General features: G+C 40.3%; 3 protein-coding genes across 4 annotated transcripts; 1 reads left to right on the forward strand and 2 right to left on the reverse strand.

Annotated features, from left to right (window-relative positions):
* Window positions 1-61,190: 61,190 nt before the first annotated feature.
* POU4F3 (POU class 4 homeobox 3) lies at window positions 61,191-62,521 on the reverse strand. The gene is made up of 2 exons (XM_045829178.1): window positions 62,402-62,521; window positions 61,191-62,087 (listed from the first exon to the last, which is right to left on the reverse strand). The coding sequence occupies exons 1-2, from the start codon at window positions 62,519-62,521 to the stop codon at window positions 61,191-61,193; spliced, it is 1,017 nt and encodes a 338-aa protein (XP_045685134.1).
* A 47,293-nt stretch (window positions 62,522-109,814) lies between these two features.
* Window positions 109,815-179,517, reverse strand: RBM27 (RNA binding motif protein 27). 2 transcript variants are annotated; one of them, XM_045820897.1, is made up of 21 exons: window positions 179,275-179,517; window positions 168,053-168,171; window positions 164,787-164,911; window positions 160,753-160,844; window positions 159,887-160,080; window positions 158,844-159,104; window positions 156,718-157,011; window positions 154,642-154,776; window positions 146,624-146,788; window positions 144,876-145,025; window positions 141,666-141,810; window positions 140,930-141,083; window positions 138,418-138,696; window positions 136,921-137,061; window positions 133,615-133,731; window positions 132,449-132,523; window positions 132,140-132,304; window positions 130,821-130,925; window positions 130,506-130,697; window positions 114,711-114,821; window positions 109,815-113,077 (listed from the first exon to the last, which is right to left on the reverse strand). In XM_045820897.1, exons 1-21 carry the CDS (start codon window positions 179,331-179,333, stop codon window positions 112,994-112,996), a joined length of 3,162 nt encoding a protein of 1,053 aa, XP_045676853.1. In that variant the 5' UTR covers window positions 179,334-179,517; the 3' UTR covers window positions 109,815-112,993. The 2 variants fall into 2 exon arrangements, with proteins under 2 accessions (XP_045676853.1, XP_045676844.1); XM_045820888.1 differs by having other exon boundaries at window positions 158,844-159,107.
* Window positions 179,518-190,706: 11,189 nt separating this feature from the next.
* On the forward strand, window positions 190,707-243,525 carry LARS1 (leucyl-tRNA synthetase 1). Its single transcript, XM_045825316.1, has 32 exons — window positions 190,707-190,855; window positions 198,938-199,056; window positions 203,039-203,126; window positions 203,523-203,603; window positions 205,541-205,678; window positions 206,986-207,147; window positions 207,662-207,774; window positions 208,364-208,427; window positions 210,037-210,104; window positions 210,203-210,428; window positions 211,649-211,736; window positions 211,818-211,894; window positions 215,063-215,116; window positions 215,877-216,017; window positions 217,766-217,843; window positions 221,761-221,846; window positions 221,941-222,006; window positions 222,104-222,186; window positions 222,498-222,636; window positions 223,107-223,319; window positions 223,817-223,874; window positions 224,926-224,989; window positions 226,238-226,421; window positions 227,745-227,835; window positions 228,708-228,848; window positions 229,859-229,999; window positions 230,246-230,356; window positions 232,870-232,980; window positions 235,639-235,743; window positions 237,263-237,358; window positions 238,473-238,605; window positions 243,120-243,525. Exons 1-32 carry the CDS (start codon window positions 190,850-190,852, stop codon window positions 243,323-243,325), a joined length of 3,531 nt encoding a protein of 1,176 aa, XP_045681272.1. The 5' UTR covers window positions 190,707-190,849; the 3' UTR covers window positions 243,326-243,525.
* The last annotated feature ends 268 nt before the right edge of the window (window positions 243,526-243,793 follow it).

The raw sequence follows: 243,793 nt of genomic DNA on the forward strand, positions 1-243,793 counted from the left end.
CCCCAGGTCAGCATTGCCTGCGGTCGGAAGGGGCTAGGCAAGATCTCTGACTGACACCGGTCCGTGGATGGTGTCTTTGCTTCCAGCAGAGTGTGTGGGACTTCTGAGAATTTCATCGCGCCTGATGGAGGCACCGGAGGCAACCCGAGCCCCAGGCATATCGGCCTCCTTGGCAGATTTCCTTTTTAAGCTTCATGTTGGCTTGTCAACCTCATCATCCCAAACCAGTTAAACAAACAATTTATGAGACTGGCAGCCCCTCAGGATGATACAACTTTTATTTAAGGGACTGTTGGCTTTTCCATTTTCAACTACTGTTTAATGATTTTTCTTTCCAGAGGAAAAGGGTGTATCTGCCAGCTTAGGGATGAAATGTAATTATTATATGGATATGGACATGTGGTTTGCATGCTGGCTATGAATATTTATAGGCTCTTGGATGTATCGCATCAAATCTGTGCGAGGAAATAAGTATTTCACTTTAAAAACAAAGCTGAATTTCCAGCCAAGATGGCAACGCAGGCAAACATGGCTCGCCTCCTCACACAAGCACATCAAAATTACAACTAATCTTTAGAACAACCGTCACTCAGAACTGTCAGAAATTGAGTTGAATGGAAGTCTGACAACTACAAAATTAAAGAAACCACATCCATCCAGACTGGTAGGAGGGGCAGAGATGCGGAACAGGCTGGTCCAACGTCCACGTGAGGCAGATAATAATTCAGATGGGGTATCTCAGGAACAAGGAGTCCCAGCCCCACACCAGATCCCCCAGCCCAGGAACCCAGTGCCAGGAAGGTAAGTCCCCACAACTTTTGGCTGCGAAAATCAGTGTGGAATGAGTCGGTAGAAGAAACTTCTGGAGTCCCAAGCAGTTCATTTTAAAGAACCCACACACAGACTCACCTACTCAGGCTCACTCCCTCTGAGCTCCAGCACTGAGGTGGCAGCTTGCGAGGCACCAGTGACACACAGGGAGGAACTGAAGTGTCTGGCATAAAGGTGATACCTGGGGGACTGCTTTCTCCCAGACAGAAAGGCAGGCAGAGGACACTGGCCCTTTTCTGAACCCTCCTCCCACAGAGCCACAGGGGTGGCATGCCAATGCCATATCTGAGACTCCATCAACCTGATTAACACTGTCTGACCCACCTCAGAGATTCCCTGAGACTCCATCTCACCCACCTTATGGGTCCACCCTAGTAACTTTTCCATATGAATGGCTAGTCTTGGCTCATGCTTCACAACTTCCTAAATCCCCTCAAACAAGCAACAGCCTCAGTGAGCACCCAGACCCCATAGCTCTTACTAAGTGGTCCAAGGCCCAGCACAAGAAGCAGCCAGCCTAGATTCACAGCTTGGCTTCACCTGGGAATCTTCAAGCCCAGCACAAGTAGGAGCCATCTCAGATTGATTTATAGCTCATGCAGGGTGTCCCCAGGCAGAACACAGGTGGGGACTGATCACCTGGGAAACCCCGGAGCCTGCATACCCAGTGGACAGCTACAGACCACAGCACAGCACCACCAATCTGCCCCTGCACAGCTGATCCTCCATGGAGGGCAGAGGTTTGTGGTCAGTGGTCACAGCCAGTATTGAAGGTGACTGGCCTGGGTAAATCCCTCCCACTGACCTGCCAACAGGAACGAAGGCTCAACAACAAGAGGAGGGTGTACTTAGCACACATGGAGGGCACACCTGGAATACTCAGCTTGGGTGATAGAGGAGACTATGCCACTGGACCCTACAGGACACCTACTATGTTAGGTCGTGCTACCAAGACAGGGAGTCATAGAAGCTCTACCTAATACACAGAAACAAACACAGAGAGGCACCAAAATGAGGAAACAAAGATCATGGCCCAAATGAAAGAACAGATCAAAACTCTAGAAAAAGAGCTACAAAAAATGGAGATAAGCTATCTATTAGGTGCAGAGTTCAAAACACTAGTTATAAGGATGCTCAAGGAACTTAGTGAGGACCTCAGAAGCATAAAAAAATCCAGTCAGAAACAAAAGATACCCTAATTGAAATAAATAACACTTTACAGGGAAACAACAATAGAGGGGATGAAGCAAGAATCAAAGCAATGATTTGAAACATAAGGGAGCAAAAAACAATCAATCAGAACAAAAGAAGAAAAATGAATCAAAAAGAAAAATAGGATAGTGTAAGCAGGCTCTGGAAAAACTTCAAGAGATCCAACATTCACAGTGTAAGGGTGCCAGAAGGAGAGGAGAAAGACCAAGAAATTGGAAATCTATTTCAAAAAACAATGAAAGAAAATTTCCCTAATTTGGTGAATGCAATAGACATGCAAGTCCAGGAAACACAGAGAATCCCAAACAAGCTGGATGCAAAGAGGCTCACTCCAAGACACAACATAATAAAAACGCCAAAGGTTAAAGATAAAGAGAGAATCTTAAAAGCAGCAAAAGAAAAGCAGACAGTTACCTACAAAGGAGTGCCCATAAGACTACTAGCTGATTTCACAAAAGAAACTTTGCAGGCCAGAAGGGACTGGCAAGAAGTATTCAAAGTCATGAAAAGCAGGGACCTACATCCAAGATTTCTCTACCCAGCAAAGATATCATTTAGAATCGAAGGGCAGATAAAGAATTTCCTAGACAAAAAAAAAGCTAAAGGAATTCATCATTACCAAACCATTATTATATGAAATGTTAAAAGGACTTATTAAGAAAAGGAAGAAAATCAAAACTATGAACAATGGCAATAAATACATCTCTACTAACAATTGAATCTAAAAAAGCAAACTGAGCAAACAAGAAGAACAGAAACAGAATCACTGATACAAAGAGTATTTTGAGGGTTGCCAGATGGGAGAGGGGTGTAGGGGACTGAGTGAAGAGGTAAAGGGATTAAGAAGCATCAATAGGGCCCTGGCTGGTATGGCTCAGTGGATTGAGTGCTGGCCTGTGAACCAAAGGGTCACAGGTTCTATTCCCAGTCAGGACACATGCTTGGGTTGCAAGCCAGGTCCCCAGCAGGGGGTGTGAGAGAGGCAACCACACATTGATTTTTCTCTCCCACTCTTTCTCCCTCCCTTGCCCCCTATATAAAAATAAAATAAATAAAAATCTTTTTTTTAAAGACCAATAGGTAGTTACGGAATAGCCATGGGGATGTAAAGTACAATATAGGAAATGGAGCAGCCAAAGAACATATACATATGACCATGGACATGAACAATGGTGTGGGGACTGTCTGAGACTGGGGAGAGGTGGTGTTGGATGGAGGAGAGCAAAGGGGGAAAAATTGTTACAACTGCAATAGCATAATAAATAAAATATAATTTAAAAAATATCAAAGCTGAATGGGATGCTTTTAAATCATTAGTTTTTATTCTAAATGAATACATTTATATTAAATTAGAATTAGAATTAGATATAATTCACACACTACATAATTAGATAACTTGCTTTCTTCCCTTAATAGTGTTTCTCAAAGATCTTTTAACGATCACTTAATTTTGAGCCTTTTGAAATAGATGTGCATTGACACATTTGATTTTGTAACACATTACTGCCTCCTTTATTTCAAAATTACTATTTTAGGTTTCTTGACAACTAAGAATGATGTTTTGTTCTAGCACTTTTTTCAATGGATGGCCAGGAATACTGGGATTTTACTGCCCTGTTGTGTTTTATTTATTTATTTATAATTATTTTTACTTTTTGTATTTTTTATTTTTAGGGAGGGGGGTAGGGAGGGGGTAGGTAGGGAGGGAGAATGGGGGAGAGAAACACTGACATGGGAGAGACATCAGTTGGCTGCCTTCCATAGGTGCCCTGACTGGGGACCAAACGTAAACCCAGGCATGAGTGTGCCCTGACCTGGAATCGAACCAGCGACCTCTCAATTTGCGGGCCTACACCCAACCCACTGAGCCACCCCAGCTGGGGCCGTTTTATTTTTTTAATTCATTGATCTCCTTGGAATTCATTTTTTATTGCTATAATATCCTCACTTTATTGTTCATTTGTCATAAAAAAAATACAAGTCTTACTAATGATAGCAACTGCCATTTGCCAGTGCTTACTCTGTTCACTGAGCTTACATCATGCTGTGTTCAAATGTCAGAACAAACCTAGGAGGCAGATGCTTTTTGTTTCTCTCTCTCTTCATAGCTGAGGATTGTAAAGTTCAGAAGGTTCAAGGTATCTTGCCCAAGAAATCTTACTCATAAGAAAAGGAACTGGATTGTCAACTGGATCGGAAGTCGGTGCACTTACCTTGCCCATTGATTCTTTCGTCCCAGAAACAGGTACTGAGTGAGCCCCTTCTAGGTACCAGACACTGGAGATACACTGAGAAAGAAGACAGACAATGCCCCTGTTCTCAAGGAGCTCGCACGCCCCCAGCTTTCCGATCAAGCCTGTGTCATCAGTCTGGACTCCCACCCACAGAGGGGATGGAAGCCCACCCCCCCCACCCCCCCCCCACCCCCCCCACCCCCCCCCCACCCCCGTCTTTGGCATGCTTGGATTCCTGGGCTGGTTTGAATCCACTTCTGAGCATTTCTCAGTTTGGGACTGGGATTTCTTTCAGCGTCTACTTCAGTGTTTGTGTCATTGTAAGTTCTTAATAGATCTGTACCATTGTTTGACATTTAGGCCTCTAAAAAGAGAGAAGGGAAAATTCGCTTCTGATAGAAAACACTTCATGGAAATATCCCTCTATAAGTGTACCTGCTTTGATTTTGCTAAATTTGTTACCCTTCGTCCTTCACTCGCAGGTACCTGGCATAACCCTGAGGATGAAGCAGGAGGAAGGGACATTTCACACCCCACAGAAGCCTGCCCATCCTTTCTGAGGCCCAGGGCTACCCTCTGGCCAGGTGCCCCTGCTTCTGGAGCCTGCCTCCGTCCTACCAGTTGGAATCTGGCTGGCTTCCCACTCCTGTGTGTCTCCAAAAAACAACAGGGAGGATGAAAAGAGAGGGGTGGCATTTCAGCCCTTTGCCGTCAGATTTACAGCACCTACCTCTTGATCAGCAAAAAGTTGGGGGTGGGGGGGAGGATGAAAGAGTCCTGTCAGCCCCACCCACTCTCTCTTGTCTCTGTCAAAACTGCTTCTTCAGCCTCCAAAGCATTTGGAGCTTTCTCACAGCAGGAAGCTAAAATGCTTTTTCCCCCCCAGGCACAATAGCTTAGGTCCTCCCCAAGCAGTGGGACCTGTCTGTCTTCCACTGGAATCTTTCCTCTTCATTTACATTCCCTCCTTTCAGACCCTTCTCAGTAACTGATGGAGTCTTAAGGGGCACATCGGTGGCAACTTCGTGGTTGGATTGGGGTGGGAAAGATGGGGAAGAGGAAGGTGACACTGCTGGGGTCCCTGCCTCAGTGGTGGCTTCTGTTCTCCACTTCCCCCCACCTTCTCCCATGCCCAACGCTGTGTCTGTGCAAGAGGCCATTCTCAGGCCAGGTTCTCCAGGCACAGAGGCTAAGATGGGAATTCTTGCGCAGGTGGTTTATGGAGGGAATGCTCTCAGAAGAAACCTGTGAACAGCAGGGATCACAGAAGAGGAGAGAAGGAAAACAGGGCAGGAGAAGGAGCAGGGCAGAGATGGGGTTAGGAAAAGCCTGGCCTACACCTGATCCCCCTGCTGTCTCTACAGAATAAATGGCATCTCATAGGTGGCCTGCACAGGCAAAGAAGGTGGGCTGGTCTGTGACCCTCAGCAGTCGGCCAGATGCCACGCCATGCCATGCCCACCCCTGGGGCGGGGCGCAACCTCCTAGGCATCTCCCACCAAGAGGCTCTCTGCAACCCAGGATACACCTTGTGAGAAGAATACAAGTGTGTGAACCAGTAGTAGCCAACATCTGCAGCAGCTGGAAAAAGAGGTTCTCATGTTCTAAGAACTGATGCAAGGTCAGAGATGGATTGGGGGATGTGATGTGTTCCAGATGATGCTGAGCCTTGCAGCTCAGGGGAAGAAGCCTCGATTTAATTTGCCCACAATTGGAAACCTTACTCCAAGCATTCGGATGTGTAAAAGAAATGTAATCTCTACTTCGTTGCATGGATCCATTCTTGAACTGTTCCTAAATCCAGCAGAAACTTGACTTTCCAATATTTGTGTTTCAGTCACAGAAAATGCCAGGAGGATTTAATCCTTTTCCTCCCCAAGATGGCCTGTGGGGGATGGGGAGCTTACACGCGAATCCTGTGGTGGCCAGAGGGGGTCCTCAGATCTACACCAATATGTGAATAAGGAACAGCACAAGGCAGCATTTGACTTAGTGATTCATTCAACAAATAATTATGAGAGGCTTACAGAGTGAGAACAGGCTTATTCAATCCTCGACACTGCCCGCCCCCCACGGAGGTATAATCAGTCCATTTCACAGATGACGAAACTGAGGCACAGAGGAGTAAGTAATTACCCAAGATCACAGAGCTAGTAAAAGGTTGATGTTGGTTTGACTCCAAAGCATACACTTGTGTACAAGTGCTATCAGCCAATTAATAGCTGCTTATTGAGTGTCAGCTATGTACCAAGACACTGTTCTGAGCCTAGGATACTCAGTTAGGGCTGGTTTCAGATTGTCACATCGATGTGCAGAGGCTAGAAGTTTAAATGTGTGCCTCGGGAGCTGGGAGGCGCACTGGGCATTGAAGCGACGCAGAGCAGCAAGATTCTGAAGGTGGGAGACGGCATGGCCTAGAAGCACAGCTTTGGAGTCTAACAAACTTGGTGTAGATTCTGGCTCCACCACTTCACTGGCTGTGTGCCTATGGGCAAGTTCAGTTTACGACCCCATGCCTCAGTTTCCTCATCTGACAACGGAAGAGAAAAATCTACTTTTTAAGGCAACTGAGAGCATCCAATGAGATGATGTACATGAAGCGCTTTGTTAGTACCTAACACAGAGTTGATGCTTTGAAATGATCGCTGCTACTGTGACGTTGGACAGACCTGGGCGTAAACGATGCTGAGCATCACGGATTGCAGCATTGCAGTGTTTCCTGGCACAGCCCCAGACCCCACGAAAACTTACACAATCATTTTGTTAAACAAGCACATCTCATGGAATACAATCAGAAAGCAATTTAATTTTGACCCTCTGTCCACGGGGTGTACACACTTTTGGCAACTCTGGGCCACACCGGAAGAAGAAGGGTTGTCCTGGGCCACATATTAAATCACAAAAAAAATCTCATAATGTTTTAAGTAAATTTTTGAGTTTGTTTTGGGGCGAATTCACAGCCATCATGGGCTGAAGGTTAGACACCCCTGACAAATCTCCCCTGTGGGAAGAGTCCTGCCACTGGATGAAAATTTAGGCAGATCTCCTGACTTCTCTGTATACTCTCAAGTCACTTTTATTCACCCTAATTCATAAAACATTGTCTCAGTTGAGTCATTAAGATGCACCATCACTATGTAATGATACATCTAAATCTAATATGACAAAGTTGAGTGTTCACTGCCCCTGCCGCCTTAGACCTGAAGTTGGAAAATGGGATGTAATTGACCTCCGTAAGTATTTCTAATTCTCCACCCCCAGCCCTAACTCCTGCAGGGCTGGGTGGGCTAAGGAAGAAGAGGTAACAGGAGCAGTAAAATCCTCAACAATGCTCATGTTAGACTTAGCAGAAGTGTGAGGCTGACTTTTTTTTTTTTAATAGAGAGAGAGGAAGGGAGGAAGAAAGAGAGGAGAGAAACATCAATGTATGAGAGAAACATTGATTGTTTGCCTCTCCCACACACCCCAACCGGGGAACAAACCCATGACCCAAGCATGTGCCCTGACCAGGAATTGAACCGGTGACCTTTTGCTTTGAGGGATCATGCCCAATCAACTGGGTCACACGGGTCAAGATCTGACTCTTTCTTTTGAGAGGCTTTCTCCGGTTCTTTGGAGATGCCCATCAATGCCGATTGCTCCTTCAGTTTCCCTGACATGAATGAATGAATTCCTGTGCTGGCTGACGGCTCACAGCTTCACCTGTAGCCCCTGAGCATTTTGGATTCCACTTCAGGTTTTTTCCTGCCAAGGTGCCCTCACCTCCTCTGCTGATTCTCTTGGGCAGAATCCAAGGTGGCCCCACGCACACATTCTCTTGCACATGGTTCACATCTGATCATGGGAAACACTCATGTATCCTTTGCTTCATTCAACTCTAGAAGATCAATTCCTTCCCAAACTGCAGCCTTCCCTAGAGCACCACACGCCACTCCAGCCAACTGCACACTCCTTAGATTTCTCAGACATAGCTTACACCTGTCGCTGTATACCAGAGACAGCCAAGGGCTCATTTTAAGTTCTTCCAGTGGTCTCCTTGGAGCATTTTCCCTTGGGCTTGGAGTAAAATATAGCCCCCACCTCTTCCCTTGGGGTAAAGAAATCCATTCAAAAATCCTCTAATCTTCGGCTAATGGCCCTCGTATACCCTTGAGGTAAGTGAGGGGTTTCTCAGCCACCTACTTTGCAAACACTTGTGTCTTGTTCCAGCACCTCACTTTAGAATGTGCCTCAGCCAAAATCTCCCCTTTAATGTCCTATTACACTTGCAACTTAGTGACTGAGCTAATGACTCATTCTCCCTTGGGTTGGGTGGGAAGGTGCCCTAAACAGCCATTACAAGTCCTTGGTTCTTCTCCTAACCTCAACGCAGTTTCTCCAGGTAACCTTGGAGCAGCCCCTTCATCTCTCCAGGCCTCAACTTCTCCTCTCAGTGAAATGGAAATCAAATCTCTGTTCTCGCCCTCTCCCCAGGGGGGTATTGTGAGGAATAATCAGGCAATGCCTATAAAGTGCTTTCAGTACTTCGGGGAAAGACGTTGGCTAAATACCAAATGATAATAATAACACGGTCATCATCACACACATTATTATTCATGGGTTGAGAGGAGAAAGTGGTTGCTGATGGTGTCTTTGCTCTGTGGGAAGGAGGACTCCAGGCCCCAGGATGTTCTATCAATAAGTCAAAGCCAATAAACACAGCGCACTGGAAGTGGAAGTTATCTAGCCATAAAGGCTGAATGTACATGCCCATTTGTATTTGAAATGGCAACAACCAACTCCATTTCTCATTTTTTATATTTATAGTTAGCACTCAGAGCACCTAGAATTGAGGGGAAATTGCATTCCTTTTCTGGGAGGTCGGGGAGCAAACGTATTAATTTTGTTAACATCCGAGATGTTTTACCATCTACCCCTCTCTTCCTAGCACACCTTTTTAAAAAATAGTTTCCTTACCTCTACCCTTCATTCCACTCATTTCTAGTCAGCACTCAGGGTGTCCGTCTAGAAGCCGAAGAGGAGCAAAGAGGGATATTGGTGAGCCACGTGGTAAACCAGATTCAGAGTTTGGGCAAAGGAAGAAAGGTTGTCCTTCTCCTAAAACTCTGATTCAAATTCATTCATTCCTTTGTTTGTCAAAACAAGAGTGTCACATTGTGTCAAGCTTGGGCTGGGTGCCAGAGTGAAACCTAGAACAAGAGGCAACCCCTGCTGAAATTTCCGTCCCTGAAAATCCTGCCAATCCCCCTTGAAGGCCCGTGGGATAAAACGATTCAGCACATCAAATCTCTCTCCAGCGATACAACAAACTGGATGATAACGTATCCCCTGCAGAAGCCTCTGCCCCAAATGATGCCTAAGTGTACACTTCTGGTTCCAGAGGGAAGTTTTTGCATCACTCCCCAAATGAGCAGCGAAGGTCAGGAATTCACAAAGTTGTTCCCACATGCTACTCATCTTAAAGTACATGGCCGTAAATGCAATGGATTTCTTAAGAGTGAAGACAAGGTTTCAGTCCAAGACTACTGCTTACCTCCTAAATTTCTCTGAGCCTCAGTTTCCTTATAGGTAAATTGAGGGGGGAAACGGTTGCTCAGTATACTTCCCAGAGGTGCTCCAAGGTCAAATAAGGCCATGAAAGTAACAGGTAAGTGAGAAGTTCTGTTGAAGTGGAAGCTATTCATACTGACCTGTTGCCCATGTTGTGCCAGACACTCTGCTGGGTGAACTGGTGCGACCGCCCAGGAATGTCATTTCTGTAAAATGACCTTTTCTCCTTTCTTTCCTTTTGATTCAAACTGGCCTCACCCTGCACTCTGACCCACCTGCCTCCTTCTCCCTGGCACGACCACTCCCTCAATCATGAAGCCCCCGGGACAGTGAGGTTCCAAACAGCATAAGATAACCTCAGGAACTAAGCCTCAGTCTGCTGACCCCAGAGACAGTTTCAGTCCTGCTACAGAGAACATCTAGGCCTCAGCTGTGTGTCAGCCAGGAAAGCAGTGACACCAGATGAGGTGATGCTATGACTCACCTCGGGACCAGATGTGCACTGATCAGCTACCCTAGTGAGGGCCAGTCAGTAGAGACCATGGCCCTGACCAGGACACCGACTCCCTTGGTCACCATGATCGATGACTTCCCCCATCTAGCCTACCCCCCGGAAGCCATGGGGAGCCAGGTCTTTGAGCGTTGGCTCACGGGTCTCCCTCCGGGCATGAACCACTTCCTGGAAATAAATCCTTGCTTTCTTTGCTACAAGCTTCTGTTGGTGTCTTATTGGGCTCTGCTGTGCTCAGGCAAACGGACCACTTTAATCAGGTAATGCTGCCCCCTGAACTCTGTAGCTGAGATCTGAGCTCCAAGCGCACCTGTCTGGGCACTGGAGGACTTGCTGTTTTCTGTTTTGGAATCTGGGGGCACTGGGTTGTGGGGGCAGGTGTGGGTGGGGGGGGGCACAGGAAGCCAGCTTGGTTATCTTTTGTATTTTCAAACTTTATACAAATCACATTGTTATGGTTATAAAAGTAATATAACCATATTACTTTGCAAAAAAAGTAATTTGGTTTTTGCAAAAAAAAATTCAGACAGTAGAGAAAGCTATAAAGAAGAAATAAAAAACATAATACAATCTTAGATCTATGAATTTCAGGAGCATAGCCTTTCAAACTTTTTGCTATGCCTTCCTTCACACAAATAATTTTTCCCAAAGTTGGGGCCTTTTTAATATATTGCTTTGCAACTTGCTTTTTGACTTCAAGATATATCCTGGACAGCTTTTCACCTGCCTTCATTTAAAAGGCTCTGAACAATTTAGAACTCTCATCCTGAGACAGAACATTCCCTTTGAGCAATCCCAGCATCCCTTAGGGTCCCTTTAATGGGATAAAGTCACTTTCAGTGGCCACAAAGAACAAGAAACTTCCCCCAGCTCAAAGCAATCCAGACTGGGTACATTTACAAGGCTTGCTCACTCAGTTCCGAGACATTGACATCTTGTCATTCCCCCACCCCCCTTTTTCAAATTTCAAGTTGAAGTTTGATGTTAAATTAAAAATGTTGCCAGAGGCTGCCTGCAGGGCCCTCAGGCTAAAACAGTGGCAGCATCTGCCAGGGGAGACCCACAGGTCCTTCTTCGGACCACGGCAACGCACAGCTGGCATCGGAGCCCGCCAAGGAGGACAGGACGTGCATGTGAAGAGAAATTCAAGGATCACTACATTTTAAAAAGCCAACCTTGGCAATGCTTGTCCATTTTATTTGGGGCTTGTGACTATATACCAGAGGGGACATTCTGTGTTCAGATTTTTCAGCAGCTACTTGTGGGAGAAACACCAGACCCTGTTAAATGTCTCAGGACCCCGATCCATGCGGTGAAGTGGACAAGCATAGAGTTGATCAACAAATCCTTTCACGAGATTGGGCTGTCTGTTGAGAGGATCAGAAGAGAAGACACAGGCAGACGGGCTCTGGAAACAGAAAAGCCCTGTGTAGCCCCGGATTCAACTGTATGCCTGTTTAAGCAGAGAACCGGATGAGTCACACGGAAGTGGAGACCAGAGCTGCCTCTAGAAGAAGGAACGGGGGGACTGGGAGACGGGAGAGGAAGGCTGGCTTGCTCTTTACTCTAGATCGGTCTGTGGTTAGGTTGTGTTTTTTTGTTTTGTTTTGTTTTGTTTTGTTTTGTACCGTGTGCATGATTTACCTTTCAATATAATAATAAACAAACAAACAAACTCAGAGGGATCTTGGCTCCTGGGTCACATCCTCACAGGGGTGTCCAATTTTTTGGCGTCTCTGGGCCACACTGGGAGAAGGTTTGTCTTGGGCCACGCATTAAATACACAAACACTAACAATAACTAATGAACAAAAAAAAAGGTTTTAAGTAAATTTACGATTTTGAGTCGGGCCACATTCACAGCCATCCTGGGCCAGGGGTTGGACGCCCCTGCATCCTCTTTAGTCATGGCGGCCATTTCTTACCCCTCAACTCATTAAGCCCACTGAGTCTTTCCGCTGAACAGAACAGATGGCCTCACCATTTCCTACAGAGTATTTATCCTTTAAACATACAAAAGAATACTCAAATCAAAGAACCAGCAAGTCATAAATTGTCACAGTCTTTATGATCGGTATGTTGTATATTTTCTGGTTGTGTAAAACTGCTGGCCTCAGATGGCATTTATAGCTGTCAGTCAGCGGGACTGATTTTTGCATGGGTCTTGGGATTGCACTATATTACTTGCTATCCCTATTATTTATAAGCAATGTTATATATAATCTACTATTTTTAAATTAATATGCTACTATATCATTCTAGCTTATTCTCAGTCCCACTGTGCTGCCTTGGACATTCACTAGCTGTGCCCCCTTGGATGAATGGCTGAACCCCCCTGAGCCTCAGTTTCCTCACGTGTAGAATGGGGACTAATAGTAGGACCTGCCTCACAAGGCTGTTGTGAATTAAATAAATGGTGGTGCATAGGGCTCACCACATAAGTGCTCAACAAACGTTAGTCTTATTAATGTTATTTTTATCACTGCTATACTTGAAGAAAACAAGATGCTGGCACCTGGAGCGTCGGTTCACTCAGGTATACTGTGGAGGAAAGATGGCGGCAAAAGGAAATGGAAGCAGGATGGACGAATGCTCTGGTCCCAAGGGCTATGTATCCTACTCAGCAAATCCCCATAGCTCTCAAAAGCAATGCCTTCCTAGGCAGCATGCCTCTCAGTGTGTCTTAACTCCGATGCCTGACTTTATTTTACTCCCCTTAAGTTTCTACCTTTCTCCCTTCCCCCACCCCCTGCAAGTTGTCTCACACAAAAACAATGATGGAGACAGACACTGTGTCCTGTGAGTGTCCCAGAATTAGTTTCTGCTGCTCTAGACCGAAGGCAGCCCCTGGTGATGGTTATGGGAAATTACGAACACTGGGAGAATCCATGAGGAGTAGATGAACCTAAAATTGTTCTTCCTTTTTTCCCCATAAGTATTCAACAAATACTTATGGAATGCTTTCTAGGGGCTGCAATCTTCTAGAACTGTTGTCCTAAACTGGATTCCATTTTGCCCCCAGGTGACATTTGGCAATGTCTGGAAACACTAGGGAGAGCTACTGGCAACTAGTGGTTAGAGGCCATGCATACTGCTAACCTACAATGCAAAGACCAGTGCCCCATCACCAAGAATTATGCAGCTTGAAGGTCAAGTGAGCTGAGGATGAGGAACCTCATGTTCAGGAGACTTGGGAAAGTCAGATCCCAAGACAAAGATCCCTGCTCTCATAGAATATACAAATGTATACATTTATATTCTACACTGTAAAAAATAATAAGCAAACTAGAAAATAATAGGCACTATTGAAAAAGAGACAAAATTGAACAAGGTCAGGGGAATCAAGAATACTGGGTGTGGGGAGTAATGGATAGGATGGTCAGAGGTGAGTGGGTAAGGTTTGAGCAAATATTTAAGGGAATAGAAGAAGCTGTACAAACAGTTGTTTGTGGGGAAAGCACCCCAAGCAGAGGAAACAGCTAAAGTAAAGACCCCATGGCAGAGTGGCCTGGAATGTTCATGTGACAGCAAGGGGGCCAGAGGGTGGAACTGAGTGAGCCAGGGTTGAGCGGTAGAGGATGAGGTTAGAGAGGGACCAGAAATCTAGGTCAAGCCATCGCCTTGTGGGCCAATGAAGGACTTTGAAATTTACCCTGAGGAAATGGTTTTGGGCATAGACATGACATGTTCTGACTTACATTATCCTCATGACATGTTCTGACTTGTATTATCCTTTGTTGAGAATAGACAAATGAGGGACAAGGGTGAAAGCAGGAGGAACCCATTTGTCAGGAGGCTATTGTCAGAAGGGTGACAGCCTGGGTTAAGGAGGTAGCCATGAAGACAGTGAGAACTGAACAGATAAGCACTGGGGGAAGAGCTAACAGGATTTGCTAATGGATTGAAATGAAGAATGAGTCTGAGGTTTTTGGCCTGAGCAACTGGAAGAATGGAATCACAATAACCTGAGATGAGGAAGGCTGGGCCTAAAGAAGATTTAGTGAGGATGTCAGGAGATCAGCCTTGGATACATTAAGTTTCAGGCAACTGAAGGTGTCAAATCAGTAGCTGGGTATACCAGTCCTAAATTCAGGAGAGAGATGAAGGCTGGAAAAGGACACATGCGACCAACAGAACTGAGATGGGGCTTGCTGAGATGGTCAGTAGAGCGTGTGGAGATGGAGCAGGGGTCCAAGCACTGAGCCTGTGGCACCGAAGTTAAGAGCTGGAGAATAAAAGGAGGGACTTGCAAAGGAGAATGTGAAGGACTACCAATAGGTAGGAGAAATGCTAAATGATGTGTCGTCCTGAAAGCAAAGTGAAAAAGTGTATCAAGGAGAAGGGAGTGATCAAAAGGTCAAATACCTCTAACAGGTTTAGGACTCTGAGGACCATGATTAACCATGGATTTGGCCGAGTGGAGGTTCTCGATGAACATGATAGAGCAGTTTGGGTGGAGCTGGACTGAACTGGGTTCAAGAAAAAGTAAGAGAAGAGGAATTGAAGACAGGAAGCTTCGTCAACTTGAGAAGTTTTGATGACAAGGGGAGCAAAGAAATGGATTTGCAGTCACTGATGAGGGGAATAGGGTCAAGAGAAAACTTTTGTAAGGTGAAAACAATCTGCTGTAGAGAGCAAAAAAATAATATGTACAGAGAAAGAACAGACTTGCTGGAGTCAAGGCTTGAAGTAAGTGCGACGAGAAATGATTTAGTACAGAAGCAAAGGCACTGGCTTAGTGAAAGTACAGAAAGTTCATATGATAACAAGAAGGAAGGGAGGAAGAGTAGGTGGGCAAAAGTGTTAGGAGGCCCTGGCCGTGTAACTCAGTTCATTGGAACGCATTCTGTGCACCAAGAGTTTACAGGTTTGATTCTTGGTTGACGCATCTACCAGAGGCAACCAATAGATGTTTCTCTTTCACATCTGTGTTTCTCCCTGTTTCCCTAAAATCAATGAACATACTCTTAGGTGAGGATTTAAACAGGGAAAGGGAACTGTTCCTTTAAAAAAAGTGTTGGGAGGTTTGGGTTTGGTTGCTGATTAGTGCTTCAGTTTTCTCATTGGTAAAACTGACTTACCAGTTGAAAATGAGGATGGTGGAGGAGGTATTAGACACTTGGAGAAGAAATGTGTGGCATACTTGTCTAGGATGTAAGAGGACAAATGAACTGGGTTGAAGACAAGTCATATAATTGCCTGTCAGGGGCCACTTGAGTTTCTTTTTCTTTTTTTTTTTTAAGATTTTAAAAATTTATTTTATTTTATTTTTTTAGAGAGGGAAGGGAGGGAGATAGAGAGAGAGAAAGAGAAACATTAATGTATAATTGCTGGGGGTCATGGCCTGCAACCCAGGCATGTACTGTGACTGGGAATCGAACCTGTGACACTTTGGTTTGCAGCCCATACTCAATCCACTGAGCTACGCCAGCCAGGGCTCACTTGAGTTTCAAAGACATCCTTTTAAGGTGATGTGGTTATGGGATTTCTCCAGGACATTCTGCTGCATGGACACAGGTTTGATTGAACCAAGGTATGGTTTTCATTGAGTATGAAGTGAAAGAAGAACAAAGAAGTTGAGAACATATGAAAAGGAATAATTATAAAAATTACCCTCAGAAGTTAAGCTAATTATCTTTTAATAATGTACATTTTTGTAATGTAGGTATAAATCTTGTAGCACAAATGAATAAAAAGCACTTTGTTGAATCAGCCAGATCCCAAATTTGGCAAGCTTTACAGGAATTCATAGGACCAAGATAGGTCTGGAGGAATCACCCCATCCCTTCTTCTGTCTGCTTTCCTAAACAGGTGAGACACTCTTGCACTTTCTGCCACCCAAAGAGATGCCACTATTCCCACAGAAAAAGCAAGATTAACATTTAATAACCCAAGCGTACAGAAATATTTCCCAAGTAGCTTGATCATACTTCCCTTCTCCCACTTAAATATTTTCTCTCCTTGCATTCTTGGTAGTAATAAGAATGACTTCCGAACTTTTCTTATATTCTTTTACTAATTAATTCATTCAAGTAATACATAATGCGTACTAACTAGGAACCAGGCACTGGGTATAGAATATTGGGCAACCATGGTTCTTTATCTCCCAACTATACAGCCAAGGGCTAAATACATGTGATTTCAACATTCTGTGATACGGGATATTGTGGGAGAGGAACAGAACATTATATGAATACATAACACTGACTTAAAGGCACAAACTCAGTTGATGGGGAGGAGGAAGGGAGGGGAAGCTACTAAAAGGCTTCAGGAAGAAGAGATGTGGAAGTTGAGCAGGAGATGGGTGAAAGCAGGAGGGACAAAAAACATTCCCGGCTCTGAGAATATGTGAGAAAGGCTGGTGCAGAGAGGCAGCAGGATGTGAGAAGTTCCATGTGCCTGGAGCATAGGGAGGCAGGAGAAAACACATAAAGATGAGCCTGGAGAGGCTGGCAAGAGAATGTTAGGAAGGGATGGCTATTTATACCAAGAATGTGGGCTTTATTTAAGGGCAGTGGGAGCATGAATGGGATCTAAGCAGAGCAGTGAGATCATTCATTTGTACTGGAAAGGCTCACTGGGACTCCCTGGTGTGAGAAAGAAATGGGGGAAGGCAGAATCAGAGGGAAGGCTGTGGTGATGGAGCTAGAGAGAAATTATGAATTTAGGAGATGTTTTAGTGGGGTGAATTGATAGGTCTTGATGATTGACTGGTTTTGGAGAAGCAAGGAAAAGGAAGATTCAAAGAGGATGCTCCAGTTTCTGATTTTGAAAACTTGTGTCTGGTGATGTCATTTGCTGAAATACAACACACAAGGGAATCAATTCGTTTTGGAAATGTTGGGTTTGAAGTGCTGGTGATATAGCCAGAAGAATATTCTTGATGGCTGTTGTACATAGGATCTGGCACTCTGGGAGTTGAGATAGAGAGAGAAAGAGATGTACACATTTGAGAGTTATCCACATATAGATAGTAATTGAAGCCTTGGGAGTGGTTAAGATGATCTCTTCTCTATGTGGCGTATGAACACAGGAAGACCTAAGTCAACCCCCTGCAGAATACCAGTGTTTAAAGGATGAGCAGAGGAAGGAACCTCCAAAAAAGGCTGATAATAATCAGCCAGAGAGGTAGGAGGGAAAAATCAGGAGAATGTGAAATCATGCAAGCCAAAGCAAGAGAGTGCTTTAAAAAAGAAGGCGTGGTCAACAGTGTCAAAATCGACCAAGGGGCCAAATGAAATGAGATCTCAGGACGGCCCAGGGAACTTGACTATGGTAGCCATGAGGGCAGAAACCAGACTTCAGTGAACTGAAGAATGACTATGAGATGAGAAACTATAGAACACAGATGTAAACAATTCTTTGAAAAACTTCATGTCTACATGTAAAAAAAAAGTGGAGAACTGGGTGCAAATCTTCACACAATTACCTCTTAAAAGACACAGTGGCCTTAGGTGGCAATGTATCTCAGGGAAGTCATTTCACATGAGTTTCCAAGATATTTTCCTCAATCACGCATCTCCTGTGAGAGCACAGACTCAGTCAAAGACAGTTACTCTGACTAAGCTCCAATTTCCTCTCTTGGGACAAAATTCCGTTTCTTTGGGTGGGCACCACAAATCTATCACCTGCTAATCATTTTTATGACTATCCTTAGAATGCTCTCCAAATTCTTCACATTGCTCTTTAACCACTGAAGCATCATGAAGTGGAAAGTTTGTATAGTAGGGACTCATTATCAAGGTGAAAGAAACCAATTAGCTTAAGGGAAAACAGAGAGGGGCTCATTAGAATGCTATGAAGTTGTTCACACAAACACATAAAACTAAAGAGCCAGCAAGGACAGAAATCCATGCATGTTGTGGTGTCTGGGTGGAAGTAATAAGAACTATCTCTTGAGGGTGGCACTCTTGGGGTACAATGTGCCCTTCCTGGGTCACAAACTTACCTTTGGCCAGGAGAGAAGACACCTTGACTAACAGTCCCATCAAGAGATGGAGTGGTTGACCCCCAAGGAAAACTGAGGTGCCAGAACAGGGAATGGAGGCTGGGCATTTACCAGAGCCCCTAAGAGATTCCAGTTCTGGACCACCTCACTGCATGCAAGACCTCACATGGTTGAGCCTTGAATAATAGACCAAGATTCCCTGCAGTGTGGCTTTCCCACCAACAGCACTCCTTCTTCACCTGCAATTCCTACCTGCCTCTTCATTCTCTGTCCCCTTGCTAGGCTTAAACATAGAGACAGATCTTCATGCACTATAGCAGAAGATGCTGTTGCCATCTTTCTGGCCAGTCTTCCTCCGGCCTCCAAGTCAGAGTGTCCAGTCCCCAAATTCAGCCTGGAACATTGATGGATGGAGAATCTGAGCCCCACACCTCCCTTACCTGGCTCATTTGATTAATGGAGACAGCTGAAATCCAAAACCCAGACCCCAAAATATGTTTTGAGTTTGGATGATTCCATTTGGCTGAATCCCCAGACAGAGGAACTGGAGAGTTATCAAATACCTACTTTCCTTTGCACATGCAGCAAGCTGATAATCCTAATGCTTTTTGTAGGAAATAACCTCACACATCCACTGTTATCCTAGACTACAATTGTCCTTCGTGCCTCCCAGTCATTACTTGTGTGCAAAAAACAAAAATGTCAAGATCTTTCTTATATTAACTCAATCATGGAGAAACATTTGCTGAGTGACAAGGTTATAGGCCGATATGACTTTTCTTAAATGGGAGGCTTATTTTGCAAAACAGATGGGTTTATGATTCAGGAAGTTGCTTTGTTGTTAGAGTAACTAATACTCATTTTCCCATTGGCTAATGAGTTCAGAATGACATTTCTGCCTAAACTTCTAAGTTTTTAGATTCTAGAGTCTAGAAGCATGATACTGTGACAATTAAATGTTCTGGCTTTGGAAGTGGCTAGCATGAGTTTGAATTCAACTCCATTTTTTACTAGTTATATTCCCTTGAGCATGTTACTTAATGGGTTTGAATCCCATTTTTACACTTGTAAAACAGTGTGTCCTTGTCTTCATGAGGGATACACAACAATCTACAGTGCTAAACACAAGGTAAACAGCCAATGAATTTCAGCAGTTATATCACTTTTAGCTCTTGTTTAACTTTTTGTGCTCTCCAGCTATGTTAAACACCACTTGAAAACAATTCTTTTTTAAAAATATGGAGATGATTTTTAAAGATTTTATTTATTTATTTTTAGAGAGAGGTGAAAGGAGGGAGAAAGAGCACAAGAGAAACATTAATCAGTTACCTTTCTCACGCCCCCAGCATATACCCTAAGGGGGAATCAAACTGGCATTCCTTGGTCCACAGGCAGGCACTCAACCCACTGAGCCACACCAGCCAGGGCTGAAAACAATTCTTTGAAAATGGAACATTTTTATTGTACAATTAGAAAATGTTTATTGTAGAAAATTTTGAAAAGGAATAAAGGAGCCCTGGCTGGTGTGGCTCAGTGGACTAAGCACTGGCCTGTGAATCAATGGATCGCTGGTTCAATTCCCAGTCAGGGCACATACATGGATTGTGGACCAGGTCCCCAGTAAGGGGAATATGAGATGCAACTGCACGTTAACGTTTCTCTCTCTCTCTCTCTTTCTACTTTCCTTCTGCTTTCTCTAAAAATAAATAAATAAAATTTTAAAAAAGAATAAAGGAAAACAAAAAAATGACCCCTCATTCCACCTGTGAGAGACAGCCATCCTTCACATTCTAATGTTATGGATGGTGTGCCTTTTTTGCATACACTTATTCAAAGTGCTAAAGAAAAACTTTATTAGAGGAAACCTGATCATACAGACTAATCCTTTTTAAAAAAACTTAATTGAGATATAATTCATAAAATGCATGCTTTTAAATTGTACTATTCAGTGGCTTTTAGCAGGTTTGCAGAGTTGTGCAACAATCACCACTGATTTCAGAATATCTTATCATTCCCAAAGAAACCCCACACTGACTAATCAGCAGTCCCTATGCCTCATTCCCCCCAGCCCTTGGCCACCATGGATCTATTTATATCTGTAAGGACTATTCTAGACAGTTCATATAAATGGAATTATATATTATATGGCCTTCTGTGCTTGGCTTCTCCCACTTAACAATGTTTTCAAGGTTTATCTATGTCATAGCATGTATCAGTATTCCATTCCTTTTCATGGCTGAATAATATTCCATTTATGGGTATAACACAATTTGTTTATCCATTTATTAGTTGTTTATCCATTTTATTAGTTGAACTTACTTTTTGGCTGTTATGAACAATGCTGTTATGGACAATCATGTACAATTTTTTGTGGACATATGTGATGAATCCTTTGGAAAAGCAAAAGCTTTCTAAAAAATTTAATAGATCTCTAAAATGCTTTCCTTAAAACCATAAACTACCCCAAATAGCTGCAGCAATTTTGAGAAAGAAGAGCAAAGTAGGAGGGATCACTATACCTAATATCAAACTGTATTACAAGGCCACTGTAATCAAAACAGCCTGGTACTGGCATTAAAACAGATACATGGACAAATGGAACAGAATACAGAGCCCAGAAATAAACCCAAGTCTCTAAGGTCAACTAATATTTGACAAAAGGGGAAGCAGCATAAAATGCAGCAAAGACAGCCACTTCAACAAATGGTGTTGGGAGAACTGGACAGCTACATGCAAAAAAATGAGACTCAACCACCAACTTACACGATACACAAAAATAAATTCAAGGTGGGTAAAAGATTTAAATATAAGTTGTGACACCATTAAAGTCCTAGAAGAGAACATAGGCAGGAAAGTCTCAGATATTCCATGTAGCAACATTTTCACTCATATGTCCCCTAGAGGAAGGGACATAAAGGAAAGAATACACAAATGGGATCTCATCAAAATAAAAAGCTTCATGCCTGGGTTATGGGCCAGGTCCCCAGTGGGAGCCATGTGAGAGGCAACCAAACATTGATGTTTCTCTCCCTCTCTTTCTCCCTCCCTTCCTTCTCTCTTAAAATAAATAAAAGTTAAAAAAACAAAAAGCTTCTGCATGACTAAAGAAAATAGCATTAAAATTAAAAGAGAACCAACCATATGGGAAAACATATTTGCCAATGATACTTCAGACAAGGGTTTGATCTCCAAAATGCATAAAGAACTCACACAACTGTACTCTAAGAAGACAAGCAACCCAATTAAAAAATGGGAAAAGGACTTCAACAGACACTTCTCCAAGGAGGACATACAGAGGGTCCAGAGACATATGAAAAGATGCTCAGTATTGCTAGCCATCAGAGAGATGCAAATTAAAATCACAATGAGATACCACTTCACACCAGTCAGAATGGCCATCATAAACAAAGCAACAAACAACAAATGTTGGAGAGGGTGTGGAGAAAAGGGAACCCTAATGCACTGTTGGTGGGATTGCAGACTGGTACAACCACTATGGAAAACAGTATGGAATTTTCTCAGAAAACTAAAAATGGATCTTCCTTTTGACCCAGCAATTCCACTGCTAGGATTATATCCTAAGAAATCCTAAGAACCCCAAAACACCAATCCAAAAGGACCTATGCACCCCAATGTTCATAGCAGCACAATTTACAATAGCCAAGTACTGGAAGCAACCTAGGTGCCCATCAGTAAATGAATGGATCAAAAACTATGGTACATTTACACAGTGGAATTCTATGCAGCAGAGAGAAAGAAGGAGTTCCTATGCTTTGCAACAGCATGGATGGAACTGGAGAGCATTATGCTAAGTGAAATAAGCCAGGCAGTGAAAGACAAATACCATATGATCTCACCTTTAGCAGGAACCTAATCAACAAAATGAACAAGCAAGCAAAATATAACCAATGACACTGAAATTGAGAATAGGCAGACAGTGACCAAATGGGATTGGGGAGAAGGGTAAAGGGTTTGAAGGAACTACTATAAAGGACACATGGACAATAACAAGGAGGGGTGGAAACAGGGGAGGGAGGTGGGGAGGGCTGAGATGGTGGGGAGGGGTGGGGGAAAAAGGCAGAAAACTGTACTTGAACAACAATAAAAAAATGTTAAAAAAATAAAATAAGTGTGGGCTGTGAACCAAAGCATTGCAGGTTTGATTCCCAGTCAGGGCACATGCCTGGGTTGCAGGCCAAGGCCCCCAGCAACCACACATTGATATTTCTCTCTCCCTCTCTTTCCCTTCCTTCCCTCTCTAAAAAATAAATAAATAAAATCTTTAAAAAAACACATGGATAAATGTTTAAATAAAAAAGATATAGTACTTAAAAAATAAAATAAAATAAAATAAAATGCTTTCCTTAAAGCAGTTTAAATTTATTAGTTAATATTTCAATTGTAGAGAAAATCAAAGAATAATATAATAAAGCCAAGGACCTACCACACAGATGAATAAATCTTAATATTTTAATCTACTTGTTCCAGACCAAAATATTATGCTGAATATGACCTTTGAACCCAGCTCCCATCCCATTTCCTTTCAGCCCCCCATGAAGTAACCACTATCTTAATGCAAATTAAAAAGTTAATTCTGCTATATAAGTATCCTTAATGAATACTATAATTTTTAGATTCATCTGTGTTGCTACATGCTGCTCTGGTGCATTTATTTAATCTGTTGTACAAAACCCCATAACAGATTTACCTATTCTCCCACTGCTGGAGCTTTAGGATGTTTCCTGGGCTTTGGTAATATGAACAGTGATGCACTCAACATCCTTATGCATGTCTTCTTTTAACTCTAGCCTGGTTGTAAGATATGCACATCTTCAACCTTAATTGATTTTGCCAAGTAGTTCTCACAAGTCGGATTTTCTGATCTGAGGCACACCTGTGCAGGGTCCTGCCGCAGCGATGTTGTTTGTACAGCTTGAAAATTCCTTTACTGCAGGGCCTGTGCCGTCCCTGTTGTGGGCTGAACGGGAACATCTGGTTTGAGAAAGTATCAAAAAACACAATTTACACTGTGTTATGGCTTGACTGTGTCCTCCAAAAAAAATGAAGTCCTAATGTCTAGTACCTGTGAATGTGACCTTATTTGGAAATACGGTCTTTGCTGATGACCAAGTTAAGATGACTGTCCTTGTTTAAAAAGTGAAATCTGGACACAGAGACATGCACACAGGGAAATGCCAAAATGAAGTCAGATTGGGGTGCTGCATCTCCAAACCAAGGAGTGCCAAAAATTGCCAGAAAACCACCAGAATCTAGGAGAGAGGCCTAGAACAGCCTCCCTCACAGCCTTCAGAAGGAACTAACCCCACTGCCACCTTGATCTAGGACTTCTAGCCTGTAGAACTGTGGGGAAATACATTTCTGTTGTTGAAACCACCCAGTCCGTGGGGCTTTGTTACAGCAGCCCTAGGAAACTAATACACACTGGAATGAGTCATCTTGGAGTCCAAACCGAAGAGCATACATGCATAGCCCATGGACACAGACAATAGTGCGGTGAGGGTCAAGGGGGGGGTGGGGGCTGGGTGGAGGTGGGCAAAGACAGGGAAAGGGAGGATATCTGAATAGTGTCAACAATTAAAAATAAAATAAAATAAAGCCCTGGCTGGCGTAGCTCAGTGGATTGAGCGCGGGCTGGGAACCAAAGTGTCCCAAGTTTGATTCCCAGCCAGGGTACATTCCTGGGTGGCAGGCCATAGCCCCCAGCAACCGCACATTGATGTCTCTCTCTCTCTCTCTCTCTCTCTGTCTCCCTCCCTTCCCTCTCTAAAAATAAATAAATAAAATATTAAAAAAAAATAAAATAAAATAACATGCATGACCATATGATGGAAATGTAAAACAAAAAAGATCAGTAATCTGAGCTTAGTGGTATATGCTTTAGCATCAATTCCTTTTGCCACCCTATATATTTCCTTGTTATTGTTGTTAGTTTGTTTTGTTTTGTCTTTTTATAGCTCAGTGGATGGAGCCCTTCACTTTCCTTTGATCTTAAAACATTAGTACAGCCATTTTGCGATGAGCTATTATTCAATATAGCCGAGAGCATTTCTTTACCTTTTCCCTGCTTACTATGTAATGTCACTTTTCCAGTTTTGGTGTTCAGTGACTCAGGCGGCTTATAAGGAAGATACTTTGTTAGGCTTAACAGACTTCCTTGATTCCAAGGAATTCCTGGATTCAAGGGGAAACTCTTAGAGAACACTTGCCTATGGAAAGTGTGTGGGCAGAAAATATTGATCAAGAACCTTCCCCCCGTACTTTTTATGGCTCAGACATGCCGATCCAGTGAGGAAGACACCACTGGTGTGGGGGGGGGGGGGGGGAATGGCATGGTGGTGGTGTTGTGGGCTGCTTACTAGAAAGCCAAGTGGAAAGTTCATAAAAGAAAGTGGGGGGAAATTCAGACAGAGCAAGAGCTATGAGTAAAGCAATGGAATTGGAATGGCCTAATGATTTTACATCTTGAATAGCAATCGAAGAATGAAAAATCAGCTATTGGATTCTGTACAACAGAGTCACAAACGAACCGGAACTACATGCAGCAACATGGACACGTCTTAAAAGCATGAGCTGTTTAAGGACACTTATGTAGCAAACATAATTTTTTAATGTGTATGAGTAAAGTAGGCATAAATTTAGCATAGTAGTTACTTCTGGGAGAATGTCAATAGCAGGAAAAGAGAAATAAGACTGGATTTGGAAACACTTGGGAAGTGTTAAAAGCCTTGTGCTCACTAACAACCTCATACTCTGTTAGGTAAGTTTACTGACATGATTTCCAAGTCATCCCAATAGTCTCGAAAGGCAGATAATTCTATCATCTTCATTTTACAAGTGAAGAAACTGAGGCACAGACAGATTAAGCAGGTTCCAGCTCCAGAGCCTTTGCTCTTAAAATCTGCTTTGGAGGTTCTTCCACAAATGTCAGAAATGCTAAATTGCTGGTGATATTACCACAAAGATATGACAAGAGAACAGAGCCCGTTTCAATTCTCCTGCTAGAAACTCCTGTAAAAGAGCAGGCTGCTTTTCTGGAAGGATCAGAAGCCCACTTGAACCTCAAATATTACCCTTGGCTTATAGGACAGCTAAGCTCTTCCAGAAAGCTCAGAGAGGAGGGGTAAGTGGTAGCATTTAGCTTTTGTGACTGAACTGTGGGGGCCTTGGAACCCTTCCACCCACTTGAAAAACGGTCACCCATCTGACATTAATAGAAAAAGACCATTAAAAAGCTTTATGCTATTCTGTTCTCCTGGTTCTGGTCCCTCTTTGCCTTTGTTGCTGCTGGCATTTTATAAATTATGGATGCGCCTAGGTGCTGCCGCTCCCCGTTTCCTCTGTAGTGCTGTGCGCTCCCCCGGCCAGCATCGCATCCTTCCTCTGAGCGACGGACCTCGCGGCCCAGGCCCCACATCAGTGCAATTAGCGCACGGCACACAACTCGGGTGTCAGGACTGCTTCCACTCACTGCCAGCCCTCCGCCAGCCCCTGTCACTCACACGGAAGTCAGCGGCGGGCCCTGGCAGCGGAGAGGGGATGCCCGAGGTGGAAACTCGGGGTGCCCTGCTGCCAGCTGGGGTCTGGGAACAGCTCTGGGGTTTGGTGGCAGCCTCAGACAATGTCTGGTCACAAACGCAGACCATGTGGACAGGAGGGACATTAACACCTGCCCCTTGACTGGCTGCGGAGGAGGGGTGAAAGGGAAGGTGCTGGAAGACTCCTCGGGAGCCTAGAGCAGGATGGGTTTTGGGGGAAGCACCACATGGGTATTTCCCCAAGAATGCTGCTGATGAGAAGTGCAGTTGGGGGTGATGGAGAGTATTTGGGGTGGTGTACTAAGGAGCACCGTTTTTATTTTAATAGATTAGTGTTTATTTTAAAGTTGATAGATATGGGTATGGATATCGATATAGAGATATAGATGTCAATATATAGATATAATGTGGCTCATCAAACCCACACTCACAATTTTATGAACACTGTTGTTAAAGTAGATATACTCTTGCACACTATTTTGTTTTAGAGAAAAACTAAATTATGCACAGGGCCGTGCAGACACAGCGAAGTTGGTAAAGGGCACACAGATGACAGAGGTTTGGAAGAATTGCAAGAGGGCCAGGGATTCTTAATTGTCTGAGGCTCATGGATCCCTGTAAGAACTTGACTAAAGCAGACAAACTACCCCTTCTTTCAAAAAATATACATACTCACAAGTTTAGGGTACAAATGCAAGGGTTTTGTGGGTGCCCTGGAGGCCATTCCTTGACCTCTAAGGGATATACCAACCACAGATTGAGAACCTCTGAGTTACACTGTGAGCTCCTCAAAGGCTGGACCTGGGCCTTTTTCCTCCCTGTATGCCAGGCACACAGGAGATACTCAAAAAAGTCTGCTCAAGAAATCAATGAACTGGCCCTGGCTGGCACAGCTCAGTGGATCGAGCGCGGGCTGCGAACCAAAGCATCGCAGGTTCAATTCCCAGTCAGGGCACATGCCTGGGTTGCAGGCCACGGCCCCCAGCAACTGCACATTGATGTTTCTCTCTCTCTCTCTTTCTCCCTCCCTTCTCTCTCTAAAAATAAATAAATAAAAATCTTTTAAAAAACCTGTTATTTAAAAAAAAAAAGAAATCAATGACCTGTAGTTGAATTCCTCATTCCCCCCACCCCAGAAGGTCCCTGAGAGATCAATGGGTTTGTTCAAGATCACAAATCTAAGGCAAAAAACCATGTCTCTTGATTCCCAGCTATCCCACTAAATGTTCCTGTCTCCCCCCACCCACCTCTGTCTCTTCAACCACCCACAACTCCTGCCTCTTGCATGTATCCCCTCCCAAGAATCCAGGACTTTGGGATTCCAGAGTTAGAAGGAAAAGTGGAAGGTGAGAAGAAAAGGCAGTAAAGGATCAAAGACAATGTCAAGTTTGGCCCTGGGCCCTGCCTCCTGGCACTCCCACCCCACCCTCCTCCAAGCACTAGTGGAAGGGCTGCTTTGGTCAATAAAAGAGATACAGAGAGGATGGTGACCCCAGGGCAGCCGTCTGTGCCATTTGTCAGTGATGGCATGAGGGGAGGAGATGGGTATATAGATTTAACTTGCTTGGAGTGTTCCCCCTAAGCCTCTTTCCCAGATGGCTGTGAGATGCACGAAGTTTACATAACAGACCCATTAATGCTTCATCTCTGGGGTTAATATTTAATTAGACAGGTTTTTTTTTGTTTTGTTTTGTTTTGTTTTTTTAATGCCTACTATTGCCAGAGTGACTGCTTCAGTGCTTGTCTCTTTCCTCTGGGCTGCAGTGTTCAGACAGAATTCTGAGCCCTTCATAGTTCCCATGGAAACCCTTGCCACTGGTGACTCCAGACCCCACACAGAGGGCAGCCAAGGCCCATGAAGACCACAGGTGTAGAAGACTTAAAAACCTCTTGAGCCCTGGCTGGTGTGGCTTGGTGGATTGAGCACTGGTCTGTGAACTGAAAGGTCACCAGTCTGATTCCTGATCAGGGCACATGTCTGGGTTGTGGGCCAGGTGCCCAGTGGGGGCATGCAAGAGGCAACCGATAAATGTTTCTCTCTCACATCAGTGTTTCTCACTTTCTCTTCCTCCCTCCCTTCCCTTCTCTCTAAAAAATAAAGAAAAAATTAAAATATATATGTTACTCAAAAAAATCTTTAAAAAAAAACCAAACTCTTGAATCTTCTCCAAGGGCTTAGTCAGAGACCACCTGGCTGACCACATACATCTGGTGTCAGGGACCTCACTATTCTGAGAGAAGTCTATCCCATTTGGGGACAATTATGTCAGTGCCAGAGGCTTCCTATAGATTAAGATTAGATCACTAACTTCTAGTGGTCTTGGTTCAACAACCTGTGGCCACAGAGACCAAGTCTGTTATGTAAGTTTCTAGCTATCCTTATTTAAGCACTTATATGTGGGTAGGTACTGTTCTAAGAAATTTATATACACTTCTCATTCATTTAACCTACACAGGACCACATGGTGGAGGTATCATTTGTGTCCGAAGTTTACAAACGACCTGACGACGGCTATACTATGAGGAAACCTCAGAACAGGAGTCCAACACACCCCGCTGTGTCTGACTCAATAGCCCATGCTTTCTACTATACTGCCCCACCGATTCCCACGGCTTTTCCTCGAGAGCCCTTGAGATACTGGAAGGAAGCACTCATGTCTAACCTCCCCTCCAGCCTCCAGGAGGATTTCTTTCTAGGCTAAACATCCTCAACCCCTCCAGCCCCAAAGTACATGATATCTGCCTCCCCATCTCTAGGGCCCAACACTGGTGATTCTCCTGTGGCCACATGCCATTTGCTTTATGCCCCACTTAAAGGGGTGCCCATAACCCCGCCCAGTATTCCTACTGTCTAGTTCAGAGTTCCATGGGCCTCTTATCCCCCGACTCCGTGAGATGGAATGAAGTTTCTGTTGGTTCACATTTTGTTTAGGCTTAACTCAAATCCACGTGTATTTTGTTGCATAATCTCCTCTTTTGTTTTGAGCCATGTTTTCCAATCCTTTGCCTTTGCGATTGCATTTGGAACTAGATATACATTTTAATTTGTATTTCTCACTATTTAAATCCCTTCTTTAAATCTGCTCCTTCATTCCAACCTCTTGAGACCTTTCAGAACTTGGTATTCACAGAATGTGTTCTCAACTCCCAGCTCTGTGCATTCCCAAATGGGATAATCCTGCCTTCCAGGCTTCGGGGTTGTTGGTAAACATTAAACAGAAGTGAGGGGAGTGCCCGGAAGTGGTACGTGTTTGGCTGTTGCAGGGTTTTGTGCCTTCTGCCCATGCCTTCCATTCTCCTGACTTCAGTGCAGTGGTGGACAGCTGGGCACTCACAGTCAGAACCAGGTGCCTGATGTGGTATCTCTCTGATATTCTGCCTCCGGCCTTTCTCCAAGGCTGAGGCACCGCACATCCTGGAAGTTGGGGAGCCTTAAAGCTTCCAAGAGCCATCCTTCATCAATGGGGCATAGGAGTCAATGGAGAAATGCCTGGCTTCCCACCTTCCAGAGGAAAGGTTCAGCTGAGACACAGATTTCAGGGTTCCTGAGGTGGTCCCCAAGGAGGCTGAGCTCCAACCACCCAGTGGTAAGCAGCTCACGGAGGCAGCCTTGTGTATTAGCTTTCCTCCGTTGTGCCTCCCTCTCCTCCTCCCTTCAGTCAGCCTTCCTGGGTCGCCTCCCAGGGAAGGTGCCTGCACCCGAGTCTGTGTTGGCTTTCGGAAAACAGAGATATGGAGCTGGAGGTAGCAAAGAGATAGGAGGTAGGTCACTCCTGTTTGATTTCAGGACATCTTTTTAAAATATTTTATGTTTAAACTTTTCATGAAGAAAATAAGAGAAAATTTGGCAACTAGAGAACTGAGGGAAATCCAGCCATAATGCTACCACCTTAATAAAGTGACTAACCACCATTTTCATATGTTGTATTTCCTTTCAGTCTTTTTAGGCCTATTTTAATATGAAGAGAATTATACTTTACATGCCACTTTAAATCTTATATTTTAACTTAATGTCTCTTTTTCTTTCTTTTGATGTTATCAAATAGTCCTAAACTATTCCTTTCAGTAACTGTTAAATAATTAACTCTTTATTCATCAGCCTCCCCAACGGCCCTGATGTCTTGAGGGCTGGGCCTAGGTCTCGTTCATCATCTTCTTCAGAGCTCTAGCTCAGAGTCCGGCACACGTCTGTTAAGTGTTCATTAAGGCTCACTGCATTGATGGGCGAATACACCATAGTTTACTTCGGCATTTTTGTGTGGCTGCACGTGAATTGTTTCCAAATTTTCAAGATCATCATTCATGCTGCTATGAATATAAGGCATGGAGAGCCTCTCAGAGCTTCCATCACCCCATCCCTACCTGCATCTATGTTGGTATAAGTCAGAACAAATTTTGGCAGCTTAGTCCATGTGCAAAGTGGCAGAGCAAACAACCTGGAACATGCCACCTATTCCATTGGCTCTGTAGCTTACCAGCAGGAGAACTTCAACTTGGCAGTTAAGATAAACAAACCAGGCAGGTAACCCTAAACTTGCCACACTTATTGGAAATTTCCACTAAGGTTATTCCATGCTAAGTAGTACTCCCCGGATTCCTGGAGAGGGCACATTTTCATTCCTTCCACTGCTCACAAACCTGAGCACTCCAGTTTCCTCACCTGCTGATGGCACCCAGTTTTCAAACAGCTTCTAAACACTATGCCAATGAGTAGATGATAATTCAATAATGGTAATAATAGATCGAATGTCCTTCTCACCTCTAAGGTGCCAGAGGCTTATGTATGTCATCAGTCACGTGTAATTGTATGACTTCTCTGAGGTACCCCCTACTACTATCCCTCTGGGACAAATATGGACATGAAGACTCAGAGAGGTTAAGCATCTTGCTCAGGATTACACAGAAGGAATATAGAGTAGAATTTGTTTCATTTTATAGAATAAAATTATTTTTTACCAAATATTAACTGCCAGTACTGGTTCTATGCATAGGTGGAAAAGTAATGCATGAATGGATGGTGTGATCAAGGGACATTATAATATTGTCCTGACCCCAGAAATTTATTGTTACTTAATCCTGCCACAGAGCCTGGAGATGCCATCATGAACTTACCTTCTGAGTCATGGCATTGCCTGCAAACAGCCCTCGTGAAAGAGAAAAATCACCCTAGTTGGGGCTGCACGTTAAGGCATTGGCAGGCACCCTTTGACTTATCAACTTGTTAGATCGTCAGATTAGATAACTTTGTGTTTCTTAGCTCTGGCTGCACATTATAATTCTTATTTCTGGGGAACTTTAAAAAAATACTGTTACCCACACCTCATCCATCCCCTCTGAGATTCTGACTCTCTTGAGCTGCACTGAGGCCCAGACAGGCTTGAGAATCCCTGAGCCACTTGATCAGACCCTGAGAAAAATGAGATGTGGAACAAGTATGGTTTATTAAGAATATTGTTTATGATCCCAAGTAAAAAGGCAACTCCCAAGTTCAATATGTAATTAGGAAGACCCTGAAGATAAATTTTCTCTATGTGTTTGCCTTAGACCAGCCCCTATTTTATTAGACTTTTATACTGAAATTCTCAGTGCTTTCTTCCATCTTCTACCTAATTATTTATACTTTTTTGGAGATGGCAAGTGGAGTCTCAGGCTCCATGCTTAGTACAGGGTTCCAAGGCCTGGTTGGGTACGATGTGGGAACAGTACTGGCCAAAAATGAAACTTGAGATCAAGCCAAGCAATTCATTCTGTGTAGGTATCACTGTGGCAAGGGCAAGCAAAGAATCAGAAAGGTTGCCAGAAACAACAGGATGGGAACCATGGAGTCCAGATTGGAGGTAATAGGTTTTTAATGCAAGAAAGAAAGAATGGCATAGAAAGGTCCATAAAGTACTGGCACTTTGACAAGGAAGGCTTTTATAGGCACCTGTGCTATGACCTCAGGTAGGGAACCACTGAGGCCAGTGAGGACACTAAGTCAGGTAGAACCTTCTCCCATCCTCACAAGAAAATTAGCCTGGCATCTGAAGAAAGAATGATTTCCTCTGTTCACTTTTGGAAGATGAAGCATTGAATTCCACTATAGCATAGTGTTAAAAATAATTGATTTTGTTGCCTACTTTTTGCTAGATACTGTTCAAACTATTTATCTTATTTAATCCCCATAATAACTCTATAACATAGTTACTACCATTTCCTAAGTGGATATGGTCAGTTGGTACTCAACATCATTTTCATCCTCTTTTAAGTATATCTTCCTGTTTTTGAGGAGCTAGAAAGCTATTAACTCACTTCCAGACTCCCTTGCAGCTAGAAGTCTAGATGGAAGGTAAAATTCATGAAGTAGATGTGCTCAGGTAAGATTTAGATGACAGAAATTAAGTGAATGGTGATTTCCTGCTATGTTTGCTGTTTTCACCTGGCAGGAAAAATATGGAGATACTAATGTCTCATCTCCACCTTCCAGAGGCAGCTGTGGTGGTAGCAGCAGCTGGTTTCAGTGGTCAGGTGTCCAGACAATTGCACTGGCAAATGATATTTTCCTGATCTCTGGATAGCAGCCAAGATGGTATGTTCTGAATCCCTGTTGTTCCAGTGGTGAGCTGCTGATTACTCAATAGTGACAGAGGTCAAAGCTCTCATAATATTCTAGGAGTCACTCCTACATGCCTAACCACAGCCCATGCCTTCAGCCCTTCCAACATTTTTTTATGTTTTTACTTCCCAGTATTAAATCCCTCTATGCTTCAAAATTCCTAGAGTGATTTCTGTTTCCTACACTGAAACTTTTTTTTTACAGATAAGGAAATTGAGGCTTAGACCATATAAATAAATGTCCAAGGTTGTACAGCTAGAAAACACTAGATCCAGAATTCTATACTTCATTAGACAAAAAGTGCTCCAGAGTTTAGAAGAATAAGAATGAAGAATTCACAAGCTATATTTCTAATAGATTTGACAAAGCAAAGTTCTGCAAAGCCAAGTTTACATACACTCTCTTCCCACTTTTAAACATAAGAGTTGCACTTCTGATTGCGGTAAGTGCTTAACTTAATTGGTTTGCATCCATGCCGGGACCTCTGGGAGGCCACTTACATAACTCATCCACAGGAGTCTGTCTTGCCAATAAGTACTTGCAGAGGCCCTCACTCAACAGCCACATTAAATACCAGGGCTCTGTTCTCTATGACTAGCTACTTGCCTCCCCTAATCCTTGGGAACAGAGGAACTAAGGGCAAAAGAACAATAGGAACTGACACAATCTGAGCACTTCCCATGTGTCAGGCATTGCTCTGCGACTTGACATTATTTCTGGTGTAATACTCACAACAACCCTAGGAGGTAAGCACAATTATTATCCACATATTTTACAGGCAACAGAGGCACACAGAGATGAAATCGCTCGCCCAAGCTGGTCATACAGCCAGGGAGTAGCAGAGTCTAGTTACCCACCCAAGTGCTCTCTCACTATAATGCTTTTCTGCATCCCACTCATACTCAGAATGCTTTGTTTCAATTTGATGTACCATGGTAAACTGCATGAAACACTCACTCTAGTGAGTTCAGATATAAAGAAACCAACAACAAATTATGAATGATGGCTTCCTTTAGGATCAGTCCTCCTGAGCCTCGCCTCATCCCAGGATGCAGCCTCCTCCAGGCCTTGTTGAGATGGTGTTTCTGACTGCTCCGAACAAGCCAGGCCAGATGTGATCCCCCCACTATGGCAGTTCATGGGACTCCATTTGTTTGCTGCAATCTCTTCTGTCAACATGTTACAACCACCCCGTGTACAATGGCTTCCCTTCCCAGGGGCACACAGGACACAGATACAAGTAGTTGGAGCACAAGTCTGCAGGCGCAGAGAAAGAAATCAAAGATATTACTAGAAAATGGTTAGACCTCACCCTCAGCAGTCTCATGAAAGTTTAAAATCAGAGTAAACACCAGGCTCTCTAATTAGACAGCCCTCTTTCTCCTGCCCAGCACTTTCACCGACTCCCGCTCCTCCTAGAAATAGACCTTCATGGAGGCCAGCATCTTTTTAAAATTCTGTGCTACATAGAGCCAGACTAAGATGGTTCTGTCGAAATTATAAAACACCATACTTTCAAATAGCTGTTGAATTATTTAGTGACTTTACACTGTCCAAATGCTGGGCTCTTTGGGTAGACAATGTCTTGGTTTCCCTCCTATCTCTTTTGTTATGACATTCAGTAAATGGAGAGATATTGCTCCTCTTAATAATTTATAAAATAATAATCCACATTAAGGATCAAGCTCCTCTGATAGGTTTGGGGTTTCAAATCAGATAGACAGAGAATGAGCAGCTCAAAATTCTCTTCTAGTTCAGTTAAGTGATGGCTCCGGGCACGGTCAGCCTTAACTTTTTTGTATTTGCTTCTTTCTCGTGACGCTGTTTTTTCCTGCCCACAACATTTCCTTATTGTATTATGGTTTCCTGAACTGTGAACTGTTTTTTTTCTATCACCTCTTGGTGTCTATCTGATTTGGTCTTACAGTGAAATAATAGGTCTTGGAGACAGAAAGCAGGACACTGTGTTTTTTTGTCATGGACCTGACATTTTGAAGTTTCCTATTTACTTTGGCAAAGTCACTTTTTCCTTGCCTGTTTTAGAAGAAAGGGAGGGAGTGGGGGAAGAAAGAGGGTAGAGGGAGAGGGAGGAAGAGGGAAAGAAAGAGAGAGGAAGGAAGGGAGGGAGGAAGGAAGGGAGGAAGGAAGGAAGGAAGGAAGGAAGGAAGGAAGGAAGGAAGGAAGGAAGGAAGGAAGGAAGGAAGGAAGGGAGAAAGGAAGGAAGGAAGGAAGGAAGGAAGGAAGGAAGGGAGAAAGGAAGGAAATTTATTTAAGATGGTCATGGGTTTGTTTGTGTGTGTACTCTCTCCTCTCCAGAGTATACATGCATTCCCTCACCTTTCTGTACAGTTCATTGCCAGGTCCATGTAAATTCTGTGACAGCTACGGAAATTATGAAGATGAACAGATATCTGCTTACCCAGGACCAGAAATTTCTAATAAGCTCTGCAACTTCCTCAAGAACAGAGGTCCTGCCTTTCTTCTTATTGTTTCCCCAATAGAGTTTAGTACAGAACCTTTCACATCCATCCAGTAAATATTAACTCAGCACTTAAAGCTCTCACTGAGGATGCACCGGCAAGTAAGACCTGGAGTGTCGGTACATAAACACATGTGCCATGTGTGGTAAGTGCTATAAAAATGGCATGAACTCAGTTCTGGGGGAGCTTGGAGGTAGGAGCTACTGACTAGCTGAGCCTGGGGAAGACAGGGAAGCCTCGCAGCAGAAGTGGCAACTGAGTAAGGGCTTAAAGGATGAGTAGAATTTTTTTAAAGATTCTATTTATTTATTTTTAGAAAGAGGGGAAGGGAGGGAGAGAAACATTGATGTGTGGTTGCCTCTTGTGTGCCCCCTACTGGGGACCTGGCCTACAACTCAGGCATGTGCCCTGACTGGGAATCAAACCAGTGACCTTTTGTTCTGTGGGATGACGCCCAACCCACTGAACCACACCAGCCATGGCAGGATGAATGGGATTTGGCCAGGCAAAGGGATCAGCATGTGGAAGTCATGGCAGCAGCAAAGAGTAGGGCAGGATGAGAAAATGTGACACTGCTGAATGTTTGGAGCAGAGAATCCATGCAGAGTCTGAGTGTGTGGGGTAGAGGCTGAAAAGATAGGTAGAGGGACTTGTGTGGCAGGCGGAAGACATCCTGGGTGTGGGGCCAGAGTGGGGAAAAAGAGGCACTCTCTCTCTCACATGGCTGTTGGGTGTATTCAAGGTATAACCTTTATGGACAGCAACACAGCAGTATCCATCAAAAGGAAAATGCACATCCCCTGGACCCAACGACAACATCTAGCAATTTAACTCACTGATACTGTAAAATGCCCTGTGCACAAGGTCATTCATTACAGCACCACTCATAAAAGCAAAAGACTAGGGGGAAAAAATCTTAACTCCACCGACAGGGGCTATGGTGCCTCTCTAGAACTGAACACAATGGGCAGTTGTAAAAAAATAAAAATAATAAAAAGCACACACATCTTATGTACTTACAGGGAATAAGCTCCAAGATATATTAAGTGTAATTTTTTAAAAAAGTATAGAACAGTACAGTATGCATAGTTTGCTACCATCTTGAAAAAAAAAGAACACATGAAAATATGCATTTATATGCACTTACATACACACATACACAAGTAAATACATGCTGATAAGTAATGAGACATCTCTGGAAAGATACACAAGAAATTGCCAACAGTGCTCAGTGGCTGAGAGGAGAAGTGGAAGAGGGATTTCCACTCTGTACCGTTCCACCTCTTCCATTTTCAACCATGTGAATGTGCCATCTGGTCAAATAAACTCAACACAATGAAAACCTTCAAAAAAGAGGTACAACATAATCGACAGGATTTTTTGGAAGGCGAGGACTGTGCAGAGCAAGAGGAAAGAGACCAGAGGCAGGAGGAGGGGCCTACTGTATCATCCAATCATGAGGCAGTGAAGCCCCAAATTCGATGAAGTGAGCATGGAGGAAGGGCACAGATTTCGGGTGTCATTTGGGAGTGAGGTTACCTGTACCTTATTCTGAGCACTTACTATGTGCCAGGCACTTTATACACATCAAGTCATTTAATCCCCCTACTAGCATCAGAGATTTTATTTGTCCTGCTTTACAGAGGAGGAAATAAAGTTTAGAGAGGTTAAGTGGCTTATCAAGAGTCACACAGGTTGAGTAAATGGTAGAACCAGGATTCAAAGCCCTGCCCCAGTACCACTCAGGGGGCTTTAAAGCGTTAGAGCTTTGTAGCATTAGAGCAAGTGACCAGCTCTGAGAGCAACTTGCTGTGAATAGAAAAAGGAAGGAACCTCAGAGACAGCAGGAAAGACTTCTGGCATCTCTTTAAGACCTCTGGAGCTCCTGAGGCCATAAATGGCTCATGTATCCTGATGTGTGCTGGAAACCAGGGTGATCCTTGAGGGGCAGATGGTTCCAATGTCCTGAGACTGACTCTGAAACAATGTCAGGTGCACGACTCTTAAGCCCAGGCCTAAGATCCACTGAAGCCAGAGGCTCCATAAAGACAAAGCCCACCCCCATCCCGTCCCAGGGGTTCAGCTCACTGGTTCCTGGGGGTCTGATAGGGTGAGATGTGCTCTCCCTCCCCAGCAGCAAGTGCTAGAAAGGGGTTCCCCGGGGTGCTGCTTAGCTGCACCGGGCTCCATATCTTCCTCTCCCATCTCCCTGCGGTACCAAGTGTGTGACTATTGATTTCCTCCTGCATTTGTTTTTGTTATCCATTATTTATGGGATCATTTTCCATCCTTCGTGCATGAAGGCAAATTTTGTGTAAAAATCAATTGAGTGAGCGCCGCCGATGGCTTGTTGCATTTTCTTGGCTTTCATCTCCAAAGCCCTAGTTCTCCGGAGAAGCAGAGCAGGGTATCAGGGAGCACGCCAGAATGGGAAAGGGAGGTGAGGGGTGGTGCAGGGTGCAAAACCCTGCCTTATGAGACTCACCATTCCATCACTTTGGGTCCCTGGAACAGTCACACTTTCTCGAGCTCACCTGGGAGCCTAGGTAGGAATTAATGTCTTCCTGCCCTGATCTGACCCCTGCTTCCCTTGCTCATATGCTGGGCTGCAGAATGGATAACGGTTCATATCGATTTATTTCGATGTAGAAATCCACAGGACTCTCCAGGATCTAGGCGGGGACTTGCTCTCTAGTGGCTTCACTTAAAGACCACAAGGAAGTCACCCTGAAGGATTAGAGTGAAAGAGTGTGCTTGACATGGACCAATGGAAGAGAATAGAAAGCCCAGAAATAAACCCAAGTCTCTATGGTCTCAATTACTATTTGACAAAGGGTGAAGCAGCATAAAATGCAGCAAAGACAGCCACTTCAACAAATGGTGTTGGGAGAACCGGACAGCTACATGCAAAAAAATGAGACTCGACCACCAACTTACACAATACACAAAAATAAATTCAAGGTGGATAAAAGATTTAAATATAAGTTGTGACACCATTAAAGTCCTGGAGGAGAACATAGGCAGGAAAGTCTCAGATATTCCACACAGCAACATTTTCACTCATATGTCCCCTAGAGCAAGGGACATAAAGGAAAGAATACACAAATGGGATCTCATCAAAATAAAAAGCTTCTGCATGACTAAAGAAAACAGCAATAAAATGAAAAGGGAACCAACCATATGGGAAAACATATATGCCAATGATACCTCAGACAAGGGTTTGATCTCCAAAATATATAAAGAACTCACACAACTCTAAGAAGACAAGCAACCCAATTAAAAAATGGGCCAATGATACATCAGATAAGGGTTTAATCTCCAAAACATATAAAGGACTTACACGACTCCACTGTAAGAAGACAAGCAACCCAATTAAAAAATGGGCAAAGGACTTGAACAAACACTTCTCCAAGGAGGACATACAGAGGGTCCAGAGACACATGAAAGATGCTCAATATTGCTAGCTATCAGAGAGATGCAAATTAAAACCACAATGAGATACCATTTCACACCAGTCAGAACGGCCATCATAAACAAAGCAACAAACAAGTGTTGGAGAGGTTGTGGAGAAAAGGGAACCCTAGTGCACTGTTGGTGGGATTGTAGAGTGGTACAACCGCTATGGAAAACAGTATGGAATTTCCTCAGAAAACTAAAAATGGATCTGCCTTTTGACCCAGGAATTCCACTGCTAGGATTATATCTTAAGAACCCTGAAACACCAATCCAAAAGAACCTATGTACCCCAACGTTCATAGCAGCACAAATTACAATAGCCAAGTACTGGAAGCAACCTAGGTGCCCATCAGTAAATGAATGGATCAAAAAACTATGGTACATTTACACAGTGGAATTCTATGCAGCAGAGAGAAAGTAGCTCCTACCCTTTGCAACAGCATGGATGGTACTGGAGAGCATTATGCTAAGTGAAATAAGCTAGGCAGTGAAAGACAAATACCATATGATCTCCCCATTAACAGGAACCTAATCAACAAAATGAACAAGCAAGCAAAATATAACCAAAGACACTGAAATTGAGAACAGGCTGACAGTGACCAGAGGGGATAGGGGAGGGGATTATAGGAGAGAAGAGAGAAAGGTTTGCAGGAACTGTTATAAAAGACACATGGACAACAACAAGGGGGTTGGAAACAGGGGAGGAAGGTGGGGAGGGCTGGGGTGGTGGGGAGAGATGGGGGGAAAAGGTGGAAAACTGTACTTGAAAAACAATTTTAAAAAATTGTAAAAAATAAATAAATAAAACAAAGTAAAAAAAAAAGTGTGTGCTTGAGGACAGGGCTGACATTTCATAATTGCCTGCCATTACGTTGGGTTGGCCAAAAAGTCCATACAGTTTTTTCTATGAAAGATATGTTTCACTTTCAACAATAACTTTATTGATTTGGACATTTGTAGTTGTCAGCTATCTCCCATGTGGCATAACATTGATTGTTCTCAATTAATGTTGTGATTTGATCTCTATCAACTTTAACTGGTCTACCTAACCATGGAGCATTGTCTATTGAGAAATCTCCAGCACGAAACTTTACAAACCACTTTTGACACATTCCATCAGTCACAGAACCTTCTCCATACACTGCATGCATCTTTTCTGTGTGTGTTTCAGTTGCATTTTTACCTTTCTGGAAACAATAAAGCATAATATACCAAAAGTGCTTATTTTCTCCCATCCTCAATATTAAAACGGCTGCACAAAAAATCACCAATTTTGATAAGTTTTTTTTAAGATTTTATTTATTTATTTTTAGAGAGGGAAGGGAGGAAGAGAGAGAGAGAGTGAGAGAGGGAGAGAGAGAGAGAAACATCAATGTGCGGTTGCTGGGGGTTATGGCCTGCAACCCAGGAATGTACCCTGGCTGGGAATCGAACCTGGGACACTTTAGTTCCCAGCCCGCGCTCAATCCACTGAGCTACGCCAGCCAGGTGATAAGTTTTTTTTTAATGCATGCTGATATGACAGCTGTCACAATACAATCTAACAAAATTGTTTCAAACAAAGTTAAGGACAACTAAGTGCTACTAGAACCATCTTACAGGAAAAAAACAAACAAAGTTTTTGGCCAACCCAATACTGTCAAGCTGAGCACTTAACATATATTCTTTTTTTTATCCTCACTCAAGGATATGTTTTTATTAATTTGAGAGAAAGAAACATCGATATGAGAGACAAGCATCAATCAGTTGTTTCCCATATGCACCCTGACCAGGGCACTCATTATGTGCCTTGACCAGGAATCGAACCCATGAATTTTGTGTATGGGACAAGGCTCCAACTGAGTAACCCAGCCAGGATGCATATATTCTTATTGAGCTTCAGCACAGATGGTGAGGTAGGAAGGGTATAAAGGAAGGACTAAGTAATTTGGTGTCAGAAAGTCCCAGTTAACAACATCCCTACTTGGTCCCTTGCTAGCTGTGTGTCCTTGGGTGAGCTTTTACCTTCTCTGTGCCATAGTTTTCTCTCTTATAAAATGGGGATAACATTAGCTCTTACCTTAAATGAGGCCCTACATTTAAGGCTGGGTGACTGGCTCATGGTAAGAACTTGGGAAATAAAAGGGTCTTCACCTTAACTGTCACTTATACAGACAGTTCATCCCTTTTAGCCCCAGCTGAAGTGGGTACTTCCAGCCCTGGCAGTTACAGTCCCTCACATGTGTGTCATAATTTGCTCCTCTCTAAATTACTGTGCATGGCCTGTTGCTCTCCATGCCCCAGTTAAAATGAAGTTCCATGAGAGTGGGTATCTCACGTGTCTTTGTCCAGCACTCTTCATGACACAGAGTGCGTAAGAGGTGTCAGTCACTATGATCATCATTCTCAAGTTCTTGTTTTCTTTTTAAATTTGTATGGCATTATTTATTTATTTATTTATTTATCCTCGCCTGAAGACAAGTTTATTGATTTTAGAGAGGGGAGAAAGGAGGAAGAAAGAGAAGGAGACAAATATTGATGCAAGAGAGAAACATCAATTGGTTACTTCTTGTATGTGTCCCTGATCAGGACCGAACCTGCAACCCAGGCATGTGTCCTGACTGGGAATCAAACTTGCGACCTTTCACTTTATGGGACGATGCCCATGCCACTAAGCCACACCTGCCAGGGCTCATTTTCCAAGTAGGGGCAGAAATGGGACTTGCCCAAGATCATAGAACCGGTGAGTGGCACGGAGGGCGTTCACATCCAAGTCTTTCTCACTCCAAAGCCCATCCTCTTTCCGCTCTCCCACTTCCAAGTTGCCATGAGGTCAAATTCAGGTTAGTGGCTGACTAAGCTAGGCACTGGCAAGGTGTCTCCTGGGGCACTGCTCCCTCTGCTGCGTCTTCTTCACTTTTCTCCCTGCTTTTACAGTGGGTGGTGGCCAGCACTGGGGCTACCTTTCTTAGCAGGTGCTTCTGATGAGGAATCAGTCCTCAAAGACAACTCATTCTCCACGTTCCAGGGCCCTGAAGTTGCTCCAGGGCCAGCCGACCCGCACTCTGCATTGGGTTCAGGACAGGTTTCTATAGGGTACAGTGTTGTCGAAGGGACAGGTATCTCTGCCCAGGATGAGGCAGCACAGAAATTCCAACTACTCTGTTCCAGGCTGTGTCTCGAATGGCTTTTTTGGTAAAACTTGGCATGGTTTTACCATTCTCCAAACAACAGGTTGCCTGGGCCACACAGTATTTCTTATTCACCCAAAGTCTTGTCTAATAAGATTCTGTACTATGACTCTTGAATGACAATGAGCTGTTCTCTGTTTGAAGGGGATTTCTAAAACCAGAAGGCACAGGGATTGCTAGGGGGGGTTTCTGTGGGCCACAGAGTTTCTTATAAGTAAAAACCCACAAGTTTCTACTTCAGCATTTTCTAGGACTGAGGTATCACCCAAAGATCACCCAAGAAGGTATATGATTCAAAGAACAATGGGCAAAGCATTCAGAAGGCCTTTAGAAGCCTCTAGAAGGTCTAAGAACTGCCTAAGATTGGGAAATATCTGGGATAGGAAAGACCTAGAAAAGATCCAGGAGACCCTGGAAGACATCCCAAGCCAAGGCTTGGCAAATGACAGGCTACAGGCCAAACCCTTCCCACTGCCCACCTTTATCAAGTGTTACAGGAACACAGCCATGCCTGTTTGTTTATGTATTATCTATGGCTGCCTCTGCACTATGGTGGCAGACTTAAGTAGTTGCACCAAAGCCTAAAATATTGACCATCTGCCCCACACAGAAAAAATAGGCCACATTGTTATCAAACTCTATTCTAAGGAACAGTAGGATCCCTCAAGACAGGGGTGTCAAACTCTTTTTCACCAGTGGCCACAGCAGCCTCGTGGTTGCCTTCAAAGGGCTGAATGTAATTTTAGGACTGCATACATGTAACTACAACTTAACAGTGAAGCAAGAGCTCGGCATTGCCGCCGGGTAGAAACAAGGTGCCGGGCTGGATAAAACGAGGTGGAGGGCTGGATTCGGCCCTCGAGCATTGTGTTTGCCACCTGTGCCTTAAGACAATGGAGGCAACAAGAAAAAAAAATAGGAAAGGGATCATTCCTTGGTCAAATATGTTTGAGAAATACTTCATTCTAGATTTTGCTCCTGGAAATACAGTTATTTTAACTTATGACTCCAAAAAGTTCTGCAGTTAAAACAAGCAGCAGCAACAACCATAAAACCGCTTTGAAAATTTCCCAAAATTATTTTACTTGTCAATGAGATACTTTTTATGATGAAACCAATATTTAGTGGGTTACCAGTAGTGTGTGGTTCACAATGATAACTATCTATGTATCTCATTGCTTCCCATTTCAGTCATTTGTATGATCTTTATATTTGCCATATGTATATACTACCCATATAACTACTTATTACATGTAATTACCAAAAAATAAATATAGCCCTGGCTGGTGTGGCTCAGTGGATTGAGCACTGGCCTGTGAACCAAAGGGTCACTGGTTCAATTCCCAGTCAGGGCACATGCCTGGGTTGCTGGCCAGGTCAGGTTCCCAGTGGGGCGCAGGCAAGAGGCAGACACACATTGATATTTCTCTTTCTCTCTCCCTCCCTTCCCCTCTGTGTAAAATAAATAAATAAAATCTTTAAAATATATATAATATAATCTTTTTTATTTCTTTTTTACTTATTGAATTGAGAGAGAGAGAGACAGATATCAATTTGTTGTTCCACTTATTTATGCATTTGTTGGTTGATTCCTATATGTGCCCTAACTGGGGACTGAACCCAGGACTTTGGTGAATCAGGACAATGCTCTGATCAACTGAGCTACCTGGCCAGGGCTTTAATTTAATCTCTTTTTAAACTTGGTCTCAATGAGGCAACAATATTCATGAAATCATGGGCTTTATGTGCCTATGTGTGTCTGCGTGAGAGTGTGTGTGTGTGGGAGGGGTATAGCTATAAAAATAGACCTATTTTGTTCTGGCTGGTGTGGCTCAGTGGATTGAGCACCGGCCTGCAAACCAAAAGGTCACCAGTTCAATTCCCAGTCAGGACACATGCCTGGGTTGCAGGCCAGATCCCTAGTAGGGGATGTGAGAGAGGCAACCACACATTGATGTTCTTCTCCCTTTCTTTCTCCCTCCTCTAAAAATAAATAAATAAAATATTGTTTAAAAACAGACATGTTTTCCTGTGTACCCACTTAATTATTCATATGCCACCAATGGAGAGCAACACTTTGGGTTACACTGGTTTATCCTGTAAAAATGACCTCAGTAACCAATTCCAATGAGGGGGTAGGTCTCCTCCCACCAAGCAATGCTTTGGTAGCAGCTGGGTGTCGTACAAGTCAACTCGATTCTGACACTACCTGGGAACAGCATCAGATCCCACAGGTTGAAGGGCTCGGTCCTCCAAGACTGCTCCACCCACCTCAGTCACCAGTCGCAAGTCCAGTTTGTCGCCTGTGTTTCTGACCAGCTATAGATCAGATCCATCCATCCATTGGACCTCACAATCCATTCCTTGGGTTCAACTCATGGGCTCGTGCAACACACAGAACTCAGAGAAACATTTGCTGACTAGATAACTAGTTTGTTATAAAAGCATAGAACTTAGAAACAGTCAGATGGAAGAGATGCATAGTGCAAGGTATGGGGTTTCTATGTCTTTGCCAAGTGAACCCCACTCCTCAGGTCTCCATGTGTTCACCAAACTGGAATCTCTGGGAACCCTCTTTTTTGTTGAGTTTTTATAGAGGCTTCATTTCACAGGAATGATTGATTATATCACTGGTCATTCACAACTGATTTGACTCCTAGCCTCTCTCACTTCCAGGATGTCAGGAACGTGGTGGGCAGGGGGGCAGCAAAAGAAAGGGTCAACCCTCTAGTCACATGGTTGGTTCTTCTGGCAACCAGCCCCCATCCTTAAATCTCAGTCCAAAAGTCACCTTATTCACATAGCAAAATACATCTTCATGTCTTCACCACTTAGGAAATTCCAAGGGTTTTAGGAACTCTGTGCCAGAAATCAGATGAAAATCAAATATATATTTCTTATTACATCATGTTATCATATCTACACTGCCTACTTTTGTAGCCACTAGCCACAAGTGACTTCTAAATTCAAATGAATTTAAATTAAATAAAATTTTCAGTCTTAGTCTCATTAACTACATTGCAAGTGCTCAACAGCCACATGGAGCTAGTGGCTATCATACTGGACAGTGCAGCTATGCAACTTTTTCATAATTGCAAAAATTTGATTGGACAGCACTAGATCTTTCCAGAATCTTTTAAAAGTACTCAGCATTGTTGCCTTAGTCACCATCTCCACCCCTACCCAATATTGTATAACTCTCCCAGCAAATTCTGAGTATAGCTATTGGGGTCAAAGCCAACACTCTCTACTCTCTCTTTACCTTATCTCCTCACTAGAGTCTACTCCTCCCCATCCTCTCTCTCTCTCTCCCCACCCCTCTTGCACACACACACTCCACTGCCACCAATTTGCACCTTTCTGTCTATACAGAAGGATCCAGGCCTGCCCTCCCAGATCCAAGGACCAGTCTAGAAGTGTCATGGGCAACACTAATTTGGGAGTTTTCTCATTCTGGGCCACAGGCTCCCAAAATGCAAAAGAAGATTGAATTTGATGAGCTGTCCCAAATTGGTGGCCTGCGAACTCAGTCTGGCTTACATAGGTGTTTAATTTGGCCTATCTAATTAATTTTGAAACTTTTCTTTGAAGAAAAGAGACAAAAAGATATCACATTTTAGATTTCCAATTTCTCTTGAAAAAAAATCAGAAGATTTGCCCACCTGGGCTCATAGCCCACCTGGCAGTGACTGGCTGATAATCAGTAACTTCTGCCCCTTGTAGGCCAGGTGCGGACCCTGTAATTTGCCACAGTGGGCACTGTTCTGCAGCCCTGTGCGTGGCTCATTGTTTCATTTACATGGCCTTGTAGCACCTGAGTCTACTACTCTGAACTGGATAATCTCAGAAGTGCCATCAGTTACTTTCTATCTATGATGTTAAATAAGTGAGTGGCTCTCCTCAGGGATAGTGCGGTTGTTTTTCGGACAGAGGAGGTAAGTAGGTACCACGTGGAGCCATGAATAGGAGTGAATTGGTCTTCAAAGACTGTTCAGTCCCTGTGATTAGAAAACTCATCTATTGACAAGGTTGAAGAGTTTGGGGCTGGCCTAATATTTTCCTAAATCTAGGAGCTTCAAGCCTATGGCATCTTATTGCCAAGATAACACATACTTGGTCTTTAGAGATATAGTAGTTAGATTTTGAGGAGGTCACAGATCATTTTGAGAGTTTTATAAAAGCTGTGGACTTAGTAAGTTTGGGAATATACAAATAAAGAGACATCACTTTGCATATAGTTTCAGGAGGGTACAAAGTCTCCCTCCAGCAAAGCACATCCATGGCTATCCCAGGAATCCTCAGACCTTGATGTGGAACCCCTGATCTGGAGATTTCCAGTCCAAGCAGGAGAATGGGCCCATGCATCAGCTCCACTCTCCCCTAAAACCAACCCTAGAGTGACCATTAAAGGATACTGAAAGCATGGCCCTACAGGGACCAAGAGAATGAGAAAGGAGACCATTGCAAAAAAAATTTTTTTGGACCCTGGAAAGCAAACAGATAGAAGTAATTCATTGAATAAAATTTAAGAATGCTGAGTCCTTAGCCAGCAGTGGGAAAAGCTGATAAGCAACCAGAAATGCACAGCAGATTCACTAAAGACTTGAGAATTGATAGCACCACATGTCTCTGGGAGGGGGACTTAAGATAAAGGTGCAAATGGTTGGGAGTTTGTTGAGGAAGCAGTTAGTAATGTAATAACTATATACAGTGTCAGACGAGGGTACTAGATGCATTGGGGCGATCACTTCGTAAGTTATATAAATATCTAACCACTATGCTGTACACCTGTAACTGATATAATATTGCATGTCAACTGTAGTTAAATGTTAAATTGTAAATATCTATAAAAGAAGCAATTAGATTCTCACCCACTTGGCACAGGTAGGCAACAGCTTCTCCCAAACCTGGCAGAATACTGGTAATTTATTTACTGAAAAGATAAATGTAAGTCATTGTGTTTGGGACACCACTCACAGAGAAAACAGAGGAACTGAATAAGATTTTACATTCTAAATGTTAAAGCCCCTTCCTTCCCCCACGCCTCTTGGCACCTTGAACCTGGGCAGCCACACATACATCCTTCAACCAGGAAATTGAGACATTCTTCTCTGGAAACGTACCCAGAAAAAAATAAAAAGCAAGCAAGCAAACAAACAAACCAAAAACTGTTATTAGAGAGCTGCAAGGAAACAACCTGGCTGGGTCACCCTCACTGTAGAAAATCAAGGTAAACAAGGCCAACTCTCGTGCACTGAGCTTCCATTAAACCTGTTACCCAATTAACTCACCAGAATCCAGTACAAGGCACAGTGACCAAAACAGTCATATTAAAAACAAAAACACTTTGGGGGAAGCAAACTCCGAGAAATAAGAAGTGTAACATTTATTACTAATATTAGGGATATAACTCAGAGATATAACTAACAAATGGCATCCATTAAACAAAAAGATTTTTAGAATTGTTTTGTGATAGGAGTGATAAAAATCTCAATAGAAGGGTTGAAATACAAAATTTAGGAAGACAGCCATGGTTTAGGGGGGCTCAACCCTCCCATGAGTAAACTCAGACACGAATATCCCATGCATAAATGGAGCAGTTACTCCTGCAAGACATCTGCGGGCTGAAAGAGAGCTTCTGACAACAAGAGAAAGAGACCCAGAGAGAAGGGTGGGGAACCTCAGGAGCCTGGGACCTCTGCTGGGCCGGAGGAGCCAGTCAGTGCCATTGCATCCCCCTCTACTTCCTAGGGCAGAGGAGGCCCTATCCTGGGGTTCTGGCCTACCTGCAAGACCACAGCAGCTTGTTCCAGATACACTGCCTGGAGCCTTTTGCTTCCTGAACACAGAGAGCAAGTGGGAGCCACAGGTTGTCATCACAGCAACCTGGCCTCCCTCTGGGAGTGCTCTAGCCCAACAGGCCAGTGCCTCAAGGTCCCAGAGCAGCTGCCCAGCTCCAAGTGGCTTCCCAAAACTACCAGGCACAGAAAACCTCCACAAGCACACAGATGCACTTTCTCCACAACAAACAGAGACTTTATAGAGAAGCCTGGGGAGCCACAGGAGCTCTTCGGGGACTGCGGAAAATCTAAAATCTTCCAGTCCGCAAGGTGCGGATGAGCGCCATTTTTTATGTCCCGTCCACCTCTACAGGCTATATCCAGGTGCTTTGGCCTACCTGCAAGCTCACTGCAGCTCGTTCCCAGACACATCTCCTGAGCCCATTTTGGTCCCAAAGAAAAGGAGCAAGCAGGATCAACAGGGTATTACTACAGGCACCTGGCCTCCCCACCCAGAGCAGCTCTGGGCTCTGGACCAGTGCCCGGAAGACTTAGACACCCACTGAGCTCCTACCGGCCCGCCCACACCACTAGGCACGCACAGCCTGCACAGAGGCCGCTTCTACCTGAGGCTACTGCTCCGACATTGGGAGAGACAGCTATTTTGTCTAATTCATATAAACAAACCTAGAATGTCAAACAACTAGTTCAGCCTGTAGCAGGTCAAAAGGCTCCTGGAGAGATTTCTTGAAGAAGATTAAATTGATAGAACACATTGTGTTTGGAAGTTGGGAGAGGATAAGATTTACATAAATGGGGAGAATTTGGGGCTCATTAATAACAAAACAGAGTAAATGAAACAAAGGAGAAAAAGCAATAATTATTAATGATGCAGAAAGGAAAAGTAACGGTACTTTTTAAATGGTTAGACAATAAATATTGTTTGGGAGTAAAATACATGAACGCTAAATATCTATCTGACCAAAATTAAGATGTAACTGTGTCAGAATGAATGAGATTAAAATTGACATTGGGAATGAGTGCGAGCTACATCCTTATCTATTCACAGGGAAGGGAACAGATAATGCCCACAACTGACTGGTCAGGAGGCAGCGACATAAACAGGGTATGTAGAGAGAAGGGAGGGCAACAGCCAAAGGGTCCACCTAAAGGACTGCAAATGCCTGCCCTGGGGAAGCAGGGTATGAGGAGAGGGGGACCGGAGGGTAGCTCCCTGTCATACCAAGCCTCACTAAACTATTTGAATCTTTAACCTACGCACACACATAACTTTGATTTTAAAACTAAATTAAAAAGAAGAGAAATCCTGCTCTGATTCTTGGGAATAACATAAGCATTGCCTACTTCCTAATTACCCAACCTTCTTGGTCCTAGAATGCAACCTGCACTCCCTTATTGGCATCCAGCCTCTCATCCTTCAGGAAGAAGCAGCTTTTCTTATACTCCCCTCCCCCATCCATGAAACCATTTAAACTGTCTTTAAACTCTGAAGAGTCCAGCTACATACAGGCCGGCAGTTGGTTTGTGCTGGAAAAGATGTGTCCATCTCATCAGGTCATGTACAGAGAGAAAGGTCACATGCAAGCTGGATCCATGCGATTGGCGGCCAACAGGGAAACAGAGAGAGTAATTCCATCAGTGTCGTGATCTAGCATGGTTGCCAGGGACACACATTTTCCTCTCCAGTTGACTGTTACCTCCTCCTGTCATTAAAAAAAATCATAGTCAAGTTCCATAACTTGGTGCCAACCAATGTTAAGCTAAATCAGAGGGCTTTGCTCTAAGTGATATGCCTCAGTTGATTGGAGCTTCGTCCTGCAAAGCAAATGGTTGCCAGTTCGATTCCTGGTCAGGGCACATACCTGAGTTGCAGGTTGGGTCCCTGATTGATGTTTCTTTCCTTCTCTTTCTCCCTCCCTTCCCCTCTCTCTAAAAATAAATAAAATCTTTAAAAATAAAATAAAGTAAAAAAAATAAATAAGTTCACAGGGCTTTGGAGGTTATTGTCTCTCTTCTTTTCAGCTTCCATGACTTTTCTCTCTGAAGAGGAAAGGGGGAGGAAAAGAATGGTGTTCATAGGTTATATAGTATGCCAACAGAAATATCCAGGGAAGTTGAGACTGGCTTCCAAATATTACAGAAGGTCAAGGTCAGGTTAACTTGGTCAGCAGCACCTGAACAAACAAATCAGTCCTGAGTCCCAGGAATGAGATGTTACTAGTGCTCAGTTTGAGTGTGAGCTACATGCGGGCAGGCACTGAGTCCCGAGTTCTCTGCTGGGCCTGTCATGGAGTAATAACATCATGAATGTTTGTTGAATTAACTCATTATATTTCTAGACCTCAGCTATTTCTGATAAAGCCAGGCATCTACACAGAAATCAAGAGACCTTATTTTTCTCCAGTATTTTTAGTCCACCTGAGCTACAGAATGAGAATAAGTAAATAAGCAAAGTTCAGACTATTCATAATCATTTTTATAAGTGTATCTATTTCATGTTGGGTCAAATGAAGATCTTTAGAGGCTTTAAGCACTGAATACTTTGTGTTACTCCTTCTCCTATATGAAATTAAAAACACTATCTAATAAAATATCTAAAAGGAAGTCTAGCAGGAGTCTGAACTTGACTACTAGGGTGCTTATTTATTTATTTTCAGAGAGGGAAGGGAGGGAGAAAGAGAGAGAGAGAGAGACATGAATGTGCAGTTGCTGGGGGCCGTGGCCTGCAACCCTGGTATGTGTCCTGACTGGGAATCGAACCTGCGATGCTTTGGTTCATAGCCCGCGCTGTGATCCACTGAGCTACGCCAGCCAGAGCAAGGTGCTTTTTTAAATACCAAATATTGAAGACTTCCAAAATATCTTTTGTTATTTGGTGGGGGGAGGGTCTTGCTTTGTGAGTACTCAAAGTGAATGTTCAGTCTGTCTTTTGGTCTTGGAGCCCTGGCTTAGCATGTTCTACACAGTCTGTTGCCTCTGCAATGCCACAGGTCCAAAGGAAAAACTTAAAGACAGTAACCAGTCCTCTCAAACACTTTGCAGCTGTCATCAGGGAAGAGGAGCTAGAGAGGGAAAGAACTGAAATAACAAAGGAAAAGAAGGGTTTTTGTGTGTGCTTGTTTATTTTAAAACCATGCTGGTAGGCAGAAGGCAGTCTGGGCCTCCAACCTAGTCCCTACTGTGCAAAACTATTTTTAAATAACAACTCCCCAGGGACACTTTCCCCTAAAGTCTGTAGCAGCCCCCTAGACTAACACCGTAGATAGTAGAGTGTTGCTGAGTTCCACTAATATACAAAGTTGATAAAGGAGCAGAGCCTAATGTTTTCCTTATTATTAGTTTCAAGTATATATCTTGGTATTCCAAGGGGCAAGTGCAAAGATAAAAATACTAAAATAATATTTATTTTCCATGCTCCTTGAAGAAAGTTATAAATTTGGGGGGCGAGATGGTCTCTTTCTATTCTTCACTGGAGGTTTGGAAATGAGTACCATCTAGAGCAGCACCAGCTCCCAGCTTGGAATATCATCTTCTTCAACCACAGACCTGATGCTGAGATACCCCCAGAGCCACTCAGTGGAATCTCTGCTTAAATCCTCCAACACAAGGACGCAGCATAGCCCACTCCTTGGACCATGTTGACTTCCAGAGCCTTTTTTTGTGTGTGAAGTTGAAATGTTTTATCTCCGTGACTTTCATGTCCCATCTAGTTATACCTCTCAGGCCCCAGAGAAAAAGAGTAAGGCTTCTTTCATGTAAAAGATTTCACCCCTAAAAACATAAGTCTGTTTTTTTCCACAGGACCAGGCATGGCATTGTGCAAGGAATACAGCTCTAGAGGCAAACCATCCTGGATTTAACTCCTAGTTTCTATCACTTATTATGTGACCTTGGACAAGATGTTCAAACTTCCTGATACCTCACTTTTAAAATATGGATTACAATATATATACTTCACCTAGGTTTGTAAAACATCTTAGAAGGGACAGCACTTTGAATAGAAGAACACTCTTTACCTTACAATTACCTCATTTTCTTCACCTTTCACCTTGGGGTGGGGGGCAGGCGCATGGTCAGGAGGATAATAAGCAAGAATAGTTCATTCATGGACTCAATTTCAATTACTTGCTAAATACCTACTATTCTAAAGGGATCATAGAAATGTTGCTTGTTTTACTGTTTTTTGCCATTATTCACTAAATTACTTTTAGGTCTCATTTTTGCCCTGCCATAAAGAGATTGCACTAGAATTACATTCAAACTAGGCTACTTGTTCCTATGGACCACCTATCAGTGTACAGCACATGACTGTGGCCAAAGGCTCTGGTGGCTGCCACCACTGGCTCCATGATAAGTGGAGTCTATAGGAACTAACGCAGCTATGGCAGGGAGGGCAAAACAGTCACAGAAGTGTGGTGAAATAGAGTGCAAAACTTGTCACTCTGGCTGGCGTGGCTCAGTCAACTGAGCACAGGCTGCGAACCAAAGGGTTGCCAGTTCGATTCCCAGTCAGGGCACATGCCTGGGTTTCGGACCAGGTCCCCAGTGTGGGCCACGCAAGAGGCAACCACACATTGATGTTTCTCTCCCCATCTTTCTCCTTCCCTCTTTCTCTATAAATAAATAAATAAATAAATAAATAAGAAAAATGCAAAACTTATATCACCTTTCATAAAAGAAGAATTGAAACAAATGTTGTGTTTCAGGCTATATACCCAAGCTCCAGAGGGGAGCACCTACCTGGGTAGGGATAAAAGTGTAAGAAACATCTTCCTACATCGGGGCAAGACATCAGAGTCAGATGGAGAGAATGTGAAGAGCATAAATTCCTGAGCCCCTAGAAATACAACTTCATATTCTTCAGCCAGAAGTGTTCTCTCAGAACACTTCCCTGTGCTCATTATTAGTAAAAAACCCTTCTTTGTGATGGAAAACCCCTACTGTCAGTCAAAAAGTGTAGGTCCCCTCTCAATGACCGAATAAAATGGGCAGAATAGATAAGCCACTGTGTATGAAGCCATAAGCAATAGTAAAATATTATCAGTGCAAATATCAAGAAGTAAAACCTATAGAACAGGGGCATTCGGTTAGGGTGGTCACAGGTGCTAACTTCCAGTTAAAAGTAATTTCTGGGGATGTAACATCCAACATGGTGACTGTAGTTAACAATACAGCATTTCCATCCGAGAGCTACTGAGAGAGTAGATCTTAAAAGTTCTCACCACAAGGCAATAGTTACAACTATGTAAGATGATGACTGTTAACTAATCTTACTGCGATAAACATTTTGTAAAATATGCATATATCAAATTATGATGTTTTATACCTTAAACTAATACAGTGTTTATGTCAATCATATCTTAATAAAACTGAGCAGGGGGGACTACAGAATAGACACCAGAAACTCAGGGAAGTTGGAGATAGAAAAATTGAAAGCGGTCCATCGTCTAATCATTTTACCTGAGCGACGAGACCTCAGAGGCTGGGTGAACTCACAGCTACAAACACTAGCCCGAGTCAGAAGGGTAGAAAAATGAAGATTCAACAGCAGAGAACAAGAGCTCTGGTCAGCATTCTCTTATCTGCGGATTCCATCCGGAGCTGGGATCAGCTAGGGTGCCCAGTGCCACCCTGCCCTGCCCACAGTGACCCCCGGGCCCCTGCTCCCCTCTGTGCTGGCTCTGCCCAGACTAGCAGATGAACTGGCTTGGCTGAGCCAGGGCTATTTAGTCTAACAAAATGTTCTCATTTCATCCTGTCTCCTACACCCACCTGCCTTTAATTTTTAAACTTACAAACGGTTGGTGTTTTTATTTTTTCATTAGAAGGTAGGGGTTGTATTTCTGCCACATGGTTTTAGAATCTTCAATGCTAGGAACTCAGGACACACCACACTCAGCAACCCCTTCTCCCAGAGCTACTTTGATTGCACAACTACCTGTTTGAAAACAAAATAGAAAAATAAAACAAGCCCCCAAACTATCAAGTGGAAGATATACCAATGCCTATATACGGAAGGTCACATAATGTCACAGCTGGCACTTTCAGAAGCCATCTGGTCCAACCCTCTCATTTTACTGATAAGAAAACAGGGGATCAGAGCAGGGAAGTCCTTAGCTCAAAATCTCAATTCTAGTTGTTAGCAGACTGGTTAAGAAAAAAAATCCTAACTAGATTTGGATGCCTAATGAAGAGTATTGTTGTTGTTATTGTTGTTGTTTTTCACTCCACCACACTTTCTCTTGGGTAACTGACTATTGATCTGAAAAAATAATTTTGCGGAAGCTACTGGAAATCTTTGTTAACAACTGGCTCGAGTTTTTATTTTTGCCTTCAGTAAAGTTTTTCCCAATTTGCTAACTGGTTTCAGTTCTTACAGGTATTTGGCCGTAAATTTAGATAGTCACACGGAGAATAGCCTTTAGATGACTTAGTCCGGGAGGTCTTAATCTGAGTCCTATAAACTCATGGGTTGAACCCAGGTAATCCATAGTTGAACTTCAAAAATTTAGCAAAGTTTTGAATGCACAGGTGTACTTTTCTTTTCTGAATTAGGAAAAGTTTCCTCGGATTCTCAGGGGAGACCATGAATCCTACTGAAATTGAAGGACTTTAGAATTCCACTTGCTCAACTTAGAATTGGGGAACTGAGGCAATGAAGGGGAACAGAATTGCCAAGGTCACAGAACAGAGCAAGGTCGAGGACTCAGATCCCCGGGTGCACAACATCCCAGGCTCCTTCCCACTGTGCCACGCGGCCTGTGCTCTGTGTGCCGACTGGAGGTGGTTCCAGTTCTCCCTGGTAGGTCTCCCTGTCATGTACAAACACTTCATGTGACTGGTGTGTAAATGCCTTCTAAGAAGTTATTATTGTTGTTATTATTATTAGATTAAGACATTTTTAGAATTTTGAATAAAATGGACTTCTCTTCATTTTGATCCTCTGCGCTAATAATTGTACCCTTTTTTATTCATTCAATTACAAGCAAATTGACAGGAGACGTTTATATGAGGCAGCTTAAACCCCAGCTAATGGAGTGCCTAATGACTAATTGATCAGATCCCAACCCAGAGAGCAGATCTGAGTGGCCTAAAGGAATTTATGCAATTAGTTTAGGTTTGGTAGAAATTGAGTGCATATGAAAGTAAGCTTTTTATGGTCTTGATTTATGAGGGTTGGACATTAACTGTATCTGCCAAGAGGTGAGCCTTCTAGCAAGCCCCAGGCACTGGGGGGCTGTGCGGCAGGCCAGAAGGCTGGGCTCTGAGCTGGGCTGATGGGGTGGGGGGCAAGTGGAGGAAAGAGAGGAATTGAGACTGGGAGTGTGGAGATCTCTGGAAATTATGGTGGTTCTCCCTACTCACGTAATTTAAAATAAAAACCATATTAAATCTTAAAATATATAAAGAAGTCTCACAAAAGTCTGATTTTTTCCAGAATACTAGGATTTGTGTGTGTGTGTGTGTGTGTGTGTGTGTGTGTGTGTGTGTGAGGGGGAGAGAGAGACAGAGAGACAGAGAGACAGAGAGACAGAGAAACCCTAAAACTAAAAGGACAGAGAGAGTTGCTTTGGTACCAGGGCTGGGCTGAGGGTGGCAGAGAACTGACGTTTTATGGAGACAAGTACTCCACGCACTGGTGACGGGGAACGACGGCTGAACGGGTGGGGAGCACCCCAGGGAAGAGCCCGGGCCTGGACGCCCAGGCCTCTGTCCGAAAGGCTCCTCGGGAAGTCCAGGGGGCTCCCCAGCCCGCACTGCCGCGGAGGGGAAGTCCCCACCGCAGGCTCCGGGAGGAGCCAGGCGAACCCTGACCCAGCAGGGGAGCCCGGGAGCCCCGCGGGTGCGGAAGCGTCCTTGGGAGGGGCGGGGCGGGGGGGGTGGGGAACCTGACCTGATCGGAAAAGAACGATCGAAGGGAAGACGACTAATTCGTCCGCTGGGGTCCTGGCTGGCTCCGTCTGCCCGCCGGGCGGGGTTACCGCGGGGCTCCCGCAGCTCGGTGGAAGAGAGACAGAGGGGAAAGGGGCTCTCTGCGTGACCCGCGGGCGGGACCCCCCTCGCTCCTGCACTTTGGAGTGAGCGTTTCGCGCCTGCCAGGCTGGAGAGAAGCAAAGAGCGGGTTGCGTGGAAGACAGACAGACCGACACCGAAGGGGTTAGAGACGTGAGAGGCGGTGCGGAGAGGCCGGCGGAGATGGAGTGCCAGTGCAGGGCCCCAAACCCTGCGAGGACAGTGGGCACGCTGGGCTGCCGCCACCACCTCGGCTCCTGCGGCTTCTCCAGCTACACCTGATGCCCCCACCCCTGACGTCTCCCCGCTTCCCTCCCCCGCCCCCCCGCCCCCTCCCCCTCGCCCTGCTCCTGCCGGGCTCGGGCCTCGCTGGGGGACGGGTGAGGCACAGAAACCCGGGGTTTGTCAGCTCTCTCCGCCAAATGGCTGAGTTAACTGTTGGACCTGGGCAAGTTACGTGAACACTGTGTGCCTCCAAGTTCCCGTCTGTAAAGTGGGGTTTGAAAGGGTACCTGCTGCCCTGGCTGGTGTAGCTCAGTGGTTGAGTGCCGACCTACAAATCAGGGGGTCGCTGGTTCGATTCCCAGTCTAGGCCACATGTGTGGGTTGCGGGCCAGTCCCCCATTAAGGGGCTTGCAAGAGGCAACCACACATCGATGTTTCTCTTCCTCTCTTTCTCCCTTCCTCTCTCTAAATAATATACCTACTCATTAGACTTATTGATGGGGTGATCACTTGGAAAGTTACATAAATGCTTGGAAAGTTATATAAATGTCTCATCACTATGTGTGTACCTCTGCAATTAACAACTAAGATAATATTGTCTGTAATTGAAAAATTATAAAGTAAAAATACAATGGTACCTATTCAGAGTGTTAAGGATGGCTAAATTAATGAAGTACTTGGAACAGTACCTGCCATGCAGGAAGCCCTTCACACACTTCAGATGCCATTATGACCCTTTAATCCAGCAAACATTTGTGAAGCATCTACTCTGCCGGGCCTTCGGCTGGGTTCAGAGACGCAGGGAGGACTGGGCAAGCCTGGCACTCGCTCGCCTGGAGCACGTTTACTGCTAAATACGTAAACGGTGCTGTCAGGGAGTGTGAAGGACTAAGAAAGAGCTAAAGCGGGGTGGTGTGATGGGGGCGGGGCGAAGCAAATTTAGGCAGAAGGAGCCATGTTCCTGTGGGCCTCAGTTTCTCCTTCAGTGAAAAAGAGGCTTTTAGACGCTCTGCCCTCCTGCTGACGCATTCTGGCGCCCCCAAAGATGGGAGAACGAGCGGGAGACCCAACCCTCGCACCTCTTCTGCTCAATCGAGCCCCGCCCCTCGGGAGAGACCCTGCGCTGAGTCTGCAACCCTGAGAGACGCTCGATGCCTGCCAGGATTCTGCAGGGGAAAACGCTCCTTCCGGTTCGAGGAGTCGCCGATTAGGCCAGCTTCTCAGAGGGCACTAGTATTCGCACCCGGGACTCCTAGAGAGCGAATTCATTGCCCCTTCCATAGGTGGGACGCACAGTATGCAAAGAGATTTCTTTTATGCTTTTCAGGCTTGCCCCTGACATCCACGTCTGCACCTGGTAGGCACTGCTACCAACATTATTGTGCAAATGAACAGACTGTGGCTCACGAGAGAAAAAAACGTTGGCTCCACACCACTCCACGCCCTGAATTTGCCCCTGCGACACTACATCTTTCTTTTTTTAAAATAAACAGTATTTAAAGAGACCAAGTATCCATTAATACCTACTATGTGTCGGGCCCTGGGCTTATGTGATTCCATTTAATCATCAGAGCAATCCTGAGAGTTAGTCCTTGTTTCGGTTTTGCAGATGAGGGCACTGAGGCTCGGGACAGCAAAGTCACTTACTCAGGAAGAAACGGAATAACTATTGCACCCCAGGTCTGTCCACTCCAGACATGGAGCTACTTCCATCTCAGCAAGAAAATAAAAGAACTCAGGCACCACCATAGGGTCATAAGAAACTCACACACTCTCAGCAGGGGAGAGGTCACCCCCTGATGCTCTTCCCTGATTCCTCCTCTAGGTACCAAGGGCCCATGTCACAGAGCACTGCTTCTGTACCCATGAACACCACAGAGCCGGGCAAGGCCTCTCCTCATTTAAACAGGAAGGAAATTGGCTGCCTTTGCATGGAAGCTTGAGGTGCAAACCACCACCTAGACCCTGACCCCACCCCAGAGATACTTGTCTATTCTTGTTCTCCCGTGCACTCCTTAGATTCTAGAGAGGATTGAGTTGGAAGGGGTCCTTCCATTTTACATTCAACACATACCTATTGTCTGCCTCTCTGGGCTGAATGTTGAACTAGGAACTGGGCTTAAAAGAGTGCACAAAACTGACGCTGCCTTAGGCACCCAGAGAGGAAGCTACTGGCCAGAGATCACATGGCTCAGACTCTGGAAAGGCAGGCTACCTGCCTGCAAGTTTTGCCTCCTGGGGCTTCAGCCATGCTGGCTTGTTTATGCCTAGCTTACTGGGGGTCAGGCCCTGGTTCCAGCCGGGCAGGTGCCCTAGAAGCCTTCCTTCTGCCTGGTCCACAGATGACCCTCAAAGTCCCACTTTGAGAGGCATGATGCAGCTTTCCACATTAACAGCTGTGAACGTGGGCCTCACTTTCTCTTGTACAGTTTAAAGAAACTCCCAGCTGGGCCTTGGCCAATGAATGTTGCAAGTTGGCAGGTGCTTTTCAATGTCTTAATATAATTTCGTGAGGTTTTACAGCCGTCAGCAGAGGCTTGGAGAGGTGACCTGATGTGCCCAAGGTCACACGATTAGGAAATGGCCCACCAGGATGCACACCAGGCCAACATAAACCCCAAACTGGCTAGCACCCCTCACCTCCGCCGCCACTCTTGAGAGGTTTGTGCCTCCAACAGACGAGTGGCAGAGGCCACTGCACAATTCCGGAGAAACCACAGCTCCCATTGCTTCCTGAGCGAGCCCAAGTAGGAAGGCAGCGGCGCCGGGCCGGCGCACTCTGGGGTGGAAGAGGGGGTGGCCTGGCCGCAGCTCCTGCCCTTCGGTAGAAACTGGTCAAAATATTCGGCCGCGTTTGCAGTCTCCGGCGCCTGGACCCGACCAGGTGTAGAGGTGCGGGTCCCTCTCAGAACCCAGCCCGGCCCTTCTGACGCAGACCTCGGACTCGGCCGACTCATCTCTCCCTCTCCAAAAAAAAGTCTTCTAAACTTTTGAGGTTAATAATTAAAAAAAAAGAAATTAATAACAGCAAGAAACTTTTCGAAAAGGAGATGAAGGCGAATATCCGGTTCTTTCCTGGGCCAGAAAAGCCGAAGGCTCTTACCTGAAGGAAATCTTGCAGCCCGCAAAGACGCGTCTGTCTGGAGCGCTTCGCTTCGGCGCGGGACGCTCACGGCCGCCTCCTCTGCAGCCCGGCTGGGCTCCGGCCTGTGCTTTATACCACTATGGGCAATTAATATTGCATCAGCCGTATTTTAAATTTTCAAAACCCACAATATAATGTAATGGCATAAGGGCATTTATTATTAAAGGACACCCGATGGAGAGGGGGTGGAGGAATCGCCGAGGCTGTTGCACCAGGCGGGGGCGAGGGGCTGAGGCCTTGGGGCTAAGGGCGATCCTCAGGTTTGCTTGTGCAGGACGGGGTCGAGGGAAGGGGCACACTGCGCCGAGGGGAGACCCGCTGGGCTCCGAAGTTTGGGCTGGAGGTCTGACGATCCAGAGTTCTTTGAAGATATAGAGGGGATATGTGCAGATGACTCCTTGACTTGGAGCATTAATTTTTAAATCATGAAGGTGTTTCTGTGGCTCACAAATAAAAAGGTTTCCTCCCCTTTTAGAGGAAGCGGAAGAGAGGGAAGGCAACTAGCATCTGTTGAGCACTTACTATGCACAAGGCACTACATTAGGATCATCTCATTTAGCGCCTCACGCAGAAGCCGAGATAGACCATAGTAAGTAACCTCTTGGGTGAAAATTCCAAACGAATTTCTAAAGAGACCACACCAAGGGGGCCCAACGGACTCTGCCCCAGGGAAGAACACTTTCCTCCCTCTTTGCATCCATCACCTCATTTCCTATGTAGCTGCTTAAATGTATTAAAATAATAGTGTTTCCTGTTAAGTATCAGACCACTACCAGACGCTTTAAATGAACAATCTTACTCAGCCCTGACAATATTAGCACCTTCATCCAGCAGACAAACAACAGAGGCTCAGGGAAGTTAAGAAACTGGCTCTGGGGCCGTCCAGCCAGTGAGTGGAAGCCCTGGGGTTGCAAACAGCAGTCAGGCTTAGTGGGATCTGAGTCCAGTTGAGCAAACAGAGGCTGATGGATTTGTGCGCTCAGGGATGCGTGGGGGGGGGGGGTGACTTGAAACTCTGAGGTCCGGGCATCAGCGGCAGGCTCTCCCGGGAGGAGAGTGGGATGAGAGGAGGAGACGACCAAAGAAGAGGGCAAAGGAGAGGAGATGGTGGGAGACTGGCCTGCCTGGAAGTGACCGCCCAGACCATTTGGGCTCTCACTTTTAAATCTTTTCCAAAACGAGTACTCCTTAGCATGTGAGAAAGAAAAGCACTGCAATTTGGGTTGAAAAATAAAGGATTTATTTTAGAAGTTAATTGAAAGGGTAAAGAGAGAAGAAAACTTAATATTTATTTGCATCTACTCGAAGAACGAAATCAAAGATCACACAGCAACACGCAAATTACATGAAGCAACGAAAAATAAAATGTGATGGGGCTCAAGGGAGTGCAGTGAGGAGGATCCAGACCAGTGATCTGGCCCCTCTTTCCACCCAAAACTGTAGGTGAACCTCCACCCAGAGGCACCCACATAAGGGAGGTGGAAAGAAGTGACATTAAATAAATAACAGGAAACAACGATGCTAACAATAACAATGAAAGAGTGACGAGGTTAGACGTGTTGGAAGGACTTGCATATGACTCGGAGAAGTTACAATTACTTTCCGGAGGCCACCTCTACAGTGCGCTGGGAGTCTAGCTGGAGACAAGAGCTGGGGTCGGAGCGTTCTCAGGCCGTGGGGAACACTGTCAATCCCTCGCTCTGCAGCAGCCAGTAATTACCACTTCAATGACAGCAGATAGTAGAGGATGGGCCAGAGCAAGTGTCCGCTGCTGCTTGCGAACAGCTAAGTGATCTCAGTATGTGGGCGCTTTTCTGGAGTCTGACCTATGTGGAGGACCGGAGAACCGCTCAGAGGCCAGAACTCCCAGCACACTTTCCCTGAACTCAGTCCATGCTACCTTAGAGAATTTACAGCAAACCAAAGAATGAGATGGATAAAATTTAGGCGGGGAAGGAAGTATAAGACTATCCTTTGGAAACATACATGATTTTATATACTCTAAATAAATCTCCAGTACATGTGTGTTCCCCAGTTAGACTTTGCATTATTATTTATCACTTTCTTCCCATCCCTTCATCCCTTGCCTAATCGTGCTTAGCAAAGTGGCCCCTTCACCGCAGTCCCGTGCTCGGGCCAATTCACTTTCCCCTTTGTTTGGGATCCTGCCCTGAGGTCTCGCAGTCCAGCGCTCCAGGGAGATTTTCAGCACCATGGACAGCACACGTCCCTCCAGGCCTACCCTTCATGACTTTTTCCTTAGCGCCAAAGCTTTCCTGGTGAGAATAGAATGGAAAGAAGAGAAACAGAAGGCCAGGACACAACCAGGTGAGATAAAGGGGAAAGCCTGTGGCTTCGGGGAAGAGAGCCTGACCTGCCAGAAAACGTCTTGGAGTCCCCCATAACCGTCCCCCCGGGACGTACACTCAGCTTTCCTGGCCCGGGACGCTGCGCCCCGCCGCAGTCAGTGGACAGCCGAGTACTTCATTCGTTTCTGTTTCTGTCTCTGGTTGCAGAACCAGACTCTCACCACGTTCTTTTTAAGGTCCAGTTTCTCCGCGATGGCCGCGATCTTCTCGGATGAGGGCCGCGGCTGAATAGCGAAGTAGGCCTCGAGTGAGCGCTTCTCTGGCGCTGCGATGGACGTGCGTTTGCGCTTTCGCTCACTACCGTTGAAGAGCTCCGGCTTGCTGTTTTTCTCTCGGTAGGCAGCCTCAGCTTCCTCCAGCCAGGCCTGAAGCACTGGCTTGAGCGCGATCATGTTGTTGTGCGAAAGAGTGAGAGACTCGAACCTGCAGATGGTGCTCTGGCTGAGGGAGCCTACGCCCGGGATCTTGAGGTTGGCTAGAGCCGCGCCCACGTCCGCCTGAGTTACCCCCAGCTTGATGCGCCGCTGCTTGAAGCGCTCCGCGAAAGCCTCCAGCTCTCGTGGGTCCGACTCCACATCGCTGAGGCATGCGGGCATAGCGCTGTGAGGCGCCACGGCGTGTGGGTGACTCATGCCCATGGCCTGGTGCAGGTGGCCCATGGCGCCCAGGTGATGCGGATGGATCTGCGCTGGCATCACCGAGTGCTCTGGCGCGCCCAAACCGCTGACACTCAGCGTGGGCGAGATATGCTCTAGCAGGTCGCCCTCGAGGCCCTGGTGCACCGCGTGGTGCGGGTGCGAGGTGAGCGCAGCCGGGTGGGAGATGGGCACGGTGGACGAAGTGGACGTGCAGGGCACGCTACTCATGGTATGGTAAGTGGCGTCGGGCTTGAACGGATGGTTCTTGCCGTGGGAGACGATGTCCACCGCCGCCAGAGCTTCGGCGCGTGCCAGCAGGCTCTCATCAAAGCTTCCAAATATATTACCCTGCAGCTGCAAGCGAGAAGGCGCACAGCACGGTCAGTGGGGAATACTGTCAACTCAGGATTAAAACACGTTTTCAAGCAACCGAGATGCCTCTCCTCAAAACCCAGGTCATAAAAATTAATACGGAGACAGAGGTTCTGCTGGAACAGACGTGTGGATCAGAGACATGAATGAGAGAGAGAGGGCGCCGGGAGAGAGCGCAGGGGAGACAGGAGAGGGGTTCAGACAGCAGCGATTGTTCTGGGAGACATGAAAAAAACATGAAGCAAGTGCCTGTCAAAAAATGTGCCTTAGAGCGGTAATTATGCTCCACTACGTACCTGCGGGGCTGGGAGACAGACTCGGCGCATGGCCTCGGAGCCGGAGTGCAGGCTGGAGAATTTGGGTTCTTGAAGCACCGGGTGCATGCCGAAAGGCTGCTTGGTGTTCATGGCCATCATCTTCGCGCGTCTGGCAGGGAGGCAGCGAGGGACATGGATCAGGCTCGTCTCGCTCGCTCGCCGCGCTCCAAGTGAGTGCCGCTCAGCGCCCGCGCTCCCCTCGCCCTCTCGCTCGCTGCCTCCCCTCTCCCCCACCTGCTTCTTCACTCATCTTACAAGCAGCCTGCCAGGAAGGGCCCGGGAGCGCGCAGGCGTGCTCGCGCGCCCAGGACTCGCAAGGGCCGGAGAGGCAAAGCTAGGCAGCCGCTCTCCGCGCGCCTCCTGGCCCGCCACGGCCGCCCCCGGTACCGCATTTATACCCCGGCCGGGCCGGGCCTCTCTCCGTCTGCCCCGCCCCGCCTGGCTCCAGCTTGGCCCACCTCCGGATTCTTTCTTCCTCTTCTTGGACTTTCCCCCCAAAGTCCCAAACCTCTCCGTCCTGTCCCAGCTCTCACTGCCCGGATCGAAGAGCAGCCACGGCCTGAGCGGGGCCCAGAGGCTGACCCTACTCCAGATCCCCATCTCTCTCTCTCTCTCTCTCTCTCTCTCTCTCTCTCTCTCTCTCTCTCTCTCACACACACACACACACACACACACACACACTCCTTGTCCGACCGGCCCCAGAGGCTGACCCTACTCCAGCTCCCCATCACACACACACACACACACACACACACACACACACACAGCCCTTGTCCGACCGGCTGCCGCCAAACTGCCCATTTCCAGGGCGCTCCTGGCCTCACGCCCGAGCCGTCCACTAGAGTCCGGCCCCGCGGCGCAGCTAAGAGGCGCCTCCAATCACCCAGACGGGCTCCGGGAAGGGCGAGGGGCTGCCATAATGAGCCCCAGGTGACCCTCACCCCCCAATTGCCCGGCGTGGTGGAGGCGGGGGAAGTAACTGCCTGCCCAGTCCAGGAGGCCTGTGGCTTCCTCCCCACGCTTACCTTCCCAGCTTTTGCTTAAGACGACTTGGCCCCATCCCCTCTCCTCAACCCGCCAGCCTAGGAAGCTTACTAAGTACTTTTTAGAATAGTGAGTTCAGGGCTACCCCGAGACCTTGGGAGTCAGGCAGTGCACTTCTGTTGGGCCGCCTGCGCTTACAAACCCCATTCCCCATAACAATAGCTGCCATGTTTGAGGTCCTAATATGTGCTAGTCAACTTAGAGAGTTAGCTCTTGATGTCCTCGCACCCTGTGGAGGACGTACTGTTATTCCGTTTTACAAAACAGGAAAACGAGGGTCAGAGACGTTAAATGGCTGGCTAAGACACGTCGCTTGTTGGAAACAGCCATTCATTCATTCACTCGCTCGTTTCGTTATCCATTCCATAAATGGTGGCCTAAGTGTGCCCGACGCCAAGGTAGGGCTCTCCAGGCTCTTAACCACTGAGCTACTTTGTCTTCCTGCATGACGTTTTGGGACCTAATTGCTCCGGAGTTAGTGCTGCTCCGCCCCCGCCTCCCCTCTACTCCCATCCCCTCTTCTTTCCTCCTCTCCTCTCCTTTCCCTGCGCTAGTAAACATCGTGAATAATGGATGGGAAATCCTGGGACTGTGGCCGCGCCGCCCTCCAAAGAAAGCAAAACCAGGTTCGGAGAGAAGCCCTCAGCGCCCAGCTGAGCCCCTGTGGCCTCCACTCGGGGAGAGGCCTCAGGGTTTCAAAAATCTGCCCAACCTGCGGCTGAGCCTCGCGCGCCGCGGGGCGTGGCCGGGCTTCCCAGATGTTAGTATGGTGGGGGCGGGGTGGTGGAGACACCACCCCTTGGCCTAAGAGGAAGGCCGGCCTAGATCCCGGGGGTTTCCGATCCTCAAGTCTCGTCAAAGTTTCTCACCACAGAGCCCTTGGAGGGGGCGGGGCGGGGGCGGGGGGGGGGGGTGTTCCGCCCTGCAGACTACATAAAATCGCCCAGCCCAGGTGCGGAAGGTCAAGCAAGGCCCTTTCATTAAACCTCCGTGAGTCTCGGTTACCTGGGCTCTAAAATGGGAACTGCACCAGCGCCTGCTTTCTTGGGTTCTGGTGAAGACGTTCGGAGCTAAACCGGACAAAACAGCGCTGAGCGTGGATGCATCCTTAGTGCTCAGTAAGGCTCCTCACAACCTGGTGGTTTGGGGCGCTGCCCTGCCCTTAGGCTTCGTCTTGCTTGCCAGAGGCCTTGAGCCACCTCAGGGTCTCTGTACTGTAGATTCCTCATCTGTTAAATGGAGATAATAGTTTTCCTACACTGCTGGTTGTGAAGAATATACCCCGAGATAAGCAGTTGGCACAGGGCCTGGCACAGTGAAATCATGGAATAAATATGACTCTCTTCCTTCTTCTTCAATTTAAGGAGAAAAAACATTTGGGAGTGGGAGCAGCCTGGGTCATCTCCCTGGAGAATGGCTGGCCTGCATGTGCAAACTGGATCCTTGGTCTTCTCCATTTATGTAGCTCCTGCCAGACCCCACACCGAGGGCTGGGACACAGCTGTGAGTGAGACTCCTTCCCCATGCTCACAGAGTCACCAGTCTGAAGTCTGCTGCAGGAAACTGACCTGAAACTGCCCCATGGCGGAGGGATGTGGGTCCATGCACAAGACACAGAGCAAGGCTGGTGGGATTCTTGAACTACAGACTATGCACCAGAACTGTGGGCCTCAGGAGGGCTGGGTTTTGGACAGCATTCTAATGCTCTGCCTATCCCACAAGGAGAGGGCTGGACTAAATGATTGCTAAGTGCTTCAGTCCTAGCAAAAAAACTATCATCCTGGTTGATTTAAGTGAAACATATTTTGAGCAAATCAGAGCTACTTTCCAGGGATGCTCATCTCCCCAGAAGCTGCATGCAGTGTTATTTTATCACTCACCAGCTTTAGGACCACTTTAGGACCATTCATTCTTGTTTTCTGCCTAAACTCAAAAGAGAAAAGAGGATGGGAAGCTGGGAATATTGTATCCCTCAGAGAGAAAAATATGTAACTAGCCTGGCCTATGGTGCCCTGAGGCCCATACTCACTCCATAATACTCTAGGTTGTTTGTGACACTGAACCTCTAGAAACAGAGGGAAAGGCCCATCCATATCTACCCTTCCCTGCTTTGCCCCCTTGGGGGCCTGGGAGATACTAGCCAGCACTGAGGTCAGGCAGGGGTCAGAGACAGAGCAAAACCAATTGGCCCCCTTAGGCCTCCAGTGCTGACCTTCAGCTCACCAGCCTCCACTCCAGCATCCCAGGGCATTAGGATCACAAATCAAAACCCAAGCTTGCATCTGGCCACCTATGTTCCCTGGGTTTTTACTATTCTTCCCTTTAAGAAGGTCTACTAGCAGCTCCAGGCAGCCAGTAGTAAGATGACACCCATCCTTAGGGACCCATCTTTCTGAGAAGGCCCTGGAGATAACAGACTGGAGAAGAAAGGAGGAAAAGACCATATGGAATGCAGTAGAAAGGAAAGCCTTAGCATACAGTCGATAACATCCTCTACACTTTACAGGATTTGCAAACCTAAATTCTGTTACAGGAAAATCTAGTAAAAATAAATGAGCTGTGTGTGTAAAAGGGAAGATTGGGATTGTGGTAAACTGGAGAGTACATGTCCCCACCTTTCTTTAAATGGATGGATTTAATCATAATTAAGCTACAGCTAAAACACACACACACACACACACACACACACACACACCCGCATAGGCCAAACAAAATCTGTCTGAAGGTCCAAGTAAGAGCCACATGGGCACTTATGCAAGTGGCACTAAGAGGACATTTTTTTTCATTCTGCAATCATTTCAGAATATCTACTGACAGCTAGGTCTTGTGATCGGTTCTATAAGTATAGTGCACACCGTTTCAGGGGCTCACAGTCTAGTGGGGATAGAAAATTGCCACATGGAAGTCGAAATCAGGGCACAAAGCACTATGTCCTCCAGATGGACTAGCACTGTTGGGAGGCTGGGGCAGGGGGCAGAGGCCTTTTCCTGTGGGCCGGTGGTTTTCCACTTTATTGAGAGCAGGAATCATCTGTAGCCTCTGAAAATCACAGGGCCACAGAGACTTTGACCACAAGGACAAAGGTGATTTTTAATAGACCTCTGTGATTAGCGTGCAGGTGACCTGGACTCCAAGAGACAGTTTTCATTCTTTGAGGTTTTTTTGCATCATTCTCTATTAATTATCCTTTAGTAAGAATGTGCTGTTTTATGGTCTCTGCTCCTTAAAGGACCCTGGGACTTCTTTGAGGATGAGTTTTATCCCTCCCTGTGTCTCCAGTGCTATGTCTACGAGTGAGGCATCATGTAGGAGCTTAATACAATCATTTGTGTTGAATGCATGCATGCATGAATAGTCTCTCCAAGGTTCTGACCTATGATGTAGTGACAACAAGATGAGCCATTTAGGGAGTGGTTCCTGAGTGCCAAGCTCCAGGCTATGTGCATTAGAATTATTGTACTGAATCCCCACATCGAGCCTGTGAAGTTGACATTATTATCTCCATTTTACAGATGAGAAAACTGAGGCACAGAGAAATTGAAATGCCTAAGGCCATGCAGTTAAGCACAGTAGAGTGAGGAATGGAACTCAGGTTTATATTAATTAACACCCTGGGCTAACATCAGTTTCAAGGCCTCCCAAGTTGGGGGGGAGGGCTAAGGAAGTGGGGTGACCTGGGTTTCCCTTCTCTCCTGGAAGGCCCTGCTTTCAGGGGCTCACAGGCTGGCCCTGTTCCAGGCATGCTTCCGGAGGAGGCCACTTGGAGAAGCCAGCAACTACCCGCTCTCACCTCCATCCCTGGCCAAGCTCCACCTCGGAGTTAGGGAGGGGAAGTGGGGTGGAATGGGAGATGGCCCCGATAGGACGATAGGACAGCCGGCCGAACTCAAGATGCCATCGCGGGGAGGCAGCTGGCGGGGCTGCCCGGCCAGGTGTTCGCAGCCGCCCGCCTTGCCTTCCTCTCCCTTTCTCTCATCTCCTTTCACAAACTTCTCACATGTACCCGCCGCCTGCGCAGCTGCTGCCGGACTCGCCTGTCGGCCGCTTGCTTTGCATTGTCTGCGCAGACCCGGAGGATCCGAGACGCCCAGAGGGACTCAGGAGCCAGAGGAGGCCGAGCATCCATGGGGATCGGCACGCGCCAGGAGTCCCCCTTCCCCTCAGGTTCCCCCACCTAGGACCGAATGCAGTCACTCAGGCAATATGGCTCCAGGCAGGCCCTGGACCCCTCATAGCCTCCATTTCCTCACCTGAAAAATGAGGCAACCGACGCAAGGGAACCCCAAGAGCTTTTTCTCCGTCATGCCTATTCATTGAACATGTTTATTGAGCGCCTATTATGTGGTAGCCAGAATGTTAGGAGACAGGAATTCAGCTACAAATGGGACACCCACACCTTACTCTCATTTACCTCCTACCCACCCCCACTCCCCATGATGCACCCATCACAACTGATGCTTCAGCAGTTGCTACAAAATACCCCCAAAAGATACCCTCCAGCTGGGATAGCTGACACAGAGAAAATAAACCAGGGTGATGGAATAGAGAGTGTGTGGGCAGAAAAGGGAGGAGTGACCTTTGAGTCAAGGCCTGAAGGACAAAATGGACGACCAGGGGAGCAGTAAGTGTGCAAGCCCTGCAGAGGGAGCCAGTATGGGCTGGTCAGAGCAGAGCAGGAAGACTGGAGTGGTGGGAGCTTGACGAGGAGACCGTGAGTGTGAGAAATGACAGTCAAAGTGCAGGCCTTGGGTGGGGAGTGGGGGGGTGGGAAGCCTTGGGACTGTTAAACCGGGACAATGATAAGATGTGAGGTCTACCTGCAGTGGCTGTGCAGGATTTGGTTTGCAGTGGTCCAGAGCGGAAGAGAAAAACCCCAAACGTTCTGGGTTTAGCCTACAGCTTCGTGGATAATCAGGGTCAATAGTTTGGATTTGAGGTACCGTTGTCCAGGAGACATCTCAGTAACCTTCTACAGTCAGTGTGTGGCTCTTTCATACCCCCCACTCCACCCTCAGTGTAGTGCTGCCCACCCAGTGTCTTATCTGTGGGCTCTAGACTTTAGAACACCTGTTTCCTCAGAAGCATGGCCAGCTCTTCGCTTAGCCTCCAGAATCTGGGTTCAATAAATGCATGGTTCTATTTCCAGCACATGAGGACTGGTTTTGACTTCTTTTGCTCCAGTTCAAAGTCAAAAAGTCAACCCCCGTGTGGCCTAGTTGGTTGTCATCTCTTCCATAACCAAAGGATTAGGCAGGCCATTTCTCTTACCCAGCCAGCTTGGCTGGAAAGAGGCAGCAAGGGGTGGTGGACAGAGCACAGGAGGCCAGGAATCAAACATGGACACGTAGCTAAGCTGCTGTGTGACCTGGACGAGTCCCTCAGGGGCTCTGGGCCTCAGTTCTCTCATCTCTGCAAGGCAGACAGGCTCCACAGGCCCTTTCGGTGTGCATGTGTCAAGGTTAAATGTTGGAAAAGGGTTGATGCCAAATCCATCACCGTAAATGGAACCCAAGTTCTGGCATTTCTGCAGGGGCTCTATTCCTTTGTGCTGGCCGAGCCCTTCCATGGGCCTGTGCTAGGTCTGGAGATACAAGAATACACAAGGGCTTCATGGTTGTTGCTTCAAGAAGCTGAGAGTCTGTGTCGTCTTATTTCATCTTCAACCTAACTCCCTAGAAGTGAGTGCTATACCTCCAACCTTTTTTTTTTTAAGATTTTATTTATTTATTTTTAGAGAGGGAAGAGAGGGAGATAGAGGGACAGAGAGAAACATCAATGTGCAGTTGCTGGGGGTCATGGCCTGCAACCCAGGCATGTGCCCTGGCTGGGAATCGAACCTGCAATGCTTTGGTTCGCAGCCTGTGCTCAATCCACTGAGCTACGCCAGCCAGGGCGCCCACCTTTTCTTTACAGAGAAGGAAACTGAGGCTCAGAGAGGTGACATAACTTATCTACCAAGGCACAGCTCATTGTTTCTTGTACTCTTATCCTGCCTGGCTCTGTGTATCCTTACAGATGCCCCATCTAGGACATAGGTGCTATTTGCACCTCTGTTTCACAGCGGGGAGGACTGAGGCTCAGAGAAGTTAATTGTGCTCCTTGAAGCCACACAGGAATAAACGGCAGGGATACTATTTGAACTCAGATCTGATACTTGAGACCACAAGCTTCCCCCCACCCTCCGAACACACACACACACACACACACACACACACACACACACACACACACACACAACCAGGCAGCCCCCAGGAAGAGGGGGTGAAGCTTTCTCCCACTCGTCACTTTCCCCTTAAGCTCTGGAGCAGCAAAGAGAAACAGAGCCATTAACCAGCCTCTACAAATTTAAAAGTAAAAAAAAAAAACACACGGAGAAAAAGAAAGGTAGAAAAGAAAAAGGAAGAGGGAAAACAAGTGGAGGCTCTGCTCCCAACAGGGGGGAAATCGGCGTCTTGTCGCCAAGCTCCATGCCCTGATTTATGATAAAAAATTTAGAGGAAATCATTTATATTTTAAAGGATCTAAATAGCTGCATGAAAGTTTTATCTAAAGTGCCACTGTATTTATAGGCAGTGCTTCCATGCTGGAGGTAATTAATAGATGTGTGAATCGCAGGGCTACCGGCTCCCCTGCCCGCAGGGCTGGATGGCGGCGCGGGCCTGGGCACTCGGGCCGGTTCGGGAAGGGGCGGCAGCAGTGTGGAGAACCGTGCGGTGCCTCCTCCCTCCCCACCCCCACCCGGCCCAGGCCCCGTGGTTTGTGCAGCCTTTTCTGGGACCCCCGAGATGACTCAGACTAGTGGATGAGCCGGGGTAGTCGGGCCGGTGGTTCCTGGCTGCCCAACTTCTAGTCTCTTCTTTTAAGGGAGGTCAAAAGAGAGCTCTAGGGGCGGGGTCCCCTTCCCCCTTCCCTCTTCCTGCCGCAGCCACCTGCAGCGGGGTTATAGCTCCACTCTGGCCGGTTTATAACTGCGAGAGGCCCTCATCAGTGAAATCCTGGGCCCCCCGCCCCAAGTTAGCCAAACTCCCCTCTCTCCCTCTGCGCCCCTGCGGACGGCGTCCATGCTGGGCGCTTGTTTTGGAAAAGGAACCAGTGGAGAGGCCAGCAGCTCTCTGCTTACTTTAATTAAAGCTGTGAAATATTGATGGTTTTGGCTCTCCCCGCGGCCACCACACCTTCCAGGCAGGGAGAGAAGCCCAGGGATGAACAAGTTGAGGAAGGCCAGATGGTTTCCCTTCAGAAACGCCCCTACAGACCTACAGAGGTGTTACCGCCTGAGATCATCACCCAGCCCTAAATAATTGATGGGTCCCCTGAATTTGCAAAGGAAAAAGTCCACCAAACTGGAAAGACCCGTGGTGACTCACTGGGGCTGAACCTTTAGAAGTTGGGAGAGGGTGTGCTTTCCTTGTGGGCTGAGAGGAGACAGGCTGGGGCCCAGAAGGCAGCCGTCTTGGCCTCTCCCTTCACTGGGTCCCTTCCAGCAGAGCCCCGCTGAGCAGCTTCCTGTTAGGATCTAGGACAGAGAGAGCCTTCCTTCCCCTTCCTTGGGGGACCAAAGGCAGGCATTTCCGACACAGGAGAAACTATCCAGCTCCCTCTTTAAAGCTCTTTAATTCCCAATGCTCTGATAATGTACCACCAGAAAGTGGGTTGAAAAGAGACTTACACAATCCCCAGTTTACTCCACCATTAAATTGGAGCTGGAGGGCAACTGTGTGTGTGAGACTGTGTATGTGCATGCAACTGTGTGTATGTATATACGTATACACACACGTACACACATTAACTTGTCCCATGGCCCCGAACACAGCAATACTGAGGAAGCTGCCATCCTGGGGCATCCAGACATTTTGACTTTTGACCTAGTGGGTTCATTTATGGGACCTGGCAGGGGAGTGATGTTGGTATTGGTGGTGGTGGTGGTGGTGGTGGTCGTGGTGGTGGTGGTGGTGGTGGTGGTCATGGTGGTGGTGGAGACCTGTTTTTCCAAAACCCTTGCCTTCTATCTAACCCAACCCATTTGGGTGAACTGGGGTAAAAGATTCTTTCAGCTTCTGACATAAATTTGACCTTGCTTTTGATGTGTTTTAATACATTAATCCAGAGGAAATTTACAGACAGTGCCTCCTCTTTACTAAAATGCATCGCTTTATAAACAACAAAAAAATACTATAAATATCATCCCATACCATTTCTTCCCATGTATATTTATCTATAATTATTACATTTATCAAACACTTTTTAAATATAGCAACTAGGACGTGAAGGTCTGGCCCAGTCATTGGGTTCATCATTCAAGTTGTAGTTGGTTAGGAATATAAAGATCCTGGAAGTTTCTCTACTGCATTTTCAGGCATTTTTTTCTTTCCGTGAGAATGGCAATTTACCCATTTCTTCTGCTCTTGCATCCTCCTTCACGAGCAGTGTGGAGAGTTGTGCATGCCTTTGCAACAATGTCTTTCAAAATTCGAAGTCAGATCTGCAGGTAAATAGAAGGACCTGGAAATGAACATCACATTGTAAAGGGCTGGATGCCTCACAGTGTGGTAGGGGTCACTCTGTTCCATTTCATTTCACATTTAAAATCGCCTTTTTCTCTACAGAGAAATGGGTCAGTTTCTTGCAGAAGGAAATTTCTGCATCCTTTGTGAATTCGTGGTAAGTCTTCCCGATTGGTGAATCTTTGGTAACTGCTAGGGGCTGTGTGATAAGGAATGGCCAGAGGGCTGGGGGAGTTGGAGAAGCCTTCTCTGAGTTGCTAAGACCCAAACGGGGAGAAGGAACCAGCCATAGGACAATCTCCAGGAAGAGTTTCTAGGCAGAGAGAACAGTAACTGCTGTTCTCCAAGCTGGGTCTGGAGCCAATGAAACAAGAGGGAAGGGAGATGAGGTCGGACAGGTGAAGGGATCAAACAGGACCTTATGAGCCCTGGTAAGAAACTCGTTCTTTATCCTAAGTGTAGTGGAAGATTTTAAGCAGGAGCATGATATTTTGATAAAAGTTTCATAAAAAGGGACAAACCTAGGCTGGAGGCAGGCTGTTGGCAGGGAGGTTTAAAAAACAAAACAAACAACAAAAAAACGGTATTCTTGCTATTCCTTCTGGCTGGAATGTTCTTTCCCCCAGAAAGTCACATGGCTCACTTTGACACATCCTGTCCTGGGTGGTAGGCTCAGGTGTCAGCGAAGACTACCCTGACCATACAAATGTCAACTGTCTCGCCCCACCCCCATTTCTTATTCCACTCTTCTGCTTTATTTAGCTCCATAACACCCATCATTTGTATACCTCACCATTGTACTTTACTTACGAGTTTCTTGTCTATTTTGCTAATAGAACATGAGTTTGATGAGGGCAGGGACTTGGTTTTAGTCCCTTCCATACACCTACTGTCACTGCCTGGAGCTCAGTGAATATGTATAGAATTCGAGAATTGACCCGAGCTGGGTCTTGACATCTGATTTTCAAATGCAAGGAGTGACACCACTTGTACTATTGATTTGGCATATATTTTGAAAAGTTCAGCTCCATCTATATTCCCTCATTTAGATCCAGATGACCAAGGGGAGGCCACAATGTGCGCACGTGCACGTGTGTGTGTGTGTGGTCTCTGAAGATATCAAAGGTGAGTGCTCACCGTGGTCACCAGCCTCACCTTGTACTGTGTTCCCCACCATTCTGATCTCGCCCAGGGGCCCACAAACATGCTAAGTCCATTCTCATCTCAGAACCTTTGCCTTCCTGTTGCCCTATCTGGAGTTTTCTCCCCTCATTTCCTCATCTGCCAGCTCTTTCTTGTTTTTCAGTTCTTAGCTCACATGCCACCTCATCAGAGAGGATGTCCCTGACTCTCCCTGACCACCCAATCAAAATTATTTCCATCTACCCCATCTCCCCATTGGTCACTTTCTATCTCATCACTATGTTCTAATTTTCTGCCTAGTACTTACCACTATTGGAAAATTACTTGCTCCTTTACTTGTTTATGTGGTTATCACTCACATACGTTCACTAGAATATAAACTCCATGAAAGCAGACAAGGTCAACCTTGCTTTTCGTGGACTCTCCCGTGCCTAGAACACAGCAGGCACTCCAAATGGTGCTGGATGAATGCATAAATGAATAAATAAGTCAAACAAGCTAAGGTTGGCCTGGAGCTGCAGAGTAAGTGATTGGCATTGCCCAGGAAATCCAATTCCCAGTTCCCTCCTCCCCTTTCGACCACATTGCCTTCCCGATGTATGTGGGAAAAGATACCCGAAAAGATAAACAAGAAGAGCTGAAACTTTCTAAGCCCAGCCTACGGGGGAAATGCTGAGCTCTTGCTGAGGAAAGAGGAAGCATGTCCCAGCTCTGGGAGGATCACTGCTTCCATTGTTCACCTGAGCCTTTGGGTCAAGAAAGCAGATTTCTGACATCATAAAACCAATGAAGACAAAAACCAAAACAAAAACAAAAAACAAAAAAACAAAAAAAAAAACTTGACACTGGCTATGACATGACTGTTCCACTGTACAATCTGATCGAGGAAATGTATCTAGGATTACCCAGACGGTCCATTATTCATGAGCTAAACGTCCAGGCATCAATTACCTGGCTTGATGCTCTTATTCATTAAGGAGATTGAACAGCCCAACTTAACAAAGCAGGAGAAAGTTGCTAAGTAACAGAAGTTACCTGACCAGCCCACAACACTGCAACCTCTACAATATGAGTCCTTTCATGGCAAGAGAGGGCCCAGGGATCACCAGCAGGACAGATCAAGTGGTAAGGCCCACGGGGGCCAGTTTCAGCTGCGGGAAGGGAGTGGGGCTGAGGGCAGGGGGTGTGGATTGACAGAGGGCAGGAGGAGTGGACAAGATAGGAACTCAGCCTTTTCCATCTGAGCGGGGAGTGTAGTTACCATAAGGAATATGAATATTTCACAACGTGTATTAGTAAATATTTTAAATAAAAGTCAAAGATGATTATCTGGTATGCAATTGAGCAAAAGTGAACGACAATACAACAGAAATCCCCCTGGGTGATACAAATCCTTGGATTTTTCTCTTGAGGCATCCATCTGAGAGGAAGTCTAAAAACCATTCAAAGGATGGGGAAATTTACAAACAGGATACAAAGTGTATATAGAGGACACAGAATTTTACACACTCAACATAACTTTCTCCTAATAAAAACTGGTTCTACTATATAAAAAACTATAATCTCCTTGACATTATTTTCAGTATGTGTCTGTATTACTTTTATAATCAGAAAAAGTATTTCCAGATTTGAACATACAGTTCTTGAGGAAAGAAGTTTGTGTTTTGGGCTTCAGTGGACACAGCAGTTGACACAGATTTATCACAAAGGATGCTTGCTCACTGTATCCAATGTGCTGTTATGGGACATAGTGATGGAGGCAGGACCAGTTACATATTGGGTTGGCCAAAAAGTCTGTATAGTTTTTTCCATACAATGGCTCTAGTAGTACTTAGCTGTCTTTAACTTCATTCAAAACAATTTCGTTAGATGCTGTTGTGATAGCCATCACATCAGCATGCATTTTTGAAAAACGTATCCAGATTGGTGAATATTTGTGCAGTCATTTTAATATTGAAGATGGAAGAAGATATGCAACATTTTTTGTGTATTATGCTTTATTATTTCAAGACAGGTAAAAAGGCAACTGAAATGCAAAAAGCCAAAACTAACAAAAAAAGATTTGTGCAGTGTACAGAGAAGGTGCTGTGACTGATCAAACATGACAAAAGTGGTTTTCAAAGTTTCTTGGTGCTGTGACATTTTGGCCAAATAATTCTTTGCTGTGGGGCTGCCTTATGCATTTGAAGATGTTTAGCAGCACCCCTGGCCTCTACCCACAACAAGCCAAGAATGAGAGGTAGTCAACAAACTCAAAATATCCAAATCAATAAAGTAAATGGAGAAAATGAAAAATGTGTCTTATTTTACAGCAAAAAACCATATGGACTTTTTGGCCAACCCAATAATTTGTAGGACTCAGTGCAAAATGAAAATGCGGATACCCTTGTTCAAAAATTATTAATTTCAAGACGGCAATAGCAGAGCATTAAACCAAGCATCCCTTCTAAGGCCTGGGCCTTGTGCTACCATACATTTGACACACCCAGAAAGCTGGTCCCCAGTTGCAGGGCTAAGAGCACTGTCTTTGGGTGAGACAGACTCTAGTGTGAGCCCTGGCCTCACCTTTACAAGCTGTAAGGCCTCAGTGAGTCTCCATTTTCTCGGAAATAAGAGGAGCAGAATGAGACCTTGCCTGGCACATGTTAACCACTCTGTGGGGGATAATTATCTTTAATGCTGTGGACATGTTCATGACAAGTTCATGACAATGGAACGGGCTACTCCAGGCCTGGTGCTGAGTGCCTAGCTGGGGTAATGTTACACAAGCATGCAAACTCCAAAAACAAGGCAAACCACTGTCTCCCTGCACTTGGGTATCACCTGGTCACAGGGTGCAGCGGAAATCCTTTCTTCCCACATCTATTAGCATCTGGGTAGGGTTTGATTTGGGTTGATGTGAATATTTCGTGTGAGGTGAGGCTGTTACAAGTTTGATAACTGAAGTTCATTCTAAGCCAACATAATTTGGCTCATTCATTCATTCAGGAAATACCTTGATGGTCATTTGCTGGCAATAGGGAAGCAGAAAATTATAAGCAATTCCTAGTATCAGGGTGGAGGGGAGGGTGTGGGGACATGCATTCTGGAAAATACTGCCACAGCCCTTCATGTGACTGATTGGTTCATATCTTTTTAGGTCTTGGCTCAAATGCCAGCTCCTCAGACAGGTTTTCCTCCACCACCCAGCTTCAAGAAGACTGCTAATAACTCTGTCCCACCACCCCATTTATTGCCTGCATAGATCCTGTTGTCTAATTTGTAAACAGCGAGGACCATGTCTTATTCATCCTATACCTCCAGAATACAGAGAAAGGGCCAGGGCACACAGTAAATACTTTTCAGTAATTTAGTGAATAATGTACAAGAGAAATTTGATGATGCTGTGGGAGCATAAAGAGCAGCACTGCATTCTGCCTGAAATTGTTGCTGATGGCTTCCCGGAGGAGGTGCCCTTTCAGAGGAGTCAGGAGGGAGGAGAGGTAGTTTCACAGGCAAACAAAGGTGGAAGGACATGCCAGTGGGAGGGAAAAGCATGTGCAAAAGCAAGCAGCCCAAGAGACTTCAGGAACTGCAAATGTTTTAGTGGGACAAAGCAGGACACAGGAGGGCAGGAATCAGGCCCAGAAATTGAATGAAAAGCTGCAGGGGGCTGAGTGACCTGCGTGACTTGATGTTTTGCCAAAAAACCCTGCTCTAGAGGTGATGCATGAGCAGGCGCATTGTCATGATGAAGCTGCCAATCACCAGTTGCCCATAGCTGTGGCCTTCCGAATCATTCAAACAGTTTCTGTAGAGGAATGTTCAAGCTTAATACAAAATTTGGTGCAGATTCATTACTCTACTCGCTCAGTCATTTTGAATGTGAGGGCCACACCATGCACATGCTCACTCAATGGCATCTACCACCCCCACTGACTAGTACAGTGAAGTCATCATTGTTCATGCATGCCCATTCCAGTCCACTCTCCTTGGCTGCCAGGTTACATTGATGTCACGCAAACCACTTCCGTTGTATTAACAATAGCTAGACCTTTTCCAGACAGAACTCATACTCATGAGTGCATGAGGTCTATTCCCAGAAAGATATATTTGGTTTGATGCCATTTATATAATATTTGAAAACATAAAATATTATTACTGTCTATTGATGCAAACATATAGTATAAAGACGTGTATGGAACAAATGACACCAGAGTAAGTATCGTGGGTCCCTGGGGGGCAGGGGAAGAGGGAATAAAGAACATCACTGGGGAGGCTGAACTGTATTCATGTTTTATTTCTAAGCTGGGGATAGATACATGGGTTAATTTTCTCTGTATCTTTTCCTATTTTGGATGTATTTCACTTTTTTAAAAATAAAGTTAACTGACATCTATATTAAGTATTTTTTATTTATCATTATTACCATTAAAGAGTTTATAACACATCTGTTCCCCAAGAGAGTACAGGAAATGGAAATACATATGTGGTACCAATTCTTTCGCATATTGCAAGGTAAACTCCAAGACCATAAAAATTTTATTAGGCTAAAAACTTTCTCCAGTCCTGTAAGTTCTTCCCAGAAATTCTGCATATAAAACAAAAAGGAAGTAAAGGAAAGAAATGCTATTTCTTTTTTCTTTCTTTTAAAAAAAAATTTGTCCTAATAAAATCAACTCTTCTTACAAACTAGGACTCTTTGCTGACTGGCAGAACCTCTTGTAAATTCTCTTTATGTTTATTTGGGAAACAGGCAAGTAAATAGAAAACAAGCCAGGGAAGGCAGAAATGGCTGGAACCTCAAACTCTCAACGACAATGCCGAAGTCTGGGCCCCAGTGAGACAGCGCCCTGACCGATGGCTAAGTACATGGGATTGGCTGATTCTCTGCTCCATCATAAATGGCTTCCAGTGGCCCCCCTGTGAAGGGACTCCTGGACTTCGGTGCATCTCTGGGCTCTGTGAGCAAGGTCAAAGCCGGCATCCAGGAGGAACAATGGACTTCCTGTTTCTGTATGTTTTCTCATGAGTCCATGGTGGATCCCTGGGGTGGTCCTTAAAATAGCCAGTGAGGAGTAACTGGACTGGCAGCCAGTTATTGATCATTCAGCAGAGTGCTAGCAGCTGTCATGAGGCCAGAGTAATAGAGAAACCATGTACCCACCCTCCCCTGGCAGAATACATTTCCCCAAATCACGGACCCAGAACTAAAAGGCCTAACCAATTTGCTACCTCAGCAGCACAATGTCTAATAATACTCTCTGATAAATGGAGATAAATAGTGTTTGGAAGGTGGACAGTGCTCTCCAGATTGACAGCCCAGTGCTAAGAGACACAAAGGAGTCAAGCCATCATCTAAAGTGGAAGTCTACACAACCGTCAGCAGTGGAAGCTCTTTTCCACCCTGGACCCATTGCTCTGGGCCTGTTCAGTGGCTCAGTCCATCCATCCATCCATCCATCTGTCAAAACGTGGCTCAATATCTGTCTGTGTCAGATTCCATTCCAGGTCGTGGGATAGGAAAATGATCAGGATTCTGGCTTAGAGGAGCATCCAATCAATGTTGACCACATGCCCACAGGAAATAGGACCTGGCATGAGATTTCTAAGGAAAAGGTTCTCGCTCCAGCTTTGATATGCCAAGTGAATTAGATGATGAGATCAATGATGACAGCTGGATAGTCTTGTCCAGGAACAGCCAGTGAGTTTGTTGTATTCCTGTGTCACTTACACTTACCTGGTGATGGCTGTCTGGGACACTGGGATAAGAATGATTCTGAGCAGGTCAGGTGGTGGGAAGGAATACTGTGATTGGTTGGCAATGGCTGTTATAAGAGAAGAATGAGTGGTAGCACATATCTGCTTTCTCTGGTGCAGTGAGAAGCGATGGGCTAGAAACTTGTACATAGAAACTCTGGTTTTACTTCTATCAAAAACTGTATCTTAGGCAAGGTAGTTGCTTCTTTCTCTCAGTTCCCTTAGCTACAGAACAAGGATGATAATACATGCTGGCTGCATCTTCCTCCCAAGTTTGCTAGTAAGAATTGAATAAAATAAAATATGAGAAAGTACAGTACTTTTCACCATATCCTTAGGATTATATTGTAGGTTAATAGTGTACTTGAGGAATTGGGTAGGCTTTAATCTGAGGGGGAGGAGAGCCAATCAGCTTGTTGCTCTTTTTCATGGATTTAATTTTGTTTTTCTGTTCTGTCCATACTTGTGTGAAGTAGACCCTTTTGCAGGAACATTCAAAACAGGAGAAGAGTAACATAAGATTTCCTTTAAAATGAGGGGAACAGACTTCTCACAAAAACCCAGGCATAGTGGGGTTTTATGGAGTCTGGTCACCAATTCAAGATAAGGGGGTAGTTTTTTATCAAATGCAGCCCTAGGACCCTCTCCCTCTCTCAGCAGTGGGAGTCTGAGCCCCCCACATTGTGACACCTCTCTCATGGTTAGTTACTGCTCTGTGTGATGCTGGTGACAATATGATGACGGAGATGAAGACAGTTATTGATACTGTGTCAGGCACTTTATCAAAGGCTTTCCTGGGATTTCTACATTTAATCCTCCCAACAGCCCAGAGGCATTCTTATTTTAGAGATGAGTTGAACAAAGTCTTAAGAGGGTAAATAATACCCAAGGTCACAAAGCCAGTGAGAACCATTTGACAGCAAAATCTGCTGAGATCTCTTTGACTACACTCTGCTGTCACCCATCCCAGAAGTCTCCAAGGGAGATTACACAAGCATCTAACAAAGAATAATTTGTGCCCCAGGCGTGGAGTTGGATTAACAACCCCAAGTCCTCAGTAGCTGGGAGTTCTGTGATTTAGCCCGTGCGCGGCAGTGAGAAGGACCATTGTCTGAAGTAGAAAGGTTATTTTTCAGACACAGGTAACTCAATGAAGCTCAAGTAGGCACAATTAACCCAGGAATGCTGTAGTTCTATTATTCATGATTTTTTAAAAAAGTACTTTGATTAACTTCTAGCAATGAAGCAAAAAGGAGAATTTTCTCCCATTTCGCCCACATGACCTGTTTCTGTTCCCAGACCTCGTAAAATTTCCATTTTCTAATATCACATTTTGCAGAGCCCTTGTCCATAATGTATAGACCACATCCTTTTACCATTTACATCTTAGCAGGTAAATAACATTAATTTTAAGAAGTTCCCATCATATGCTTCTTAAGAACTAGCGAAGGTCTATATATAGTGCAAATGTTCAGGCCTGTCTAGACCACCAAAAGGAACTCTTCTGCCATAGAACATGGGGTGAATTTTGTTAAACTGCCTGCCTCCTTATATTCACTGGTTTCACAATATCTTGTTGAAATCTCTCACCTTAAATAGTGTCCATTTTGCCCACAAAGGGATCACAGGGACTTACAGACGACAGGGACAGTATGGCCAGATGGAGCTTGGCTGTTCAGTCTCACATGGAACTCAAGCTCAGGGGCCAAAAAAGTCCTACTCTTGGGCAGAAAAGTTTCAGAGAGAAATTCATCTGCATTTAGAGTGTAACGTTTGGCATCTAATCATAGAATCGTTTCAAGGGGTACAAATAAATTAATGTGTGCCAAGTGCTCAGTGTCTGAGGCATTTAGGCCCTCATTAATGGTACCTGTCAACTATTGCTGTGGTGGCGGCGATGGTTACCACATCCATTTTTCCCTATCAATATATAAATCCCTAGCCTGCCCTTTTCACGACTACATAGTATTCTGCTGCGAGAATGATTTCTTTATTCATCTGTATTTTTTAAGTTTCTTAGAGTGATTAAAATGTATTGCATAAGTAATAAGAAAGAAATTTTAGATGTTATTTATTTATTTTTAGAAAGATGGGAAGGGAGGCAGAAAGAGAGGGAGAGAAACATCAATGTGCTAGAGATACAAAAACTAGTTGCCTCTTCTTGCACACCCCCAGCTGGGGACCCAGTCTGCAACCCAGGTATGTGCCCTAACTGGGAATGGAACCAGCAGCCTTCTGGCTTGCAGGTCAGCACTCAATCCACTGAGCCACACCAACCAGGGCAATAAGAAAAATATTTTTAAAGACTGATACTTTCAGTCACTTGTCCTTGCTAGTAAGTAATCAGATACAGGGAACCGATCTGCCTGGCAATGGCAAATGTAGCCCAGCCCTATTGGAAAGCCTATAGGCGCATGTCGGCACAAAGGAAGCCAAACCCACAGATCGCCTTTCCCGTGGGAAACCAGGCCTGCATTATACTAGGCTGCTTTAAGGCTTGCTCTTGCTAAAACTCCCTCATCCTGAGTTGAAGCAGCAAATGCTTACTGTATATCTTTAAAGTAACTTCCTAAAGTCTGTGCTAATTCTCCCAAGGATTGAAGTGTAACTAGACCAATTACTCTTATCGTTCCCTTACAATTTTTCCTTGTTAATCTGTAGGAAGTAATCGGTAACATCCCTTCCTTTGCTATCTGTAAAAAGTAATTACCTAAAGCAAATCTAAGCATAATGAATGAGAACCTTCTTTGATGTATGCTATTAGAAAGCCAATACAAGTCACTCAAGGAAAGGGTCAAGGCACTCTCCCCTTGAGGGAATGGCCATGCCATCCCTTTTTCTCCACAGGACTTCGGTAGTCCTGTGAGAAAAGTCGAAGAATTCGTTCATGGCATCCACAACATACGGACTCCGCAAGACCGAGTCTGCATCAGTAAGATATTAAAAGTCCTTGTTAAACATACACATGTGTAGATATAAGTGAAGTAATATTTTAGGATGGTTGAATAAAGTCTCACATAGCTGATCTTTAAATAACAAACACAAATTTCCCCACCTTATTACTAAGTAAGAGAATTAGGTTCCCCAGAAAAACCTAGCGTATGACGACACCTGCTACACTAAGGGAATGAGACTGATTCTGTGCAATGTTTACAGGATTCAGACTACAAACATAATGTTATGGTAGGCTAATTAACTAACTTTATTAAGAGCCTGAATATACACTTTAGCCCCAATCTTTATGTAAGCATGGCATGGTCTCCAACAGTGTCTTCCATTATACTGGATTGGGCAAGGGGGCTGATTAAGAATTCACACATAGCCCTGACTGTTGTGACTCAGTTGGTTAGGCATCATCCTGTGAGCCAAAAGGTTGCCAGTTCAATTCCCAGCCAGGGCACAAGCCTGGGTTGTAGGTTTGGTCCCAGTCAGGAAGCATTTGAGAGGCAAACGATCAATATTTCTCTTTCAGGGGACTTCCAGCCAAGATGGAGGTGTAGGTAGACACACTGTGCCTCCTCACACAACAAAAAGAAGGACAACAAAAAGTTAAAAACAATAAACAACCAGAACTGACAGAAAACCGAACTGTATGGAAGTCCGACAACCAAGGAGTTGAACAAGAAACATTCATCCAGACTGGTAGGAGGGGCAGAGTCAGGCGGCTGGGCGGAGAGGACTCTTGGCAAGGTGGCAGCCAGCGGACCCAGCGAGGCAGTGGATTGTGGAGGGGCGCAGCACACAGGGCAGCTGGTGGACTCGGTGGTCCCACATTCACGTGCAGATAAACCAGGCAAAACTGGGGAGCGAGACAGACCTCAAGGCCCAGGGTCCCAGCACAGGGAAATAAAGCCTCAAAGCACCGATTGAAAACACCTGTGGTGGTTGGGGCTACAGCGGGAGAGACTTCCAGCCTCACAGGAGAGTTCGTGAGAGAGACCCGCAGGGTCCTAGAGCATGCACAAGCCCACCCACACAGGAATCAGCACCAGAAGGGCCCAATTTACTTGTGGGAAGTGGCGGAAGTGACTGAGGTCCAGCAGAGAGTGGAGCAAGAGCCATTGTTTCTTCTTGGACCCCGACCCCACGTAGAGTGTCACAACCTAGCGACGTGGGTTACCCTGCCCTGGTGAACACTTAAGGCTCCACTCTTCACTATGGAACAGGTGCATCAAGGCAAAAAAAGAAAAAAAATGGCCCAAATGAAAAAACATATCAAAGCTTCAGAAATAATACAACTAAGTGACAAAGAAATAGCCAATCTATAAGATGCACAGTTCAAAACACGTAATCAGGACGGTAATCAGAATGCTCACAGAATTGATTGAATTTGGTCGCAAATTAGATGAAAAAATAAAGGCTACACTAAGTGAAATAAAGGAAAATGTACAGGGAACCAATAGTGATGGGAAGGAAACTGGGACTCAAATCAATGGAGTGGACCAGAAGGAAGAAAGAAACAGTCAAACAGAAAAGAAGGAAGAAACAAGAATTCAAAAAAAATGAGGAGACACGTAGGAACCTCCAGGACATCTTTAATTGTTCCAACATCCCAATTATAGGGGTACCAGAAGGAGAAGAGGGAGAGCAACAAACTGAAAACTTATTTGAACGAATAATAAAGGAGAACTTCCCCAATCTGGCAAAGGAAATAGACTTCCAGCAAGTCCAGGAAGCTCAGAGTCCCAAAGAACTTGGATCCAAGGAGGAACACACCAAGGCACATCATAATTACATTACCCAAGATTAAAATGAAGGAGAGAATCCTAGAAGCAGCAAGAGATAAGGGGACAGCTACCTATAAAGGAGTTTCCATCAGACTGTCAGCTGATTTCTCAAAAGAGACCTTACAGGCAAGAAGGGGCTGGAAAGAAGTATTCCAAGTCATGAAAGGCAAGGACCTACATCCCAGATTGCTCTATCCGGCAAAGCTTTCATTTAGAATGGAAGGGCAGATAAAGTGCTTCTCAGATAAGGCCAAGTTAAAGGAGTCCATCATCACCAAGCCCTTATTATATGAAATGTTAAAGGGACTCATCTAAGAAAAAGAAGATAAAAAACACATACAGTAAAATGACAGCAAACTCACAGTTATTAACAACCACACCTAAAACAAAGACAAAAACAAACTAAGCAAACAACTAGAACAGGAACAGACCCACAGAAATGGAGGTCACATGGAGGGTTAGCAACAGGGGAGTGGGACGAGAAGAGAGGGGGGAAAGGTATAGAGAACAAGTAGCATAGATTGTAGGTTGAAAATAGACAGGGGGAGGGCAAGAATAGTATGGGAAATGTAGAAGCTAAAGAACTTATAAGTATGACACATGGACATGAAGTAAAGGGGGGGAATGTGGGTGGGAGGGGGTGTGCAGGGTGGAGGGGAGTGAAGTGGGGAAATGGGACAACTGTAATAGCATGATCAATAAACTATATTGAAAATAAAAAAAATTTCTCTTTCACATTGATCTCTCTCTAAAAATAAATAAAAATAAAATCTTTTGTAAACAAAGAATCTACACATAACACAGTGAATAAGTGCAACTGTGTGCCACCTTCACTTCAGGAGTTACGGGGGCACTGAAGGGAAGTTTCTATGTACTTTGAATGTGTGCATTTAAATAAACACACACATTCAAAATACCACAAAGTTTTTAAAGGCATGTAATAATTTCAGACCTATTGTCTGAAATGGACCTTTCTTCTCTCTCTCTCCCCCGCCACTCTCTCTCTCTATGTATATGAAATGTATTACATAGCTGGTTCCAAAATGAAACAGAAGCTTTTACTTTTTTACTGGAGGTTTGAAGGCTTTCTCCAAAAATCACTGTAACTAGGACAGGGATAACTGTTTCTCTTCTAACTGTGTGACTAAGTTACAGCTTTCCTATACATTTTATTGTGTTTTGCCATTCCTTCTGCTGTGGTCTTTGCCTTGTTCTAAATACATGGTTGCCCCAAGGCTTCTGGAAGGCAGGGTTGTAGGTGGGAAAGGGTTTATCAGGCAACCTAATGGACACTTTTCAAAGGGTCATTTCAGTCTCCTGAGGGGCCACAGGGCCAGCAGAGGGGTGTGTGAAATCCATGATGCACCCATCACAACCCTTCTCCGAGGGATCGGTTCTCCTCTTTTCCAAATGAAAGCATGCACACACTTGGCCCTGGCACGTTACACTTGCGTCTGTGCAACTGTGAGCGTGACTTAGCTCCATCTGTGTCATGACGTGGTAGTCATGTGTGGTGTGCCTGCAGCCTGCTCCTTAAAGAACAGGATGACAGAGGATTGACGTATCTAACTCCCGAAAAGAGCTTATGATATGCTAATAACCACTGGAAGTCTTTACCTCCACAAACTTCGAAAATAGTGTTTGGGTGAACTGCTCTCAGCAGCTAGAGTTGGTCCCCCAGGGACACCTCCACACCCCGCTTAGCACAACTGTAGGTGCAGATGACAGCATGCTTTCCGTCAGGCTCTTGAGGTTGGGGCACACCACATCAGGATGCATTCGCAATAATCAGAATGGCGGATGGGTAGCAAGCAACATGTCTTGCCCAGTGGGTGCACCCAAAAGGCACGGCATGCAGAGGAGACGCTGGCTTTGCTGGAAGACAGTGTGAGATACAGCTTTAGAGCGCTGGCTCTAGAATCTGAGGGACAGGAGCTGGCATCCCTGCTTCGCCTCTTCCCCAGCTCTGTGACCTGGGGCAAATTAATTAACCACTCTGAGCTTTAGTTTCCCCATGTGTAAACTAGGGATACCATTATTACCTACTTTCCAGGGTTAGGTGTGAGTGCTCCTTATACTGGTGCCGACAAGTGAGTAAATATCTATACATAGAGTCTACTTGATCACTAGTCATGTTCTCCCCAAATCACACGTGATGAAAACAAGGACAGCAACACACATCATAAAAATAATGACAGCAGTAATTGTAGCCAGCATTTACGAAGCACTCACCATAGGCAGGCACTGTATTAATAAGCTTTCATGGGCACTATCAAATTTGATCCTCTTAACAAGCCAAGACGGCAAGTATTATTTGCATCCCCATTTACCAGGCTGAAAACAGAGGCACAGATTCTTAAGTAACCATAATGATGGAGCTAAGAAATATGTGAACCTGGACTTGACCCTATGTCTGAATGACTTCAGAGGCTGCCCTTCTAAACATGCTGCCCCGAGCACCCCTTGCCTTCTCACTGACCTCCTGACCTTTATCTCCCCTCTCTCTGGTCCACTCTCAAAACAACAGCCAGAGTGATGCTTTTTAAAAGAGTTTCATCATATCATACCCCCCTGCTCAAAAGCTTCCCATAGCTTCCTATCACACTCAGAACAAAATCCCAGGACTTTCCCTGGTCCACAAAGTCCTATGTGATCTACTCCCCTCCCCCACTGCCTCTACATCTTATCTTCCTGAGCACTTCCCACTCCCCACCCTGTTTCCTGCACCCCAGAGTCCGGAATAACAGGACCCTACTCTGAATTTACTTACCTCTCTGTCTGGACCTCTCTGCTCCCAAGCTGTGCACATGACTTCTTTTCTTGTATGCCTTGATTTTATCTGTTTATGTTTTGTCTCTGTCCCCAGGATGAATTCCATGAGAGCAGGGAACTCTGTTTACCTCATTCCCTGATGAGGTTACACATTCTAGTACTATGCCTGTCAGCTAAGAGAGATGCACCATATGTGAGACTAAAAATTACACTAGCAAATGTAAGACTACATCTGTGACAAGTGAGTGGCAACTGTGGGTAGTCAGGGTAAGCCAAGTTATGCTACAGTAACAAGCAACCCCCATCTCTCAGTCTCAAATAACAGAAATTGTTTCTCTCTCATAGTACCTGTCCATCATATGCTAGTGGGGATGAGGGGTGGTCTCTGCCCAGGTCACCTGCACTCAGCAATGAACGCTAACTGAATCTCTACCATTGGACAGCCACAAGTCCATGGCAGGGAGAAAAGATTCCAGCAAATTTGAATGAACGATTCTTAAAGACTTCTATAAGGAATTGATACATGTTGTTTCTGCCCTCATTTCTTAGACCAAAGTAAGTCACATGGTCTTTCTTACCAACATGGAGGCCAGGGATGCATGACCCAATCATGTGCTTCCACAGAGGGCAATCAGAAGGACAGGGTGTCCACGAAGCCTACAAACATAGGAAAATACATAATGAATAGTTAATTGACACTGCAACTCATGACAGGATTCTATTTCCTTTTATTCTAGAGATTTTCTTTATTCATTTTTAGAGAGAGGGGAAGGGAGGAAGAGAGGGAGAGAAACATGAATGTGAGAGAGAAACACCAATCGGCTGCCTCTTGCATGCCCCCAACTGGGGACCTGGCCTGTATCCCAGGCTAGTGCCTTGACCAGCAACCTTTCAGTTTGCGGGACAATGCCCCACCTACTGAGCCACACCAGTCAGGGCAGGATTATATTTTCTTGTTTCCAGACCTTTGGATACCCCATGTTTGGTCAATAACACTGTTCACTCCCACAGTGCTGTGCAGAAAATGTCTTTCTCATCTAGTGTGACCCTGTGAACATCAAGGAGGAGTGTGACCCCTACTTGTGGGAAATGATGTCTGAGCTGCGATCTGAAGGGGATTCCGATAAAGGGCTTGGGGTAGGGGAGTCAGGGGGGAGACTGCTTGGAGACAGAGCCAAGAGAGGCAGGTAGGGCCAGGGCTCTGTGTGCATTTGAGAGATGGTAAAGGTGTGTACACAGGTATTTTCACAAAGCTGCTATCAAACTCAAATTGTTTTATAACCTATTTTTTTCTAACTTGATCATTATATCATGAACAACTTTCCTTGTCCTTATAAACACTAATACATCTTATTTCTAATGAGAGCATAGAATACCATTACATAACCAAATCATAATTCATTTAACCAGTTTCCCATGGTTTAGCTTTGAAATGGCTTTACTTTTTTCACCACTGTAAAGGAGGCTGCAGAGAAGGTCCTTATCACTCAGCCTTTGCCTCCTTCCACCATTATTCCCTTTGGATACATTACTCAAGACCCGACTGCTGAGTAAATGGCCATGCACACTTTTTAAAGCTTTTTTTTTTTTTAATGAATTGACAAGTCATCCTCTGAAAAGTGTCTGTACTCATACAACCAATATGGCTTTACTTTAAACGTTAAGGCATTTGAAAGTTATTGTATTTCCCTATTTTCTGGCACAACACATTACACCAGAATCTAGGGAAAGGGTTGGGAGGAGAGAGATCTCCAAGTGCTCAGGGTTGTTTCATTGAGACAAAACAGCAAAAGTCATCTATCAGGCAATAGTTTCCAGTAAGTACCCATCACCGTATCCACAGTATAGATCTCTCTGGCAGCAAACATTTAGGGGCCCTATAATTCAGGAGTCATTGTCGAAACGGATCAATGGGTGCTGCACGTGGTAACAAGCTTTCACCCGCAATTGAGAGCGGGGGAGTCTGTGCCTTTCTTGACAGAGCAACCCCGACCGACCGTGAATGGCAAATCGCCATTCAGCCCCAGGCGGAGGCAGCACTTTGCTGTGCAAGCCCAGCCCTGAGGCAGCGGAAGGGGAAGCAGTGAGGCTTTGTGGTTTGCCCAGAGGACTGGGCCATTAGGCCTGCAAGTTCTCTTCGGGGCTCTGTCGATGACTTCTCCCAAGGCCTCCCCGCTGTCTGTCTCCCTTTCCTTAGTGGTGAAATGGAGACAGCACGGCTGTCTTCTTCCCCATAAAGCATACAGCCAAGTGCTTAAAGACTCTTAACACTTCTGGGCAACCAAAAAGGAAACTTTGTTGCCCAGGGCAATTAAATAAAAAAAAAAAAAACACCATTGTGTCAGAGATTTTGTTGTATTACTTCAGAAAAATCTGAGTGTTGTGGTCACGTTAGAGGGCAAACCCAAATGAAGGCACCAAGGAGAAATAAGGAATGCGGCAAAGTGTGGGCACCAGATTCATGGGGGAGGCAGAGATGACTTTTTAAAATAAATAATGGTTTGCCACTATGCTGTATACCTGAAGCTAATATAAAATAATATTGAATGTCAAATGTAATTGGAAATTTTGAAAAAAAAAAAAGAAAAGAAATGTGGTAAATTGTCTTTGTCTCCACAGGGAGTCGGTAAGCAAACATGATATTAACTATGTAGCTTATTGAAAGTATTAATGTAAAAGAAAAATTTAATAATTATGGAAGATAACTGATGGTTGAGTGAACAGAAAACAAAAGCAATATGGTCAACATGATTAAATTTTTAAAAATTGTGAGCATATATACTGAATACGTAATTTAAGCACTGAAAGAAAAAACTCTAGAGGTATACATACAAAAACTTGTGTGGCTGTCTATAGATTTCTATTATCTTCCACTTGGCCAATCTCTATTTTCTGATTTTTATACAATAAACATAAATTACTTGCATGCTAAGAATTACTTTAAAGTAAGTGATGAATATTTTAGAGGACAATGATCTTTGTGAACCTAAATAGAGAATAAACCGGGAAGCTCTCATAGTATATACATGGACACGATCCAAAACTGAGTAAGATGAAATATTTGTTTTCATTGGAAAGGAGTAAATAAATCAAGAGGAGGAGGCATTTCCTGACGTGAAGTAGACATAATCAGGGACCTGATTAGGAGTTATTGACTTTTGTATCACCATTTAGAAAACTCTGTCTCTAACTGCTATTACAGATCAGATTCTCCTTGCTCTCAGCAGATGATGTAGATTTCAGTCACACAGAAGCAAGCACCACATCCTAATTCTGGTCATCTGGCCCTAACACGTAGCACCACGCATCTTCTCATAAGTCTGGAGGACTCCCATGGCACATCACACGTGTCCACATACACCAAGTACGAGCCCACCGTACCAAGTAACACATAACTGGGTGGGGTTGATCCATGACTGTGATGACAACAAACCTACATATGGCAGCTCTTCTTAGAGACTGTTTGTTCACAACGCCACCCTTGGGGAGGGATCAAACGAAACGTTAAAGCAGTAGAATGAACAACTATTTTTAACCTGACCATCATCGGTTCCCCCTTCTACTATTATACCCTCCAGTTTTGCTTTTGGGATCTAGCCCTTCCTGAGTGGATGCCGTCTTGGTGGGACCGTCAGTGAAGAGTCCTCCCCTCTTCTGGATGGTGGTTTTAGTATATGACTCAAGGCGGGCCAAGCATGTGTCCTTGACGTGGACCCCGAATCCTAAATGGGCTGGAAAGGACTGTAGGAGCTCCTTCACAGCAATGGCAACACCTGAAAGGATGGTCCCTTCATTCCTGCTGCCTTAGCACTGCCTGCTTCTTACCACTCCTGGAGATTTTCAGCCTTTACTTCGATTCTGTATGCTTCCCTATATTTCCATTAATTTTTTTTGTTTAAATTAGCCAGATTTAGTTCTTATTGCTTACAGCCAAGGAGCCCAAAGGGATATAAAGCATGTCTATATTTTTTTCATAGACCATGTTCACATTCAGTCTTCTGAGTCTCTGCAAAGTCACAAGATGATACTGCCTAGAGCCTGGTCCTAAGACGACAGAAAGTGTCTATTATTCCCTGGAAATAAAAAGAATAAACACACACACACACACACACACACATATATATAGATATATATCCATATCATAATACAGTGCTCTGAAAATAGCACATTTTTGAAATTAAGATGAGGCCCCACGACAATCATCTGCTATAAGAAGAAAATGTTTCTAAACTATAACTGATGCAAGATAACCTGAAATCCTGGGAAACAGGACCCAAAGCAATGACGATGTGACAGCAAAAGCTTTAGTGACCCCCAGGGAAAGAGTTCTGCAAAGGGAGAGGGAGTACAAGCAGCAAAGCTGGGACAGTATGACAAGCTGCCCCAGGCTGAGGATCAAAGGGCCCGGCTTTAGGAGGCACTTACAAAGACGAGGGGTCCAGGCATTTCTAAATGACAGTGCTTGGATCTAGAATGGAGAATGTATTATTCCTTGACCTTTTCTCTGTCCAAACTTCCAGAAGACATTCTGGCTGATTCTGCCCACCAGTGGCTACTTTCCGCTAAGTTAGGTGTCCGTCCCTGGTTCCATCCCTGAAGAGGTCCCAGAAGGACAAGCTCATGTCATCTGAAAAAGGCTGCAGAAGCCCAGCCCTGGGTGGGGGGGGGACAGTTAGGAAAGGCAGGGGCAAAACTGGGGAAGAGTTTCCCACAGCAGGGCAATTTTACCACAAGATGATATTAGGGAACAGGACCGTGGTTCCCAGACTGAGGTTTTAGCTACAGATCCCATCCTCACTAAGAATATAAGCTTTAGGATAGAGAGGGTCACGTTAGCTCACTTCCAAAGTCCTGCCAGCAACTGAGCACTATGGTAAAGTTCAAGTACAATTTGAAGATGATTTTGTTAGCACACAAAGAACGCTTCTTCATGCATATGTTTCATAGTATATTGCATAGTGATAGAGCATCAATTTGGGAGGGGGACTCCCTGAGTTCGATCCTGGCTCTCAGTGGCCCTCCCATTGCACAGCAGCTCTCCAGTGTCACCTCGTATGCTTATCACAAGGGACACATGAAACAGCTGAGACAAAGGACTCATTGCAATGCCCTGCACTTTATTTTTATGATATAAAAGGTCCACGTTGTTATAGCAAAAACAAACAAAAAAACTGTCTGAACAAAAGCATGTCTCCCTCTCTGCCTAAAGTCAGTTTTTTATCCATCACAGTCTTGCAACCTGGTACCAACCTTTTGTGATACCAATCAGATCTCAGAAATAATTCCTTATTATAGATGACCTCATAGGATACAGTGGAACAAACAAAACAGAAATTGCTCTTTTATCACATTGATAATTAACAGGTTTTTTTAAGTGATGAGAGGAAAAAAAAAGAATATTACTCAGTAAGCCCTGGTCCACACAGCGAATATCAACCCTGACTGCCTCTCCCCCAGCCCCCCTCCCTCTCCAACCCAGCTCTCCCTCACCCCTCCCTCCCTCCATCCCTCCTGTTAGCATCTCCCTAGCATTGTCCTAGCTCCTGTGATGTACCCTCCCAGGACTATCTTCAATAGGGGAAAAAATACGCTTTTTATTGATTTCATTTCATATATATTTATGCTGTTGGTTGGCTGCTTTTATGTTACATCCAACCTTCAGAATTCAGGTTGAGTATGTCATGCCATGGTGTGCAGGGGGCCTGCCAAGAGCACCCCTGGACTTTAATGGGAGCCAAGTTCATTCAAAGGGAGAATTTTGCTTTCAGTGTATTTAACACTGTTTGCCTAGAGAGCTGTCTCTGCAGGGGCTAACATCTGTGTAAGGCAGCGGGGAGAGGGGCTCCTGGCCGGGGCCCTGCTGAGAACAAAGCCGGGATACCTGGGAATTAAAAGGCTCTTCCATCCTTCAAAGGCTCCTAAGAATTGTCATCCCTGGCACATCCTGACACTGTTCCTACCTACGTCGGCATCACTAAACGATTCCCAAACAGCAGTGTTGTGCAAGTTTATAAACTGGATGTCAATGGCATCATATTGCATGCATCTTATCGTCATTGGCTCTAGGTGATCGGCATTATTTTTTTTGAGATTTATCCACATCACTTGAGCTCATTCATTCTAACAACTGCATTCTGCTTTATCGTCTGTGATGTTTCTTTCATTGCTTAAGCTGAGTGGTGGGGATACCTTTGGTGTTTGGTACATTCTTTTTCTAAGCTTCATGGGAAGTATGAAATATCATGATTTATAAACTAAAGTGAGTGCTGTCTTTCAGATTTTTCTAGATGTATAGTGCTTCTTGCAGCTGCGCTGGGCCGTCCTGGCAGGCAGAGGAGTGCAGCTCCCCACTCATCCACACTCCTGGCTCTGGAGGCTTGAGCTCAGCAACTAACAGTTTTATAATAACACCTCGTTGTATTTACTGAACATTTATGCTGGGCCAGGCCCTGTGCCAAGTGCTTTGAGAGTGAGCTCATGTAGTCGTCATAATAATGCTGCATGGAGCAGGATTACTACCTTACTACCCTCAATCACTGCTGAGAGAGCCGAAGCCCACAGGCTGCCAACGTGGACGGTACCTGACAGGCAGGAAGGTGTGGAGCGGCTCTCTGAAAGCAGGCCTGACACCGGGACGAACGTTCTCAGCGCTCTACCACATTTGGCCATAGCCAGGGAGGGAGAGAGGGATGCCTTTGGCTTGGTCTGGACACTCAGTTGGCCTGTTCCCGCCACAAGATCCTCTAACCCAGGCATTTCCCAGCCCGTTTCTCACTCGAGTAACAGTGAAGAAAACATGCTTTAAGATGGTTTGATCTACACATTAAGTGATCCCACACCCACTTGCACTGCACACAGGCATTTGCCCAGGGTCTGCCTCCCACACGAAGGCTCCAGACCCACCACAGGGGTTGGCCAAGAAATTCTCTTATGTGGGACCTTCAGACCTCCGAGGCTTTTCTCCAAATGAGATTATTATACCCAAAGACATTGTAGTTTTTCTTTTCCCTCTCCTCCCTCCTTCCTTCTCTTCTTCCTCTTCTATACATGCTAAAAGCACTTATAATACTTAATGTAAAGTTTTTTTTTAAGATTTTTATTTATTTATTTATTTATTTTTAGAGAGGGAAGGGAGGGAGATAGATAGAGAGAGAGAAACATCAATGTACGGTTGCTGGGGGTTATGGCCTGCAACCCAGGCATGTACCCTTGCTGGGAATCGAACCTGCAACACTTTGGTTCACAGCCCACGCTCAATTAATGTAAAGTTTTTAAATATGCTGGTTTCATCCTCTCATTTTGTTATTTCTTTTCTTTTTGTGGGGGGCAATACAAAATTTATTTTCTCACAGTTCTGGAGGCTGAAGTCCAAGGTCAAGGTGTCCACAGACTCTGTTTTCCCTGAGGCCTTTCTCCTTGGCCTGCAGATGGCCATCTTCTCCGCGTGCTCTTGCCTGGCCTTTGCTCTGAGCACCTGCCTCTCACGTCTCTCTCTGGTATAAGGACACACTAGTCATGATGATCTGGCACCTCATCCTGATGGCCTCATTTAAACTTAGTTCGCCCCCTTAGAGGTTCTCTCACTGAACACGGTCACAGTGTCAACATGCAAACTGGGGGCGAAGTCCGGCCATGACATTCAGTAAAGTGCAGGAACCGGATTCCTGGGCATCTGCTCTTTCAAAGAGGAATGTCTAATTTGTACTGATGCAGGCATATATAATAGATCACACATAAAATTATGAGGTACATAGTTAGGTATGTAATAAGTATCAGACTTACGATTCTGAAATGAATCTCAAAGTGAAGTTTGTATATTGCCATTAGGATTCCACAGCCAAGTAAGTCATCTCCAGACACCTGCATGTGGTCGTCTTAGGAAAGGCCTAGATCTTAAGTGGGAATATTTCTTTTTTTTTAACTTATATTTTCCACCACCATTTATCCCTCTTGTGCCTTCTTTCACCTCCACCCACACTCCTCCCCCAGGCACCCCACTGTTGTCCATGCTTATGACTCCTTTTGCTTTTTTTCGTTGTTGCTCAATACTGCTACCCCCACCCCAGCTTCCCCCAAAGGCTGCTCTCTACCTACAAGTCTATCGAGTTAGTCTCTATTTTACTTGTTAATTTAGTTTGTACATTAGAATATATATGTGTGCATATGTATATATATGTATATCTACACATATTATGTGTATATGTATATGTATACATACACATACACATATATTCTAATGTATCAGGAGCCTTTAAAACCTGGCAGTGGCCTGGACTGCTGAGAAGTCTTGCTTGTGCTCTGGGGGGAGGGGAGGAGCCAGGGTCTTGTAGGTCATCGCCTGCGTGCTGGGAATTCCCTCTGGTGGGCTGGAGAACTCTCAAGCTGTTGCAATAGCCAGACAAAATGAAGCCTTTTCTGTATTCACTATCTGTAGCAGGCCTAATAGAGGTAATATGGAAGAGATTGGGTTTTGTTTCTTTGTCTGTTTGTTTTTAGCACATGTCCAATCCCAGTTAGCACTGGCTGTGGATGAGTAATTATCGCAAATTGCTGTCATAGGACCAAGCTGACAGGGGATGGCTCTCTCACCTGCCACCTTCTCCTAAATCTACTCCAACAGTCCCACAGCTATTAACTCCATCCTGCAGCTGTGCTACCAAAATCTAAACCAGTGAGTGGAAAAAAAGGGGGAAAAAATCTTTATGCCTCTGAAAAAATCTGCATTTCATTCATCAGTCAGTGGGCAAGATCGCTTCCCAGCCAGAGACCTGATCTGCTGTTTGAATAATTCTCACTGTTCTGAGGAGGGCTGCCTCTCCTTCCGAGAGACTGCGGTAACTTCAGGCCCTCGTGACAGAAGCTCTGTGAGTTATTAGACAATTTCATGCTGGGTTGCAGAGTGATTAAAACAAGTGGCCTTGAATGATAGTATATGTTATAAAGAGATGGAGCCTTTCAGTTATAAAAGATGTATCAATCAAGAGAAAGAAAGTCCAAATTAAAGTTTTATGAGCAATTGGATATTAATTGATACTAACTCTGCTTTTTATGTCACTTTGATGTGGAGCGGATCATAAACATGGTAAGCGATACTAATAATGTATATTCACTTCAATACAACTTTATGGCACCATTTATTCAAGAATCCAATATTGAGATTGAGTTGTGAGTGCGCTGGTGTGCGCTCTTCCATGTGTACGGTCCCCTAGCTCTCACCATGCGGGCTCTCAGCGCAGCCTGCGGGGTACGCTGCCGCTGCTTAGACATGCGAGAGGCATTGCCTAGTTTTTTCTTTATGTGCCAATTCTAAATCATAGTGGAAGTAAATCTTACAACAAACTAGGGCTTTATACTTTTTTTCCAGAGTCGTCTCTTTTTTGGATAACACGTGAAGTGTTGTTTTCTGAAGTTGGACACCAACCTGAAGGAAAGGAAGTCATCTTAAGGTCACTGGGTCGATGTGAAATAGACATGGAGTGTGGTCCTTACTGAGCTAACACACTTATGTCGGATGTGATCCCACATATTTTACCTCAAATATAAAAGTATTTTTTTCAATTACAAAAATGTGAAAGTGATACAGGATCACTAGTAAAAACCAAAATATAATAAAAACTGTCTTTTAAAAATTAAAATGGTGGCAAACTGGATAATCACTTTCATAATGCCCTTTTCTCCTTCAGCAATTGATTTTACTTAATCTCTCTGTGCTTTAGTTTTTCATATGTAAAACGGGGATAATAATATGCACCTTAAGGATTATTGTAAAATTAAATGAGATGTTTTTAAAGACATTCTGTAAAACTATTATTTAACACTTAGCACTATGCCTCATGTGTTCAAAAAGTTAGCAATTTTTATTAAGACAGAATTATTTATAATGGGTGGGTGCTATTCAGCTGTATTGCCACACTATCATTTAGTAACTCTATCTACTCATGCTGGTCTTTCAGGTTGACACCAACATTTCTCGTTAATACCTGACATTATTACGTCAGGATAGACCTTCAGGAGCCAGGGTGGCTAAGAAAACATCTAAGAAATACAGCTTCCCTTTGCAATGGTTGCTATTACTTAGAATTTTAGCACAGCCGTGCAGGAGATATAAAACACGTCACTACATCAGAGGCACTTAGTTCTGTATTATAAACTTATTCTGCTAATTCCGTTGTTTTCTTTTTAAATCAACCACAATTTGCCTTTGGTTGGGTGAAGTGTAGGCCAGCATAGAGCCAGGCTGTCAATGTCTTGAAATCCTTGGTAAGTCCAAGAAAGTATCTTGTTGACATTTGGGGGTGGGAGGATAAGCTCTGCCTACTCTGGGTGTCAGAACCTGGTAAATACTAAATATGCCCATACAACAAACAGTTGCTACTTGTGTTAACTGGGGGGGAAATGGCAGGTTTGTGTGGAAGATTAGAGAAAAGACCACAGAACAGACACCTGGTGATGGAAGGCCCTTAGCCAACAAAAGACATGTGTTGCATCATATTAAAGAGGTTCCCTTTTATTACCATTGATGGACTCTGAAGTCATCATTTTCCAAAAAAAGTAATGGCTTATTTTCAAAATGGGCGGAGAGTCCCTGCTCCTTATGTCTGCTCTTAATTCAAGAAATATATCTAACTGTAGTCTAACAAGAGTCAGTTTCAGAAGAAATTAATGAGGAGCATCCATTAATTATTTATGCTCTGAAACAGTAGGTCTGCTAATGTTTCTGCTAATCACCAAGGCTAAACAGATGTATCTTCATAAAGACAACCTTGAAGAATAGAATGAGTATAAAAGAGGCACAAATAGAAAAAATGTGTATATAGGCAGTGATGACAGGAAGCAATAACAGTGGATGGATCACTGGCCCCGAGACAATGTTTGTCTAAATGGCAGGGCACAGCAAAACTGTCAGAGCAAGTTCTGTTCACATTTTCCAATATTTAAGTATTATATTAAGCAATAATAATAGGAGTTGAATATATGAAGGCTAAAACTAAAGTTAGAGAATAAAAAGGATGAGACGGCTAATCTTTAAGACAGCATTTAGAAAGCTGCTGGATTTCCATAAGCGTTGTAAACTCAGCTTCTTCCCCGGATGGTAAGTGAAGGGTAAGTTTGTAAATTTTCAAATCATCATATACAAATCCAAAATAATGGAAACCTTCATTTCTACCTCATACATACTTGGCCAGAAAAAACTCCATTTAGTTCCTTTTTTTGACTTGCAAAATCGTGTTCTGTGATCTGTAGGATGGGGTAGTCGTTAAGGGGGGGCCATTTCTGAGAGCTGGACCACCTGGATTTAAATCCCAGCTCTTCCACTTACTAACTTTATAACATGAGCAAGCTCACCTCCCAGAACCTCAATCTCCTCAAAATCATATAATTGTCCTGGCTGGAGTAGCTCAGTGGATTGAGCGCGGGCTGCAAACCAAAGCATCGCAGGTTCTATTCCCAGTCAGGGTACATGCCTGGGTTGCAGGCCATGACCCGCAGCAACCACACATTGATGTTTCTCTCTCTCTCTCTCCCTCCCTCCCTTCCCTCTCTACAAATAAATAAAATCTTTTTAAAAAATCGTATAATAAGAGGAACTATCTTAAAAGGTTATAAATGAACTCTTAGGACAACCCAAAACATGTGCTCAGTTTTTATGAGTTATTATTAATATTATTTCCAAGACAGCTTTGTTGTGGTCAATTTATGAGTATGCCGGTGCTGGGTATTTTATACAGACTTCACATTCTGTACAGCCACAGCTTACGTGACACAATGACAGTGACAGGCTCCATCTTGCCTCCTAACTCATATTCTCAGTCATGATGGTGTTTCTCCCGATCCTCGGAATAGAACACCATTCCCTGCATGTCCCAAGAAGGGGTCACAGGATGGCTGGTATCAACGTATTGACTCAGACGGGCGTTCTCGGAGACTGGTGTGCTAGCCCAGTCCTTTTCCAGTGCTCTCTCCTGACCCATACTGGAGACTGAGAAGGGGACCCTTTCAAAGGCACTTGGGATACTCTGACTTGGCAGCCGAAGAGTCACAGGGATGATCCACCTTTGGGAACGTCACCACTGTCCAGCTTGCTCAATGACATGTCATCAGTATACGGAGTGATCCTCAGAAGCACTTCTCATGCTATGTGCCAGAACCGCTTGGGGAAACTTCTTTTAAAAATTGTAAATGTGTGTACATTCAAGCCTCTCTGTAGGACTACTGAATTAGAACCTTCATAGCTGGGACCCAGAAACCTGTAGTTTCGAAAGTTCCCTAGAGGCCGTCCGCTGTGCAGCTGGACTCCGGAGCTGCTCCCCAAAGGTCAGGAGCCTCAGCGTCCTGTGTCATGACATGTTCGTGTGTCTCACGTTGTTTGCTGTGGTTTAGAAAGAGTGTCAATGTTTATGAGAGATCTGCTGCCATAAACTAGGGTGGATTTGAGGTCACCCCCCACAGGAAAGTCACTCTCCCTCAGTCTAATGCTTCCTTGCATGGTGAGAAGAGGGTTAGATTGCTGGTGCATAAACCAGGTCCTGTCTGATCTCTGCAGCCGTCAACGAGTGAGTGCCAGCTGGTGGGCCGATAGTCCATGTGGTTGAAATATTGCTTCACTCACCACAGAATGACCAGGGGGAGGGGCTATTTTCAGTAACTAGTGTAATATAGTCATGAGATATGCACCACCCACCAACTGGGGCAGCGCAGACCCTGCCCGAGCCTGTAGTGGATCAAAGACATGTTCTCCTATAGGCCAGAGTGACCATCTTACCTTTAAAGCAAGAGCCTCTCGCTGGTATGAATGGATTCACACTCCTCCACTGAGCTAGCTCTCTTCAATGCCTCTGTAGGTTTTCCTCTGTGTCTGCCCAGCTGGGATGGCTTCTGCCAAGGACCAACGGGAGATGGAAGAGGACATAGGCGTGGAACAACACAAGAACAATAGATTCCTTTAGTATCTCCATCCTCCCCTACTTTCTACCACCCCCTGCAATACTCCCTTTGCATCAGTGAACCCTGCACTAGTCATTAGGGTGTGAAATTAAAATAGAAATACAACAAATGGAAGAGAACTTATTACCTAAAACCAAGCACTCTGAAAATAGCTCATTTATCCAAACTGGGGGGAGAGGGGGAAACAGACAGGAGCAGAGCAACACATCTGTGCCATCAGCTGTCCCAGCAAAATCAAACCCAACGTGCAGCCAAAGCTTTCCATCTCTCTTCTATGTTTTGTTAAACAACACAACCTGCCAGACCGTGCAGCTGATGCTGTGCTCTGTACAGAGACCGAGTGAATTCAAAGGGCCACTCAGGTGTATGGCAACAGTCCGTTTAGGACTTTCCGCCCGTGCTGGTCATGGTTCTCTGTCCCTCTCCCACACTTCTGACCTGAAGGACATTCTTATCTGCTGTGTGATCTGTAAAAATACATAACCTCTCACAGAGCAGGGTGCAACTGATCTGAAGTAGAATCACAAACACTTCACAAAACAAACAAACAAAAAGGTGGGGGTGGGAAGTGGAGCGATAGGTTGCTGATTACCCACCTGGTTCTGTGTTTTGTGCCACACTGCAGCACATTTTCTGCAGTGCCTGTGAAGGTCTTCAAAGTTTCAACTTCCATCCCATTCTTTGATTTAACTGATCTGCACAGATTTCTGCTCAGGCATTTTTACTTTAATTATCACCTTTAAAAAGCAACCTCTGTAATTGTACCCACTACTAAAATGTCTGTAGAGTGTATTGCAGTAACAATTAAAGCAGCTAGTGGGAGAAAGGAAGACAATTAAAAGGCTATTCCAGAACCTTTCTTCCCTGTGTTGCCAGCTTCTTATTGCTCAGAAGGCGGAGATAATTCTTCTTGAAACCTGAGCTTATTAGCCTCATTAAGGCAATGCAACATCAACTCGTGTGGGGAAACACGGCAAGAACGTCTCTTCTATGTTTATCATATAATTTAACGTACCCCTGAAACAGACAGGCAGATGACACCCATTTGTTTCTGAAGCCATGCAGCAGGTAAGTCCTTCAAAAAGATCGTCAGTATCACTACCAATGCAGAGTGACACAAGCAAGTGATCTTTTCCTACGCTAAAGCCCCAAACTCTCCTGTAATCCGTAATCCCAGGTGGAAAGTACTATACCATTGTAAAGGTTTGAATGATCCCATGATTCTCAGGTTTGTTGCCTGAAGAAAGCCCTGTGTTGTTTAGGAGACAGGCTTTGTGTGTACCCTTTGGGTTACCGTGTAGTTAGAATGGAATCCACAGGTAATATTCATTACAGTGGAAGAGGCCCCTTCACATAATGTTCCAGCTCTAGTCTAGCTAAAGCCATTATCAAAAATTTCACACCTGCTATCCCGTTTTGATTTTAAATTTGAAGTGCAATCTCGCCTCTGGCTTCTGGGTAGTCACATTAAGTTAATCAGTCCAACAAGGAAGAATGAGGCAGAAAACAAAGAGGCCTGTTGGGAGCTGCCCTGCCCGGTTTCAGAAGCTGTAACTCCCCATGGCAAAGGCTGACTGAGAGACCTTGGGACCATAAGCTACTAAGGAGACAAAGCTTATCTCCGTGGCAGGGGTGCCCCCTCTGCCCCCTTTATTTCACCCTGCTTGGCCCTGAGCCTGACCAGTTAGCCAATGATCGGTGATTCCTCAAAGGAGGGACAACCTAAGACAGGCAAAGTCTCGAGGAGGCCCTCAGGGAAGGACTTGGGGGCCTATAGAAAAAGGGAGTGATGGACCCTCACCCCTCAGCTTTGACATAGCCTGAGTCCTCATTCCGTCTGCAAGAAGTCTCCTAATCTCTTGGCTGCCTTACTTCCCCTGCCTGATTTAAGCCTGAAACTATGCCAGAGGTGGGTGTGGCCCTGTGCTGGAAAGGGCAGGTTCCCTAGGGTGAGCAGGCCTAAGAAAGAATGCATAAAATCCCATGAAACCGTCTTTGCTAAGAATGCCCTCAATTTTCTGATAAGGGTCCAAACAGGAAATGAGTTTGTTTCCCTAAGTTTTATAGCCCTTCAGCTAACCAACCCTCTCAGAATAAGCCCTTGTGGTTATTTAGTTCTTTGTATGTTATCTATTGTTTGATCCTTACTGCCTGACAGTGATTGATGAGCTTTACCTGTATTCCTGTGCAAACTGAACCCTATAAAAGCCCACTGAGGAAAAGGCTCCTGGCCCTTCTCCTTTGAGAGACTAGCTACCTTTCCTCCCCAAGCATATCATGTATCATGTCTTGGGAGACTTATTCTCATCCATGGCAGCCAGAGCAGTGTGTGTGTGTATGTGTGTGTGTGTTGGGGGGGAGGGGGAAGGCAGGCCCTGCAGGCAGAGCCACCCACTCCCCTCCCCACCCAGCAAAGGAAGCCTACTGCTGCTGGCCATCCCTGAGGGTATCATGGGGCCACAGCCTCCGTTTGCCCAAGAAGTGGGGAACCCTTCGCTACAGGGGATGAGTTTCAAAGCAGGGAAGGCTTGCAGTTCTGAGAAAGTGTAAAACAGAGCTGTAAGAAGTCTCAAAAAGAAAACGCTTCCCTGTGGTCACTCCGATAGCAGGGTAAGTTTGGAGTGAGGAGGGGGGACCAGGCACAGGAAAGGTGCCATCTTCTCCAGAGAAAATGTGTGTCTATTTCCGAGTGTTTAAAGCATTTTTTACCTTCCAGAATGTTCAATAAATCAATACATTTGCTTAAATGGTTACAATATAACTGACTAAAGAAATGCTCAATAGTTTTTAGAACATGATTCTTTTCAGTGTATCTTTGATACTTTCTTACAAAGAGATGGAGAAAAGGACACCTTGCTTTTAAGTATTTTTTTCTGCCTTTTATCTAGAAACACAAAATGCATGAGCAATTTGTGCAGATACTTCACATACATCTTACTATGATATATATATTTAACAGCTAATTCCAGTATTCCCCAAATCTATATGCAAAATAATATAATCAATTTTACTAATTGTTTCCTAATGGTCACACTCTAAAACATAGTTCATGGACCACCATTTTACATATACAAGAATATACACTGTACAGAATTGTTAAAACAAGGAACAATCTCATTTTACAAGAGATTCACACTAAAGGATTTACCCCACTAGAGCAGATCATACAGCAAACAATAGAACAGCCAGGGAGGGTGATTCTGAAATATGACTGTTAAATAAATTTCCAGGTCAAAGGGCTTGAGACTTTGGGGAAATATTTGTTTTTCTGTAGTGCACTGCATCAGTATATAAAGAAATACTTAACATTCTTCTGTGGAAGACTGGTAAGGGGGTTCTGGTCAGGAAAGAGACCCCTCCAACCATCTGTGGTGACTTGTAAGCAACAGGACTTACCTCGTGGCTAGATGGAATGTATACTTTAAATTGCTAAGGACTAGGAAATGGCACTGCCTAGAGTCTGGTTGTCTGCATCTAATTGATTAAGGGGCATATGATAGAAATGTTAAAGTGCAAACTCAGGTATGAAGTATTCCTCTTTTCTCCAGCATTGCTAAACACATTTAGGCAGTTGCGCAAGATTTAATATCCAATGTAGAAAATTCAACTGTAGGTACGAATAACTCCACTCAGACAATTCAATGAAGATTAGAAAAGAAGGTCTGCTAATAGTGATTACATTTCACAGAATACTTAAACATCAACTCGTCTAATGTTCATTGCCATCCTGTGAACAAATACCCATTTTTTAAAAAGATTTTATTTATTATTTAAGTTTAGAGAGGGAAAGGAGGAAGAAAGAGAGGTAAACATCAATGTGTGGTTGCCTCTCGCGTGTCCCCTACTGGGTACCTTGCCTGCAGCCCAGGCATGTGCCCTGACTGGGAATCGAACCAGTGGCCCTCTGGTTTGCAGGCCAGTATGCAATCCACTGAACCACACCAGCCAGGGCACAAATCCCATTTTATGAGAGTAAACTGAGCGTTCAAAGATGAATCAACCCCAGCTCACCCAGGCAGCATGAACTGGGATGTGAACACAGTATTGAGCAATGATTAAAGGGCTTACTTTGAACTCAAGATATAAGGGGGCTTCAATTGTTGGTTTTGCTTTGGGACTGGAAGTGATACACCTCTCTTTTCCCCCGTTCACAAAAAGGAAAAACTCCTGGTGCAGCTCCCTGAGTTGTTGAAAGGACTCAGTAAGAATGCTTGAAAGCACGCAGCACAGTAGGTCCCATAAAGAGCACCAACATGGGAGACAACGCTACTTTGGCCCTACAGCTGGGGCTTTCTTGACCACTCAGTGGTGGAGGTGAACTACCTGCATCAGAACTGTGGGTCCTCAGAGTTCTGCTTGCCCTCCTTCTTCCAGACTGGGACTGTATATTAAAAGTATACACAAAAAATGGTACCATGATTAAGGAAAGCAAGACTAAAAATGAAAAAAACTCATAGGAAATACGTTGGAAAACAGTAACAGTCTTGCCCCGGCTGGTGTGGCTCAGAGGACTGAGCACTGGCCTGTGAACCAGGTCATTGGTTAGATGCCCAGTCAGGACACACGTGCCTGGGTTGCGGGGGCATCCCATCGATGTTGCTCTTGCACCTGATGTTTCTGTTTTTCTCCCTCCCTTCCACACACTCTAAAAATAAGTAAAATCTTTACATAATAACAATAATGATAATAGTCTTCACAATTCCTTTTCCAAGTTTACAGTAATTTTTTAAAGATTTTATTTATTTATTTATTTATTTTTAGAGAGGGAAGGGAGGGAGAAAGAGAGAGAGAGAAAAGCATCAATGTGCGGTTGCTGGGGGTCATGGCCTGCAACCCAGGCACGTACACTGACTGGGAATCGAACCTGCGATACTTTGGTTCACAGCCCGCGCTCAATCCATTGAGCTACGCCAGCCAGGGCAGTTTACAGTAATTTCTTAGCACCATTAAAATTGACTGTGGTGAATGAAATAAAAATTAACCAAATAAAAGGCAGAGATTGTTTTTTATTACTTTTGTTGGTTATTCAAGCCATTTACTTGAGTTATTCAAGGGCTTCTGTGTGCAGAACATTTTACTCTGATCTGTTTTCTTAACTTCTCATTTATGGTACACACACACACACGCATGAGCACATCATGTTCTGTGCAAAAATGGTCAGTGATAGCCCAACTGAAATGTCAAACAGGATCAAAACTCTCTGTACTTTTCTACTTTAAGTGTCAAATACTGTATGGATCCTAACTCATGTAGCCACAAAGAGGAGCATTAAGTGAAACCACCTACGAAACCCTATCTTCCAACTCTGTGTCTACGAAGCATAAAACCACCACCAGTGAAGATAATCAAACCTCAAAGTGAATGAATGAAAAGCCAGTGCTCCTGGATTGTAAAAAAGGAGAAACAAAATATGCCACATACTTTTTCTATAGACAATGTTGAAAGTTTTCTGAACACTTGAAAGTGCTCGTTTCTTTTTTTTTTTTTCAAGATACAGCCATTTCTGAGAAAAGGTGCCTACAGCTCACAAATAACTTTCCAAAACATATTAGGAACTCAGCACAGAAGTTTGCCATAAAAAAAAAAGAGTGCTTGCACAAGTAAGTTCTCACTTCTAAGTAGATTTTAATCACTTCAATCTTTAAAGACTTCTCTTCAGCTTTATCTGATTTATTAATAGGAGTCATCTGAGAACAAAACTGAGTGGATGAAACTTCTTTGACATACTTGGGGCCTCAGGAGACCACACCGCACAACTCCGTTGCGATGACTCTAAATAATTTTCACATGAATGGCTAACGTGCAGAAATGTATAATTTATTAGACTTAAATAAATCACAGGGAGAGAAGTGCTTCAAAATCATTGATGGAATATTTTCAAAAATACAAAATTATGATTTTCAGAAATTAAGTTCTATTTATAAAATTCTTCCCCCCTTTAATATTGCAAAGGAAAACATGTTGATAATGCTTTAAAAACACACATGATTTTTAAGTATTTGATGACAGAATATTTTTCAATGACACAATCCAAACTTTAGGGGTAAACACCTTTCCAGTAACATGTACTGTTACCAGGAGAATGTTATAGTCATTTTGTCTCAGCAATTTTTCTGATACAGTTACCACATTGGAAGTATTTCCTGTGGCCACTAAATTTGTCAAGAATAAAAACCTTTTTCTGTTGAATGTATTAGAACATGCCTACTTTTCTCATGGGCTGTCAAAGAATAAAAGCCCCCTTTCTCCCAAGGGTGCTTACATCTTTGCCTTTTTTTTTTTTCAGATGACAATTACTACCACACCATTAGTAGTCAATAAACATTTTAGTTGCCAAAATAGTTAAAATTAGAAATCCATAAGGATTTAGAATAGCACTACTAAAATAAAAAACTTAATAAAAGTCAAATAATTCATAAACAATAGAACATGAACATCACTTCTATTCACTGAGAATATATTCTTTTAAAAAATCTATGGCATAAACATAACTATAAATGAACATTGCTATTCTCAGCACTTTCTGCCTGGGAAATTCAGTATACTATATGAAAACATCATTAAATTAAAGCATGTAACTTATTTATGTACAACATGATTTTTTTAATGCCAATGTTAAAAGGAAGAAGGCACCAGAAATATTGAAAAACACAACAAGGTAGAAATACTGCAAGATTATCATAATTCAGTTTGCCACGGGAAAATATTTAAGATAAAATTGAAAATAAAATAAACATATGTTATGATATAGCCAAATTATTGTAAAATGTGTCAAATTGGCTGGCTGTACCTTACGGAGGTCACAGAAAATTACTTTAAAATGTTTCTCCACAAATTAGCATATATAAACACTGTTCGCTATGGTTTCCAATATGCTACCTAAAAGCATAGTGTAGCTCCCCACGGGAGCATGGTGCCAATCTAAGGCCGATGAAATAGATGGAGCCAGAATGGCAGTGTTTGACAGACACTAATAAAAAAGACCAGTGACATTCCACAGACTTGCAATACTCCATTTTACTAGAAGCAGCAGAGCAGAGGTTAAGAGCATGCATTCTAGAGTCAGATCTGTGTTCAAATCCTACTCCTACCACGACAGGCTGTGAGACCTCTGGGGAAGCACTTAATCTCTCTTAAAGTCAAAGCTGAACAAGGGAAGAGCTTCTTCAAAGGGCTGCTGCACACATAGAGTGGATGCAGGCAAACTACTGATCCACTCCTACATGCCAGGTATTTTTTAAGTGAATACTTTAAAATTACCAGCCACTTTAGTTGAAAATATTTACTCAGCACTACGGTATTACAGCAAAGTCAGGTTTTATTGCTTAAGGAATCCCAAAATGAATGTAACAGGGACAGAGGGCAAATACTGAAATGTACAAATAACTTACATTTCCATGATTAGGGCTGATTTCATTACTTTGCACTTAATGGTTTTCCTTCTGTGTATTTCTGAAGATGTGGCAACATTCTCATCAACACATTCCTAATTTTCCTCTTTACATTTTTAGAAACTGGGAAAGCTCAGACATGTAAAGATAACGACACGCCTAAGATTAAGAAAAGTGGCAAGAATTAGGTCACCATTTTTTATATAGGGGTCTATCAATATCTCCTATTTCTCATAAACCTAGGAGAGAATGTTTGAAAATGGTGACATGCAATGGCACAAGGTTGGAATGTGTACAATTTTCTCACAGAAATATCAAGCTTGGCTTGTTTTCATGGCTGATAGCTAAGGTGACTCTAAATGCAAAACTCAAAGCCAAATAATCATTGATTCAGACACTGAAGAGCGGTAGGTGTGTGGACTTTACAAGCAGGTCTTTTATTTTTTTAAACAATTTCTGGAAAGTGATGTGAATTTCACAAAAGGTAGCACCAATATACCAGTACTCTACTCCCTTCCCAGGACAAACAACAACAAAAATATAAAAGTGCAGGCAAGTTTAGTCACTCACAGTTGTCCATCTTAAAAATTAAAAATCTATAGAATAACTTCAGGTTCAAGAACATCAATCAATAGACATTGATGTTTACATTTCCACCTCTAATTTCAGACTCTAGACTACTTTTCCAAGCACAATACAGAATGTTAAATTATATAATTTTATGCTCAAAATAGTATTTTGAGTAGAATATGACAGCAAGGAAGAAAATGATTTAAAATGCTAATTTATCCTGTACCTCAAAATAAGCTAGTGTTTCCTAACCTGCAATTTTGAAAGCCAAATAGTGGGTTGTGACTAAAGTATTCCAGGTGCATATTGAGTAGCCAGGGTGTTGTTTAGTAAGTTTTGTTTGGGGGTGTATGTGTATGTTGGATTGCAATGAAATATGTTTTCCACTGAGTTGCTGTCAAAAGACTGTCACTGCTCTAAGGCTGACTATAATTTGCCTCCTAGAGCCCCCTACAGGCTCTAAAGGTTAAAAACTTGAATCCTACAATAAAACCTTTTGTTGGAAGGTGGTTCCAGAGCCAGGACTCAACAGTTTATACAGGAACAAATGTTTACACAAATAAACAGGCAGTGTCTGGTCTAAGTGCTCAAACTAATCATGTGCATAGCACAGCCTCAACCTTGAAGCCAAATCATCCTCAAGAAACCAAAAGAACTGGGCAAGGCCTCTATTAGTCCTTATTATTTATTTTAACTTAAAATTGGGAGAAATATATCAGTATCTCACACTAATAGACCTTGGGGCAAACTTAGAAAAGATGGAATCGCAAGGACTTTAGAAAACTGTTAACAAGACATTCACTTTTATGAAGTTTTTAACAGGAACAGGCCTGGGCAACTAAGAAGGCTTGTTTCCACACCTCAACACCCTGACAAAGCATAAAGTAAGCAACAATTTTGAGCACTGAAATACTGAACCAGTAGCCCTATATAAAAAATGACTCTATTATTTTAATTACTAGTGGACCACTATATCAAACTATGAGAATTCTACGAAGTGATGTAGGAGACACAAGCTTATGTTCAGGGACAAGCAGCTAACAAGCTCTGAGATTAGATCGGGCCTTCTTCCCCCACTCCTCTTTCACAAAAATAAAGATAATATCAATACAAAATATTAAAATTAACAGCAATGTGTATTGTGCTCAATGACCACCACTGTCAAAAGAAAAAGAAGTTTGCAAAAGTAGCCTAAAAAAAGTATATATTTAAACTGCAAATACCTTGCAACAGTCCCCAAACAGTATTCTGACCTTAATTTTACCTGTATCAAGTCACCTATCAGAATGCTGGGATGGTTTAGTTAACCTAAGGTCGATTGCAGAACCAGGTACGAGGCCAAATGATAGATGATCCTGTAGAAAGGAGATCGCTTGGCTGCAAAATCAATTTAGCATAAACGAAGGTGATTCATAACACATGCAACAGCAGCTGATAGCCTTAGTTTTGAATTGGTGGTCACTGGCCCCCTCAAAAATGGCACATGTGCTAGTGTAAGCAACCCTGACTCTGCCATCTAAAATGACCCCAAGTGTTGACATAAATGCTCCCATCTTCCCTTTACTGGAACATAATTCGATCAGGACTAGATAGTATACTGGGGCTCATGATTGAAAATTTACCCTTGGCTTTAGAATAATTTACATGGAAACCAGTTTTTTAAAAAACAAGCCCACATAAAACCAGTAATTTTAATGAAGGATCCATTTCAGTAAAATATTTGACTATTATATAAATACAACTATATTCAGAATTATGTTGGTCCCTACCAAAATTCCCAGAACTAATGTTTATTATAAACATATATAGAATTATCTATTCAAAATGGTCACACAGCTTATTTACTATTTACCTAATTCATAAAATACAGATACAATCTGTTTATTTGAAAAGACTGAAAATAAAATTTATTCCCATTCTTCAGTATTTTCCTGGATAAGCTGAGACTCACAGAATGACTCTTCTTAGACAATGAATATTTAAAGGGAAATTTTGTAAGAAAAGTAATTTTTAAAATGAGAAACTGTGAGCCCAAGCGATACACTTCCGTTTCTCATCACCTCTCAGTCCTTAGTGTCAGATCACTTCCTTCTGTCATTCCTTGCAAGTCTCCACCACAATTAGAGGTCACCTCCTCAAGGTGTTCTTTCTTATCTCTCTATTCTGCTTCAAAAAAAAAAAAAAGCCCTTCCTATATTGTTGGCAGGCATCTTTCCTCAAGATAACAATGGCTTTTATAAAATTGCTTGTGCTTTATATCTGGGATACCAAGACCCATCCTGAACAAAGAAATATGGCTATCAAAGCTCACTTACAAGTAATACTTTTAATCCCCTCCCCCCCGCTTTCATTTCCAAGACCACCCTATTGAGAGGGAGTTACTCTACTGAGTATTTCATAGCCAGAGACTTCAGTGCCCAAATTCACAGAGTGGCATTCTTTCATGTACACAAACCCAACATAAACACACACACACATCCACTCCTCACTCACGCTCACACACAAGCAATCAGACGCACACATTTTCTTTCTTTCCAGAACAAGCCAGAATTACAGCTCTTTTGGTGATTGTTATAATTTTTGGAATGGTTCATAAATTTTCCAAATTCTTTTAAATTCGTAATACTTTTATCTTTTTTCTTTTCTTTTTTTTCCAATTGTGAACCATTCCATATTGCATCTTTATTGCAAAAGTCAACATGCTTCTTAGAAATTCAGATTGTAATTGATAAAACAAACATTACATATATGAATTTAAATGTATAAACAGTTAGAAATTCAACAATATCTCCTATTATACTATTACACAAGTTCACAATTTGGTAAAAACTATAATACAGGCATACTATACATAAAGAGGAACCACTATTCCTTTTCACATGATTTTTTTCCCCTTCTTTTTGCAAAAATGATCTGTCACTAGGGCCTTTTCACCCTAACAAGACTGTTTTCCGATTTATCATCTTAGCTAGTGACGTTCTCCCCCTGTCACAACCTGAAGAAATTGAGGGAAATTCTGCATTCCCGGGGGTTCCCTTCTTAAGCTTGGGCAGCAATCCGTTAGTAAAACAGGCTGGCTGGCCTAGGCAGACTGGTCATCAGCTACTTAGAAAGATGTCATGTCATACACATTAAAAAGAATAGAGGTTGCCTCAGATGGTTTATGTTATCTCTGCAACTGAAGACACCAAAAAAAAAACAAGTCACGGTCACTTTTAGGAAAAATACTAACAGTTGGCTGGGAATCAAATATCCTAAAGGAAAAAATATATATATTCAACTATCTTATGCTAACATTAACTTAAATTTTTCAATATTATATTTAACACATATTTTGAATTCATTTTTAAGAGTCAAAGATGTTTTAGAATTCTTGTAACATTTTAAAAGTATTTCAGTACTATATAAGTATATTGAAAAAGAAGTTTTATACAAAGGGTCTCAAATCTTACTGGGAAAGTATCTATTCTTCACTTGAACACCCTTCTCTTTCACCCCCACTCCCCCCAGAACTAAAAAGGCAAACAAACCCTCAATTCTCCCCGTACAGAGTGTAATAAGATGTCAATTTTGAGGTTAAAAAAATCACATGAAAAGGAATCTCATTCTGTTGAACTGTCAGTCTACTGAAAATTTTCTTACAGCTCCATTAATTTACTGCAATTTTCAGTTTCCAAATACAAAAATACAACAATTCTTATTGAAATCTATACGCTGGTAGTTTTAGTACACAAAAAAAAAAAAACCAAACAAATTATTTACAAAATTATACAGTTTAAGAAAAAACTTTGTACAAAAAATATATAAATCCTTTGTTCCCTCTATCACGTTTAAACTGTCAGGACTCAAAATATTCACCACAATGCATCTTTCAAAATATATACCCACTGAGCCACAGACATCAAGAAAATTTCATTAGAGATGATGGAGGAGGAAGGAGCAAGATTGCTTATTCTAGGTACCTCACTGTAATGTTTTCCATTTTTGTAAGCTTATTTTAGTTCAGTGTTATCGGAAATATAACAACCACCTAGGAAGAGGAAGTCCTTGTTATTACATATGAAGGGGAAGTTACATGAACATAAATATGATCCTGGTTTGACACATCATTCCAGGAAAATGAGTATTAGAGAAAAGATAATCAGAACGTGAGATTTAACTTCTTGTAGCTAAGTAAATCTAGAGTCCTGATGGTTTTAAGTTTCTTAATGAATAGTTTCTATTTTGAGAAACAGTCTTTACCTCAAGAAACAAAATCCTTGATATAGTGATCACCAAGAACCTTCCGAAGCCAACAGGAAGTTTCAAATTTTCACACCACACATATATAAAAACATAAATGTGTATATCCTTGAAAAACTGACATCCTATGTACATTAATCATTTATTTCCCCAGGGGTCAATACAGTGTAGTGTTGCTCCTCTGCTTTTCCATCTAACATTCAGAACACAAGGACATAAATTTACATATATTTTACTTAACAGATATTCTATATAGTGTACAGTAAAAATGCACACAGTGAAGGAAACTGTCTACTGAAGGATGTGTATGTTCATGGATAGCAACAAGCTACAAAATTATCAAAAAATAAGGTCATCTGATCAAAGTCACGTTATGACTCCCATTTATTACTAGCATACCACCCCCCTACCCTACCCCACCCCACCCCACCCCATCACCTCACCACCATGGTTTAAATTTAGGAAAAGAATTTCAGATACTTTTTAACCCTTTTGTATAACTATTAACTAAACTAAAGCATTTTAAAAAAAAAAGCTGTGACTGACTCTCCCCCGTAAATTCTTTCATTATTCTCATCAAAACACTTATTTATCGAGGTGCTGGTTTAAGCTTTTATTGGGGGTTGACTTTTGGTGGCCTAAAAGAATCACTTATCTCAATAATGGGTAAGTCAGGCCTATTAATAAAAAGGCATGAGAAAGAATATGGGGAACAGAAAGGGGAAATAGGTGAAAACATTTTATATTCTGAAAATGTTAAAAAAAAAATGAACCAATGCTCACTAATTTCAAAGCAAATTAAGGATCAGCAGCAACAGAAGTCCAGGAGAGCTACTATAATGACAGAATGAAAACACTATGGAGCTAGCTTACCATTACCTTATAGCATTTAAGAACACAGAGTTTGTTATGGTTCACACTAAAATAGGATTTACTAGTGCACATAACCGCCCCCCCCTCAAAATTTAAATTGAATACAAACTGGGCTCCTCCTCAGTAAAAAATAAAATAAATTTACTTTTCTCCCAAGAGAACTCTTGAAAGCAAAAGGGTATTTTAATTACAAATGTCTCCTATTGTCTGACGACCCTTCCATAATAGCTAAGAGTTAAGAGATTCCAGGCAACTTTGACATTTAATGAAATTTTATCAGCAGATTATAATCCAAAATAAGATTTCTGAACACCCTGTCATTTACATCATAATCCAACACCAATAGCAACAAAAACAGATGGTGTGGAAAATAAGGCTCTAGAGAGTATCCATGTCATTTCTGTGGATCTTCACAACTGCATAAAAGTCACTAGGCCTTTGGTGCTTTAACATCATGAACAGTTATGAGATGTGTTTAAATAGCAAATTTGCTGTCCTTAAATCTACTGTTTTGAAAAGAAAAATAAAAAAAATTTTTTGGCTCATTGACTTCTTTAAATAAATTTAAAAAGTTGTTCTTCTAAACAATATTCCTAAAAATTATACAGCTTGCTTCAGACTTCATCTTCGCCATGAACGAGACTCATATTCATCTTCATCTTCGTCATCATCGTCAGGCAAAAACAAATCTGAGGTTTCTGTTTCCTAGAAAAAGAGAGGGTAAAATCTGCTTAGTGGCACAAGCAAGTTAAATACAATACATTTTAGAATAAAGGACAAATAGACTAAATATAAAGCTCAGGCAGGATTTACAAGTATCTTTCAGGACAAAAAACCCCACAAAAAACAAAGCCTCTAAATATTTTTTAAATGTATAGGGAAAAGCAAGAGTAGGTTTATAGTTGTTCATATGAAAAATAATACAATATTAATAAATAATAATACAAGAATAAACTGTTTTATGTACTCACAAATGTAAAGCTATTTTGTCCCACCCTGACTATATATCCTCCCCTGCTAACTTTGCTTAGTTTTAATAGGAACTAGAATTAGAATAGAATAGAATAGAATAGAATAGGATTTCTATTCTAATATCATCAGAAAAATAACGTAATAATATATGAGCATTTAGTAGGGAAAATGAAAGTAAAATGCCTTTGTTTTTGATAAAGTTAATTTACTTTTATTCCAATAACTTAAAAATGAGGCAAGTAAGTGACCATTCAAACTCCTAAACTTTTCCTTTAATATGTGATTATTTATGAGGGGAGAATATATTAACTTCCCCATGACAATGACATTCCAAATCTTATATAAAAATGTAAAATGCTACACAAAGTAGAAGTAGCTACAAATATTCCCAAGATACCAAGATGTTTCTTTCTTTTCTTCTTTTTAACACAGGAAATGTTTCCGTTTTTGTTACATAAAATTACCTGTATGGCTAAAAGACTCTTAGTCAACCATAAGTGCTAGATATCTTTTAAGCCAAAATTATCATGAGTCAGGAATAATTTTGTAATGCTGGCTGAGTGTCCACTTTAATAAACTAATGAGAAATATGGGAGTAAAAAAGCAAAATCAATTCTCATATATTTTAAGAGGCTGATTATTTAATACTTATTTAAGTCCTTGAATTACATAGTCTTCCCTGTTATGTCTTACTTTCTTACACTGTTATTTTAACCAATTATACATAGATGGAAAGAAAGTAAAATCTATTATTTATGCAACCTGAAAAAACAAAAAGCTAAAACAACTAGCTAAAATTTAATTTGTTCATTAATCAGTGTCCTCATTTGCCAGAATAAAAATACATCTAGAGTGCAAATAAATGCAAATAAAAAAGAACAGTCTCTCTTACACTAGAAAATAATCACCCAAAGAGCCTTTTATGTTTCTGTACCTGTTGCTACTTTAATAAACTTCTAGACTAGTCTTAACTAAACGCATTCAAGAAAGAATTCAGCCTTGGCTAATACAGTTCAGTGGACTGAGCATGGGCTGTGAACCAAAGGGTCGCCAGTTCGATTCCCAGTCACGGCACATGCCTGGGTTGTGGGCCAGGCCCCCAGTACTGGGTGCGTGAGAGGCAACCACACATTGATGTTTCTGTCCCTCTCTTTCTCCTTCTCTTCCCCTCTCTCTAAAAACAAATAAATGAAATCTTTTAAAAATATTAGAAAGCTGTAATTTGTAAAAAAAAAAACCAACAACAACAACATTATTTTTTCACACCATTTACATTAATGTCAAGAAAAATATATAATTGGGAAACAATCTATTCAACTTTTCTTTCTTTTTATCCCCCAACTCTTATTTTCAATCATTACATTACCTCCTCCTTAACTTCTTCTTCCTCAGTCTCAGTGGATACAGAAGGCACTTTGGCCTTGTGCCATGATATTTGTAGCCGACGGTCTTTGAATTTTGACCCTTGGTTTGCAGCCTAAAATAGATTTTAGAAAAACACAAAAGTTTATACTTACATTTAGTAATTATTTCTTCAAACTGTGTGATACTTAAAAAGTATAACTGATGGGGAGAAAAATCTGTTAAAGTGGATCTACAAACAATCTCCAATGCAAGCTAAAAAAAAAAAATTCAAGTCCCTTTTAATTAGTGGATCATATGTTCTGATTTGCCCAGGATAATCCCTGATTTATTTCTCTGTCATGTAAATAAACTCCATCTTGGTTGGATAATAAATTACTTAAGAGAAGTGATCATAAGGACAATAAACAAATACTGTCTTAATACAATTATTGGCCTTTGCCTTTGATAATCTACATTACTTAGAGACTGAAACCTTAAAAATTTAAGTAACTATTTCTTTAAAGATATTTATTTATTTGGGGGGGGAGAGAGACAGACAGACAGACACACACACACATCAATGTACAGTTGCTGGGGGCTGTGGCCTGCAACCCAGGCATGTGGCCTGACTGGGAATTGAACCTGCGATGCTTTGGTTCGCAGCCCACGCTCAATCCACTGAGCTACGCCGGCCAGGGCAAATTTAAGTAACTATTTTTTTAAAAAAACGGTTTACTCATCATATGGCATCTCTTACAACCCACCTGTATTTGACAAAACTACTCCCATTTCCTGTACTGAAATGCCATACAACTATGACAAGTACTCCCCAGCTCATCTACACACTCAACAAATGTTAAACACCTACTATCCTAACTCAGAGTAAACCTGCTCAGCTTCAAATTACTCCTTGGTACTACGGTATAAATATTTCTCCCCTTCCTGGCAAATTTCAATAGTAAGAGAACGCAGAAGTTGAATTTTAAAGACAAAACAACAAAGACAGAAGTATAGGGCCCCAAAGTTTCGTCATATAAGGGAAAGCTTGGTTATTCCTACAGTGTTCCTATTAACCATGCTGGATTGTAGAGTACTCCCAATTCTTGGTTTAGTCCTGAAAAATGTGATAAAAGGGGTTCTTTTAAATTTGGGGTTTCACTGTAGCTTTTCTAAAATAAATGTTAAGCGCTTCATGAAGTATTTGCCTCATGTTTCCACAGAACACTCAGCTCACTGCATTGCAATAGTGTACAGCAGGCCAGACCCATAACCAGTTAATTACTGTTTGCATAAATACTGGTCTGTGATCTAAGGAAAAATTCCCATTATTCCTTGTGGGGGCTGACTGTTTATAATCGGACACCAAACATTTGACTTGTGGGACATATAGAACAAATATACCAAAACAGCCCTATCCAAATATACATCTACCATTTTTAAAAAATCAGGTAGCTGCTAAGAGAGTAGATTTAAAACTTCTCATCACAAGAAGTAACTATGCAAGGTGATGGATGTTAACTAAATGTATTTTAGGAATCCCTTCACAATTATACATATATCAAATCATTATGTCATACATCTTAAACTAATACATACAAACTAATAATATGTCCACTGCATCTCAATAAACCTGGGGAATAAAAAATCAGGCAATGTGTGTAACAGACAACCCTTGTCCTTAACTCTAACCTTTAACAAATGGCTCAACTACAGAGAGACTGTTTCAGTTTGCTTTGTTCATCTTTGTGTGATTTGAATTCTTCTTTCTAGTTTTATTGAAGTCTAAGTGACAAAACTGTAAGGTATTTAACACAACATGATGATCTGATATATAAATTATATATAAATTGGGAAAAAATCCCTCCATAAAGTTAATCACACATGCATCACTTCATATATTTACCTGTGTTTTTAAACTGCTGTTTTGGTGAGAACATTTAAGTTCTCTCTTAACCAATTTCAATTATACAATACACTGTTATCAACTATCATGGTCATGTTATACATTACATCATTAGATCTTATCTGAATAAATACAGATTTTTAATCTATATTAATTGTGTGGCCCACCAAAGAGAGTAATAGTTCTGTTCTCCAAAAGGAACTTTATGATATTAAATATACTGCATATATGGAGTAGGCAAAAGTAGGTTTACAATTGTAATACAAATAAATAATACAAGAATAAACTCTGTGTTTCGTGCACCCACAATGATAAACCTACTTTTGCCCCACCCTGTATATTAAGAACTAAAAATTTAGTTTGTGTGCAGCTAGAAACCAAAAATATGAAATCCCACTGTGTAACAATTTAGATCAGTAATTAGAAAACAGATGTATGGGTGACCCTTGAACAACTCAGGTTTGAACTGCCCAGTCCATTTATATGCAGATTTCAAGTGTCAACTTTATTTTCAATCCATGGCTGGGAATCCAAGCATTCAGAAGGCCAATCTAAATCATACGAGGATTTTCAACTGTGTGAGTGGTCAGCACCCCTAACTCTAGTGTTGTTCAAGTGCATTTTAATAATGCCACACTGGGAACTCTCACATACTACTGGTGGGAATCTAATAAAATTCATGAGGTTCACTCAACAATTCCATGTATATCCAACAGAAATGTGTATGCATATATACTAAATAACATCTATAAAAATGTTCCCAGTAACACCGTTCATAAAAATAAAGTGAGATCAGTGGATGGTGGCAGAGTTGAAGGATGTTACATTCACCTCCTCCTAGGACCAAACTGGAATTACAACTGAAATACAGAGCAGCCAACCTGAATAACCAACTGAGGACTAGCTGACGAGAAGTCTTATAACCAAGAACTTACAGAAGCCACATGGAGACTGGACGGAAGGGCAGAGATGTGAAAAGGGCTTGCCACACTCCCACGGGAAGCAGCTGCTTCCAGAGGGCTATCTCAGCTGCAAATATTCCCCCTGAGAAGTGTGGGATCTCAACCCTAAATCAGGCTCCCCAGTCCAGAATGCCAGATATGGGAAGAGTCCCCTAACATCTGGCTATGAAAAGCAGCAGGGATTCTAGTAACAAAGGCACCCTCTTAAAGGGCCAACACAAAATGCACACAATCTCATTAGCAGCCACCCACCCTGGTCTCTGGTGGAGGGAGGGCGGAGCAGGTTAGAGTTACAGAAGGGAAGACTGGGGTTTGTGGCTCTGAGGAGAGCTGAAGGGACAGCCACCAGGATCACTGTGCATAGTCCTTCTCCCACACTGCAGACACCATTTTTCTTGGGTGGAACACGCCCCCCCATTTCACATCAGCCTGGGAAAGTGCAATAGCCACATGCTCCCAATTCCCTGTCGCCCCACCCTGCAGAGCCTGCTACTACAGAGGTGTTGGCTGCTGGTGGTAGAGGTCTGAGAGGACTCCAGGGGCACCAATGACTTGAGGCATGGCTTTGGGGAGGGGGCCATTGCCCCCACTTTCCTGTAAACCTGACTGGCACCTCCTGGCAGATCCATTAGCCCCATCCTCTCAATTCCAGGTGGCCCCACCCAGCTGAGATTTGGCTCCTGTGAGAATCTGGGACACTGAGTTGTGGGGCTCTAGGATGGGGGCACTTTTCCGCTCACATGGTCAACCGGTGCAGAGCCCTCCCTTCACACAGACAAATCTTGGTCTGTTTGGGCCTGATAAACTCTGCTGGCCTCATCATGACAACTCCCCAATACCCAACCCTACCACAAAGGTGTGTGAGCACCCAGCAGGTGGCAGCTAGACCTGGAATACTCTGGGACATTTGATGAATGGCCTCAGACACAACACTGAAACTGAGTTTAAACCTGTATCAGATCTGGTGAACACCAATCGTCCCTACCTGGTGATTCACTGAGAACCTACCTCACACAGCTTGAGTATCACCATAGGCTCTTTCAATGGTGCCTTGGGACTTTTGCTGACCTGCCAGTGGGACCAGTACTGGTAAAAGCCAGACCTGGTGTGCAGCTTGAACCTTCCCACACACACCAGGCCCAGCAGAGGCAGCCACAAACTCTGGATCAGTTTGTAGCTCTAAACTGGTTGCCCAGGGCCAGTGTCTTGACACTGGCATGCACCAGAGTTCCTCCCAAGGGGCTCCAGAACCAATACTCTTAGTGGCCAGCTTCAGACAACATCAGAGGAAGATCCAATTCACTTCATAAGCAGTATATTTAAAGGGAAATCTCAGCAGGCATCAGACCCCGCTAAGGCAAATTCTGCTTCATGTGGTCAGCACCTGCACAGCAGTTCATAGACTGTAGTCAGGATTGAACCTCACAGTCAGCCAGTCTGAGGGGCGAAACCACACAGGAATGGGCCAAGAGCAATAAAAACTCAATTACAACAAGAAGGCCTATAGAACCCACACAAGAAGCATTCCTGGAGTACCCAACTCAGGTGGTCAAGGAGACTGCGCCATTGGGTCCCACAGGACACCCACTACATAAGGCCACCCTACCAAGACCAGAAGTTATAGCAGATGTAACTAATACACAGAAACAAACACAAAGAGGCAGCCAAAATAGGGGACAAAGAAAAATTCCCCAACTGAAGGAACATAAGAAATCTCCAGAAAAAGCTGTATTTTCTAGAACAAGCAATTATCAGATACAGAGTTCAAATGGTTATAAGGATGGTCAAGGAACTTAGTGAGAGCAACAACAGTATGGAAAAAAGACATGGAACACATAAGAAAAAGAAACAGAAATGAAGAACATAATATCTGAAATGAAGAATCATTAAGAAAAAAAGGGGACCCAAATAAATAAAATCAGAAATGAAAGAGGACTGACATCACAGAAATTCAAAGGACTGTAAGAGTAAAAACAATTACATGCCAACAAATTAGACAATCTGAAGGAAATAGATAAATTCCTAGAAACATACAATCTTATAAAACCAAATCAGGAAAAAACAGAAAAACTGAAGAGACAGATTACAACTACTGAACTCAAAGCAGTAATCAAAAAACTCCCAACAAACAATAGTCCTGGACCAGATAGCTTCACAGATAAATTTAACCAAACATTCAAAGAACTAACACCTGTCTTCAAACTATTCCAAAATATTCAAGAGAAAAGACTCCCAAAGTCAGGGAGTCTACTTATTTTATATGCCAGCATTATCCTAATTCCAAAATCAGATAAAGACATCACACAAAAAAATTACAGGCCAATATTCCTGATGAGCATAGATGCTAACTAACATCCTCAACAAAGTATAAGTGAACCAGATCCAGCAAAACATTTAAAAAAATCATCCACCATGATCAAGTGGGATTATTTCCAGGGATGCAAGGTTGGGACAATATCTATAAATCAATAAATGTGATATATCACATAAAAATGATGAATAAAAATTATAAGATCTTATGACTAGCTGCAGAAAAAGCCTTTGATAAAATCCAATATCCATTTATGATAAAAACTCGCAGCAAAGTGGGAATGGAGGGAACATACCTCAACGTAACGAAGGTTATATACAACAAACCCACAGCTAACATCATACTCAATAAGCAAAAACTAAAAGTATTTCCCTTAAGATCAGAAACATGACAGGGATGTCTGCTTTCACCACTTTTATTCAACATAGTACTGGACGTCCTAGCCATAGTGATCAGACAGGAAGTAATAAAAGGAACTCAAATTGAAAAGGAAAAAGTAAAACTGTCATTACTTGCAGAAAACATGATACTATATGTAGAGAACCCTAAAGATTACACCAAAAATTATTAGAACTGATAAGTGAATTTACTAAAGTAGCAAGATACAAAATAAATATCCAGAAATCAGTGCATTTTTATATACCAATAATGAACTATCAGAGAAACTAAGAAAACAATCCCATTAACAATTGTGCCAAAAAAAATTATAGGAATAAACTTGATGTAAAAAGACCGGTAAACAATTACAAAACAATAAGGAAAGAAACTGGAGACAAATAAGTGGAAGAATATATCGTGTTCATGGATAGGAAGAATTAACATCATTAAAAATCCATACTATACTCAAAACAATCTACAGATCCAACACAATTCTTATCAAGATACCAATGGCGTATTTCAAAGAATATTCCAAAAATTTGTATCGAACCACAAAAGACCCAGAACAGCCACATCAATCTTGAAAAAGAACAACAAATTTGGAGGAATCATGCTACATGATATCAAACTATACTGCAAGGCCACAGTAATCACAACAGCATGGTACTGGCATAAAAACAGAAATGTAGATCAGTGGAACAAAACAGAGAGCCCAGAAATAAACCCATGCCTTTATGATCAATTAATATTTGATAAAGAAGGCAAGAACAGCCCTGGGTGGTGTGGCTCAGTTGGTTGGGCAACATCCCGCAAAGTAAAGGGTCGTCATTTCAATTCCCCAGTCAGGGGAATGAACCCATGCCTGGGTTGTGGGTTCAGTCCCAGGGAGGGGTGCATGCGAGAGGCAACCAACTGTTGTTTCTCTCCCTCTCTTTCTCCCTCCCTTGTTCTCTCTCTATAAAATAAATTAAAGACTTAATTAAATGTTAAACTTAAAAACATAGAAATCCTAACAGAAAAGACAGTCACTAAAATCTTGAACATTTCTCATAGCAGTATTTTTTTCTCCTTGGACAAGGGGAAAAAAGTAAAAATAAGCAAATGAGACTACATCAAACTGAAAACTAAAAAGATTTTGCACAGCAAAGGAAACCCTCCAGAAAATGAAAAAGACAACCCACTGAATATGAACATATTCGCCAAAGCAGCTCTGATGAGAGGTTAATACTCAAAATTTATGAGACATATAACTCAACACCAAAAAAAACAAACAATCCAATTAAAAAATGGGCAAAGGTCCTGAATAAAAACTTCCCTAACACGGACATACATATGGCCAAAAGACATATGAAGAGAAGTGCAATGTCACGAATCATCAGAGCAATGCACATTAAAAGCACAATGAGGTATCATCTCACACCTGTCAGAATGGCTATCATCAATACATCAACAAACAAGTGTTGACCAGGATGTGGGGAAAAGGGAAGCCTCATGCACGGTTGGTGGGAATGTCAGTCAGAGAAAGACAAATACCATATGATTTCACTTATATATGGAATCTAATGAACAAAATAAACTAACAAACAAAATAGAGTTGGACTCATAGATAACAGACTGACAGCTGTCAGAGGGAAGGTGGGATTGGGCAGCTAGGTGAAAAAAGTGAAGGAAAAAACCCCCAAAACTAAAAATCAAAACAAAAAAACAGTCAGATACAATAGCAGTGTGGTGATTACCAGAGGGACAGGGAAGTGGGAAGAGGTTTAAGACAGTGAAGGGAGGATAAATGGCGATGGAAGGAGACTTGACTTGGGGTGGTGAACACACAATACAATATGCAGGTGATTATAGAATTGTACACCTGAAACCTACATACCTTTATGAACCAAGGTCATCCCAACAAATTATATAATACGAAAATAACCCAAATATCTATCAATAGGAAAAAGGGAAAATAAATTGTTGTATATTTATACAATTAAAAATTATACAATAAAAGTGGCAAATAATATTACGTGTAAAAACAAGAATGAATCTCAAAAATATAATCTTAGACAAAAAAATAGCCCTGGCTGGTGTGAGTCAGTTGGTTGGGCACTGTCCTGCAAACCAAGGGTTGCAGGTTCAATTCCTAGTCAGAGCCCATAGCTGGGTTACAGGTTGGGTCCCTAGTCAGACACATGCAAGAGGCAACCAAGAGATGTTTCTCTCTCACATCGATATTTCTCTCCTTTTCTTTCTCCTTCCCTTCCCCTCTCTCTAGAATCAATTAAATTAAATTAAAATAAAAAAATAAAATTAAAAGTAGGCAAAAAACCCATACTGTACATTCCAGTTATGTAAATTTTGTAAAATAGGCAGAATAATACTTTATCACTTAGAATTGCACATTTAGCTGATAAAAGCTCAGTTTCTTGTTATTTGTAAGTAGTAATATAAAGTTCAGAGCAAGCACTGAATTAGCAAATACTGAAACATTGTTCTTAGGGAAATAGAGGGATAGATCCTATAAGCCTCTGGTCAAAACATTTTCCTGAAATGATCAATATGTTAACTTTGCTTTATGCTTAAAGACACCTTATTTAATATTATACTATTGACTCATTACCATTGTACTCACATCTGAAGCAAAGATTGTCTGACACGTTATCTTCACCATAAGGCACTCCTGAGCCTTTTTGAACTTAGGAACACACACAGCACTTCAGCACTATAGTTAGGGCCACTTTAAATACTGAAGTCAATAATGTAAGGCACAAAAATGAGAAAAACATGGGACTAAGCAGACTGTGAAGAGAGCACTTTACAGTATAAGAACTTGAAAGCAGGCAGAGTGGTGCCTTATTTGACCTCCACTGAGGAAGTGTGCACTGGTTCACTCCAATTTTCACAGCATTGCACATGCCTGAAAATGGCCACAAAGTACCTCGAGAATTGATTTTTGAGATTACAAATAAATTTTAATGGATAGATGAATCTGCAAATAGGGAGTCCACGAATGATGAGGATTAACTATATAAAGAAAGTAAGAAGATAGTGATGCGGAAGCAGGAAAATGCTTTTGGGGTGTTGGGAATGTTCTATTTCTTGACCTGAGGGGCAAGTATATGGAACTGTACCTTCTGATAAAGACTGAACTATATGTTTTTAATTTGTAATAATTTGTTCCAATAAACATTTTAAATTAAGTATTATCTTTATAATTTTAAGAAAATACTAAATAGCTATTTATGTTAAAAAAGTAAGGTTTAGAATGCAACACTATATAGTGTGATCTCATTTTGATAATTTTTAAAGTGAAAGCTTTAAGTGTATATTCTTATATTTATAATTTTCTATAGATAGCCAAGAATAGTTTTCTATAGATATAGTTTTCTATAAAGATATCCAAGAAAGTGGTTATTTTTACTTTTTATGAACTATTTACAAGTATTAATTTTAACTATTGGTATATATTAATTATTTTATTAAAAAATTCTTTAAAAAATTTAGGACTGCCCTATTAAAATGGGACATACCCACTAAAATAAATATCTTTTCTACACATACATATTTATGTATATATATGTTCTCCCATATACATATCTATAATATGACTTCAAATAATGAAATATTGGGGAAAAAGTGAGATGTCCATAAATACAATATTTAAACCTAGATGGTACATCTATGCAATGAAATATGATGCAGCCATTAAAAAGACTAAAGGACTTTCAGCCAAGATGGAGGCATAGGTAGACACAATGCGCCTCCTCGCACAACCGAAAGGTCAACAATTTAAAAACAAAAAACAACCAGAATTGACAGAAAACTGAACTGTATGGAAGTCCAACAACCAAGGAGTTAAAGAAGAAACATTTATGCAGACTGGTAGGAGGGGTGGAGACAGACAGCTGGGCAGACAGGACTCATGGCAAGGCGGCAGCTGGCAGACCCAGTGAGGCAGCAGATTGTGGAGCAGGGCACTCAAGGCAGGAGCAGGTGGACCCAGCGAGGCGGCGGATTGTGGACTGGATGGTCCCACATTCGGGCAGTTACACTGGCAGAAACAACTGGGGAGCCAGATGGACTGAGCAACCCAGGGCCCCAGCGCTGGGAAATAAAACCTCAAACCACTGATTGAAAACACCTGTGGGGGTTGAGGCAGCGGGAGAAACTCCCAGCCTCACAGGAGAGGTTTGTTGGAGAGACCCACAGGGTCCCAGAGCATACACAAACTCACCCACATGGGAATCAGCACTAGAAGGGTCCAATTTGCTTGGGGGAAGTGGAGGAAGTGACTGAAAGCTGGCAGAGAGCAGAGCAAGCGCCATTGTTCCTTCTCAGACCCCTTATCCACATACAGCATCACAGCCCAGTGACCTGGGTTGCCCCGTCCTGGAGAACTCCTAAGGCCCCGCCCCTCACTACGTAACAGGTGCATGAAGACAAAAAAAATGGCCGAAATGAAAGTATAGATCAAAGCTCCAGAAAAAATACAACTAAGCGATGAAGAGATAGCCAACCTATCAGATGCACAGTTCAAAGCACTGGTAATCAGGATGCTCACTGAATTGGTTGAATTTGGTTCAAATCAGATGAAAAAATGAAGGCTACACTAAGTGAAATAAAGGGAAATGTATAGGAAACCAACAGTGACGGGAAGGAAACCGGGACTCAAATCAACAGTGTGAACCAGAAGGAAGAAAGAAACATCCAATCAGAAAAAAATGAAGAAACAAGAATTCAAAAAAATGAGGAGAGGCTTAGGAACCTCCAAGACATCTTTAAACATTCCAACATCCAAATTATAGGGGTACCAGAAGGGGAAGAGGAAGAACAACAAATGGAAAAATTATTTGAACGAATAATAAAGGAGGACTTCTCCATTCTGGATAAGCAAATAGACTTCTAAGAAGTCTGGAAAGCTCAGAGTGTCCCAAAGAAGTTAGATCCAGAAGCCCTGGCTAGCATAGCTCAGTGGATTGAGCGCGGGCTGTGAACCAAAGTGTCGCAGGTTCGATTCCCAGTCAGGCCACATGCCTGGGTTGCAGGCCACGGCCCCCAGCAACCGCACATTGATGTTTCTCTCTCTCTCTCTCCCCCCCTCACTTCCCTCTCTAAAAAATAAATAAAATCTTAAAAAAAAAAAAAAAGAAAAAAAGAAGTTAGATCCAAGGAGGAACACACGAAGACACATCAGAATGACATTACCCAAGATGAAAAATGAGGAGAGAATCTTAAAATCAGCAAGAGAAAAGAAGACAGTTACCTACAAAGGAGTGCCCATAAGACTGTCAGCTGATTTCTCAAAAGAGACCTTACAGGCAAGAAGGGGCTGGAAAGAAGTGTTCCAAGTCATGGAAGGCAAGGACCTACATCCAAGATTGCTCTACCCTGCAAAGCTTTCATTTAGAATGGAAGGGCAGATAAAGTGCTTCCCAGATAAGGTCAAGTTAAAGGAGTCCATCATCACCAAGCCCTTATTATATGAAATGTTAAAGGGATTTATCACGCCCTGGCTGGTGTAGCTCAGTGGATTGAGCAAGGGCTGGGAACCAAAGTGTTGCAGGTTCGATTCCCAGTCAGGCCACATACCTGGGTTGCAGGCCATGGCCCCCAGCAACCGCACATTGATGTTTCTCTCTCCCTCTTTCTCCCTCTCTTCCCTCTCCAAAAATAAATAAAATCTTTAAAAAAATATCATAAGAAAGGTATTCTTCCTTATCTGCCCTTGAATATTCTTTTTAAAGGCCATGATGTTTGCCGTTGCTGCAGCCATCCTTACACCATGAAGAAAAAGGCCTAAGAACAAAAGCCAACATCTTAAGAGAAGAGAGGAAAAACATGAAAAGAATCTGTGTGGCTGAGTTTCTGAGAATTAATCAATCCTGAAACTCTATACATCTGGACTTTCTGAAACAAACAAACGCACACACAAACATCCATATTTGCAAGTCATCTGTTACTTCCAGTCAAATGCATCTTGAAAAGTATGTATTACCATAATCAAGAAGAAAAATAAATCAAGCTTCACTCTGTATCACTAAGTATAACAGCTAAACCACACTACTACAGTTCAAAAGTCTTAATAGTTAAGTTGATGCATATTGCTTGAAAAATGCCAAAGTACAGGTTAAGTTTTCCTAGCATCTAGTATAAATAACTTTAGCTGTTGAAGTTAGATGAACCTCTCTTTAAACAGGGGTAAAGAAATGCACCTAGCTCTTCTCCTGTCTGTGTCCTTAAGCAAGGCTTTATCACCTAAAATGTTTAGCTTCTGACCTAATTATTTTAATTATTAAAATATTTAAAGGAAATTCTTCAGAAACATCTTTAATATCCTCAATCTCTGTCAAATGAAAGATATATAACTAAAAATACTTTCATCAAGTTCTTTTTAGACTCACTGATTTTAATGTATAAATATATAAAATTCTATTTATGTATTATATATTCTCATTTCATTTATTTATTTGTTTGTTTGTTTGTTTTTAGAGAGAGGGGCAGGGAGGGAGAAAAAGAAACATCAATGTGTGGTTGCCTCTCACATGGCCCCCACTGGGAACCTGGCCCACAACGGAGGCATGCTCCCTGACTGGGAATTGAACCAGTGACCCTTTGGTTCCCAGCCCACACTCAACCCACTGAGCCACACCAGCCAGGACTATTTCATATTTTCAAACTGAAATATTTAACATATAAAGTAACACAATAATATATATATCAGGGATCTGCAAATCACAGAGTCCAGGCCAAATGTAGCCTGGGGCCTTTTTTTTCAATGGCTGTGAGCTAAGAATAGCTCTTATATTTTTAAAAGAAAAGAAAAGAACAAGAGGGAAAAGGGAGAGGTGGGGGCAATAAAGAATCAGTTCTTTATAGAAAAAAATCTGCTGCCCTGGCGCAGTGGCTCAGTTGGTTGGAGCATCATCCCGCACACCAAAAGGCTGACGGTTCTATCCCTGGTCAGGGCACATACCTAGATTGCAAGTTTGATTCCTGTTTAGGGTGGGGCAGGAGGCAACCGATTCATGTTTCTCTCACACATTGATGCTTCTCTCTCTCTCCCCACCCTCCTTCTTCTCTCTCTAAACTCAATAAATACATCCTCAGGTGAGGATTTAAAAAAAGTTTGTTGACCTGAAATATTAAAATATTTATCTATTATTACATATACTTTATTGTTATATATATATAGCTTGCATTATGTATTAAATATTTATATGCTTTAAATTTGTATATACTTTTATATACTTTTATATAGATACCTGGGACCTAAAAGCCCAACATTAACACATATCCTCAAATTTGGTTTTAAAATATACCATAAAAACACTGATGCTTCACCTAAAAGTAAATGTGAGTTTAAAATGTCTAATTTAAAAAATAATATGTGTTTAGTTAGAAAGCTGGGAAAATGAAGAAGTGCTAAGGGGGAAAAAAAATTAAAACTAACTTGAAATCTGCCACCCAGAACTACCAATTGAATGCACTTTCAATTTTTTTGGTTTATGTTTTAATCTTGTATCCCAATTTTCCCCCCGTAGCGACAGCAGAAGGGAGGGAGAGAAACACTGATGACAGAGAATCACTAATCAGTTGCCTTTCGTACATGGCCTGCCCAGCTACTGAACACACAATCTAAGCATGTGCCCTGATTGGGAATGGAACTATAACCTTTCAGTTCATGGGATGATGCCCAACCAACTGAACCACACTGGCCAGGGGGTATGCCACCTTTATTCTAACCAAAAAGTTAATTCCAAGAATTTCCTCATGTCACTATTCTTTAAAAATGTTTTAATACCAACAGCATACTCATCAGCATTTAGATTATCTTCATTTTTTCACTAAATATAAAGCACGCTACACTGAGCATACTTACCAATATCATTTGCATACAACTCTAAAACTCCCTTGTGTTAAGTTCTTAGAAATGGATTACTGGATACAAAATAAACTGAAGGACTCATTCTTCAGAATAACTTCTCCAAAATCCACCCATCATCTTTCATACAGATAGGGATCTTCATGATCATTTTACAGTTATTAATGACAATAAAAAGATATTGAAAATACACATTTTACCCTAGCCTTTGTGGAATGTAAAAGACCTCAAATAGTTACCCTTTAAGCCTGCCACATCTATTTACACTAACACGTAGGCATATGTATTTCTGTATCTTTCAAAGAAGGCATACTATACTGCCCAAGTATCTGTTATTAGGGTAAATGTGTTTCTAGTACTAAAGAAAGTCTAATAAAGACTTGATCAAAACAAACAAACACAAACACCGTTAAAACCAATGGCAGTGTCTCTTTCTTGAAGTTACCTCATTGCCTTGGCTTTCCTCCTTCCCCAAATGCCTATCCATGCCCCCTTCCAGAAACCGAACATTGTATTTCAGACTTATCAAATGCATGCATGTAAAAACTGATTATCATTAGATGCTCTGAAATGATTCTACTTAAGGAAAGAGATTCATATCAACATGACTTCTGGGTTAAAACTTAAACATTTACATACAATCTCCAGTGACCCTCAGGACAGAGCATGCAGCCTCCTATGATTGCCTACTTTTTATAACTAGAACTTTCTGTAGAGACAAATTTATAAAAATTATGCTTTACAACACCCAGTATCACCTCACCAGAGCTGGCACTGAATCTAAATGCCCCATTTATTTGGCATGGAGGTTTTAATTTTATGTACTCAAGACAAAAATCACTGTATTTTTCAGACTATAAGACGCACCCCTCCCCACCCCCAATTTGGGAGGAATAATGGTTATTAATGTTGCTGTTGCATTCTGTTTACATTTACATTGGTGAAATATTATGTCATCTATGTTATTAAATATTTTACACTTTTTGCTTCAAAAATGTTTTCCCTCTTTTCCTCCTCTAAAACCTAGGTGTGTCTTATGGTCCAAAAAATACAGTAACATTCACTCAGCTTCTACAGAATACCCTGCCCGCGCATAGTGCTCCATCTATTACCTTCAAAGAAGTCACTTAAAGCTAGTCTCCACTTTACAAAGAGAAAACAAAAGAGGCAAACTAGTGAAAAGAACTGACTTAACGGTCAACTAGCCATAGCCCAAAGGTTCTAAAGTCTGGACACTTTCTAACCCACCATTCTCCAAGAGTCAGGGTGAAACAGGATTAATGGGCATCAAACTAATTAGAAACTTTAACACTTACCATGTTTTGCCATGTATACAATACATTCCTTTTGCCCAAACTTTTGAGGGGAAAATCAGGGTACACAATTATACAGGGAAATAGTGCTAAAATGTGGGTGCGCATTATGCACAGGAGTGCATTATTATACATGGCAAAATACAGTAATAAGGTTAAAAATGCTTTCTCTTTAAAATGTTGTCTGAGCCATGACCAGTGTAGCTCAGCAGTTTGGGTGTCATCCCAGCAACAGGTTGCTGGTTCGATTCCTGGTCAGATCACATGTCTGGGTTGTGAATTCAGCCCCCCAGTTGGGTTGCACATGATAGGAAACCAATCGGTGTTTTTATTCCCATGTCTGTGTTTTTCTCCCTCCCATCAGCTCTCTCTAAAAAGAAATAAAATCTTTAAAAAGTTGTTTTAGGAATAGGGATCCTGATGCTAAGAGCCAATTGTGTCTTGGTTCTACCACTTAACTGTTAGATCTTGGTTAACTTATATTTAAGCTTTAGTTTTCCCACCTGTACACATGGGATCTCACATGTACTTTATATGGTTATTTAAGATTAAATGAGATCATGTATGCAATACTCTAGCACAAACAACACTCAAATATTTACTGGATGAATGAATAAGTAATTGGAAAGAGAATATACTGTTTATGTGCAAATAATAGATATTTACCTGTATCAAATCTCTGCATGCTTGTTTAAAAGTAAATGGTTGTACATACATACAGAACATAAGTAAACATGTCTCTTATCCTAATAAATTCTTCCTTTGAATTTTGCCTCCATCCCAGATTATTTTAACTTATTAACTATGAAAACCTGGTAAACCATGTAATAACCCTAAAACAAAAATCAAAGACAGCTTTGGAACAACTTGTCACTACAAATGCACTTATGAGGAGTATTATGGAATTACAGAACATGAGCTACTTCTTGACCTTCAAATATATTAAAAAAATTTGCTAATACCCATATTTTTACAACTTCTTTTCTAATCTATAAAACATTTGACATTTATATAGAATGCAGCCAGGAAATGCTGAATACAGTGGTTTTAGAGTTTGTATTTGCTACTTAAAAAACTTACTGAAAAATGCTGAAGTAAGTCGTCTTTTTCCTCTTCAATGAGTCCCCCGACTGACAATGTTTTGGGCCGGTGGTCCACCACCATGTGATTTAGCGAGCCCCTTCCTCTTCCTCCACGACCCCGGCCTCTTCCTCGACCTTGGGAGGGCATGGTCTTTCCTCGACCCACTGGTAAGATACCTAATCGTGCAGCCTGAATAACAACAACCGAAGGTAGAATATACACTTTTAGACTAAACCTTGGAAAATAGAAAAAGAGAAAGCTATTTTTTTGAGATGTTAAATGTAGTGGTCAGTAACTCCTCTTAGGTCTCACCTCAACCTGTAACTGACTGAGTTTTTTCCGTAATTCTGTTGTGTCTTCTCCGGAGGACAGCCTCTTGTGAAGGTCCAATTCAGTATCTAACAGTTCTTTCTGGGCCTTTGAAAAAATTCAGTGTATTTTTGAGATTATTTATAAGATCTTATTCAGAATATTATACTTACAGAATGACATACATCTCTTTTGGGAAAATGGGAGTGAGAAGATGAATAAACATGAGTGTGTTAGAGAAAGTAGCTTTACAGATATAATACTGACAACACACAGACAGTATATTGGTCTCAGTAAAAACAACAAGCAGTATTATTGCTGAAGATGGCCAAAAACTCAGACCTTGAAAACAGTCATCTAAGATAAGGAAGCTGAGAATAATTTTCACATAATAAAACATTATAAATAAAACACAATGGGGGAAAATAAATTATATAGTAAAAAGTCATTAATAGTACCAACATAACAGTTACTTAACTGTTATGAACTCTGTAAGTATTGCCACTTTTTCTTTTTGGAGAGAGACAGATAATCTTCAGGTACATGAGTGTAAGAGATTATTCTGCTACTATATATTCCCTTTAATTTTTGAAATGTGCACATATGTTCTTTCTATAATTGTGGAAAATTTCAATAAAAACTTTTATTATATTCTTAAAAAGAAATCTTAATAAAACACTTCACATTCCTATACTAATACAGAACCACAATTTCAAAAGTAATATAATATTGTATATAAAAAATTGAGTTCTATATATCTGAAAAATTTATTATCGGTTCTCAAAGCACTTAAAATTAATCTAAAATCCAACTACAGAGCTATGGTATAAAGGAACCACTATGTAAAGCAAATATTCACTTATAATAAGAAAACAAATGGAAATTAATACAATTAGACTTAAACAGACCTAGAACTTTAGATTATTCATTCCAATAGAACACCACATTTTTACCTGTATTAAAGCAAATGATACTTTTTGATTAATAAAATGACTTTATTACAACAGTGTTATAGAATTACAAAAAACTGCTGAAATAGGAAGTAACTTGTTTGCTCACTATCACTCTAGCTGTTTCATTTTCAGCACAGAGAAGCAAAAATTTCAATTAAAAAAAACACACCTTTATTCAAATAGGGTATTATAACCTCTTTCAAAGAGAGCACACAGCATCTATAGAAATATTTTTAAAATTTGTTATTATAATTGTCTCCCCATGAGACTACTAGCCACCTACTACAGGGTTCCACTGTACTTTCAAAGTGCCAAGCATGTAACACATGTTCGATAGCCCTATGTTGAATAAAAAATGCAAACAGATACCTCTGTTTTGGTCTTCACTTTAGATGGTGTGGAGACTGCAGAAGATGTTTTTAACTCATCTTTCAGTTGTGAGATCTTTTCACCAAGCTCTTTCAAAGTCTTCATTATATTTGCTCTCTCTTCTGGTTTCATATTTTTATTTTTTTCTAACTTGGATATTAGCATCTATAAAACAAACAGAAGAAGTAAAACTATGCTTAGTAAAGTTTATAACAAATAACCCTTAAAATTCTTACCATTAGGGATATCTTTGTAAAATCCATTCCATATATCAATACCAACATGGAAATAACGAGCTCCTTGTCTTACCTTCTGGCATTCTATTTGTTTTTCTAACACTTCTTGCCTTTTTTTCCTCATATCTTGTTGTAGTTTCATTGCTTCCTACATGAACAGGTAAAGAAAAAATTAAACAAAATTTGCCAACTCATTTTTACTGGGACATCGCTATGATAAGATTTTGCTCCTAATCAAAAAATATCAGAAACCAGAGATAAAACCTTTAAATATATTTTCCCACACTTCCAATATAAAAGGGTTACTTTTATAACTGTACTTATTTAAAATGCTGAACACTAACTAGCTGTATCTGTGAGGTTTATTCACTTGAATTACTTGAATGTTATCTATGAGGAAAAACAGGAGTTGGTCTCACTTGCTGATGTAATAAACCAAATCTTTATTTTCTGAGTAAAAATGTGAGATAGACTATCAGTTAAAAATGACAGCAAAATCTATGGCTTTTGCCAGGAAAATGCTGCCTCCTACCCTCTGTTGATTAAATCTTGAATTACATGGAAATAATACATATTTCACTTGAAAAACTGTGTGAATTTAAATCTAAGATAATATGAAATTTAGAATTGAGTCGTGAATAATTACCTAAAGGCTATATATATATTTTTAAAAAATCTTATTTACTTTTAGAAAGAAGGAAAGGAAGAAAGGGAGAGAAACATCATTGTGATTGACATACATTGATTGGTTGCCTCTTGCATGCCCCTCACCAGGGACCTGGCTTGCAACCCAGGCATGTGTCCTGATTGGGAATTGAATTGGTAACCTTTTGGTTCCCAGGTCAGTGCTCAATCCACTGACCACACCAGCCAGGCCATAAAGGTTTTATTTTATGTGAAACATTATCTAACTTACAAGGCCAGAAAGAAAAAAGACAACAAATAATGAGATAAAATATCTGCTTCTATGCCTTGGAGAACAAAAAGACGTGACAGCTTGGATATTTACTTTTACACAGAAAAAGGTCTTCCATTGTGCTCGACGCAGCCACCAAAAGGCAATTACAAAACATTTTTTCTGTTTGTTCACATGAACAAAAGGTACACTGCATCCAGCAGCAGCTAAATAAACATGACGATGGAGTTCCATAACATCAGCTGTCAGAGGTTATTAACATAATCACTTAAAAATTCAGTGGGTCCTTTTCTCTTTAAGGAAAAAAAAATTAAAGCTGTTACCTGCTTCTTTTTAAGAACTTCTTGAACATCATGAGATTTAGACCCTGAACCAAGCTTTGAAGGAGTCTTTAAGTTTGAGGAGCTATAAATCTTTTGATGGCCCGAAGATGAAAATATCTGTGAAAAAGAAATACAATTAAATTTAATCTTAGAAATACTTCAAAGTCATTTTTAATAAAGACTGCATATATTTCTGTTGTTTTTGGATTTAATTTTATATTTAAAAACTACATTTATAAAACTAGTTCGTAGTCTAACGCTCAACTGGCACTCAAATACAAAAACAAAAATTAATTTTTAGCAATAATTTCTGAATGCAATCACGTATTTTTCTTCTCTCTCTTAATTTTAATTGTGATAAAAAGAACAACAAACTGTCACATCTAGGAGCTGGCCTGCCACTCACAGCTAGGTCCTCCTATTAAATATAAACAGTTGGACAGAATATCAACCTCAGACAGGGTCAACCCTTGTGACCATGATGGATCATGACAATAACAAGATCACTCCACAATCACGACAGAACACAGAAAGAAACACAAATTCTATTCAAACTATAAAAATAACTAAACCTCTCTTTCCTGGCTAACAGAAATGACTACAGCTTTTTTTACTGATTATATTTTAGCTTCATTCTAGTCTTTTCTCCTTCTAACTAGACTTATATCTGATCATAGAATTACTCCTGTTTTCTTATATCCTGCCCCATATAACGTAACACAGGCTAAATCTAAAATTAAGTCCTTTTTTAAAAAAATATTTTACTTATTTATTTTTACAAGGTGGGGAAGGTAGGGAGAAAGAAAGACAGGGAGAGAAACATTGACTGGTTGCCTCTCACAACATCTGGCCTGCAACCAGTGCATGTGCCCTGACCAGGAATCGAACCAGCAACCTTTTGCTTTGCAGGTTCACATCCAACCCACTTAGCCTCACTGGTCAGGACTAAAATAAGTCCTTTCTAACACTCTAACAGAAGTGCCCTATCGTTTCCTTGTGTACTTTTTCCTTTGCTAAATAAACCAATTTGTTCAACTATTAAGTGTGTTCTGGTGGTCTTGGCTGAAGGGTATCATAATGTGAAGTGCCAAGTAAGAACTTGTGTTTCTAATAACTGTAATTCTCAGAATTAAGGTACTTTGTAATCATAATCTTATTATTATATTTAATCAAATGCTATATGACAGCTCACAGATCTGACTTTGCAAGCAAAGTGACAGCCATCTTTACAGTGCCAGTTTTGGTATTTGGATTCCTTTCGTCTTCTGAATAGATTACTCTCCGGTTAAACTTCCCCTTGTTAAGGCATAGCAGAGCTAGCTACTGTGTTACATACACTACAATCTCTCTGGTTCAAGTCTTTGCTAAAACAGTCTGCTCTGTATTTTTAAATTAACTATGAATATAAGATATAAGTGACACGGGATATAAGAAGAAATTCATGGAAAACACAATCAGGTAACTAATATATCCAAATACAAAACTACTCTCATTCATACAATACTTAATTATCTTCAAAATTAAGCTACTTTCACTACATAGGAAAGTCTCTCAAGTAGTTACAAACCCTGCACAGCTGATGTTCATGTTACTATTATTATTTATTAAAACAAAAATGACAGCTCTGGCCAGCTAGCTCTAAATTTAAATTATATGAATTTTTGGTTTTTTTCCTATTTCAAGCAACTACTTACATGTATTCATTGCCCTCTTCTTACATCAACAGTGGCAGACTATGTTTGTGTTCCATTTTGCCTTTTTAACAATACATCCTGATGATCACCACATGGGGGCTGTGTGTGTGTGTGTGTGTGTGTGTGTGTGTGTGTGTGTGTGTGTGTGTTTTAAAAAAACATTCATTCCTTTGTAAAGTTTCACATGCACTATCGTGTAGATCAGGGGTGTCAAACTCATTTTCACTGGGAGCCCCATCAGCCTCACAGTTGCCTTCAAAGGACCAAATATATTTTAGAACTGCGTAAATGTAACTCCTCCTTAACTAGGGGCAAGAAGCTCGGTGCTACTGCCAGGTAGTAACAAGATGCCAGGCCAGATAAAACAAGGTAGAGGGCCAGATTCGGCCTGTGGGCCTTGTGTTTGCTATGTGTGGTATAGGTGCATTGCATGTTAAGTAATTAGTCCACTACTGATGAATATTTGAATTGTTTCCAGTCTTTTGCTATTATAAAGAGTCTACAGGTCTTGAACATGTCTTTTCATAGTTTGCCTAGCAGTCCTTTGGCATCGGTTATTAGAAGGAAGATGACTGGTTAAATGCCAGGCACTGCCAAATTTCCTTTCATGGGGGCCGTACCATTTAGCATTTTTAAAAAAGATTTTATTTATTTATTTATTATTTTTAGAGAGGGGAAGGGAGGGAGAAAGACAGAGAGAGAAATATCAATATGTGGTTGCCTTTCACGTGGCCCCCCTGGGGACCTGGCCCACAACCCAGGCATGTGCCCTGACTGGGAATTGAACCAGCGACCATTTGGTTCGCAGCCCGCACTCAATCCACTCAGGTACGCCAGCCAGGGCCCATTTAGCATTTCTATCAGCATCTAAATCTCAGATCCTTGTGAAAATTATCCTAGTTTATTATGTGATTTTAAAAATGGATCGAACTCTATCTATTCCATATGGCTATCCAATTATCCCAACACCACTATCATGAAGTCCATATTTGCCCCACTGATCTGAGATACTGTGGTGGCAAACAATAAATTCCTTTTGGAAGCGAGCCTATTTTTCAATCTTCTACTCTGGTCCACTGATTTGTCTCTTCATGTGTCAGTATCAAATTGCTTTAATTATAAAGACTTCATAGTATTTTTAATGTCTAGTACAGCTAGCCACCTCGTAATGTTCTTTTTCAGTTTTCCTAGTTCTCTGAAATAATCACCAGGCTGGATGGAGAGCCACTGTTTATAGGTATATTCCTAAAAGCAAAAGAAGCTACTTAAAATATATTCAATGTTTGACTTTCAATTATAACAGAATCTCCTTTACTATGTTCTTAATTATATTAAAGAGAAAAATTATAGAAGATACAAATTAATAAAGACATTTACCCTATTAATAAACAGCCAAAATTCTCAAATTCCTATTTAGCTTCAAATAGAAAACAAAACTTTAGCAAATTTCTCGCTGAATCATGGAAATTAGGGAAGTATACTTGCCACACTTATATTAGCTGTCACTTATGTGAGAGAAACAAGACATTACAAATCTGAATGATAACAATTTGTTAAATTCTTTGTGTCACGAACAACTCTAAACATATCTGAAGTTCACAGAAGCACATACCTGGCAATCCTCTCCAGAACCACCTGACTGATTCAACAAGTGTGCTGTATCACTCTGGTTAGTACTTGCATGTCCAAGACGATGTTTCACAGGAACTTTGTTAAGAACATATGCACCTGGTGTCTGTGGTTTGCTCATCATCTGTATACATAAAATAAACACATATGTATGTGGTAAAAGTTTTTTAAATGCTCAAGAATGATACAAATTTAAGATAGTGATTACCCTGGAGAGAAAGGTAAAAAAGAAAATGGAAAAGAAAGGTGCTTTAGTTATTTGCAAGATGTTACTTTTTAAGTGAAGATACATCAATGATTGTTATCATTCATTCTTTTTTGGATGTCTGAAATATGTCACAACAAGTCTACAGCCATACCACCCTGAATGCACCCAATCTCATCTGAAATATGTCACAACAAAATGCACTCATATAAGTGTATATGCTCATACAGGGAAAAATTTCTAATAATTTTTAAATTTCCTTCAATATATAATGTTTTGACCGATATAAGGGTTTTAATCAACAGATTACTTATAAATTAATAGTGTTATGACCACCCCCGAACATAATACAATCTTAGACTGCATTAACATAACAGGGTCTAATGATCACAGAGGTGATGATATTACTCTTTTATATACCATTTAGCCAAAGTCTAGGGGAAGCATGCACCTTTGGGCCCTAACACGAAGTGGGACCTAGACAAAATAAAAGCAGAGATAGGTGCAAATAAGCCAGATGATAAAGTTAAGACTACTTAAGGAATATGTTAAAAAAAAAATCTGAATGCATTCAATCCAAACAAAACACCTAGGAGGAAATAACCATGATCACCAATATCTAAATGGTTTTAATGCATGGTTTAATGTTTGTTCTTTCTTTCTTTCATCTGTTCATTGAAATGTATTTTGAGCAATATGTGCCAGGCCTTGTTTTTAGGCACTAGGGATAGAATGGATAGAACAAACAAAAATCCCATTCCTTGCAGCTTCCATTTCAGTTTTAAAATGAACAGAATTTTTCTACATGAAAAAAAAGTGGAACAAAAGGATGGGTACAAGGGTGACTGATTCTAACCCCAAAACTCGTAAGTTCTAGGTTCAGAACTGTTCAGTGGTAGACTTTGATATTAAGAAGAATCACTAAGGGTATTTCTTAAACATGAAGATTTATGGGCCCTATATCTAGAGATTGACTTGTAGGTTTGGAAAGATAAGGCCCAGGAATTTGTACCCTGGTAAGTGATTCTCAAACTTCAGGGTATAAAAGAATCACCTGGAGAGCTTGTTAAAATAAAGATTTTTGGGCCCTACCATAGGAATTCTGATTCAATATGTTGGAGTGAGGCCCAAGAAATTGCTCTCAGGACATTAGATGCTGCTGGTCTGCAGATCAAACGGAAGGGCTGTAATGTAGACCAAAGGACTGCAAACTAAGAACACCAATCTAAAGGGTGGGACGAGATGACCACTAATTCCCTGTGAACAGCAGATTACCTTCTGGATACCTCCATGTACCGTTGCAGGAGAAGACTGCTGATGAAGGTGCTGTGGCAGGTGATGGTGCTGCTGTGACAGGTGACTAAGTGTTTGCTGCTGTTGCAGGAGCAGCTGTGCTGGGGACTGTAGTGCTGGTTGCTCATTATTCTCTCTATACCACAGGACTCGGATGAATCGGTTGTTTAGAACTGCTTCAGTGCTGGAAATGGCTTTCCTGGCCTCCTCATTGGTAAGATATTGGATGAGGGCTGCTTCTGGATCTCCCTTAAAAGCAACCTATACGAAAAAAACAAAAGCAACAAAACCAAAAACACAGATATTAACAAATAGTTAAATGCAAGTAAATTAAGAATTCAGAAGCAGAAAACAGCCTGCTGAAATCCATTATGAATCCTTTGTAAATAAAGTTCTCTATCCCCTAAAAGATATGCCTACTTCAGAATTACATATCGAAGAATGTTAGATCCCTCCATGATATCTCACATTCAAATTAACTCTACAGAGAGAAAATATTTTACAATAAGAAACAAAACACCCCATACTAACCCAGAAGAAAAAAGGCAGATATTTTTATAATCTCAGGGTTTGAAAAGCCCATGTAAGCATACCTGTAAAGGTAGGATTCATAAAGACAAGCAGCAGATTTAGCAAACATAAAAGCAGCAAACATAAAATTTTATAACCTGTCAGTCCAAATGTGACATAAACAAAATGAATGACAAGTGGAAAGCTATTTTTAACATATATGATAAGCAAAGGCTTGAAAAAGCATTATTATAAATGTCTTTCATAAAAAATAGGCAAAGACAATGAATAGATAAATCCAAAAGAACTGTAAGTGGTCTATATAGAGTCTACATAGCAATAAAAAAAGCAAATTAAACAATTTTTCACTTAAACTAATTTTAAAAATGTAATGGATGCATATTATAGTGTTGATGAGGTTTTAGACATTGCATTTGGGAGTATCAACTGGCATAACCCTTTTGGAGAACAATCTGGTAGTTCAAATAAAAGGTCTTAAAATTCCCTTTAATTCAGCAATGCAGGATAAAAAATTAAAGATTTATCCACACGGAGGCTCACCAGACCATTGTTTTTATATAAAATAACAGAAACAACATAAACTCCCAACCACAGGGAAGAGTTCAATAAATTATGGTCTATTGCTATGGACTGAATAATGGCCTCTCCAAAATTCATTATGTTGAGGCCCTAACCCCATATATGACTATTTAAAAATAAGCTTTTAGGATAGGCTTTTAAGAGGTAACTGAGGTTAAATGGAGTCATAAAGGTGGTGCCCTAATCAGACAGGGCTGTTGGCCTTACAGGAAGAGATATCTTCCCTCTACCACGTGAGGACATAGCAAGAACGTGGCCATCTACAAGCCAGAAAGAGAGTCCTCATCAGGAACCATTTTGGCCAGCACCGTATTCTTAGATTTCCCCAAAATAAATTTTTATTGTTTAAGCCACCTAGTTTATGGAGCAGACCAATACACCCATCTACACTAAGCTAATTTTTCTAAATGTCATAAAATAATAATAACCTAGGAAAAACTTAAGAGAAAAAAATATAGTTAGAGACTTTTGGTATGATCTTTATAATTTTTTTAAGTGTGTGAAACATTTTTTAAAAAGAGAAAGTGTGTCTGTATACATTTGTATTCTTCCATATAAATAAATACAGTATGTCATTTCATCAAAAGATTAATAATTGGTATTGCTAAGCAGTGAGATTTGGGTGATTTGCTTATTTACTTTTATTTAATGTATTCCCAATTATCTGTAAAATTAAACATGCATTACTTCCGCACTCAGGGTGGAAAATTGCTTTAAAATCTCTCAAAAAGACTAGTATACCTCAATTCTTTGAAATATCAACTTCTCCTATACTACCTTCTTAGACTCAGTTCTATAAATTGTATTTTGGTTTGATGACAACACTAAATATCAGCAGTGACTGACTGAAATTCTAACTTAAGTAGGCTTCCAAATACCCTCAATTATAGCATAACACCCAATCACAAAATCCTAATATCAAATACCTAGTAAGTAGGCAACAAAATACAAAAGACACAATTTGATGTTAGAAAACATGTTGTGCTGCCTAAAATTCTCAGTTAGGACAATCCTTAAGCAGTACTACTTCACCACAATATAAAAGTCAGTTGGACAAAATTACAATCTTAGAAATTACCAAGAAACTCACATACCTAGTTAGAATACTAAAGCAGGAAATAAAGTCATTTGTCCAGAGATAGAACTATAAAAGCACAGTAACTAGTGCAGTGTCTTTCAGGAAGAAGGTGCAGAAAAGAACCAAGTCAGTTTAAAAGAACAAATTCATTTTAATAATTCCATCATTAAGTTAGACATACAGATGTATAATGATAGCAGAGATAATCAGACTAATCACTGGCTCTTTTAAACCAGGTAAGCTGGTAGGAGTATTTTCAAAAATGCTAAAATGCATGGATTCTGTCACCAACATAGCCACATGTACCTGGATGTTAACAATAGTTCCAAATTTGCTGAAGTGTTCATTGAGCTTGGTGATGTTGTTCAATTCCTGAGGGATTTTCTTGACTTCTAATTTGGTATTTGTATACTGATTCTTTCTCAAGAATCCTGGTTTACTCTGACTGTTATTTCCTTGCCTGAAAGGAAAAATAATAAATCTTGGTTAATTCTGTCACCTCATGCCTAGCCAAGAGATGATATGTCAGCAAAGAATGTAAGGTTATATTTATTAAGAGTATCTTTTGTAAGCACTCAAAATTCTTCAGAAAGTACTAAAATATTTTTACATCCTTATTAAATGGAAATCACAAAAAGAAGAGGCCCAACTAAGATTAAAAATCATGCTAACAAGATCAACCACAATAATAAAGGAATCTAACACTAAAGCAAGACCAGAATAACATTTTTAATGGTTCATTTTTCAACTTCTGCAAAAGTACAGAATTTTTTTCTTTTTTATTCATTTCCAGAGTCTCAATTTTTAATATTGGGTTAAGCCTAGAAATAAGTAAATATAAATTATTCCTATCTACAATGTTACATTCTGTTAGCTTTTTCAATTTCTAACACATTCTAAGAGTATCTCTGAGAATGCTAACTTTGAGACACACAGAATGATAATTATTGATTAATGACAACTCTTAATTATACAAATTTACTAATGCAAACAAAGTAACAAAAACAACAATCAGATGTTACTAATTAGCAAATTATCTTACTTTCCCAGCCAAGGTTTCTTTGTGAGTGGACCTTCCAAACCACTCACAGCTCTTTTTCGGCTATCTGGTTCAAGAACTACTCTGGTTATGTTGCTATTAATTGAAACAGGAACTGGAGGTTCAGTCTGGATGACAATGTTAGCAGCTGTTAGAAACAAAAAGTAGTATTATTGACAATGCATTATATTTGGGGAATTTCAGATGATTAACAAATTTAGTCCAAAAGCTAAGAATCACTGTGAATAACCTCTTTCAGAAAAACTTAAGCAAAACATCAATTACCTCCTTTTCCTACTTTTTAAAAAAACACAGTATCTGAGTTTAAAAACAAACAACCCCAGTGTAACAAATAATTCAGGCAAAGATCATTAATGAATAAAAAAAAATCAGTGAAAGGTTGTTGGAGAACAAGATATTTACCTGGTGCCAAAGTATCACTCTACGAATTATTCACTTTACAATGGAGACAGAACAATGATCAATTATCACCTCAGGCAAACAATCAAATTCAGCACCATGAACAGTAATATTATTTATCTCCTGATGTAATTAAATAAGAAGTTCACTTGGATAGGCTATTACTATGGAATTATAATTTTTTATGTGACAGTAACATTGTGCTTATATAGAACTATGTCTTATTCTTAGATGTAAACAAAAGTGTCACAATCTATAATTTCAAGTGGTTCAAGAAAAAAATGGGAGGAGATAAAGAGGGTAAACAGGGCCAAATATATAATGACGGAAGGAGATTAGACTGCACAGTGCAATATACAGATGATGTATTATGGAACTATACACTTGAAACCTATATAATGTATTAAACAATGTCACTCAATAAATTTAATTTTTTTTAAATACGATTTTATTTATTTATTTTTAAAGAGGGAAGGGAGGGAGATAGAGAGAGAGAGAGAGAGAAACATCAATGTGCGGTTGCTGGGGTTCATGGCCTGCAACCCAGGCATGTACCCTGGCTGGGAATCGAACCTGCAACACTTTGGTTCGCAGCCTGTGCTCAATCCACTGAGCTACGCCAGCCAGGGCTAATCAATTTAAGTTTTTAAAAAAGAAAAACATGTGAGGAAAGAGGAGAGGAAGTCAGAGTGTACAGCACACAAGCAAGCATTTGTGTCCAAAGGTGACAAAACATTAACAATTGGTGAATCTAAGTGAAGGTAGTATTCAGGTGTTCATTGCACTTCTTTGGTTTTCTATAGGTTTAAAAATTTTTTTAAAGGTTTTATTTATTTATTTTTAGAGAGGGAAGGGAGGGAGAAAGAGAGAGAGAAAGATCAATGTGCAGTTCCTGGGGTCATGGCCTGCAACCCAGGCATGTGCCCTGACTGGGAATTGAACCTGAGACACTTTGGTTCACAGCCCGCACTCAATCCACTGAGCTACGCCAGCCAGGGCTGGTTTAAAAATTTTTTAACTTAAAGTTGACAGGAAGAGTCCAAAACTAATAAAAACTAGCACATATCATTCACAACAGTTAAGACTAAAATATTGTAAGAAACTGACCTTACAATGGATTATTTCTGGGTGGGAGGAGGGTGATGAACAAAAAATATAAATTAATACAATATAATGCCTGTTATACTCTGAGTATTCTCCCTAACTTTAGCAATTCCATCGAAAGTACAATCTGCATAAATAAAATCTTTAAAAAAAAAAAAAGTAAAATCTGCAGCAGAGAATAACATATGTAGGAATAAATACTGCAGTAAGAATGGAGGTTGCTTATGGTATTTTCCATTTTGTCTGTGTGAGAGGAAAATTATTATGTAGATTCATTTATATATTTCTTAAGCATCTGCTGTAGCTCAATAATTGTATTATACCTTGGATATAAATTAGTGAATAAAATAAGATCCCAGCCCTTCTAGGCCTCTCTGTTTTCGGAGGCTAATGGATGAGAGAGCAATTGGGATGACATAAAGCATTCTGGAATGTAAGATGCCATTATGTTGTCCCTAAAACAGTTACCATCACCACCTGACATTGCCTAATGCTGTTCTTGACTAAAGTGATTTATAAAGAAGAGACACAGCTAGAGGTCGACTTGCCCAAGATGACAAAAAAGCCTGTTGTATAAAAACCGTAACTTCTACACTGAGAAAGATTAATGGATTACTGTATATAAATATACAGACAGATCAGGCTAGTGACAAAGACTTGAAATTCTGAGAATATAATCTTCCTGCTAATTACAATAATTTGGTAAAAATATGTACTTTACTATAGTATAGAAGAGCATATTCTTTGGAATTAGACCGGGGTTCAAATATCAGTTCTGTCATTAAGAGCTGTATGACCTGAGGTTAAGTTCTTTATCCTCTCTAATGCTGAGTATCTTTATCTATAAAAAGACAATAAAAATAGTACCTTTTCAAAAGATTTATTGATAAGGAAAATAAATGATAATAATAGATATAGAAGCATTTGGTTTAGTAGACACCAAACTGGTGATCTATAGTGGTGTTATTAGTGTTAGTAAAGAAAAGTTAAAAAAATCAGGATACAAAAATATTCACTGTATAATTTAAGTAGAAAAATATTGCTAGGTTGGCCTATGGCCAGTCATTCAAATTGAAATTAAATACTGAAAATCTAACTATAATAAAAAATTGAAATCTCATCATATTCTTCAACCAAATGTTTTTGAGAAGGAAAAAGGAAGTTATCAACCCATTCTGAAGGTAAATGCTTGAATTTCGTCTTTTAAGGTTTGTGATTATGCTTTCTAAAGGTCCTAACATATGATTACAATCATAAACACTAAAAATGGTCAAATCGTTTCACTGTAAGATTTTAGGTTCTCAGTTGTTACTAGTGCAGAGTATAGCTCTCACAACACAACGGAGGCCCTTAAATGATCGGTTCGTTCTTTGAGGATAAGATCCTATGTCATTTCATCTTTCTATGCTTAATATCTAGCACAGTGCCCAGTCCATAGCTAAACAGCCTAAAGTCCTACAAAAAAAGCAATTAAATACCACTAGTATTATTTTTATTTAAACATACTTTCTGATTATAGCTTTAAAATAAACTTTGGAGATAAAGTTATTCAAAAACATTTATTAAGGTGATTATATAGCACCCTTCGGAGATAGTATGTAAATACTTTTAGACCTCAGTGAGGTCAGAAATGTTATTCTCAGCTCCTGCACAACACTTAGCATCAGAAAAAGTTCAAGGTGCTCTCACCTCTTGGATTTGCATCCATATCTCCAGATGTTAGGCCAATCAGGTTTGGGCGCTGTGTCTGTGTTCTTGAGAAGAACTGTCTATACTGAGATCTACCAGAACTGGTAATACTAGGAGCTTCTGGATTATAACCATCTGGTTCATATGAATCTGAGGAAAAATAAAACATACAACAAATCAGAGTGTACTTAAATAATTTCTCATTACTATAAAATGGAAAAAAGTAAATTTTCTTCAATAAATTTAATTTTATCAATCCACACATTTCTATATATAGATACACCTATCAGAATAGAAAGAAATAAAAGTGCACCATCACAAAACAGATACACAAATCCATTCTTAACTATTGATATACTTCCAGATTTATTTAACTAGTCATTTTTATCCTATATATTAATCACCTCATTCCAACTTCAATGGACATTTTTAAGAGAAATTTTCACAAACATGGAACACTTCATATAATAGACTGGTTGAGTTTCCTCTTTCATTATGTATCACCAACTTCTAGGTACTCTTTTAATTAGGAGGAAAATAGATCCATTACTTAGGTTATCTGCACTTTAAACTGGGGAGATAATAGCTGGTTTCATACATAATATTTCAAATGTTTTATTTCAAAAAGCAAAATAAGATAAATTGTATATTTATCAATGTAATCATTATGTTATTACAATCCACCCCATCAATGCCATTTTCATTACATCCCTTTTGTTTTCTTTACAACTAAAATTTCATTTTTAAAATTCCAATACTAAGTATTTTGTTAGTGTTAAAAAATTTTTGAATGTTAATATCCGAATGGAATATATCCTCTTCACCCTACATAAAATGAAAGGGTTAAGATCAAGTGAACATGCTGATTTTTGCAAATGTATTTAGAAGTACTTGCATCTCTTATTTTTTTTCCCCTTAATGGAAAAATTCTTTATATCATTCATATTAAATTTCAACTAAAAGATCTTTAGCACTGACTAATCATTTCTGTGATTCAGGGTATAAGACCATCAAATTATAATAAAGTTTTCAGGTACTATTTGGTTCTCTTGACAAAACAAATCTACTCAAGGCTGCAGAAAGTTTTAAAGAAGTTATATAATCACATGACTTTGTTCTCTAATTCCTGGGAATCCAAAAACCCAAGAAACTTAAAAGTCCTTTAGTTAATTATAATAAACTGAAATCTAAAGGCAAAGTGAGAAATATTAAAAACTTTATGACACACCCACAAAGCAGTCTTCAAAATGTACTTGTCAGTAGGAGAAATGAGTTTTCAAGAAATTACTATATTATACAGCCAGTCCACACAATAAAGGGCAGAGAGGGGAAAAAAACACATCTATCCACAACCAGCACAAAACCAGATGTTTTAGTTTTGTTTAAAAAAATTAGCCCAGTTTTTCTTGTAATATATAACTGATTAGAAAACATCCAAGTAGATACTCACTTGCTATCTATCAGATTAGAAACTAGTTTAAGGAACAAGCATGACTTTTGTTACTGAGGCACTGAAAGTAAATACAGAAGACACCAGAGATGATAGACACACACGAGGCCTAATCATCTAGCAGCCACTAGGGACAAACCAAAGAAGCAGAAGAATGGAGGGAGGAGGGGAGGTGGAATATTAAGAGCTTTAAGGGGAATTAGTGACGGCACAGCAGCATGCCGGGTCATGTCTTAGGCTAGCCATCTTATGGTACAAAAGATCAGAGAAGTGGATGGCCATCTGTAGCAAAGCTTACCTGGGACCAGAGGGGTGGGGCTGGAGACTGAGGTATGGTACCCAATGGAGGATCCCATGAGGTTTCGAGGTGGCACCAAACGAGCTGCCAACAGAGGAGGCGGTGTCCCCAACTGAAGTCGCTCAGATGCAGCAGCACCATGTTCCCGAGAGTACATGGGCTGTCCTATAGAGGAAAGAATAGGACGGCAGCTGGGATTGAGAGTCACAAGCTTCTCTTACGCAGTGATGTACTTCTTGAGACTCAAGCCAAGAACAGAGAAACTATACCAATAGGAACAGTATTTGAGGAAGAGATTACTGAGATTTCTTTCTAACTCAAGAAACAGATATGCAAACTGCTTAGGATACACTGAGGTATAAAGAAAGAGTAAGAATTAGGTAATATAACTGCATGATTTTCATCTTTTATAAGCTTAAGTGGAATAACTGTGCTAATTTTACCCAAAACTGAACAATCAACCATGTCAAGTTATTAGACAAAGGAGTCATGTAGAGTATTGTATCCAACGACACATGTGGTTATAAAGGCTGTCATTAAAAAACAAACAAACAAAAATACTCCTCCTCAAACTCACATAATTTCAGGTTGGCACAAAACATACTCCCATATCTGGGAGCAGGAGGAAAAAAAATAGTAATAAAAGAACTTAAAAGAAGAAAGAAAGAAACACCACCACAAGCAAAACCTCAGATAACAAGAAATGTTCAAAAGAAAAAATTAAAATAGTGAAAATTTGTTATCCCATGAGCAGGTGGATAACAAATACAGAGAAACAAAAAAAGGACAACCCCCCAGATAAACGGATAAGCCACTGTACATATGAAATTATCTCAGGTATTAAGAACCACTTTATGAAAGAGAGCACCTTTAGATCTTATACATAGATGCAAGACTGTCAGACTCAAGGAAGACAAATTTTGTAGAACAAGGTTAAAAAAGAGAAGGTATCAAGGAGCAAAATCTCCCTTTATAGTACCTTTTCACTGACTACCCCATATGAGACCTGTTTATAAGATTTACTCAGTATTTTATAACTAAAGTTGGACATTCACTATGTAACACAAGACAAAATAAAGTGAATATAAAATCTTTTAATTAAAACACCTGATGAAATCACCTTAAAACCTGTAAAATTTCACAAGATTTTTAATATACTTAATAGAACAAGCCACAAAACAACCATTTGATTACACAGTAAATGTAGAGGGGAAATGGATGTGCTAAACTTTTACCTCCTCTTCCTATATATATATATGTATAATACATATACAGTATTAGCAGAATATATACTATCAACTCAGCACCAATATTTTCAAAACTTACATTAGAAAAGGATCAATCATTACATTGCAAAAACAATTTAACATATCCTCAATGATCTAAAAATAGTTGTGGGGATGACCTACTGCAGGGAATTCCTTGCAGAGTGAAGTAGCGTGCTAAAGAGAAAAAAGAAGTACAATCTCAGGTCATATGACTAGCTTAAATTTCTGATACAGTACTCAGTGTAACTGTGTATTTAATTAATTATCTCAAAGTAAGGTGGAAACTAAAAGGCTAGTTTGCACAGTGTCTTTTTTAAAAACAAATGACAAAGAACATGTGTTCAAACACTTTAGAAAGATGGTCATTTATTTAGATGAGCCCTAATTTTCTTCAACACCTGCTGAAGTCTCTAAACACTATTTTAAAACTAAACAGTTCCGTTGATAAAAGACTGATTCTGGGTCTGGGAAGACACGTTATTAGATGAGCCTGGTGGTGCACCTTGGTGTACCATATCCTTTCAGAAGCGAGATGGCCATCAAACACCAGCCTGTCAAAAACAAAACCACCTGCAGGAGCCAACATGAAGAAGATCCCAATGGTCAAAGATGAAATGTGGACATTGAAAGGGCTATAAGGGAGTGAAATACATTAAATGTTAAAAATCCATGAGTTCATTATGATATTTAAAAAATTACAATGGTCCCTTCTGGAAGATACTAAGAAACCAGCTCATTATTCTGAAACTGGTAAATAAAAGGAAACAAGCATTTATACTGTTTTTCCTGCAAAAATTTCAGGTTAGCCAAATAATTAACACTCTTTGAGTTTTACTTTGTAGAATGTTAGCCAATAAATGTAGAAGAAATTATATAATTACAGTATGACACTTTTATAACCGATAATGAAACAACAGATCTAGGCAATAATCACAATGGCTGCCAAAACCATAAGCAACCTCTAAAATGGATGGACAGGGAGGACAATGCCTTACACACTCATGAGTATTTGTAACAGAAGGCAGACAACTAGGCTACTATGTACATAACAATGTACTGCAGTAGGAAGTATATAATCCCATCAAAAAAATATTCATGCCAAAAAAAGAAAAAGCCAAATATGAACCTATTAAGTTTCTAGATCTAACCAATTTTCAAGAAATACAGGGGACAGAAGAATGTTTTAAATGACACCAGGAGATACAATGTCCCAAGACCAGAAAGTAAAGAAAGAATTCTCCACGACAAATGACCTGTTTCTTTGATAAATAACAAAGGGGGAAAAATGTATGGAAAATTGTTATAGATTGAAAAACTTAAGAAACATATCAACTAAATATAGTGTGTAACCTTGTTTGGATCCAGCTGTAAATGCATCAGCTGTGAAAGAACATTGACAGCACAAGTGGGAAACATGAACACTGAACTCACTGCGTGCGTACTTGACAAAGGATAACTTACCAACTTTTGGGGGAGTGTGATAAAGCACTGTGATTGTGTGTGTTTAATCCTTACCTTTTAGAGAAAGATAAGTAAGTTTTTACAGATAAAATGTAATGTTTGGGGCTTGTTCCAAAATAATCAAGTCAGGGGTGATTTATAGATGAAGAAAGATTAACTATATGCTGATAACACTGAAGATGGTAAATGCATGCATAAAGACTACTATAAAGTATTCACTCTCCTGTGTATATCTGAAATTTTCCATAATGAAAAGTTTTTTAAAAATCAAATAGGTTATACTAATGGTGAAGGTGAGCCATTCACAATGTATACACAGTCCATTTAGTTTTAATCAGTGCACAGTGTGACTGAATAATTCCAAACTTCAAACATGCCAAGCTCATGTTCCTATCTTAAGTTAGTCCTATCTTACATGCCCAATAGCAACATTTTCACATTAACTCTAGTGAGTTGAAGATAGTCTTTACTCAAACTTAAATTTTAGCTACTCTTTGTAATTTTCCTCATTTTGTCTTTTAGTATATTCACAGGGAAAAAAATCCTAAAATAAGTTTTAAATGAAAAGCCCAATTAGAAAAAATATAAAGCTATACCTCCTAATTGTTGGCCAAATTTATCATGTGTGTTCTCTATTAGTGAATCCATGGTCCCTCCCTGGCCCACCTTCTGAAGTTCTAGGGCCTATACCATGCCTAGTACATAGCAGGAACTTCATAAAGAGTCATTTAAAGAGATGATAGCTTATTTACTAAAAGTATCCCAATGATAATTATTTCTTTGGATGAGTATCACTATGTTGAAATGGGCAAAATGATAAGTAATGCAACACAAATCCAAGTAATAAACAAGGGGAGAAAAACTCTAGACAATATACAATGATTCTGCTGGACACTGATTCACTTGGCTCAACTTCAAAACCCATGATTCTGCACAGAGAAATAATATACATTCCATAGAATTAAATAAGCAACCTCGAGTTTAGGAATACAGCGTTCAAATAATCTTACATTGTTGATAACAGAAAATGTATTTTCAGAAAGACAAAGATAATTTATGTAAATTTATTTGAAGGCGGACAACTGTCTTCAACCTAAGAATCAGGCTCTAGAATCCATGACATTATATTGTACTGTTACTTTTCCACACACCTAGTACAATAAGCTTAGCAGTCATAAAATATTTCTACTCTGTCTTCTTCAAAGAAGCAAAAAGAAAAAAAAAAAGATCCACTGTAAGGCAGAAAAGAGTCAACTTAAAAAATGATCCTGTGAAAATGAAAATAAAGGACACTGGCTAAGTTGATGACTTCAAATTTGAGTAAAACATTCAACTATTTCACAGGAAATAGTTGATTTTAATAGGTACAAGACACTGCTGTCTTTCCAGACAATTCCAATTATACCTCATTATATAAGTCCTTTTCAGAGTATCTGTGATGTTTGAACAAAAACAGTAAAATTTCAAAGGTTTTTTTCCCTAAACCAGAACCATTTGACATTAACATTTAAATAGCATACATCCTACCCAGTTTCATAGTTGGCTAATTCTTTTTTCCTTTTAACATTCAATTTTCCTCTTCTAGAACTGATAATTATAGACTAGATGAGGGTTTTGTTTTTGGCAGCATTAGGTCCTCTGTCACTTGTGTTTCTGAGGCACTCTACTCATTTAGATTTAATACACTATCACTGGTTTAGGGTTTTGTTGTTATTCTTGTTGTTTTTATATATTTCTTTCCCATTATTAAATATTTGCTTCTTAAGAGAAAAATTAGCCCTGGTTAGTGTGGCTCAGTGGATGGAGTGCTGGCCTGGGAGCCAAAAGGTCACAAGTTCAATTCCCAGTTGGGGCCCATACCTGGGTTGCAGGCCAGGCTCCCCAGTTGGGGGCACAAGAGGAAACCAATCAATATATCTCTCACATATTGATCTTTCTTTCCCTCTCTTTCTCCCCCCCTTCACCACTCTCTAAAAAGTAAATAAATAAAATCTTTAAAAAAAAAAAAAGAAAATTCATTCCTTGTTTATCTGTATATTCTCAATACATCGATAGCACTGAGCAGTCCTACTTTTACCTCTAAAAATCCCGATTTCATTTTTCTGTTTACTTTGGGTCCCAGTGACATAATTTTCACAGGTAAATGCCATTTGATACACTGTTCTTGACTTACACCACTTTTTGTGCTGTGTATTTTAATGGTAATTTTAATAATATCCATAATTTTAACTTTCTCAACTTGTTAAAACTTTTCAGCATAGCTCAAGTTCCCTATTACAATGCACACATACAGCTTTTTACCTCATTTGAACTGAAGTGCTAATTTTTTTGAAAAGTAAACTTGAATAATTCTCAAAGGCAATTTTTTTAAAACACAGAAAGCATTTTTAAATCAATTGAATAAAAAGATATAAAAAGTGTATTACTGAAAAACTATACCAAAAAAAATCCCTTCAATGTTTAAATTATCAGAAAATCTCTTTTCAAATTTCTCCAAATTTTAGAATCAAATTTTAACTTTTAAAAAAGGAAAAAAAGTAGTTTGAATAGTAAAACGGATTTAAATTGTCCAACATAAATATTTTCTTTCACTATATTCATTTGCCAACAAACTACAGTAAAACACTTTAGAGACACTGACACAGATGTAAGACAATCCTCTAAAGACTTAATTCACAAACGCCAATGGGAAGTTATCACTTTTTACTGGTCTGAGATAAAACAGGAAAACATAATTAATATTTCATAAAATTGAATATAAAAAGATTGTCCTTTACCTGTCTTCTGGGGGTATAAAAATATATTTTTAAGATTGAAATATTAGATGTTTTCATATAAATTCTGTAACATAGCAAAATAAGAAGTTGCTCACTATACTGGTCCCCCAAATATTCTTAGAAATGTTTCCAGCCTCTGAAAAGCATAAATTTAAAATTTCTGCTCTAAAAGGTCTTTACTGATATACTCCAAGAGAGTCTTGCTTTAACAGATAAAAACAGTCTTCAAAAAACATGAAGTCAGGTATCTTGTTCATCTTGGCTCTTTACTGTCTAGTACAATGCCTGGCACATAGTAAGCCCTCAATAAATGCTGAATTAATTAATATTAAGTTAAGTCAACAAAATGGTAATTTCCAGGTTTCTAAAAATTAAAATAAAAATTAAATTTAAGATAGTTAAGTCCCAATGTGAAACTTCATATTAAAATAATAATTGACAGAATTTTTTAACAAAACGGAATTTTGATCATGAGTCACAATGCTAAATTTAATAGTATGAAGATATGCTACATACAACAGACTCAACTCTCAGATAAATAATCCAGGTTCATATTTACAGTTCAAAGGCATTAAGAAATAATGTTAAGATCTGATTCAGAGGGAACAGATGAAAAAAGGATTGATAACTGTTGAGGCTGGATGAATTATACGATCTTCTTTGTTTTTATGTAAGTTTGAAATTTCCCGAAATTAAAAAATGAGAGACACAGTAAAACAAACATGCACTGTAAAAAAAAACACTATGGTAATTAGAAGACTGTGAGGTCCTATGTGTGAAGCAGGAAGAACTATTACTTAAGAATCAGATATGGTTTCTGTTCTGAAGCTCAGCTGAACATAAGGTTTACATACATGAAAAGAAATCAAACAACAGGCCTACATACAGTTGTTTATCATTATGTAATAAAGGTTTTTTGATACGGTAGGAGTTTAGAAGAGAGCAATAATGTTCCCCATGTGTGTAGAAGATCTGGGCACTAAAAGAATAGGAGAGGATATTACTTGGAATGAAGATAGGAAAACAAAGTTGAGCCATGACAAGGGCACAGACAGGGCATAACCGACCTGACCAGAGAAGAGGCAGGGAATAGTGAAAACTCACTGCCAAGAAGGGCAAGGTAAATTGTAGAAAGAGTTAGAAGCCACAGAGAGAGGTTCATCTATGATTTCAAAGGAAGTTAAGTGGTCACTGACAAGATCTCATGAAGAACTCAATGTTGGTTTTCTCAGAAAAATTAGTTTAGCAACATCATGTGACATAACTTAGTGAGGTGAAGCCAGTAGCAATAACCCTCAGTATTTACTGAGGGTCTAGTATGTGCCAGGATTCAAGTGTGGATGAGGGCAGAAGCCATAGTAAAAATAGACAGAAAGGGCTACTTCAGAGAAAGAAAGAAACATTTTTGATCAACTAGATATAAAAAAGCCAAGCAATGAGACAGTCACGGCAAAGTTTCAATTCCAGGTGATTACGTGGGTGGCATATCTACAGGCAAATGCAGACAGGGATGGTGGTGGAGGGAGAGACTTAAGGAAAAGGTAACAGGTTTGATTTCAGGAGGCTGAAGCTTAAGGAGGCAATAATAAATACAAATAGTATAATAATTAATCTTTATATATAGCTTACTAGATGCCAGATACTATACTAGATGCTTTATATGTATTAATTTATTCCTCGAAACCACCTTAATGAGGTGAGTAATGTTGTTATGATCTCCATTTTAGAGAACAGAAAATTGAGATACAGACAAGTAACTTGCCCAAAGTCACAGACAATAACAGTGACAGGATAAAACCAGGATTTGAACCTGGGCTTAATTACTTTGCTGAACTGCCTCTCCATAACATGATAAAGGTGAAAAAATGTTTAGATAAACACAGTTACATAACAAAATTAATTTATTTATAAAGCTACCAAATACCTTACTTTTATGTTTTTAGAGAAAGGAATTTTTTTAAAAGCTCCGGTAAATTAAAAACAACAAAAAAAGCACCTGATAAATAAAAAGAATTAGGATCCAAGAAAAACATATTATAGTTAAACATAAATACCATAAATAGCCTAACCAGTAAATATTACAATTTAAATTATGCTGTCTTCATTTCAGCATACAATTAAAAAAATTATTAGGCACACTTTATCCGATTTTTTGTATCCTTTTAGGAGATAAGCCTTATGCTTTGGAAATTCAATCAGAGAAACAATTTTTTAACAGAAGCTTCAAAATAAATTTCCATTAGAAAAAACTAAATGTTGCTACTCTATAGCAGAGTAGACTCCCCCAAAACACAAGGTTTTGCTCTTCTCTCCCATTATCACAAAAATTAAAATCTAACTATATAGCATAGCTACACAAACTACCCTGTAAATGCAAATATAATTTTATATATCACAACCCATTAGAATACAAATTAAATATATTTTTTAAAAAGTATAACACTAATATATATATAAAAAAACTTGGCTTCTCTATATCCTAGCAATTTTAAGTCAAACAACATTTACTTACGTTCTGAAACTGTATAAAGGAGGTTCTGGGGTAAAGGAGGAGGTAGTCTTGCTCCCACTGGTGCAAGATTGGGCACTGCACTTGTCCCAGGCTGGTCACGGTTGTTTATTAAGCTTGACTGTGTTATGGGTGGTCCTGCGATAACAAAAAGTAAAAGACAGAGCATCAATATACAAGTACCAATCTGGATATTCATACTTAAAATACCTATTTGGCTTAGAACAGAATTAAGGAATTTGATATATGGAGACTTAAACACTGTGAGGTTACATAATTAAAATGACATCTTATTTCTAGAATAGACAAAACTGTTCTAGGGTGAAAAAAAGCAGTAGCCCCTGGGGGATGGGAGTGGAAAATGCCTGGGAAGAGACTTGAATAAACAATCTGGGGTGATGGTAAAGTTCTATAGAAGTCTTAAGCTAATGGTAAACATGTTTTATATATATTAATGACTGAATACAACATACTGTGAAATGAATAAAATAAATGAAAATGGAGAGATTAAAAGATATGTGATAATACAAATATAGTAAAATGTTCGTTGTAAAACCTAGGTGGTGAGTATATAGGTATTCAGTATATAGTTCTTTCAACTTTACTGTTTGCTTAAAATATTCCATAGCAAAATGTTATGAGGAAATGATAGTCCAGGATTTAACTTTTATTCTGAGAATTTCTAGACATAAAGATGCTATTTTCCTGAGAACAAAATCTCAACTTGAGCTTTATAATTATACCATTTACATGACAGTACTAAATATTCACAAATGCCAAGTTAAAAGAACCGTATTTCTACAGATCAAATCTATGCATTAAATGTCTCAAAACCTTTAGAAAGTTGAATGGAATGTGTTCTATAAAGAACACTGCTGCAGGAAAGCTTGGTGATGGGTACACGAAATCATGCTAAACTATTTTTGCAACTTGTTAATCTAGCATAATTTCAAAACTAAAACACACAAAAAAGGAAAAGTTAAAGAAGTACTTTACTGTGTAAACTGAATGACAATCATTTTTTAAAATAATAATTTGCAATCTCCTGGCAATGTGAAATGTCATCAAGTATTTTTTTGTATCTTTGCACACATGCAAACTATTCACCTGTTTTTCATATACATTAAAAAATTTAGCCTTACTTCTGATAAATTATCAACTGTTAAGATTTTTAAATGACCATTTCCAAATATTTCTTAATTTTGGTAGATTTCATGACAGCATGTTAATGATTATTTTTATTAAAAATATTATTTTATAAAAAATAAAAACAACCCTGGCTGGTGTAGCTCAGTGGATTGAGCGTGGGCTGCGAACCAAAGTGTTGCAGGTTCGATTCCCAGCCAGGGCACATGCCTGGGTTGCAGGCCATAGCCCCCAGCAACCGCACATTGATGTTTCTCTCTCTCTCTTTCTCCCTCCCTTCCTTCTCTAAAAATAAATAAATAAATAAAATCTTAAAAATAAATAAATAAATAAAAATAAAAACAAGCAAAAAACAGTCCTTGTAGTAAACAGACTCATAGTGAAGTATATACTGGTAAAATGATGACACCTGACATCTACTCCAGCAAAAATAAATAACCCCCCCAAAAAAGTGGGGGCGGGGGGGGTTAGGGATAAATGAGACAAAAGCAGATGAATATTGATAATCCACTGAAACTGGATGACAGTACATGTGGTACATATATTATTCCATCTCTGTGTATATCTGAAATCTTCCATAATAAAGCATTTTTAAAATTATTTCAATATTCTTAAACTTTCTTTAAAGTCTGGGAAATTTCATTAAACTACTGGCATGCTCTTTTTCTGGTATCTTCAAAACACTGGCTTTCTTAAGATGCTATCAACTAGCAAGATTTTGGCTCCAGGTCAATATAACTTAGGTAACTGCTGGTAAAATTTACACTTTGGAGAAACTACAAATAATGCAATACAACAACAGATGAAAAAAGGGAAACAGCATCTAAATTCCATTATTAATTTACTTGAAAAAACTTTAGCTTTAGCTGAAAGAAACTGGTTCTTCAAAATATAATTCTGCACTAAAGAAATAGTCAATGAACATATACTTACTTGGTATGGGAAGCACAACAGAAGGCGGAGGCTGGCCATGTCCTTGGGGAACAGGAAGTCTCATATTGTGGCCAGGACCTGGACCTGGACCTGGGCCTGGGCCTGGACCAGGGCCAGGGCCTGGGCCTGGGCCTGGCATTGGAGGCATTAACATTCCAGGAGGTGGTGGAGGAGGAAGCCCAGGAGGAGGTGGAGGGAAAGGAATCATGCTTGGCAGAGCAACTTCATCAACAACCAAGGGATCATTTCCATGATCAAACTGACAAAGGTCACCAAGTACACAAAATCCTCTTTCTGTAAGAATAAAAGAAGAATAGTACTATGATCTACTTGAGAGTTCAAAAAACAAACAAAGTCAGTCCCTGAAAAACCCATCAATCGGATCTATAAAGTGTTTTTTCTCCAAGGAGTCTAAACCCTTCTTGAGTGTTATTCTGTTAATCATCACATATCCCTGAGGTGAAGGCAGGTGTACTCGGCTTTCTACACTGTAAGACTATGATCTGTTGAGTTAGCAAATAACAGAGTCAAGAACAGGCTACAGTCACTATTAACCTATCTGCTACAAAATTTTCATAATAAAAATTCAGATATTTTAAACAAATAGCAATTAACAAAGTCTGGGAGCATCATGGAAGGAAATAAAAGGCTTGAATTAGATGATCTAATTTCCACTACTATTTTCATGATACTTATTCTAAAGCAACCATTCTCACTGTATCTGCAAGTTCAAACTTTAGTTTTAAAATCTTCAACCCCGGCTGGTGTGGCTCAGTGGGTTCAGTGCTACATTCCCAGGTTGGGGAAAGTGAGAGGCAACTGATCAATGTCTCTTTTGCACATTTATGTTTCTGTCCCTCCTTTCCTCTCTCTAAAAAATAAACAAAATCTTAAAAAATAAAATAACATATTCAAGTAGACATCATGTACTGGATTATTCACTGTAACATTGTTTGTAACAGCAAAATATAAGAAACACCCCAAAAGTGTGTCAATAAAGAATAAGTTAAACACATTTTTGTATATATACGACATTAAAAAAACCTAAAAAATATTGAGAAAGTTCTTTATATATTAATGTAAGATGACTGCCAGGAAATATTTATTATTAAGTGAAAAACATTAGGAAGAATGGGAACAGTATTGTCCCAGCCAGTGTGGCTCAGTTGGTCATCCTCCCGCAAACCAAAAGGTCACCAGTTCAATTCCTGGGCAGGGTACATCTGGGTTATAGGCTCTGTCCCCTGAGTAACATACAGAAGGCAACCAGGCAACCAATCAATGCTTCTCTCTCACATACATGTTTTTTACCCTCTTTTTCTCCCTCCCTTCCCCTCTCTAAAAATAAATTTAAAATTTTTTTTAAAAGAATGTAAATAGTATACTACCATCGATGTAAAAAAAGGGGAGGAGAAAATATGTATTTGTTTATGTACATATGCAGAGACTATGTTTGGAAAGACACACAAGAAATTAGCAACATTAAACAGGCCTTGCAAAGGAAGCTCTGTTGCTGGGGAGACTAGGGTGAAAGTAAGGTAATGCTTGAATTATGAGTTTATCCTATTCCTTACTTTAAAACAAATGAAATGTAAAAACATATATATTCTATATTTACAGAAAAAAGTTATGTCTGTAATTTGCTTCAAATACTATAGGTCAGTGAGAAATGATGGGATATAGATAAAAATGAGTTAGTCACTGTTGATGTGAGGTCATGGACACACTAGGGTTAATTATATTATTTATGTCTACTTATATAATATGTTCTTACTAAAATGTTAAAAAATATATACACCAATTCATTCATTCAAATGGAAAGTCCACAAATAACAAAGTGCCAGCACCAAACAACAAAGAAGTTGTAACTCTTAGTGTCGCCCAGATTTTGTGGTATACTTAAGTGTTTGGAGTAATAAGAGCAAAATACAAAAGGTTAAATTTGAACCCTCTCTTAACAAGAGCCAAACTACTAAATTAAACAAGTAAATAAACATTTGTCAAAAGAGATCCACCTCCTCATTCACCTCTTTTAATAAAATCTGAACTTCAGTGAAAAGTTAAGCAATATTAGCAACATCTGCTTTACTAGTATTTTTGGGTACAGCATGAAAGATAATGTTTACCATCATAATCTCTGCATCGCCTCTTTGGTGGTGGGTTTCGACCAAAAGAATTGGAAGAGCTATGATTGTTATAGTAATTGGACCAACTCTCTGTTGTGTTTTCGGAGTGGTGCGCAGGTGCGATCACAGTAACAGTGCTGGGGATAGTCTGTGCCCCGGAGGAATACTGCTCAGAAGAGTTTGGAGGTGGTGCAGACACAGGCACATACGAACTCTCCAAGTCATTTCTTTCACTCTTAAACTTGGATCTTTCCCTGTGCTCTGCTTTAGAAACAAAATAAAAATAAGAAATGAATTGGATCAGACATATATTCTTATAATGTTTATTTTTTCACTTAAAAAATAGAAAAGATGAGAATACTGAAGTACAATAAGCTTACTGAGCTATCGATATTTCAAAATGCTCTCATTATTAATGTATTCTAAAGGCAGGAACATCAACAAAGTGATATATCTTGACCAATGACTTGTGTAAAATCATTTCTGTAACACCAACACCAATACATAATGAAGAAAGGCCAGCTTCTTCTCTCACATTTAATAAAAATGCTAACCAAGAATTTACTTCCAAACTAATATCTCAGGAGATCAGTGGTTGGGATCCCAGTAATCTACTTAAAATTTTTCTTCTTAATAAAGAAGAAAGTTCTTTTACAAACTCAAAGCAAACTTAAAGCAAATCTTTTTTTGGGGGGGGTGGGGCGGTTAGGGGACAGGGGCCAACAATCCTCTTCCTCCAGAGGTAGCTTTGTTGATTAAGGATATTTATTTTTATTATACAAATGACTTAAGTCTAGACATGTACATACTATGATACACTTATAAATCGCTTCTTTTGAGTCAAACTCCTTTGACACTATCCAGAGAACAGAGCCCTGTCTTTGTAACAAAATCAGTATTAAGTTTTTGGAGACAGTTACAGATTTAACACTGCTCAGATATATTAAAGGTACATTTGCCTTTAAGAGAAGTTTCTGGTACTCTTGTGATAAAGGAAGATAAGCAACTATGGGAGTCTTTAAGGAGAAGCTTCATCTACTCACCAACATTCCTATTTGGATCCCGGTCTTTGCTGCGCCCCCTGCTTCGGCTCCGACTCCGACTCAGGCCTCGGCTCTTACTTCGGCTCTTGCTCCTGCCTCTTCTCCAGTCATACTTCTCACGGTACAGTTCATTTCGCTCAAAGTACCTGTCGTAGTCTCTCCACTTGCCATCTTCTCTTTTCTTCTCACGTGTTCTATAATACACAGATATAAAAGCCATAGGTACACGATAGAAATCAAGTCTGCAAACACATCAGTGGTATGAAATACCCTCCTTGATACATCAAAACTCATAACATCTATGCTTTTTTAAAAAGCCGTAACACCACTACATAATTTCCCTAATCCACTCCATGAAAAGAAACAACATTCCCTCAAGTACACTGGGAAGGGAGAAATGGGGGAAAAAAAAAAGAAAAAAAGAGGTGAATCCAAAGTATGGAGGGGGTGGGGGGAAAGATATTTAAAGCTAGAAAAGAAGCCTCGAAACAAAGTTTTCCTAAACAAAGACTAATTTTTTGACGGTAGGCTGATTATTCAAAATATAAAATGAACTAATTATAATATAAAAAGCTATGGATTATTTTAATATTAAGCACCCCTAACCAAATGGAACATTTCATTATTATTCTCTAAGGAGACTGCTCCCACCTCTGAGCTCTTGGGGAAAGCACATAATAATGACTGTTTATAAAGGAAGACAAAGCATAACAAAGACAAAACGAATGGAAGGAAGAAAGATAACTTTCTTTACTCAGTTCAGAGAGAAAGAAAACAGTTCATATCTTAAAAATCCCTTTAATGCCCTTGTAGTATAGCTGAAAAGTGAGTTACCAATATTCCTCTAATTAAAAGTATACACAAACCTTCGTTCACTAGATTCTGAACGAGTCTTCTGGGGACTAGGATATTTCTTTTTTCGGCCATCTCGTTCTTCCTCCACTGGCTCCTGAAATACCTATATGAAAACATGTATTAGAAAGAACAGTCTTTCCACAAATTACAAAACACATCCACCTGATGATGACCTTTCTGGCACGAAGAGAGCACAAATAAACAAACTGAAATACTAAAATTAAATCACATCCTAAAAAGTTTGGAAACAGGGACAGATAAAAAAGATGCTGAAATTACTTTACCAGCAATATGTTAATTTTTAAATTTTAATTTAAGACAAAAAATAGCAGTGTAGGAGGAAAACAGCAATTCATTCTTTAAATTCAAACAGAAGAAATAGCAAATCTCTATTTCTAAGCATCATATAGTAAAATGATTTATGTTTTCCTAATTATAAAATACATTCATACATATAATTCATTTGAGGAGAACTTTAGATTTCACAGAAAAGGTTTCAGTCATAAAAAGTTAATGAACGCTATAAAATGGCAGCCACAATATGGCAGCCATATGGTGCTGGCAAAAACACTATACAATCATTAGATTAGGTTTGAAAATCATTCTCCCTACCAATTTACAGGAAATACAAAGGATATATTACTCCATTAGGATGCAATGAGAAAAATCCAAACAGTGGAAAACTCTGTAAGACAAATGACAATTTCTTCAACAAAATAAAAAATAAATTTTTTTTTAAAAGAGCAGGTGAGAAAAAGAATAAGATATATAGGTAGGTATGAAGATTTAAAGACTGAGACTTAAAATACATCAACTTGAAAATCTTTTTGCTAGCCCTGGCTGGTGTAGCTCAGTGGATTGAGCGCGGACTGCGAACCAGGCATCGCAGGTTCGATTCCCAGTCAGGGCACATGCCTAGGTTTCAGGCCAAGGCCCCCAGCAACCGCACATTGATGTTTCTCTCTCTCTCTCTCTTCTTCCCTTCCCTCTCAAAAAATAAATAAATAAAATCTTAAAAAAAAAAAGAAAAGAAAATCTTTTTGCTCTTCTGCATTCCCCAAGGACTTATTTTGATGAACATGTATTAATTCCTAATGGAAAAACTACTCTTAAAAAGTCGAAAAATCAAGGAGAAATAAAAACATAAGGCCACCCAAAAATTTGTGAATGGAATGTTCACAACAGCATTTCTCTACCAGCCCAAAAGTGTTAACCACCCGTCTATCAACCCAAATATCCATCAACTGATGACTGGACAAAGAAAATGTGCTCTATACATACACTATCCACAGAACCATAAAAAATGACATATTGATATACACTACAACCTGGATGAACCTTGGAAGCAGTATGTTAAATAGGTGAAAGAAGCCCATCCAAAAAGATTATACATTGTATGATTCCACTTACAGGAAATGTACACAACAGGCAAATCCATGAAGATAGAAAGTAGATTAATAGTTACCTAGGGCTCGGGCGGTGGGAAGGAGGACTTGGAGAGTGGTATCTAACAGGCATGGGGTTTCTTTGTTGGGCAATGAAAATGCTCTAAAATGAACAGTGGTGATAACTGCACAACTCTGAATAAAGTAAAAACCACTGTGTTTGTACACAACTTCCTATGATAAGGATGTTTTCCCAAAATTATTCTAAACTTTTATTCTGAAATGAATTATATGGCATTGTATTGACTTATAGTTCTTGAATTCATTATACAGGTAGACTTCATACACCCAAACCTCTTACCTACTATTATTCTACTATTCTAAGAATGTGAAAAGTCAATTTTTTAAAATAAAATCAGATTATAACCAGGCACACTAATTTGAAGTTATTCTTCTTTCTTGTCCACCTGACTTAAATTTTTCTACCTCTTATTGATTAACAGTCTGATCATTATATACACATTTAACAAGTTTTTATTATTACCTTAGTCTATCATGCTATACAAGTCTAAGAGCCCCCACCCCATAGGACCATTTTAGATATAACAGTGTACTACAGCCCTGGCTGGTGTAGGTCAGAGGATTGGGTGCGGACTGCAAACCAAAGGGTCGCCGGTTTGATTCCCAGTCAGAGTACATGCCTGGGTTGCAGGCCAGGTCCCCAATGCAGGCCATGTGAGAGTCAACCACACATTGGTCTTTTTCTCCCTCTCTCTACATTCACCTCTCTCCCTTTTATTAATTTAGAAATAAATAAAAAATAAAATAAAATAACATTTATAAAAAGAAAAAAGTGTACTGCACAGTAATATGGATGGGGCTGGCTAGGTTTGGGTTGATGGGTTGTTGAGGGTAGGGTGATGAACACATGGGAATTCACTATAATATGCTGTCTCTTTTTGATGTCTGTTGAAAATTGTCTATAATAGGTTTTTTAAAAAATTAAAGTGAAATAAAGGTACTTCCATACAAACCAAAGGGGGAAGGGAGAGAACTGTGCCAGAAGCTCTCGAATTTCTAGTCATAGCTCCCTGTGCTGGGTGTTTAAGAAAACTGCCTTCTAACATTTCAGATGATCAGGATATAGTGTGAATAAGGAATTTAAATCTATTATCTTCATAGATTGCTCTTTTGTATGTTCATGAACTCAGGGTAAAGGGTTTAATAACAAATCATATCCACGGCAAATTTATAAGTAATTTTCCAACTACATATAAAATGCATGTTTCTTCATAAATCCTGGTACATATCTACCAAGTGTCTTTCCAGTACCAGGATGAGTTGTTCCATGATCCATATTCTTTCACCTTGTTCCCCCTGTGACTCAGTCTAATTGTAAAACAACTAACTAATGGTATAACATAGCTCAGGACCAAGGAAGAGTCAAAAAGGTTAGTCCCTAGATGGATCTATTCCTCTGTGCCCTGCTCACAGCAACTGCATCAACTAAGTACAGACCAAAAAAGAGACAGTTAGCCAAAGGTATGTGCTACCTCAAACCCCTTTCCTTCCATATTATCCAACAGAATTATTACAAACTATTATATTTATATACTACTATAGGAGTTATTATTTATGTCAATAATGAAAATTAAGTTATATAAAAAATCTTAGAAATGCCAGACAGCATCATTTGAGCTAGCAATACAAAGAAGCTGGTACCTATTTTGCTTAACTTTCAAAATTTAGATTTACTACAAAGATACAAAATGAAATAATGCAACTTTTTAAAAAAACTTCTTTCAATCATGGACACAGAAAAGAATGGTGATTGCTGGGAGGAAGAGGGTAGAAGGGGACTAAATGGTAGTGGGAAAAAAGATTAAATTAAAAAAAAAACTTCTTTCAAAACTCAAGATAATGCAATTTTTCTCTTATATTCAAACCAGCCACCTTTCAAATAGACATTTCTAATCCAATGACCTTCAATGACAATATATGGACAAAAATTTTCACTTACCATTATTTAACCTATACACCACAGACCAAAATTATACATTATCAAGTATGAGAGAAAAGTGTCTTCCTAGTTCCATTACTTGAAAAAAACATATTGGGAGGCTTTTTGAATTTTAAAGGCTTTATGAGACATAGGGCATGAGCCAAAAACAAAAAAAAAAAACGATAGTGGTCTCAACCGCTATCACTTTTTCTCAATTAAGGATAGCCACATTTTATTTTCTTTTAACACAGAATCAATTCCATCATCCTAGCATCTAAAAATGTATCAGAAATGACAACTAAATACAGTATGTGATCCTTAGAATGAAGAGGGGAAAAAAACCAGGCTATAAAAATTGGACATTGCTGGTCGACTGACAAAACTGGAATACAGACAGATTAAAGTATTTTATCAAAAGTTAAATTTACTGAAACTAATAATGGTACTACTAGTTAAAAGAATATACACACTGAATATTTAGAGGTCAAGGATGATCAAGTCCAGGGAACCAAGAAGCCCTGAAATAAACCTGCATCATGCCCATGCCCCACAAATTTCAATCAAAAGATAATCACTTTGAAAGAGGTCAACTTCCAATTAAGAATATTAATTAACAGGACCTAGGATACTCCAAAAGCCAAAGAAAACTTTGCATTACCTCTTCTTTAATTTCTTCTTTTTCTTGGACTGGTGGTTTTGGCTCAGGCTTAACTGGTTCCAAAGGTGAAAGGTAGTTCTTAGTATAGAGACTTTCAAATAGTTTATCCACAAAACCTGAAGTTTCTGAAGAAAAAAATACTACTTAAGTGTTACATAAACAGAAACTAAAAATTTGACAACACACACTCTATTAACAAAGCAGAAGGAAATTAAACATCCCATATACTGTTGATGGGACTAAAAATGAGTCTAACCCTTTTGGGGAGAGAATCAGACCTCTGGGCTTTTATATCCTTTGCACAGACTTGCACAAGCACAAAATGACGTATGCGGGCAACACCCCCCTAAACTGGAATTTATAAAAAATTGTGTATTTATTCTCACATTTAAACTTCAGTTATCTTCAAAGTATTCTCCATTTGATGCAATTGAGACTTTTTTCCATTGCTCAAAACAGTTTTTGAACTCCTCAGTTTTGATCTCTTTCAGTGCTTCTGCTGTTTTTTTTTTTCACCTCTTCCACACTGGCAAAACATTTCCCTCTGACGACTTTTCTCATTCAGGGAAATTTTTAAAAGTCGCCCAGAGCAAGATCAGGTGAACAGGGTGGGTGGGGCATGGGGGTCATGCTGTTTCTGGTCAAAAAATGCTGAACACTCAGCAAGGTGCAGGCAGGTGCACTGATAAATCACCCATTGTGAAACGAGCAAATGCACTGAAAGAATCTTTAAAAGAAATTCACTGAAGCTGAACACAGCCTTTCACAACAAACCCAGTCAGTACACTGATAAAGATGGGTTCCTAGAACACTCCAGTAGCAGGGGAAGCCTGTACTACAAGGGACCCACCCTCCTGAAGATAATTCCAGGGTTTTTCCCCCAACAGTAAGCAATTGGGGGAAAAAACAAATTTCCACGAATAGGAAACTAGTTAAATAAATTATGTGACAAACATACAACAGAATACATAGTAAGTGTAAAAAGAATGAGTACTGGTAATATCAGTTCTCAAAGACATAATAAATATTTGTATGTTTATATTTGCAAAAAAACTCTGACAGGACACAAACAATGCGTACTGGCAGTGGGAAGAGAGCAGATGGACAGATGAGAGACAATCTTCACAGTACCCCTTGATACTGCTGGATTAAACACTCTGCCTACTCAAAAGTTTAATTAACAATATTTTTATATCAGCTGAAAAAATAAATTTAGACATGAGAATTATATGAAAGTATCTTTTTGTGTTTTAAAGGCAGCTCTGTTGTGTAATGTTTTCAGACTGAGAGAACCAGATGGATTTATTAAAAATATAAATGTCAAAATATTTGTTATTTGAATCAAATTTTAAAAACTTTCATTGATCCTATCCTAAGGAATAAAGAGCGTATTAAAAGTACAACACAGGCTCTGCTTACACTGTAATTATTACACATTTTATATAAACAACTATTTCTAAAAAGTCTAGTTTTCCTTCAGAAAAGCATCTTTATGCTATTGTGTTATTTTTCATGATTATAAAACTGTTACATCTCGTTAACTGTTAGATAACTTTAAAAAATAAATTAATCAAACCGTTGAAAAGTATTTTTATGATCAGTTATTTTCTCTCTGGTGGCAAATGTATGGTAATTTATTTTCTTCTTTAAAAAATGTTCTTTAAAATTATTCATGTGTATTGCTTTTGTTAATTCTTTTTAAAAAGTTACTAAAAATTCTAAAGCTTTTATAACAAGGAATTCTTAGATGCCTAAACATACATTTGCCTCTTACCTCAAATATATTTGCAATGTTTTACTTATTTTTTTTCATGGTTCTAGATTTTACATGACTTGTCTTTCATGGAAACTGACTAATACAAATTAATATACTTAGAAAAGAAAATACTCATATGTACTGGGGAGGAATTCTTTAGATATCAGTATAAAAATTTTTTTTACAGAAAAGCCTTAAAATAGCACAAAAAAATATGTAATCTTGTTATAGACTGAGGAACCACAATTACTTTCTTTTCTTTCTCAGTAAATATGAGCTAAAGGATGAGTTAAAGGACCACCACCAATAAATATCTAGATCAATCAGTAAGTGTACATAATCCACATTTCTGTTCTTCTATTCAGCAATATTTACGGAATATCTTCTATGTGCCAGGCACTGTAGGTTCCAAGTTTCCACTCAACAAAGGGAAAGACAAAATGGGTTTTGGGGAAGAGATACATATAAACGGGCAAATCAACATATAACATGAAAGGGAATGAAAGTGCCATGAAAAAAATAAATAAAGCAAGGTTGGGAAGAGGAGAGAATGACTACAGGCATGAGCATACAGGGCACTCAGAAGAAACTAAGAGATTTTCAACTGGTGTGCCCCAAGAATTTTTAAAACATGAGACACCTGACTTACTCAGAGGCACTGAGTTCTTTACCCTTAGACTGTGAAATTTAAAAAATGACGACAACCAACACAACAATACAATAACAATAGGTATAATCAAAATTATACCTATTTTTTGTCAAGATTGGCAAAAAATGTATTTTTTGGTATGCCACAGAATTTTAGTAACTAGTTTATATGTGCCATGAGATGAAAAAAGGTTGAAAATTGCTGCTCTAAGATGACATGTGAAAAGAAAACAGAAACCATAAGGGAGAAAACCATGTTCCAAGGAAGATTAAAGAGAATTCAAAAGCCCTGAGTTGGGAACATGTTTGCCATGCTGAAAAAAACAGCAAGACAGTCAATGTGGCTAGAATAAACATTAGGGGGGCAGGTAGGAAATGAGGTCAGAAAAGCAGCAGGAGAGAACTCCAGGAATCTTTGTGGACTACGGAAAGGACTTTGGTAAGAAGATGGGAAGTTAAAGGCACAAAGAGAAGAGGATTATGCCCATCTCTTCTTGGATAGCAAACAGGCCCAGCCAAGAGGGGGAAAAAACAGCTTCATTATCTTAATAAACAGTAAGAATAAGCAGCTTCATTACCCTTAAATTGCACCCCCACCAATCAAGTAGGCTCTGCCACAAGCCACAAAGGACCTGTTCACCTAAAAAGCATTAGTTACCACTGGCTTAACAGGAAAGAAACAGAGAAGGAAAGGGAAAAACAGTCCTGCCAAAATACATGATAAATTATTAGGCATGAATGGATATATTCAAGTATTAAAGGACACTGACCGACTTCCTTTCAAGGTTGCATCTTCAAGATTTTATCAGAAAATTTTAAATTGAAAATCTTAAATACTTGAAGGAAGGCCCACAGTAATTACCTTTTTGTAAAAAGACGTCTAGTTGATCAGCACAAAAGGCTTTCAATTCTTTCTCAGGTTTGTCCTTCTTGACCAGTGCTACTACATAGTTGGCTAAGGCCGAAGGGTCAGCATCGCATCTAGTTAAAGAGACAACAAAAAATTTTAAACTCCCCCCCAATGTGGTATCATTAATGAAATCACCTCTATTTTGGAAAGCTAAAGGTGAAAACTTTATTTTAAAGTAACTATAAACACAAGTGACTATTATAACAAACAGCATACACAGAGAACAAGTAAGATTTTCCTTTTCTGCTTATTTTCATAAAATAGTTTGTCTCCTCTTTTCAGTATTTTAATTATACCCAGAATTTTGAACCAAATCTCAATGTCTTCGGAGCTTTCTGTTCCATGGGACCAATGAGAAAGAAGGAGCAAAGTGACAGAACAATTTCCCCCATTCCCTATAACTCCAGGCACCAGCATGCAAAAACGGCGATCAACTATGCTGCTCATCTCAGTGAGTATCTTAAGGACCTTTTTTAAAAAGTGAGAACACAAGAAGGATGGTACCTTAATTATTACTGGCACACTTTAGTAGCTATAAGCCAAGAGAGAAAAGATCTGGGAGTTAGAACAGAAAGGCTAAGAAAAGTGGTGGACGGGCAGCAGAAATAACCCTGACCTGCTTCACATTTTTTGCCTAGTCAGTAGTAACCCAACTTTGAAAACCAAAATTTTCTCCTATGCAAGGGCAGCACATGATCCTGAAGTTGCCACCTCCTGATATATAGCAATGTGCCAGACTTAACATTTTATCTACCTTACATCAAACTGAAAGTTTTATGTTGTAAACATGAAAATTTTAAAATACTCTATTTCCCTCATGAATGTACATTTAAGTTACACATCTTTTGTGGCTTCATAGGGTTGTTGTAAAGCTAAAATGAAAAAACTCAGGATCACAGTAATTAAAATCAACATGAAAGCAAAGTGACCGTACCCCTGTCAAACACTATTCAAATCTAACAAATCTTGTTCTATAATCTTTGGAACCCCCTGTCAACCAGAAAGTTAGTCTCAGCTCAAGAGTATCAATCACATTTCCAACAACTTTATGAGATTAGCAAACAAAAAAAAAAGACCAAGCACTTTTACTTTTTCCTTTTGGTCTCTTTTTTAAAGTTCGTAATTCAATAAAGTAGAATTTTTTCATTGCCAATATTAAGGTTTTGTGGGAAAGGTTGGTTCTTAAAACATACATGCACATTCATGCACCAAATTCTAAGAACAAATTTCAATGGTTGTCAATTTTATAAAACTCGGAGCAAATAAAAATAAATTATGGGCAAAGGTCAAAATGCACTAGGAGAGAATGTAAGTGTCAAAGATGATGAGTTACATATTAATAAACATGCAATTTAAAAGAAAGTTAGCATTTTTCTCAAGTAAAATATATAAATTATAGTTTGGATCATTTTGAACAAATTACCTTAGTAAATCCAATCATTTAAATCTAAAATAGATATATAGCATTTCTACCTTCAAAAAAGTAACACATGCCATGTCCACCTTGGCTACCCCATTACTACCTCAAAATAGAAATACGTAGGTAGACTTAATTTCACTCCTGAGAACACTTCTGATCAGTATAATTCTTGTCAACATTCAAAATGGAGGAGGAATCACATTTCTACCTTTACTTAGAAAGATCAGATCCTGGGTAAGAAAAATATTCTAAACACAGGGAAATAAAAGGATTTTTAAAAGGTTTTATTTATTTATTTATTTTTTAGAGAGAGGAGAAAGTAGGGGGAATAAGCGGGAAAGAAGTATCGATGTGTGAGAGCAACACCAACTGGTTACCTCACACATGCCCCCAACCAGGGACCTGGCCAGCAACCCAGGCATGTTACCTGACCAAACGGAACTGACAACCCTGCGGTCCGCAGCCTGGTGCCCAATCCACTGAGCCACACCAGTGAGCGCAGATTTTTAAAAAGAAGTCAGAATGCCATGACTGGAGTGGCTCAGTGATTTGGACAACCTCCTGGAAACCAAAAGATCCCTAGCTTGATTCCCAGTCAGGGCACATGCCTGGGTTGGGGGCCAGGTCCCTGGCTGCAGGGGGTACAAGAGGCAGCCGATCTTCTCACACATCGATGTTTCTCTCCCTCTTCTTATCCCTCCCTTCCCCTCTCTTTCAAAATAAATAAATAAAATCTTTTTGAAAAAATAAGAATGGCATAAAGAGGCAATACTATTTTTTCCGGTATGAGAATCTTCGAGGAGACTCATGACCTAACAGTATAACGCTGGTTCTAGTGAAAAACAGGCAAAACACTCAAGAGTACTGGATAAATGAGGTGGGTTAAACACAGCCAAATATCTTATACATATACTTAGTATTCAGACTCAGAAGAACAAATGTAGAGTTAGGCTGTTCCTGATGAAATACATTTTGATGTAATGGTGTTAAAACTCAAGATAAACAGTTATAGGAGGTACAAGAGTAGAATAATACTAGACACACAAAAAAGAAAGTGATCATTGACTCTAAATACTTATTTAATATGAGTGAACTAATTGTTAATAACTGATAGAATTCTGCACCAAATACAAAAGTATGTTTGTAGCCAAAGGAATGGGATCATTTAAATGAACAGCTCCTAATATGTACCCATAAAGTGCCCAAAAGAGGTGAAATTGCCAGTCCAAAATAACAACTGGCACCAGGCCCTGAGGAGTGTAGCCCAGCTGGTTGGGCATTGTTCTGCAAAGCAAAAGGTGGCCGGTTTGATTCCCGGTCAGCCTGGTCACGCCTGGATTGAGAGTTTGGTCCCCAGTTGGGGAGAGGCAACGGATCTTTGGTTTTCTCTCACATCCACGTTTCTCTCCCTCTTTCTCCCTCCCTTCCCCTCTCTCTAAAAATACATAAAAGCTTTAAAAAAAATAACTTTACCATCAATTGAATGGTAAAACTTAAAAAAACAATGGGCAGTTTTGTTGTAATTTTCTGTACCTTTATGTTTGTTCTTTTTTTATCCTTTCATCACCCCTTACTACATAATCTTGAAAAACAGGCAATTAACAATACTGCAGCAGCTATGGTCCCATGCTAAAGGACCCCAATGAAACATTCAAAAGTATGTCATAAAAATCCGCACATGACTAAGACCCTTGATAGAGTACAAGACAAATGCAGGGCCACTTCTATTTCTTACTCAAGAAGTAATACCCAAGAAGAGTAAAACCTTTCAGCTACTTATTTGTAACCAAAGTTTATGAAAATTCATTTTTGCTTATCTATAGAACAAGCATACTTTGGAATAAAAAGATTTGAAGAATTTGGCTTCATTGCTATGTTATATGCATTTCTAGACAAAAGGGGCTTATATTATAATCAAAAGACTTTAAAAGGTAATATACTTATCTAAAATTACTATTCTCCTAGAGTCTTTAAAATGCCTTAACAGCATAATCAATGAATTATTATTCATTTTACAGGTAACTATATCTGCATATATTAGACAAATTAAGTGATCCAATCAAAATCAGGCAGGACTGGGCAGACAGCATACCCACAAAACTAAAAACAAGCTGCAATTCCACAGAAGTAAAATCTATTCTACAGCACATACAGTTTTCTAATGTATATCTACACATGAAATTAATTTAAGTCTCAACAGTTACCTTTCAGTTTAGAGAAAAAGTTTCTAAAGTTTAATGAAGTTACAAATGTAAGGATCCTAAAATTCACATTTTGCATAATAATGTTCTAAGAACATGTCTAAATTATCTGTCTTTTAAGTTATTAAAAAAATAAAAAAGTAGCCCTGACCAGTGTGGCTCAGTTGGTTGGGTGTTGTCCCTCAAAGTGAAAGGTCGTTAGTTCCCTGGGTTGTGGTTCTGTCTCAGGTCCAGATGCGTCAGGGCATGTGCGAGAGACAAGTGATCAATGTTTCCCTCCCTCTCCTTCCTCCCTTCTCCTCTCTCTAAAAATAAATAAATAAAATCTTTTAAAAAAATGTTCACATTCTTTGACTTGTATAATAGCTGTACTTATGGGAAACTAGCCTCAGGATAAAGCCAAATACAGAAAACAATACTAGTGCCTAAGAGACACTAAAAATATATGTTTATTGTATAAAAACAGCATTATTTTTAAACAGAAAAGGTAAAGTCAAAGTAGCCATTCTGATTGTTGAATGTTTATGAAACACTGGGCATCCAAAGTGATGGTTATAACCCTGACTGGTGTGACTCAGTTGGTGGGAGCATTGTCCAGTACACCAAAAGTTTGTGGGTTTGATCACAAACTGTGTTGGGCGTGTATGGGAGGCAACCAACTGATGTTTCTCTCTCACATCGATGTTTCTCTCTCTCCCCTTTCCACTCTCTGTAAAATCAATAAACATATTTTTTAATTAAAAAAAAAAAAACAAAGTGATGGTTACAAAGACAATACACAAATACGAAAAATGCTTCTGATGTAATTTCAATTGGAGAAATCAAGATAAAAAACTGTAGCCCTGGCTGATGTATCCCAGTGCATTGAGTGCAGGCTGCAAACCAAAGGGTCGCCAGTACGATTTCCAGTCAGGGCACACGCCTGGGTTGTGGGCCAGGTTCCCAGTAGGGCAACCACACAGTAATGTTTCTCTCCCTCTCTTTCTCTTTCTCCTTCTCTTCCCCTCTCTAAACATAAACAAAATCTTAAAAAAAAAAAAAAAACAACAACTATATATTTGAGTCTGATTATAGCTACAAGAAAGTTCATACAATGAAGAGAAACTGGAAATAAATATACATTTAAAATGTTATTCTTTTCTCTCCTTTCTATATTTGTTGTATGATGCTTTTATTTTTACTTTGTTAAAGAAGTTATAAATAAAAGAACAAAAAGTCTGCCTCTGGGATCTGTGCTCAGATTATTCCTTTGATAAGACAGTACTGGGAAAATAAGTAAAATCTGAGCTCAGTTCCTCAAAGAGTATTAAGTGAGTAACTATTAAGTTCTAAGAACCTGCTAACACACATTAAAGATAAATATTGGTACTTCTTCTTTTCAAATAAAAGTTTTCATCTTTCCCTTTATGAACTAGGGGCTTTCAATGAATGAATATGATATGAAATAAAACACTCCTATATTTATTTGGGGAAAAATATACACAAATAAATATAGGAGTGGGAGTATATACACACATGGGTCAGCTGCAAATATCACTTTGCTATATGGACCTAGAGCAGAAGTCGCCAGCTAAGCATACCCAGAATACTGGATCATTACTTTTCTAATTGTCCACCAACCTAAATATACATATGAGCACATGGATTCATTTAAACTTTTACTGAATATTTACCAAGTACCAAGCATCTTTCTGGGTAATGGAATTACTTTGGGCAAGACAGACTTTGCCCTGAAGTCACTGGCCAAGAGATAAGTATAAAAACAAATAATTACAGTACAAAATAACAAATGGTTAAAAAGGGGATTAATGCACTGGCCTGGTGGCTCATTTGATTGGAGTATTGTCTCATACACCAAAAGGTTGCAGGTTCGATCCCCAGTCGGGGCAGGTACAGGAGGCAACCAACTGATGCTTCTCTCTGAGATTATGTTCCTTTCTTTTTCTCTGTCTCTCTCTCTCTCTCAAATAAAAAAAAAAAAAAACATATCCTCAGGTGAGGACTTAAAAAAGGAGGGAGGATGAATAAGGAAGTAACAACACTGAGAGGATGAGAAAGAGAGGATGAGAAAAGACAGTTGTAGGAAACATGGAACTATAAAAGCAACTTCTGGCTTCTAGCCTATAGCAATTAGGCCAGGAAGAATGAAGTCAGACATATTTAGGAGGCATACCAAAAGACATAAGAACAAATATGTTCTTAACTTAGTACACTAAAACTTGCCAAGAAGTCTTCTGGTCAAAGTAAGTCCTCTTCTATGAAACAGTGACTGGTCTCCTTGAAGAAGTGCTACAGCACTTTAAAGACACACTAATTCTTTGAAGCCACTAAGTACATGTGAGAAAATTATCAGTACTTCTCAACTTTATAAACATACCTCCAAAATACTCATTTCACCTTAGTAGATTATTTATCACAGAGGTAAGGTCTAACAGCTGCAAGGTGATCATTTTTCCTACCATTTGAGCAACTGCAGAGATTACTAGTCAGTTTAACTTGATAAAAATTGCAAACCTATAGCAGCACATAAACTCTACAGAGTTAAATCAAAATATTACCTCCCATGACCACTGAACCAATAAATATGAACCAATAAAATCATCTCAGTCTGTGAACCTTATTGCTGCCTTTTCTATCAGAGATGGCAATACCATACTCAGTCTCCTAGTATACTTACGAAGACTTTAATGTGGCCTGTACTCACAAACACTTCCCATCAAGTCTATGGTTTCATTAGCAACTCTTGCTCCTGCCTATTCAGCCCACTATGAGACTCTAGCTCTGTCATGCACAAGACTGATTATTATTTTTTAAGTGGCAGTGGTGCTTACTTAACATTAGTAAGTAAAATATTTTTGCAGAAACAGTTTAGTGTATTTTCATATTTGAAAACTGTAAAATTTCACTTATATTTAATAATTCTGAGGTACACAAAGCACTATTAAGTCTGCATCATTAATATTCAAATCATGTTTGTGAGGTAGGTAAAAGGCTAATAATAAAATTAACATTGTTCAATAGAGAAAGGTTAGGCAATTTCTCCAAAGTGGCACAATGAACTGGAGACACAGAACTAGAAACCAAATGCCCTGATTTACATATATAAAGATGCTTAACTAGGATGGACAGATGTATACAACCCTCCAGAAATATTACACTTTTTAAAAAAGACTAATTTTTAAAAGACTTTATTTATTTATTTTTAGAGAGGGAAGGGAGGGAGAAAGAGAGAAACATCAATGTGTGGTTGCTGGGGGCTGTGGCCTGCAACCCAGGTATGTGGCCTGACTGGGAATCGAACCTGCGACACTTTGGTTTACAGCCCCGCGCTCAATCCACTGAGCTACACCAGCCAGGGCAAAAGACTAATTTTTACAATAAGCCAAACAAGCAGCAGTGAATTGTGTATGTTTATATATATTTAATATATATATAACATAAATAACTTAAAATACTCCCCATTAGAGACATTTCGGGTAGAAATGCATGTTATTAAAAAATGGTTGGCCGTGGCCACGTAGTTTAGTTGGTTAGAGCATCATCCTGATATGCCAAGGTTGTAGGTTCAGTCCCTGATCAGGGCACATACATGAGTCAACCAACGAATGCATAAGTAAGTGGATCAACAAATCGATGTTTCTCTCTCTCTCTCCCTTCCTCTCTCTAAAACCAATAAATTAAAAAAAATTTTTTAAGAGAAAGGTTTGCCTGAACTTTTTCTAAATGTGTAGAAGTTTCTTCAGTGATTAATTTATCCCTGAGATTTACTTAGAACCTTACTTTTTAAGGGGTTCCCATACTTAAACAGTTATTTCTGACAGAATGAAACCATGACATCTCTTAAATGTGCATCATCCCTACACAACCTGTACAACCAGGATACCTAGGATATTTTGAACTTTTTTTAAAATTGATTTTTAGAGCAAGAGAGAAGAGGAGAGGGGAAGGAGAAAAGGGAGGAGAGAGAGAGAGAGAGAGAGCCCATGTGCAACATCAATTTGTTCCACTTATTTATGAATTCATTGGTTGATTACTGTATGTACCCTGATCAGGAATCGAACCCACAACCTTAGTGTATCAGAATGACACTCTAACCAACAACTTAGCTACCCAGCCAGGGCCTCTAGGATATTTTGAAAGTGAGGAAAGATGAGAACCCCCGAAAGATCTGTGAGTTCAGTCTGTTTATGCAGCAGTAGGAAAAGAGACAGAAACTTCTTAACTAAGATGGTTTCTCTCCCCTTTACTGCACTGCCAATAAAAACGGTACTGGGTTTTTCCCCACCAGTTAAGGAGTCATTTCTCCCAAGCTCCCTGCTTCTGTCTTTCTTCTAGCACAAATAATAGGTATGTCCACATCTACAAAAAGAGAGGAAGGTAAAAGGTGAACTCTTAACAGCACATAATACTTCTAACTTGTCCACAGAGAATAATCATATGTAAACTAGATTGGTTTAGAAATAACCTCCTTACATGCCTTTGTTTCACCAGTGATAAGATATAACATGCTTAAAAACCCCTAAAGTTAAAAAAATTATAAATTTAGTTAACTGTAAATTAAGTTAAATAAAAAGTGCAGTGGGAAATCATGTACTGCAACGAGTCCAATATATCCACTGCAACTACATCTATCTGGAAGTCTAACAAGTGCTCTGAAATGCTATGTTGTAGCAACATGTCAATCAGCCATGAAAATTCTCTTGAATTTGGAATATGCAAAAAGTAAATTTACAAATACAACCCTCTTTAACATATCATTTATTACATTTAGGATGTCTAAACAAACAAAAAATAATCTTCCATGATGACATACTAAGAATGAAAATACATGTGATATCTGTATTTGTACTTACTATTTCTTTTTTTTTAATTTATTTATTTTTAGAGAGGGGAGGGAGGGAGATAGAGACAGAGAGAGAGAGACATCAATGTGCGGTTGCTGGGGGTCATGGCTTGCAACCCAGGCATGTACCCTGACTGGGAATCGAACCTGTGACACTTTGGTTCCCAGCCCACACTCAATCCACGGAGCTACGCCAGCCAGGGCTTATACTTACTATTTCTTAACACTTCCACCCAAAACCACTACTTATGCGAGTTAAAAAGAAGTATGTTTATTTTCTAATTCTATGAATGCCACTATATTGGTAAAGTCTAACTTTAGTAATTCTAGATCATTTTTAATCCTAAAAAAGTAACAAAAAATAAAGACAACAGAAAGGAAAGAAGCATGATGTATGCTTTCAGTTGAACATAAACTCAAAACAAATGGGGAAACTAAACTCAAATAATAATTTTGAAAGATAATTTTTACCCATAAAAATTACTGAATATCTACAAACATTTGCATAGCCAAAAAAACTGAGTGAAAAGGCCTTCAGGAGATTTAAGTTCCTACCCAAACTAACTTTTGACATTAAGGAAGAAAACACAACAAACATTACCCAGAGTAAAACATTTTAGGGAGCTTTAAAAAGAAAAGCAACAAACAATAATATTAAAATGTGTCATCTTCTACCGAAGACATAAAATATATATTCAATACTTTTTAGAGGATCTCTACCAACAAACAAAATCAGAGCTTGTATGGAAAACTGTCACTCACACACACACACACACACACACACAGCAACATGAATAGCAAGCAGCTGTACAAAAGCAGGATCTGAGTTTTGGGTTTTCTTTTTTATGTTAAATAACATTAAAGGTAAAGAATTTTTAAACACAGAGTTCTTTCTTTTTTCCACTTTTCCATATATGATCAATTTCATTATTCCTCACCTCCAACACAATCCACCTTCATCTTTGCGCTCCAAAACTTTTCACTACAGAAAGAGTGCGTGCGATGCACATCCAAGAGGCTCACCTCTTCTACAAACCTTCAAGTGTGTCAGCAAGTCATTTTCACTTTAGACCATCATCACTAAGGTAAACTCAGTGGCCCTTAGTATGCACTTATTCTTCCTGTGCTCTTGTTACATACTCCTCATCCTCAGAATACAAACACCACTTCAGACATCAGAATTCTGCTAATGCTGCCTCCCTTACCCACCCTACCTCGGAAAGGACACACAGGACTGCTGATGACTCTTTTCCTAGGTGTTACCATCCCACCTCAAGAAACCAGCGTAACAAAACAACAGAAATCTGTTAACAAGATTTCTCAGGAGGACCAAAAAATAAAGAGAGAAGTAGCTTTCTCAACAGCCCCAGCACTTCACCCTACCTCCACACCTACCAAACTACCCCTCACTTCCACCTCTGAAAAACTCCGGTTTTCCACTAAAGTGATCTGATTTAATGAATCAAAGCCTGACCATCTCTTCCTCTATACCTTTCCTTGCGGCCAGAAAGCCCTCAGCTCCAACAGAAAGATAAGCAGCAGACACGAGGGGGCAGGAAACTGTCCTTTCCCTTTCCTTCCCAGGCCTTCTTCCCCAAGAGGATTATCACCTCTCTCCAACCCAATCTGCAGCCCTCCCTCTAAGAGACATAGATGTGTTTCAGAGACCATCTACAGACACCTCCGTGTCCCAAACATACGCTCCTACCCCTTTATAATGGTTACAAAACAAACAAGAATTGATACCTCTGCTCTTTTATGGGTCCCTAATACTAAACAAAATATCTTGAAACAAGCTCCTGATTCTTTTCAGCACCTCAACAATAATCCTACTCCTCAACACCTCCAGTTGACCTCTTGATCTTTCAATATTTACAAAACTGTTATCCTTCCACCTTGTCTAAAAATCCCGAGATGCTGCATGTATACCCCTTTCAGTCTTTTCTCCAATATTATTTATTATTAGATACCAGGATAGCCCTTAAAACTCCCAATAGGACATATCAAAATCTAAATTTTTCCCCAACCCCAATGTGCTATTTAGAAGACACAGTTCTCCTACTACTCTCAACTCAATACTTTTACATCCCTTAAAATCCTTGCTATCATACTTATCAGTTTCCCAAAAATTCCTAAAATATTTCTCTGTCTACATTTCCTTTTCAACTACCCCATGTTTTTCAAATACTTTTAATCTTCCTCAACTCTCAGAGGTTATGCAGTTCTCAATGTCCCTGCTATCCCTACCTGCCCTCAGGTTTTGAGAAGGTCCTCGATACTCTCTCCGCCTCTAGATCTTTCAGTCCAGGAACAACATTGTTGGTAAAGCCCTCGATATCCTGCTATTCCCTTCAAGATCCCAATAGTCACGTTTAAAAATCCCTCGATAGTCCTGATATCTCTCGCAGTTCTCAAACAGCAATATTTTCAATTACCTCACTATTCCTGTCACCCCTCCTAGCACCCCAAGATTTAAAAAGCCCTCGCCACCCCCCCGCCCCCACAGCCACACGGTCTGTGTGCCCCTAGCTCTCCCTCCCCTCCCCTCCCCCCCCACAATGGTGATAGTACTACAGAGAAGACGACGCGGGGACCTCCAGACCGCGGCCCCTCCGCGGCGCCCTCCCCACGCCGCCTCCCCTCCCCCCTCGCCCCCGCGGGCCCCCAACGCCCCACGTTCGCCGGCCCCGGCCGAGCCGGGCTCACTCACATCGGCTCCAGTAACTTGGCCAGCCAGGACTTGAGGGCATCCACATCCTCTATGAGCATGGTGCAGGGAAGGCGGGCTCGGCCGCCGCTCTCGTTCGGGCCTGCCGCGGTCTTCCCTTGTCGCCTCCTCACGCCTTCTTCACAGCTCCCGGTGCCCCAGCCCACCGGGCATCTTACGAGACTTCAACCTACTACCCCGGCCGGGGCCTAACAGGAACTAACCCAAAGCCCTCACTCAACCGAGCACAACGGCTCAAAAGGGTGGGAGATAGCGCCGAGTGGCGGGCGTAAGAGCCAATAGAAGAGAGAGGGCCGTGCACGCAAGCCCAATGAGAAGGCTCGCTCTCCCCGCCGGTCAGTCTTGCCCAGTCAAGAAGGGATATAGCAAGGTAGGTGGAGAGCTTACGTGAACTCCTGGTGCAAGATGGTATCTTGGAGAAGGTGCTGTGTCTCTTAAAGGGGCCGCGGCTCCTTATTTGACCATGCCGCCGCCCGCCTTGGAATACTGGTGTCTGTTGCTGCTAGTGCCTGGGAGAAGTCCTTCAGCCTGGTTCCTTTTTCTTTTTTTCTGGAAACACACACCAGTGTCCCGAAATGACTCAACTGTAATAAATCTGTAACACAACATGCAACATGTTCACATTACAAGGAATGCAAAATTTTACCTTGTTCTTTACACACTCGCTTTGCTCAGCGCACATGGCTTGTATGTATTTTTTGCCCCTCTGCTTAAATAACACGGAGTGCTTCCGACAGCCATGCCTTGGATTCCAATAATCGTCATTTTTAAAACGTGGCACACGGATGTGAAAAGCTGAGGCCATTTCAATCTTACCAGTATTTTTCATGTATGTTTTATTTAGGCAGAAAAACTATTTCAATTTATTGTTTTAAATTCTCTTTCATCGTATATCTAAAATTCAGTGGGGATTTTCTGCAGGGAGAATTTTGGTCAGCAAAAAAGTTTTTAAAATAGTGTTTTTAGATCTCTCTTACCGAAATAGGCAACGTAGTTTGTACTAGATGAGAATTTCCTTTTGGAGTTTTGAAATTGGCTTGGCACTGGTGTTAAAATGTTTATTCAACAACAAACATTGAGCACCTGCTATATGCCTGCACTGTGTGTAAGGCATTAGGATTCTAATTGTGAACAAAACAGAATCCCTCTTCTTAGGAAGCTGGGCAGTTTATGGGATTATGCATTATAATAATATTTTCAAAAATACATGATGAGCACACACGTCATATAAAAGAGATGGGTCAACCCAAAATAAGCAGGTATATTATATGCACATAGAGCAGGTATAGGTGAACTTTTCTGAAAAGTGCTAGATAGTAAATATTTTTGGTTTTGTGGGCCATCAGGTCTCTAGCAACTAACTACTCAGCTCTGCACTCTTGGCATGAGACAGGCCACAGATAATAGGTAAACAAATTATTGTGGCTGTGTTCTAATAAAACTTACAATAAAATTTCAGTTTTACGTAATTTCCACATGACATCTTATTGTCTTGATCTCCTTATCCAACCACTTAAAAGTGTAAAAGCCATGGTTACCTCACAGGTGTACAGAAACACAGGCCACACAGTTTGGCTTGCTGGCTTCAGTTTGTGTCCCCCTTACATAAACTAATAAAAGCAAAATGCACCTAGAAATCATCTAATAAACCGCCTTTACTGACATCTCTCTCCAACTGTGTAAATGAGCAAAAAAGCACAAAGAGACTGAGTGGTTTGCCCAGAGTCACACATGTCTGCAGATGGAGCCGAGGAGCCTTCAGACTTTCTGAGAACAAGCCCAGATCTTTCTCACACCCAACTGCTGCCTCTTCTTCCCTCTCTCCTCCTCCCCTTCTTCTCCCTTTATGCCTATCAACATTGTTCCTTTACTTATTTTCCCTAAGGAGATAAAATGTTATACCAAAACAAAACAAGTTTAAAAGAGGGAAATGTAAAGGTGACGTAATTAGGCCTAAGGCTAGACAGGAACTTGATAGTATGATAGACATGGAACAAGAATTTTGCAGGGCCTTATTTCAGAGGTGAGGGTGCAGTGGCACAGGTTTCCTAGTGACTGAGGACATCATTTAACCAAGCATCTTACAGGGACCAGAACAGATGTGATTACAGAAGTAATATTTGGATTTGGGGACCCTGATAATCTTTTGTTCTTTGCTTTATTTTCCAAATTATGATGTTAATATATTACTTTTCTAGATTGAATACATTATATATATATTAGGACTACTGCTTTGAATGTAGATATTGAATCCCAAACTGTGTCTTGAAAAAGTAGCATCTATAGAAAAGTTGCTTCTCCAGAAGGGAATGGGGGTGGGTACAATATAGTCAATCTCACTCCCATGCTTGACTCACTCCATTTGCTAAACAGCTGGTTTAGATTTGGTCAATGACCATGGCCTGGAATTATCCATATAGTTTATTCAGTAACATCTGCCCTGTGCCCAGAATTGACTCACAGTTCATGACTGAATGAGGCATTGATTTCAGCCATGCAGTTATTGAGCTACCCGGCATGCAATGCATACACATACACATTAATTCAATACACTGATATTGAATGCTGGTCACCATGTGCCAGCTTCTGTGCTCTGGGCTGGGGCAGAGACAAAAGTTTGAAAAGTTATATTCATCTACTGCCTTCTGGGAACTCACATTTCTGGTGGTCTAATAGTCAGGCATCAGAAATAATAATCATAGCCAAAGTTGTTGAGCACATGCCCTATGCTAAATATTTTAGTGTATTACTGCCTTTCATCCTCACAGGACCCCTGGGTAGTGAACAATATTTACAGAAAGAGCACTGCATCCCAGGAAGATCATGAAGCCAATGTGCGTGAAGACCCAGCTTCGACAATGTGTATTTGACTCCAAAGCCCACACCTACAACCTTTATTTAACTATCTTATTACCAAACAATGAAATATGAAATATGTGGTTCATTCAAAAGTCATTCAAGAAATATCTATTGAGCCCTTCATCATCTCTTAGGCACTGTTCTTGATTAATAAAGAGTGGGACTGATATTTAATAAATTTGCTTTCCTTAATTAAGGTGCTAATACTTAGCAAAGCTTGACTTTTTTTCTCAGTTTATCTTCACAGAGGAGGGAGAAAGAGATGCCAATTTATCTAAGAACAGAGAGATTATTAATATGGGGCATGAAAAAGAGAGAGTGACAAGAAGAACAGGTATCTAAGCCATTCTAGTTTAAGGTAAATTCCCTTTCTTGGTTTGAAGATAACTGGGCCTCAACCTGAAAAAATGTCAACAATGAAATTTCATGCAAGTGTTGACAGGAGTAGACAGGCCTTTCCAGTATCAAAGTAGAGAGTGCCCACAGATTGCTTTGTTTTGTTTGTCCTTATTCTCCACCCTGTGGCTACGAGCTGCTCCAGATGTACAATAAAAGTGGTTGAGAATCATTTTCCAGTTTTCTCTGTGAAATTTTCAATCATAATGTGCTTCCCTTACATGCAATTAAACTAAGCTTTGGTAGAATTACAAACTAGAAAGCTCATACTTATAAACAGGCCCTCTCTTTCCTGTATATTTATAGATGATTATTTAATTAAACAATACAACCATCAAATATCAGTCTCTCCTGAGTCTGTCTCCTGGAGCAGGTAAGCTGGCTCAGAGAAAAGTCACCTCAGTAAAAGTCACTTGAATCCTAGTTATTCAAAGACAAGGTGAGATGGCCCACAAACGAGACAATCTGATACTCTCTCTTTGTTATGGAAATAAAGTTTGTTTTCCTCAAAGAATTACGTTATAAGGTTTTTTAAAAAATTGCTTTATACTGCATATCTATAGAAGTGGCTGATATTTAACAAACTGACAATACTAAGTGGTGATAAAGATGCAAAGAAACTGGATTATGCATATTTCGCTGGTGTAATGTAAAAAGTACAGTTACTCTGAAAAACAACATGTTGTTTTTGGTATTTTCTCTAAACACTAAACCTGCAACTGCCATATGACCCAACAATTACACTCATGGGCTTTTATCCCAGAGAAATGGAAACTTATATTCACATATAAAAACATATGAACGAATGTTTATAGCAGCTTTATTTATAATAGCCAAAACCTGGAATCAACCCAGATGGCCTTAAACAGGTGAGTGATAAAATAAAGTGTGATACGTATGTAGCAGAGCATGCTACTCAGCAACAAAAAGGAAGGAACTATTGATACATGCAACAATTTGGACAAATTATGATGAGTGAGGAGAAAAGCCAAACCCCAAATGTTACATATTATATGTATATATCCATTTATATAATATTTTGAAAATGACAGAATATTAGGAGTAGAGGAGGGAGATGGGGCGAGAGTGGACGTGGTATTAAAGGGCAACAACGTGTGGGGTTGGAATTGTTCTGTATCTTGACTGTGGTGGTGGATGCAGCTACAGTGGTGATTTAAAACTACACACACAGTGTATAAACTACAGTGTATAAAATTTAATTTATATATACATAATTTAATTTATAGAAAAGCTTATACACACAGACATGCACAAATGAATACAAGTAAAGCCTGTATCATCGTCAGTATTCTGACGATGATATTGTACTGTAGTTTTGCAAGTGTTAACCATTAGGGAAATTGGGAAAAGTGTGAAGAGTTTTCGCTGCATTATTTCTGACAACTGCATATGCCTAGAAGTATGTCAATTAAAAAAAATGTTGCTTTATGCAGTTGAGTGTAGTGTCAACAGGAAGAAAAGGTTCAGAGTGGCGTGTCTGAGTGTGCACATACCAGAAGCAGTCTTTGCCTGCTTGCCAAGGGCTTCATGGGTTCCTGCTGGACCTGTGTGGGGACCCAGGTCTGACATCCTTGAGATTAGAGAAGCATCCAGGAGAAATGTGCAAAGCTCCACTGCAGTAGTGACATTTTTCATGTACAGCAGGAAGCGGCAACAGTAGTGGACTGACCAGATTCCAGTTCTCAGTTCTCTCTCGTTATCCCTCTGATATTAGGGGCGGGGCAGGGGGGGCGCGGGGGGAACTGCCCTCTCTTCTTTGGATTGAATAGCCCCTTGGGATTTGGACACATCAAATAATAACTCATACTCCTTGTGTGCCAGGCACTCTGCCCAGCGGCGTTGCATGGATTAGCCTCATTCAGTGCATGCATTCAGCCTTTCTTTCTTTCAAGAAATATTGATTGAAAACCTATCATAGTCAAAGCACTGTTATAGGCCCTAGGGATATAGCAATAAAGAAAACAGGCATTCTCTTGGAGATCAATTTTAACAGGAGGAGAATAATAACAAATAAATAACTATAATATGTCAGGGAGAATATTTCTATAAAGAAAAATCAGGCAAAGTGAGAAGATGAGAGTGATGGGGAAGTTAAAAGGACTCTTAACAGTGGTCTGGAGACAGGCAGGGCGTTCTTCGTGTGGATATCTGGGAGAAGAGCTTTGTAGGGATGCACGGAGACCCTGAGGCAGGAACTAGCTTGGCATGTTTCAAGAAAGAGGGGGGAAAAGTGGAGCTGCAGCAGAGTGAGCCCGGGAGGAAAGTGACAGTAGAAGAGCTTGCGGAAATACAGGCCAGATCACAAAGGACTTTGGTGGTTGTGGTAGGGACTTTGGACTTGTATTCCGAGACTGGAAAACACTGCAGGTTTCAAGCAGAGGAATAAAATTATCTCTCATTTTTAATTTTTTCATCAGGGTCATTATGGCTGCCATATGCTCATCAGACTGGAAGGGACAAAAGTAGAGGCAGGAAAACCAGTTAGGAGGCAATAAGCCAAGCAAAAGTTGCTGGTGGTTTGGATTAGACTCACTGTAAGTGAGATGAGGAGTAAAAATTGGATTCTGGATATATTTTTGAAGGTAGAGTCAATTAGTTTTACTGACAGATTAATTGTCCATGTGAAACACAAAGAGGAATCAAGGATGACACCAAGGTGTGTGGCAATCTGAGCAAACACTACTCTCAGACGCTATATGGAGTAACAAGCACAGGAAGACACTGACTTCTGGCTGCTAAGATATTGGGAACCTGACCAATTATGAGAAAAAAAAGTAGAACTATGGTTGTATCCCCAATTTATACAGTTTAGACCTCTTTAATTTCATTGATACTGTGAAATAGGAATCACAAATAATAAATGCACAAAATAAATTTTAAAAATGTAATCACTGGAATTAGAATCTCAATAATGTCATTGCTTGTTTTTGTTTCTCCTTCCTTCCTTCCTTCCATCTTTCTTCCTTCTTTCCATTTCTTTGTTTTCATAAATTACTTTATTGTTATTCAATTACAGTTGTCTTTCCTTGCATTTCTTAAGGAGTCCTTAGACTATTCCACATTGGTGATGGTCATGATGGTGACAAGCAGTGTTTTGATGACTCAGGTGTCACATTTTCCATATGAGCCTATGACGGGGCTGGCAATGCTCTGTGGAATGTTGACAAGGTGTCTGGCTGAAGCTTGTGGATCCCCAATCTGGAATGGTGTGAGTGAGTGATTTCTAATTCCTGAGCATGACAAATACTACCTTTTTAGAAGAAATCTAGGCAACAAGGGCTTCTCAAAATATTGGTACCTGAGAAGTGCAATTTCTCTAATTTGGTTACATTTGTCTAAGTATAAAGTCTCCCTAATAAATAAGGCTACTTGTTCCTAGCTCATGTCAGCCAGATATAGAATTTCTGTTAACTGACTTACTTAGTCTGTCCAGGCTGCTATAACAAAGTATATCACAGACTGGGTGGCTTATGGGCAACAGCAATTTATTTCTCACAGTTCCGGAGGCTGGAAGTCTGAGATCAGGGTACCTACATGGCTGAGCGAGAGCCCTGTTCTGGGTCACACACTTCTCTGTTTCATCACAAGGTGAAAGGGAGTGGGAGGTTTGGGGGTTCCCTTTTTAGATTTTAAATTTTATTTATTTACTTTTATTGAATTTATTGGGGTGACATTGGTTCGCAAATGTGGGGTCTCTTTTATAAGGCACTAATCTCATTTGTGTGGGCTCCATCCTTTTGACCTAAGCAAAGGCCTCTCCTTGTAATACCATTGCATTGGTCATTAGGATTTCAACATACGAACTGTGAGGGGACACAGAGCACTGATCAAACTGGCTTCCGGTGTCCTCCACTTTTTTCTTTATTTTTTCTTTAGCTTAATATTCCCTGAGCACTTACCATGGACTAGGTATTGGGCTAATTGTCTGGCTTGATGAGCTCATTTTCTCACAGCAAGCCTAAGAGGTAGGTATTATGATCATCATCCACCTTTTACACATGAAAACTCAGAGACCCAAGTTGAAGGAACAGAGCTAGCATGGGACAGTTCATTCAGACCCAATCCTCTTTGCTCCAAAGCCTGTTAACACAACCCCTGCACACACTCTTCCTGTAATGCCCATTAATTGTCAGAGGTTACACGCAGAGCAAACCCTGGATTAGCTAAGCCCCTAAATCCTGGAAAGATTCTTCTTTCTTCCCTATACTCATTTCTTGTATCATAAAAAAAAAAATCTGTTCACCATTCAGGATGCATGAAAAGTAAAGGTAGAACACTAATGGAGAAAAAAAATCATTTAAAAACAAAGGGTGTCCGATGGGGTAGGGAAGTGACACCCACATTCATTGAGTGCCACGTGCTTATGGAACAGAATTATCAAAAGAAGTGCCTGCAACTTCTTCCTGGACTGTGTCATCTAAGAGTGGGGAAGTTAGGTAAATATGCGTGAAAAACAAATACAAAAGTACTCAAAGAAACAAGCCAAAGCTAATTATAGCTTTACAGATCTAAACTTAGAAATGCTGACTCAATTGAATTGTGTGGAGATACTGGTGGGGTGGGTTTGGAAAAAAAAACAACAAGAAGTGAGTTCTGTTGTGGAGTTTTGAAAAATGATCTTGATGTGATCTGACAGCTGGAGAAGGTATAACACACAATTATATGGTGATAACTACTTCAGGCTAGGGAAGAGATTATTATGGAGCACAGGTAAGCTTAATGTTTTAGTTTAATCAGACTAATGTTTATAGACCAATTTTCCTAGAATAATAATAAAAATAGCTGACATTTTACAGTGCTTACTATCTGCCAGATAGATGCATGGATTATGCACATATGAATTCTTCAACCCTTACAGCAATCCTATGAGGTATTTACTATGATCATCCTTCTTTTACAGAGTGGTTAATTGTTTTGCCCAAGGTCACCTAGCTAGTAAATGATGAACTTGGTCTGTCTGATTCAGAGCCTGAGTCCTTATTCACTATGTAACCTTTCTAATTTCACTTCTCTAGAGAGGGTATTCCACATGGTCTAGCAAAGAATCAGCAATTCTCAATTAAAAAGCCATATTACTCTAATATATTTCATTTTCCAAATATCTCTTTAATCGATTCACCTTTCTCCACCTTGACTGCCACCACCATAGTCTAAACTACCATCACCTCTCATCTGGACAATGGCAATAATCTCCTGCTCCTACTTTTGCTTCCTCGTGATCCTCCTTCAGAATGATATTTATAAAACACAAATAGAACCATGTTCCTTCCTTGCCTATAATGCTTCCACAGCTTCCTATTACTCCCATTGCTTCTGTGTGTGCCTCTTCCACTAGCCTGTAGGGAGGTGACTACCTGTCTTTGTTCAAGTGTTGTATCCTAGCATCTAGGATAGTACCTTGCACATAGTAGAAGGTAAATAATTTTTCTTGAATGAATGGAATACAAATGATGCTTAAGAGAAGAATATTAGTGTCTTAAATAGGAAAAGTAAAAATGATGAAATTGGAGATATGGAAGTAAGTTTTTCATAATTTGTAATTGCTCAATTACTTGCTTATATTCTTTAATGTCCCTTTAAACTGTAAGTTCCATGAGCACAGGGACCATGTCTGTCTTGTTCCCTACTATATCCTAGCTCTATCTCAGGTTACTTAGAGGTGTTCAATAAATACTTGTTGTATGAATAATTTTAATTACCAATGTGCATTAGAAGCTGATGAATCAAAGATGACAAATAGTACTGGTTAGGGCAGAATTGGAACAGGAAACTATAATCATAGTTATAAGAGGATGCGGATTCTCTCATTCATTCAATAAATATGAGGCACCTGCTATGTGCCAGACACTGTGCTAGGCAGCCTCTGCTGTTCATGGAGCTTATGGTCTGGTGATAAATAAACAGGCAGTGAATATTCAGTAAGATACATTTCCCTAGGGAAGGGAGAAAGGGGGTGCCTCAGGGAACATCTAGGAGGGGTCATTTAACCCAGAATTTGGCTGTCAGGAAGTGGTATCTAAATGATCAGTGGCTAAAGAAAGAGGCTGTGGAAAGTAATGGAGAGTATTTATCTGTGTAAGAGCCCAGAGGCAGGAGTGCCAATAGTAGGCTCTCTATATAGTCTAAGGTTCCATCTTCCTTTCATTCAGCACATTTTTATTGAGCCCCTACTATGTGCCAGGCATTCTGTTAGGCCATAATTAGATTTGTATTTCAATACTAGTTGAAAAATGTAGGTATGAATAGAGTGAAGAAATACAATAAGGTCACTATAGTTAAGCTGCTAAATTACTGAAATCAAATAGGTGGAGACATGAGGAAATGGTTCTATTCTTATTTTAACTAGCCCTGGAATTTAAATTTTGAAGTTTCCAGTCTTGCATTAACACCTGGATATACAGAAGACCTCCATCCAGATAACCCTCTGATTACCCCTGAAGGACTAAGGAGGCAATGGCACGTATCAGACCAACTGATATCCGTTATCCAGGCCACTGGTCATCTAGAGGATTTACCGACCCAGAGGCTAAGAATGAAGGATTGATTTATCTCAAGAATGCACTTTTTACTATAGGGGCACTTAGCTTTTCTCTCTTCTTCTGACCACTCTGGGTATTGCCTAGCTGTTCCTAGTTATGGTTTGCAAACCTTAAGTAAATCTTCATCAATTATTTCTAGCCAAAGCCTCTACACACTTCTTTTTTACAGGAGAAAAAATTTAATTTTGTTTATTTACTTTTCAATAAGTCTAAATCCTTGAGTGGGTACAGCATTAGTTGGATTCTGTGTCCAATGGCCTTAGAAAAAGGTTGATTCGGAATTTACCACGAATCGTACCACTGTTTCCATGAACACAAGTTACTTTTCCCCAGATGAGTCTGGTTTTGTTCAGTTTGCCACCAGGTGTCACTGTGTTGTTGTTTGCCTTGTACGCAGAGGCACATCTCTTACCTAGGCAGACTTCAGTTTCATTTCGAGTGTACACACCTTCAATTTTAAGAAGAGCTGCGTGTTCCCTTTGGTTCCAGAGACCCTGCTATAGTCAACAAAAATGGCCTTGGGCCACAGCCTTCCAGACCTATTTGTCATTACAGAAACCCTGTTCCTAGCAGGCTGCATGAGAGACAGTGGAGAGTTCAGACTCTTTTTGAGTTCATTTGACTACATATATACATATTGCATACAATTTAAAATTTATTTTCATAAAAATTTTCATTAAAAAATTCCCCCTTTAGTCCTTTGGGAAGACACACTTCTGGGCTGTCCTCTCCCCCAGAGTGTTTTGTAGATAATGAATGGGCACTAAATTAATACATGAATTGAAAGTAACTAGTCTGACGGACCTCCAGAAAGTAAAAAAACCCTTGGCTCATCACTTTTCAGTAGATCTTTCTTTAATGATGGAAAGGTTCTACTTCCTCACTGTCTGATTGCATGATAAACACCAGGCACATAGACTATGGAGCGCTTGAAGAGTGGCCAGTGCGACTGAAGAACTTACTTTTTTAAAGAGGTGGCAATTTAATGCAACACCGCTAGAATTTATCCAAAATTTTTATTTTCTTTTTTGAATTAATTTCAATATTTATTTATTAAATTTAAATAGCCACATGTGGCTACTGACTACCGCAGCGCACAGCTCAGCCTTGAATGGTAGCATAGCTGAAGTAGTTTGAGATTGGCCCTGGGACCAGGTAGTCATCAGCCTCTCTTAAAAACGGAGATTGTTAATAAATGGTTATAAACTGTCTACATTCTGGGCTTTTGAATGCCACCAACAGTGATAAATATCCACGCACAGTGGCAAGCCATAATTAGCACCTGCCACTGAAGACTAATAAATTTCGCATCCTGGCATCCTGACAGACACCCAACGAGCTCCACTGGGTGAAAAGGTAAAAAGAAGGCTTGGTACTCCAGGCGCGCAGGCGGCGGTGGACTTTGTAGTTCAATGTGCCTGTTTCATCACTACCGGTGTCACTTACGAATGGCCTATCGGGTCACCTTTCCGTATCCCGTTGTTCTCTGGGAATTGTAGTCAACAAGTGCCCACTGCACTTGGTTTTTAGCGGCCTTGGAACTACAATTCCCGGCAGGCTAAGGGATGCATCCGCCGGTAGTTAATAGTGAGCGTGCGATTGCCTCAGCAGGCGTGTGTGCTCTGGTGGCTTGGGAGTCCTGGGATCCCCGACAGGGAGCGGGGCAGGTTCTAACTACGTCTTTGGGGAGCGGAATCGCCGAGGTCACGGTCGTGGGTTTGCACTGTCGGCTGGGCAGCGCCATGGCGGTGAGTTTTTGCGGGAAGAGAGTACGCTTGGCCGGGCCCTAGAACTGGCCGATCTATGTGTTTGCCAGAACTACGAGCTTCAGGTGGTAGCATCTGTCCTGCAGGGAAAAATCGTTTTCTAAAGAAAGGGAGCTCTTGTCCCTGGTGCTTGAGGCGTGCCTTTCCTTGCAGGCCACGACGAGCCAGGAACGGGTATCTAACTTTACAGGCTACTTAATGTCATGTGTGTTACTTCACCGAAGTTTCTAAATCTGATTTGGAGAGAGAAGACTATGTAACATTGATCCCCGCTTTCATCAACCAATTGAGCGCTCCCCAGTGAAACAGACAAAAATCTATGCATTCATAGTGTTTTTATGTGTGTATGTGGCCTACATACTAAAATATATGGTAAAATATGTCAGGTGCTGATAAGCGGGACTAGGGAGTGTGGGGTGGGGTAGGGTAGGGTTGCAATTTTAGAAAGTTGATTAAAAAAGGCTTTGTTGAGAAGGTGGCATTGTGGCAAAAAGGAGGGAGGGAGCAGGGAGCAGGCCATACACCTACCTATACGGAGAAAAAGATTTCCAGGCAGAGGCAACAGTGTGAGTGAAGAGCAAGGAGGGTTGTGTGTCTAAACACTGATCCCGGGGAGATGGTGATGATGGAGAGTGTGTGTGGGGGGGGACAGGGGTGGATCAGTGAGTTGATGTAGGTCATTATAAGGCCTTGTAGGTTGCTGGTTGAAAAATGGGTTCAAGAAAGAATGGGAAGGGAGGGACTGGAGATTTTGAGTATGGATAACTCGTGAGGAATTCTATAAAGGAGAGTGGAGGAATGGGGTAATAAATGAAGGTCAAAACAGGACTTTTTTTTTTAAGACAGGAGAAATTATGCAGTGCTTGTATGCTCACAGGAATTATCCTGTAGAGAGGGAAAACTGATGCAGAAGAGAAGAGATTGCTGGAGTGATGTTCCTGAATAGAATAGGGGACCCAGTGCATCAGTGGAGGGGTTAAGTAGGACCATATTCATCTATAGTAACAGGAAAGAAGGCAGAATGTATGTGTACAGATGAATGTGGGTCGGTAGATGTGATGAGGGAGGCTGTGGAAATTTTCTGTTCACTTCTCTTTTCTCATGGAATTAGGAACCAAGATTATCAGCTAAAAACAAGGGTGGGAGAGGGAGGGTTGGAGGTTTGAGGAGATAATTGTATGAAACAATTATCTAGGACATTGCCATTTTAGTAGAACTTTCTGTGGTGATGAAAATGTTCTATTTTTGCACTGTCTCATTTGGTAGCCGCCAGCCCCATGGGGCTGTTGATCATTTGAAATGTGCCTACTGCAGTGGAAGGACTGAAGTTTAATGTAGTTTTACAATTGTAGTCCTGTGTGGCTAGTGACTTTAATACTGGACAGTATGCACATTTAAGTTTGAGAAGCCCTGGTACAGGAGAAGGAGTAACTGAGTGGGTTTCAGAAAGTAGTAGTATTGTTGGGCATCTCTTGATGTTGGTGGTCATGGATTTAAGTTGAGACTAGTCAGCTGCCTGAGTGAAGGAGCAGAGCAGATGGATAGGAGGATTGGAGTTTGCCAGGTACAAATGATGGAGACAAGGGCAAAGGAGTGATTATACTGTGAAGGCGTGGGGTGGGAGGGGCCTAAGGATTAGTGAAAAGGTGTCAGGATCAGTAGGTCTCAATGGGGTTGAAAAATTATTGAAGTTGGAATTCTAGCAGACTTAAGACCAATCATGTCAATAACTAACATTTCTTAGGTGTTATGCTTTGTGTGGAGCGTTTTATTTGCATTATCTCATTGAGTCTTTACACTAATGTGTATTTGAGGTAGGCATTCTTACCACCTGCAGTTTACAAATGAAGAGACCTATGCTTAGAGAATTTAACTAATGTAGCTAGTACGTGATGAAGGTGGATAAGAATTTGAATAGATCGACTCCTTTCTCAATCACTGTGCTGTATTGCTTTCCAGGGAAAACCAGGACTTCTGATTCCTGGTCCAAACCTTTTGTTCCAGGCTGCTCAGTGCCTCACCACCAACCCCACCCCACATCACACTGGTGGTATTCTCAGCCAGTGACATTTGTAGGTCCTTCTTTTTTTACTTGGTGTTAATGGGAATGGGCTTTTTAATTTATAAGACCTTAATACATTTCAAAATTTCTTTTAAAGTTTTATAAAAGGAAACTAGTTATATTTATGGTAGATATTATTGTTTCACTTTATTCACTTCTTGGCCTTTGAAAATATTCATTTTTTACACTGTCATGATACTGGTTAGTTTTATTGGAAGAATCCAATAAGAGATCCCTTTAAGAAAGAACAAGTAACAATAATAACAATAAATTGAGTTCACCAAAAAGTCCATATGTTTTTTTCCTGTAAAATAAAAGACACGTTTATAATTTTCACAGATAACTTTATTGGTTGGGATATTTTGAGTATGTTGGTAAAAATCAGTGGTAGAACATTGATTTTTCTCAGTTAATGTCTCCATTTGATTGCTGTCAATTTCAATTGATCTACACAACTGTGGAGCATCATCCAGTGGGAAATCGCCAGCATGCAGATTCGCAAACCACTTTTGACATGTTCTGTCAGTCACAGCACCTTCTCCATACACTGCGCAAATCTTTTTTTTTTTGCATTTCAGCTCCATTTTTACCCGTTTTTTAAAAATATTTTATTTATTTATTTTTAAAGAGAAGAGAAAGGAAGAAGAAAGAGAGGGAGAGAAATACCAATGTGTGGTTGCCTCTCGCGTGTCCCCAACTGAGGACCTGGCCTACAACCCAGGCTTATGCCCTGAGTGGAAATCGAACTGATGACTCTTTGGTTCTTAGGCTGGCACTCAATCCACTGAGCCACACCAGCCAGGGACCTTTCTTGAAATAATAAAGCATCACATGTTGGAAATGTTGCACATTTTCTTCCATTTTCAATATTAAAATGGCTACACAAAAATTCACCAATTTTCATAATTTTTTTAATGTATGCAGATATAACAGCTGTCACAATACAATCTAACAAAATTGTATCAAATGAAGTTAAAAACAACTAAGTGCTACTAGAGCCATCTTATGGAAAAAAACTAAACTTTTTGGCCAGCTCAATAGCTAAATGTATTGATTGCTTATTCGGCATCAGGCATTAGTGTTTTGCTTAATTTTTCATCAGAACAACCATATAGAAGTAGGTGCTGTTACTATCCTCATTTTACTGGTGGGGAAAATAAGGCATCAGATCTACCAAGAGGTAGATGTGGAATTTGAGTTCATTTGTTCCCATTCTGAAGCCTATTTTTAATCATTGTACTATTCCCAATTCTAAACTCACTGTGGAATTTATTTTGCAAACACCCTTCCATAAGGGAAGTTTTATTTTTCCAAAGGAAACCTTACCAAGAGTAAATTTTGTAAGTAAGACAATAAAAATGGAACAGCATGGGTAGAACATTAGTTTTTATTTTATAAATTAACTTATAAAGAGCAAACAATATACATTTTATCATAGGACTGTTTATTTTATAGAGCTAACAGTTTTAATCTCTTTGAATGATATAGTATATCAGTCTTTTAGAGGGGACCTAAGAATGTAATAATGATAGTAGCCAACTTAGAAAAATTTATTGTTTTAAAATATTTCCTTTGGGAAATTTAAGTAGTGAACAAAGTAGAGATAATAGTATTAAGTACTTCTGTATACCCATGACCCAACTTGAAGAACTGGCAGCTCACAACCAGTCTCGTTTCTTATATATTTCACCCCAACCCCTTACCCCCTCAGGATTTTAAGCAAATTTAAGGCATTGTATTATTTCATCTGTATAGTACATATTTTAGTGAGTTTTAAAAAATGGAATGATAACTTCTCTTAAACATATCCACAATGCTGTTTTCACACCTAGTAAGCACATGATGTCTAGTTGTCTGTTTGTGATAATGGTTAACATTTTTGAGCATTTACCACAGGTAAGGCACTATGGTAGGTCCTTCATGTGTATTGTCTCTTTTAATAATAATACAAGGTGGGTATAATTAGTATCCTCACTTTATAGGTAGGTAGGGAAATGCAGGCTTAAAAAGATTAGGGAACTTGCCTAGGGTTCTACAGCTACTAAGTGGCGGAGCGAAGATGTTGTCAGAGAATCAAGAGAAAGCAAAAAGAGAAGTCAGAAGGTGGCTCCCATTCAACCATTTAGTTGCATGGTGATCTCCGAGCTTGAGATTCATTATCTTTGAAATGATAATTGCTGGTCTGCTCACTTGTTAATGTTTGTAAAAGTGTTTTAAGAACTGCAGAATACTATGAATATGTGAAAAAGTTTAATATCTGGTTAGTGTTTCTTTACTGGGGGTGATTTTTGTCTCCCAGAAGTCTCCCAGGAAACATTTGGTCTGGAGACCCTGGATTCTCCCGGTTGGTGGGTGTGCTCCTGGCATCTAGTGGGTGGAAGCCAGAGGTGCTCCTAAACAGTGCACAAGACAGCCTCTGAAAACAGAGAATCTGGCCCAAAATATCAATAATGCCACTGCTTAGGAACCCTGACATAGTTAAATAACCGTTTAACTAATTAAAATAACCAATTGTCTAGTTGAATAACCCATGAAGACATTGAGGCTCAGAGTGATCAGGTGACTTTCTTCTGGGTTATACAAGTTGGTGCTGGGGCCAATATCAGATTTCATTACAGTCAACCTTTGAGGTTCGAGGAACAAGTTTTTCTGAGAAGCAGAAACCTCAAAGAGCTTTTGTATACTGAGCATGCTTAGTACAGTGAAAAGAAACGCATAATTCTAAGTAGTTTGTAGAAGACTTGCTTTCATGTTTTGTCAAGTGGGTGGCCTGGTCATTTTTAAGCAGAAAACATTTGTCATGTAACTTCTGTGTTTGTGGCATTGTACTTGGTGTTGAGGTGACCGCGAGGATCTGAAAGTTGCTACCTGCCAGGAGTTCACAAAGCCCCTGGGTGCATGTCCTAAGAATCATTGAGCTGCATGCAGTGGCAGTGAACTCAAGTTGGTTCAAGTAAAGAAGAAATTGGTAATATCACAGTGGGATTTCCTATGACACATGACCCAAGGTTAGAAGGTACAGCTAGGCCCTAGATGCATTCTTTGCTTTGTGGGCCCTTTTCTCTGTAAAAAATATTAAAACTTACATTTTACAAGTATTTTGGCATAAAGACAAATCTAATGTTGTATATTACTTTTCTGAAAGCTAAAAGTTTATTTTTTTCTTGATTTTTTAAAAGAAATTAAAATGTTTTTGTGAGTGTTTAAAAGTATGTGGGCCCTTGGCACTGTGCCTACTGTGCCTACTGTACCTGCAGGTTGAGTCAGCTGTTAGAAGTTAGTTGTACAGGCTGTTCTAAGGGCTGGTGGAAGTAACTTATTTTTTTCTGTTCAAAACACCTTTGCCAGAACTTAGTCAATCTAACTGTTAATTCACCTGAAAACATAGCAGAGTACACTTTTTTTGCTGCACTTCCCTGAATAAGACTGGACTTTTGTTGCTGAGCAAGAAAGGGGAGGAACAGATATTGCGTAGTCTACCTGCCGTTGCTGTCCTAGTTCATTTTAAAATGGTCCTTGTGTATTAGATTTGACGATGGGTTAGCCTGTGTTGGAGTGGAGAGACTGGAGGCATCTTACCTGTTAAGAGGTTTTTACAGTAAGAGGGGGCAAAGGATCTGAGGTCTAAATGAAAGGGGTTAGTAGTAGCAATGGAAAGGAGTGAACCACTGCAGGGCCTTATTCGTTCTTGGAAAAGGAAATACTTTCTGCAACCACACTTGGTTTTATGGAAATTCTCGTGAAAGAGTCCAAATTACTTAGCATCTTCATTCAAATATGTAACCCAGTTCCTATGCTATTTTTTTATGTTCATGGTATGTAAAAACAGGCAATGTGTTACTCATTTCTTCTCTTTTAAATCTTTAAATATTCAACAAGTATTTGAGAGACTGCTGTAAGCTAGACATTGAAGATAAAATGAGAAAAAAAGACACAGTTCCCACCATGAACAAACTCGCAGTCCTGTGGGAAAGACCAACAGATACTGACATCTCTGTGTGATTAGGGCTGTCGGGGGAAATATTTGTAGGTAGGAACATATTTAGAATGGCATTTCATAAACTCTTGGGGAATCGGCTGAGACCTGAAGAAGGAGAGAGCCAGGCAAAGAGGCTGGTGGAGCATGAGAGCAGAAGGAATAGTTTGAACAGAGGCCCAGAGGTGAGAGAGGGACCTTGGCACATTTGGGGGAAAATGCAGATGGCTTAATAGGCCTGGAATGTGGTGATGGAGGCATGGGGGGATGGGGAGTGGCCTGGGGCTGGGTGATATGAGACAAGAAGGACCTTGAATGCCAGATTTAAGACTATGGACTTTGTCCTGAGAGCATAGCGAACCTCTGAAGGGGGATTGAGCTGATAAGATTTGTTTTGATATGATTTCTACTCGCAGCAATTATGTTTTGGTCAGGATTTATAGAAACAAAAACATGTTATTTTCCTTTGGTTCCTAGATAAACTTGTTATATGTCCGTAACTTTACACATTGTGGAATTCTTTCTCATTTCCTCTTTGCCTTTGTAACAAGTTTCTTTTAATCCACATTTCACCTCTTACACAGACTGACATTTCATCTTTCTGTTGCCTATACTTCTCCTCCTATACTTAAAAAAAAAAAAAGAAAAAATAGTAAACCATTCTTTCACTTAAAATTGAAAATAGTAAAACAGGGTGACAAATTTATGTTAGATTTGTACTGAATCTTACCAAATACTACTAGTTTGTATTATTACATAATATACAAGGTCTATTTAAGATAGTTATTGGAGAAATAATGGTATGTTTTTTTACTGCATGGAATTTCTTTTTGTATAATACTTCAAATTTGTTTAACAATTAAAAAAAAGCTAAGAACCTGGTGTATCTGTGATGTTAATAGGAAACAATTTTAAAATCGTTGGGTGGGAGGGCCAGAGGGAGGGCACAATCAAAGGGGACCGAGATCCAGAGGTTAGTGACTTGGCAAGGTCACCTGTCTAGTGGGTTACCGAGGTATGAGTAGAACCCAGGTATTTTCCCATTTGAAAATGCTGCAGAATCTGGAAATGTTAGCAGGTAATAAGGCGAAGCAAATCTGATTTCCATTCAGATAATTTTATACCAGAAAATAAAATTCTAGAAACTAATATTAAGTTTTCAGAACAGAATTAGATTTGTGTATGGTCCATTGATGTTCAGATTTTACACTGGCCTTTCCCTAAGTGCTGCGTTCCACTCCACTCTCAGCACACGTACTATTAGCAGCTAATTCTTTGTACCAGAGTCACACGCTGAGAGTGAAGCTCTTATCCTTTCTTCCTTTTTCAGAGGTAGAGGGATCACGCATGTTTTGTCACTTTCATCCCAGGTTGGCTTCAGGGATGATAGGAATGTTGCCAGGTAGATCCATTCTATTGTAGTCATGCATGCCATTCTGTATTTCATTTTAATTTCATATTAATAGTTTGATAACCATTTTGGAGAGTTCTGTATCAGCCTCCTTGGAACAAAAACTATGCCACCTCTGTCCCTTGGGTCTGAATGTCCTCCTTTGCTAGGTATGATGGCAGCTTGACAACCAGGCACTGCTCCATCCTGTACTTTACAAATACAGTGTGAGTAGGTTTGCAGTTGTGAGTCCCCAACTTGTATTATTATTTATTAATTATTGTATTATTTTACAAACACCTGTAAAATTGTATTGTATTATTTTACAAACACCTGTAAGTCTACCTTTGTCAACCCCTGTATGGATGTATTTTAACTAAATAGGAATGTTTCACAAAAGAGTATTTCAAAGCTTTTTATACATTTAAGTAATTCTTTAACCATCCCTTTGAGGTTTGAAGTGTATAGGTCACAATAACCCTAACTTTTAGTCTCTTGCATTTACATTTCAATATAACTGTGGAAAAAATGGATCCATCACTGAACAGCTCAGTTCTGGGTGAACCCATTTTTTTTAAAGCAAATCTATTGAAGTATAGAGTGGGTTGGTTATTCTATCTCTTTTGTTTCTAATAGGAAAGAAAAGGAACAGCCAAGGTGGACTTTTTGAAGAAGATTGAGAAAGAAATTCAACAGAAGTGGGATACCGAGAAAGTATTTGAGGTCAATGCATCCAATGCAGAGAAGCAGGCTAGGTGAGTAATAGTTTGTGAAGTTCTGCACACTGTGTTTCTAAAACGGTTGGCTTTATGGAACAGAACCTGCTCTGTGGAAAACATACGGCAGGTTGCTTTTAGAATGTCTCAAATGGGCTGAAGGAGGTGACTTCCATTTTCTGTATTTAAAATTAGGGTCTTCTTTCTTATGGAATTCTTAAAGGATTCTTTTCTATTATGAGTTTTAAAAAAATAATTTTTCAATTCAGATAAAAGATGATGTTTTGAAATTTTATCTTTGCTGACTGGTAAAATGAAATCCTTCTATTAAAGAAACTGATATTATAGTGATAATCATCTTCACAGATACAAAATACAAATTTTTAAAGGTATCTGTATTTGAAGATTGTGTATCATAAATGCTGTATAGCCTCAATGTTAAGAATCACTGATAATAAGACAAACTGTAGACAATGATGTGATATTGAGGAGTGAAAACAAAATAACTGCCCCACAGCAGTGCCACAATAAACATGTGTTCATTATAAGATGCATCTCAATTTCTGACATATTGAAATGTAGAAAAATAATGCTGCTTAGAATTAGGGAGATACATTGGTAACAATAATAGTAGCTGACACAGACAATTTACGGTTCAGTCTGCAAAAGCAGTCGGAAATACACCACTTTCTACATGCAATTCTCAGTTCACTCTTATTAGACAGGCCTGGACTTCTTTTCAGGTCTTTCTGATTCTAAAGTCTATCCTGCTTCCAAGCTACACTCTACTGGAATTTTTCTTTTTAAAGAGAACAAGAGTTTGCTGTAATATAAAGTCTTTGGTGTTATACTTTATATTTTGAAGCTTCTATTTGGTTCTATAATTTTGGTCAACTTTAAGGTAATTTAAAGTCCTCTAAAATGAACTGAAAAGCTTCTTTGTTCAGTGAAAGAAAATGAACTGCAGCTATGTGCAGCCATGCTGAAGGAACTTAGAGACACTACACTGAGGGGGAAAAGCAAATTACAGAAGTCTATATGAAATACACCATTTTTAATAAGGCTCATAAGTGAGTGAAACTAAATGGTACACTTTTTAAATATTTATTTGAATGATTTATGTTTATTGAGACTTCTAACCACAATCAGATTTTTTAAATATATTTTATTGATTATGTTATTACAGCTGTCTCATTTCCCCCTTCACTCCCCTCCACCCTGCACCCCTCCACCCACATTACCCCCCTTTAGTTCATGTCCATGTGTCATACATATAACTTCTTTAGCTTCTACATTTCCCATACTATTCTTACCCTCCCCCTGTCTATTTTCTACCTACCATCTATGCTATTTATTCTCTGTACCTTTTCCCCCTCTCTCCTCCTCCCACTCCCCTGTTGCTAACCCTCCATGTGATCTCCATTTCTGTGGTTCTGTTCCTGTTCTAGTTGTTTGCTTAGTTTGCTTTTGTTTTAGTTTTAGGTGTGGTTGTTAATAACTGTGAGTTTGACTTTACTGTATGTGCTTTTTGTCTTCTTTTTCTTAGGTAAGACCCTTAACAATTCACATAATAAGGGCTTGGTGATGATGAGCTCCTTTAACTTGACCTTATCTGGGAAACACTTTATCTCCCCTTCCATTCTAAATGAAAGCTTTGCTAGGTAGAGCAATCTTGGATGTAGGTCCTTGCCTTCCATGACTTGGAATACTTCTTTCCAGCCCCTTCTTGCCTTGTAAGGTCTCTTTTGAGAAATCAGCTGACAGTCTTATGGGCACTTCTTTGTAGGTAACTGTCTCCTTATCTCTTGCTACTTTTAAGATTCTCTCTTTACCTTTCATCTTGGCTAATGTAATTCTGATGTGCCTTGGTATGGTCCTCCTTGGGTCCAACTTCTTTGGGACTCTCTGAGCTTCCTGGACTTCCTGGAAGTCTATTTCCTTTGTCAGATTGGGGAAGTTCTCCTTTATTATTTGTTCAAATAACTTTTCCACTTGTTGCTCTTCCTCTTCCCATTCTGGTACCCCTGTAATTCCGATGTTGGAATGTTTAAAGATGTCCTGGAGATTCCTAAGCCTCTCCTCATTTTTTGAATTCTTGTTTTTGCATTCTTTTCTGATTGGATGTTTCTTTCTTCCTTCTGGTCCACTCCATTGATTTGAGTCCCAGTTTCCTTCCCATCACTATTGGTTCCCTATACATTTTTCTTTATTTCACTTAGCATAACCTTTATTTTTTCATCTAACTTGCGACCAAATTCAATCAATTCTGTAAGCATCCTGATTACCAGTGTTTTGAACTGTGCATCTGATAGGTTGGCTCTCTTTTCATTGTACTGTTTTTTCTGGAGCTTTGATCTATTCTTTCATTTGGGCCTTTTTTTTTTTGTCTCAATGCTCTTGTAATGTAGTGAGGGGTGGAACCTTACGTATTCACCTGGGCGGGGTAACCCAGGTCGCTGTGTTGTGACGTTTATATGGGGGCGGGGTCCGAGAGGGAACATTGGCTCTTGGTCTGCTCTCTGCTGGATTTCAGTCACTTCCCCTGCTTCCCCCAAGCAACCTGGGCTCTTCTGGTGCCGATTCCCGGGTGGGTGGGCTTGTGTACGTTCTCGGACCCTGTGGGTCTCTCCAGTGAACTCTTGTGAGGCTGGGAGTTTCTCCCGGCATCTCAGCCTCCACAGGTGTTTTCAATCGGTGGTTTGAGGCTTTTTGTCCTGGCGCTGGGACCCTGGGTTGCGTGGTCTGTCTCGTTCCCCAGTTTTGCCTGGTTTATTTGTGCGTGAATGTGGGACCACCTGGTCCACCAGCAGCCTTGTGCACCGTGTCCCTCCACTGTCCGCTGCCTTGCTGGGTCCGCCAGCTGCTGCCTCACGTGCCGGGGTCCGCCTGCCACCACTTTGCCCTGACTCCTCTCTGCCCAGCCGCCCAACTCCGCTCCTTCTACTGGTTTGGATGAATATGTCTACTTTAACTCCTTGGTTGTTGGATCTCCATACAGTTCAATTTTCTGTCAGTACTGGTTGTTTTTTGTTTCTAAATTGTTGTCCTTATTTTGGTTGTGCAAGGAGGCACAGTGTGTCTACCTATGCCTCCATCTTGGCCAGAAGTTTAAATGATACACTTTTAAGGGCATGGACATAGGTACAAACTATTCAAAAACAAAGGAATGAAAAAGTGAACTTCAGGATAATGGTTCTCTGCCCTGGCTGGTGTGGCTCAGTGGGTTGAGTGCCTTCCTGCAAACTGAAAGGTCGCCAGTTTGATTCCCAGTCAGGGCACATGCCTGTGTTGTAGGCCAGGTCCCCAGTGGGGGGCATGAAAGAGGCAACCACACACTGATGTTTTTCTCCCTCTTTTTCTCCCTCCTTTCCCTTCTCTCTAAAAATAAAAAAATAAATAAATAAAATGTTAAAAAATAAGATGATGGCTATTTCTAGTGGCAGAGTGGGCAAGAACACATAGGTAGCTTCACTGGGTTCAAAAGTTGGATGGTGAGTTTAAAGGTGTTCATTTTATTGTGCTTCATAACTTACATATGTATGTTAGGTACACTTGATTAGAAAAAAGAACATAATATAATAAAACAGCTTTAAAAGGTGCTTTTTAGATGAATTTACACTATATCATGCAATATTGAGAATGTTTTATCTGAGGGAGTTTGAATTGCTTTATATATCTAATAAAAACAAATCTCATTTAATCAGTAAAACATTCCTAACAGTCTTAAAAATTTAATTTTTAGTATATTACCTTTACTCAAACATTTTAGCTTAAGTTAAACCTCCAACTATATTTATTTCTTAATAGCCACCTATAAATGTCCTAGTTTTTCAATAGTAAGTTTTAATTTTAGGGAGCTTTTAATTTGGGGGTTTATGAATTTAATTTTAAATGTTATTTAAATAACTACAGTTTAAACAAATTATTTATAGCAGTAATTCCCTTTACCATAGTCCTTCATTGTAAAAGGCATTTAACGTTTTCCTGTCTGTGCTTTCTTTTTTATATGACTGTTCGGCAGCAAGGGCAAGTGCTTCGTCACCTTCCCGTACCCATACATGAATGGGCGGCTTCATTTGGGACACACGTTTTCTTTGTCCAAGTGTGAGGTAAAGCTTCCTCCATCTAATATAATGGGATGGCGGGTCTTTAATAAATACTAATTTGAAGAAAATAATATGTATAGAATTCATTTCCTGTTAAGAGAACTTAGATTTCCTTAATTTTAAGCATAACTTTTATACTTAAGTAATTTAATTTTCATGTATTATGTATGTATGTGTCCAGGGATCTAGGTATGTATGTTCACAAGTAACTTCTAAGTTGGTGAAAAGACACAAAAAAGGGATAGTGGGTTAGAATTTTGGAATGACCGTAAAATATTGCCGGTGTTTTAAAGGAGGATGTGAAGAGGAAAACTGAGCTGATGCTCTTTGTGAAAAGTTAGCATTTTCTATTCGCCTAGCATAGACATTTGTAATTTAAATTTAATTTTCTTTTTCTAGTTTGCAGTAGGGTACCAGAGATTGAAAGGAAAGATTTGTCTGTTTCCCTTTGGTTTACACTGTACTGGAATGCCTATTAAGGTAAGATTGCTTTAGGGATTGGTTTCAACTCTTTTTGGCTTAGAGCAAATAGAAATACACAGTTTGAGAGCTTGAAATAGGACTTTCAAATGCTTCTATATTAAAGTGTCTTTGAAATGAATTTATTATAGGGAAAATTATATTTAAAAACATTTCAAGAAGTGTTTATATAAAGGGCACACATTAATAATGGTTTAAGTGATTTGATATCTTTTGGTTGTCATATATGCATACTTCTGTGTCAGAATTAGACAATAACTACTACCAAGGAAAATGTGCAGTGTTTTGAGCATTCATACATATAGGATGTTGGCATAAAGTAATAAACACCCATCATATTTTGATCATTTTTGCAAATGTCTTCATTTATCATTAATTTATATTAGAAATAATTCTTGATAAAGAATAGACCAGAAAACTAGAGTTAAAGGGATTCCCTAAATGTTATAGGTTTAGGAAATTTAACTCATTTCTTTTTATTCTTCAACCTTCTATTGTGAAAAATGTCAGACTTATAGAAAAAGTGAAAGGATAGTACAGTGAACACCAATTCACTGTTCACTTAGAATTACTAAGTATCGATACTTGCCAAAACTTAGTTCTGTCTCTCAAACACATAGATACATACATGCTTTTTTCTTGCCTTTTCTATGAATTCTTTGGAAGTAAGTTGTAGCACCATGACGTGTCTCCCCTGAATACTTCACCATGGTCTTTTGAGAATAAGGGCATTCAGCATTACCACAGTGCCATTATCCCCTTGGAGAAGTTTAACATTGATGCAATGTCATCTTCTTGATCTAATCTCTAGTCAGGTGTGGGTAGTTGTCTTAAAATGTCCTTTCTGGTTGTTGTTTACTTTTTATTTTATGGATCACACATTGTATTTTGTTATCATTTCTCTTTAGTTTGTCACAACATTGATATCTTTGAAGAATTTGATAGAACATCCCATATTTTGAGTTTTTTGATTTCTTCGTGATTAGACTTGGGTTATTTTGAAAAGATTACATAGGTGAGGTGTAAACTTCCCGCTGTATCACATCAAAAGGCATGCAATGGCAGTCTGAACCATTTTAGTGGTATTAAGTTAATGTCTGTCAGACTTTTTCATTCTGAAGGTGGCTTTTCCCTTTTTTTAATTAAAAGGTAATCTGTAGGAGAGGCAGAGAGTAATACTTTGAGAGCCTGTGACTATCTGGTTACCCAATAATCCAGTGGTTTTGGCATCCTTTGATGTTCCTTGTTTGCTTGAATTATTGAATTGGTGGTGGTACAATGGTGTCATTCTTTCCTCATTTATCAACTGAAATTCTTCTGCATAAGAGAGTCCACTTTTTAAAATTGACAATTTTATATTTGTGTTTTTTGCATACCTTGAACACTACCTCCTTGGCCTCATCTTTGTTTTTGATGGTGGACTCGTCGTGGTATAACTGAGAGCGGGGGTGGGAAGTCCAGGCTCCTGTGTGTGTTTTGCAGGTTGCTAGCTTTATAAGCTGGGATGGATCATCTCATCTCTGTCTCTGGGTCCATTTTCTGACTTCATACCCTTTCGTGGTGATAACTAATAGAGCATATATTATATAACAACTATTAAATTGAGAAATGCTATTATTAATATTGTTATTCAAAATAATAACACGTTATACAATATATTATATACACTTGTACTTCCAATGCCTAACATATAGTATACTACATTGAGTATTCCGAGTGTTAAATAAGTGCTTGCTGAGTGAATGTAAAATGCTATAAATTAGTGAATTTAGGGGTACGTGATTTGTATCATTTGGGTTTTCTGTAATGATCCATTTATATTGGATATATTGCGGAAATTTCAGTCAGTTTTAGTTGGCCATACGAGCAACAAAAAACCCAGATTATTTCTACCTTGAATTTTGAACTTCACTGTTTCTAACATTGTGTTTGTTTAGGCATGCGCTGATAAGTTGAAAAGAGAAATAGAGCTATATGGTTGCCCTCCTGATTTTCCAGATGAAGAAGAGGAAGAGGAAGAAGTCAGTGCTAAAACAGAAGATATAATAATTAAGGATAAAGCTAAAGGAAAAAAGGTTTGGTGATTGATGATGCTTATTTTGGTTAAAGTTTTATATTTATGTTTGTCTGATTTATATGTTCATTCCAAGTACTAGCACAGTATATATATTTTAAAAAATTTCATGATACCTTGCTCCACTATAGTACTGGGACTCATTTTAACATTCTGTTCTTCCTTTTCTTCTTGGTGACTTTTTTCTCCCAACAGTGAGAAACCCAACTGTCACTATTCACAGTATATGTGTATATATAATTGGTTCAGTCCTAGTATACTAGTAGTTTTAGAATTGCTAACCTATAACCCTGGGAGAAATAATTTTACTAAATTAAGGACAACGTTAGTATAGAGTTCTTCTTGTCTTTTAGTTAACCCACTGTTTTTCAAAGTTACTTCCATAGCTCCCTCCTCATTCCCTTCAGAGTGGTTATGTTATATATTTATAATACAATATACTTAGATACCTTTCTTATACTTTGCATCCCAGCCTGGCTTCCTCCAACATCCTGGTTGAGTTTTAAAAAATATTAACTCTTGGACTTCTGGTCAAGATGGCGGAGTAGGTGAATGCTGTGCTCGCCTGCTCCCATGACTACGTCAGAATTACAACTAAATTATAGATCAGCCACCCTTGAGAACAACCTGAAGCCTAGCTGAACAGAAGTCCTGTAACTAGGGATATAAAAGAGAAGTTATGTGGAGACTGAATATTAGTCAGAAATTGAAATGAAGCAGATCATAAAGTAAAATAATTTAAAAGATGGACATTTAAAAAGAATTCAGTCTTTGTGGTGTATAGTTGTATTGATTTGACAAGTGCATGGGTCATGTTTCTACCACTGCCATATCATGTGGAGTAGTGCCATCACCTCCAAAACTCCCTGTCCTGCCCTTTTGTAGCTTAAACCCTTTGCCTACTTCCACCCCCTGGCATTGGTTGCCTTTTTGATATTGGTAAAGGTTGGAAAACGAACAAACTCTTGTTGGTATAGTCTAAGCCATCAAAACGGAAAAAGATGCGTGTGCTATTGGGAGAGGGAAATAGAGGTTTGGCGTTCAGATCTTGTCTTTGTGATGATAGGTCTTCATGGTTCTACCCACTTGGTAGATTTCCTTGGTATATGAGTCCTAGTGGTCATCAAACTGTATAGTTCGGCAAGCAGATGGTCTATCTAAATCCTGCAGTGTTCTGACATATCAACAGTGTTTGGGAATTAAAAAAATTACCAAATGGGATTATTCACTTCCAGTTATTGTGGTCCTAGAATTTGTTAAGGTGTTGGTTGTTCTTTGATGGAGTGTGTTTTTGCTGGTTATTTTCAGAGTAAAGCTGCTGCTAAAGCTGGGTCTTCTAAATACCAGTGGAGCATTATGAAATCGCTTGGTCTGGCTGATGAAGAGATAGTCAAATTTTCTGAAGCAGAACATTGGCTGGATTATTTCCCACCACTGGCCATTCAGGATCTGAAGAGAATGGGTTTGAAGGTATGCCTGTCATCACGTAGTTTCAGAAAATACAAAGAACACATTTACATTTATGAGATTTGGGCCAGGTATTACCTGAAGTGCTCTAATGAATTGGTACTTTTACTATCAGGTTAGAAGCTAATGGGCCTCTATCTGAATAGTAAAATACTTTAATGTTTGTTGTATTAGAATGAATATCAATACATTAGCATTTAGTAGAAAGGAATTCTATTCAAAGAATATGAAGAACATTTAGGAATACTTAAAGGTATTATTTAAGTGTTCCTTTTGAGCTTATTACAATTTCTATATGTTTAATATATGTGTGTGTTTAAAAATACACATATTAAAAATCAGTGTAGTAATTGTGATACATGATAGGTAGAACTTCAATTTTTGTTTTTAATATTTGATATAATTTTTAGATGGAAAATGAAGAGTAGAAGAGTAAAGAATTGATTCCTAGGAATTCTCATTCATAGAGACCATACAGAACTCTCACAAAATTACCTTTTTCTCTCTCCCCCTATAGGTAGACTGGCGTCGTTCCTTCATCACTACTGATGTTAACCCTTACTATGATTCGTTTGTCAGGTGGCAGTTTTTAACATTAAGAGAAAGAAACAGAATTAAATTTGGGAAACGGTGAGTTTGTTGTCCTTCAGTATGAAAAAGCAAAAATTATATAATTCTTGTAATTCAGTACCCCACAGGCTACTTTTTTCTATTGTCCTTTCTTTTATTTTTTTATGGTTTTGCTTTTCTTTTTTGTTCTCCTGAATTCTTTTCCTTTCTGTTTTGCCAGTGTCTTAATTCCTCTGAGCTGCTTTGTGTTTATGACAGCTAGAACCAGGGAGAATAGGAGTATTGGCTTTTATGATACCACTAAAGATTCTGTTTAGTATTCCCAGCCAAACAGAAAAGTAATTTTATTTGTGTTTTAGTTTATTCTTTTGTTTTATAAATTGTTTAAGATTCTCCCTTGATTATGTAGATTAATTAAAAGCTATTTGCATTTCATAAGTGAATTTAAATTTTTAATCTGTTGTTGATAAAGGCAGAAATCTTTTATTAAATAACTAGATTGGCAATAGAACTACCCATAAAAGTATAAATAATAGATGTAGGCATTTGCTCAGTTAAAAGAAATATTGTAAGATGTTAGCGACAGCACTGGCAAATATGTTAGGCTAAAACTTGTATATTATAGCAATATTTGTCACTTATTTTTTAGGTATACCATTTATTCTCCAAAAGATGGACAGCCTTGTATGGATCATGATAGACAAACTGGAGAGGTATTTGTGACACAGAGTAGCTACCATTAATAATTCTTCATATGACCGTAGAGCTTTAAGAAATAGATCAGCACTGGCTGGTGTGGCTCAGTGGATTGAGTGCCAGCCTGTGAACCGAAAGGTCTCTGGGTCGATTCCTAGTCAGGGCACATGCCTGGGTTGCTGACCAGGTCTCTAGTAGGGGGCGTGCGAAAGGCAACAGATCCATATATCTCTCACACACTGATGTTTCCTTTCCCCTCTTTCTAAAAATAAATAAATAAAATCTTAAAAAAAAAAAGAAATAGAAACCTAAAACACAACTTTATTCCAGTGCTGAGGTGTATCGTAGTGATACTCTGGTGGCAGTGAAGAAGGAGGCGGAATGCCATCATGGGTTCCTGCATCTTGCCTAGGGCCTTGCTTCTCCAAGAGTGGCCCCCGAACAGCTGCATCAGCTTCTGATAGACAGGCAGTTCTGATCCTCACCCCAAACTGCTGAATTAGAAGCTCCGGGGCCCAGGAATCTGTCTTTTAATAAGCTTTCGATGTGATTCATGTGCATGCTAACGTTTGCAAAGCACTGCCTGGAGACTGCTCTGCTCTGAAAAGAGCGTGGGGAAAGGCAGTGAGATTCAGGGCTGACCAGTGCACACAGATTCCATTTGTTCTTGCATTGATTATATGCCTACTTGCTTATTCCCAAAGTACTTTTAGTCATCGTGATGCCAGTTCACCCTACGTTCCTGTAGGACACATTACTAACATTATTCCTGGTACTGCTTGAGTGCAGCAAGGGGGATTTGCCTAAAGCCTTTGCACAGTAAACCAACATGCCAGCACCTGCATTTAGGAATCCCAGTGAGCATGTCCTTGTTTGTTGCCACCTTTCAACGCATTTGCAGTCTAGTGACTGCTTGCAACAATCAGCCCTCAATAATGATGTTACTTACCTGATAGGAGTGAGACTTGATCAAAATTTTGAAAACTTTGAGAGACTTCAGAAGGCCCAGTTTACTGACTATATTAAGTTTTAATTAGTCAGTGGTAGTGATATCCTAAATTTCAATAGTATTTTATAATTTTTCAGAGCATTTTTGTGTCCATTGTCTTATGTGCTCCTCAGGACAGTCTTGTGTGAGGCTCAAGGAGATTGTGACTCCCTTGGGTGAAGCTTTAAGGATCCAAGCTAGCTTTTGAATGCACCTCACCTGACCCTGGGTCCAGTGTGTGTCTGTATAACTACTCTGTGGCATTGCTGTCTTCTTGTTCTCATTTTGGCAAAAAAACAAAACAAAACTGTTTTAATTGATTACTCCAGGGAGCTTTTTTTTCTGTCCTACCCTTTCAAGGGAGGACTCAACAAACCATCCCTACCCAGTGGAGTCTGGGTTGTGTTTCTGAGTTCCGGTGTGGGGTGGAAGGGTGGTCCCCCAGGGCACTTCTTACACATTAGACATCCATGTGGATGTGGCCGGCACACCACTTGTAGTCCCTTCATTGGAAGAAAGAATTCATCTAACAATGCAAGAACTGATCTTAGGACTTTGAATCCTATTTCTCACATAGATTAGGAGGTGTAATCTAAGTCTTTTTTCCTCTCAAATTTTTGTTTTGTTTCTTTGTTTAGGGTGTTGGCCCTCAGGAATATACTTTAATCAAGTTGAAAGTGCTTGAGCCATATCCACCCAAATTAAGGTAGGCTTGCCAAAGAATTATGCTTTAGCTGTTCGAATATCAGATACTTGTGATAGAATCCACAACTTTTTGCTTTAATACATCTTTTTTCTTCTTAGTGGCCTGAAAGGGAAAAATATCTTCTTGGTAGCTGCTACTCTCAGACCTGAGACCATGTTTGGACAGACAAACTGTTGGGTTTGCCCTGATATGAAGTACATAGGGTTCGAGACAGCAAATGGTGATATATTCATTTGCACCCAAAGAGCTGCCAGAAATATGTCATACCAGGGTTTTACCAAAGACAGTGGTGTGGTGCCGGTTGTTAAGGAATTAATGGGAGAGGTAAGTTTGGTAGCAGACTTTTTTATTTTAGTATATAAATTTAGAAAAAAAATTCCAACAGTGAAAATTGAGGAAAAAGCATTATTTTAAAAAATTGAGACATACTTGCAGTCAAATGTGTAAATCCTAAGTGTGTATTTTGGTGCATTTTCATATGTGTATTCACACTCATGTCAGCATCACTCAAATCGAAATGTAGAACAGTTCCAGTTTTCCAGAAGGCTCTCTCATGTCCATTTCATGGTGAGTTCTCACCATCCTCCTGCAGAGGTGGTCTACTGTTTGACTGCACCGTAGTGCAGTGACCCTATCTCTGTAATGGATGTCCAATTGTTCCCTGTTTTTTTCTGTTATGTCCCGTTAGTATTGCACCTGATGTTGGAGTTCTGTCTGAGCAGTTTTTGGGAACAGTATTAATGACACAGATTTTTAACTATCTCTAATGCAACTTCTTTCCATGTTAATTTGAATGGATTCTGGGGTGAGGAAAATGCATGGTATAAATTAAAAACTAGCTTTCAACCTTTAAGACGGGTACAGTAGTTAGCTTTCGCCCGTATTACTGTAAATGCTGTATGAGAAGCTTATCTAATACGGTGGGGTGGGTGGGGACTGTGTGGAACTGAAAAGTTCATTCCTTAGCTAAACAAGCAGCTATAAGCTGTCGCATATGGGAGTATGAGTCCAATATTGTTATGTCTTATGATATTTTTTAAGAGAAACCAGATAGATCGTTTTAATTAATTTTGTCTTTCCAATTATCATTTAAAATGGATATACAGTATTCTAGCTTGTTGAAGTCTCATATTAAATAATTTTTCTATCATTTAAAGTTTTATTTGTTCCTAGGTTAACACAGCATTAGGCAGACTTCTCAAAGAAAAACAGGATTTTTTTTCTTAACCTTTGAGGTACATTTCTAGGATTGGATTGCTGGCGCTGAGTTGTGTGAACATTTTTGTGGCTGTTCCTATGGATTCTATGTTATTTTCCTTAAGGGGTACCATGTCAAAAGTAATGTGTTCGTGTACTAATTTCTTTAAGACCTTAATAATTATTTACAATGATTTTTGGTCTAGTTGGTATAAAAGAATGACTTCTGCTTTACTTCATATATTTTTTATTTCTAGCTTCATGGGCTTAAAATAGTAACATTGTTTTCAGTTTTATTAGTTAAACTGAGTTTGTTCACCATTTATGCTCATCTTTTCCTTCCACAGGAAATTCTTGGTGCATCACTTTCTGCACCTCTCACATCATACAAGGTGATCTACGTTCTCCCAATGCTCACCATTAAGGAGGATAAAGGTAAAGAGTTTATTTCTCTATGGAAATACTGTGGTAATCACATCTGGCTGTATTAACCAGTCCCTCACTCTGTTTCACAAGGCACTGGTGTAGTCACAAGTGTTCCTTCCGACTCTCCTGATGATTTTGCTGCCCTCAGGGACTTGAAGAAAAAGCAAGTGAGTATCTGAGTTTCACATTCTTTTTTCTGCTCATCATCTACTTGGTCAGGTACCGCTGAACTACACGATGGGATTAGGCTAAAAAGCTGCACATGTAGCTTTGAACTGTAATTTCTGACTTATTTCTTGATGTATATATATTTTCCTGTGGTTTGAGTTTTGAATATATATATTTTTTGGATAGAATGTTGAACAGAATGTTTTTTTTAAAGACTTAATTTTTTCAGAGCAGTTTTAGGTTCACAACAAAATTGAGAGGAAGGTACAGGGATTTCCCATGTGCCCCCTGCTCCAACACACCCACAGCCTCCCCGTTATCGACATCACTCTCCAGAGTGGCACCTTTTTACCAGGATGAACTTACATTGGCAATCATAGTCACTCCAAGTCCATAGTTCCCCTTAGGGGTTAATATCTTGGTTTTGTGCATTCTGTGGATTTGGACAAATGTATAATGACATATATCTATCATTTTTGTATCATGCAGAGCATTTTCACTGCTTTAGTAGTTTTCTGTGCTTTTCCTGTTCATCTCTCCCCATCCTTCCAACATTGACAACCACTGTCTGCTTGTCTTCAGGGTGGTACCTTTTCCAAAATGTCATTTAGTTGGAACCTTACAGTATATAGCCTTCTCAGATTGATTTCTTTCACTTAGTAATAACATTTAATGTTTCTCCATGTCTTTTCATAGCTTGATATCTTACTGCTTTTCAGTGTTGAATAATACTCTGTCTGGATTACCATAGTTTATCAGTTTACCTACTGAAGAACATCTTGGTTGCTAATAAGTTGGTTGGCAGTTATGAATAAAGCTGCTATAAACATTCATGTGCAGGTTTTTGTGTGGACATAACTTTTTAGCTCTTTTGAGTAAATACCAAAGAATGTGATTGTTGGATCATATGGTCAGAATCTGTTTAGTTTTGTATGAAACTGCCAAACTGTCTTCCCAAATGCCTGTACCATTTTGTATTCCCACCGTGTGAGAGTACCTGTTGCTCCACATGCTCACTAGCATTTGGTGTTATCAGTGTTTAGAATTTTGACTGTTTTAATAAGGTGTGTGGCGGTATCTCATTATTCTTTTGATTTATATTTACCGGATGACATATGACGTGGACATCTCCTCATAGGCTTATTTGCCCTCTCTATACCTTTGGTAAGGTGTTAAGGTTAAGGTCTCTGGCTCATTTTTTAATCAGGTTGTTTGTTTTCTTATCATTGAGTTTTAAGAGTTCTTTATATACTCTGGATAACAGTCCTTTATCAGATACATCTTCTATAAATATTTTTTCTGGTCTGTTGCTTGTTTTATATTTCTTTTGATATTGTCTTACAGAGCAGAAGTTTTTGATTTTCATAAAGTCTAGCTTATCGATTATTTCTTTTATAGGTTATTTCTCTGCTGTTGTATCTGAAGAGGCCATCACTGTACCTAAGGCCATTTAGGTTTTCACCTATGTTTTATGGCTTGGAGTTTTATATCTAGGTCTATGATCTATTTTGAGTTAATTTTTGTGCAGGTGCAAAGCCTGTGTTTAATTCATTTTTTTTGCATGTGTACGTCTATTTGTTCTAGCAACAATAGTCAAAGATACTGTCTTTGCCTCATTGTATTGCCTTTGCCCCTTTGTCAGACTATTGACTGTATTTATGGGGGCCTACGGGCCGTCTGTTCTGTTCCATTGCTTTGTTGGTTCTTTCAGCAGCACTGCGTCTTGATTACTATAGCTTTATAGTAATTCTTCAAGTTGAATAGCATCAGTCCTGCGGCTTTCTTCTTGCCCTTCAGTGTTTAGTTGTCTGTTCTGGGTCTTTTGCTTCTCCATGTAAACTTTAGAATTTCTTTGGCAACATCCAAAAAATAAATTGCTGGGATTGCATTAAATCTATAGGTCAAGTTGGGAACAACTGAAATCTTGAAAATATTGAGTCTTCTAACCCCATGAACATGGGATATTTTTCCATTTTTTTAGCTCTTTGATTTTGTTCATCAGAGTTTTATAGTTTTCCTTACCTAGGTCTTATATATATTTTGTTAGTTTTTTACCTAAGTATTTAATTTTTGGTATGCTAATGTAAATGGTATTATGTTTTTAATTTTAAATTCTACTTATTTATTGGTATATAGGAACGTAATTGACTTTTGTATATTAACCTTTTATTTATTTATTTATTTATTTATTTATTTATTTATTTAAAGATTTTATTTATTTTTGGTGAGAGGGGACAGGAGGGAGAAAGAGAAACATCAATGTGTGTTTGCCTCCACTGCACCCCCTACTGGGGACCTGGCCCGCAACTCAGGCATGTGCCCCAACTGGGAATCAAACCAGCAACCCTTTGGTTTGCAGGCTGGTGCTCAATCCACTGAGCCACACAAGCCAGGGCTGTATATTAACCTTTTATCCTGCAACCTTGCTATAATTGCTTACTAGTTTCAGGAGGAGTTTTTTAAAAAATTATTCTTTTGGGGGTATTCTATGTGGATCATTATGCCAACCCATATACCTTTTCTTTTCCTGCCTTATTGTATTACCGAGAATATGCAGTGTGATGTTGAGAAGTAGTGGTGAGAGGGGACATCCTTACCTTTACCTGTTCTTAGTGGGAGGGCTTTGAGTTTCTAATCATTAAGTATGACATTAGCTGTAAGTTTTTTATAGTCTTTATGAAGTTGAGTAAGCCCCTCTCTATTCTAGTTTACTGAGAGTTTTTATCATGAATGGGTATTGGGTTTGGTCATATTTTTTTTGGCATGTGTTGATATGATCGTATGAATTTTTCTTTTTTAATTGGTTGATGTGATGGATTTCCTTAAACTTTTGAAAAGGTTTCTGATACATTTTTATTGCAACTTAGAATATAAACCTTATTTTAAGTGGTGTGTGTGTGTGTGTGTGTGTGTGTGTGTGTGTGTGTGTGTGAATTTTTGCTTTGGCTGTACAGTTTCATCATTTAGGCCATTATAACCTAAACTTTGAGTCTTTAGAAATCCTAGATTCCTTCTCAAGATATTTGGTAATGATAAAAAATTGCTCTGTATGGAAAGGAGAAGAAATAATAGCTTTATAAACAGCTTGGGGGTTTCTTCTCTCAATGATTAAATGATTATACCAATGAAGTGTTGATCATTAATGTTAACTTGCAATTCTTTTGTAGACCTTACGAGCAAAGTATGGAATTAGAGATGACATGGTCTTGCCATTTGAGCCAGTGAGTACAGAGATTTCTCAGTATATTCATATCCATATCTTTATCAGAGGAAAAAAGCTTACATTTTCCTTGTAATAAAATTAAATAATTAATGGAGTATGGAAATAAGAGGGAGTTTACTTGAGAGTTTATTTTAATTTGGTAGCTGTTATGGAGGATAAGAGAGAAAAACTAACAATAAGCATTTTCTTAGCACCTGGCACCTGAAATTCTGGAATAAACAAATGGCCTTTTAGCATCACCAGTTTTATGTAGCTTATTCTGATTGTTTGGCCAGGTTCCAGGCATCTAAGGACAAAATGTTAATGTTTTCATATTAATGCCTGCAGTAGAAAAAATTAAATTACTGACAGATACCTCTCATGAAAAATCCAGAGCACTTACTAGAAACCAAAAACAAGACCCTTTGAAAATTTAGTTGTTAACACAATTTTGCTAGTTTGTGTTAGTTATTTAGTTGATTTGATGCCAGTGTAGGGTGAGAGCTGGGGAAGGTGAATGTGTAGTAAGGGAGGGACACCGTGGGGGCTGCTGTACAGGTTTGGGTCAGTCCTGTGGAGAGAAGGAAGACAGATTCACACCGGGATGTTTGTCGGTCACTGTGTGAGTGTGACTTCCTAGTGCTTGGTACTGTTACAATGATACATAGAATCTGAAATGACTTGATGGGATAGAAGAGGCTCAAAATAAGAAAAGGACGATGTTCTTTTTGTGCGTGTTCATTCAGGGTGAATAAATTCCTGATGTCATTTTTTTGCAGGTGCCAGTCATTGAAATCCCTGGTTTTGGAAATCTCTCTGCCGTAACCATTTGTGATGAGTTGAAAGTTCAGAGCCAGAATGACCGAGAAAAGCTTGCAGAAGCAAAAGAGAAATTATATCTAAAAGGGTTTTATGATGGTGTAAGTAGTTTTTTTAAATTTTTATTTGATTTGCTCCATGTTCTGTGATTTTCTTCTTAATGATTTAAAAAATACATAGAAAAATTCAATATAGTTTCAGTCACATACTGACCTATGACAGACTAATATGAGATTAATAAGAGAGTCTACTATTTCCAAACTTTCTAAAATCTTTTTTTGGGGGAGAGGGGCAATAATAATATTTACAGAAATTACATGTTTGTGCCTTGTAGGAATCTTTTAAAGAATGAATTTCTTGAGAAGATATTTAGTTAGTTCTATTATTCAATAAACTTCAAAGGTCTATTGCATAGACAATACTTGTTCCCTTCTTTTGCTCTTTTAAATTAAGAGTTTTGTATTTTAAGTAAGCAGTTTTATTCAGGTCATTAATTCACTCATTAATGACCACGAAATGCCAGGTGAACACGACAAACATGATCTGAACCTCCTCTTTCGTCACTGTTCACATGTTAGTGTGCCTTACCCCAGTTCATGGAGAGAAGACTGGGTCAGAGAAAGTGAAAATTCAGCTAAGGTTAAAATGAAGATTTAAAACATTTTTTTCAATTACAGTTGACGTGCAGTGTTATATTAGTTTCAGGTGTACAACATACTGGTTAGACATTTATATACCTTAGCAAGTGATCATCCTGATAAGTCTAGTGCTCATCTGACACTGTACATAGTTAAAATGAAGATATTTAAGGACGTGAATGAGAATTAAAAAACTTTTATCTTTACTGTCATTTTTCTAGATAACAAAGGATTGGTTATTTTTTTTAAGTGACTTACACATTTTGGGTGATAATAAAAGCCAGTACCTATATAGTACTTTCACATTAACTTATTTAAATGTCAAAATCGCATCATGATGTAGGCGCTATTTCCCCCATTTTACAGATAAGGAGACTGAGGCACTAAGAGATTAAGTAATTTACCCTAGATCAGCCAGGTAGCCCGCCAGTGGCAGAACTGAGACCCAGACTGAGCACCTTGGCTCTAGGATTTGCGCTCTTCAGCACTGCATCATAATGATCCAGAAATGTACTTTCATAATGATGAATTAAATAGGTACGAAGCATTTCGGTAATGTTAGAGGATTGGAAGTTCAAAAAAGAGCTTGTGTCTGTTGCTTAGAATCTATTTGAGGGACACAGAAGTCAGGCAGAGGAAGGTGAGTTGGAATCCCTTGGAAAGGGGATTGTGGCTTAAAATTGTGATGATGGCAAGCTACTGCTTTGCTCTAGAATTAAATTTCCCCACTAAGTAAAAGGCAGAGTTGCAAAACGGTAGGCCTTCCTCTCAGAGCTAAGTTTATTACGTGGCCAAGCAAAGGGGAATGCTTGTTGGTGACAGGTGGATTTGGGAAGGGAAGGCTGAGTGGGGCGGAGCTGGATGTGGGCAGCCCCTTCTCCCAAAGTCTCCAGGAGTGAGGGGAGTTGGTGTCGTGGAGTTCTCACCACACAGAAAACTGAGAAGTGGAAAGGAAGTGAGTGTTTCTTCCTGGTCATCATCTTGACAGCTATCCTAAGTATACTAAAAGAAAAACAAATGTGTTATAAATATTAGTTGTCCAGGCTATGCCAAAATAAAAAAATTATGGTTATGTGATACATTTCACCATAAAAATATATTGGGTTGGTGAGTGGAAGTAAATTTAGTTAGGGAAAAGTTTGGGGAAGGGAACACAAAGCCAATTTTAATTATTTTCTATGTGTGTTTTTTCCTCACTCTCATCCTTTTAGGTAATGTTGGCAGATGGATTTAAAGGACAGAAGGTTCAAGACGTAAAGAAGACCATTCAGAAAAAGATGATTGACGTCGTACGTGATAGGCTATCTATCCTCTGAAGGCTGTTTTAGGAGAAACGCTTTTAGTTAATAGACTTTACAGTGTTTATTAGCACAATGAGTCTATAGTAAGCCTGTGAGCTTTATTAAAAACAGTGTATAGTTTTGTGGCAGAAAATAGACCTATTAGCAATTCATGTAAGTTCAATTTTCTACCTGCAACATGGATGAAAGTAGTGTGCTAAAATAGACAGGTGCAAAGCACATACAAAGAACTTGAACATGCTTCTGGTTTGGCCATTTGAGATGCTAGTAGTTACAATTCTCTCTTTCTGTAGTGCTTTATTTTTCACTTTTATCTTTTCCCCATCTTCATTTTTGCTGTAACTTCTATTGTGCTATTTAACTACTTGTTCAATTAAACTTTGCCAGTTATATATACCCATAATTCAGAGAGACGATGGGCTGTAAGGCTTCTTAAAATGAAAAAGCCAGTTTCCTCTTTATCCTTCCACATTCTCTTAAATGTCTCTTTTTTGGAGAGGCTCACTTTCAGCTATTTTAGTATTGACTTCCCTCTGTCTTAACAGATCTTGAATCTAAACGTTTGTAGTATAACTTTGGTTTTATTTTTCCCGGTTTGGCACCAGCCATTGACTTTCTACTATGAAAGGTCAGGATTTAACTCTTCCTCCCACCCTGTGGCTTCCTCTCTAACATCACACACATTCATGTACACTTTCCCATGCCCCATCTTCCTGGTGTAGGTGTACCATCTTTATGTGAGAGCAGTAGTCAGTGTTTACATTTTTGGGACATGACTGATACAGTGTATACAATGGGAATTTTTCTTCCGTAGCTTCTGGTTTTCTCTGCATTAATAATTGTCTCTTTCAAAAAAAATTTTTTTACCCCTTTTTTTTAATCCTCACCCAAGGATGTTTATTGATCTTAGAGAGAGAGCGGGGAGGGAGAGAGAAACATGGATGTGCGAGACAAACATAGATCAGTTGCCTCCTGTATGCACCGCAACTGGGGATTGGACCCTCAACCACAACCTGCACGGGATGACACTCCAGTCAACTGAACCACCCACCAGGGCAAAAATTTCCTTACTTCTAAGTATACTTCTCAATACGCTGTCCCAAACTCTGTCCCATCTGTTCATTTCTTCTGTCAATGCCTTCAGACGCATTGTGCTCCAGGTTCCATCTGAGAGAACCCTCTCCCAGAGCCTTCGGGCCGGTCTGAGTCTGTGCCGGTTCCTGCTGTCCTGGGGCACCGGTGTCCTCAGCAGTCTTCCTCCACCATTGCTGAAGAGTTCCTTTGCTGCCCTTGGCTTGGACGCCGCCCTGTTTCCTTGGTTCCCAGGCTTCTTCTTTCTTACTTATTCTCTTATTTTAGTGAAGCTCTGCCTCTAATATCTTTCCTGAGAAAAGTATCTGGAAGGTAAATTTTTGAGCCCTTCCATGTCTCAAATATCTTTATTCTGTCCTTATTTGCCCTTGATGACCTGCGTGCAGAATTCTGGCTTGGAAATAATTTTCTCTTAAAATTTTGAGGGCATTACCTATGGTGTTCTGGTTCAGTGATGCTTTTGAGAAGTCCGAAAGCATTCTGGTAATAACTGATCTTTTATAAGTGACCTGTGTCGTTTCCCGCCCCCCCCCGCTTCTGGAAGCTAGTGAAATACTGTTCTTTCTCTCAGTATTCGAGAATTTCATGTGACTCGCCTTGGTTTAGGTCAGTTTTAATTCATTCTCCTGGCTGCTTTTTGGGCTTCTTGAGTCTGAAAACTTGTATTCTTAATTTTGGGAAAATTCTTGTCTTTTTCTTTATTTCATCTCTTTCTATTCTTTATTTTTGCTTTGTGAATTCATATGATTCAGATATTGGACCTCTTAAATTCTGGAAGTTCTTTTGCCTTTCTGGGAGAGTCCCTCAACTTTGTGTGTGTGTGTGTGTATCAGTGAGTTTTTGTTCACTGTGTGTTTTTTTAATATCTGGTAGTTGTGTGTGCATGTGTATATATAAATAAATAAAAATTTCTAAAAATGCATTAAAAAATCTTCTTGAATAGCAAACTTACAAATAAGTGGGGAGCAATATGATGAGTTCCTCTACACCCTTCACCCAGCTTATCAGGCATCCACTCAGAACCACCTGAGGAGCTTATTCTTATTTTCCAACTTTCTATAGGCTGTTCTTGCTGTATGGATGTGAAATATGAAATCTTAATCTCTTATTTCTCTGAGGAAAACTTGATTATTTAAAAGTGGGCACAGAAAGGTTATTGGACCCTTTTGGGATGGATGCAGGTAGGACTTGTCACTGGGCTTTGTTGGGCAGATCTGGAAGGGCCATTTGTGCCTTGGGGAAGCCCTGATGTTAGTGAGGTCTTTTTGGGTTTGTTAGATTCCCCACAGAAGATTCTTCCCATCTCTGGCTTAAAGTGTCTAAGGGTCTAAGCTAACTGAGCATTCTGGAAGCTGAATTGGGAGAAGATCACTAGTGTGGGTACCAACACCCAGTGTTCTGACTTTCACTTTGTCCCTGTTTTCACTGTGACACTCATATCCTCAGCTTTGTCCTCTGGTTGGGAGACTCTTTTATCCTCTCCAGAGAATAAACCTTCATTGTTCTGTTGGCACAGGGAGGGTCAGTTAGTTTCCTGTCAGCATAGTATGGGATTTAGGAATGTGGGGTTCTGACTCCCTTCCCTCCCTCCCTCCCTCCCTCCCTCCCTCCCTCCCTCCCTCCCTCCCTCCCTTTCTCTCTCTCTCTCTCTCTCTCTCTCTCTTTTCTTCTTATTTCTTTCTTTCTTTACTTATTTTAATGTGTGGTTGCCTCTCACGTGGCCCCTACTGGGGATCTGGCCTGTAACCCAGGCATGTGCCCTGACTGGGAATAGAACTGGCAACCCTTTGGTTTGCAGCCCACTCTCAATCCATTGTGCTACACTAGCCAGGGCTGACTCCTTCTTTAAAAAAACAGTCCTTCTCTTCGAGGCCTCAGGTTCCCTCTTTTAGAACTGTCTTGTGCAACCACTTCCTGAGTTTTGGGGGTTATGCAAACTGGATTGCTCAGTGGCTTTCTCTGCTGCTGGCTTAGCCTCCAGCTAGCTTTCTTCAGTCTGCTACACAGCACTCATCCTGCTTTTTGGTTTTCCAAATTTGTGGACATTGGTTTTGCTCCCATTCCTCTGGTCTTTGTAGGTTCATGCCATTAAAAAGAAGCCTCTTTGTTGTCCTTTTATTGGAATTCTGGGAGGGAGCAGAGTTAAATATCTGTTTTTAATTCACTGTCTTTAAACAAATGTCCTAGTTGTTGAAGTTCAGCATGAGGAATTGCATTTAAGAACATAGAGCAGTGAGTCATTTTATGAATAATAATGCTGAATATTATTATAAAAGATTATCCTTGCTTAATAAATTTGGGGCTATAATACATGAAGAGATACTTATATTTGGTAAAAAATAATATTCTCAGTTTTCCAGTGGGAATTTTTCATGACACTATAAGTCTTTAGGAACAATATTTTCTGTTTTTAATTTTTGTGTGTCCATTTAAAAAATGCATTTAATTGAAGTTTTATGCATTTAATTTTCTATTTTATTTATATTGTTGTTCTAACAAGGATAAAAGGATGTCATAGGCAACCTAACCCTCAAACCATAGTCTTAGAAACAATTGAGCTTTGCTTTTTCCACTGAGGAGGAATATTCTACCTAGGGAAGGCAATCCATTTGATGATGATGCACACCTTTTCGAAAGCAAGTGTTGTGTAGAAAATAAGGCAGATAACTTTACCCTGGGAAGAGGAAGATACAATGAAAACGTGTGGTTTTGATTATTGGCACAGCATTTTTTAAAAGTTATATTTATTATCCTTGTGGAATAAAGATTGACTTGACGTAATAGCTGATATATTTTTATTTACTTTCATTTAGAGAGATGCATTTATTTACATGGAACCAGAGAGACAAGTCATGTCCAGGTCTGCAGATGAATGCGTCGTGGCCCTGTGTGACCAGTGGTTAGTCTCTCCTATAGCAGAAAGAAATTTCCTACAGTCACTTTCCTTAGCCTTTTGGCTTCTATTTTTTTCTAATTAATTTGTGTACTCCCAGGTACTTGGATTATGGAGAAGAGAACTGGAAAAAGCAGACATCCCAGTGCTTGAAGAACCTGGAAACGTAAGATGGGAGACAGTGCTGAGGGAAGGGAAAGGGGATGAGAAACATGGAAGATAGTCACGGTGAAGAGAGAGACTTTATCTTTTGTTCTCTTCAGATTCTGTGAGGAGACCAGGAGGAATTTTGAAGCTACCTTAGCTTGGCTCCAAGAGCATGCTTGCTCACGAACTTATGGTTTAGGTAAGCAAACTTCAGATTTTTCTGTTGGCATGACTGGCAAATTAATGCTTTTGTCTAATTCCCTTTCTTCTTTCTGAATTGGAAGCGAGAGCTCCCCGTTAGAGGGTGAGGGAAACTGAGCTCTTGTCCTCTACAGTCTCTCTACCTGGTGGGAGAAGAATGCCTTCTCTCCCCCAGTTTGCTCTGTAATTTAAAAACTTCCTCTATAAGCAGCTTTGTAAATGCAGTAGATCTATTCTTAAAATGTAGATTTATAGATGAAGTGTCTCTTAGGTCCCTCATGCATTAATTTTCTTCTTTTTATCTTGCAGGCACGCGTTTGCCTTGGGATGAACAGTGGCTGATTGAATCACTCTCTGATTCCACTATTTACATGGCATTTTACACCGTGGCCCACCTGTTGCAGGGCGGGGACTTGCGTGGACAGGCAGAATCTCCACTGGGCATCAGGTTGGTAAATGGAGAAGGGAAAGAAGTCTAGTTTGTCAGCAAGATATGTGACCTTTGATTTATATATTAAAGGTTTTCTTTTAATACTTAGTTTTCATAAGAATTAATTTACCCATGGACATGAACTAAGGTGAGGAAATGATGGGAGGTGGGGGGGGCACAGGGTGGAGGGGAATAATGGTAGGAAAAAATGGGACAACTGTAATAACATAATCAATAAAATATATTAAAAAAGCATTCATTTAGCAGAATTCTGTCATTTTTTTTTCTATTGAACTGAGAAAAAGTAATAGTTCCTCCTCTGTTATTATTATCCATCCTTCATTTTTATGAGAGTCCATTGTCCTCATGTGTTACTCTAACTACATTAAGAGATTCCTACTTCATGGTTGGAATGAAATAATGATTCCAAAAATTATATATTTATTTATTTTGTTGTTGTTGTTTTTGTTTGTTTTATTTTAATACAGACCGCAGCAGATGACCAAGGAAGTTTGGGATTATATTTTCTTTAAGGACTCTCCATTTCCTAAGACTCAGATCCCAAAGGAAAAATTAGATCAGTTAAAGCAAGAGTTTGAGTTCTGGTATCCTGTGGATCTTCGAGTCTCCGGCAAGGATCTTGTTCCTAATCATCTTTCGTATTACCTATATAATCATGTGGCTATGTGGCCAGAACAAAGGTGAGCGCTGAAAAAGATGTGGACTAAATTCGTTGCCTATTGACACAGGTGTCTTATGGCTTCAAATATATAAGAACCTATTGTGCAGGGTATAAATTTGCCAGTTACACCAACATCAGATATCTGTGCTTATTTGCTTAGTTATATTTTAAATTATACAAAAATGCAATACTGTAGATACTGTTTCTCTCATGTTTTTTCATGTACATGTTTATTTCTAAGATCTTTTCAAATCCATAGATAGCCCTGCCTGTGTTTTTTAAATACTTATAGTAATTCACTATATGCCTGTACCGTAGTTTTTATAATCCGTCCTTTGCTAATGGACACTTTCATTGTTTTCATTTGTTTCCTGTTACAAACAGGGCCTAGTAAACATCCTTGTACATTTGTCTGAGCAAACTTTTATGAATCTTTTAGCATTTATCTCAAAATGTTGAGCCTTAACCACAGTCTTTAAGTTTTATTTTTCTGTCTTTAAACATTTACCTGTAAAGTGACAAATGGCCTGTGGCTGTGCGAGCAAATGGGCATCTTCTCCTGAACTCTGAGAAGGTAAGGCTTGTTGCCTCCTGAAAGTTCAAATTTCTGCAGAAGTCTTTTCAAATTTAGGAAGTTACACTTTTTTTTATTAAAGAATGAAAGAATATGAAAATCATAAAGTTTCATCTTTAAAATTATATGTGTAGGGTAGATAGTATTAATTGAGCGGAGGGACCTACTTATTATACCATTACCTATTATAACGTTGTATTTAGATTCACCAAGGTGACATGAATTATGAGTGGAGCAGAGAGACAGAAACAGAGACAGGAAATGTAAAGAGTATCTTTCTCATTAAGTTGAGAAAACAGTTTGGTGGTTTTTGTTTTTTGTTTTATACTGTGACTGGCCACCAAATTAGAATAATAGGATTTTGGAGTTTGTCATAACATGACATTTTCTCTGGTGTCAACGTTGTTGTATTATACACTGTACTGGTTTTATTGGTACAAGATACTTTATTGCCGTGTAGTGGGAAATTGATATAGTAATCACCTCTCTTTGGTATCAGTAAAGTTATGATAAAGACAAAAAAATTTAAAATAATAAAGATGGCTAGATTGTGCACAGCGAGCACCTTCTCAGAGGTGCTGCCCTCAGGCAGGGCACCATTTGAACAACCAATTAATTGTGACCCTAATGACAGGAAGTTCCCTAAAACCGTAACTCTGGTGTCGTGGTCCAGCCCATTTATTTCTGAATGACTAATTAATATAAAGCTCTCCTCTGTGATCAGCCGAGGTGTTCCAGAGTTCTAGTGGAATAGCTCCAGGTGAATAAACTAACAGTCTAGTCTAGCGGGAAGGGCGGTGGGCTACGTGTCAGACTGGAGGGCCTCTCCCAGCCCCCACTTGCTACTGAACGACCCATGTGAGCCACTGCTGACCGGACTTCGGGTTTCATCTCCACAAAATTAGTTTAGGGTGTCTCTTTCTTTTCACTCTTCTAATCTTTTTTGTCTTTGTCTGACTGTGGCTAACACATTTAACTTGATGTGGTAGATTGGGTTTGTTTCATTTATGTACAGACTTACTAATGCCTACTCATTGGCTTTCTATTCCAGATGTCAAAATCCACAGGCAACTTTCTCTCATTGACCCAGGCCATTGACAAATTTTCAGCTGATGGTGAGTATACTTTTTTAATTATTGATGTTGCATAGAGTTCAATTCTCCTCAATTATGCAGGGCAATTTAAAATTGTTTTAATGTTACCGCTTTTCTCTTTTGCTTATACCAAAAGCATTCATGTTTTCTTTGTATAGAAATGCCGTAGTAATTAAAACATAAAAATTGCTGAGACACAACAGTATTGAAATTAGGCCCATTGGTAACCTTCCCATGGCCTCTTAAGTGTTCAAGTGAAAGAACAGTCACGTGTCTCCCACTTTAAAGCAAAGGTAGAAATGATTAGGTTTTAGTGAGGAAAGCATGTTGGAAGCCGCGACAGGCTGAGAGCTAGGCTGCTTTCCGCAGTCAGCCAGATTGTGAATGCAAAGGGAAAGTTACTGAAGGAAATTAAAAGTACTACTTCAGTGAACACAGGAATAATAAGAAAGCAAAGTAGTCTTATTGCTGATATGAAAGTGTTCATGGTCTGGGTAGAAGCTCAGACCAGCCACAACATTCCTTTAAGCCAAAGCCTAATCCAGAGCGAGGCCCCAATAACTCTTTTTAGTTCTGTGAAACGTGGGAGAGCTGAGGACGCTGCAGAAGAAAAGTTGCGGTTAGCAGAGGCTGCTTCGAGGCTGAAAGAAAAATGCTGCCTCCGTAACACAGCACTGCTTTTAGCAGCAACATAGTGTTCCACGGCCAGAACGTCCTGTAATTTATTTTGTTGGGCTCTTATTGATGGCTTTTCCCCAGTGTTTTAGAATAAAAGATTTTGGTTGAAAAGTAAAATTTTGTTAGTAGAAGACTTGGAAGGATCTACTGTAAGGGCTAGGAACTAAATTCATATTTGCAAGCATAAAGCACCAGCGTGTGTGTTCTCATGCACTAAAATATCATGTTTTGCTATCTCTAAATGAGGCTGAGATGTTGATGGGCATAGCTGTCCCCAGTTTATTATTTTTTCCCTTTGCTTCATTGAAGATCACTTTATCTCATTAACTCAACATGCCTGAGAAGAAACACATATTGTATGCTAAATGTATGCAAATTAATGCAGATGGTTTAGGGATTCTACTTTTATCGGCATCACTGGGGATTCTACTTCTGGTGAATTTTATTTTTGCTGTTGATCCATGGCAGTCCTTTAAAGCACTGGTCATTTCTTAATTTATACATAGGCTTCACAGTGTACCTACCTGGACACATAGTTGATCTCCAGTAAGCAAATTTTAAAGTTATTGATTGCTTTCGTTTCTTCTCCAGGAATGCGCTTGGCTCTGGCTGATGCTGGTGACACGGTTGAAGATGCTAACTTCGTGGAAACCATGGCAGATGCAGGTATTCTCCGCCTGTACACCTGGGTGGAGTGGGTGAAAGAAATGGTGACCAACCGGGATAGCCTACGAAGTGGTCCTGACAGCACCTTCAACGATCGTGTTTTCTCCAGGTAATCCGTGGGCTCCAGCCACTTTGTGCCTTAGAGTTGCTCAGTCCTCGTGCATTTTTAAGTTTCCTTCCCCCTCCCCCTAAAATAAATTAGATGATAATAATAGCTACTATTTATTGAAAGCTTATTTGTGCCAGGTACAGTACTAATTACTTTCAGTCCATTATCTGATCTTAGCCTCTTAGCAACCTTATATAATAAAGATATTTTTAGCTGTATTTTACAGTTAAAGAAATTGAGGCTTAGGAAAATTATTTTAATAAATTCCTTAAAGCTAGTAACTTCAGACTTGGCTTATGAATTTACTTCAATCTTTCTCCAGTGCCCATTAACCATTTTACCATGCTCTCTTGCCTTAAAGTAGGGTGGAATGGTTCAAGGAAAAGTAGATGAAAAGAAATGGAGAATTATCATTTTCTTTTCCCTTCAAAAGACATTTATCAGCCTCTGTGCATCAGAAACAATCCTATGCACTTGTCTACAAGGATGTGTAAGACTTGGTCCTTCCTTGTTTCACAGGAGAGAAAGACACAAAAACACTTATCCCACCATTTATAAGTGTAATGAAGGTTGAGGGGATTTAGATGGTATATGAGTTCTGGGTTTCTTGAAAAGTAGACAGGATTTTTACAAGGACAGGAGAAACTCTGGAAAGAGTGTGGGCCAGATTAGGCCAGGTTATGAAAGGCCTGCGGTATCCTGGGAAAATTTTTCCTAAATACTCAGTGTCAGTTGATTAAAATGCAGCAGTTAAACCTGACTACAACTGTTGGTAACCTATTTTTATATTGCATTTTGGGCTTCATAATGAAGCTTCCATCAAAGACTTTTTAAATAGGAACAGGGTTAACAGTGTTGTCGTAAGCAGGAGCTCTAAGCAAGTATCAGATGACAGTGTGTACCTAAAGGTAGATACATAAGCCCTGGTTGTTGTGGCTCAGTTGGTTGGAGCATCATCCCATAAACTGAAAGGTCACAGGTTTGATTCTCGCTCAGGGCAGATGCCTAGGTGCAGGTTTAGTCAGGGCGCATGCGAGAGGCAACCAATCGATGTTTCTCTCTCACATCGGTGTTTCTCTCTCTCTACCTCTTCCTCTAAAATCAGTAAGCGTGTTTTTGGTGAGGATTAAAAAAGGTGGATACATAGATAATAGGGCGGTGACAATAGGCAGTTTTAAGGAACACAGGGATCGTTTTGTGGTGGACAATTTTAAATGTTTTGGGCGTTGTTCTGATTTTGCTGTTTCTGAGTATATGCAGCAGGTTTTCGTACTTATCTATACTTGCCTTTCAACTCAGTAACCTTTTTTTCCTATTCAATAGTGAAATGAATGCAGGAATTATAAAAACAGATCAAAACTATGAAAAGATGATGTTTAAAGAAGCTTTGAAAACAGGGTTTTTTGAGTTGCAGGTAGGCTATTAATTTTTTTAAGTAGCTGTAAAATATATCAATGTGAATATGATGTATTTTTGCCCTTTTCCCCTCCTGCTATAACATAATAACTCATCTAAAGTGGAGATTGGAAATTTTGTTAAGAAACTTAAATCTTCAATAAATTTTGGTTGTAAATAGTTTCCTTTGGTACTTTTTCTACTGAGTTCATTTAACATAAATAATTCTGTTTCTAGTTGCGCTATGAGCATTAATAAAAAGGTGAAATCTAAAAATCAGTAGTACTTTCCAGAAAAACATTTTGAAGTTGAGAAAAAAATAAAGGCAGAAATAAAGGCATAATTGTAACTAATTGTTTTTAGTTTGAAAACAAATGTTTTCTGAGGTTTTCCACAAGGTGTCAGTATTTCCTCAAGTTTGGCAGAAGTACTTAAAGTAAAAATATAGCTCTACTTGATCACTTTTGTAAAATACCGCATTGGAATTTATGAAACTTGGTTTTCATAGATGTGGTTAAATAAAGGTAAGTGCTGAGCATAGCAGTGTGGCGTATGTATAGCCTTTTCTTGATACTTAAGTGTCTTTTCTATATGCTGCTCAGAGCATTGTTTTTAATATAGTTTAAATTTGTTCAGCTTTTCTGTCTGTTACAAAATGTCTTTTAAAAACCTTTTTCTCAAGACTTATAAAAGTATAGTATCCTTTGGGCAAGGATTGATACACATTTATTTGCAAATTGTTGAAGTAATACCTTCACAAAAATTCATTATGGAATTTTAAAAGACTAAAAACTTAAAAATGCATTAAAAGAGAGATACTAAATTTTTTCTCTTTAATTTTATTTTAAAGAAGTATTGGGAGAGAGATGGTAAACTATTTAAATTTTGTAGGCCGCGAAAGACAAGTACCGCGAGTTGGCCATCGAGGGGATGCACAGAGACCTTGTGTTCCGGTTCATTGAAGTTCAGACCCTTCTCCTGGCTCCGTTCTGTCCGCATGTGTGTGAGCACATCTGGGCACTCCTGGGAAAGGTATCTTCATGCATTGAAGATGTTGTGGGAGTTTTGATTCTTGTCTCATTAAATAAATGTAGTAATGTTGCTTAAGAGGAAAAGGCTGAAAATGAGTATTTTAAGAATAATGTTGGATTCATCATTGTAATTATGCAACAGGTTAACTGCCTCCTTTTTAGACAGATACATCGTGTGTGCCTTTATTTACATATTCACAGTGTAAATATTTTAAAAACGTTGACTCTATGCCCGTTGTTTATCACCTAATTCCTGTTAGGAAGTGTTTTAATACATTTAAATATATTCAGATATATGTTGGAATACATGTATAACTAATATTCTTTTTCCAGCTGTTTGTTAAAGAGGTGAAAATATTGAGAAAGATACAAATGTTATGAACTACTTATAAACAAAGACAGAAGTGTATATTTGTGGAAATATTCTTGTTTTATGCAAAATTCTTGGCACATACAGGGCTGCATATTCAGGGATATTATATTAACATTTTTACTGCAAAGATAAATTCAATTATTTCTCCCTGGCTCACAGATAAACAGATTGGCTGGTTTAATAACTCCCTTCCAACCTTATTAACCAGACTCTTTTGCATATTTCGCTGCATGAAGAGTACAAAAATGCACTCATGGTGTATATACCAAAGAGCCATACTTTCAGTACTGGATGTGTTAATAGGATAAAAACTGAGAGTGTGCATAATTTATATAATAATGATTAAATTTAGGCACATTAGCATTACATAATTTTCTTTGAAAGTGAGCATATGTGTGTGGGTATTAATATGCTTGTACAAATGGATGCTAATTAAGAATGTAGAGTCAGACTTCACAGCTTGAATTCTAGGGAACATTAGATCAGGGGCTGTGGAAGTGGGCCATGTGGGGCCAGGGTCTGAACTTTGAACGCTCAATTACAGACGGTAGCCTTGGTGTGCAGTTGTAATCAAGAATCATAAAATAGTTGTACTGTCTAATCTCCCTGAACCTTTTTATTTTGCTTGTATTTAAAAGCCTGGCTCAATTATGTACGCTTCATGGCCCGTCGTTGGTCCTGTGGATGAGACCTTGATACGGTCCTCACAGTATCTCATGGAGGTGGCACATGACCTTAGGCTGCGACTGAAGAATTATATGATGCCAGCTAAAGGGAAGGTGAAGTCATTTTTTAAAAAAAGGTCATTCCTGAAAAGTTATTGGTCAAAACTATTTAACAGTGATGAAAATGAAGGTCCTGTCTTTAAAATGCATAGGGCTGTCCGTCTTCGTTGCTAATGCAGTTCTGTTCTGTGCGTGTTTTTTGGTGTTAAAGGCAGTAGTGGTATCCACTGGGGGAGGGTTCTTTTTGTTTTTAGTTTGTTTGAAAGCGACTGAATGTTTTTGCCTTTCTCTACCCTGCAGAAGACTGACACACAAGGGCCCCAGAAGCCTTCGCATTGTACCATCTACGTGGCAAAGAACTATCCGTCTTGGCAGCATACCACCCTGTCAGTTCTGCGCAGTCACTTTCAGGTGATGCGCTCAGCAGACTTTCTCTAGCATTGCGGTGTCCTGCTTATGCTGGTTTTTTTGGGGGGGGGGAGAGGGTGTTGGCAATGTCTGGGAGAAGGAAGACTGGCGGCTTTGTTTAATTACCTCTGGGCATAGAGTGTCTGGAACGCCAGACACTCTATGTCTTTGGTGGCACTTAAATGGACGTCAAGGAAAAAGATGCCGATTTTCATCATTTTTGAAACTTTCATACAAGAATACACTGAATCTAGTTGTATGTAATGAAAGGCTGTGGGACTTTTACACGTGTGTGGTTAAAATTATGAAGCAAAAACACTGAAATTCACGTAGCCTTAACTTGATTACGTTTGAAAATCTTGAAGTGTGGCTCTTGAGTAATTTACAAGAAAATGTTCAGTTTAATAATTACCCATAGAAATGGAGAGCTTGATGTTGTTTTTGGCTCTGTCAGGTAAATAGCTATTAAATATGATAGTTATAATGAAAGGAATCTCAGTATTTATACTTAGTTCTTTAAACTTAGATGCAAAACAGGAAGGTGCACTCAGAGAGAGAGAGAAAGAATAGGGATTATGGCCAAAGCATAAAGTGATAACCTAAAGAAAAAATCCTTAGCTTTGATTTTACAGACCTTTATTAGAATTTTGCCTCAATAATTTTTGTAGTTAATTAAGAAATACTCAGAAAAATTACACTTGCAGAATTGGATGGAAAGAGAATGGCAAGTGTTTTTATTCTCTGTGAACCTGTTTTTATGGAGAACTACTTTGTTGTTTGATTGTGTGTAGTAGAAATAGAGCCTTTACGATATGCTCTCAGATTTTGGCTTATCAGGGAAAGGAAAAGCTGCGTTCAGAGGTAGCAAAGTGAAAAGTGGGAGTGTGCCTCAGTGAGTTGCATATTCATACCAGCATTTTCAAGGAAGCAGTAGAACTAAATATTGTATATAATGTCCCATGTATTGAAAAATGCATCACCATTGTTCTCTTACAATACTTATTATTTGTTTATTTATTTTGAGAGAGAGGGGAAAGGATGGAGAAAGAGAGGGAGAAAAACATTGACATAAGAGAGAAACATCTGTTGGTTTCATCTCGTAAGTACCCTAGCCGGGCACCAAACCCACAGTCCAGGCATGTGCCCTGGCCGGGAATCAAACCGGCAGCCGTTTGCTTTGTGGGATGACAAACCAGCCAACTGAGCCACACCTATCAGGACCCCACTACTCTCTAGAGGTTTTATTTTTGCATCGTATTCATTGACTAGTTATTACATAGTTTCAAAATGACATCATCTTTTGGCATTATTCAGAACGATTAGCTTCCTTAAAAAATTTTTTTTTATCCAAAAGGAGCAAAAGAATGTTAGTTTGTAATCAAGAAGAATGTTCTTATGTTGAATATGGCACCTTTTTAGTGACAAGGGGAAGGAGTGTTTCCTACCCTCTCCTGTTCTCTTTTATCTGTATTTCAAAGCAAAGCACTGACAAATAGAGAAAAAATATTTCCCATGTACCTTGCTTAGTAAAGGTTAGAATTGAAAGTAAATGGATTATCAGAAATATTACTATATGCTACTTTTCATTTTGATTCATTCCCAGTGCTTGGCTTTGATACTGTGCTTCTCCAACCAGGAGAAAATGAGTAGTCACCTGAAACTCGGGAAAGGCCGCTTGCTTTTTCACTCTATCAGAGGGGACAGTTGATGTTTGCAGAAATGAATTTAAATTCAAGCAGCACATTTGGGACTTACGCATGTTATGGTAGGAAATGCAGGTACTTGGTTTTGAGTAGATGGAAATAATACTATTTTTAACAGAACCGTAGCTAGGGACTCTTGTTCATGTTTGTGGTAACAGTTTATAAAAAGTGTTCAATAGCAGACCTATAAATCTGTATGATAGTTATGTGTAGTTCTTCATTTTGATATAACTAAGGGAATACTTTTAAAAGTCTATAAGACTATTTCCTCACAAGGTAAGATCTAATAGTATAATCCTGAAAGTGCCATTATTATAAGAAAAAAGTTGAGCCCTGGCTGGCATAGCTCAGTGGATTGAGCTGGGGCTGCCAACCAAAGCATCACAGGTTCGATTCCCAGTCAGGGCACATGCTTGGGTTGCAGGCCATGGTCCCCAGCAACTGCACATTGATGTTTCTCTCTCTCTCTCTTTCTCCCTCCCTTCCCTCTCTAAAAATAAATAAAATCTTTAAAAAATATATTAAAAAAAAGAAAAAATTACTATTCAGTATGGTGCGTCTAATTCCTTCCTTACCCTGAAAATCACGCGGTGTCTGCATTTAGAGGGAATAGGAGACTCCTTTTGGTATTATTCTGTCACCTTTCCCTTCCTTGTGGTGCTAGGGCTGCACCCTCCTCTGCCGTGCTCGGGCAGACTGGTAGAGGCTTCACCCGGTGTCCGCCTGACTTCCTACAGGCACATCAATTCTGCATCTTCTTTAAAACACTTTTCTCCGCTTTCCTCCCCAACTCTTTTTTTTTTTTTCTTTTAGAACAATGGTGGACAATTGCCTGATAACAAAATCATTGCTACTGAACTAGGCAGTTTGCCAGAATTGAAGAAATATATGAAGAAAGTGATGCCGTTTGTTGCCATGATTAAGGTGAGCTGTGGACCTTGTGCAGCTGTGGCCACATGAATAATGGTTCGATAGGACAGTACAAGGAAGGGGGAAGTCACCCCCAAGAAATCTGCTGAAATAGCATTTCTAAATCAGTGGTTATGGGAAACGCACAACCAGACTTGGGGTTTATCTGTGGAGTTGCTGAGTATGTAAAAATTGTTCTTGTGGAAGAAAAACTGGTTTAGAATTGCTGCAATAAATGATTCTCTTCATGTTCTACCTTCTCTTCCTTTTCGTTTGGGGTGGAAGCATATTCTTTTGATTTACATTAGGGTATTTTTAGTAGATCCGGTTACTGGCATTAAGATCCAACATTTGTATAAGTTTAGCATTAACAGGATAAATGTTGTGTACCGTGGTGGTGAGACCAGGTTTCTCAGCGATGGTTCTATTGGTATTCTGGGCCAGATAGTTCTTTGTTGTGGGGGGATGTCCTGTACAATGTAGGGCAGGGGTGTCCAGCCTTTTGGCATCTCTGGACCATACTGGAAGTAGAAGAGTTGTCTTGGGCCACACATTAAATAAATACACAAATGTGAACAAAAATTGATGAGCAAATAAAAGGTCCATATATAATTTTCATGATATTGGCCACCATAGATAAGCAAAAAAAGTCCTCAAATAATAACCCTAATTATGCAGTGGCTCTTTTGATAATCTTTTAAAATTGTCAAGCAGGACCCAAGTTTGTGATCACTGGTATAGCAAATGTATATATCTAGGTAATAAAACTTAGTAATAAAACTAAATAATGTCTTAAGTCAATGTATGATTTTGTGTTGGGCCACATTCATAACCGTCCTGGGCCACATGCAGCCCGTGGGCCACTGGTGGTTCACCCCCATGTAGGGTTTAGCAGTGTCCTTGGCATCTGCCCACTAGATGCCAGTGGGACCTCTCCTTCACCCCTCTCAACTGTGACAAGCAGAAATGTCTTCAGACATTGCTAAATGTCTCCTGCAGGCACATTCAGCATCCCCCCTGGAGTTCCCCTATGAAGAATCACTGAGTTAGATTCTTAGTTTTTTTCTTGTACATAGTTGATCTATTGGATTTCTTCACAAAAAGAAATAAAAGAAGGCTGTCGTTTGCTTAAGATCTTAGGCTCTGAGGTCAGGCACATCTTGGTCCAAATCCCGTTTGCCTGTTATTTCTTAGTTGTGAGGCCCTAGACAAATCACTAAAATTCTTTTGGCCACATGGTTTTTTATCTGTAACATGAGGAAATTAATAGAACCTACCTTTTAAGAGTGCTGTGAGGAGTCAATGAAATAATGCAGTTTTAACATACTTAAATATTACCTGTCAAGAAGTAAGCTCATTAAGTTTTTTTTTCAAATGTAAGTTGGTGCCCTCTAGCCTGCTGGGTACATAGTGGTTATTCTTGTACTTTAGATTAGTTCTTGAACCTTCTAGGCTACAGATGCCTGCCTGATGGAGACCCAGACTCTTGGCTTCTCCTATATTGGAGTAGATTCTTTGGAGAGCCTTTTAATTCTCCTAGACAGAATTAATGATCTTAGCCTTATCGTATTTCAAGTTTGAGAAATAATTTAGCATTCTGGATTGACTGATCCCAGTCAAGTTATAAACTGTCTGCCGGCATGCTCCTAAGTCATTGTTCCCGTTGGTTAGAGTGCCACATCCATTGTGAATATATGGATGCAACAAAATGTCCCATTGTTGGTTGCAAAGGCAGCAAATGTTAATGACATGCCTTAACTGAATTCAGAGAAACTGATTTGAAAATTAGTTATATGGCTTTAGATTCAAGAGTTGGCTTTTTGAAAAGCCAGCGTTAGGCTATTTAAGTAGTAATATATTTTTTCAGTAATATTGGTGATTTGCCAGACATATTAGTGGTGTTGAAAAGTGTTTAATAACTCTGGTAATAAGAAATTGGCTTTTTAGCATGTTTGTTCCCCACCGGAAAAGAAACAGACCTGGATGGTAAATGAAGACAATAAATATTAGGAATCATGTCAGGTCACTTTCACATAAGTGCAGCCTGTTCTAGGCAGTTAGCTGTATTTGTGCATGAACTTGGCTCTCCAAAGTTATATTTTCCGTTGGCAAATATTTTATTTCATGTTCAGGAAAATTAAGAAAATAAATTGTTTTGTATTTGCAACAGTATTATATATTATGGCCTTTTAAATTTTATTTTTAAATTTGTAGGAGTATATTAGGGAACTTACTAGTAATTTATATTCTCTGAAATAGCTTTACAGATTTGGTATCTTGGAAGATTTATTATTATTTTGGTTACCTGAAGGGGTATCTTCACACATTTGTTTGATTCCTTGTCCAAGCAAGTTCTTTGGGTTTGCATATTAAATCAATCTAAATAAAACAATGATAAAATCATATTTATTTTATGAATCTGTAAACCTCGTCTTTCCAGTCTTTTCATTGCTGCCATAATCTTATCATATTTTAAATGATAATTACTCTGAGCTAGTAATTTCATTAACAAGCAGACATAGATAAGGGAAACCATGAGTCCAAGGCCTTGCCTTTAATTGTTCAAATTTGAAGATTTTATCAATTGAGAGAAGAATGATTGCTTTGGAGGAAATATATTCTTTTCAACATATTCTTAATGTTTTTGTTTTTCAAAACCATTTTGGCTGCTAGGAAAATCTGGAGAAGGTGGGACCCCGTGTTCTGGATTTGCAATTAGAGTTTGATGAACAGACAGTGCTTATGGAGAATAGAGTCTACCTGACCAATTCCCTTGAGGTAAGAGGGGTAGGAATTGTAATAACTAGTTAACCATAGTAAATATAATCCAGTGCTTTTGTTTTATAATGAACATTTTATAAACTTCTGTATTTAGTAACTTTGCCAAATATATCAGTCAACATTTTTTTGGAGGGAAAGAGAATGGATACATATAGAAGCTGCAGAAAGAAAAAAATGATCTGTTGTCTTATTTCACTTATCAATTATTCTATACATAAAATAATAACTAGATATACCTGGATATTCACCCCTGCAATTAATTTTTTAAAAATGAGAGACCTCATATACATTCAAAACCTCTCATATTATGGGGTACTCTGAATTGCTTCTTCCCCCTTCCCCTTCCTTTTAGGCCTTAGTTTCATAGAATTGGGTTAAATAGAATCCTTGGTTCATGATAAATTGTTATTGGTCCATGTCTGGTCATGCTTTTAAATTTTAATTTATTAAAAATTTTTATTCTGGAATGTAAAGCTCTTTTTAATTAAAAGTATAGTTGACATAAATATATTAGTTCCAGGTATATGACATAAGTACTTGGCATTTATATACAGTATGAAGTGATCGCTGTGAGAAGTCTAGTAACCATCTGTCACCATACAAAGTTATTCTGATATTATCAACCATATTTCCTATATATAGATTACATTCTGTTTTTTAACAAATAATTATATAATGAACATCCATGAATCTACTACCAGCTCAAGAACTAGAACATTACCGAGAGCTTTCACACATTCTCACTTGCCCACCATCTGGCCCCCGTTACAGCTTCATGTATCGATTCTAAAAATGCTGTCTCTCAGGCAACTAAGGCAGAAGGAAAGGCAATTTGCTCTAGAAAAACTGTTAGAAGACAAAGTGGTTCTAGTGATAATGAAGACACTGAAATGAAAAAAAAAAAAATGAAGGTTTGGAATTTGAATAAAATTGTTTCATATTAGAATGGAAGATAGTTATTTCTTAATAACTCCTTTATGTCATGCAATTATAAATAAGTTAATAATTAAATTAATAAATATTACTAGACATCTATTTTAAGGATATTTCTAAATATTCATATATATTCATGGAAGTCAAAAACTTCTTGGATCTTTGGGGAATGGGGATACATTTAGGATCATCTTATATTCAGGCATATACAATATGTAACATTTTTGTGTTTATTTAGGTGGAAACCTTTTATTCTCAAATTCTAGATGTCTGAACTTTATTTAAGTTCAGCCTTTTTATGCTGATTTTTCATTTTCTTTTATATAGCAGGTAATTCACAGATTTCATTATAGAAAATGTTAAACATGATTATATCAATAACAGCACTAGGAGACATCTAAGATCAGTGTTAAATCATTGATTATAGATTTCATTCAGCGTTTATATGGAAAATAATAAAATTGCACAGACCATTTCATGTTAAGTGGAGAACCTAGTTTTGCTCTTTGATGAAATGAGGTCATGATTTATTCCAGTCATACTAAGTAGTACTAATGACTCCCGTTTTTCCCCCTCGGTTTAGCTGGAACACATAGAAGTCAAGTTTGCCTCTGAAGCAGAAGATAAAATCAGGGAAGAATGCTGTCCTGGGAAACCACTTAATGTTTTTAGAACAGAGGTAACTTGAAATAATCTCACTGAATCATTGCATTTTAGAGCTAGAAGAGACCTGAGAGATCATTACATCGGATGAAGTGAGGGCCAGAGAACTTAAATGGTTGGTTTGGTCCAGGCCACACAGTTGGTTGGGTATTGGGATGGATTTTCGGTCTCCAAATTTTCTGGTTGGTGCAATATTTGCTTTTCCTTTCTCTTCAATAATAGATGGCATCAGATGTTATTTTTTGGTTAAAAAATAAAAATATGATTTTCAAAACCTGGTTTTTATTTTTAAAAACACAGTGGAAATTGAAATGTGAAATTTTTAAAAAAGTGAAAAGGCACTTTCATTCTTCAGATGAGTCTTGGTTTGAGAATGTTTTTCAAGATATTTTGATTTCTGGCATCAATGAAATAGATGGATTATCTTAAGTTATGCTGGAATTTATTTTCCCCCTTATTATTTGGCTACTATTAGTGAAGATAAATAGCTTTTGGAGTTTTGGAGGATTCTATTTATTTATTCTCCAAGAATCCATTCCGAATGGCAGCATTTGTCCAAGTCCGGTGGACTGCAGTTGTGAGAGTCCATAAAATGCCCTTTTCTTGATAATCAGTGGACTTAGATATCTTAGATAATGAGCAGAATCTTTTATTACATAGCCTACAGAATGCAGGAGGTGGTATGAGATAGAACTGGTTTAATCCTGGCTCTCCCTTTTTGGTTTTATGACCTTGGCCTACCTTGTCAGTCTTCCCAGTTCTCAGTTCTGAATCTGTGAAAAGAGGTCTCAAAGAACTACCTTTCAGGATATAGGAATAATGATGCTTAGGACAGTGCCTGCTACATAGTAGAAATTCAGTAAATGAGGGTAGTTGTAGAGGAGAAAACATAATTATTATTATCCATCATCATATTGATATTTGTAGTTGTCATTTTATCTAGGTGTTTGATTGTAAGCATGAGCTTTGTACATTTTTTTCATGTTTGAGTGTCCCTCTGTCATGATTTCAGAATGCCAGCATTAAGTCTGTCTTTCATTGGACATTAAAAATGTAGCCGAGAGTCCTCTTCATTCAGAGTATTCAGGTTTGATTTCCTATAACAATTATTTTCTCTTTTATTTTCCTAGCCTGGTGTGTCGGTTTTCATAGTGAATCCCCAGCCGTCCAATGGTCACTTCTCAACCAAAATTGAAATCAGGCAAGGAGATACCTGTGATTCTATAATCAGGCGTTTAATGAAAATGGACCGAGGAATCAAAGGTAAATGGTTTCCCCGCACATTTGGCAGTAGCTTATGGATTTGATGAATTCTAAGCCTAGAAAGAAAAGTAGCTGACGCGCTTAGGGATAGCTGTGTAGTGTTGTGGGAAGAGTATTGGACCCAGCACCAGGAAACCTATATTCTCGTTGGGACGTTGTGAGTAGGTAGCTTGGTGACTTGGCCATGCCATTCAACTCTAAACTGATCTCCCCTTTAGTAAAGTGAGGACGCCAGATTAGATATTTTTCTAAGACCCCCATCTACCTTTAAATTGTAACAAGCAATTTCTCTTTCTCTCAGAGGTTTTCAGAATTAAGGAACACATACTCTTAATATTCTAAACTAACTTGCCCAGTTGGGTTTGTTCTTAGGGAAGGGAGATAAATAGTAAATGTTAGTGAATGTGTGCCATGTATTAGCCATCTGATCATTTTGTGACACTGTAACACAGGGTATTATTACTCCCCTTTTATAGATGATAAAGTGGAGGTCAGAAAGGCTAAATAACTTGCGAAGTTCATTCAGCTATAAATCCTTGAGCTGAAATTCAAACTCAGATCCATCTGACTCCAAAGGTCATTCTTCTAAACAATGTGCCTGCAAGTAAAATATGTGAATTTAATTTCTTGTCAGGATTAAGTCAAAATCTATGATTATATTTATGTAGTAGTTTATAGGGTTTTTTTAATCACTCAGTCACATCTTAGGCTGAGCATGCTGTGAAGGGAGTTAGTGTGTCTTTATTATTTTTCTTCCCAATTATGAAGACAGGTTAATGTTGAGATTCCTTATTTTGCATTATCTCCCTTCTTCTTGATGGCAATCAAGAGTTGATTCGGCCACATTCCATTAGTATCAACTTCTTCTGAATAGATTTGTAAGTCCCAGACAGTGACCTAATTTATGGGACTCTATTCCAGGTAACGGTATACCATTAAGACAGAAGATTTAAAATAGCCCTTTGGAATTCATTGTACCATGTTATTTTTTTTTCTCTTGAAGTCATTCATTCACTTTCTGTGGGCACTTCTTGATCAACTATCATGTGTAGTGTATGCAGAGTTAGGTGTGTTTGTAGAGACTCCTATGTATGCACAGGGGGTTTGGGGAGCCCACAAAGTACTGCTCATTAGGACACTGCATCTGGTGAAGGGATGGGGGACTAAGCTACTGACATACATACTCCTAATCTAAGGAGAAACTGCTGAGTGCAGTTAAGAGAGGTATAGATAAAACTGATGGCCAGTGAGGCAAAGGGTGAGATTATTTCCAACTGTGGTGATCGGGGATGAATTTATGCAGAACATCCAGGGTCCGGCAGTAGTAAGGCCTGGTTGAGTATGGTTGGTGGGGTAATAATATGTGTGTAATAACTTATAGTTTTAATTTGAACATTTTACCTAAAATGTCATATGCTGTGCCTGAGTCTGATATTGTTATGTTACAGAACTACATGCTTATGATTTTGTAATGAGAACAGGGCATTATCAGTGCTCTGTATTGTTTAGACAGGGCATGAAAATGGTACCCGTGAGGGTGAGAGGACAGGATGTGTGGCAGCCAGTGGGGTGGGTGCGCTCGTATTTGTTTCACTCTGTGTCAGCAGTATATCAGGGCTGGAGGTTTTATTGTTTTTCGACATTATTTTAAAATGGTGGTAAAATATGCACAACAAAGTTGGCCATTGTAGTCATTTTGAAGTATATGGTTCACTGCCATTAAATATATTCCCATTGTTGTGCGGCCGTCACGCTGTCCACCGCCAGGACTTTCCCATCACCTTAAGCCGAGACCCTGTACCCACTAAATAATAACTCTCCATCATTCTGCCCCCCTCTAGTCCCTGGTGACCACTTTTCTACTTTCTGCCTTTATTTAGAACCATGCAATATTTGTCCTTTTGTGTCTGGCTTATTCCATTTATCAAAATGTCTTCGAGGTCCATCCATGTTTTTACAGGTACCAGTCCTGTTCCCTCGGTTAACCAGGGACGGTAGAGTGGGAGTGCCATCTTTGCAGCCATAGGCTCCAAGGCGGACAGCAGGCGGACAGTTTTTAAATATGAATAAACAAGAAGCCATTTTTTGGCTTTATTTGGCTGTTTTATATTGCATATATGAATCATGAAAAAATTTTGAAAGGAAGAACTCGTTGCCACAAAGAACAATTTGGTGGCTTTTAAAAAAACAGATATTTGTGTGGACCTACTGACTAGGATTATCTTGAGGTGATAACGCATGAGAGAATGTATTCCTGTATTAAAAATTGTATTATAATAATGTTCAGCCTGCCTCGGTTAGCATGTACTCAGACACAGCACTGACTAGGTTCTTCCCTGAACCTCTGGCATAATGCTTATGCTATGTCCTTTGTTAGACTTGCTGTGAATAAAGTCCTGTAAGTTTCTTATTAGTAGCTGTTGTGAAATTTAAAAATAGTTAGAAATGTTAGGGGAGTTTGAAATTCATATTCTCCCAAGTACCTACAGAAGAGCTCTGACCCCGAGACTTTTCCAGAAGCCAGCAGCATGCTTTGATGTCTGAAGGGGTGGAGGATGTGAGACGGCAAAGGAGTGAAGTGCGGGAACAGGGCTCCCCGTCCGCCTGCCGCAGTGACCAGCAAGTCATCCAGTTAGTGCCCATTGTGTTGGGGGTGATTGTGGTCCAAGTCCAGGAGGAACGGGGCTAAAAACATCATTTTGCTTCACAAAGACCACTGAGCAACTATTTGATGATAATGACTTGAAATCACTCGCAACCCTGCCACATATGAACCAATAACTTGGAGTTCGTGAAAGGCTCCATTTCACATTATCAGTCCCTGGTGAATTTCAGTTACTCTCATCTCTTCTCTAAGTGCCTTAAATCTTGTGTAGTTGCAGACTCAGATTTCAGCATTTTCAGTGAGGTCTGGGATAAGAAAAGACAGACCACTAAGGAGGCTCCAAGATTTATTGGCAGTAATGAACTACATGGTGAAACATCAAAGCAAATGTGTTTTGTCACTTAGAAGCCTGATTGAGTGTTAAGGCTTCTTTGAAATAGTCTGATTCAGAATTGCTTGGAATGATGAGGGAGGTCTGCTTTAGGGGGAGACACACACACACACACAGGCAGATCTGCAGTAAGAGGCCTTGTGCATAAAATCTGCTGGCAGAACTTGTCACTGCTTCCATAGCAAAATAATTTGGTATCACTGGTGAGCACGCCGAATTGCAAAGCTGTTAAAATGAATCGTATTTTTACCCCAAATGAGACCAGAGCTGTCATGCAGGCCGTATCTGCTCCTTTCCTGTTTTAACTCAGGGCTTGTGCTGTATCTGGGAATAGATTTCATGCCCTCTGCAGAGATGGACTCTCTAGAGATTCTCAGGCAGGGTTTGTCTTCATGGTAGTCACAGGTAATTGCTCTATAAGCCCCAAGATCCTGCCTGTAAACTTGTAGCCCTTCCATCTTTGTTTCCCAAGGAGAAGAGAATGCGTGGATAACTTGTACTTCTGGCATAGCCGCCAGCTGCTTTTGTGTCTCCTTTTATCTCTTATCCCTCTCTTGCTAAGCTTCATACTCTCAAAGCAACATAATTGGGAGTGGAGCTCACGGACCACCCAGCGATCTACTTTAGAAAGGGGTGGGAAGTAATTTGGAAAATATCTTCTGTTTCTGTGGCTCAGGTTAAACATAACTAGCCAGGCTACACTTAGAATCACCATTTGTAGTCATTTATCATATTTTTCCTCTATATAAAATAAAATCACTTGGGGTTGGAAAATCTCAGAATTGCTGAAATAAATAAACTTTTTTTCAGGCTCAGTTGTTGGCAGGCTTGTTGGATCATAAATTTGATCAAGGGGCAAGTGTTTTCTTTGCCAGGAGCCGTCTTATCAGCTTGCACAAGAGCAGATCAGGAAAATCGCAAGCAGGGGAGGATTGGAGCTCTTCCAGAAGCTTTAACTTCTAAAATCTGTGCCCTTTGCCCTTGCCCTTCCCCTTCTCTCCTTGTCTCTCATCAGCCTGTTAACGCAAACACTTTCATCCTTTGAATAAAACAAGAAACTCATTGTGCTATGTATTAGAATAGTAATTCTTTTTTTCTAAAAGTGTCTTCCAAAAAACCCCAGTAACTCTTACAGTTTTAATATATTCCAGGAAGCAAGACAAGGAAGAGAAGTATATTTTCTGATATTCTGGAAAATGGTTAATTGAAGCATATAAAAAGTGGTTTGAGAGGCCATACAGGATACTGCTCAAAATTAGACTCAACCCCTTCCCCTCAGTTTGTAATTCCAGGGCATGTGTTACACAGGATCTCTGACAATTGATCTGGGTAAAAGCTGACAGAGGATGATTGCTTAGGTTTAGCTTTCCTTTCTGAGATTGGGTCCTATTTCATAATCTGATGAAAATATATTTTAGATGTAGTGATCGTTGTGTTTAAGACATGAATTATCAGAGTCAGGGCATGGGTTTGAGTCAGTAATTAAATGCTCATATCAAGCATCTTTTTTTGCTGTAGATATTTCCAAAGTGAAACTGATGAGATTTGATGACCCACTGTTGGGGCCTCGGCGGATTCCTGTCCTGGGAAAAGAGCAAACTGGGAAGACCCTCATTTCTGAGCACGCGGTTTTCCACATAGACCTCACGAGCAAGAAGGTTTATCTTACGGAAAATGGGCTCCGGGAAGATATCGGTGATACCGTGGTCTATCTGGTTCATTAGACTCTTGCAAACTGGAGATTTTCCCTGGTTTCTGGGGATGCTACTATTTGGTGCCTACAGATTGACGATGAGAACCTTAGGCTGGCCCTATATAGATTTCATTTCTAACCATTCAATTCTGCACGTAATCATAATTATACCAAGTCGTCTTGGATTCCCAGACCTAATAAATTTTTTTTCCGTAGAGCCTCCAAGAGAAACAGTTTGTCATACTTTTCTTTTTAATTTAAAAACATCACTGCTAATTCCCAGCAGCTTCCAGCCTTTCACATCAACACAAAGGTGTCACTGTGCTTCTGTGAGGTGTACCTTGTGCTACTCCTGAAGGCTAAGGCATGTCTACCAGCTTTTTACATCCATTACGGAGTTAGCTTTATTTCTCCTTTAAAGAGAAAAAAGTACATTAGACAGCTAGTTTTGTGTTTTAAACAAAAGAACTCTCATGACTATTTAAAAGAACAAATGAGA

The sequence above is a fragment of the Phyllostomus hastatus genome, unplaced genomic scaffold (assembly GCF_019186645.2).
Source record: "Phyllostomus hastatus isolate PE091 unplaced genomic scaffold, TTU_PhHast_1.1 phas_contig_150, whole genome shotgun sequence".
In the NCBI taxonomy this organism is placed as follows: Eukaryota; Metazoa; Chordata; class Mammalia; order Chiroptera; family Phyllostomidae; genus Phyllostomus; species Phyllostomus hastatus.

Bases quoted from the DNA above. Each gene is read 5' to 3' on its own strand.
- LARS1 (XM_045825316.1), top strand. The intron at 210,105-210,202 runs GTAGGCTTGCCA...TTTTCTTCTTAG, and splicing joins CCATATCCACCCAAATTAAG to TGGCCTGAAAGGGAAAAATA. The intron at 223,320-223,816 runs GTGAGCGCTGAA...TTACCTGTAAAG, and splicing joins GCTATGTGGCCAGAACAAAG to TGACAAATGGCCTGTGGCTG.
- POU4F3 (XM_045829178.1), bottom strand. From the start codon at position 62,521: ATGATGGCCATGAACACCAAGCAGCCTTTCGGCATGCACCCGGTGCTT. The intron at 62,088-62,401 runs GTACGTAGTGGA...TCTCGCTTGCAG, and splicing joins TCTGTCTCCCAGCCCCGCAG to CTGCAGGGTAATATATTTGG.
- RBM27 (XM_045820888.1), bottom strand. From the start codon at position 179,333: ATGCTCATAGAGGATGTGGATGCCCTCAAGTCCTGGCTGGCCAAGTTA. The intron at 154,777-156,717 runs GTAAGTATATGT...TTGTTATCGCAG, and splicing joins TGTTGTGCTTCCCATACCAA to GACCACCCATAACACAGTCA. The intron at 141,084-141,665 runs GTAAGATAATTT...TTTTCCTTTCAG, and splicing joins AAGAAACCTTGGCTGGGAAA to GCAAGGAAATAACAGTCAGA.